Raw genomic sequence first — 239,781 nt, 5'->3', positions numbered from 1 at the left:
CTCACACAGGGGGGCTGGTAGTGAACAGGGGGGAGCTGTGATTAATTTAATACGGATACTGTGAATATTTATGATTTTCACCCTCTGTGTTTTTGTTTTTCTTTTTAATTTTGTAAATGTTTAAGGCTGCTGTTTAATTGGTTTAATTAATTTAGAAGGGTAAGGTCCTTTTCATGAATGGAGAAAATAAAGGGAACTTACATGCATTGTTGCTGTTCTTTTGTTTTTTTTCTTTGGCCTTGTTGGAATCGTGACTCAGCAAAAAGGTAAAAAGCAAAACATTTTGTGTGGTTTGAAGAAAAAATGAACAAGAAAGAACAAGCTATGGCACACTTGACCAACCAAAATAATGGCATCAATCCTAAAACCCAGAAAACAAAGCATTTGTTAAGAATAAATGTTGAGATTTATTATCGCGTTTCAAAGTTTCTACTTTCACCCATCTAACGGGTAAATTATGCATCCACTATGTTGTTTGGTTGAAACTCTTAAAAAGTGAACATAGAGAATAATTAACCCTCTACTTGCTCTGGTAGTTATGTTTTGTGAACAGGCCTGAATGAATGACAGACTGAGGGAAGAGGGACCTGTTTTAATCATGTTTATAAGCTATTGCTTCCTGAATATAACCAGGTACATTCTGCAGATGACTCAGACAGAAGAAACAGGATTAGATTTTAAACGGATCCTCTGGAAGCAAAAAATGAGAAATCTTCAATACTCCCGAATCTTAGAAACGGTTCTTTGTTTTAACTGTATTCAAGATGCATTAAATAACCACTGGATGACGAGCTCTGTTTCAATATTTTAGTCCTATATGTAAAATGTTACACATTAGCTCACAATGAGGAATATAATTTTTATCTACCAGACATGTTTTTAATCGGAATTTGGAAGTTTTAAAGTTTTGGAAGTCACTATTCTTCTGACCGTCCATTTTATTAAAGAATCACAAGGATTCAGTCCTTAGTAGTGGCTTGAATGCAATGATAGTATCCTATGTTTTTTTTAATGCCAAAAGCCATAATATTAACTTTGTACCTTTCTGAAGCAAAATACTGAGTTCCCCTAGCTGGTAACACAAAGGTGAATACATACAATCTAGAGCCAAATAGAAGATGGAAAAAAATGTATCCTTATCTTTCTAGATTAGAAAAGACAACATCAAAATTCACTATTAGTAAATTGCAAAGAATGTAGTGATCCCGTATAACATTAAAGTCTCTATTCTACAGCAATGTGTATAAATCCTGTCACAATGAGCAAAATTACACATCTAATCTCAGAGATAGAAGGTTCCTTTAAATATTTGTGTGAAGGTAATTTAAATATTGCGGAATTTGATGTCGCAATAAAAAAAAATAAAAAATTCCTCTGTTGTCCTGGTCTGGATGGATTAACCTGCAATAATTAAACTTTTTGAGAAGATCTTGAATTGCTACTTTTTATAGTGAATGTATAGTTTACAATGAACTCATGACAACAATGAAACGGAGTATAATCAAATTAATTCCTTATCCTAGTAAAGACAAACGCAAACTAAAAAATGTAAAACCAGCCACTCTTCTAAATACAGATTATAAAATTCTAACAACTGTGTTGGAAGGTATATTAAAATAAGGATTTTCAAAGATTATTAGCTTTACACAATCAGGATTCCTGAAAGGACAATCCATACATAAAATTTATTTGGGTCTAGATATTATTATCACTACTTGTTGCAGGTGATGGACTTGTCTTATTCCTTTTTTCCATCAAGCATAAATTTATATTTGAAACTTTAAAGCATTTTGGCTTCAGAGAAAACTTTTAAAGCTTTATAAAAAACATTAATAGCTCTGTCTTACTCCCAGGAGGGACCTGGATTTGATATCAATTGTGGCATCAGACAAGGCTGTAGTTTCTCTTTTGTTTATTATAGTCAATGTATTTCTTTCTATTCATCTAAAATCTTTTGAATACATTATTCGGAATATGTATTAATGAAAAATCTATTTTAATCAGTCAGTGAGCAGACGACAAAACATGTCTAAAGAAAAAGGATCAAATTCCAATTACTTTGAAGGTGATTAAATTATTCTCTGAGGCTTCCGGTCTTAATCTTAATATTGACAAATGTGAGAATGAAAATTCATGGTGGTCCAGAGACACGCTTATTTAACATTCCAGACTAGACCGTAGTTCAAACTATATTAGATAATTGGTTACAAAGGGATATTACTCATTTTGGTAGGACTCCATTGACTAAACCGGAATCGTTATCCAGGCTTGTTTATTCTGCAAAATCTTAAGCTCTTTCTTCTAAACTTGTAAAGGAAATGTATTAATTTATTAAAATTTAAATTTATGTGTAAAAAAAAAAAAAATCTAAAAATTCCATAAAAAATAACATAACTTTTCCTCACATGAAGAACAGAGTCATCTTGCATAGAAATTTATCTTTTTGTTAAATTCCAATCCCTGAAATATGGACTAATTGTAAACAAATGCCAAAAGAAATATGAATTTAGTGCAAGGTTGCTTTAGTAATTTTCCATTTCTGAAACTTAAAATTGCACTGATTGAAGGAATTAATCTAAGAGACAAAAAATGCAAAAAACTGATTTTTGAGAAAAAGCTTAACAAATATATCATAATCCAGTTAAAAGATTTTCCTCATTAAAAGTTTACTCCAAAAATAAAATCTGTGCATTGAGAACTCTTAAATTTCCTCATCCGCTTTATATAAAGAGATTCATTTCCAAACTTAAAATGACATTTATCCTTCCAACCAATTCATAAGCTCCAGATTTAAATGAACTGTCTACAAATGTTGTCTATTTGAGCAAGAGGAATAAACTGAACTGATCATCTAATTTTTAATTATAACAAAACCCAAACATTTTTGTTTTCAGTTCTTTACGATGCGCCACTCTCAGTGCCAAAATTAAAGATAATTGAATAATAAATAATAGATTAATTATAAATATAAGAGATCACACCTTATTTAAGCTAAACTGGCAGAAATTGTTCCCTGGAGAATTTCTGCAGCAGCTTGACATGTTCCATGGACTACAAAACCACAAGAAACAGCATGTCACCTGTAGTCACATCCGTACCCACCTGATTGGTTTCAACCTGATGACATTCATTATGAGTCCAAACAAGACGGCTGCTCTGTGCTCATATGATTGTAAATGGAGTTTAATATAAGACTTACACAGACTTAGACAGATTTCATTTTTTCCTTTTGTACACTTTGTGTATTTTTTTAAGTACAGCTCTCTAGACTATTTCATTTTTTAAAGTGCAGCCTTGATAAGTTCAGCAGCAGTCATAAAAAACATTGTCATAAAAAAACAATAATGTAAACATATGACTGTATAGTTGCAGTTCTTCAGTTTTTTGGGGGGATTTGTTTGGGGTTTTTTTTTTTTTTACACAACATTCAGCAGTCTAATGGCAGTGGGGAAGAAGCTGTTCTGGAATCTGCTGGACCTGCATCGGATGCTTCAAAGCCTCTTTCCAGAAAGATGCAGGGAGAAAAGCCCATGGGGGTGTGAGGGATCTTACGGGGATGTTACGGGCTCGGGATGAAATGTCTTTTATGGAGCATGCTTGTAGCAACAGTGGAGAGGAAAAACTCCCTTTTAACAGGAAGAAACCTCCAGCCGAACCAGGCTCAGTGTGAGCGGCCATCTGCCGAGGCCAACTGGGGTTCAGGGAGACGGAAGCAGAGATACAAAAAACAACTGTAAAAGGCGGCACCGTCCAGGAGAAACAGAGCTAGCCAGACGAGCTCCGAGCCAACTCCCATGTCAGAGGATGAAGAGAGCACATCCAGCCAGTCACAGTCAGAGAAACATTTAGATTCCAATATCTCTGTAGTGTGGGGACTATAAATCTGTGCTGTTGCTGAAGCTCCTCAGCAATGTAATTAGCACATAGAAAAGTATTAGGAAGTTCAGTATCAATTATTTGCCTTCATTGAATCATTTTGATCCTTTGTCTCAAAGTGGTTTATTACCTGAAGCTTCATTCAGTCCCCTTTGGGGACATCTACTGGCAGTAGTCATTGCTGCATCAAAGGAAATCCTGGGAATGTGTGAATGTGGTGCTTCTCTTTTCTATATAACAGTAGCAATTTATCACTGAACACTAGGGAGACTAAACCCCTGTAAATCCATTAATTGATAGGTAAAATATGCATTTTCAAATATACTAAATGTATTCATTATACTGCATTAAATATGAGAAATATGAGTATGTTGCAGATTAATCAGCTTATTTTTTCTTCCCCTGAAGTGAACTTCCCTCCACTCTGGAGCAGCAAGAAGCTATCTGTCAGTCTGAAATGTCGGTCTAATCACTGCTGAGGTTTGAACCTCTGTCTATTGAGGTAAGCATCGAGAAAGCAGAGCCCTGATTGGATAACACGACAAAATACGTTGATTCCTGTGAGGCTCAGCCTAGGGGGTCTATGGGGCAGGTGCATGTCGTTAAGCTGGCTGCTTGATGCTGATTGGTAAACATAATAAAGGATTTTTGACTGACAGTGGACAGACAGCGAGGAGGTTTTCCTCACGATCCTCTGCCCTGAGCAAGAGGATCCACTGAAGCATTGGACAGAACACAAAAAACACAAAATACCACCAAAGAGCAGCTTATCACAGCAGCCTGCTCTGTTCACTGTGAAATTGTCTCAATAAGAAAAGAAACAAAAAAGTCCTTCTGTATTGTTAAAATAGAAACACCTGAAGTTACATAAGCAGCCTCTTTATTACACTAAGCACAATGTCCAAAAACACATGAATGACAAACCAGGATTTTTTCACTTTGTTTATAAATCATCAAAGTTTCATGGTTAAATTACTCTTTAATCTCTTTAATGAGGTACTAAAACACAAATACAACAAATACAAGTGTTTTTATATACCAGTGGCTGCTGCTCTCTGAAACATGGGAGGCTCAGTGGTGTTAATTAAACCCAAACGTCACGTATTGCATTAACAAATGTTGAAATACCTAAAACACATCACTACAATGATTGAAAATGGCTACTGCGACACACTCAACATCAGAAACAGTGGCAAGAGTTCAGCAGATGACTTTTCAAGGCGGACTGATCCCCGCTCCGAGGAGGAGCAGATGAGTATTGCTGCACCTTCACTAGAGCACTCTTAAAACCAAAATGACAACCTGTTATTACGTTATTCATCTTACCTGTTATGTATTTGGCATTAGTGAGAAGCTCTTGCAAAACACAATATCATGAATATTATACTACTGGATAGTATAGGCTTTATGCTCTCTAATAAACACTTTGAATGAAAATTACCTTATTAGGGGGCTTAAAATCGATATATTTCCACATTTTGGAACGCTCCCCTTCTTCATAAAAGAATGATCCAATAGCTCCATTTATCAAAAACAAGAGTTGTTCTGAATGTTTAATACATGTAGAATGGGTACATGAACCAGCACCTGAGCTTTGGATCCAGAACCAGGAGACCATAAAAGCCTCCACGTTAACCAGAGTCCCATCCAACAACACCTGGACTAAGCTTTCCAAAATGGAGATCACTACAAGTTACAGGTCTAGCAAAGTTAGGGAAAGAGTTTACAGCTAAACACAAATATGTTGTTGATGATTTTTGAACATTTGAAATGTTTCCTGTTGTTTAAGGCAAGTTAAAATAATTTAATGGCCATTGCATAGTACCCCAAGCTTTTAAACTGCTGCTGGTTATGAAACTAAAACAAACTTTCTTTTGCCAACAGCCTGTCGCCCTGTTTTTCCAGTGTAGTCCTGTTTCTCTGACTGTGACTGACTGGATGTGCTCTCTTCATCCTCTGACATGGGAGTTGGATCGGAGCTCGTCTGCCTGGCTGTGTGTCTCCTGGACGGGGCCGCCTTTTACAGTTGTTTTTTGTATCTCTGCTTCTGTCTCCTTGAACCTCAGTCGGCCTCGGCAGATGGCCGCTCACACTGAGCCTGGCTCCGCTGGACTTTTCTTCTTCTTCTTGAAAGGGAGTTTTTCCTCTCCACTGTCGCTACAAGTATGCTTAGTGTGAGGGATTGCATTTGAGTCAATGAGAAGATGCAATCAACTTGAATGAATTTGACTGTATGATCTGGTGAACTGTAAAGTGCCTTGAGATGAAGTGTGTTGTGAATTGGCGCTATATAAATAAACTGAATTGAATAGTTTGAATGGTAATTTATGATTTGCGTTTTCTGACATGCTCATTGCATTTTAATGCCAAAATATTACAAGAGTCCTTTTAAATCGTGTCGCCTCATGTCTTTTAGCTACTAGTTCCATTGTTTCAAGAGACAACCAAGCTAAAGAAGTTAAGTTGTTCTCACCTTAGAGGGTCAAGAATCAGGTATCTGAATCAGTTATTGATGCATAGGGAGCCTAGTGGTTAGAGCATTGCGTTGAGTCCCGGAGGCTCTGAGTTCAAGTCCCACCCACGGACTTCCACTCTGGGTCCCTGAGCAAGACCCTTGACCCCAGACTGCTCCCCAAGGGGATGGGTTAAATACAGAGAGAGGATTTCCCCATTGTGGGACAATAAAGTGATTTACATTACATTGCATTATTTAGGCAAATTATTGAATAACATGTTACTTTACCAGAAAAAAAAAGGTTCATTTAACTTGTTGGATTTGCACTGTGAATTGGTTTAAGCAACTTCCAATGACTCAAAACTTGTTAAAAGCTAATGTGACCTCATTTCTAACTCTTCCAGACAAACTTTGCTTCTTAAATGTAACAAACATGCCAAACTGTGATGTCATTGCTGTCATTAAAAGATCAGATACAGATGCATGTGAATTGTTGCATTAACCAGGCTGCACGGTGCAGCAGTTTGTAGCATCGTTGCCTTGCAGCAAAAAGTTTCTACAAGGTTTGATTCCCGGCCCGGGGTATTTCTGGTGGTTATTGGCATCTCTAAACTGTCATTTGGTGTGAGTGTGAAAGTGCATGATTGTATGTGTTCATGTGTCTTTGTGTTGCCCTGAGACAGACTGCTGATGTGTCCAGGATGTACCCATAGACTGCCAGAGATAGATACCGGCCCAGCAGCGACCCTGAAGGAATAAGTGGGAGAAGGTAGATGGTTTTAACCATTTTCATTTCTTTGTCTACAGAGCAGCTCATTTTAGTTGCGTTTCACTATAGTCAATAATTTTTTATTGAAAAATTATTGACTTGGACTAAAGACTTTTGTGTTTTGTCAAACTCTTATCTGTTGAAGGGACGTTATGGATTATTAACATATGTCTGCACAGTTAACCAACCATTATTTGACTCAATTCCCACTTTCATTTGTTGCCCTAACACACACCCTACTGGCTATGTGTTCACAGAACGACAAATGAAGGTCTGAAAGTTATTTGATTGTATTAGATATTTGCCACTTTAAATATTAAGTTATTGCGTAAAATGATGGTACCATCCATATTTAATGGCTTCCAGCCACAGTCAAGGTTTTTTGTGCATCTCTCTCCCTTCTCTCTTCTTTTCTTTTTATCCTTTGGCTTCATTTTTCAAATCCATCTTCCTCAGCAGTGACTTTCTGTAGCTCACCTTTCTTGTGAAGGATGTCAATAAGGTTATTTATTTGGGTAATAAAGTTGTGTTTATGTTTTATTCAGATTTTCTAAAAACAAAATAATAATAATAACTTAATTTGGGATGTTCATTAGCTGCAAGATCTAAACCATTAAAATTATTACCAATAATAAAGATGCTGAATACATTGCAAAACAATCTACTAATAAGTAAAAGAAAAAACTTAAATTAAGTGTATTTACCCTTACTTTGATTAGGTTAAAAAAAAAGATTTGCCAATGGAATGAGTATTTTTACTCTTAAAATAAGATAATTAGATCATATGCTCTTGAAATTAGACAACGCAATTGTTCTTTCTTAGTTTAAATGTTAATTGTCTTGTTCCATTCTCAAAGTGTCTCACTTACCCCCTCAATTCAAGACGAATGCACTTATTTTAAGAAAAAAATACTTATTTAGATTTAAATTTTTTGCAGTGTATGGTCATCTGTGCAATGGGTTTGCCTTTCACCTTCTGAACTTGGTTTTCTAAATGAAATAACTTCCCAATGATATTCTTACTCGTTGAGATGTGCATGTACAAAACAGCCTACAGAAAATGATGACATTGTTTTGTTCAGCCTGTGTGGACTGGTTTATCTTTTGCCCCCATCAGGCCCCACCTTTGGAAACTTTCTGGAAACACCCCTATGGCCTCAAAACAGCAGCTGCAACAGTTTTTGAACTTAGCAAATACTCACCTTTTTTGTTTGTATTTTTATTTTTCTGAAATTTTCACATCACATAAACACACCAAAGCAACACTTTAGCATTGATAAACATGATCAGACAATGCAAGATATGTGGCTTTCTAGATGGGATATTGTGTTGCACCAAAATAAAAGCCCTGCTGGTTAATGCCTCTGTCTGTGCTGGCTTGGGCTGTTATGCCCTCCGTCTGCTGATTTCTACCCAACCGTTTCATGCTTCATTAACTCTCTACATGAAGACATGGCAAAGATCCAGCCTCTGTCTGGTGTTTTTTTCTTTCTTTCCATGCTGGATTGCTGTTAGAAGAAGCCAAAGGATGCTAGGACTCAACAGGGGAAGTCGTCTGTGAGGGATGCCCCGACTTGGCTGTCACCCAACCCTTTGACAGAGGGATGCAAGGACACCCGGCACAGCCTGGCATCTCCCGTGCTTACAAAGAAAAGGGTATCTTCTGCTGTTCTTATCCTCAACGTAAGCTACTAAACTTCAGAGTTTTCTGTTTTGTTCTTAAGCTTTTATATAAATATGTCCATCTGTGCTTCATTGTGTGTCATGTCTGGCATGGGACACTTGGTAGACAGAAGGTAGCAGACTGTTACCATTTCTGACAGACCAGCAAAAAGGCAACAGCTCTGCAGCAATAGTTAGAGGAGAGGCTCAGCATTGAGCCCAATTTGTAGAGAAGCTTCTGAAGCGAGCAAATATGTGTGAAAACCATGAGGACAGATGAGGTGGATGCACACCCTGGGAGACAGACAGGTGCACCCTGTAGCACTCCAGAGGAACATCCTCCCTGCTCCTCCACAGTAGCATGAGCCAAAGAAGAGGTATGCTTTCTCAGATTTACACTTCAGCCTCGTTGTTGTTGTCCTGCTCCTAACATCCGCTGCAGCAACTTCCTTCCCGTTTGCTTGTTTTCTCTTTTATTCGTGAGCCTTTTCTTGCTTTGTTTCCTTCTTTCTGTCTTTCGTCCATGTTCCCTTCTTTGTGCTGCTGATGAATGTCGACGTTTCAGCTCCGGCACGGTGCCAGGTCTGCCTGAAGAGCACCAGGCTGCATACCAGGCTGTGTGTGTGTGGGCATATGCAAATTGCTTGTTTAGGGTCGTCTGCATCACCAAACACTTGCTTGGGCTGTTTGGATTGGGTAGATTCTTACTAGTGGGTGTTCTGGTAATAAAGTAATACATAAAAGAATGCGACATTTTATATTTGAATACATTTATGGGGTAATCTGCAGCATTATTCTATTAAGGATGTTGGTGCACAGTTAAAAGTTTTAGTATTATCAATGGAATAAGGGAGAAAAAAGGCAAATACATTATGGCAGATTTGTATAAATTTCAATAAGAAAATGAAAATTTCTACATTGTGTTTAGACTGACAGGTTTGTCCATTTACTCGGGATATTTAGGACAGTCTTGGTTAAGAACATCCATCTTTTTTTATGCTATTTGTCTATAGAGGGTAAAGTACTTGGATTGATGATCAACAGGCTATCAAATGGATGATCAGATACGACCAGGATCAAAAACAATGCTCACAAACTCTTACCTGAGGGCAATTTAGAGAGGACGGTGGGAGGAAGCTAGGTTACTGAGATAAACCCACGCATGAAAACAAACTAGCCCCTGGTCAGCACGCAAACCAGCTCTGCTCATTTGAGGCATCCCAGTCAAAAAGAACAAAAGTTATTCAAACCAAAAACATTTTCTTTACATTCATATTAAATAGAAGATTATTTTTCAATTTAAATCACCGCCTCAATCTGTAAAATAAATGCCAGCTTGGATGCATTCATTTGGCATTTCCTGTGTTTCCCATTAAAACAATAATTATATTGAACATCTTTGATGGACTTCCACAGCCAGTAATCCTAGACTTCATATTGATCAATTGGCCAAGAACCACACAACCCTATTTCCAACCCAGTGCATAATAACTATAACTATATATATAACGCCAGCTTAAAAACCATAGTCTCATTTTATTTTATAATGCAAGTGATCTGATTTTGCAGTAAAAACAGTCAACAAGTCTGTATGCATCATTTTAGAGTAGAATAGAATAGAAAATCAATTTATTGTTACAGCAGCAAAAAGGTTACAGTAAAAGTTGCCACACGATGTGCACCTCTAAAGTGTATAAAAATACTAGATAAGAAAATAAAACAAATATAGTAATGTACTGTACACTGTTTTTACAATATGAATACTCAGTATCTGGAGAGTAAAAAAAAAGAAAATCAATAATAGCACATTTTGAAAGTAATGGATATGTAAAAAAATAGCAGTAACACCTGAGATGTGCAAAAAATGAATCAGCATCAATATAACAACTTATTGAGTTTGTTGAGAACAGTGATGGTTATAAAGTCTTACAGCTGCTTTCTAAGTGTGAGGATTAGAGAATCCACTTAGAAATCAAACTTGTTCCTTCTTGTCTTTTAAAAACAACTTTACTTGTTTCCACATCGTGAAAAATCATAAGTAAAGGTGCACCCAAGAGCTTTAACAGAGGTCAGCTACAGTAAAACCATCCACTATTTAACCTGATTAAGTTTGCTCTCTAACAGTTGTAAGACATCTAGATATCAATAAATGCATTACTTTCACACATTAAAGTATCAGAAGCAATGGGGAACATGCAATACTTTAATGGCTGTCATACTCATGCTTATTATCTGAGTTCAAGGCCGCTGGTGAAGAGCTGTGTCTGTGTGTCTTGAACTTTTCCCATTTCAGCAACTGTCAAAGTCAGGTTTAAGGCATGCAGAGTTAGACAGCAAACTGGGGATTGTTCCTCTGCAGACATGTTAGTGTTAACAGCACTCATAAAACAGACATAAACACCACTAACACTGAGACTCTTGAGATGGTTTAGGATTGTTATACGCCGGCGTGCGTTGGGGGAGTCTGCTGTGGGCAGATGTTTCTCTGGGACTGAGGGAATGTGTGTGCTGCAGCTTGTGCGATTGTGTTCATGCAAATTCGACCTGCTTTTGTGTTTCTTAATCTTGTGTGGAATTTAGCATTTGTAAGGTGTCCTGACACCCCCCCGCTGTGCATGTGTTGGTGTGTGTGCGTGCATGTCTGGATTCCTGCCTGCCTGGCCCCGTCTGTGACCACAACTGTGTGCAGAATAACAATGAGCCTCTTAGGCTGCAGCTACTGTGAGCCTGTGCCTTTGCCCAGAGCCAGTGTTGTCCTGTCTGAATGGGTTTAAATCCCACCTCACCTCTACATGAGAGAGCACAAACACACTGGCAGACCGTGGCCTCTTACTGATTAACATAGCACTGTTTTCCGCTTTCTGTTGCATACAGTTACATTTTTGCATATGTAGAAAGCAGGTGGTGATGCACCCTTCAACCTATTAACAGATCTGTGCTGACATCTCTAGAAGCCAGAAAGTGTAGTGGTGTAGTCTGCATCCTTCTATGTGGCCTCTTTACTCTGATACCTTTTAATAAATTCCAGGGCAGCCAATTGGCTTCTTAGGCCTCCAACTTAATGGGGTCCATCTGTGTACTTCTGTGTTCCATCTATATCCACTTCTGTCTCCTTGAACCCCCAGGCGGCCTCGGCAGATGGCTGTTCACAATGACCCTCTTTCTGCTGGAGATTTCTTCCTGTTAAAAGGGAGTTTTTACTCTTCACTGTCACCACAAACATGCTTGGTGTGAGGGATTGCATTTGCGTCAATGAGTCGATGCAATCAACTGGTTTACCTTAGATGGAAAACTTTGAATCAGTTTGACTGTATGATCTGGTTGAATTGTCTCTGCAAAGTGCCTTGAGATGACATGTGTTGCGAATTGGCGCTATAGAAATAAACCGAATTAAACTGAATTGAATTCACACTTTGCAACCACCAGTCACAGCACATATGGCAGAAGGTGCTAGATGAGGACATAACTAAACTTTTTCCTTACCCTTAAGGCGAGAACAAACCAAATAACGATTTTTCACCCGGTCCGACAGAAAATCGTGTCGGACAAGGTTGCGGCATTTAGTGCTCATTGAAAGTCGATGGGGATGATCACACCGACACGATTTTATGCAAGGGGGCATGCGTATGTTCGACTGAGATAGACCCCAGGTCCTGTTTATTCGGACTACGCAGCAATTCAGGGGCAATTTCCTGGGTCTGACAGGAAGAGAGACGCAATTACAAAGTAAAAAACATCCGCTTTGGGGGAAAATATAAAATAAAATCTGTTAATCGCACAGGGAAACAGTCACTTTTTGGAGTTGCACATCACATTTATATTAGGCGGGAGAGACTTGTGCAAAAACAATGAATGAAACATTAAAAAAGAATACTTTACCAATGATAGGAGCACAGAAAACGGATAAAGTAGTGATCCTTTTTGAGCTTCGCAAAAACAAAAAGGCACAAAAAGCGAAGTTTATCAATCTCCTCGGGGAAAAAAATTACGTCAGGAAGACAAAAAACAGATACAGTAAAATAGTGATCGTCTTTGAGCCTCACAAAAAACAAAATAACATGGGGAAGGCAGAGCAGGTAGGCGCAGCGTATCTCTCTAACCTCTTTATAAAAAAAAAAAGAAAAACTTTGATAAACTTCCCAGATCTCTCTCTGAGAATCACATATTTACCTCATTCAGCATATAAACCATCCCATGGTGTTTATTGCTTTGTTTTTATTTTATGTAGATGTAGATCTCATTCTGTTTTTAATACAGGCATATGAACAATCTGTTCGGTTGAGATGCTGCACAGACTTGTTAAGTGTGGCTTTGCTTTACGTATAGAATGCACTTGTGGTTTTTTATTTTATTTTACCTTATTTAAACAACTTGTCATAATCTGTCCAAGTCAAATGTGGGAAATCGGTTTAATTTGTGTAAAGAACAGAGGCAGAAGTGAAAAGAATGTGCACATATCTGCCATCCTGCCTGGTCGGAGTCTCTATACGCAATCAGTGTGACATGGAAAAAAATCGGAGCGGAGATAAAAAGTTATATGCAACCGGTGTGTTCAAGCCTTTAGACTGATGCATACCTGGCTCACTAAAACTCCAAAGCTGTACTCTATTACAACTCTGTGATGCGACTCAAAAATTACACTGCCTGTCAATTATTTATTTATTTATTTTTTTTACCAACAAGACAGGAGGAGGGTGTTTGATGTTTTGATCAACACAAATGTAAGCCACACTAGTTAACAGTAATGCTAAACTTTATCAGTTATATTCTGTTTTAATAAAAGGAAATTTATGTTTTTGGTTTTAATACTGGAAACGTAATAAAACTGAAGGAGTATGAATATTTTTACAGAGCTTTCTGTTTCAGATGGCATCCATCTTTTAAAAATTGAAAAGGAGACAGCAATTCAGCTTTTTTTTTATTTTGCTATTGAATTTTAGTGCCCCTAGAAAATTAGCTTGTTTCCTATATAATCGATTTCCATTTTAAATAATCAAACGGATGCATTTTGGCAAGAAAACATAAAATATTGTCTGTTTTATGTAAAGTAACTAAAGCCGTTTCCCAGCAAAGCAAGAAAACACAGAGGATAATTTGAGGGAAACCGAAATGTGAAAGTGAGAATCATAACTGGTCATTATGGTAAAAGCAATTAGTTGTTCTTAAGTGAATGAATTTAATCATGAATGGAGGTTGTCATCAAGCAAGTAGGACCTATTTTGTTAGAAATGCACTGATGAATTTTTTGCATTTCTGAAAAAAAGAAAATTGTAGCACTTCTTCGATAAAACAGCATCACAATAATAACTAATTTGTGTTCATTTAAAAGTTTTAAATATTATAAAAATATCAGGAGAGAAAGAAATGTGTTTTTTTATTTATATATATAGATCTTTTGGATTTTGTTCTAAAGAAATAGAAACTATAGAAACCTGTAGAAAAATCGTGTTAAAATCAAACTTTTAAGGGTATGAATATTTTTCTAGGCGATGGCTGCAAACAATCTAATTTAATTAGATACTCCTTAATTAGATACATCCTTCACTTATTTAAATGTTTTTTTTTTTCAGCTTTTATTGTAATTACGCTGCCACAAGCACAGAGCAACAAAATTAACTCTTTGTATTTCACCCATCCACTTGGGGAGCAGTGTGCTGCTATTGTGTGTCGTGCCAGGGCAACAGTGTGGGGTTATGGGTTTTGCTCAGGAACCCAGAGTGCAGGCTGTGGGATCAAACTGGGAACTTGCAACCTTCTCAGAGCACAAGCGCACTGCTCTAACAACTAGGCCAACACACCCTTAAATAGATCCTGTGTAAAAACTTGGAAAGGGGAAAATGGCTCTTTGTGGAAGCAACAAGGAGCATCAGCTTAAATATGAAAAAGATTTGATGTTTTTTGTAACCTGTTTGAGATATTAAAAGTTAGATATCTCTTTGCACAGTGTGTGAAATGTTGCAAGCCTCTTCATGTCTCACTGGTAATAGAAACCTACACTTTTGTCTTGTTAACTACACAGAATATGGACAATTTTAAAAAGCTTTTTTAGATTATTCATGTATTTTGTCACCCTTAGACTGAAATCCAGAATATTTAGAAATGCAATTTGAGTTTATTATTCAACAAAGAAAATGTGTAGGCTTTTAGTGGATATTGGAGTCAAAACAACACTGAACCCTCCATCAGTTGCCCAGTGCAATCAAAATCTTCAATCTATCTAGAAAATCAAGCTGGAAATAATAATAAAAAAAAAAGACAAAGAGAAAAAGACCAATAAGTAGCAATTTAAAAAATGTAAAAGTCTTTTTGTTGGGAATATTTTGGTGTCCAGTGTTTTTTCCATACATTTTATTTGAATGCCAGAAAAATAAAGGCAACAGGATGAATCTGTGTTTTTTTCTCTCTAGGACTGAAGAGATCATGCATATTTATTCCAAGCCCCCTCTTCTCTGTTGTCACATTCTGTTGATTTGTATGTGGAAGCCGCACCAGAGGGCAGGCCCACAGCTCGGCTGTCTAGACACCTTATTTATGGTTATGTGCAAGAGGTTGAGACCACTCTTTGAAGCACGAAAGACCTCTATCTGTGTATAACACGTCCTCTTAAAACATGTCTGGAAAAGGAAAAAGGAGATTCAAGTGAGTCACAAGTATGGGCATTTTTACACGGTGAAGCGCCTTCTCTTACTAGCGATAAGCACACACTTTCAGAGCTGTTTGTGAGCTCAACATCGGTATCCCTCTTAGCTTACATCGGGTGAACATGCAGCACTTGGTTTAATTTGTATGTCTATGGAAGCAGCTGATTACCATGCAGAGTGGAGCAAAAGGGGAGGGGAGCAAAATAATTGCAATTAGGATGCTGTGTTGTCAGAGTTAAAATGGACCAGATACATTCTGGTACACATCCAGCTTTTCTGGAAATAGAGAAGAGGCCATGAAGCCAAGAAGGTCCCAGTGAGATGTTTTATTTCATTTGATAATAACTATTATTATCCAAATTTTTGTCTTTACAGATGTGCAATTTTAAATTGAAGATAAAACATTTCCAATAAGTGCAGTCTGTAGATGGACATGTAATCATGTTCTGATATACCTCTAACGTTCACATTTGATCTTTATTTGGATAAAGAATGATTTAGAAAAAGCATGATCAGCTTAATACTCCATAAATATCAATGCTTGCTCCTCCATAATAATTTATTTCTGTAGCTAATAAAGACACAATTAGTCCTGCCTTTCAATGAGCAGTTCAGATTTTCACTGTTCTCCTTTCGGTTTCGTATTACCGTGGGAATCCTGATGCACGGTTTCACACATCTACACAGGCTTTAAAGAGTGTAAACTTGTTTTATTTTAAACTTTAACTTGCATGTGTTTTCCACTCTGTTTCTAATTAAATGCAGGGGTGTTTATTGTTGAATATATCTCACGCCTGCAAATATACAATTCAAGCCTGATGTTGACAACCTACACTGCAAAAATGAACTAGAAATAAGTAAAACATTTCTTAGATCAAGTGTATTTTCCCCTAATTTGAGCAGGTGAATAAGATGTCTACCAATGTGATTAGTATTTCTGCTCTTAAAAATAAGATAATTAGATAATTTGCACTTGAAGTAAGACAATGCAATTATTTTTTTCTTATTTTAAATTTAAATTATCTTATTCGATTGTCTCACTAACCTCCTCAATTAAGACGAAATGCACTTACTTTAAGAAAAAATGACTTATTTAGATTGACATTTTTTTCCAGTGTAAAGAGAATTATCATAACATCAAAATGCTGCAGAGGAATTAATGGAATTAAAACAAGTAGCAAGTAAAAGAAATTATTAAGGGTCTTCAGGGATGGGTGTGTTTGACCTGCTGCTATTGATATGTGTGAGGGTGATTGATGTGTGTGGGTGTATTTTTGTTAATACTGCCTATTGCATTTTATGGTATAACCACAAAGACTGAACAAAGCCCACCTAATATAGCAGACCAAGTCAAGTTCAGGTTCAGAATATCCTGACAACTATTAGGGTCCATAAAAATGTGAAAAAGACAGGAAGTTGAAAGCAATCCTAAAATGGTTAAAGATATTAAAATGTGGGTGAAAGAAAGAGACAAAAAAAAGAAAGAGAACTGGTTGAACTTTCCTAAAATTTAAATATACAAAAAACTTTTTTTCTTTAATATTTCTTTTAATAAACCCAGTAACAAATTCAGTTTTTTGTTTCTATTGTTGTTTTCATTGATCTTGATGTTAACCTTTTCCTTCCTCTTTCTTTTAATTGAACATTTTTACTTTCAGTTTTATGTTAACAGAACTTTCCCCTTGGGTTTTACTTTCTGTTTACTTTAAAAATACACTTTTGACATGTTCAGTCTCGAAGCAGGACCTGCATTCAGATAAAAGCATAAACAGAGGCTTGCTAAACCGGATAGGTTGCAACAATCCAATTTAAGTTCAGAATTTGGAGTAAAAAAAACCAAAACAAAATATATGAGCAAGGGTCTATCATCATGACTTCATTGAATGTTAACAAACAATGACTTAATTCAATTATCTTTAATAAAAAAAAAAAAAGTAAAATTTACTTCTGATGAGTTTGAAATACTTCTAAGGGGAATTTTGGTTTAACATTTAAAGCCACTGTAGTACCTATGTTAGTGGTACATCCTTAAAATTCAACACTTGTAGATCCTTAGGATGGAGAAATCAGAAACCTACGGCTCTCTCTACAATCCTTGCTCATGTTTCATTTGTTTTATTGTTTTCTTTTACTGTAGTTAGTAACTGCAGCTCATTTCTGAGGTTTAATGAAAACAAGAAAGAAATGACAGAGAAGATTAAAGTTCACATAGTTAAACTACAAAATAACATAAAAATCATATTGGAAAACAATTATTTAAAAATGATAAGATTTTAAAATCTGTTGTTCTTTGGAAGACTTCACGTGGAAAGTTCCAGAGACAAGAGCAAATATCTGGTTTATTAAGTATTCATTTATTAACTTGTAGAGAGCATTTCCCAGCTCTGTTTAAATTAAAAGGGAATATAATAATATGTGCCTGTGATGTTCATCTTACACCAACAGTTAGCAAAATCTTTTTCCCAACACCAACAGTGGGAATTTTTATTTTGAACATCTCTGTTTTTTTTTTTAAAGCAAATCTTGTTTGTTTGTTTTAGGGGGAGTGTTGTTACCCGGTTCAATCCCCACAGCCCCTTCTCTGGGTCCCTGAGCAAGACCCTTAACCCCACACTGCCACCCGGGTGCCACACAATGGATTTACATTTTTTTTTTCCAAATGCAGAGGTCAATTTCTCCAGTGTGAGAAAAATAAAGTTCAATTATAGATTATTGTTTTGACAGACGGACGCAGGTTTGCATTTTGATGCGCTTGTTTGTCTTAAGGCTTTAATTACACTAACTTTATAGAATTTAATATTTTTCTGAGGTTAATCTGAAGCAATTTGCCATTATTATAATTTCTGCCTATATCAATTTTTTTTTTATCTCAACCAGAAACAATTAAACATTTTTTAGGAACTTCTTTGAGAACAGGATTCACTCATCAAAGGATTATATAAAATTTTTATAAAACTTAAATCACAAGATCTCAAATTTTCTGGTGTTAATTTTCAAGTATGTGTGCCTGTTTATTTTTGTAAAACCTGCGCTTCTACGCTAGCATGAATAAGTCATGTAGATGGAAACGCTATACTCTCACATTAATACAGTGACAGATACTTTGATACTGGCTCCTTCCTCCTTGCTCTCACACTCTAAAGCCTTAACAGCCAGAGGCAGTTGGTTTTTATTGGAGGTCTGCTGCATAGAGAAGACAAGATAGCAGGATGGGGTGAAGAGATGAAAGGAAGGAGGTTTAAACAGAGACCTGCTTAAGTGGCGCAGGGATATAAAGCACTTTTATAGTTTTGCTCTCAGAGGTTCAGTAAAGCAGCTCTCAAAGTGTGTCCTCTACAATATTATCTGTATGCTCTCCTTCCATCGCTGGTGTTCACTGCCAATAATTAACCCCAAACAGCCTGAGAAATATATATATATAAAATCTGCACATTAGATTGAATGCACAGGTTCAATTTCATAATGAAAGAAAACAAAAATTGACAATCATTCAGTCTATTCGTGACTTCCTCATAAAGAAAATAACACTGAATAATGCCACATCACAACTTTTCATGCTGGAAAATCTACCAATAACATAAAACAGGAGTGTTACTGAGCTTAAAACAAAGTTCTTCTTTTGATGCACATGTCAGATCTTTATCACTGGGTGGAACCTCTGTCAGACCAAATGATAATAGGCAGGAAGTTAAATTTTATTCCCTTTGATATCCCAAAGTAACGCTGCGAGATCAAAGTCTAGAACGGAGCAGAGAGACGCATCACTCTAGTTGTGTATAAATGGATAAAAGGCTAAATAAAGGCTTTGAATGTGATTCTACGGGAAATTCAAAAGCTTTCGAAACCACCAGAGCATGTTATATCTTTAAATTATATGTATCTATTTGTCTGTCTGTCTATCTGCCTGTAGCTACTAAATAAATCATTTCCCCAACATGATGCTGCCACCACCATGTTACTCTAAGTGGATGGGGATGTTTAATGTTCCACCATTGTTTTTTTTTTTTTTTTAGTTTTTACTGATGCACTTTTATATGCTACCTTGTGTTGTCCCTTTGTGCTAGGAGAAAAATGGGCGCTCTGAAAGGCGGTGTGTCTGTGCTCATCCGTGTCTCCAGTCAGCCTATCTTGTCTCAGAATAGGGGGAGAATTTAAAGGGCAACAGATATATTTCAATGAGAATTGACGAAACTAATCTACCCGTATGTGTGTGTGTGGATATGGCTGAGCGCCTTCATCCAGAAATATGATGCATTACATCTGGAACCTGCTCCGCCGTTGCCATGGTAACGCCCGTCACACTGACATGCTCCCGCGGCGCGCTCAAAAACACACACACACACGCACACGGATACAGAGACCCATATGCACACTTATGCAGGCACAGTGGTAATGAGAGACCCAGAGACTGGCAGCATGCCAGGGCAGCCTGAACACACACTCAGCCTCCCCCCACCATGAACTGGAACATTCTGAGCTCACAAACAATTTACATCAGGCTACTCACACTGTCCTGCCTTTTTTCATCTTTGGGAAAAAATGTAATGTTAGTTTTGCCATTTGTTTGCTTTAATAACTTTGCATCTAAGAACTTAAAAAAAAGTGATTTAAAGGGTTAGATTTTAAAGTTGGAGGTCTTCTCATAGATGGGGAATTTTATTATTCTTCTGCATTCTTACATGTATCAAATTTTTAATAAAATGAACCCTTTCACCATAAGGATACAGCTCTTTTCTCTCCTTTATTTTACTCTGACACTGCTTCCCCTCCCATCAGGCCATTCTCCTCTTTGTCATTCACACTTTGAAGTGCATTTACGCTCTCTTTCTGCCTCTCTACCAGCACCAACAAAGGGGGTGCATTGACTCTGTCCATTACAATGGTTCTCAGCCCAGTCTGCATGGTATAGACCAATCGCAGGATGAGGTCACCATGGCCTGCTGTACTTCCCTTTTCCTCTGCTTGGGAAAACAATTCCATTCCTGTTTGAAAGCAGAGCATTAAAAAAAAAAACTGAACACTTGAGAGTGGAATGTAAACAACCCAGATGCTGATAAGCTGAAGAGCACATGGATGTTCATCTTTGGAAATGCCTCAGGTAACAAGTGCATAAACTCTGATTCAGATTTCATACTGAGTGTATAACTTAGACAATTTTTATTGTCATTTTGTATACACAGTGTATACAAAACAACATTTCATTTTGTACAGCTTTCAGACAGTGAATGAGCAGCAGCTTAGCAGTGAAATTAACATTTCCATGAAGAGTGTGGGAGAAAAAAAGACATGGTGCAAAAACTTATTGATATGGAAGTTCAGAGCATTAGACATACAATATATGGTGCAAGTATGTTGTGTTTTGGTTTGGTGTTATCAGTGTGATGCAGCGAACACTCTCTATGGTGCTTCTGTAGAAGGTGGTGAGGATGGGTGGGGGCAGGTGGGCTCTCCTCATCCTCTGCAGGAAGTACATGTGCTTCTGTGCCCTTCTAACCAGTGAGGTGGTGTTTACAGTCCAGGTGAGGTTGTTATCTCTGTACCAGTCCACCAGCTGCTCCACCTATGTAGTCCTGGTCGTTGTCATTTCTGATGAGGCCTAAAACCGTGCTAGTAGTCTGCAAACTTCAGGATGCGATTGGTGGTGAACCTGGAGACACAGTCCTGTATCATCAGGGTGAACAGCAGGGGGCTCAGGATGCAGCCCGGAGGCACCCCTGAGGCTTAGGGTGATGACATCATAGGTGTTCTGTCTAACCCGGACTGACTGAGGTTTGTTGGTGAGGAAATCTAACAGCCAATTGCAGAGTGGTGGATTGAAGCCCAGCTGTTCCAGTTTGCTTATCAGATGCTGTGGGATGATAGAATAGAATAGAATAGAATAGAATAGAATAGAATAGAATAGCATAGAATATCCCTTTATTGACCCAAAATGGGGAAATTCTGGTGTTTACAGCAGCTAAAAGATTATAGAAAAAACTGGTCACAAAGATGTGGACCTTAGAAAAGTGTCTAAGAATAAGATAATAGTAAAGAGTTAAAAAAAATAAAAAATAAAATACTGTACTGTAAAGTATAAGTATATACAGTAACGGATATTTGAAAATAGCAGCAACATCCGAGATGTGCAAAATGATAGCAGCATGTTATTTAACTGACTAAGGTAGAAACTGTGCACAATCAGCATACATGTAATAAGTTATCGAGGTTGTTGGGAATAGTGATGGTTATAGAGTCTTACAGCTGCAGGGAGGAAGGATAATGCTCCCTGGTGCATTTAGGGTGCAGCAGTCTGTCACTGAAGGGGCACTCCAGTTCTGCAACACCTTATTGCTTGTGGTGGGAGACATTATCTAACAGAGATGTTAATTTAGTTAGAATCCTTTGTTTCCCACCGCCTGCACTGAGTCCAGAGGGCATCCAATCACAGAGCTGGCCTTCCTGATCAGCTTATCCAGCCGTTTTCTCTCAGCTACAGATGGTGTTGAAAGCTGAACTGAAGTCAAGGAACAGCATCTGCACGTGGGTGTTCTTCTCCTAAAGGCGTGCCAGGCTCAGGTGAAGAGCACAGGTGATGGCTTCCTCAGTGGAGTGGTTCCGTTGGTAGGCAAACTGGAATGGGTCAAATGTTGGATGGAGACTGGAGACGATGTGTTTTTTAACCAGCCTTTCAAAGCACTTCATCTTTGGGAATCAGTGTGACAGGCTGGTAGTCATTAAATTAGGTGACCTGAGGCTCCTTTGGGACCAGAATGATGGTGGCAGACTTAAAGCATGCTGGCACTTGGGAACTCTTGCCAGCTGACCTGCACATTCCTTGAACACCCGCCCAGGTACGTTATCGGGGCCTGGGGATGACTCTCCTCGGAGTCTTCCACACATCGGGTGTGTCAAGGTTGAGGGCCTCTTCTCCAGGATGTGGAACTGTTTTCACTGCTGGAGTGCTCTTTTGTGCCTCAAACCTTCCAAAGAAGTTGTCTAGTTCATTTAGGCATCAGCATCAACTGCACCCATGGGGGTGGGGGGGGTGGGGGGTAATCTATGATCACCCGTATGCCTTGCCACATCCTCCTGGTGTTGCTGGCGACGTATATATGATGTCATTCATTTTTCATCTGGTATTTTTATAGCAACTATTAGTAAACAAGTAATTGGTTTATTGCAAGGTGTAAAAAACAAAGGTTTACTAGAGACATTCAATTTTCTTGCTTCCATTTTTCCATCCTTTACAGGAGACAATATGGCCAACCAAGGTTTGTTGAGGTGATAAATAGTTGAAAATTGACATTCCTGGTGGAAAGATCTTTAGTGAATATTGTTGGAAGCAACCATGGTGATATTACTCATCCTTCTTAGCACTGGAAATCCATTAATTGACTTACTACATTTGAATACTTACTACATTAATGAGCTCCTGGCTCCTACATGTGATTGTTTTGACATTATAGGTGCATTGTGAACCGTATAGTGCCATCTAATGGTTTAGTCATAAACTACAGCTAAACCACCAGATGGTTTTTCCACTGATGCCGCACTTTGGGGTGCATTATTGGACATGTCTCACTTTTTCTTCGTAAAAACCTTTTATGTACCGCCAGTCACACTTTATACTGCAGTTCTTAAAGTGTAAAAAGGTCTATAAAAGTAAATAATATCTTCTAGACAGCTGGATGTTATCTACCAATCCAGATGATCTTGACAATTGCTGAATCAGAAATGATCAACTTGGAGTCTTAGAAAGCTGTGTTAATTAGAAATTGTAGCACTGCTATGTCTGCTGGTTGCACATTGTTGAAAGTTCCTTTGTTTTAGCTTGAGTGTCACATAAAAAACACAAAACATTTACACATGTTGCCTTATGTTTAGTTATGAGTGCTTTCTGTGTCAATCTGTCCAGGTTGTGCTCTGCTTCTCGCCTAATTAAGCTAGGCACCAGCCCCCAGATGCACAATTGAGTAATTAAATGTCTTGATTATTAAAAAATGCACCTTTATGAAAAACCCAAATATGTCAGATTACTTTGTCTTTAAGAAAGAAAGAGGCTTATGTCCGTTCATTGTAATCTGTATCTTTTAATATTTACTAGCCTTACTTGTCTGTTGACATAGGTTGTAATTACTCCAAAAATACTATTTGTTTTTTTTATAGAAAAAATGAAAGTCTCTTTTAAATGCAGTAATCGGACTAAAATCACTAGTGTATGTAATGTGACACTGTATGCATGAGCAACATGCACACGAGCCCACACTATGAGCACTGCAGCTTATGACTGTGCATGTCTGTACTCAGGACAGGCTTATCACTACTTGACATGCAAATCTTTTTTCTGACCTTCTTCCGTCTGTCAGCCAGTCTTTCTCATCAATCTCTCCACCTTTCACATAATCTCTCAGTTTAATGTCCCCTCCTCTGTGTAACTTCACTTACTTGCCTCCTTTTCTCACTTATTTTGCACAGAACTGAGGGATTAGGCTTAACAATCTCATGATACCTTTACCTGATGCTGACAACCTGCTGGAATAACAACTTGTTTAATTGCAGACTACAACCAATATAACGAGTTTATGTTGTTGCATGATGTGGAAGGTGCATTTGGTTCATTAAGTGTGGAGTCAGCTCAAGATTCATATGCAGAAACATACTTTTACAGAGAGCAACATTAGATATAGGTCTTTTGAATATCATTGATCCATGACCCATATCATATTCAGCTACTTTACAGAGTCAGTTCAGTCATAGAGACAGGCTGTTTAAAAGATTTTCTATTAAAGGAAACTTGCATTGAGTCATTGACTTTTCAGAATTCACACCTCTTGGATGGCCATGTAGCGAAAATAGATAGCTGCTTGGTTCAGGTTGTTGACGCTGCAGCAAAACCTCCCACTGAGCATGCCTGCAGCGACAGTAAAGAGAAAACCTCATTTTTAGCAGGAAGATGCCTTCAGCTGAAGCAGGCTCGCTGTAAGCAGCCTGCTTTACACCCAAGACCGTCTGGAGATTTGAGAGGACATTGGAAGCCAGGATGGAAAAAACAGGCAGCCGTATACATTTAGTGTATTTCACACCTTATATAAAAGGTAAACTGTTTGGGAATGAGGGCCCCTCTTGCTATAAAAAAAAAAAAAAAAAAAAAACAGCAAGTCCTTTGGAATATTGTTCAGAATAAAGATCCTACATGCTGGGCTACACTACTGGAGTTTTACCAACAGAAACCTTCTACATCCCTGAGACCATTTTCTATAGAGGTTTAAAAAAAACAACAACATCTAGAGTTTTAATGAGAGGCTAAATGCAAGCAACAAATATTTGTGCACGATAGACAATTGCAAGAGTGAATGCTGCTCAATACAAGCAACATGAAATGACTAGAATTCAATGTAGGGGCTTTGACTTATCAGAGAGTCTTGCAAAGAAAGGGAACTGAGTTTAATCAGATCTATCTTTCCCAAACCTGCCTTTTGCCTTCTTTTATGTTTCTGCAATCTTCCATTTCTCTCATGTTTTCTCATCTGTCTATAGACAAAGATATACGTTTTTACCCTATAATTGTTTACCAGAGCAACCCAGCTTAATTCCTCCTGTAGAATGAGTAGTTAGTGTGTATCTGTGTGTGTTTAAAGGGGTAAATGATTAATTTTTCACTAGCTGTGTATACACTGCTCTACCATCTAGGTGACTTCCTTATCAAAGACAATTGGCAAAGACTCTGAAGCTGCTAAATTAAAGTTTAATGTTCTCTAGACTGAAGATTATCTTTCTACTCTTTTCATTTATGATTCACTGACATTTAATGTTGCAGTTTTGACTATTTTTTGTCAGCTTTAACTTGAGTATAATTTGTTTTTTCATGTAATGTTTGTCATTAAGCTGTTTTATTTTCTCTACACCATTATTTTCTCATTATTTTTGTCATAGAAAATAAAAATGATTTCTCTTTGGACATATACACTCACTGGCCACTTTATTAGGTACACCTGTCCAACTGCTCGTTAACACTTAATTTCTAAGCAGCCAATCACATGGCGGCAACTCAGTACATTTAGGCATGTAGACATGGTCAAGACAATCTCCTGCAGTTCAAACCGAGCATCAGTATGGGGAAGAAGGGTGATTTGAGTGACTTTGAACGTGGCATGATTGTTGGTGCCAGAAGGGCTGGTCTGAGTATTTCAGAAACTGCTGATCTACTGGGATTTTCACGCACAACCATCTCTAGGGTTTACAGAGAATGGTCCAAAAAAGAAAAAACATCCAGTGAGCGGCAGTTCTGTGGGCAGAAATGCCTTGTTGATGCCAGAGGTCAGAGGAGAATGGCCAGACTGGTTCGAGCTGATAGAAGGGCAACAGTGACTCAAATAACCACCCGTTACAACCAAGGTGGGCAGAAGAGCATCTCTGAACGCACAGTAAGTCGAACTTTGAGGCAGATGGGCTACAGCAGCAGAAGACCACACTGGGTGCCACTCCTTTCAGCTAAGAACAGGAAACTGAGGCTACAACTTGCACAAGCTCATCGAAATTGGACAATAGAAGATTGGAAAAACGTTGCCTGGTCTGATGAGTCTCGATTTCTGCTGCGACATTAGGATGGTAGGGTCAGAATTTGGCATCTACAACATGAAAGCATGGATCCATCCTGCCTTGTATCAACGGTTCAGGCTGGTGGTGGTGGTGTCATGGTGTGGGGAATATTTTCTTGGCACTCTTTGGGCCCCTTGGTTCCAATTGAGCATCGTTGCAACGCCACAGCCTACCTAAGTATTGTTGCTGACCATGTCCATCCCTTTATGACCACAATGTACCCAACTTCTGATGGCTACTTTCAGCAGGATAATACGCCCTGTCATAAAGCTGGAATCATCTCAGACTGGTTTCTTGAACATGACAATGGGTTCACTGTTATCAAATGGCCTCCACAGTCACCAGATATCAATCCAATAGAGCATCTTTGGGATGTGGTGGAACTGGAGATTCGCATCATGGATGTGCAGCTGACAAATCTGCGGCAACTGTGTGATGCCATCATGTCAATATGGACCAAGCTCCCTGAGGAATGCTTCCAGCACCTTGTTGAATCTATGCCACGAAGAATTGAGGCAGTTCTGAAGGCAAAAGGGGGTCCAACCCGTTACTAGCATGGGGTACCTAATAAAGTGGCCGGTGAGTGTATTTGGACATATCCTAATATCAGTAGGCACTCACTGAAAAAAATAACCCTAAACAGATTTCTTACCATTTCAAAGTTGAACCAGCTAAGTGAAAAGATGACTTTTTTAAAAGGAACTTTGCTGTTTTCAGGGTTTATGGTTGGAAAAAGAACTACAAAAAAAACCCATTAACCCTTGTGTCTTTTATTTGTCCAGAGCACTCAATAAATATGTGACATTGTGCTTCCTGATAGACTTGTAAGCTTTGAAGTTTGTTTGCAGGTATGTGTCAAAGTGCCCCCAAATGATCAGTATCATGTCAGCACGTCGTGCTGTGTCCCTTCTTTTCTGGCTATGGGCAAAGACCATCCCAGATAAGTCAGAAGACATTTCTAATAAAAGAAAAAAAAAACTTAAATCTGATCAACAGTTATTCAGGAAATACAACCATGATTTAAAATGAAATTAATATTTATGGATGAGCCAAGATATAAATAAAACCATACAAGAATGTTAGAGGAAAATAATAATACTTTAGAGTCTTGAGGAAAGCCTATTTTCAGAGACTTCATCAAGTCGGTAGGTATCTGATAATATTATCAATGCCATCAAAAGGGTTTTGTCCACCTTTCTGATTTTTTCTGTTTTTTTATCAATATCACAATCTTCACATAAAACTTTTTTTTTATATCAGACAAAAATAATCCTCTAGTTAATAATACAAAAACATTTCAAATCTCTAAAATCATTCCAGTTTGCAAGCAAAATGTCAAATTTTCTCCTCACATAATAATTTCATTGCTGCTCTAAATGTTTGATGAACATCTGCCCGTGGCAGCTAATTAGCCATGCTACTTATAACAGTGCTCCAGTCCCTCCTGCAGTAAAACATCCACACAGCATGATGCTGTCCCCTCCGTGCTTTACAGTTTGGATGGTGTTTTCTTGTTAGCGATTTTCTTCCTGTTTATTATCATATTTAATGATGATGAAAATGAGTGAAAGCTTATACTTAGGTTTCATCACAGGACATATCCTTACAAATTAAGGTCTTTTTTCCTGAGTGCTTTTGCTAACTGTAATCTGGCCTTTTGTTCACAAGTTTATCTCTGGGTCGCCGAACAAATAAATTTCTGTATTTATTAAATTTTACCATTGTATGTAGTTGTATTTAACCTTATAAATAAAGAATTAAGAAAAGAGAAAGATTTGATAACCTTAGTTTATGTAAACTCCAGATTTAACATTACTTATTGAGTCAGCCTTAATTTGAATGTTCTTCCAAATGAAATTTATAACAGCTTAAAAATAAAATCAAAATGGAAGAGATCAAACAATTGTTTATGTTTATGAATCAGATTTGTTAAAAATGTGCTATCAATCCAGCTACTAATTGTACATGTTTTTAAAAAGTCTGTGTTTGAAACACCTTGCTCATACCACATAATCTAATCTCAGTGTCTTTGAAGCTTGCTCAAATAAGCCATTACTTGGCAGCAGGCAAGCCCTGCCTCTCGCTCTTCCTCACAGTCAAACACAAACAGATAAGAGAGGTAATTTGCGAACAAGGTTGGGGGTTGTTTTTAACCATTGCTGGGTCAATGGTCGTTGCTAAACATGCACACAATCGCATACACTCTCCTCTAAGCAACAGCAGGCATTGTTTCTGTGGTGAAAGGGTTGCAGGTTCCACACACTGTATTTGTGTCTGAGTTGGTTCTACATTTCTCATGACTACTCTTTTTTTCTAACATAACACTCAAACCCAAATACGGATATCAGAGAGGATCTTCTGATCAAAGGAGAGATTGAGGGGAAAAAAATCTCATTGTGGTTAGTTGTAATTGTGTGACAGATTTTTGACGTTCCTTTCCTCCAGCACGCCATCTTTCAAGCCAAGGAATTTCTTTATAAATAAGAGGGTTTAGCTATCTTCCCAAGAAATCTGTTACTGGCAGCGGAAAGCTGTGGAACAGAGTCATATCGGGAAATAGTATGTGTATTGCCTGAGGGTTGTTTAAAAACCCTCAATACAACTCTTGGCTGCAGAGCTTTAATATTTATATATTAAATATATTTCTTTTTCATTCATTTTTACATTTCTTGTGTACAGATTTCCAACTGAAAATGTCTGACTTTGGTACAGTGAACAATGACTCTTAATATGACTTAATATAAAAAACATGATGAAGAGCTCTCCAATTTGTTGTATTTTTGTTATTTAAATTCAAACATCCCTAAATTAAAAATTTTCTTTCTTTCTTTGTAATGCAGCCTCGAACCGATGTAAAAAGGTATTGACTGACAAAAGGGACCTTTTGAAAAAAAAAATATTCCGGACCTGTTTTATATATATATATATATATATATATATATATATATATATATATATATATATATATATATATATATATATATATATATACACTCACCAGCCACTTTATTAGGTACACCTGTCCAACTGCTCGTTAACACTTAATTTCTAAGCAGCTAATCACATGGCGGCAACTCAGTGCATTTAGGCATGTAGACATGGTCAAGACAATCTCCTGCAGTTCAAACCGAGCATCAGTATGGGGAAGAAAGGTGATTTGAGTGACTTTGAACGTGGCATGATTGTTGGTGCCAGAAGGGCTGGTCTGAGTATTTCAGAAACTGCTGATCTACTGGGATTTTCACGCACAACCATCTCTAGGGTTTACAGAGAATGGTCCGAAAAAGAAAAAACATCCAGTGAGCGGCAGTTCTGTGGGCGGAAATGCCTTGTTGATGCCAGAGGTCAGAGGAGAATGGCCAGACTGGTTCGAGCTGATAGAAGGGCAACAGTGACTCAAATAACCACCCGTTACAACCAAGGTGGGCAGAAGAGCATCTCTGAACGCACAGTACGTCGAACTTTGAGGCAGATGGGCTACAGCAGCAGAAGACCACACCGGGTGCCACTCCTTTCAGCTAAGAACAGGAAACTGAGGCTAAATTTCTGCTGCGACATTCGGATGGTAGGGTCAGAATTTGGCGTCTACAACATGAAAGCATGGATCCATCCTGCCTTGTATCAATGGTTCAGGCTGGTGGTGGTGGTGTCATGGTGTGGGGAATATTTTCTTGGCACTCTTTTGGCCCCTTGGTACCAATTGAGCATCGTTGCAACGCCACAGCCTACCTGAGTATTGTTGCTGACCATGTCCATCCCTTTATGACCACAATGTACCCAACTTCTGATGGCTACTTTCAGCAGGATAATGCGCCATGTCATAAAGCTGGAATCATCTCAGACTGGTTTCTTGAACATGACAATGAGTTCACTGTACTCAAATGGCCTCCACAGTCACCAGATCTCAATCCAATAGAGCATCTTTGGGATGTGGTGGAACGGGAGATTCGCATCATGGATGTGCAGCCGACAAATCTGCGGCAACTGTGTGTTGCCATCATGTCAATTTGGACCAAACTCCCTGAGGAATGCTTCCAGCACCTTGTTGAATCTATGCCACCAAGAATTGAGGCAGTTCTGAAGGCAAAAGGGGGTCCAACCCGTTACTAGCATGGGGTACCTAATAAAGTGGCCGGTGAGTGTAGATATATATCTATATAAATATAGATTAGATAGATAGATAGATAGATAGATAGATAGATAGATAGATAGATATGTGTCTATTGTTTTTGAGCACTGTAGGGAATTATTTCATAATAAGCACCATCACTGGCTCTACTTTGATTCCCTGTCCTATCTCTAAGGCTATCTCCCACCACTTTATCCAGAAACCTTTATCCATTGTTTTTGTCATAATCCATTGTTTGGATTTTCTACAACCAAAGCCAGAGCTGACCCAGTAAGCAAGCTAAGCAGTTGATTAGCCCCTCTGAACCTACAAAGGGACCTCAAGGGCATACAATTGAATCACAAGTCAGGTGAGAAGAACCTTAACCCAGATAACATATCAGTAATCACTGTGAAAAACAAAGAATGTAATGTACGTAAGATGTTAAAGGAATTTGTGAAATCAGAAATATTTTTAGCCATATATCATTTTGCTATTTAACAGGTTAATGTTTCACAAGTTTTCTCTGTTTTATTTTTTTTCCTGCAAAACATGTGATATATGGGAGGCTTTACCAAAAATTATCCAAATAATACATTTGATCCGCCCCTCTTAAAATTGCAGCTGCATTATATTCTCCAGACATTATTAACTCCTGAGTTCAAGAAATTAAAAGAACATTTCTACAGGACTGACTAATTTAATATTCTGTAACACACCTGTGTACATGACATCAGCTCTATCTCATTCAGAATTTTACAACAGGTAAAAACACAGTCACTTAAAGCTATAAGTGGCATACCTGTCATGCAGCTGACTGTAGGTGAGCTGCATGAGTGGAAAACCTCAATATTTTATTAGCTATCATCTTCTAATATATTTGTTATTCTTAAAATAGCTAAATCAATATTAGATATTTTTTTCAATATTTTTTTGGCATGTATCGCATTAATCAACTAGTTTACATTTTCTATAAATCATAAAACTACATTTTTTCCACTGTATTGATTATACATTTCTGTGAAACAAATAACATAAACGGATTAGTATAATCATTAGTAAAGTGCTTTTTCCCCCCGTTTTGCTTGATTTGCTTTTACTCTGTAGCTCGGTGTTATGATCATAATAAAGAAAAAAAGAAATATAAAAGTATTTTAGTTTTGACAATGACTTTGCTGTTATCATTTGTTTAATTTCTTTGGGAAATTTCAGTTGTGGTCATTCTTGTCTATTAATTAAAAAGCATCCTTTTTTTAAAGAGTGCCGTCTTTCATAGGCCTGTTGAAGATGCTGTTTGTCTTTACCAGAAATTTAGATTCTTTTTTTTGTTGCTCTATCTCTCGATACTATTTGGCTACTTTTAATTGTGTTTCACTTCTCTGTGAGAGGAAGTGGTAAGAGTTTCCTGTCCCGTCTCCCCTCCTCCAGCAGTTCACACACACGCGCTCTCGCGCGCGCGCACACAGCCCGCTGAAGTAAACGTAGTTCTCGGAGGGGAAAGCAGAGCACAAGAGAGCTGCGGATGAAGAAAATGGCGATCACGCAGGATGTATGCTTACCCTCATAGATGCTGCAAACGCGTTGAATTTCTTTAGCCTTACAGTCGGCTTTCCTTTCCACTCTGTTGCACTTTATTCTTCAAAGAGGTGAGCTTGTTTTTTACGGTGTTTGTGGGTTTCTTTCTGACGTGCTGGTGCACAAGAGGAGTGCGGGGCAGGGAGACCGGGGTCCCTGTTGTTTAGTTAGCCATGGCTGTTTGAGCGTAGCTGGCTCATGTTCATATGAAACCCTCCGAGGTGGCTTAGTTGCTCTATAAGCGTCAAGCAACGCAGGGAATATTTTTTATGAAAAAATAACAGTATAATCGTCTTACATATTTATACCAAGAGGCATCTTATCGTTAACCTTGCGCCAAATACTACTAATCTAACCTCTGTCTCTTCGACAACTGTGCGAACCCATTTCTTTTATTTAGTTTTTTGTTGTTGTTGTTGTGCTATTTTGAACCAATATTTTAGATTATCTACAGTTGAATAATTCCCACTTAAAACCAATACACTCCTTGAGATTTAATACAAGCTCCAGTGGCTGCTAGTGAATTAGCACCGGCTCAGCCTGCTAGCCGCTTCGTAGCATTAGCTTCTAGCTTTAGCGGCTATGCTAATTCGACGACGCAGTTACAACGGAGTGTTGACATTTTTGCAACTTGCAGTGAAAACACAGTTGTTTTGTTTTATGCAACTATTTGTCGCTTAATTGTATTTATATTCCCACTTAGTCTTTGGGGATTTTATTTTATTAACTTGCAGATAATGTTTTTTTTTATTATTTAATTTCATTTTTAAATCGGTACATTTAACTCCCTCTATCGGCAAAAGAAAGTATTGCAAGTCTTGTGGCTAAATGCCAGACCCCTTCACTCTGCAGCCATGTTCAGGCGAAAATGTTTACTTACTAAACGACAATCGTGATCGCAGCAAGACTGTTATTCACGCGCATCTGAGTAAATTGGAGTAAATCTTCGAAGTTTATAGCATTTAAATGCATTAAACAAACCCCATGCTCGGGAGAAGCCATGTTGGTTAAGCTCTAACTCCGGGAACAGCTGAGATAATGGCCGATCAGGACCCGATCTGTAACTTTGACCTACACACACTCTCTTTTATCGGTACGTTTTCTCACACACTGTCTCCTTTCATGGTCGCAGGCGCTTAACTGATTTGTGTTTGTGTGTTTTCCTGTTATTCTGCTCAACCTGTATTTCCACATGACTTCTTGAAACATTCATGCAGAGCTGAATGAAGAGAATTTTTGCACGTTTGTAGATATCTTATACCCCGATCTCACTGCACACACATCTAGGCAAACCTTTTAGCATATATTTTGCTTACTATCAGTATATTTCTGTAATCAGCAGTGATACAACTGTGATTAAGTTTGGGATTTTGGTGGTGTCATTTAAACTTAATTTGTTTATTTAATTTCAGAGATTTGGAATCGAAAGCTGTTGCCACCAAAGAAACTGAAGCATCTTAACAGGTTGGTATGCCACCTTAAACATGCCTCTGAATCAGGTTCTGCCAGTAGAAACTACAGGTTTTATTCCTGCGGTTCCTGGTGGACTGAGTCTGAGATACTGAGATTCTAGACATGCATCTGTGATGCATATATCCTGACTTTTTTCTGTAAATGTCCTCTTTAAAATCAAATTCTCACTTGTTTGTACCCATTTTATGACAGTAAACAAACCATTTCCTAGCATGCATTTGTATCTGTATAGTTAAAATACAAATGCACACATAGTCAAATTTAAAATAAAAAATGCACAAATAGTCAAATTTGATCCCTCATCAAACAGAAGTAGTTGTGATTGTTGCCGTTTGCTATGATTAATTGGGAGTCCATCTCCTCACTGCAGATGAGTAGATAATTTAACCCATTTAGGCCTAAAACGCCTGGAAAAAACACCTTAAAAACCTATGGCCGATTTTAAAAAATACCCCTAAAACCTGAAGTTTTTCTGTAAATTCAGCAACTGTGTCAACGCCTAGTAAATTATTGATATCTCAGCTTCTGTAGCAGATAGAACTCAAAATATATTTTATCTTTGAAATTCTTCCAAAAAAAAGTGAAAAGCAGTAATCAAAAAAAAAAAAAAAAATTCAACCTTTTATTTTTTCCATATGTGATCATGTCTTCATTGAGAATGTGCAATATAAAACGTTTTTAAAATAAAGAACAAACATTACATAAATAACTATCTGATGATTACTTATTAACAGTATTATTATGCATAATAATGCATATGTCTGTGTTATAAATTGCATACAACTTACCTCCAGATGGCCACAAATCTGTCCCGGGACATATTTTGGGGGAACTGCGTCCTGAAGAGAGGTTTACTCTGTCGCCAATAATCTCTTCGTACTGGCAACACAAGAAGTCCCATGCCCATACACAGCCCAATAAATGTCTTCATCTCCGTCACAGTCACGGGTGACCACTTTGCCATCTTTGCTCTTGTTGGAGTTTGGATTGTTTGGTCACTGTACCTATTCGTCTCGGTAACAAGATGCATCCAAAGTTCTTCGTTAAAAATATGCTCAAATGCCTGCAGCGGTGTGGCGTCTGCAGGCAAATCAACTTTCACTCCAGGTGTGCGGTTGAAAACACTCCGTGCATTGCGGTGGTAGTTCGATTGGTTCAGCGCGTTCAAAGTCATCATTTTCATCTATACCGTCATCAAAGCCGACACACTCCTCAAAATGATTGCCTTCCGACAACTCTTCTCTATCAAACTCCTCCATGTTTGCTTGAAAAAAACTTCTTTCTTCTTGCTTGACTTATATGCTCTCCCGGCGTCAATGGTAGAATTACGCAACAGCGCCCCCGGCTTAAATGGTAGAAATGCGGTAATGCTTTCCCGGCCTAAATGGGTTAAAGGAAATTCTGTGGCTAACCAATCAATTGGATTGATCTGGATTGAGATTATTGGAATAATTGTCTGCTAATTTTATTAGTATATTATCCGTTAACTGGAGTATAGAGACTAGCTATTATACCAAAATTGTAAAAAAAAAAATATATAAAATAAATTTAGAAACATTTTGCGTTCAGTTTGTGCTTCGTCTGGTTTAAATTTTGTATTAAGTCTTCTGTAAGATGTCTATTGCCACCCAATTATTAATCGATTAAACGGAAAAAAGATTCAACAGAGGTATTGATTAGAAAAATAGTTGTTAGTTGCAACTCTAGTAAATTCTTACTTTAAATTGTAAATTTTTGGGTTTGACATGTTTCGTAGCAGGCGGCTCTGCTTTTCATAATCAAGCATGTCTTCCCAAACTAACAAAATCTTAAGTATGGCTGTATCGGTACATGGTGTGAGCTGTGAGTGCAACAACAACAAACTCAAACCTTCATAAAGCCTTGATTTAAAAGTTGAAATGTTGTTGTTTTTAATCAGTTGGATGATAAATTAGCACAAGCACACTTGGCTTTAGGCAAAGCCTTGGATTCCCTTTTCTAGCTTTTTGTCTCTAGGTGATAAAGAACTTGTCTTTGTCCTTGGAAAGTGCTCTGTGTTTGCCTACAGTGGGACGGGAAGGGTTACCCCGTGCTTATGCTAGCACATGCAGTTCCGTTTGAATTGAATTGGTGGGTCTGGGCTGCTTGTGCTGAGTAAGCTTTGCTGTTTTAAAATCGCTAAATGAGAAGCCAGAATCCTGATGTTTTGTATGGATGGGGTGTTTGTGCAGCTCTTTGTGCTCCACATGTGAGCAGACAATGGAGCTGTGGGTCATCGTCTCTTTCAAACCGAAAAGTTTCATCTTTATTTCTGTTTAAGCATAAATTTAACCATGAATAATCCTTTTTTTCATGTTCTCAGCTTTCTGGGATATTTGGTTTGTTATATTTGTTTTTAATGCTTGGAGATTTGGTTGAAGTGCAGATCAAGTTTCTGCATTTTAACAGGTGATTCCTTGTTTTTTTGTCAGCATAGTAAGCCCTGAAATGCAGGTTTGTTTGGTTGCTGAGCTACTTTTTGTTTAATAGTTTCCCGGCACTGGAGCATATTTTCCAGTTAAATGATACAGCGAGTGTTTGAGGCTCAGGCCAAGACGCTGTGCTAAAAATACTCCAGGGTGCTAAAATGGTTGTGCTTCTATTACTTTTACCAGTCTTGATTATTACTTTTATTTATTTTTTTCCCTGTGATATGCTGGAATTTAAATTTACAGATAGTACTGTTTAAAAAAACAGCGAGTTAGCCAGTCTCAGTCAGAACCCCCTCAGTTTGAATTTAATCATGTTTAGTTTGAGTATTATGTTACTGAACAAAGCTTATTTTATACACAGTGTTAGTCTTTTTGTGAGACTTGCAGGCTGTGTAACACAACAATCAGGCATTGTTTGAACTCAAGTCTGTCCCTGGATTGGTTGGTGTGTTGCAGTGTTCTTTTTATTATTTTAGATCTATTTTGTGTTTTTGATGATGCCTCGTTGACGTGTTTCTGTATTTTTCAATAGTGTTTGTATAATTTCATTTTCCTAACTATAATTAAAATGAATTCCTTTATGCGTCTGTTTAAAAAAAAATCAAGTCTAGCATGAAATACTACTAATAATAATAATATTGAGCTTTGTTGCCAGTGAGATATATATGTATTTAGTTTTTTTTTTTTTTTTCTGAAAACATTCTGGCCCCTTGCTGATACTGCTGTGTTTATATTTTGATATTGCTGTGTCATAAATTAGCAAGATAAGCAGCTTTGCTGCTACGGGGATCAGATAGTTGATCGTTGCCCCTCTGAGCAATAAACCACACCCAGTTTGTGAATTGAAACAAGTCAGACACAGAACTGGAGAATTTGATGCAGTTGCCTTTGCAAGCTCAGACAGGATGTGAACCACGGAAAGGTAGTTTTGCATAAACAAGTTGTCGAGCTGTCTAGCTCTGCAGCCTCTTTGGTATTTGAATCGCAGCAGCACCTTGGACACCTTTGGGGAAACAAACCAATGTTTTGCTAGTTGATATTTTTACATGAAGACCTTTTTTGTTTTATAAATATTTAGGTCTCAAGTCGACTTATACTAAAAGGTCAAACTCTATTTTTTTGCCCTACCTTCATATAGATGTTATTGATAATGATTTAAAAAATATATATATATGTGTGTATATGTTAATGTAGTAAAATTAAGTGTTCCCCTGAAAACCACACAGTGTAGTTTCAATCTTTCCTTTATTTATTTTTCAGTCTGCAGTATCATGTTACTTCCTTCGGTTACCTTGACCTGAATTGAACTGCCCTCATTTGGACTCCACCAAGCAGATACTGTTTAGCTCGCCTGGTAATGTCACATGTTGCTATGCTATAAAAGCCTTTGGCTGTTTATAATGAACAAATGTTTATCGTCCACTCATGGAGGAATGTCCGTCCTTCGTAGAAACCTCTGCTGTGAAACCACACTAACACAAATGGACGCAAATGAAGTGTAAATTAGCCACGCGGTTACTCGGCTGATGTTTGTTAATCAGGGATGGGTGCGCCTTTCCTTGTCTTTGGGGAGGGTTAAAGGGGAAAGTAAAAATGAAATCTGCAAATAGTGACACAGCAGGAACAGCATTTAGTGAAATACTTCTACGAAACAGAACATGAACCCATTTCTGTGACCCAATTTACAGGTAACAGAAATGGGTTCCTGTTCTGTTTCTTTTATTTTCTAACAGATTTTGGTTTGTATATTTTGAAGTATAGACGTGTTATATCTAGAATCTGTCATTTTAAGGGATCACTTTTTTTCAGTATAATGGAACTATCAGCTGTCTATAAGCAGTTCTTTAAAAAAAAAAAACAGAACTAACTTTTCAGGTTTATTTTTTCTAAACTCCATGTGTATTTTTCTGTATATAGATGTACCAATTTCCCTTCAGCAATTAATTGATGTGACACAATGAATAGGAAAACTCTAGAGTTTCTATCCAAAGAGGGATTTTGGCGTCTTATTTTTATAATTTTTTTTGGTTGCCTTCCTTTTCAAGACCTGTTTAATGTACTTTGTACTTTAACAACGTTAATTAAAATGCTTAGGTGTAAATTCCAGGTTGGGGAAAATTGCATCGCTATATTTGCTAACATGCACCTTAAAATGTTTTTTTCAGTTAGGAAAAGGTCTCTTCCCAAACAAGTTAAGTACAGTTAGCTGCTGAAGACCCCTCGGAAGATGTGTAGAAATATATGTAGTGATCAATAAAAAAAATAAATCCTGAAATCAGCTTTATTGCTAGCCTAGTAAACTAGCTCCACCCACCAGCGGCCAAAAAAAATTTTGCCTGCGAGTTTTAAGGGCGGGATGACAAAGCTGCGCAAAGCTGGAGAAAGCACAACAAATAAGATGGCAACAACTATTGAACAGTTCTCATTTGACTCAGTTTTGGGAGGATTAGATTTAGGGTTTTCGTTCAGATGTGACCAAGATGAGCCCCTGTGCTCATTCATCTTTAAGAACGACGTATTCGCTGTTTTTCCGACAGGCTGTTTTGTTTTCACTCCCCACCAGCTTTCTGTTGTGCTTACTACATCTAAGTTAGTTCTGCTGCGAGAGTTGGCCAATAGGCACAGGCATGGTTTGAAAAACAACGGGTTCATCGGAGCCAGACTAAATTATACATTTAATCTCGCATTTAGTCCGGTTTATCAGGCTTCTTTATTGCTGTATTACCTGGGCCTATTTAGGAATCAAATAAATCCCTCCCCATCCATAGTTGTATTCAGCTTTGCTTCTGTCAGGAGGAAGACTGATTGATGAGCACATTCATAAACATGTGCTGACTGTAATGTGTACGTTGGGACTCTAGGGGGGCTCCCCTTGTGTTTTAATGTGAAACCCTTTGGAGCTCTCAATGATCTATTTGGATGGGGGGTGGAAATGAAGATGGGCTCCTAACTGGTTAAGGCAAATAATCAATGTTTTCTGTTACTGAAAACAAGTAGACTGGAATAGCTTTTGCCACTTAGAATCCTCAGTGAGAATTACTGCTTAACGAGGAATAGATTCTCAGTCCAGATCTTGGCAGGGGAAGCAGGGACCACCCACAGGCGCAAACAGACAGCTTTAAATGTGCTTCCCATATGAGTGGTTTTGTTTCCACCACCTTGGTACATTAAACACCGCCCACGATTATTGGCAACCCTTTCCAAGTAGTGTCCAGATTGTTGGCTTCCTTTATGGTGGATCAGTGCAAAGACTGAATGAAGGCTACACCTCTTAGCAGCCTATCAGAAGAGGCTCACTTGCTTGTTACTAATGCAAATAGATTTGCTACTGGTTATATCGTATTGGTGAATTCCGTTACTATGCATATGTTGGATATTTTGAGTTGTTTTCCAGCTTTTAGTCCAGGGTTATGTAAAACATCTAGACATTAAGAATATTATGAATTTTTTAACATCTTTGTTTATTAATTGAGAATTTAGATTCAAATGAATTGCTTTGCTAGAGTACCTAATTCCAAGATAACGTCAAATAATTTCTTATCTTGTGGTTTTGATGAGTTGTTTCACTATCTCTGTGTGTATGTGTGGGTGAAGCAAAGATAAGTGCAGAGCAGTAATCTAATTATCGGATTAGGCTGCAGCCTTCTCCTGCTGGCTAAATGGCACACCCACCCGATCCAGAACATCTCAACTTTATCACTCAGAGAGGGTGAAACACAACCTTATGGGCCACTCAATGCTGGATGTCATGTGAGGTCAGGGATGCACTGCTGTTTCTTATTCAGGCTTTTTTTTTTAAGAGATGCTACTACCTGTATTTCCCCTCCGATTAAATAAACATATTTCTTTGAAATACTTAAAGGCAGTTTTGTTTTTAAATAGTTCTATTTATATAACAGTTTTCTCCATTTACTGCATGACACAGAGTAAAATAATTTGTTGCAAGTAAAACAAATAAGTTAAAGACGTTTTTCTCCTGCCAGTTAATAGGAAACCTTTCTTTAACTGCAGCACCAAACATACAGAATTACTTTTACTTTAAAGCTACAGTGTGTAATTTTCAGCGACATCTAGCGGTCAGACTGCAGACTGCAGCAACATGAACGCCCCCCCCCCCCCCCCCCCCCCCCCCCCACCGCTTCTCCCCCCCAACAGTACGGCGAGCGTTACTGGACAAAATGTCTTCCACGACGTCCGCATCACCTACCTTCTCAAGTGATGAGGTTTGTTTACATAGATACTTTTACAGATAGTATTTCATTAGTCTGTGTAGGGTATAGATTTCATGTAGACTTAAGATAATAAATATACCCGTTATTTTTTCTATGTCGTTGTGACGTTTTGGTGAGCTGCTTTGCATGGTGATATAAACAGATGAAGTAATTGTAGTCATTAGTTTAACAGCGAGATTGTGTTCGCTGGAAGAATATATATTCCCTGTTTACAGAGTCCAAGTCTTGTTTGTGGCACGGGGGTTACAAGGCGAGGAAGAGAGAGGGCAGAGAGGCCGGGGTGGGCGTTCAGCTAGGGCCAGGCGAGGGAGGGGTGCCAGCGGGGTGAGAGCAGAGGAGGAAAGGCTTGAAGATCTCCAAAGGAGCCGGAGAGAAGTAACCGAGGTATATATCCAGAAAATTATTTTACAGAAAATTACTGAATCATTACCTATGAAACGTCAGGGACGTTGCTGAATAAGTATACTGGAGAGTAACAGCATCATCACGCAGCATGTTATTGTTTTAGGCAGGTCTGAGCATCCTGTACTCCAAAAACTGCAGTGATATTAGACAATTGTGTGTGTAGGATTAATTACCTGTCCAACAGAAAACTGGCAACTTGAGCGTCACTTTGAAAACCTTTTTCCTCCATCAGTGACTTCCATCATGTAAATGCCGTGCCAATGTTGATCCGTGTTTTTTGCCGTTTCTTGTCACGCTTGCGTTTATTCTCGTCGTGTTTCCGCTTCTTAGATAACGGGGGTTCGGTGTCCGCCGCTTTTCGTTGTGATACAGAGTAGGCATGATCCTCCATTCGTCTGATGTTTGGCCACACAGTGCCAAACAGTTTGCAAAGTCACTCACGCCTGCCGCCTTGTTCACCTTTCTTGTTACTGAGGCGCAGTATACCTGCTTCTTCTTCTTTGGTTTCAGGCAGACTAAACGCTTCTCAGGCATAATACTGCCATCTACTGTTCAGTACCGTCTCAGTTAATCTCTCTCAACTTGCCGTAGTTATTTTCGAGCGTAATGGGAGATCTTGCAATCGCTAGTTTGTTGGCTCTGCGCTGCCGTAGCGCAAAGATGTCTGCCTCCATGGCTGCGAGACCCACTCCTATGTAATTATAAATAACGAATTCTAAGGCAACGAAAATATTATGGTTAAAAGGCTGAGCTCATAGGTGATGATAAATAACATAGTTATGTATAATATATTAAATTTCTGACTTTATATGCCTGTAATTATTACACACTGTAGCTTTAACTATCTTTTTAGAAGCAGACTTCTATTTCCATTGCTGGTGCAAATAAGCTTAACACATTTATTGAATTTGGCATAACACAACAAGGCTTTATGCTTTTTAATAAGTCGATCGAATGGGGTTTGAACTTTAAATATTAGCCGTATGAAGCCTTTTCTTAAAACCGGACATTTTTGCAGTGTAACATGCTAATTTCTTAAACTGTATGTCTCTTTTTACTCAAAGTATTTAAGGGCTGCAACTAACGTCTAATTTGCTAATCAATTAATCTGCCGAGCTAAAACTTCTGAATATTAAGGATATTCTTGCACACAAATAATTTTTTTTAAATAAGCATAATCTTTTTATATATTTTTCGTTCCACTTTTGGCATAATAACTGCTTTGAAAAGTTTACTTTAAAGAGTAGCATAAAACAAACTCTTTAAAGAGTTTGTTTTAAAGTCTGAGGTTGCGATTGATTATTAAATTAGTTGACAATTATTTCATTGATCAACAAATCACAATCAATCTGATTGATTGCCTCAGGCCTAGGGTATTTTATATTCTATTTGGAAAGCAAAAGGATCCAATATAATCTTTTTTCAGGGCTCGGAGTAAATATTCAGACTCTGAGTAGTTGGTCTGATATGTATCTAGGACCTTGTGCACACACAGATGTTTGTCACAGGTAAACATGCTCTGGTTCTAACACACCTTTATACTCTTCGTGTCTCCAATCTCAATGTTTAGTTTTAGAAGTTGAACTTTATTTCATGATTAAATAGAATGGTTTAGACCTGGGCTTGGAGATGTGGCTTAAAAAATTCATTTTTTTCTGCCAAATCAGATTATTCAATTCTTTATACTTTAGAAATTGTACCTTCATTAACCGATCACTCAATAAACCAGCCTTAGTTAGTAAACCGACTACTGGAGGTAAATAATGACGAAAAAGCCTAATTATGACAGAAGGCCCGACATGTTGGAGAGTAAGGTTTTTATTTTCTTCTGCAGGGAACGCACCCATAGAGGGATGAACAGTGGATGGAAGAGAGAGAGAGACGGAGAGTTTAAAAAGGAAAGAATCCAGTAAGAAACAGGACTGGACTAAAGGTAAGAAGTCAACTAGAAAATGTAAAGTTTTGCTATGTTTATGGTTCACCATATTATTTACACTCTTTAGTCACCACATTGTCCTACAGTTGGTTATGATTTCCACATAGAATATTGGATATGAAAACTTTGGCATCCATTAGCCTTTATTTTCAGCTGCTCATTTGCTGTTGGACGGCAAACATTAAGTGGAATAAATGAAAAATGGCCCTAGTGAACAATTTGTTTGACATTTGGATTATTGTTGCAGTATTTTCTGACCCACTTGTGGAGTGTGTTTGCTCAGACTGCCGACGTCCGTTGCCATGTCACGCAGTAGTGTTTTCCATTTGGATTGCTCTTAGTTTCCACCGTAACTGTCTTCTAATGTTACAAGGAAAACCGTCACGGCTACCTCAAGCAGGAAACTTTCCCTCACCTAGAAAAGTGTGGGATTCATTGTGTCCTACTGTTGCTTTCTTTTGCACACATCTGTTGCAATGTGCATTCCCAGTCTCCATATTTCTAAAGGTTTGACACTCAAGGCACTGTTACCAGAAAACATGTGTTGTGCACAGCTGAAAGTGATTGATTTTTCTCTACTTGTTGGCCTCTATGAAAACTACATGAGCCTGCTCTAGTTTCATGGACAAAAGGTTGGATTGTTATGAAAGCAGCAGAAATGTCTTAGGCGAAAGTTTTAATGAGGCTTTCTTTTGCTTATGTAAAGCCTGATCATTGAACTTTTGAGTTTATTAGTTGTTTGGTGGAGTGTGGAAAGGAGGGTGGATTGTTTGAATAAATAGATGTCTCATTAATTTATACTTAATTAATGTGACAAAATACTCCTTTTTTAATATAAAACACAAAGCATTTTTGGTATAAAAAAAAAAAATTCTCCAGTGTTTGAAATGACCTCATAAAAAAAACAAAAACATCAACACTGACTAATTTAAATTTTCAGACTGAGCAGATAAAGGAGAAATGTGGGCGGGCAGGTTACTGTTAAATCAAATGGATGACTGAATAATGTAAAAACCAGTGGGTGAGTCATTCCCAAAGACCGGAGGCCTGTGCTTCTGCTTGCTTTTCCCCTTTTTCGACTACTGTGTGGGTGCCTCTCAAGACCTCCACCCTCCCAAAGCTGCAGTGACAGTAGTGAACTATGACAAGTGGTCTTATCTGCTCCTGCACACATCAAACTAGCCATGTAGCTGCATGAACGTCATGCTGTTTTGATAGACTCAGACCTTCCTTAGCTCCCTGCTCATAAACTGAGCCCTGTGCTCTCTATGTCCCGGTAGTATTCAGCCTCCCACGTTCAATGATCAACTAAAAGAACATGACATTTCAGTAGAAAAGTAGATTGTTTTGCTCGCACTTCCTCAGGGATCCTCTCATCTTAACCTATCATTTTATACAGGAAGGTATTTGTAGAGGGAAATTTGTAAGTTGCTTTTGACACTGATGTCATCTTGCTTGGGCAAGCCCAAAGGAATGAGGAGCGGTTTGGGAATACTGCCATCAAAACAGGGGCTGATAAACCTCATTAAACAAAATAGTTACTTTTTATAATGTTGAATCACTAACTTCTTACTGGAGCCGCTTTGCTGCTCCTGTAATAAAGGAGTAATAATAAATAAGATGTTTATTAAAGATGTTGAACTGGAGCTGAACTACAGTTTTATTGCGTTAATGTTGCAGTAATCTGCAAAAGATACTAATATGACAAGATGTTGGTCAGAACATCCAGAATCAATCCAATCGAAGTCTCTTTATGAACCTCTTGTAGACTTTTCATACAAATAAATCAACTCTTATTGTTCAGGAGTAATTTGACGACAGAAGTTTGGACCTTTTTATATGCATATTCTATTATAAGGGAGTAAAATTGTTAAGAAATTGTAACACAATATTTAACACTGTGCTGTGCAGGGAATAGTTCTGTTTCCAAGATTCCACTAACAGCTTTTTTGGCTTTGTGCCTTCATGCAAACATTAGTGTATTTCTATATTTGTGTCTAGAAATCATGAAGCTTTAGTTAGATGTGTGGTTGCATGGTAACTCTTAGATAAATCAAGAAACAAATTTCAGACAAAATAGATTTGTTACCTTGAGTATTGGTTAATATTCTGTTAATAATAAAAAAAAAGTAATGCAATTTATAGATGAAGTACAATTTATAATGGCAACAAATAGTAAGTGTTTTTTATGAAGCTAAACCACTGAAAGAACATGAATATCTACCTACTCTGTGTTTTATGGTGTTGAACAGATTAGTTGTTTTGCAGAAGTAGTGGAATTGAGGAATACCAGCTTAAATGAGCTTCAGTTTTGAAATGTGTAAAAAAAAAAAAAAAAAAAAAAAAACTAATATGTTTGCGGTCATTTAATGAATTTAGTTTTAATCAGTGAAAAATTTAAATGATTTTCGCTGCCATCACTGAGTCTGGGACCGGCCATTTTTGCCCAAATATAGTAACACCTCACTCCTGACATCTTCCGGCAGTGACGTCACGGTGCGCTAAGCCTAGCGCCATTCCATACTTTACAAGCAAAATCAATGGGAACTACTAGACACATCTGCAATCAACAGCAATTATGTCACATTTCCAGAGGACTTCACCATTGAAATTTGTGAGAGCTATAGTTAAACTGACAATGCCCATGTGGATTGCAGTTCAAAGTCCTAATACATTGGGTAGAAGTGAAAAAAAAAAATTAAGTTATTTCACCTTTCTGATTCATAATCCTCCAAGGACCAGTTCGTCGTTGGATTGCCAACTTGAAGAGGGAGGATTTGCCATCAAACTTCTGGCCAGAGAAAAAACATGTCATATGTAGCCAACATTTCAAAGAAGAATGTTTTCAAGATGATTTGGATAATAAGGGCATTGTGACAAACACTAGATACAGCATTGGGACTTTCTCAACAGCCGATGCCGCATCATGACGTTACAAACCAGTAGATGGCAGGAGTGTTTTTTTGACAAAAATGACAGAAATCTCCAGGAAAGCACATTCAAATTAAATGACTAAATGACTTTAAACGGTATGTTTTAAAAAAAAAAAAAAAAAAAAAATCATATTTAAAGTACTTTCCGAAGTTTGAATTCTGAATATAAGCTGACTTTTCCTTTCATCCCACCCAGACAGATACCACTTCCACAATTCCTCTCTTTCATAAATTTACTGTAACCGATGCTTTAAAGAAAGGGTTTGCCTTTGGAAAGATAATCATTATGATGATAATGTTGATCATGTTACAGGAATTCCAAAATAACTGATAAATCATACTACGCATTTTTCTGCTTTGCTTTGTGTGTATTTAAGAGAGATTTTACTCAGTTTATTTTTTAAGTGATATGCACTTCACATTTTCTGGTATAATAATTTAATTCTGGTGTTTTACCCCGATTTAGTAGTCTGTTAAGATTGTTTCTATGGTGATGATTATTTAAAGCTTAGAAAGTTTAACTTTAAGGACTTTATTTTGTCAGGATTGCCTTATTTCCTATGCAGAGTTTGGCAGAGCTTGTATTTTGCAGTTTCTTAAAAGTAATTTTGTCTCTGTTAGTCTAACACAGCAATGCTCTGTTGCATCTGTACACTTGGTGGTTGTCCACATGGGGTTTGTTTGTTCTCTTATCTTGTTGGCTTGAGGGTAGACTGGTTGCTATTTGAACTGGAAATGTATAAATAGGTCTGTGCGCTCTAAATGGGCAGAAAGAGCAAACTTGTTTTTTCTGACCTGTGGTGTAAAAAGAAAAAAAAAAGATTGAAAAGAAAATGGACACGTCATTTCAAACACTATTTTGAAGTGAAGGATCCTTGTAGAGTTAATTTCAACAGTATTTTATGGTTTATTCAGTGTTACAAGTTGTTACCTTGAGAGGTTTTTGCTGCTTGGACGGCTTGTAAAAGGCTGACGGCTTTAAGCCGGCTGTGTCAGAGGGCAATCTGAGATTATAGTAAAACCTGAAGGATACAGTTGCAAGCTAATAGGACTGGATCTAAAAAGAGATATTCTTAGCAAATGATCACATTTCAGTTAACAAACCTAATAAAACCAACCTGTATTTTAAAAAGAAACATTGAAGAAAAAAAAAAACACTTACGTATTCAGAAATGCAATTAAAGTTCTTTATGGAGAATATTCATAAAGAGCCTTCAGTGGAAAATGTCATTGACATTGTTTAACCTGTATATACATGGACATATGAGTGAGGATATCAGGCTAAACATTGTGTAAACAGAATTAAAGTTAAGATATTAGATCAGCTTAGTATTGAACAAATATCAGACCTTTATTCTCCAGTGAACATTTGTGGATGATTATTTCAATAATTAATTAATTTGAACAATTGCTCCAGTCCTAGTCCATATCAGCTCCACTGAAATGTATATAAAAATTTGTTCAGGTATGGTAACATCTGGTTATGGTCTTGGTTAAAATCTTTTTCTACAGGAAAAAAAAAATAAATTGAAATGTTTCAGATCTCACTTTAAATAAGTTGCTAAACAAATGAATAAATATCAAGTTAAACTTTAAACATCTAGTGTTTTAATTTTAATGTTGGCTGACATTTTCTTTGTAATCCAAGTTATCAGAGTACTGGTCTCGTCTCGTCTCATCCATCGTCAGTTCTGTCCCGTTTTCTTACCTTACAGGCTCATTAGGAGCCCTTCCTGATTAGACTTGTTCTGCTGCATCCTCTCACTTAGCATGACTAGCTACACAGGCAAGATACGGCTGAACAAGAACTCCAGATGCTGTCTGGCAGATAAGACCTGCAAGTTGCCCAATGAGCTGCTAATTTTAGGGATAGCTGAATTACATCAGGGGCTATATCACAGACAGAAACATGAGAGAGGCGGGTGCTGGCCAGAGAAGCAGTTACACAAAGAAGAAAAACTGCACAGGAGCCTAATGGTGCAATCCGTTGGGTTGAAAAACTGAGAGAATCGGGCCTTTTGACACAAAATTCAACCCTCTTCCCTTTTACCTGGAGCAGATTGATGTTGGCGTATCTTTCCTTATAGTATGTTTTAAAATTAACCTTAGAGAAATCAGCTTAACTTCAATAAAGACCAACTATCTTCTTAATAAATAAAAAGCAGAACTAATCACCATAGGTGGCTCTTGCTAACAGGTATTCCTCAATATATATTTTTTATTCATTGCTTTAACAAATTGAACAACTATTAGAAGACTTGAGGGTAACTATGAGCTAGAGCTATTTCTGTTGTCCCTGTAGCCTAAGGCCTGCAGCTCTGTGCCAAAAACTTGGTTCCATTTCAGTGGTCGGATTGCTGCCCCGTGAAGTATTTCCCTCTCCTAGCTTTCTGCTTTGTTGCAAACGTGACTGAACCTGCAACAACACGTTTGCTGTCTTTACAAATTATGCTCAAAATGCACATTTTTTTCATTCAGATAAATAAATCATAATATGTTTATTAAATTTCGAAGCTTGGTAAGAAAAAGAAATGGAACATTCTGCTGGTGTTTTTTTCCCGTGTGTAAATCTTTGTAGAATTTATGCCAGTTTACCGGTGCACATATTTATAGCATGTGGTCATACATAAAAAGAGACGTTGGGAGGGTGGTCATAGAATCAAATTACAACACATGTTTGCAGCTTATTGTTTTCACTATAAAAGAGGACAAATTTTTTATGATGAAGCGAAAATTGGCAACATTTGGTGGAGGAAAAAAAAGTTAAAAGCGAAATCGGGAAAAGATCAAATTGTTTATCATACATTTATCTTAGAAATATGTAATGTTTTTTTTAGACGAAAATATTAGACAATATTTCATTCATTGGTTCCACAGTGAGAGCTGTGAAATTGCAGAGCTTTGCATTGCCTCCCCGTGGGCTTGCACAGTCATGCTTTGGAAACAAACATCCAGCTTTGCCAGTTTTGTAACTGTCTGCTGCATTAGGGCTCAATTATCAGGATCACGGTTTCTCTTAATCTTCAGCCAGTTTAGAGCTGATGTTAGTGCGGATGATAGCTGAACAGTAATCAAATCAGGTAAAAAGGATATTTTTTTTGTGTGAACTGCTGTTTCAGTGATCTACTCAGGTTTTCAATTTCCTTCACAATTAAGAAATAAATAAATTAATATGTCAATATTAAAACAGTGTAAGACGGATTTAGGGCGTGTTTCGGTGGTGCAGATGTTAGCACGCATGACCCAGGTAGGGAGGCCTTAGTCCTTGATGCAGATGACCTGGGTTCGAATCTGACCTGTGCTCCTTTGCCACATCTCTCTCCCGTCTCTCATTCCACCTTTTGTCAGCCTACGGTTGAAAAAAAAAACGAGCAACTAGTGCTGTAAAAAAAACTAACAAAAAAGACATTTTTAGAAAAAATGATTTGAGTGCCTTTTGTGATTTTGATAGGTTATGTTTGGTTTTAAAAAATGACTAATTACATTTTCTCCTTTTCTTTTTCCAGTGCCAGAGCACACCTGGCCCAGACTGAGACCCTAATCAAATCACCCCCCCACCCCCTCCCATCCATACATCCACACACACAAAGTCCCCAGCAATGCCAAAGGGGGCTGATCAGCCTGCTGCCTGCTCTGACAAGCTCTGCCTCCTCACCCCACACCCTTGAGGTTGTGCTTTAGCAAACTTTGACCACTGACCTCCCCCTTGTCGACCTGGGAACCAAAGGTCGCCTGTTCTCCACTGAGGTCGGGGACGCTCTCCTGTCCAGCCAGGAGCTGCAGCCACCAGCGTCACTCAAAGGTAAGCAGTGAAAAGCAAAGGAGCTTTTATTAAAGTTTTCCTACCCATGGATGCCTATTCCTAAGGGTCCTTTTGATAATTGTACATTTTATTTTTTTAAGGCCAATAGATGTCTTTTAGCTCAAACTAAAAACAGTTTGTTTCTCTGCTATTAACATGGGTGTATGAACACTGTATGCTGTTTGCCTCAGAGTGAACCTACTCTTGATTGCATGCACAATAATGTCTGTATTTGATTCATAACTACAGTAAAAGAGTCTGCATGCTAATCATACAGCTTGTCAACAGAGGTATAACTTGTTTTATCAAATTTGTTCTCAACAACATCTAAGATTCTATGATGATATTAATGATGGTAATAATAATTTTCTAGAGCTCCTTAGTTCATCAATGATTCTTCAATAAAAGAAGTACTAATATACTGCAAGCCTTTCTTTTCTTGAAGGAAAGCTTCCTGCTATCTCTAACATCTTTCCCTGTTTTCTGCCTCTCTCACCCTTCAAGTCTGATCCTTTCCTTGCTCTCTTGTTTCCAGGCATGGCTCCCATTCGGGACTCCGTCAGCCATTCCCCTAATCAAACAGGTGACACAACTTTTTGCCTTCTCTCTGAACTCTTTACCTGCATGGCCTTCCTCCTTGTAGTTCTCTATGGTTACCCATTTGCTTAAAGATGCAAAGACTTGTTATTGACTCAGACAGAGGATACGTTGTGTTCATTATATATAAAAGCCAAAGAAGAAAAAAGGTTGGCAAACTAAGTTTGATGTGTAGGCATGGATTTATTTTTTTGGAGACAATAAAATAAAAGAGAAACTTGATCCAGACGTCCATTAGTGCCACCGTTAAGTTAGGCATGGGCTCATCAAACTGTCTCATTGGTTTACAACTTCTTAAAACTTCAACAACATGAACAGATGTTTGAAAATTGGGTAACATGTTCATGTGCATCTAAAAAAGTCCTCTGTGTCCTGAGTGGAAACTGATCTAAATATTAGAAATATTTTACACACAGTAAGAGTATAAACATTATTAATAATGTTTTGTCAAAATGAAAGTCTGTGATATATCAGTTTTTACAAATGTTGACGGACCCTTTTCTTAAATTGTATAATCAAATTAGTGTCTGCGGTTACATAAGTGGTTTTCAGATAAAAACGTTTTTTTTTTTTATCTTATGTATAATATACTACATAAAATGCATTTTCCTTCATGCCAAAAGTTATATATCGGGTTATTTACTGTCATAAGAGGGCAAAAAAAAAAAGTTAAGGTAAACGGATTACAAACAGATAAGGTAAACGGAGAACTGATCATTTTTCTCCTGATAACAGAAACAGAAATTATCTTCAGAATCTTTTCTTATTTTAATTATAAAATAGAAAATGCAGTAAAATTTTACCTTGTATTCTTGGATAGTTTAGTTAACCTCTTTTTACTGATTACCGTGTCTCGAGGTCAGTGTTAGTTTGACAATCCCCAAACTGAAGTCTTAAAACGAATAGTCACCTCTTAAGAGTTTTATTTATCATTTTTATTCTCAAACTGTCTGTCTTTGAACCATAGCGATTATTAAAACTGTCACTACACCCTCTTTAAATGTTTTAAACTTCTGTAGTCGTTGCTTTTAAGATTCTCTTTTAACAATTTAGTATAAAACTTTTGTTTCCTGAAATAAGAGACAGACCGATGCAATGTGAGAGAGTTACCACAGCGAGTACACGTCCTGAGGATTAGGCAGCCGCCACAATGACAAAACGGGCGTGTTAATGGTTAGGGAGGCATAATTGGATGTAGTCTGTGAAATCTAATTTTAGAAACATGCCAGATCAGAATGCTGTTGATCTCAGTCCTAGATGCCTTCACTTCCTCCCTCTTGCCAAATTATGCCCTCTCTTTTCTCACTCAGTTGCCACCCTTCCTATGCCCTCAGTTGCCTGCCTCGATGAATCTTGGTTAATTGCCTTGGCGTGCTTTTGTGTCCTGCTGTGGAGACAAAGCGGTGGCAGCTGTGTCCAGGCCTGGCTTTGGCAGCGATACAATTCAGAACAGTTGGCAAATTAAAGCTTAGAGGGAATAGAAATATGCAAGATTGTCAGTTGGACGTCTGATTAAAACCACCTAGAGGGCCCAACACACCTAGCCATACCAAGCTGTATGACTACTGAGACAGCTGGGTGTCACTGACGGGTGTTTCAGTTTAAAGACTTTGAATCAGCATCAGGTGGTCACTGACTTTGCAGCCCAATTAAACATCACTGTAGCACAGCAGATTAAAATCAATTACTTGACTCTTATCCTTATATTATTGTTTTAAATTGAAGCTTTAGATGCATTTAGAGAACTGGGATGTAAATCTGTTGTATTTTGTTACGTTAAAACTAGTTGGAGAACGTTTTCAAGCCATGATTTGGAGGCCCTCAAGGTTGTCTTTATGTGTTTTTTGGAAGTACTCATCTGGCAGATGAGGGACCTCTAACCCTGTTAATAGAATTACTAATCACTGTGGACTGGTTATGCTATGGGAGGATAAAGGCTTGAATGGATTTTTATTTAAGCCTTTCGCCAACCAGTCCTGCCATCTAAAGTGGTTCCTGTTATACTCGCTGAGGAAGCACACTTACTGCAGTTCTCATTTTAAACAACAGGTGTTGCTGTTTTTACAAATCTGCCTCTATTTACCAGCTGGGGTCAGAAGTAGAGTCTAGAGAAATTTCTTAAATATTAATGTTAGGTTTTCACCTCTGAGTCAAAAGCTCCTGATTAGGAGCCTCTGCTGATTTTGACATAAACGGCTCTGAATGTTTTTAACTTTTCTGTAATTCACCATTTTTCCTGTTCTCTCCAGGTTTGGAGCATCCTGGCTTGGATTCGCAGTATGAGCCCTCCCCCTGGTCCTCTGGCTCCCCGTGCAGCAGTGACGGCAACAGCAACTGGGGCAAAGTCCTAGTTGACGGAAGCTCTGACAAATCCAATAACACTTGTTCCCCCAGCTCCTCTGTCTGGCCTCCCTCCTCCTCCTCATTTTCTTGCTCCTCATCCTCCTCTGGCTGTGGCTCAGGGTCGGATCCGGAGTTGGCATCAGAATGCATGGATGCGGATTCTAGCTCTTCTGTGGGTTCAGAGAAGAACCTCGGCCTTGCTGTGACTACAGTGATGATGATGTCAGCCAACGCTTCTTCCTCCGTCTCCTCTACAGCATCTTCCCCCTCCTCTCTGACATCCAACATTATGGTTGGTGTTGGTGTGAATGGAGACAGCAACAGCAACCTTTGTCAGGTCGGAGGAGTGGGACCCTTAAGCAACGCAAACGAAGAAAACATCACCGGATCCTCACACTACTCCATGGCTGGGTCCAGCAGTATTGGCAGCAATAATATGAGTAACCACAGCAACAAGCTAGTTGGCGGTGTTGTATGGGGCTCTCAGTCAGGCAGCAACATTAACACCATCGCTGGAAGCAACTCTTTTCTAAATGGAGGGTCAGACCCAAACATTTTAAACCCAAATGCCAACCATGGTGCCTGGCCACAGAATCCAACCCCAAACCCGGTGTGCCAGGGCCAGAGGCCTTCACAGGCTCAGGGGATGACTTCCAAATTGGGTGTGGTTCCTCAACAGGGGCCCTTAATGGGCTGGGGTGGCATGGCAGCTCCAGACAGCGGCAGTATGATGGAAGACGCTGAGGTGAATAATGGTACATCGAGCAGCAAGGTGTTAGGAGGCAGCAGCAGTGGAAATGGTAGCCTGCAGCCTAGCAACCTTAACACTGAACCCAATGGACCAAATAACACTATCATGATGATGAATACTACTACTACTACTAATGCCACAATGACCTCTAGCCCACCAGACTCTACCGCCTCACCCCTTCTCAGCGGAGATCGTCCCTGGGGCTCCGTTGGAGGAGGAAATGGGGGGCCACCAGCCAATGGAAACCCTGCATTAGCTCCCCAGAACCCTCAAGGTGAACCTGGGGGTACTGGGGCTTTTGGTACCCCTTGGGGCACAGCTACCTACCCTGTAGACAAAGGCCCCTTAAATGTAGACACTGTGAACCCCCAGATCTCCTCTTCTGCTGCTTTTAAGAGTAATAATAACCACAATAACACTGGGGCCCCCCGGTGGGACCAGGGGCCCACTAATACCCCAAACCAGCCTCAAAGTAACTTGCCCTGGAGTATTGGCTCTAATCAAACCCCAGGCTCTACAGGCCAAGCACCAGGAAGCGGAAACCAAACTACTATGGGCCCTCCAGCAGGGATTCCTCACCCCTGGGGGAGCAGTGCATCCTCTTCTTCCTCGTCGTCGTCTTCTTCCACCTCGAACAGCAAGACGTCAAATGGAGAATGGGGATCGGTAACCACTGGTAACAACAGTTCAGATGGAGGAGTTCAAAAAGGAAACGCTGCCAACAACGGGTGGAAAAGCCTTGAGGATGATGCCATGGGCATGGGAGGAGCTGGGGTTGGCGGTGGAGGTCAGGGCCTCGGAGGGGTCACTGGAGGCTGGGGTCGCTCTGGAGGAAGTGAAGGAAGCTGCGAAAGCTCCGGAGGTCGATCCAGTTCCGACAGAGACCTCAATCAGCCTAAAGGTGGAAACCGCAGGAAAGGGAACCACACCGCCTCGATAATATCAGCTTTAAGCCGAGCCGACGTAGACCCGAGGGTCCTTTCCAACACTGGATGGGGACAAACACCCATACGGCAGAACACCGCTTGGGACGTCAATTCTCCTGCGAACAATCAGGGTCCTAAAGTGGATGAAAGGAAGCAAAGCGGGGGAGGGGTAAACTGGGGCACAGCAACAACGGCAGCTCCCTCCCAGACCTCTGGAGGTAAGAACAGTGAAATATATGTGTTTGTTCTGTAGAACCAATAACAAGGAAAACTGACGGTGGTATCTTGGATGTTCTTGCAGGTTGGGGGGTTGGGCCAAGCAGCTCAGGCCCTGACAGTGGAGGATCTGGCTGGGGAGAACAGAAACAGTCGTCAGGTTGGGACAGTAAAGGAGGAGGTGGCTGGGACGATGGATCCCGTTACAAGGGTGGGAACAGCAGCAGCAACACCTGGAGCAACAACGTAAAAGAGGACAGGTAATGCACACCTTGGTTTTTACTCCTGTCCAGGAATGGGCTGTTCTCATACTTGTCTTCTGGTTTAAAGGATTTTCAATAAGATGCTGGAGAAAATAAGCTGCACAAAACGTATAGCTCTGACGCACTTGCGTTTCAGCTACCTCTTGTTAGGCACTGCTGATCAGCTCGCTGAAAGAAACAAGAATATCAATAGAATAAAAGCAGGTTTTGGAACAGATAAACTTGACCTGTTTCAGCTGCTATCAGCTATTACTCTGTTAAACCAGGAACGTCAGAATGTATGGTACCTGTAGCAGTACTCTACTTTCTGTATATAATTTTTCTCTGTTGAGTTAAGCTATTGAATGCAGTTTTTCTACACTAGACTGTTGAACATGATTTAAATTCCAGTTGAAGCAGTCCAGCAACATGTTGCTACCACTGCTGAAAAAGTTGATTATTTAGGGTATTTAGTCCTCAAATGTTTGTTCTACATGATATTACAAGTTCCATAGTTCTACTTCATGAAGGTTGCCAATGGCAGTTTTAAAATACCATCTTTCAGCCAGCTAAACCAGTAAAAATCATTGCAGAGGAAGTGCTTCATAAGTTTTCCCTCTAAGGTATAGTGGAGGATTATCATAAATTTTTGAAAAGACCTGTCCACTTAAAAATAAAAAATAAAAATGCACATGTACAACCCTTTACCCACCCCTGAGAGGGAACACCTATTAAGCGCGTGCAAGAGCATGCAGCAGCCCATTTCTCCTCGTGCACGCTCTGTTTAAAAGTTGCTGTTTGCATCACTCATACAAGCTCAGTTTCCAAAGGAAGATTTGCAATTTTTCCACTATGTAAGACTCACCACCGATAAGTGAAAATGGGGACCAGCACGTAGGACAGCCTTACGTAAACATATCACCAGATTGATTAACAATTAGGAGGATGACTTATTTGGATGATCCACCCAGAAAAGGAACATCCTCCACTATACCTTTAAGGAAACTTGTATCTCATGCGTATCTTGTTTGTAAATCTCATTAACTGTAGGAATGGTATGGCTGACATTTGCCTACTAAATTTCTCTTATTTCAGGTTGTTTCCTGTATGTATTCATAACCTGTTTGGTTTTGGGTTTTGTTTTCCCTCTAAGGTCAATGACATGGACTAATACACCTAAACCGCAGCAAGGCTGGGGTTCCAATAGGGGAAATGCTAGTGAAGGATGGGGCAACAATGGTGACTGCACCAGATCAGGAGTCAGCAACCACTGGGGGGAACCTCAGAAGGGTGCGGGCTCAGTGGGCTGGGACAGCGACAGTGACCGCTCAGGTTCTGGATGTTGGAGCGAGCCAAGCCGAAACACCGCCAGCAGCAGCAACACCTGGGTAGGCAGTGGAGGGTCAAATACTCCTGATCAGAGCACTCCAAACCCTGGCTCCAGCTGGGGAGACTCTGTCCACAAACCCAACTCGCAAAGCAGCGGCTGGGGTGAGCCAGGGAGGAACCATCATGGAGCTCAGAACTGGGGCGACTCCAACACTAAGGCTTCTAATGAATGGGGCAAAGGTCCTGACTCCAGCATATCCCGAGGAAATCAAGGATCCAACAAATCCTCAGGTGGGAATCACAGGGTTTATCACTAGCATTGACCAGTTCAAAGAGAATTAAAACAAACTGCCGCCATGTTTTTGTTTATGTTTTAGGCTGGCTTGGAGGCCCAATGCCTGCTGTGGGTCAGAAGGAGGAAGCTTCATCTGGGTGGGAGGAGCCTTCTCCTGAGTCTATCCGTCGGAGGATGGAAATCGATGATGGGACTGCAGCTTGGGGAGATCCTGGTAATGACAACTTAAACTTCTGATCTCCTCAACAAGAGTTTTACTCTAATTAAAGCTGAAAGCTGATTCCTAGAAATAGATTTGTGAGAAAATAGAAATGTGCTGCATTTTCCCTTAATCTGAGGAGTTATGTATACCTGGAGCACAGTAACATGCATATAAATATAGAAGCATGCAGACTGAAGGACGGTGTAGAATAGAATTACAGAGAAATAAATGCTTTACAATTATTTTAATTTAACATGCTTTTATTGAAACAAATGTTCAGCTTAGAATCATTAAAAAATATCTGAATGTGCTTCCCTAAAAAAAAACAACCACCAAATGTTCTATTTACAAGGATGTGAAAAACATTTTTTCTAGGTAAATACAGCGGAGGCGCTGTAAATATGTGGAACAGGACCACTCAGTCCGATCAGGATGCCATGGGCCCGGCCTCCCAGAATAAACCCCAGTCAGCACATAACTCCATGCAGCCTGTGCAACATCTCAACCAAGACAAAACCTCTGCCTCAGGTAGGTTGGTTATATAATCATCCACATATGGGTTGCATTTCTTTTGAATAAGTATTTGAATAACCGTTTCTGCAATCAAGGGGAAAAACTGTTCACAGCCTAAATCGCTACAACACTGTCTTCAGGAAACAAAGCATTGGAAAATATTTACACTAGATGAGCGTAGAAGGTCTGAGCCGAGTTTGGCTGGATCTTTGATAAGGCTCTAAGATAAGCAACAAAAAATAATCAGACTGTTGTTTCATATACAATATGAAACAACAATAATGCAATATTTTTGATTTCCAGCAAATAAAAGTGAGGATTCAGTTAGGATGCTCTATCTGGAACTTCTGTTTTTTAATATGTCTGATTGTACAAAGGAGCACCTCTAGCTCTATTCACCTTGAGAAAGATGAAGGGATAGTGACCTTACTTATGTCCTACTGTTACTGTATTTTCGCGACTATAAGGCGCATATAAACGTCTTTTTTTCCCCTCAAAATGTGCTGCACGCCCTATAGTGCGGTGCGCCCTATGTGTGTTGTTACTGCGGACGTTTGAGACCACGATGAGAACGTTAAAGGGGGAAGTGTGTGTGTGGATTGTGTATAAAAGAACAGTTATGTGCTTTATGCAGAACTCCTCATCTCCTCATTGAGGAAATGATGAAAGAGTGGCTGAGGGAGGTGTATGTGAGGAGACCAGGTGGTTTTTTTCCCACGCATCACCATCGCTGTTAATCTGTGACTCCATGCGTGCCCATCTCACAGCCGATGTGAAAAACATGGTGAAACAAATGAACGCTGTGCTTGCTGTTATTCAGTGAGGTCTGACAAAGGAACTTCAAACGTTCGACATCGGTGTGAACCGGCCGTTCAAAGTAATGCTGCTTTCACACCAGACACAGCAGGTCACGCAGCGCATTTTGAGCAGCAGGCGCAGGTCATGAGCAGCTGAAGCAGAGCATTGGGAGGGTTTAAGCATCTGATGCACTGCTTCTGCTCGAGATGGAAAAATATAAGTTTTGCTGCTCGACGCGCCGCATCAACCAATCAGAAGCTGATCTGGGAGCTGACAGCGAGGCAGACACATCGGTGATGACACAGAGTGCTGTGATCACTCCTCTGAAACAGTTTAACGCCTAAATTAACTTAAAATGCTGAAACCTGCAGACAGAATATGTTCGCTTTTATTATCCTGGTGCCTGCAGTTTGGATTATTTTGATGAAAAACACCTACCAGCCGCCGCGAGGAGGCGACCCGGCCAGAGGCTGCTGTTGAATCAAGTTTTCAGGTGGATTTTCCCACTTAAAAACATATTAAAACTACTTTATTCCCACTGATCACAGCAAATATAGCTGCAAGGCAAAGAAAGGATAGAGTAGCTCCACCCAACGCGCGTCAGACACACTTTTGCACCGAGCAGCCAGAGCAGCAAAGCTGCTTCAGCCGCGCGCAAGAGCTAACTGGTACAATCTAAACTGCAGGCACCAGGATAATAAAAGTGAACATATTCTGCTGGCAGATTTCTGCATTTTAAGTTAATTTATGTGTCAAACTGTTTCAGAGGAGTGATCACAGCGCTCTGTGTCATCAGCGATGTGTCTGTCTCACGGCCAGCTCCCAGGTTTGATTAATACTTTGTAATAAATACATAAATAAAGCACAATCATACAGTTTTGCTCCCGCTCTATTTTTAAATGCACAGTAGAGGTATTTAAGCGTAGTAGAGGACATGTACCTGTATATAAAACCCGCGCCCTATAGTCCGGTGCGCCTTATGTGTGTGTTAAATACAGAAATGGCACACATAACTAAGACTGCGCCTTTTAGTACGGTGCAACTTATAGTCATGAAAATACGGTACATGAGGCAAACTTGAAGCGGTTCTTTAATGCAAAATTAGGATAGCGTTAAAAAAGGAACAAAGTCCTGCACCAAAATGCAGTTGTAACCTTGTATGCAACCTTTAAAAATGGTTTTCCTGGATGCATGGGTAAGAAATAAGCCAGCAGAACAATTTCATTGAACTTTCCTTTTTTTGGGGGGTTTTTTTTTGCTCTAAGGGTTTTTTTCCCGATGCTAGTTGAGTCATCCCATTGGAATGCTAAGAGCACCCTTTTTTATCCCTCATTCACCTCTTCCTTTTTTTGTTCACCCGCCATTTCTTTGGATACACTTTTGTTTGGTTGGAGTTGAAAAGAGCAAGAGAGAACATGAATGGTAATAGAGGTCAGCTATGTTAGTAATGGGGTTGTTTTCAGAAGGAAGCTATTCTGTAGAGAGCCTGAGAGAGAACTGAAGGAAAGAAGCTGCTTCAGTTCCTTCTGGAGTGTACTCCCTGCAGTATCTATAAGCTCGTAATGCACCCAACTACACATCTTTGATGTTTTTTCTTCCTATATAACATGAAATGGATCAGTGCAAAGTATTGCAATATTTCTTACAAAAAATAATGGGGAGAAAAGTGGAACACAGTGGTGACAGTATCAAGCTGGGGGAGGCGCTGCTTCCTCCAGCATGGACAAGGAAGCTGTTTATGGTAAATCAAAAATTGGTGGGTAATGTAAGTAAAATTACTGCCATGTAAATCTTACAGCATTTAAATGGCAGAACTTAATTTCATTTTCTATTCTTTGTAAACAAAACACATCTGATGTATCAGTAGGATCTTTATAAACCCGTTTATTTTTCTTTCTCTCTGTGACATTCTGTTAAAGGGAAAATGTGCTGTGATTATGTTAGCCTTGAGTCTGCAAATAACCTTTTCAATGGAAAGTTACTTCATTAATGTCAGTACACACTTGGTTAATTATTATCAATCACTATAGTTTAATTTTTACCTAAATACTGGAGAATCAGAATGATTGATTCTCACCTAATGTGATTCTATTTCCTTCAAGATGTTAGTGTTGCACAAAAAGATCGACGTTGTAATGTTGCTATGCACAACATGCATATTACAAGGAATTTAATATATTTTAGCAAACTGTGATAGATCCATTCTATTCTTATAATGCATTCAGCACCGCTAGTTAGTGTAGTAGTGGTAATGTAGTGGAGTCATTCAGAATTGTAAACAAGTTAACCTAAACGGTGTTATCACGATAATCACATTATTGCATAACTTTCCTTATATAGTGCAGCTCTAGAGATTATTAGCAATGACAATTTAGTTAGTTTAGTTGTACTATATCATTTTAATGGCGCCTGTGTCTGTCTTTAAACCTGCGTTTAAACCAGTCAAAACCTGCAGGCATGTTTTCCAGAGGACATTTGGAACCTCTGGTTACCCCATGCTCAGTTCTATTTATATAAGAAGGTATTCCCGGCATCCCCCCCAAACGCCTTTGGTGAAGGGGGAAAGTTGCAGGTCAGTGTGGTCCGCTGTAACTGGAGCCTTTTGAACCCATATGTTCTGTTTCTCATCTTAAGCTTGGATATTTAAATAAAAAAGGTGAATAGAGATTATTTTTTTATTTCAGGCAGCATTAAAAATGCTTTCTTTAAACCAGTGGTTTTATTGCTCATATTCAGAAGTTATGTAGTGGTTCATATGAGATTCTCTTGTTTTATCCAGGTTGGGGTGAGCCCTACTCCCAGCAGAAGGAGTCTTCATCATGGGGGGAGCCTTCAGCTGGGCCCCCTGTGACCGTAGATAACGGAACATCTGCCTGGGGGAAGCCTATGGACACCAGCGCCGGCTGGGATGAACCCAACAAGGATGTGAGAGAGTCTGGGTCAGGATGGGGCAATCAGAATAAGTCTGGTAAGTGGACAGTACAGCAGGTGTTTTTTTGTTTGTTTTTTTTTTTTAAATACTGTTTTAATGTGTTTCTGGCAACTACATCCATCCCTCATTGTCTTTTATGTCCAGGTCCTAAGCCCATGGAGACATGGGGGAGTGACGTGTCCATGGGCAATAGCTGGGATCAGGAGGAGGAGGTAGAGATCGGGATGTGGAGCAACAACCAACAGGACAACAGGTCTATGGATCAGAACACCTGGAACTACAAGCAGAAAGGTCCCAATAAGGTCTGTTGACTGAAAGACACAAGTTCATAAAAAGGACAGAAACTTTTTAAAGCTGAACCAGAATATTTTCTTTCTGCTGACAAACTGACAGGAGTCTCTTTGTGAATCTGTTTTAGATGAACAAACCGGTGAACAAACAGGACGACCCTTGGATGAAACCCATCATCAACCAATTAAACAGCATGTCCTTCTCTGTAAGCTTCTCCTCTTTCTGCTCAAAGGTCACTGCTATCAGTTTCTGTTTGAATGCATGGCTTTAAATGACAGAATGATCAGGATCCAAATGCAGGTTTAGCCAACAATAACAGTAATGGCGCAGCTTGGAAGCTGAAATGGGTCAAGAAATGTCATTTCTTAAAATGCATGATTGTGTTTTTAGAAAGTCAAACTACTTCACAACTACAGCTGAAGTGTCCAATGGTCACCTCACACATTCACAATGACTGTTGTGTTAATTTGAGAAGTTGCTTCTAAAACACAATACTTATTGCACCTTAGCTAAGGAGATAAAATACTGGGCTATAGCTCAGTGGTACAAACTCTTTAAATTGGTTAAAACCTTATTTATGAAAATGGAGAGTCCCTGGATCTGTTTGCAGTTCTATGAAAAAGAAAGTTTTATGTTAATATCTAGTCCAACAAATACTTTCTATGAAAAAAGTCCTGGATTGCATCTTTAACCGATATTTTCCCCTTTGAATCTGCAGAGAGACTCCCCTGATGACTCCATGAAGCCAGGAGCTGGCATGGGGACAGACAAACGGATCGACATGGGCAGTATGGGAGACTACAATGGAGTCATGGGGAAGAACCCAGGTTCTCGACACCAGTACCACAAAGACTTGGATCGTTCTTACTTTGACAAGGTTAGTTGTTGCAGCTAAGGGCAGTGGTCCCAGAGGTGATCCAAGAGGGCTGCTGTCCTGCTGCTTTTAGATGCGTCTCTGCTGCTGGTTTAAACTGGCGAATCAAGTATGGGGGGTAAGGGACTCTAAAAGCTGCAGGGCACTCGCCCCTCAGGATGAATTTAAGCCCACTGCTTTAGGGGGAGGCATGTCTGATTAGCTGCTACTTTCTGTGCACTGTTGTGCCCCCCAGTGATGGTACTGAAACATTGCATGTCTGAGTTAGAAGTTAGAGCTTTGTGTTGAATTTGATCTTAAAATGTTGTCCTTGGTTTAAAATGTTAAGTCTACTCACTTAGAAGCATTTCTTTTCTTTTATTTTTCTTAGGTATTTAAAGTAATCTGATCTTTAAATAGTTTATATCAACATACCTTGTTTTCTCGCTTAGTTTCCTCACTGCGTTTGTTCTTTCACTTTATCACTATTTTTTTGCTTTGCTGTTATTTTTATATTAGGCTCTTTTTTTTTTTGCTTTCTTGATTTCAGAGTCTACTTTCTCCCTCCTTTTTATATCAAATTAATTACCTTGTTTCTTTTCTCCTTCCCTCTCTGCGCTTATTTGGCTGCTGATGTGCTTCCTGTCCCTCTGTGCTTGCCGTCCATTTGCTGTGCACACCCGGGCCTTTCTTTCTGCAGCTTTCTGCTTATGATAGCCCTGCTTCTGATGAGCTCTCCGCCAATCAAAGCATGAGTCTTTCCCCTAGCAATTCTGCTCAGCCTATCCCCTGTTTCAACTCTGGGCCATCCCCTTCCCACTCTAGTTCTGGGGCTGCTCTGCAGGTGAGTGTGGAAGGATGATGATGGTTGTATTTGTCTTTGAGCTTTTTTTCACTCTCCGCCAAGTCTGCTTTTTAGAAAACATGGCTGTTATTTTTCAACACAGTCCTTTGTTAAACTGTTAAGAGATTTATTATTTAACTGTTTTTATTTAATAGTTATGTGGGATACATGTTTTAGTAGCTTCATGTAACATTGTGGATTTCTCTTTTTTTTTTTTTTGTCGCTCCCAAAGAATGTAAACCCAATGTTGGGTGGCGGCAGCGTAGCACAGGGGCGAGGAGGCCCCCAGTCCCAACCACCTCAGCCCAACCTTCGCAACCAAGTGCCTCCAACCATCCTGCCCTCTCAGGTAATACAGACCAACCTGCATATAGAATATTTTCATGTGACTCCCCTCTGTGCTTTTTATGCAGATTTGCTCACAGTTTCAAAGTGAATTAAGAGTGAATTTAAAAATTGGCTTTTTTTAAAGTATGCCAAATTGTTACTGTTAAATGAGGGTAAACACATAAAGATTAAATTAAATTATCTTTGTAGTTATAATTTAAAAAAGCTTTATGAGATCAGGAAAAACTGTCTCTAAATGTAAAGCTGATAATTTAACCAATCTGGGTATTTCAGATCTATCTAAGAAGCCCTTTATTTAGCACTGTAAGCCAGTTGTAGTATCCCTGCAGTTACTTTATTTTTTCTTTTCTTATTTATTTATTTTTTTTAACTCAAAGTGCCTCTTAAATGATTTAAAGCTGGTTGGGCTCATTGAAAGGAAGTGGAAGGCAATCTAACAGTGGATAGAGGGCGTGTCAGAGCGACATTTCTCGTTTTTTTATTGATAGTTTTACGTCTCTGTTTATTGTAAATTACTGTTTTATTCATATATTTCTTATTGAATAAACTAATGGGTTCCTGTTTTATCTCATAAATATATGATTTTAATAATGTGTAAGGAAACCATTTTTTGTGTGTGTTTTCAGTCAGCATTTAGTACATCTGCCACAATACATTTTGTAAATATGATGTAATGTTTTACTCAGCATAATTAAGCCCCATTTTTTTTCATATTATGGAAAGATGCAGTTGATACAAGAGAAAAGTGTGAGGTTTTGAAGATAATTACCTCTTATAATTGAATCTGCTTTAGATTAATGTATTAATCAATAATTTGCATTCCTAGTTTGTACTGCAGTTCAGCTAATGAAGTCACCTACTCAGTAGTTGACTCTCTATCAAACACTTCATTTTGAAAAGACAAATCTTGGCATTTAATCATCTGATCTTTTTCTGCCCCTACAGACTGTCTTTAAAAGACATCCCAATGTAAATCTGAATCTATGCTTTGTTTTTTTTTGTCCAGGTCCCTCCATCTCTGTTGAAATACCCAGGAGCTAATGGTGGTTTGAACCCTCTGTTGGGTCAGCATGTGGCTGTACTCAACCAGCTCAATCAGTTGTCACAGCTCAACCACTTGCAGGTACAGAATTGGGGACTTAGATGGGAAGAAATCTTCATTCAGAGTTAGTTCTCTTGTTGTGCTGCAGTGGTTTACATCTTTGCTTGCGTCGTTCTTCCACAGCGTCTTCTCCTGCAGCATCAGCAACAGCAAAAGGTTCAGAACCAGAGAGCCATGCCTGTGGGACGTCCGACTGAACCGGTGAGAGACGGGAGTCCAGGGAGTAACTTCTGTAAAGTGGTTCCTCCCTGGATTCATCCAACCTTTCTTTTTCCCTCCTCAGACACGTCCTATTGGTTCGTCTCCATCGATGATGCACCCACCGCGGCACCTGGATCCCTCCCTCCTGAAGCCGGCCCCGCAACTCAAATCTTACCATGATGGCTACTTGTCCCAGAATACCCCTGACCTACAGAAGGACACCTTGGGATCCTTCAGCAACTTCCCCTTTGGTATGTTGACTACTGAACTTTAGCCCTTTCAACTAAAAATGCTGAGCGCTATTTATGGAAATGTGACGGAGAGATACTTCAGAGGAACCGAAACTTAAGTGGGCAACACGGATGCAAAGAAACACGATTTTTGCTGTGACATATTTTTACTCCCTCGCTGTTACTGACCTCTGACTCCGCCCCCTTGCCACCAGGCTTAAACTCTAACCAGAATGTAACCATGGACATGGTCGTTGGGGGTGGAAGTAGCAGTGATGGAGGAGCTATGAACCACAAAGAGGCATCCAGTTCCAAAATGAGCAGACTCTGGGCTGTTGACCCCCTTGAGCAGAACAGCAAATCTGGTAGGTGACGGCTTAATCAGTAGTACAGATTGATTTCAGCGAAGCGTTAGACTCATGTTATCTTCACTTTACATTTTCTCAGAATCTCTGAAAGCTTAGGGGTCTTAAACATCTGGAGGACCCCTCTGTCTGCAGGTAGAGTGGTTAGTGATTGTCTGTTTGCTTCTACTACAGGTGCTATGCCGTCTGGACTCCGTCTGGACAACTCTCCCTTCTACGATTTCCTGTCGCCTAGCCCATCTCCCCTGAGTCCTCCTGTTCAATCATTGGGCTCTGTGGGTGATGGCTGGCCTCCCCGTGCCAACTCCCCCCCTCCCCATGGAAATACTGTCACTTGGCCCCCAGGTAAAACACCTTAAGCTTGTAACGCTTCCTTATACTTTTTTTTTTTATGTTTTTTTTATTAATTAAAATGACGACTCTCTCTTTGCAGAGTTCAGGCCTGGGGAGCCTTGGAAAGGTTACCCCAACATTGACCCTGAGACGGACCCTTATGTGACTCCTGGTAGTGTCATCAACAACCTCTCCATCAACACCGTCCGTGACACAGACCTCCTCAGGGACAGGAACAATGGTGGGTCACACAGATTCATCATTGAGATCCATTCTAAAAGCTCTACAGAGGAGAAGTAACCCTGCTATGTTGTTTCCCAGGGCCATCCTCATCACTGAACACCACGATGCCTTCTAACAGTGCCTGGTCATCCATTCGTGCCTCCAGCCACAGCGGTTCCCTCACCAGTACAGCACAAAGCACTTCAGGTGTGTTTCAGATTCAAACATGGCTTCCTTTTTTTAGAGCTTTGGTCAACTTTTAAATGAACCCCTGCGTCTCCCACTGCAGCTAGACCCAGTGAATCAAAGTGGTCTCCTGGCGGCGGTTCTGTGTCCAACTCCTCTTTAGCCCACGAGCTTTGGAAGGTCCCCCTGTCTCCTAAGCCGCTGCCCGTAGCAGCACCCTCCAGACCACCTCCTGGCCTCACTAGCCAGAAGCCCAGCCCTGCCTCCTCTGGCTGGGGTGGCTCTGCCCTGAGGCTTGGAGGTTGGAGCTCCTCTGAGTCCAGATACACACCTGGTGAGGAACAAACACCACATTGTCCAGACAGCAGCTGAACTTGACCTCTGAAACATTGTCTTTGTATAACAACAAGGATTAACATAGTCTACTAATAAGCCCTTGGAAACCATTACAAATAGATCTATAGATAGATTTACTTTATCACTAATACGAAGATAAAAACCCCAGGAAGTAATCTTATTTGCAGGAAAGTGTTCTTATAGTAAGTAGGAAAAATACATATGCAACAACTACTTGGGACTATTGATAAATAACGTCTAGTTTTAATAACTGAAGAGTCCAGGAAAACTGAAAGTAATCTGAGCTTTAAGATTATCGATGCCAGTGAACTTGAGAGATAAACATTTTAGCTTATTCTGGGTTTCCTTTTACCATATGCTGATGTCCAGATAAAAAGAAACATTGCGACTTGGATGTTTTTCCCATTTTCCTGACTTTTTAAATGATATACTTTGACAGGCTCCAGTTGGGGTGACAGCAGCAGCAGCAGCTCAAGGAGAACCCAATGGCTTTTTCTGAAGAATCTCACACCTCAGGTACTTATTGTGGTTTAAATAAATAGAAATAATCTGCAAAAAAACGTGAATTTAAAAACAAAATTTTTTTAGCTAATCTCATAATATTTAGGCTAAGTGTTTTTGTTTTCCTAGATTGACGGATCTACGCTGAGGACTCTGTGCATGCAGCATGGCCCTCTTATCACATTCCACCTCAACCTGCCACATGGTAATGCCGTGGTTTGCTACAGCTCAAAGGATGAAGCCGCCAAGGCCCAGAAGAGCCTGCACATGTAAGACCACCACACAGCAACAAACTGTGATGGAGACGCACAAAATTGTACTTTATTGAAAAGTTTTGCTGTTCTTTTTTTTTTATTATGTAACATATTGGATATGTGTAGAGGAGCAGCAGATGATGGATGAGTCTTATATTTGGTATACCGTATTTTCACGACCATAAGGCGCACCGTACTAAAAGGCGCACTCTCAGTTATGTGTCCCATTTCTGTATTTAACACACACATAAGGCGCACCGGACTATAGGGCGCGTTTTTTATATACAGGTACATGTCCTCTACTACCTTTAAATACCTCTACTGCGTATTTAAAAATACAGCGGGCCCAAAACTGAGTATGACTGTGCTTTATTCATGTATTTATTACAAAGTATTAATCAAACCTGGGAGCTGGCCGTGAGACAGACACATCGCAGATGACACAGCGCTGTGATCACTCCTAAATTAACTTAAAATCCTGAAACCTGCCGACGGAATATGTTTGCTTTTATTACCGGTATCCTAGTGCCTGCAGTTTAAATTATTTAGATGAAAAACACCTGACAGCCACCGCGGTGAACCCGGAGGCTACCCAGCCTAGAGGCTGCTGATGAAAGGATTTCTACTGTCGGCGCACCGCTGGTATGTGGGGGTCTGAGCGCCTCCAACAGAAATAGATAATCTGGATGAACTGACTGCAATTATTAAGTTTTCAGGTGGCCTTTCTCACTTAAAAACATATTAAAACTACTTTATTCACACTGATCACAGCAAATATAGCTGCAAGATTTAGATTATTTAGATGAAAAAACACCTGCCAGCCACCGCGCTGAAGAGGAGGAGACGCGCCCACAGGCTGCTGTTGAATTAAGTTTTCAGGTAGAAAAATAGAGCGGGAGCAAAACTGAGTATGATTGTGCTTTATTCATGTATTTATTACAAAGTATTAATCAAACCCATCAAAGTCATCATCCTCTGTTTCTGAATAAAACAGCTGCGCTAAATCAGACATGCCAATTTCCCATTCTTCGCTGTCACAGTCACTTTCCGTGCCGGGCGGCTCCTCAGAAATAATGCCGGCTTTTGCGAAAGCTTGAACAACAGAGCCAGCAGACACGTTAGTCCAAGCATCTACAATCCATCCGCAAACGGTGGCGTAACTTGCCCGACGCTGCCTTCCACTTATCCTGAAACTGTGGTCTCCGTCTGTCATCCATCGCTCCCACGCCGCTCGCAGCCTTACTTTGAACAGCCGCTTCACACCGATGTCGAGCGGTTGAAGTTCCTTTGTCAGACCCCCGGGATAACGGCGAGCACAGCGTTCATTTGATTGACCTTTTTTTTCACATCGGCTGTGAGATGGGCACAGCCACGCTTTCATCATCTCCTCATCCATCCAGCCCTTTTCATTTAATATCATATGTCATCAGAGCGCAGTACTGTCTCGCTGTCAGCTCCCAGATCAGCTTCTCTGATTGGTTGATGCGGCGCGTCCAGCAGCAAAACTTCAATTTTTCCATCTCGAGCAGCAGCAGCGCGTTGGCGGTGCGTCAGATGCTTAAACGCTTCCCGACGTGCTGCACCTGCAGCTCAAAACGCGCTGCAGGACCTTTTGCTGCGCCTATACGTGCGTCAACCATTGACTTTGCATGTAAACTCGCTGCTTCTGCTGCACCTGCTGGGTCGGGTTCACACCGATGTCGAGTGGTTGAACAGCGAGCACAGCGTTAATTTCTTTCCCCATGTTTTTCACATCAGCTGTGAGATGGGCACGCATGGAGTCACATATTAACAGCGATGGTGATGAGTGGAAAAAAAACACCTGGTCTCCTTACATTCAGCCACTCTTTCATCATCTCCTCAATGAGGTGGTCTCAAAAGTCGCAGTTACAACACACATAAGGCGCACCGCACCATAGGGCGCACCGCACATTTTGAGGGAAAAAAAAGACATTTAAGTGCGCCTTATAGTCGTGAAAATACGGTAACTACATCTGCCTAATTACACTATCCCCATGTCAAAGCATAGAGGCAGCAGCATCATGATGTGGAACAGTTTTTCTTCAGCACAGACAGAACCTGGTCAGAGTTAATTAAAGGATGAATTCTTCTTGAAACTGGCCTTTCTTTACCACTTGTATAACTTTGTTCAAAATGTGTGGTTGGTGATTGTGACAGAGCGAAAAAGTTCAGGATGTAGGAATACTTCTACGCAAATTGTATAGTACAGGTGCTGGTCATAAAATTAGAATATCATGAAAAAGTTGATTGATTTCAGTAATTCCATTTAAAAAGTGAAACTTGTATATTATATTCATACATTACATACAAACTCATATATTTCAGATGTTTATTTTGTTTAATTTTGATGATTACAAATGACAACAAATGAAAATCTCAAATTCATCATATCAGAAAATTAGAATATTGTGAAAAGGTTCAAAATTGATGGCCCCTGGTGCCACACTCTAATCAGCTAATTAACTCAAACCACCTGCAAAAGCCTTTAAATGGTCTTTCAGTCTAGTTCTATAGGCTACACAATCATGGGGAAGACTGCTGACTTGACAGTTGTCCAAAAGATGACCATCGACACCTTGCACAAGGAGGGCAAGACACAAAAGGTCATCGCTAAAGAGGCTGGCTGTTCACAGAGCTCAGTGTCCAAGCACATTAATAGAGAGGCGAAGGGAAGGAAAAGATGTGGTCGAAAAAAGTGTACAAGCAAGAGAGATAACCGCACCCTGGAGAGGATTGTGAAACAAAACCCATTCAAAAATGTGGGGGAGATTCACAAAGAGTGGACTGCAGCTGGAGTGAGTGCTTCAAGAACCACCACACACAGACGTATGAAAGACATGGGTTTCTGCTGTCGCATTCCTTGTGTCAAGCCACTCTTGAACCACAGACAGCGTCAGAAGCGTCTAAAGAGAAACAGGACTGGACTGCTGGTGAGTGGTCCAAAGTCATGTTCTCTGATGAAAGTAAATTTTGCATTTCCTTTGGAAATCAAGGTCCCAGAGTCTGGAGGAAAAGAAGAGAGGCACTTCATCCACGTTGCTTGAAGTCCAGTGTAAAGTTTCCACAGTCAGTGATGGTTTGGGGTGCCATGTCATCTGCTGGTGTTGGTCCATTGTGTTTTCTGAGGTCCAGGGTCAACGCAGCCACATACCAGGAAGTTTTAGAGCACTTCATGCTTCCTGCAGCTGACCAACTTTTTGGAGATGCAGATTTCATTTTCCAACAGGACTTGGCACCTGCACACAGTGCCAAAGCTACCAGTACCTGGTTGAAGGACCATGGTATCCCTGTTCTTAATTGGCCAGCAAACTCTCCTGACCTTAACCCCATAGAAAATCTATGGGGTATTGTGAAGAAGAAGATGCAATACACCAGACCCAACAATTCAGAAGAGCTAAAAGCCACTATTAGAGCAACCTGGGCTATCATAACACCTGAGCAGTGCCACAGACTGATCGACTCCATGCCACGCCGCATTGCTGCAGTAATACAGGCCAAAGGAGGCCCAACTAAATACTGAGTGCTGTACATGCTCATACTTTTCATGTTCATACTTTTCAGTTGGCCAACATTTCTATAAATCCTTTGTTTTTATTGGTCTTCAGTAATATTCTAATTTTCTGATATGATGAATTTGAGATTTTCATTTGTTGTCATTTGTAATCATCAAAATTAAACAAAATAAACATCTGAAATATATGAGTTTGTATGTAATGTATGAATATAATATACAAGTTTCACTTTTTAAATGGAATTACTGAAATCAATCAACTTTTTCATGATATTCTAATTTTATGACCAGCACCTGTATAGTCCCACCTATATATCTCTGAACTCTTAAATAGTTTGTTAGAAATTGAATTTTCCAGCAAGATTTTAAGCATTCAGATTGTCACAAAAGCAGGTGTTGTTATCCCAGCAGAAAACAAACACACTTTAACTTTGAAAAGCTAAACAAGGAGACAAAAGCCAGTCTCAGACAAACCAATGGATTTATCTCTATGCTTTGTCCTTTAGTATTTGCATTAAGGTATGATTCTAACGTCAATGAAGATGCAACACTGAAGATGTTCTAACAAAGATTAACTTGGAATAAATTGGTGCTGTTTGCTGTCTAAGATCTTTAGTAACCTTGTCAACTCTCTCTCTGCAGGTGTGTTTTGGGGAACACTACTATACTGGCCGAGTTTGCCAGCGAGGAGGAAATTAGCCGCTTCTTTGCACAAGGGCAGTCATTGGCCACTCCCTCCTCCAGCTGGCAGCCCATTGGTTCTTCTCAAAGCAGAATGGATCAGTCTCACCCCTTTTCCAGCCGCGCCTCTGAACCGAACCAGTGGAAGAGCGGCGACCTGCACAGATCCTCTCTCTGGGGTGGGCCCAACTATTCCAGTAGTCTGTGGGGGAGCCCCAGCAGCAATGAGCCGGGGAGGGTCAGCAGCCCCTCTCCAATCGGCTCCTTCCTCCCAGTGGATCACCTGACAGGGGCCGGGGACTCCATGTGAACCGCCTGTGCTCCAGACAGGCTGGGGAGAAGGGTCAGTAGAGAATTTTCAATAATCAGCTGAAGATACGGAAAGAAAACAGTAGTTAAAAACGCAATGGCACTAGTTGGACTTTTTCTCACTTACAAGATATTCAACAAAAGCAGGGTTTCCCCTGTGGAATACAAGTTACGTTTCTATTTCTGCACATATGTCCACTTTGTTTTAGCCCAAAAACATATCAGTCGGAATACTTGAATCATGCAGGCCAATTCTATAATGTGAACGGTTGGATATTTGCTTCCAGGTAGTGCTCTTTCAGACCGAAAAAAGCTTCAGTCAAGTTCATTATTAATATTATTATATATTTTTTGTTTCATTCGTCATGTTTATTTGAATTCCAATTCTTTTTTTTCCCAACATTTTCATTTTATTTTATTTTTTTTTGCCATGTTTTCTGACAATGTTTGAGTATGTGCTTTTTTTTTTTCTTTTTTTTTTTAACTTGCACTGAATGTGGTTTTTTTCTCAGTATATATAATCTGCAATATAGAGGGAGCAGCCAGTTTTTTCCAGTGTAGCTGTTTACTCATTGAGGTCCTTATCGTACGTGTGTGTGCGCGCGCATGGAGTACTTTGTGTGTACGTGATTGTATTGTGAATGAGTTATGTGTGCGCTCCTCTCTGCCTTGGCACGCCTACCTTACTGCGTTGTTGTGGAGTTCAAGATCAACAGATAGTTAAAGAATAAAAACCTGATTAAAGGTGATTATCTGGTGATAGAAAAAAAAGTGACATTTAAAAGTATTGCACCAATTTTTGTTTTAAAACTAAAGAAAGTTGAGCTCTGCAGTGCAAAGGACTGTAGCCGCAGCTGGGACTAGCAAGCCGCTCCCGCTCTAAGAAAGTGGGTGGGGCCTATCTAGCAAGCCCTCCCTGTCGCCCCCTAGTAGGAGCAGGGAGGGAACAGCACTTTCAGAATAGGCTTTCAATGTTTTTGGAGGTGCCACACTGCAACCTCTTGTTTACAAGACTTAGGAGGAAGAACGTGTGTCCATTCTTCATTTTAAAGAGAAGATAAACTAAAAAGACAAAAAAAAATTACAAAAAAAAGCAAAAAATATATGTAGAAAAATTATAAAAAAAACAAAAACAAAAATAAAACCTCTTGAGGATGAAGATTATGCGTTTTAACTCTGGGAATTCGGATCAGTGTTGTTCGTTTTTTTTTTTTTTCTTGGCCATGGTGTTGGTTATTTAAACTATTCCTCTTGTCTGCTAAATAACCAGCAATGGTTCTCAGGAAATCAAGCCAGTTTCCCCTCGCCCCTCGTAGTTGAATTTAAAACAAATACAACAAAAAAAAAAGCTACTACTCCTTGTAGGAAAGGAAAATCCAACATCTAGCACTGAAAACTATGTAAAGGTCTCTATTTTTACTTTTTCCATTATTTTTTTTTCCCTCTGCCAAATAACTGCTTTAAAGCTGGAGAAGCTCACACACTGCTTTCAATATGCTGTCTTTTATTTATATTTTAAGGGACGGGGGGGCGATCCCAGTAAAGGGAGTGGGATGGACGGAGGAGGGACTGTAAATCATCCCAGCTCTCCCTCCCTCCCTCCCTCCCTCACCTCCTCCTCCACTCCATTGTTGTTAAAACTTTGGGGACTGCTTCAGTGTGAGTGTAAAATGTCTCGTCACTTAAAAAGAAACCAAGAGAAAAGGCAAAATCTGTATCTATGCATACTGTAGCCTCTCGCGTACACAAGGCCTGCCGAGAGGTTTTCTTTTCATTTTTTTATTTCTTTTTTGTTCCCTGTCTCAGAATTATGTGAAATGTTTCATTAAGTACGACTACATGCTCTTGTTTTTGTTTAATGCTTTTAATCATTGCCACAAATGGTGTTTAAAAAGGAAAAACGTAAAAAAAAAAAAAAAAATTGGTTGAAGATATTTTAACAGTGCAAAAGTCGTCCACATTTCATTGCCTTGATCCTAAATGTGTCCGAAGATGCAACAAGTCAAGTGGCTTCTACCTGTTTACAAATGGAATATGATTGTATTGTACTGTTTTATTATTTTTTTTGGTTGGTTTTCTCTTCCCCTCCTTTGGGTCAGGGAAGGGTGGGAGTACTCATCTGAAGTTTGACGTCGTGAATTAGTTTTGCGTGCGTGTTTGTGAGAGAGAGAGAGAGGGGGAGAAAGGAAAAATGGAAACAGTGTGAATGTAAATGTCGATTAAAGAGAAAACTTTCGTGAATATTCAATTTACCTATACACCAGTGATTGTTGAGTTACTATGATGCACAATTTTAGCGCAACAAGGCAAAAGCTTCAGAGCACGTTGGATGAGAGATCAGCATTAGCGAAGCCATGGACCTTAATTTTTTTTCTTATCTTGCGTTTTATTTTCTTCCTCTTCTTGTGTTTAGCCTGTTAGCCTGTGTGTTAGTGCGCACATTTATCACCCCCACCCCGATTAGGGTTTTTATTTCAGAACAGCTACAAATATTTTGGCTTTAGTTGTGTTTTCCTTAGTATAAAAATTATATATATCTATATACGTAAAAGGACTTTAAATGCGTTTGTAGTGAATAAACCTCAAGTATTAGCCAGACTTGACAGTGGTGTGTGCCAGTATTGAAAGCTCTCTACCAAATAATTCAATCATACAAAAGATTAGTTTACTTATTTCCACGTCTCTTTGCTTAAACTACATATATATATAAAGATTCATATATTTGTGTTTTGTTTTTTTGTGTCGTTGAAGTTATCAAATGGAACGTCGAAACGGTTTTTTTCTTAGTTAATTTAAGTTGACGTATTGAACTGAGGAGCCTAGGATTTTTGCACTCGGGCGGATTGGAGGAAATACTGGAGTCAGTTCAGACGGCGAGGATTCGTTTTCAGGTGTTTGTCAGCAACAGGGTAACTATTGTTTGCATGAGCTGCGACTCAAGACTGGTGCTTAGTTTTTCCTCGCCTGATTGTAGCTGAAACGGTTAACACGAGCTTAGCGGAGCTCTGATTCGACGACTCCGGCCCCTTCAGCGTCTCCGGCCATGTCCGATTCTGGCTGAGAGATGCTTGCGACTGAAAGTAGGTGTTCTGTTTTGTTTTTGCTAAGCCCCCTTTCTCTGCGAGTCAGGCAAGAGGATGTGACCAGTAAGGCTTTTCAGGGACACACTTGCTTCCTTGCAGGCTTATCTTGAATGGACTCTTCCACATCTGAACCCTAAGCTCAATTTACAGGATCCAAAATAACTGACAGGAGAATACGGAGCAAGTCGGCCCACATCTGTCCATATTCCCTTTTCTGCTCACTTAAGATTACTTATGTCATTCTGATTTTTTATTTTTTTTTAAATGCACATTTTCCAGTGCTGATGTTAGAGCGGTTTTGCCCCACTGCAGTATCCTTACCTTAAACCTTAGTGGGACGATAACTGATCTCTGAGCAGCCCGGGGGGGGGTAGCTTTGCTGCGCTGTTAGAGAAGGGATGAGCAAAGTCTGTAAAAATGCCTCTCAGTAATAATTTAGTTTTTGCTCTCAGCAGAGTTGTGCTATCTTTTGTCTTGTTAAATCCACTGTTGGTGTGTGTGAAGATGCGTGTGTGTGTGTGGGTGTGAATTTATGCCAAATCGAGGAGGGAGGGTTGTTAGGGAAGGAAAGGGATTGACTTTTAGAGGTTTTTTTTGTTCTAAAGCTGTATTTGTGCATATGCGTATTTAAAAAGCTGGACAATGTTTAAATGCTTGAAGAAAAAAAAACAAAAAAGTTTGCATAAGGAGGATGATGAGAGGAAAACCACCAAGAGCATAGTACAATCCCCAAAGCTGCCAAGCAGCTCCACGACAGGGCCAGACGAGGGGAGGAAAGAAGGAAAGGTGGAAGAGGGAGGGAAGGAGATTCGCGGGTGATACTCTACTACTTTTTATATATTTAAAGTACAAATAATGTGACTCGTTGTGTTTTCTCTTAACTATCCTGTGACTAAATGCTATATTATATCATAACACACCCAACGGCTCTTATAGTCGATCAAAAGTGCTAAGGCTATTTTTTTGACAAGAAAAAAAACAAAACAAAAATTATATAAAAACTGAGAATCTGCTGTCTTTGTTTTACACTTAGTATGACCACACATGTAAAAACCCTGAAAAGCTTTAGTCTAACCAGCACAAAGAAGTGGGACAGGTGGGTTTTTTTTTTTTTTGGGGAGGGCGGGGGGGTTGTTGCTCAGAGAGACTATGCAGTGGAGTGTTGAACCCAGGCTTCCATGTCTACCTTGGGTTATTTATCTTTAAATTATATTAAACCCAACAAAATCATATAAAAATCCCTTTTTAGAAACGCAGCTGAGATGGGATTCCCAATAACGTTCCTCAAACACGTGCCATCTTTGAATTGTACTTCTTGTACTGCTTCTAATAATCTTTAAAATAAAAAAATAAATAAAAACAACGAAAAAAAAAAAGACCTGATAAACCTTTATAACCTAGCAGGCGTCAGGCCAGTTGTAGCAGGAGAGAGGACAGGTTAAGATTTGCAAAGTCCATTTATTTTCCCAGCTTGGCCGGTGAAACTGCAAATTTTACACGACTACAATGTTTTTTATAGAGATTCTATCAATCCACAGTGTGTAGTTGGATCACCTTTAAACCTATTATGCACATTGCTTTGGGGGAGACTGTTGAAACTATATATAATATATATATAAGAATATAAGCATACAGTGTCTATAATCATTGAGAGGACGCCGTCCTTTCCAAAAAAAAAAAAAACACAACAGGAAGTACCTTTTTTTTCATCTTCCAATTGTCTTCCTCTGCTCATCAAAGGATTTTATCTTAACTTCAGTTGAATCTGCACTTTTTGAAGGACAATCTTTATTTGTATGGTTATAAATTGACAAAAAAAACAAAGTCGCCTGAAATTACGTGGTATAGAAAACCAACTCCAGTGTGCTCTAATAATGAATGTCTCCTCTGATGCTGTCTATATGTTTGGGTTCATTTAATCTTTTTTTTTTTTTTTTATCCTTTTCCGCTTGGTTTGTTCTGTATTTTTCTTTTTAATTTTCTGGATTTTAGTGCTCTTATGAGAATCTGTATTAAGGTGTAGAGTAGTTAGTAGGTCTTCTGTTGGCTGTACTCGTATACTGATTACTGTTTGTAACCCTCTGGCTGCTGCAGCCAGCATACAAAGCTGTATAACTTGGGTACAACCCTCAATAAAAGACTAACAGTGACAACAAAAAAAAGCTAAGCTCTGTGTCTTTATTTCCAGCATTTCTACAGGTGCTGGTCATAAAATTAGAATATCATGAAAAAGTAGATTGATTTCAGTAATTCCATTTAAAAAGTGAAACTTGTATATTATATTCATACATTACATACAAACTCATATATTTCAGATGTTTATTTTATTTAATTTTGATGATTACAAATGACAACAAATGAAAATCTCAAATTCATCATATCAGAAAATTAGAATATTGTGAAAAGGTTCAAAATTGATGGCCCCTGGTGCCACACTCTAATCAGCTAATTAACTCAAACCACCTGCAAAAGCCTTTAAATGGTCTTTCAGTCTAGTTCTATAGGCTACACAATCATGGGGAAGACTGCTGACTTGACAGTTGTCCAAAAGATGACCATCGACACCTTGCACAAGGAGGGCAAGACACAAAAGGTCATCGCTAAAGAGGCTGGCTGTTCACAGAGCTCAGTGTCCAAGCACATTAATAGAGAGGCGAAGGGAAGGAAAAGATGTGGTCGAAAAAAGTGTACAAGCAAGAGAGATAACCGCACCCTGGAGAGGATTGTGAAACAAAACCCATTCAAAAATGTGGGGGAGATTCACAAAGAGTGGACTGCAGCTGGAGTGAGTGCTTCAAGAACCACCACACACAGACGTATGAAAGACATGGGTTTCTGCTGTCGCATTCCTTGTGTCAAGCCACTCTTGAACCACAGACAGCGTCAGAAGCATCTTGCCTGGGCTAAAGAGAAACAGGACTGGACTGCTGGTGAGTGGTCCAAAGTCATGTTCTCTGATGAAAGTAAATTTTGCATTTCCTTTGGAAATCAAGGTCCCAGAGTCTGGAGGAAAAGAAGAGAGGCACTTCATCCACGTTGCTTGAAGTCCAGTGTAAAGTTTCCACAGTCAGTGATGGTTTGGGGTGCCATGTCATCTGCTGGTGTTGGTCCATTGTGTTTTCTGAGGTCCAGGGTCAACGCAGCCACATACCAGGAAGTTTTAGAGCACTTCATGCTTCCTGCAGCTGACCAACTTTTTGGAGATGCAGATTTCATTTTCCAACAGGACTTGGCACCTGCACACAGTGCCAAAGCTACCAGTACCTGGTTGAAGGACCATGGTATCCCTGTTCTTAATTGGCCAGCAAACTCTCCTGACCTTAACCCCATAGAAAATCTATGGGGTATTGTGAAGAAGAAGATGCAATACACCAGACCCAACAATTCAGAAGAGCTAAAAGCCACTATTAGAGCAACCTGGGCTATCATAACACCTGAGCAGTGCCACAGACTGATCGACTCCATGCCACGCCGCATTGCTGCAGTAATACAGGCCAAAGGAGGCCCAACTAAATACTGAGTGCTGTACATGCTCATACTTTTCATGTTCATACTTTTCAGTTGGCCAACATTTCTATAAATCCTTTGTTTTTATTGGTCTTCAGTAATATTCTAATTTTCTGATATGATGAATTTGAGATTTTCATTTGTTGTCATTTGTAATCATCAAAATTAAACAAAATAAACATCTGAAATATATGAGTTTGTATGTAATGTATGAATATAATATACAAGTTTCACTTTTTAAATGGAATTACTGAAATCAATCTACTTTTTCATGATATTCTAATTTTATGACCAGCACCTGTACACGATCTGTAATCTGGTTTCTCCTCGTGTTCTGCTTATTTTTTCTTGGGACGTTCCAGATATCCCATCTTCGCCCGTTACCCTTGGATCATTTTAAACTCTTTCCTTGTGTGCCTCCATCAGTCCACTATATCTGCTTTCCTTTTTCTTTTTTTTTTGTTAAACTTATTTCTGTTCGTTATTATAGTGGTTAACAGATCCCGTTGCATTATTCCAGTGTGACGTTTGGGCAGCACATCTTACTTTAATAGCACCCTGTAACTTGACTGAACATAAAGACACCAGCAGATGAAATTCCCTTAAATTCTAAACATGAAGTGTTAAATTGGGGATTAGCAAACACTAATTTGACTTTAACTCCAGTCCATTCCTTGCTAATCTCCCCAACGTTGACTGGACTATACATTCCACTGAAGCTTGAAATTATCCCTATTTGCATGTTTTCCCTCCAGCAAACTTTCCTTGTAAATTCAGTACTTTGAACAGCCAACTCCTATAAATCCTGACCTCCAGGATTGCACCAAGCCAGTCTTTAATATAAATGCTAAAAGATTTTGTCCTGTCATACATTTTTAGTTTTAGACAGGGAAATTGATGCCTTTGAGATACAATAGTGAACTGAATTTGTTACTTTGCAGTATAATACTTTTTACATGCAGCTGTTTATCCCTCCTGACTCTGGGTTTCTATTAATGGCCCAATCTGTAAAGTATTTTTCAACTGAGTAAATGATCAAACATCTGCATTTGTTCTGCATTTCCTTTCAAAGTGTTTTGAATACTATTTGCACCTGGACTTATGAATTAAACATGTCCAGGTTTTAAACCCATTCCTTTACAGGGTTTATACGGGAAGGAGGAACTCTAAATGCTTTTTATATATATACACACCGGTAAAAATATATATACATTTTTTTTTACATATAAACACGGCCAAATCCTTCGTAATCTTTACCATCGACAGGCTGCAGCCAGGTCCCGAATTTCTCGTTTTCCAGCCACTTATGTTAAAATTAGCATTTGCTCATTTTTCTGTGCCTCGAGCTTCTGTTCCGAACATATGGCTATCGGATAAACCAGGAGCAGTTAAATCTGTTAAATTTGACAAATGTTTTTTGTATAAAGTATTTTAAATGCCATGTTATCACATTAAATGAATTTTAATGCCAATTAAGGCCTTAATTAAAAAAATAATTTCATGACTTAATGACCAGCAGAAACCCTGCTTAAGGATCACCTCAGCATGAAAAATACAAAATTGTGATGGTGAAAATATAGAAAAACGATATTTGAGTCAGCTTTAAGACAACCCAACTTTATAATTTAAGCACATCTTTAAAACTAGTTATCCTTCATATAAATTAACAGAGCAGCAGTCACAGAACCATCCATACTGCCTTTATTGATCTATTAGAGAAAAAGTGTACATCAGTTTCACAGGCTGGAACCTGAAGAAAAATGAAAATCAGAGCAGTGGCAGATCCTTGTTTAATAGTTTTTTTTTATATCCAAGCTCCCAAGAACATTTTCATTTTAAATACACTGAAACACAAGACACAGCTGACGATGCAGACTTTGCCATGATGGACTGAGGAGCTTATGGGGCGGAAGTGGAAAAAGTGGTGCCAATCTGCTTCAAAAGTACTTCCCATGGGGCGGCATCCTCTGGAACTATAAAGTCAAAGGAAATTATGTAAAATGAATGTAAATTAAAGAAGACTGAAAAAAAGTTGTAGTACCTGCCTTTGAACTGTTATTCATAAACATCCTTCTTGTCTGCAATGTATTGTACAATCTCCTCTGGAGTCATGAGCTTCTCTGCTTCAGCATCTGGGATCTCAAAGCCTGCAGCAGAACAGGGATCCAGTTAACGACAAGACTGAAATACCTGCAATCCCCAGTTTGTGTAAATAAATCTGCATGAAAACCTAGAGTGTCTAAAGTAAGTAATGTGTTCTCATTGACCGTAGCCCCATTTACACTTTTGAAATTAACGCTTTTGAAACAGTGCTGAGAACGGACCGAACACCGTAACTTGAGTGCAAATAGAAAGCAACTGAACTGGACCATACCAGACCCAACCAAACCGTGCTAAATCTAGTACTAGATCAACAGTGAGGCTCGGTTATCTGATCAAAGTGAGCATGAGCAGATGTGTCATCTTCTATTTAAGGTCAGCCGACTCATTTTGAAGGTTTTCCTGTGTGTCCGGCTTTATAATACACAGATCTATTCACCTGTTTACAACACAAACCTCTTCTCAGCCTATTTACAATAAATGGTATCAAAAGAGCATGGTGCGACCTGGGCTGACGCCGAGGCTCTCATTAAAATTGGGGAGGCGGATGCTATCCAGATATATCAGTTCCTGAATGTTATAGGCGCTGACATTTTGTTTTCGTTATTCCTCTGATAGGAGGTGAGGAACCGTGCTAGCGTGATGTGTAAATCGCTGTAAGGAACAAAGCTCGGCAACTGATTTAAGCTCGGTCTGAACTATGCACAGATCGGTTTAGGAGGGGAAGTGTGAATGGGGCATAAGTTTGAGCTTTGACAAGTTTTCGTGTCAAAAGGAGGGCAGTTGTTCTTTTATAAGGATTAGAAATGGCTAAATTGTTCCAGTTTTTCACAAATGAGAGATAAAGTTTATATTTATGAAACCCTCTGAAGGGTTTTAGTCAAGACTGAAGCAAAGAAACAGATGGAATTTAAAATGAACAGGGAAAAAGCCAACAATTGTTCTAACTTTTAGACTCAAGATTCTCTCATGCTCTAAAACCAGCCTGACATCTGCAGGACGACAAGCTAAAAGACTTTTATGCTACATTCAGAGCTCAATTGATTTAAGCAGCCGTTTTAACTGCAAAGTCAATGTTTGATGCGCATTAAAAGGTCCTGCAGTGCGTCACGACCAGCACATCTCGAAGCATCTGAGCAGCGGCTCATGAGCTTCTGAGGCACATGCTGGAGTTGGAAAATTTTACTTTTGCTGCTCGGTGCGCCACATCAACCAATCAGAGAAGCTGATCTGGGAGCTGGCAGGGAGACGGACCCAGCGCTGCTAATGCAGATAACTATGATCACTCCCACGAAACAATTTCAAAATGCCTAAATTAACTTAAAATGTCGAAGCCTGTCAGCAAAATATGTTCGATTTTATTATTCTGGTGCCTGCAGTTTGTACCGCACTGCAGGTATGTGGGGGTCCAGCTCCAACAGCAAAATAATATATTAAGGCAGGATCATGTTTAAGGCATAATGTTTTGAGGGGGAATTTCTCCCTTAAAAATATATTAAATCCCATTTTTTACCCACTTATCACAGCAAATATAGTAAAGCTGCTCTCTGCCATTAAACATGGGAGCAGCAGAAGCATCAGGACACACTTTACTGGACGCACTTCAGGAGCGTCAAAGATGCTCTAGAGGCGCGTCTGACCTTAATGTGTACAAGCAGCAAAAATGAAGCAGCAGGCGCTTTTTTTTTGCAGCTCAAAGCGTATCCGGTGTGAACGTATCATTAGATCTGTCCTTGAGCTGCATTCCTAACAATTCAGAGCGTGTACCGATAAATGTCAGCAAGCAGCCTCACCGAACTCATCTTCCATGGCCATAATGATCTCCACCTGGTCCAAGCTGTCCAAACCCAAATCTTTCATGAAATGGGAGGTTGTTTGAAGCTGGAGGACAAAAATGACGTAATTAGAAAACTTCACAGATCTGAATCACTGCATCATGGCAGGTCTGGTCAAAGGTATGCATAGAAATCTAGAAAATACTCAAATTAGGGATGACACAATCTGATATCAATAAGTAAAAGCTGATACAGTGATGCTGAGGAAAGACTCCACTCCTGTTTAAAATGTAGATGTTCTCATACCCATTTTTGTTCTGTTCATTAAATAATCTGATTGGGCTTTATGATACCCCACAAAACATTTGTAATAAAAGTAGGTATAATATATGCTGGTACTATATCGGGTCAGTATTTGTATAATATCAGAAATGGAATAAAGTTGTCGGGACATCGCTTTATGATTTTATAACAGGTACAGCAGAGACCCTTTGCATGCTAGCAATAACACTCACCTTCTCTGGGTTGATCTTGTCGTAGAGTTTAAGTACATACATGACACGGTCTTTAATGGTTTCTATGGTGAGAGGAGGCAGGTCGCCATACTGTCGGCAAAACACTCCCACTGATGAGATCTAAAGAGAGCCAGGAGGAAAAAATATGTTTAAATCTCAGGATGGAAAGTCAGACAACAATTCAATATAAAATAAAACTCTGAGAAATTAGTTAATATGTAACTCTAGCAAATGATTTTGAACACAATCATTCCTAACCAAAACAAAGTTGAAAAGTTCAAAAATCCTATCATTTTCCAATCATTAAAAACACACATTTGGTATCGATTGTCAGATGACAATATTAATCCCTTTGGCAGTCACTATTCTGCCTTTATTTCATTGCACCCATGCCATTTATTTATTTAGCAATACATTCACAGCAGAAGATATATATACACACACACACACCTGTTCTAATGCAGTTATAGCATTTCACATAATTGTTTATAAAAAGATTGGCTTGTGAAAAACTAACAAAAATGAGTTTAGAGAGTCTCAAGAGTGAAATAACTAAGAATTTGAAACAAAGACAACTAAAGGCACATTAGATCTACATATAATTAAATCCTGGCAATTATATATTTACTTCAAGTCAGATTTTTTTCTGCAGGAGAGAAGCTTGGCTTTGGATAATAAGCAGAAGAGTTTATACAACATCATTTTATTTCTCAGGTGCGCAAAATGTTTGTGTTTAATGTGGAAATCGGATGTAAAGAAAATTTTATGTTTTATTTTATACCAGCTTTTCTGCTTTAAACAGCACCTCTTCATGACACACCTTTATGAATGACCCTCAGAGCTAGTTTTCATAACACATCCACATGGTGCATGTTGAAGACAAAACTTTTCTAGATATTTAGCCTCTTTGCCATGTTTTCCTTTAGCCGTTACAAACATTAATTAGTTTAAAATGTGGAGTTCATCAATACATGCATAACAACACATGTCTGTAAACTTAGCTAACAGCTAGCTTTAACTGCTAACAAGTGACAAAACACTGCATTCGTGCCATTAAAACGTCCCTTTAAAGTGTGCCAACGTTTGGAGAGTGCATCAAGTTAAAAAGTTTGTCTTATACAAAGGTCATCCGGCAGAGCGACCCCTGCATCACAGCCTGTTAGCCCGTCAGCTTTGAAAGACATCGAGTAGGTCACACAGCTGCTAAAGCTAGGCCGCAGTCCCGTGCCGCGTTAGCGGTGAAGCTCACCCTGCTCTGTTCCAGCCACCGCGTCCTCCGGCTGTCTGCCGCGAACGAGAGAAGTCGGTGAACGGTGACTGTCGGTGCGACAGTCGGTCTGAGAGCGAGGTTAACCGGGCAGAGTCTCAGCGAGGGTCGGGCGAGCGAGCGGACACACTGCTGCAGGACACGGGCCGCCATGTTGTTTGGAGAACCTGCTGCTGGATCAGAGGCAAGTAAGAAGACTTCAGGTCAAGGGCTTGAAACTGCGCATGCGCAGTACATAAACTAGCTTTTGATAAATATATAAATTATTGTTTATCTATCGATATTTTTATATAAACTACCGAGAAAAAACACTTTAAAATTATCATTTGGAAAATAATATTTTTGAAGCCAGGAAAATTATGAGCGCACCCAGTTAAGACAATACCAATCGATCTTAGAAGTGCGCATGCGCAAACAAAGTGTGGAAGTGTTTTTTTCTTTATTTAATGAATTACCTTAGGAAAACGAAATTGATATAAAGTATATTAGATTCATTAGCTTAATTAATATAATTTTTATTTATTTATTTTATTTAATTTTTTTTGTATGTGTGGGATTTAGCATCCCGAGCCACATTCCAGTAGATGGCGGTAATGCACATCAATAAGTTGGTTGCCAACATAAAAGAGGAGGAAGAAGAAGACTTGACTTTTAACAACACTTTATTTAAACAATTCAAACATATAAACAATTGACGTAAAAAGAGTGTCATTTAAAAATCACTATTAAGATAAAAACAAGTGTGAGTTAAAATCGTTTAACAAGCTCATCGTAAACGATGAGCTTGTTAAAATGCAGTTCTCCATCATCTGACACAGTACATAAAATGTTTTTAAAACCCCACAACTGAATAAAATCCTCCATGTTCTGTGTGGCTCTGTGTAAGTGAAACTCCAGCCTTATTCTGACAAAAGAAGAAGAAGAAACCAATATGCCAGAGTTTGAAATATATATATTTTTAAAAGAATGTCCGATCAACCATCTGTTTTCACAGCAGAAATGGTCTATTTAGATTATATAGGGGCGGCATTAATATTTGGTCATGTTGGGTTCCAGCACATGAAGGTGTAAAAGGCAATGAAAAGGCAGATAAATTAGCAAAAAGGGCTTTAGAGGGAATAATAACCATTACAATTCCTATATGGAAAGGGGAAGGGAAATCACCTATTAAGAGTAAAGGCAGGGAAAAATGGCAGAAGAGGTGAAATGAAGATAAGAAAGGAAGAGGATTATATAAGGTACGAAAATCTGTATTAAATATAATCATTAATGAGAGAAACAGAAGGGAAGAAGTAATAACGATCATATTAAGAGTGGGTCATGCCTATTTAAATGCAATTTATATTTAATAGGTAGGAAAATGTAGAATATGTTATGAACTGTAAAATTTATGAACATGAAAGGGATAAATTGAGAAGAATTGTTGGAAGGACAGGCAAAGAATGGAGTCTTAAAGTAATATTGGGAAGTTACGGAAATATAAAGGATATCCACTGATTAAGGAAAGCATTATTTATTTATCCACAGAATACAAATAAAAAAAATAGCATTTGATATGTTGTAATGTTGCTACACACTCATGTACAGTAGGTGGCGGTATGCAGCTTCGACTTGCTTGCGATCCGCCATAATGGCAAAGAAGAAGAAGTGCGCATGCGCAAAAAGCCAGGAAGTGGAAAAGAGCCGAGCTTAAAGCTAGGAATGATAAGCATTAGACCGTTTTCAAATAATAATAATAATTGCTGCTACTAATAATTCCTGATTTTATTAATAACTATGGAGTTGTCTGAAATACTTTACAACAAAGCGGAGTACATAGAGACGGTAATAATTGTAGCTTTTCTAATATTTTGCAGCTAAAATAGCGGCTGTTTTGATTAGCTGGAAGCTAATACTGGAAAAGGGCGTTGGATGCATGAATGTTTTTTAATCATCATGTCATTTATTACAGGCTTCAGGGAACAAAGTGAGCAGGCAGTCTGTACTTTGCGGGAGTCAAAACATCGTGCTGAACGGCAAAGTGAGAGGATGACCTAAATAAACGCTTGCTATCAAAGAAAGAAACGTGTTTTCAGGGCTCTGCTTGTGTTCTTTCAGACTATTGTGATGAACGACTGCATCATCAGGGGCGATCTGGCCAATGTAAGAGTGGGCAGACACTGTGTTGTCAAAAGCAGGAGTGTTATTCGACCACCTTTTAAAAAGTTCAGCAAAGGGTAAAATATATTTTTTCTTATTTTCCTCATGACTACAATTTTTGAGAATAGATTATAAGTAATCTTTCTGTAGGAGGGATCCTGCATTTTATTTCTAATGCTGCGCTAATGTTTATAATGCAGTCATGTCATGTTGGTTTATATTAAGATCTCTGGGTTTAATGCTTCTGTTGTTTTCCTTTAGTGTGGCGTTTTTTCCACTCCAGATCGGAGACCATGTCTTCATCGAGGAGGACTGTGTGGTCAACGCAGCACAGATCGGCTCATATGTCCACATAGGCAAGAACTGCGTAATAGTGAGTGAAATAAAACCAGCTATCATGCATAGGAACAGTTAGAAGAAAGCTGGCAGATAACTGTGAAGCTGCCCTCCAGCTGCAGTCCCTCACAGTCACATGGTGATCATATCTTATAAAGATGCAGAACAGCAGAGACAAACTGCTGGCAGGCAGAACTGAATGGATTACACTGTTTAGGGTGGACTTTTTTTATGCCTTTTTAAAATATCCTTTATGTATCTCCTCGAAACTGAAAAAAGGTGGAAATGCAGATAGTATTTTTCATAAGTTCACACAAAGGCTTGAAAAGTAGGGAATAAAAGTAGAATCTGGCATCAAAAAATATTTGTACTTCCAGACTTTATTTACTCCACCATTCATCTGTCCATACATTTTTACATTAATCCATTGGTTGTCAACGATAACCTTCTGCTATCCAAGTTTTCTTGTAATCTTTTCAGATCTTATACTTCAATCCTTAAAAAAAAAACTGCAGAAGTGAGATTCAAACATTTTTATAAATAGTACAAAAAAAAAAAAAATATATATATATATATATAACTCATAGTAATTACAATTATGGAAACTAGAGATGTTTTAAGATCTGATAAATATATTTAAAGTTATAAGATGTGAGAATTCCTATGGATACCATGATTTCAGTCTTTTTTTTTTATGCCAGTTACTAAAAAAAAGCAATATATATACATATATATGTATTAATTAGGCTAAATTTATACCAATACTTAGGCTTTATAAGCGATATAAACAGAGCATTGAGCCTTTTCCTATCCTCTGCTTTATTTCAGTGTGGCTGAAGTGAATTTTCAGTTTTACACAATTATGTAATCTTTCTTTATTTTTATTGTAATTTAGGAACTCTAATAAAATTTTCAATAGTGAAACTTTAAGAGTTGATTGATTAGTTTGTATTGGTAAAAAGAGAAATAAAATGTCTTGTCCTGATTTTTTTAAACCAGTTTGTTTAAAAAAAAAAAGTACAAAATAATTTATAGAACAAACTAGACTTTCAGATTAGGTTAAAGGTGTGAAATTATCCGTGTTCGTTATTTTAATTTGGCTTTCTGTGGTGCAGGGCCGTCGATGTGTACTTAAAGACTGCTGTAAGATCTTGGACAATACAGTGCTTCCTCCTGAGACAGTCGTTCCACCATTCACAGTCTTCTCTGGATGTCCAGGTCTGCAGGAACATCCACCACACATTTATTGCCCTGTTGTCCTACCTGGCCTGCTTTTAACGGTTCTTTCTCTCCGGCTGTTTTCTCAGGTCTGTTTTCTGGAGAGCTCCCAGAGTGCACACAGGATCTGATGATTGATGTAACCAAGAGCTACTACCAGAAATTCCTTCCCCTCAGCCAGATCTGAGTAACACTACTACAAAACAGCTCTGCGATCCAGTTGGCGAAAGCTCTGCTCAAATTGCAATGGACTTTAAAGAGCTCAGAACATCATATTAGGACCTCTTTTAACTGGTCTTTAGAATATTTCTGTTGGTAATTTATCAACATCAACAAACTGCATCCAAATGTATTTCATATATTTTGCTGTTTTCCACATTAGTGTTTGTAAATGAAGGAGGGCATAATGCCTCAAGATTCCCCCCCATGAACCAAATCTGTAGCAACAGATAATCAGCAATGTTAGCTGTAATAACTTGACTCCTATGTAGCTCTGCTTTAAAAGTAAAACAGTAAATTTTGTCTTTTCCCACACAAACCCAATGTGTTTTGGGTGTTTTCTTTTTAATCCTTTTGAATCAAGTTGGATATTTGTGCTTGTAGAGTTATTCTAATTAAAGCTTAATTATTTAAGCCTGGAAATACATGGAAATCTAACAATACATTTTAATCAGTAAGCTTTTATATAAGATTGTTGTCCAACATTAAAACAGAGAAACACAGAAAAGTATGTAAGGTAATTAAATGTAATTAGAGGCACAGTGCTGATTCACTTTCTAAAACTGTATTCTGGTGCCCCCTAGTGGTTTAAAGACAGACCAGTTTTTCTATATAAAATTATTGGTATGATAGGGATGTTATAGCCTCCATGAGACCATCAGTAAATGCTCCCCTTCACGGTTTTATGATACAGAGTGAAACATCCTTTGTTCAACATCTTTGTTCCAAAAGAAATGTGCCATTTATATTAAACCATCACTACTTGTTCCTGAAAATTTTAAATCTATTTGGCAGATGTTGGCAACTGTCCGGTGTGGGATTTCAGTACTAACATTTTACTAAACAAGATTAAATGTCTGAAAGTTTTCACTGTGAAGATTTCAAATTCTCATTTTACGAGTACAAAATGTGTCCCTTGTTTCTCATTGTAATTATCAAAAAACACTTCAGATTTATTAAAACAAACCTGTTCTATTCCCTTTCTAAACCCAAAAAGAAAAACCGAGTTCAGAAGCATTGTAATTGTAAGCATACAATTTAATACAATTTTCAATATTCAACTGAATTGTTTTATTATTTTACACTGTGAACCACACATATACCAACAATTATTTGTTAAGAATATAGATTAGCCATTTATCTTATTTTAGACAAATAAGTATCCAGAAACAGCTGATCCTAGTTTTGGCTCTGAAGACGTCCTGTGGCATGAAGTCAGTCTGATGAAGGACATGAAGGCCATGACCGACTGAGGAAAGGAACAAAAATATGGCAGCTCTAAATAAACCATAAACTAGCAAATGAGCCAACCTGAACAGGAGCTTGGAAAATATCTCAATTGAAGGTAAATGTAGGAGAAAATTATATTTTCTTATTCTCACATGAAATCTCCTTCGCCAACTTGTCAGAACGTGAACAGAAGGCGGTCATTGCTGTCAGTTTACAGCCAAACACTGACAGATATCCTACCAACACTGAAAGGAAAGTGTTAAGATACTAATCAGTGAGCTCAGATTGAAGATTTATAAAGCTAATCCAAGTTAAACTGAACTCCAGCTGACTTTAAACGTTGCATTTTGGCAGTAGAATGGAGCAGATCATGAGGCACCGTCTGACTCCTGCCAACAACGTCACCCTAATAAGAATTACTTGATTTTTGAAATGCAAGTAAAAATCAAGCTAATTATTTTATATATTAGTCCATGCCATTCCCACCTGCAGTTTTAAGCACCTGCTTCAGCCGAACAAACAAAAACAGAAAAATACATAATTAACTATCAAATTGAAGAGGCACATCAGGGTGTGCCGGCATGCTTTAAACAAAACAGAATTTTTTTTTTTTCCTAAGCATAACAATAAATAAAATGTGTGAAAAAGACATGAAGAGGAGAGCAGGAGATGGCAGACAGCTAAAAAAAAAAAAGAAAAAATATGTCCAACATTCAGATCCCAGGAAGGTTGAAAGTAATTTAGAAAATTCAGGTTCAGTTTTATCTTTACATATGCACCAATCAATCACAGAATCAGCATATTATCACCAGATTTGCTCTGACCCACCATAGATCTTTCCTACTCAGTGAATTTTTAACGTTTTACATTTTCAGTCTAAAAGCACCAACCAGTCAGAACCTGGAGATCCTTTGTAGTTGAACATAAATCTGATCACATTTGTGGATGTTTCGGTCCTTCCAAACTAGCTAAGAATTTGCAGCACATTTTACCTTCTCTTACAATTTCGTAAAAGGGAATGAACTGTTGGGTGTCTATCGGAATATCAATAGTAAAGTTTCACGTTTGGCATAACTTGTCTTTTCTGTCACTCATAACACTAAACATCCTTCTAAGCCCTCTTTACATTTGCTTTACCAAAAATAGTCAAACTGGCTATTTTAAGTGACCTCAGTGTCTAATGTAATCCACCTTAAAGGATGTAAAACCAACAATCAACTCAGAACTGAAATGAGCCCCAGAATTATTTTGTATGAAAAAAAAAAAAAAAAGCAACCAGGATCCTTTTACGCAGAAAACGCTGGCATATCAGCCCACAGCTAAAGAGACCAATACAAGCTTTAGAATAAATTAACTACGGTTTTCCACACAGGGATGGACACACAAAGGCTCCAGTGGCTGGAATCAAGTGTTTTAATTTTTGAGCACCTAAAGAGAAGCTGATCTATTTGAGATTAAAGAACAACTTTAAGTGGTTGAGTGGGGTGATGGAAGAGCCAATTTGTTTGCATGCGTTGGGGGTAAATGCTAAGAGCATGACTTTTTTCAAAAGAAAAAAAAAAGATACTTACTGCAACTGAGAATTGTCACAGCAGCACATTAAGCAGCAGCTGCTCTCATGAAACGGCAGGGAGAGAAAAATCAGGGCTTCGGAGAAAACTAAGACTCAATTTTCATCAAAAATAACACAGAAGAACAAGCTAAGTGAATAGTTTGTGTTGGGTTAGCTTGGCTATTCCAGCTGAAATGAGCCCATTAATTTAACACTGGTGGTTAAAAACAAAAACAAAAAAAATCTGAAGCAGAGCAGAAAAATGAAAACAATGTCCGAACATTTAAACTTGAATATCCAGCGACTAGATGTCATTAACCCAACAGACAGAGATATGGCTATGTATGCCGCTGTTGTGATGCTAGCTGAACAAGCGGCTTCGCTTTCAGGCAACATGAAGTAACAGAAAACGCAGATGGGGCCGTCGGAGCCTTAAACCAGCACAGCTCCAGCATTTTTTGGTGAGCAACTCAATTCACAGACTCCCACATGTGATAATGGCCCCCTCTTCCTTATTAAAGTGATGGGTGAGGACAGAATGAGGAGGGGAAGCACACGTGTCAGAGATGAAGTGGCTTTTTGCTCGTTGAACAGGACAGCGTATTTCCACTCATTGAGAACTGTCTACAACCCAGAATTAGTAAGTGACCTCCTTTGTCTCCTTTCCAGGGCAGCTTGGTCTGAGGAATGTGCGAGGCTGTCCTAACGTCCCACTTTGTTTCTCTCTCTGTCACAGACTGCTCCGATTGTGGATCTCTACTTAGTGTTAGGAAAGGAGACAAGGGACACAATTCATGAACAAAAGCAACCGTGAGCCTTCAGGCCTCACTTTAATTTTAAGCACAGACGCTTGGAAGTTGCTATCCGTCCGTCTCTTTGCACTCAGGCAGATGTTCAGTCAGATCAACCTGTTGCGTTTGTGCGTTGGGGAGTCCGTGATGACGTCGCTACACTGGGTGGAGTTACGTTTCCTGGTTCCTCCTCCCCCGACGGCGGCGGAGCCGGTAGAGTCCAGATGTCGGGCCATCTCTTCTGTAATGAAAGTGTTCAGATCGACGTCTTGGAGCCCATTTCGTCTGCTGCGGCACACGGGCCCAGAGCCAGAAGAACTGCCTCCACTCGCGCTCCCAGTGTTACCGCTGCTCCCGCTCACATGTGTGGGAGAACCTGGAGCGCCGGAGCGCACGCTGATGCTCGCCATGGCCCCACTCAGACCTGAGAAAGGATGGGAAGACCAGATGAAGAGAAGGAAGAAACCAAACTAATTAATAAAAGATGACAGCAAAAAAAACTAATTTACAATTTTAAAAATTCTTCCCTTATTAGCTCACAAAACAACATTTTTAATCTAATGGCAAATTATCCTATTTTTGTTTTGCAGCATAAATATTTCAAAGCCTGCTGCTCATCTGTTTAATTAGGGCCCCATGTAACCAGAGCATGTTTGTAATAAACTGCTAACATGTTAGATCTTTAAACTTTGATCAAGTAGACCTCTAACAGAATTCTGTACAAACTGCTAAGTGTTAATATGCCAAGTCCATTAAAACTCCCCAAAAAAACATTTATTAGGAAAAAAAAAATAAAAAATAAAAAAATTGTTTGGGAGCTAAAATCTTAACATTTAAGCAGGTGATCATCTCTCCCTCCTCATTTTCCTCAGTCGAAAGCTTTTGCATCTTTCATTTTCCAATTTCCTCCTTTAATGTTTGTGACTGACCGATGTTCAATAAGACCGAGACACCCGAGTCTGAAGACTACAGTCATAAATTACTATAATAAATTAGGAAAAACAACTAATGGCTCATAAGTAGCTCTGGTTAAACCTTTAACTTACACTTTACAAGGAGTAGTTTTTGTTCTTAATCATTCCTTGCCAGGGTTAGGGTTACAACGCGTGGCAGGATGCATAATCAGTCTTACAAGAAATTAAAAAAGGAAATATCCAGAAGCCTTTAGTATTTTTAGGCAACTAAAAAAGCAAAAACACAACCGGTTATATAATAGACAAAAATATGAGAGGAACAATGCCTTCTGAAAGAGACTTTACCACAATACCGAAACCACAATCCAACTTTACTTCATGTCAAGCTTCACTTGTTTACTTTAAATTATAAACCCTTTAAAGACAGACACGGGGAATTCACATCTAAACCTATGCATCTGAACACAGAAAACAACTTCAAATCAAATAAAAACTGCTTAATTTTTTATATAATCTAATATGCTCAGTGAAATTCCCACAGCTGGAGTTAAAATGGGATCAGCTATCACTATTGGCCAATACGGACACACCCCAGCAAAACAAGCTTATCTAAGAGTGACATGTGGCAAGGAAGCAATACTGACTGCTATCACACACAGAAACAGAGTCATGTGGTTCTCAACTATATATAGCAGATTATTTTAACCTGGAGGAAAGACCTTTACTTTATAAAATCCCTTTACTGCAGATTTAAAGCATTTGTTGCGTTAGTGGATCAGCCATATGTACAATAAACAGTTTCAATCTATGTATCCAGACCAAACCCTTCTTACCGTGCAGAGCTATGGCCTCCCTGAAGGGCTGCAGGTCTGTTTCCACAGAGGAGCCGGTCTCAGCTGGAGAATTAGCCCGGCTAGGGGCCACCATTGCCAGGCGAGAATTGGTCCTGCTACTTCTGTGTGGTGGAGCTTTGCCACACAGAAAGCTTATAAGATCCTCCCTACGGATGGTTCTCCGGCGCTTTTTCACCCAAGCCAGCATATCCTGTGAAGAAAGAAGCAAAAACAACTCTTATCATTCGATTTAAGTGTGATACGTTTTTTTTGGCCATTTTTTATCGTTATTTCCTGTGAAAGGAATTCACAGACAGCAGGACATTTTGAGAAAAACAAAACAGAGCAGCAACAAAGACAGACCTACCTTATTACGTCGTTGGTGACCTATCTGGATGCCCCGGTCACAACTTCTCTGATGGGCTTCTACGCTCTCTGTGATGGAGAACATTACTGATCATTACTGAAAACCATGCAAGCATGGACCTAATAAAATAATGTCAATCTAAAAAGTATAATACTTGGCAGTAAACAGGATGACAGAGTTTAAAAAAAAAAAAGATTTTCCTTCCTAAGCTGGTTCTCAGATGAATTTCTAAAAAATGATTCATAAGATCAAAGATTGCATTTTGAACATTCATTACAGCTAGTATTAACTGCATCACTTTATTCATCTGTTGTCTAATGTTAGCATATTACTAGCATCATTGTATTGCATAGCTACACATCCATGCAATCCAAATAACAGCTAAAAAAATTATTTTAATACCAGCAAGCTAATTTGACCTCAGACCCAATCAGAGCGTAAAGAATTAATTTTAAATTTTGAAATTTGACACTTACCCAAATGATAAAGGTAATCAAAAAATAAAATAAAAAAATCACTGAAGTATTTGAGACCTTTTAACATTTTTGTCATGTCACAACCACATACTAAAATTACTTTTATTGGGTTGTTTGTGCTGAATCAATACAAAGTAGCATTACATTTTTAAGCCTACAGTTTTGTACTACAAAAAAAAAAAAAAAAAAAAAAAAGATTAAATGTTATGAGTGTATTTGGAGAAGCCCCAAAGAGGACCGTTCAGGTTGGAGAAACTATCCAACATCTGGTGTGAACTTTATGAGGCAGGGATGCTTTGCTGCATCATGAAGAGGCAAAAGAGTTAAAAGGAAATGGATGGAACAAAGTTCAATCCAATCATGGAAGAAAACATATCATATGCTGTAAAAGACTTGAGACTGAGATAAAAAACTGAAGTGCAATGCAGTTATGAACATATTACAAAGAACATTAGTCCTTCAAAGCTTTTACATCAAGAGACTGAAAACAGATCTACAAGACAGTTGCACACTACTTTGTAGGACTGAACAGTATAGTGAGAATTTCAGTGTGTTCATCATACATCATCATTTCTTATAAAGAAAAAGTCCAAATGGGGGTGAATTCTATAAAACTGAACAGGTTATGCTTTACAATTAGACATGCATTTAATATTAGAGAGCAGGTGTTTTCTTTCCTTATCTCTGTAAATGATTTTCAGTTTCATCTGTAAAGATTTTAACTTAGGAGGTCCATCCGTATAAACCAGTGATCAATACTTTGTTTTTGTATTGATTGGTCCATCCGAAGATGGACTGAACTGGTGTCACTGTTGTTTTGGTGGACTTCATGTGAAAGGAGAACGTTTGTCAACAAACACCTCCGGACACAAAGGTCATCATTAAAATGAGAGTATGAAGTCTACACACGTTACCCTCGGTTTGTGGCAACTTAAAAAGCCTGCTGGAAGCATATGGATGTTTACCTTTGTAGAGGTTGGTTACTGCTGTAGCAGCATTCTGAAATGGCACCCACAATGACAGGCCCTGCTGGTGGCATACCCTATCTGTGGAATAGAAGAAAAATTATGGCTCATTATTCAAACTGTTGGCATTTTAAAACACATTCCCTGAAGCATAAGTGACCGAAGCAGAGCATGGTTCACTTTTAAACGCCATTTTGTCTGGCCTCTTTAACTGCAGAGATGGGGTTTGGCATAAAAATAGATGTCAGCAAGCAGCTAGACGGCCAACAGGGCAGCGGGGAGAAAGAACTTAACTGCACTCTCAGCACTAAAGTTTAAAAGGGACAAGAAATATGCATAAAAGACATAAAATTGGATCAACTTTTTATGATTGGGATTGTATTTGTGGAAAATATAACGGAGAAAGCAGAGAACAAATATTTATCCTCGCCATCTTGCAATTTTACAAGTGGTGAAAAGCCGCATCTAAAACCTACAAGGAAGCACGAGTTTTGTAAACAAACATACGGATATGTTTCGACAGTATAATTATAAAGGACAGATTAGGAAAAAAATCGGTTCTACGCCTAATGGCATTTGTTAACAGTGACAGTCAGCTGGGAATGTCACGTAGCTACGACTGTTGTTACCATCGCCATTTTGTAACTACTTAGCTAATGTTAAGTTAGCTATGATCTATTTAATGTCAACAAACATTAAATTTTTTTTTCCAAAGTAGTTACTAATATTTACCAAGCTAAACTCATTTTAGAAAAATGAATTAGCCGTATAGAAGCGTTAAGGAGAAAATGCTAACCACTGGTAAAAACATCCAGCTAACTTTAGCTTTAAAAAGTCCCCTGTAAACGCCAATACCGGCTAGCAAGCGGACTAAAAAGGCTAGGTAGCATTTAGCCGGCAGTTAGTGCGCGTCTAGAAGCAGGCTGCTAACCAACTAGCAACTGAAAATAAAGCGTTGCTTTTTAACCTTTGTACAGTTGAGCTACGGCAGTGGCAGAGTTTTGAAATAGATGCCAGAGTTTATCCTGGTCGTTGTCGGCCTCCTCTTCTCCCGGGTCCATCTGTTCGGCTTCGGCTAAACATTGCCGCTCCCATTTTGAGAACCAGTGCTCCGGTCCGTGTTCCTGTATCTCAGAGTCCCCTTCTTCCTTCTTCTCCTCCATTTAATACAACAGAGCTCGGAGGAAATTCGGTTTCTAGCTTTGGATTTGATAATATCTGGGGAACATACATAAACTTATATAAATAAAGTCATAAATACTGTTTTGTATTTTGTTCTTTTTGTCGTCGAATAGCAACGCTGCCCCTCCTGACTATCTCAGGAGGCGAGCTGAGCTAACTATTTCTCCGTACTTGCCGTCGTCGGCATATATACAGGACACACAATAATGTTATGTACTCCACCCGACGTCGACGACAATTGACCAGTTATTCATGTTTGGGAGGGCTTTAGGTCATTCCTCTCTGTGATTGGCTGTCACACACGTCCATCATCCAGAAACTGACACAATATTGCTGTATTTTATTATATTATATATTTTTAATTATATAATTTATGTTATCTATATATTTATTTTAAACGAAACTTCTTTTTGTATACACTTGTGTAAGTCTATTATAATATATTGCATTGTATTGTATTGTATTGTGTTGCATGATATGTATTGTATTATATTATATTATATTATATTATATTACATTATATATTTAATTATATAATTTATGTTATTTATATATTTATTTTAAACAAAATTTCTTTTTGTATAAACTTGTGTATTCAAAATGACAAAATAAATCTGTCTAAGTCTATTATATTATATTATATTGTATTGTATTGTATTGCATGGTATGTATTATATTATATTATATCATGTTATATTATACTTTATTATATATTTAATTATATAATTTATGTTATTTATATATTTATTTTAAACGAACACTCGTGTTTACAAAATGACAAAATAAATCTGTCTAAGTCTATTATATTATATTATATTACCGTATATTGTATTGTATTGTATTATATTTTATATTATTATATTATATTATATTATTATAGCTACAGCTTTTTCATATTTTTTTTTCTTTTTAATAGTAAATTCAGTTTAATGGGAAAAAATAACTTTTTTTATTTTCCAAAGAAAATGTATTCTAATTTTCTTAATTTTCTATCTGACAAATATTGTTTTAACTCAGAGACCCTATGTTCACTGTGGGTCATACAATCCTACTCTTTTTTTCTTATCTTAATGACCTCTAATTCTACACGCACTTCAAAGTCTTGAAATTCCATTGCTGTCATTTCTTACATTTCAAAAAGTTATAAATTATTTTTCTTGGATCTAAGTTAAAAGGGGTAAGATTTATAAAGGATATTTGTTGATTTTAATAATGCTGAGTGATTTTGTAACATTTTATTACATTTAATGTCCTAATGTTCCTTTTATCACCACCCTGTTCGATCTTTCTACCATCTTCCCATCCCATCCATTTATAAAGAAATAATTTGTTGTTCTCCACTGAGAATGTGAGACATTGGTCCAGTCTTTCTATACTTAACATGGTATAGAAAAGAGGTGTTTATTTGGTCCCGACATTGCTTTTTAATCAGTGCTTTTATTACCGCACTTGAAAATTCTAGAGCTTGCAATTCCACCTCAAAGTACTATTCAGTTTATTTATACATGTAATACAATCATATTCTTCAAAATGTTTCTAGAATAACTGGCTGATTGCGGGGATTTGTTGACTCTCTGCAATCCTTCACACAGAGCATGGATGTAGCGACAGTGGAGAAAAAAAAGTCCCTTTTAAATGAAGGAAACTCCCAACAGATCCAGGCTGAGCGCCCATATGCTGAGGCCAACTAGGGTTCGATGAGATACAAGCAGATAATGAAATAAATGAAAAAGGTTATTTGGTGTTCAGGCCCCAGCAGAAGACTTTGGTGCTGTGAATCAACATTTGCTTGAATGAGTGCCTAGAAAAGTATTAGAGTAGTCTTTTCCCAAGGCCTGGACACTGGTGGTGGAATAGGCCAGAGGCCACGACTGAGAATAGTCTAAGAGGGAGGGAGGGAGGAGATGGGGAGGAGGTGGGTGAATGTTGATGGATGGATGGATGGATCCTATACTGAACAGCCATGTCATCATTGTCTTTTTCATTCAGTATCAGGTTTAGTGAAGGAGGCATTGACTCTATGCAACACAGCAGAATGATATGTCATTGTTTATTGATTGGAAAATTAACTTATGCTAAATACAAAAAGACGAGTGACGACAATTCAGCCACATGGAGTTGTGTAAGAAAAAAGGATGGTTCACGGATGCTGAGGCTTAGACTATTTCTGATCCACTTCTCCCCCTGGCTTCCATTGTTGGCATTTTATGTTGGCATATCGAATTGATATATCATAGCAACTACTTCCTATCCCTAGCTCCTATCCCTTTACATTTTGCAGGTTGGACAGTACACTATTCAGGGTAGGAAATTAACTCCAGAGTGCTTAACTGAATCTGGACAGCCTTCAGCCTTATGGACGGGATTACACAAAGGACACACCTGGATGATGCTGGTCAAACTATAAAGGAACTACAAATAACAGAAGTCACAAGAATACAGCAAACGGCTGAAGCACTCCATGCTAAAACACTCCAAAATATGAAGGTGTGTACATTTGGATGTGTGACACAGAGCACACATTAAGACATCATGTATTTTTCTTAAACTCAGTAAGGTGGCCTGTGTCTATGTGTCATGTCATGCAAACGTATAGATTAAATATAGTGCATAGGAACTTGCTGTTCACAAGTACTGCCAACCCACCTCGCTTGCATTTCCCAGCCTTGTAGAGAGACACTGGAGTTGGGATATAATCCTGCAGCCATGTTTCAGTAAACACTTAATATTTCACTTCCAATATATTCTGATTGGGTCCTTCCTAGAGCTCTGGCGTTATTTTACCTTGGTTCCTGAACAGCTGACATTGGCCATAATGATTGATGGAAGAGATTACTTGATTTTTCTTTTCTCTCTTCTCCTTGCTGCTGTTCTGCATCTTTGGCTACTCCCAGCAGAAGCAGTTGAGGTATTATTTTAGCTTTCGAGATAATGATTAGCTGCTCCTAGGTGTACAAAAAAAAAAAACTTCCTATGGTTACACATCATAACTAGCTAGCAACTTAGCGGCATTGCATCCAACACCAGACATTAAAAAAAATGTAAAAAGCAAACAAAAACTGTGATCTTCAAATGGAGGGACTGAAGTCCTTTTAAAAGGTTATGGAAGAACTACTGAACGTCTAAAGTGGTGCAGAATAAAAGTATACATTCTACTGAAAATACATGAATTTATTTATATAGTATCTACACAGTTTTTGGCAAAATTTTAATGGGTCTAAAATATATATACTACCGTTTGTTATGCCAACATTGACATGAAGGGATTCTGTGCTAATAAGAATAGTAGGTTGAAGACACAAGAGGACAAGGCTTACATTTTTAAAAGCAGAATTTTTTTTTTTTTTTTCATGGATGATTTTGACCCGATCCCCCAGTATTTTCCTAAAAGCTTAGATTTTCTTTTTCTTTTTGTCTCATTTTGAGCCTTTAAAAATATTTCCATAGTTTAAATATATTAATAGTTTTTGTATTTTCTTTCTATGGAAAACATATAGAAATAGATTATGAAGGTTACAGCAGCCCCAAGCAGAGAGATTCAAGGAACAACCATACACTCAAGTACCACTGTCCTGCATGTTTTTTGTGTATCTTTGCTGCAACATACCTTACTTATATGAATCAGCCATCTGCAGCAATTGATGGTTACTGAGGAGTCTATGTATAATTTGAATCAGGTGTGCTGATTTATTATTGTTTGGGTTAACTATGTTCGAGACACTAAATTTGTTTATGTTTCTTTGTGAAAAATTATAGTTTTGTTTTTTTTTTGCATGGCGCTGCCAAGAAAAGCATGGAGACTCTGGTTGTGAAGCTGTATGTGTCCGCTAGATGGAGACAGAGCGCCTGCTTTTTTTTTTTCCACATTGGAGTTCTAATTTGTTAAAAAAAAAAAAAGAACATAATTTTGGAACATAATTTTTCTTTAAAAAGTAATATTCTCCTTTGTCATGAAAAATATAAAGCGAGAATGACTCAAATAATAATTTAGGAATAAGCCTACTTAGTAAGAGGTTATGTGTACATATCTATTTCTAGTATTGTTTTATTTATTGTGTTACAATTTTGGCCAAAGTTCCCCCTTGTGGTACTGATATTTATTGTTTATGTATGACTAATACAACCTCTTTTATAATCATAAAAATTAGAAAAACACATGCTGTGGTATTTTGTTGAAACATCTCTTATAAACACTTAAATGTTGTATGTATATGAATTACTAAATGTTACAAAAACAATAAGGAAGTACTAAAAGTGGTCAAAGTATATTATTGATTTACTTTTAATGCCAATAGTAGCCATCTTTATTACAGAAAATGGTACGGTCCTGTTGCTCCAACCCTCTGAATCATTGTAATTACATTTTTCCTGCAGTTTCCAACTTCGAGATTAGTAATTGAGAAAGTCAGGTTCTTAGAATGCAGCATGAAGTCCAACATATATCTGTTTAGAAATGAATTATTTTATATTGCATTACTATAAACACCAAACAATTTTTTTTAAATATATTAGTCAGTTTTGTTTCTTTTTACATTAAATGCATTTCCATTGCCTGTCGAATTAATCAACACAGTTTATGAGATAACAGAAACTAATTAAAATATGTTTAATGCACTCTTTGTAGAGGATGGGTGACTACTGTGAAAACTGACTTAATGATAAATATAATTAAACAACTAAGACAATCTGGGGTCTCCTAGAATTGTGTTTAATGGTTAATAACCAACATGACTGCCATACAAAATATTGTAAATGTTGAAAGTTGTCTGTTGTGCAGGGGCGGAGCTAGATGGGGGGCCAGGGGTTGCCATGGCCACCCTTACCGAATCATTGGCCACCCACCCCTACCATTTTTTCCCTCTGATACAGATGGTGGCAGCAGTAATACTCTTAAGTGTGTCTCTGCAAGCCATAGATAAATAACAATTTTAATAAAAACGTATCAAATAATCAATTTATGTAGATATTAGTGCTTGTAAATATCAATTTTACGTAGAATGTTTATTGATACAAGTAGGTAAATAACTAGGATGGAAAAGATTTACACTCCAGATCTATGAACTGAAAGAAATTTATCCACTACACCTTTTATCTAGAAAGCACGGATGTTTAAATATATGCGTCTATTTGTTAACAAAGGCTGTAGGAAAGTATAGTTTGTCTTTATTTAGAAAATATGGATGTTTTGCTCGTTAATTTTCCTTCTGGCTACGCATCTGCTGTTGGGACTTGGAGCAGTTTCTCCTGTTTAACAAGGGCAATTGTTCAAATGGGAACATGTTCCTTTACTATTTAAAAGCACAAATTGAAGGAAATAATTGTTACACTGATGAAGAAGAAAAAAATCTTTGGTGTTTCTACTTGGAACAACTAAAGTTCCCTTTGCGGTCACTGATAGTAAAAAAATCTAATTTCCGAGACAAATTGGTGTTAGCTGAAGGTGGCCATAGTTTACTTTTGGATTTTAAAGGTACTGCTAACAATATAAAACGTTTTTTTTTTCCATCTTTATCTTTATTATTATTATTAATACGGAAGAGGATTAGGGCCAGTGGGAAAAAAAAAAGTTAACTAATTTTTAAATTTTATTTCAGTTTAGTATGGGAAAAAAGTCAGAATTCTGAGAAAAAAGTCAGAATTCTGACCTTTTTCTCAGAATTCTGACTGAATTCTGACAATAAAAAAAGTCAGAATTCTGAGATTAGAGTCAGAATTCTGAGAAAAAAGTCAGAATTCTGACCTTTATCCCATGTTAAACTGAAATAAAATTTAAAATCAGTCAACTTTTTTTTTTTCAGTGGCCCTAATCTTCTTCCGTATATTAATCATAGGTAAGTTCGTTAAAATGTGAATAAATAATTCATGTTAAAAAAAAAATCCTAAATAAAATGTGTTATATGGTTTCCAGTGTATGATGAACACGCTGAGCCAGTTGAACCAAGATAAAAAAAAAGAACCTGGCCGGGGATGGGCTCGTGTTTGGATCACCATGCGGATGTGACATTTCAGAGAAAGCGCGGCCGCCATTTTGAGATTTTGCTTAGACCCAACACATCACAAGCCACGGGAGGAGCGGGCCGAGAGCCGCCGCACAGCATCGTATGACCGGGCACATTCCTCAGAAAGAGACGAGAGGTTAGTTTTTAAAATGCAGCGAGGAGCCACGTCGTGTCGTTGAACGTATTAGGGGCTTTTTTTTCCTGGTCGGGCTGGTTTAATGTCGGGGCCCTGTTAACTCCTCACCGTGAACTTCCAAATCGTCATTAGTGGAAACGGTTTGAATGGATAGCTTTTCCCTTCGTTCTTCCCCGGTCGTTGGACAATCGGAGGAGCAGACAGACTGGGGATATCGCTGGCAAAGCTGCTAATTGCACCCTAGCAAATGAGCCATTGTTTTCATTGTTGCAACTCTATTACAATTTGGCTGCCTAGTGTCAGGTAGCTGAACGCTCGCTGCAAAAAGGGGGGATTTGCTTCTGAAGGTGGAAGCCTCGTTTCCCGGGGTTCATTCAGATCCAATCCGTCCCCGGAGTCCCATTGCCCCGCCGTCAGCCAGCGATCTGTCCCCAACTAAAGCGCCGAAATTGGGCGAATAGCGAGCAAATACGTCCGCGTTTCTCTACCCGCTCCCCAGCTGACCTCCCCTCCTCACTCCCCGGCGCTGACAGCGGACAAGGCCGAGGTCGCAACAGAGCAGGCCCGGCCGCCAAGGCTCGACCTGTCCACCCCACCTCCGCATCCCACCGCCACACCTCACCAGCAGCCCAGAACCCGGTTCCCCGCCGAGCCTGCCCCGGACAAGGTCGAGGGTGACAGAGATAGCAGAGAGCCCCGCATCACGACAGCAGCTGCCAACATGAACCACCACCACACGCAGCAGCAGAAAGCCGGCGAGCAGCAGCTCAGCGAACCGGAGGACATGGAGATGGAAGGTAAGAAGGGTGAAGAGACCATGCAAAATGCATGACATAGTTACCTCCGGTGCATGTCGGATACGTAAAGTTATTGTTGGTGCAATCTTAGCGCATCATTACAGTAAACAACAAGGCCCGATGCTGGCTTGGATAGCCGGTTGGATTTCTGCTGATCGTGCGCTCGTTGCAGCAAACTCTTGCGGAGCTGACCTCATTTTGCGTTATAAACAAACGGTGCTTAATTCATCTTTCCGCCTTTGTAATAATTAGTCGCAAATTAAAAATTATCCTGTTTTTCCTGTCTTCATACTTGAATATCGGTCGCATAAATCATTCATTCGGCTTCGGTACCGCATTTTTTACGCTGTTGTAAACATCTGGTTTATTTGATAAATATTCGTTTAAATTAGCCATACAACATCTATATACTAAATTATGTTGATTAGTGATAACCTAAATATTTGTAAAAAAAATTAGTCTTAACAAATTAGATAAATCAATTTCACTGTAAATTAATAAAGCTTCATGCAGTCTCAGTTTTAACATGGCAAATAAAAAAGTACCTGTCTTCATAATAATACTTTCTTGTGGTTAAAATGTAGTTTCTCATTCGTTATAGTTCATTATTATTATTATTATTCGGCATGTAGCGTTGCTAGCCTAGAACGTGAGCGCTAGCAGCGTGTTTCAACTCAAGGCTTCTAAGTAAATGATAAAATATTCCAAAGTTCATCTAAATTACCATTTTGTCCACTATGGTATGTAAAGTCGTTTCTCTATGTACTAAAATCCACACAAAGCCGAATACACATTGTCAGACAATCCATTTTAAACTAGTAAATTAGCTCTTAGGCCCTGTCCGTTTTGTGTCATCGCTGGTTAGCATGCTAGTTAGCAGGTGCTAACGAAGGGGGGTGTGTGGCGTTTCAAAATGGTGGCCTTTGCGATCCTGCTAGAGCGGTTGGGCCTCGGTTGCTAACCCGGTGCGGATGTTTTGCATTTTTCCCCCATTCTATATGCTATATACCTAATATTTAATTACATGTTTAACATTGCGTGGATATTAGGGCGTTATCCACTATTTGTGTTCACAGCTAACGTTGTCCGTTAAGAAGCGGCATGTCTTTCGGTTGATGGTGTTTGCTATGTGGCTAACGGGAACGCAGATACGTCAGTCCCCGCTTATATTCGCCGCGGTGTCGTTTATGTCTTTAATCGTAGCGCTTTTAAACACACAAAGCCGTTAAGCCTCAAGTAGAGCCGTTTTAAACGTCTAACGGTGTTTTAGTTGATGCGTGACAAGAGGTGAAAAAGTAAGTTGTCAGCGGTGCGGTGAGCCAGGCCCGCACAGCGCGGGGATTTGCTGCTTCATTGTATGGAGAATCAAACGGCTCGGAGCTCTCGCCATTTTTAATGATCCTTATTTTTGTTTTGTTTTTTTGTTGGATCGATTTGCAGACAGGTAGAGCTATTGAAACGCGGTGGTTATTTTTTTTTCGAGACGTAAAAACTGCGCACTCTTCACTTTAATTAGCTTTTATAAATGTCTACTTTAGGTTGAGACTCGTTGAAGAGGCTCACTGCGTCATTCAGTCTGAGTGATTCAACTTTATCTAATCTAACACACATTAATCATAATTATTTATCAACACACGCCCATTACATGTGAATTTAGTTTTTCTAATATTGACTACACCTCTCTGATCAGTGTTGGTAGTTGATTTTTAATAGTTATCTGACTAGGAACAGGTGCACTCATCAGTCAGCCTCCCCTGTAGCATCTTGTTCATTAATCCTAGGATCCTTCTTGCAGTTTAACAGGCTCTTTTCCATCCCATCACCACGGGTTGATCGCTAGGGTGGGTTTCTATTTGTTCTTGATCAAACTCTGTTATTGATGGATAAGGAAAAAGCAAAACAGACTTTCTTTCCAGACTTTAGCCCAATTCATCAATCATTGACATGTATGGACACCTACAGTGGGATAGCTTCAAACAACCCTTCTAGAAATTGAGCACATGTTTACCTAGTCCTAATATTAACAGCTACAACATTGTACTAAAATTTACCAGTGGGGCTTTTTGCGTTGACAGAATAAAGAACCACTTCATGATTGAGCTAACCTGTTGTTTGTGACACAATAATTTGTCTGAAATCCGTTCAGTCTGCTGAATGTAAAAACATGGTTTAGGGTTAAACACAATCCTTTTCGCCTTTTTTTTTTCCCGCCTATGCTGATATTTGTATCAACCACGTTTTTCTTTGTTTGAGAAATGTGTAGTTTTGCAGTACACAGCAACTGATGCAAGTGGCAGGAACATTTTAAACCCTTGGTTTATCTTGATAGTCGGCTTTTTATTAAGCTTTTGAGTTTAATAGAATGGGGGGGGGGGAGTGGTGAAGCGCTGTTTCGCTTATTGTATAATGTGGTATTTGTGGATTGACTTCATAAACGTGAACTACTCTGGTGGTATCAGGGGTTACTAGTTTTTGTTGTTGTCCAAAACATAAAATCTTAAGCAAGGGGGGAAAAAAAATAAAAATTAAACCTTCATTATATATTTGCTTGTTTCATTTAGATGTTTTTTGGGGCTTTTCAAGCACCCCCTTTTTAAGAGATGCCCATCTCAGTGGGACTACTGCTGGTAATTTGTAATCCCAACACCAGAGGAAAAGTCAGGAGTTTGCGTGTAAAGTTTGCAGAAACCTTTAGAAGAAAGCGATTAGATATTTAAAGTACAGGTAAAGTTTTCAAAGAGGGATGTTTTTAGTAGAGAAATAACATTCATTTTCATGAAAAGTAGTTGAAAGCTTTTAGGTGCTTAGTTACGGAAATGTGTGGACTCTTCAACAAAAGTAAAATATTAAAATGAAAGTTGTTCATTTGACCCATTAAAAGCTCTTGCTTCCTGAGGAGGTTAGTTTTGTTTTTAAATAAACGCTTCCCTTTAGAGATGTCCTTGTTCTAGTGGATAGAAGTACATTTCTAAGTAGCAGTAATCAGTTTTTTTCCGATATTACTTCCTGTAATAGATTAAGGGAGGAGAGATTGCTTGTTGTACAACAGCTAAATAAGGGTTAGTCTCAGTAGTTTTCTGTTTTGCATTCTATAGCAGAACTTTTAAAGGTTTCAGGCTAGACTCGTGCAGTAAGCAGGACAAGTTGTCATGCACCTTACTGACGGACTCCATTAATATGGTTTAATCCACTTGAGGAAACCAGGTCAGCTTCCTCAAGGAATGGTTCAGTAATGTTGCCAGAAGTCGGGTGGTGCACCGAGCTGTGTCTGGAACCAAGAGAGAGACAAGTAAATAAACATGAGCAGAAGAAATGTAGCACGCTTAGGGACACATGTTCATCGTTGTCTTTACAAAATTTGATTCCCCCCTGATTCTGCCACTTGTATTAGAGTGTGTCTGTGGATCAAACTAGTTGTCTCATTGTGATGGGATGATTAATGTTGTCCGTAAGCACAATTGTTTTTTTTTTTTTGAAGGATTGCTTGGAGCTTAATCCCTCATTAGAACCATAATTATCATCCCTACTCCTAACTATATATATATATATATATTTATTTTATTTTTTTTATCCTTGCACACATGCTCTTCCAGCTGTGCTCACAATGTCTTCACATTTGGAAGCACTTGTCATGCTGTCTCGGCATTGTTTCCATAACAGGATGGTATAAAAACCTCATATTTAGTTTTATCAAGACCAGGAGTTTCAACTAAAATAAGGACGGGGGAAAAAAGGATTTTGTTTTCCAAAAATGTAAATTAAATTACTCAAGATCGGGCAAAAAAACAATCTTAAGACACTTTGTGATACACAAAGTTTTTAAAAAGCCTCATCCATACAGTATTGTCATGCTCTTTTATTTTTCCTCACAGCTGGGGACACAGACGACCCCCCAAGAATCCCGGCCAACCCGGTGATCAATGGTAACGTGGCCATGGGAGATGGGCACAACAACACAGAGGAGGACATGGAGGACGGTGAGGAGATTGGATACTCACGCTGACTGATAACGTTTCTAGGAACGCACCAATCAGCTGTTTCCTTGCTGTTTCAAAGTCGTCTTAGATTTTTAGGATTACCGAAACAGGGTTATCACTTGTTTTACTTAAAGTATTATCTGCTGATTGTTTCTTTATTTGGTAATTTCTTACCTTTATCTAAACCAAACATTAAAAGCATGCTATTTATGTATGTGTATACAAAATACATTCGATAAATGAGACGAAAACGTATATTTATATTGGCATATGATGGTATTATTATATGCATTAATCACATTGAAATGAATGTCTCTGTGATTAAATTGTTGGTTTTGCCTTATATCCTTGTTTAGCTACTGTAGGCTCTTTTGGATAAGTTTTAGTAGATATAATATTCAAAAACAAATTAAAATCAGTAATTTTTTTTTTTTTTTAGTATTAATCAGATAAGAACAGGAACTGATAGGCCAGCCGAATATCAGAAACAAACCAATAAGTAAGTTTTACAAATGAACAAGATTAGCATCTGGAGTGAGCGTAACTTTAACCAAAGTGTGCCTTTGGCATTCAGAAAATCAGCAGTTTCCTTTCTCATAGAGCTGCTTTAAAGGCTGTTTGAACATGTCTGAATGCTTATTGGACTGAACCATATATTAGCTTTGTGTGAGCTTTATGCTGACGAGTCATTCGCAGACTCTCCACAAATTGGCAGCTAAAATATCCTTGTGCATTCATGCGGACGTTTATCTCTGAGTGGATTTATGTTCAGATGGGCGGGAGAAAATAATGCAGGTCTCTGGAGAAAATTGGTTCCAAGGTGGTTCTGCTTGAGGCTTGGGTTAGAGTTGGAACCTCTGCTATTCATAATCGTTTTTAATTTTGTCCTCTCCTGCCTGCCGTCTCCTCGTAGACACCAGTTGGAGGTCAGAGGCGACCTTCCGGTTCGTGGTGGAGCGCTTCAGTCGCCTTAGCGAGTCCGTTCTCAGCCCGGCCTGCTTTGTCCGGAACCTGCCCTGGAAGATCATGGTGATGCCGCGGTTCTACCCGGATCGGCCCCATCAGAAAAGCGTTGGCTTTTTTCTGCAGTGCAATGCAGAGTCGGATTCCACGTATGTGTCTTTATTTCAGCACTTTCTGTATTTTGTATCCAACATAATCTCCCTGTTTTTTAATTTACTTTACGGGGATAAGTCAGCGTTTCAAGTGGGGTGGAAAAAAGGGAAGATGTGATTATATTAAATGTTACTGTAGGGGAGAATATCTTTAAATCTCCTAAACAGTACTGTCACACAAGTGAACTACTGCACGGAAGTAGCTTGTTGTAGTTTTATTAAGCTATGATTCTACAGAGATACTAGGATTTTTTTCTATCATGTCGATTATCATCATGGATCTGTTAAGCCCTGATAGTTTTATCTATTCATAGACAGTGAAGGAAATAAGGCCTACCCTCTTTCTTTGTATCCTCTATCTTTCTTACCTTCATATTTCTTGTCCTACTTCCCATTTCTTCCTTTCTTTCCTCTCTTCCTTCATTCAATCTTTACATTATCTTCCTGCCTTGTTTCCTACTTGCTTTCCTTCCCTCTAGATTCCAGCTTCCACATTAAAAGCTATTTCTTGAGGAATGTTTACTATATGTTCAATGAACTTTAGGCTATTATAAATTTTAAGCAGAGGGATATCCTGACCTACAATTTGTATAGATTTGATGTACTTCGCAGCTCTGATGAATAAGTCCTCTCCTTCCGTTTCAGGTCATGGTCATGCCACGCTCAGGCCATGCTAAAAATCATTAACTACAAAGACGACGAGAAGTCGTTCAGCCGCAGGATCAGTCACCTCTTCTTCCACAAGGAGAATGATTGGGGCTTCTCTAACTTCATGTCCTGGAGTGTAAGTATGCCAGCCTAATGCACGTCAACATAAATGTCAGCGCTGCAAAAAAAAACGATTTGTTTAATTTCTTTATCTCCAACAGACATCATTAAGCTTTGGTTTCATGACTTGCAGCGTTTATAAATATTGGGAAAACAATTTGAAATTGAAATATTGAGCTGCTTGTTTCCTTGCTACCTCCATGTCTATTCAAGCTATAGAAACCTCATTGTGTCTTTTTGGGAGGTCTTGAAATTTTCCATCCACTTTTTATTTAAGGATGTAACGGATCCAGAGCGAGGCTTTATCGATGACGACAAAGTCACGTTTGAAGTCTACGTCCAGGCAGATGCTCCACATGGAGTCGCGTAAGCAGATTTCTCTATTGAGTTTTTTCTATTTTCTCACTAAAGGTCATAATATAACCTTTTTTTTTAAACTCATAAACCAGCTGGGACTCCAAGAAACACACAGGCTATGTTGGACTAAAGAACCAGGGAGCCACCTGTTACATGAATAGCCTGCTACAGACACTGTTCTTCACTAACCAGTTACGACGGGTACGGCTCTGCTTAGTGTATCTCATGTAGAGATAGAATTGAAAACCCTCTCAGTCAGTCTTAAAGCTCTGGTTTCTAACATGTCGTTTTTTTGTGTGGTACCTTCACCTGTTAGGCGGTGTACATGATGCCCACAGAAGGAGACGACTCTTCCAAGAGCGTCCCCCTGGCGCTGCAGAGGGTTTTCTATGAACTCCAACACAGCGACAAACCAGTCGGCACAAAGAAACTCACAAAGTCTTTTGGGTAGATGCTGTTTTGCTTTTGTATTTGCTTTTTAGTATTTAAATTTTAGAAAGTCAACTTTCCTAATGCGTTTATTTTAAATGTAAAGGTGGGAAACGCTGGATAGCTTCATGCAACACGATGTGCAGGAGCTGTGCAGAGTGGTGAGTCCTCTGATTGGTTGTAAAAATATAAACGCAGACTTGACTCCTTCCTGAAACATTTTTTTCCTGTGTACACCAGCTGCTCGACAACGTGGAGAACAAAATGAAAGGCACATGTGTTGAGGGAACCATCCCCAAACTGTTCAGAGGAAAGATGGTGGTAAGTCTGTGCTGAGTTCCTGTTGATGTCCAAGTTGTCTTTTCTACGTACAGTTTTAAGAGTTGATCATTTTGTAAACAAGCTGACAATCTAGGTATAGAGGATATTTTTACCCGTTCTGATTGTGTGTCTCCCCCCAGTCGTATATCCAGTGCAAGCATGTCGACTACAGGTCTGAGCGGATAGAGGACTACTATGACATCCAGCTTAGCATAAAAGGAAAGAAGAACAGTAAGTGGTTCAGTTTTTGCTAATTTACTGAAAGAAGTAAAAGAGAATTAATGAGTCAGTTATTTGGATGTTCTTTATTTTGATATTTTTTTCATGGGATGAATTTCCTCTGCTTATTTTTAGTATTTGAGTCTTTTAAAGATTACGTTGCAACTGAACAGCTAGACGGAGACAACAAATACGACGCAGGAGAGCACGGCCTTCAGGTAAGTCTAGTTTGGTATCAGGACTGTTTTTGTTTTTTATTTTTCTCTTACAGCCCCACACATTGCTATACTTCTATGGATTCCATGACAGACCAGTAGGATGTAGCGCATGGTTTAGAAGTGAAAGGACAATGTTTCTTGACATTGTATACAAATAAAAATGCATTTTTTTTTCTCAGATCTGCTGACTTATTAGTTTGTAGAATCACCTTTCATTGCTTTGGGATTTAGCTCTGTACATTTTTACTTCTAGAGTCTTAATGTTACTTTTCTAGTCCAACCACAGATTCTCGCTTATATTAGGACTTTGACTTGGCCAGTCTAACACATGGATATGCTTTGATTTAAATAAGACCGATGAAGGTCTGCTTGTATCTTCAGGGTGATTGTTCTGTGGAACGGGAACCTTAACTCCAGCCCTCAAGGTCTGGTGTAATTTAAGATGTTTCCTGGCTTCTGTGCAGAGTAAAATAACAAGACTATCACCAAGAACGGATAAGGCAGCTATTTGGTTCAGGTTTATTTCATGCTGTTTTGTAATGCTACTTTTTTATATAGTTATATTTTAGCTCATCTGACCAGATCCATTACCTCTATATAGGTGATCTGCTGCCTACACGCCTCTGCAAACTATAAAGTAGACTATATAGACCTACTTTCAACTCCCAAGTTTGGTCGGTCTGTTTCTCCATAGAAGTCAGGTTGTTTAAGACTTTGCCTCCTCACCGTCTTATTTCTCCATCTTCTTTGCAGTAGGCAGCTGTAGGCCGCTTGTTTGAATATTCCTATTGTTTCAGGTAGATTGTGTGGTGTTGGCTGTTGTGCAGTGGGCAGTACTTGATGCTCTGAGGGATGCTCAAAGCTTGAGGGGCTTTTTAAGTGACCTCCAAGTTTCTCTGGAAATCAGACTTTTCAGGAGTTTCTTGGCCTTCATGCTGACAGCCCCCTGAAGACTTTCAGAACAGCTGAGTTTAAATGATACCCATGTTTACTAATAACTTGGAGAGATCTGAATTCCAATGTTGGCCCTGGATTTTTTATTTATTTAGATAATTAAGAGATATAGGGGTTGAATTGCCATCTCTTGATATTTTTATTTGTAAAGTTGAAATTATGCTTTCCTTTTCCACTGCCCCTATTTTTCTGCTTAGTGTTGATCTGGTGCATTAAAACCCAACTAAATACCCTGTTTTGGTTATGGTGTTCAACATTTTTTTCTTTTTTTTTTTTTTTTTCTTTTAAAGGGATTTAACACTTAAATGCTGAATTTTAGTTTTCCTCTTGTAAGATTTTAGGACGCTAAACATCCAACATGTTTGTTTGCATTGCAGGAGGCGGAAAAGGGTGTGAAGTTTCTTACTTTCCCCCCAATTCTCCATCTGCAGCTGATGAGGTTCATGTATGACCCACAGACTGACCAAAATATCAAGATTAATGACAGGTAAGCTGGACTTGATTGTTTTCTTTCACTTCACTAAAACCCCTTCCCCTGCCCCCCACTTAAACCGGGTCGTTTCCTTTTTGGATGACGCTCCAGGGATTTGTGCCCGGTTAGGGTTTAGGAGTGTGCTCCATAAAAACATAAGTTAAAGGATGCAGTTTCTTTCCAGAAAAGGTTATTGAGTTTGTTCAGAGAGAAAAGCATGGCCTGACCCCCTGCCCTGTTATGGCAGGAATAGACGTAACTCTTATTTTATTCTTTTTTGTCTGTCTTTACTTGAAAAGCTTTATGAAAGGGCATGGTTGGATAACAATGCTTAAGATTATTGCGACATTTCAAAGCACCCAGGCATCCAGAACAGATAATTTATTTTTATTGTGTCTCGACTCTGACTCAGCCTCGCTGTGGTACCGTGCACACCTGAGGCTTTTCTGCATATAAGTGCCCAGAAACGATGTGGATGGAAGCGCCTATAAAATGCATTTAGATGACCTGCTTTCCTGTCTGTGTTGATGTCCAGTTTTTACCATAATCTTGTGTCCTTAATCCCTTTTCCTCTTTCCTAACCATCCCTTCTCTCTTCACCTTGAAAGGTTTGAGTTTCCGGACCAGTTACCTCTGGACGAGTTCCTTCAGAAGCCGGACTCCAAGGACCCTGCAAACTATATTCTACACGCCGTGCTGGTGCACAGCGGCGACAACCATGGCGGTCACTACGTCGTCTATCTTAACCCCAAAGGAGACGGCAAAGTGAGTGTCAAGGAACCAATTGTGAGGACAAATTTTTTTATGCACCTTTGCACCAAACATTCAGTGCTTATTTTATATAACTTGAAAAAGCATTCATGTTAGTTTTTTTCATCATTTGTCATTTTGCAACCTTCAGCTTTTGAGTATTTTATCGAGATTTTGCAAAAAAAAAAAAAAAGTTTATTAAGAACTTTTCAGTCTGTGCCTGAAATTCAAAGAGTCTTGGTAGCTAAAGGGAAAAGACAGGACAGGGTAAGATGCTGTAAATGCGGTGTTTGTTGTAAAATACTTTTTTTTTTTTTCTGTGTTTTTTCAAGTAGGATATGAAAAATTTAGAACCTTCACAGTGGCTGATTTCCTTCTTTTAAAAACCAGATCCCCCCAAATTTAAAATCTTTGCAGCCCTACTTTTAGGTTTGTATTTAAAAGAAGCTTCATTTTCTTATGTAGAGTAAATCTACTTGAACTTGATCATGGGGGATATTTTGGATTTCTTTTTTAACAGAGTTTTTACATATATATATATGTATATATGTCTAAACCGTGTAGTTTTGATGTATATTTTGAATTTTACACATTGCACCTAAAAGTACCATGTGAAATAAAACACAGGCGGTTTCAGGTGGTTGAACAGAAACTATATCACTGTTCTCGCTTCTCCTAGTTCTCCCTGTCATGTTATTGAGGCTGGTCTTTGTAGCAACACTAATTACATTTGCCCAGCATACATTTTTTCTCAAGGAATTTTTCAGAGAATATCCCAAATGACTGATTTATTGGTTAAACTCTGCTTTGTTGGTGGCGCTTGAAAGGAGTTCTAGCCTTTAGTTCTGATGTTAGGGTTTAGAATCACACTGTGCTCAGTCAATTCCTCCATTTAATGCCTAGTGCTAGCAGTTGTTTGTTGGTCACTAATGGAAAGCCTTTGGTTGTAACATGACAAATATGTAGAAGTTCAGACGGTACAGTACATTTCCAATCTTCCATTTTGATCTAACCACCACTGCTTTGCTGCATCTATCGTTTCATTTTTCCACTGCAGTGGTGTAAGTTTGATGACGATGTAGTGTCGCGGTGCACCAAGGAGGAGGCCATAGAACACAACTACGGCGGGCACGACGACGACCTGTCGGTCCGTCACTGCACCAACGCCTATATGTTGGTCTACATCCGGGAATCCAAGCTAAGTAAGTATGATGCTTCTGGAACGACGGAGCCTGGAGTTTATAGATTTAATTTCTATTTCTAACTTGTATCTCAGGTGAGGTCCTCCAGCCTATGACTGATGGGGACATCCCCCAGCAGCTGGTGGAGCGTCTGCAGGAGGAGAAGAGGGTGGAAGCACAGAAGAGGAAGGAACGCCAAGAGGCACACCTGTACATGCAGGTTCAGGTAAGAAGGGTCCTAAATTAGCTTTTGTTGACTTTAGATCTACCAGGAAATGGAACTTTTACTGTATTATTGGGTTTGTGTGGCAACAAGACATGACAGAAAATGTTCTCATAGTGGATAGAAAACTCAATCTTATATCATAGACTCTTAATGGATCAACTGTGGGTTAAAGTTGGCATCAGAGCTGTGATGCTAATGTTGCTCTTCCTTCTATTGGCTGATCTTTGGATCACCTCATTGTTTCTGTGCATTAATAGATGTGCTAATGTGTCCATCATCTGAGGCTTTGCTGAGTGCATCCTCTGAAACCCAGACTGCCTTTAAATTGTGTTCTATTCTGTTAAACAAGGTTCTGCACCCAGTGTTGTCCATGAATTTGTGGCTAGCTGCTAACTGCACTTTGACATATAATCTAAGGAATTAGCAAATTGGTCTTGAAGGGTTGGAACCTCTGGCTTTTGAGCTGCAGCTGCTTTCTTATAAACTACTGGAATTACTGAAAGAGAGAATAGCTAGTATCATTTTTGTTTTCTGTTTTGGTCAAAGTGTCAGGAGTTGACCCTTTGCATGAAACTTTTTGGATGGATTCTCACTGTATTAGATGCGGAAAATAATGGAGATCGACACCAAGATGGTGAGCAGTTGAAGTAAAATAAATGTAGATTTAACTGAAGCGTTGATTATTTTAACATTGTGGTTTTGGACACAGGTGAAAATTACTGGAAGAATTTAATCACTTCTTTGTAGCAAAGCATTAATGGTGTTTCATATTTTTAAGTGATACAAGCCTTTTTTTTATATAGCTTGCTGTTTTCGATCTTATGAGGCCTTAAACAGCAGCGTTGGGTATGATCCCAGTACCAGTGATGGTTTGGGCTAGTTTCATGCATTTATTTCTCTAAGGTTAAAGTGTTTGTGTGGTTATTAAGCTAACTTTTGTGTCGGCCAAGTGATGTCAGCCAATCAAGCAAATTAAGATATTTTGCGTTCACATGAGAAGAACTAAAACTGTTTGTATTACTGTTATCCTTCCTGGTAGAGGATGGAAAATCTGCTTTTTGATTTGGATTGAATGTATAAATGAATAAAAGAAGAAATGAGGTATGAATAGAGATTTTAAATCATCTTTAATGTTAATAATCTAATAGGTAAAACAGAGGAAGAAACCATTCACATAGATGTTTGCAGTGCTACTGGCTGAATACAGTACCGCCTCATTATCTTTAGAAGTTTAGTTTGTTTAGCATCCATCTGGAGGCGACTAGGCAGGAGAAACGGGTGGCTCTTGAAGCAGATGAAGTACTGCTTGAACTGCAATTGAACAGTTGCTAATTATTTAGATACATACATGCATGTTCTCTATTTTCATTACACATTTAGCAAACATAGGCCGAAACGGCCTAAAGCAACCTTTTGTTATTGAGATGAAAACCATTTGGAAGCTATATTTATTAGCTAGTTTTCAATATTTGCTATGAACCTAAAGCAGTAGGACATTGTTCAATTGTTTATCACAATTTCAGTTATTATTGCAACATTCGTCTGCTTTATTGCACATTTTCTGCTTGCCTAGCCAGCACTCAGACAAGGTTTTCTTTTTGCCTTTTTGGATTTGTTGAACACTAAAATATAACATTGCTTTATTTCCATCTATTCACTTTTTGTCCTTTATCCTTATAGATGGTGACAGAGGACCAGTTCTGTGGACATCAGGGCAATGACATGTACGATGAAGAGAAAGTAAAGTACACAGTCTTCAAGGTGCTGAAAAGCTCCACTCTGCAGGAGTTTGTCCAGAACCTCTCCCAAACCATGGTGAGTCTCATGCTCATATCAGGTGGCAGACTTTCAAAATGAGGCAGACTTTCAAGTTTCTCTATCCTGTTAGATGCATTGTAGTCCAAACCTGCAAAAGACCTAGCATTGACTTTGCACAGGTAGCTAGACCAAAGTTGATCTATTTAACTTGGAGTTTAGGTAGAACTTAAGCCTTTCTTAAGGGAATCTTCTAAAAATGTTTTCCATCAAACAACTTTCTAACTAATCATGTTTACTGGAGTCTTGTTGATTTTCCTGTTTGCTTACATTATCTGAATCTAAACTACCAGGAAACAACTCCTTCCTGCTACCCAGATGAGCAGAAACTTCTGTCTTGATACTATTCCTGTATATTTTTGTTAATGTCTTAACTTTTGTATTTTTGTACTGCAGGGTTTCCCACAGGATCAGATGAGGCTCTGGCCCATGCAGGCCCGTAGTAATGGAACCAAGCGGCCTGCCATGCTCGACTACGAGGCTGATTGTAACAAATCGGTACGCGTTTCTGCATTCTCTTAGAATGCTGTTTTGGCATGTGTTCAGGAGAGGTATTTAAGGAGATCCGGTTTTGTTCAAGTAGCTGTCTTAATTTAGGAAGAAATATTTTTGGAAAATTTTTTTAAAACAAGTAGAACTCCCTGACATTGTTACTCCACTGCTCTGACACATCAGAGGTTTTTAACACATAATTATTAGGGGGGGAAAAACTCAACAATAAATAATTGGTTTAGTAAACGGCCACTATAATCAAGCCACGAGGTTTTAGAAGTTTGTTTTTTATTTATTTATTTTTTTTAGATGATCGACTTGAGTGATAACGAAAACCCTTGGACAATATTTCTGGAGACTGTGGATCCAGAGCTGGCGGCCAGCGGTGCCACGTTACCCAAGTTCGACAAAGACCGTGAGTTTTCCTTATCTGTAGTCCCATTGTCTCTTAATGCAGCCTGTTTATATTAATGTGTGGACTTTTAACTTTAGTGAGCTTTTTACCCAGAATGACATATATTCTTAAAACTTGTCTCTGATGCAGTTCAACTGTTATAATATACCCTTTTTTCTTTTTTAAATTAGGTTGGTTTATATGAAAACATGTTGTCTAATGCGACCCATTTCCTTTTTACAGACGATGTCATGTTGTTCTTGAAGATGTACGACCCCAAAACCAGAAGCTTAAATTATTGTGGACATATCTACACACCTATATCCTGCAAAATAAGTAAGTAGCTTCCATTTAAAAGCTTGTTGATCTCTGAAAGTGGCTCTTTCTCTTTTATATTGACATCATTTTCTTGTGCTACTCAAGGAGACTTGCTGCCGATCATGTGTGAGAGAGCAGGTTTTCAGCAGGAAACTAGCCTTATCCTCTATGAGGTGATTTATGTTTATGTTTCAGGTTTTCACATATGTTTCTCATCATATTTTCACCAGTTTGACTTCATCTCCCTTTGTTGTTGTCATTGCTGCAGGAAGTAAAGCCCAACCTAACAGAGCGGATACAGGACTATGATGTCTCTCTGGACAAGGCCCTGGATGAGCTCATGGATGGGGACATAATTGTCTTCCAGAAGTGAGTATTGGCTCATGCTTTCTTTTAATTTGAAGGACTTAAAGAAATTAGACTTCTAACAGTGGGCTAGGATCATTAAGTTGTTTTAATGCTGTTTGGAAAGGTGTTTTCCTTGTTTGGGGTTAATTATCAGATATCTATCTGAATGGGATTAGAAAATGGAGCAAAGAAAAAAAATTCCAAATGTCTAAAAAATCTGTCCATCTTTTTTTTCTTTTATTTCTTGTTTCCTTTTCCTATTTCTCCCTTTTTGACAATCAGTGGTGTTTGCATAGTCCATATTTAAACCCTGACCACTTCAAACCATCTACTTTAAATTCATCTGCATGTTTTTCTTGTACGTTGAGACTCTTAGAGACTTGCTCCAAAGTCGGATGTTAATTTTTTCTTTCTTTTTATTTTTTTTTTTCAAACTCGTCTGTTTTCTGTAACTTTAGCCTGTTTCCCACTTACATTAGCGGGTTAATGTAGGTTTTTCAATTAAGACTTGGCAAAAAGCTGCGTCTGAACCCCGGCTGGCAAGCTGCCCGGCTCTTGTCCCCCACGGGTGCGTGTCTGCTGACACCATCACGCTGGGCTAGCGTTAATGATCTCACCAGCATGACTGAAATCAGGAAAGTAAACAATGGAGAGCAACATGTAAGGAAGCCAGAGTTTTGTCGTGTGTGCTTTATTGTTTGGATCTTTTGTCTGTCTGAATCTCTCTCACCATTGCTGCTCCATGTTTATCGAATGTAAGCTGAGTTGTGTTGGCATGTTGGATTGAATGTGACTGCCGCGGTGTGTTGATGTCTGCATGTTGCGCTCAATAGTATAACGTAAATTAGCGGGTATGAAGTTCCCACTGTATGCTGATCAGAGCTGAGCCATTTGAGGACAATTTTTACTTGGGTTGCTTGCAGACTCATTTGACCCAGGTTGATGCGCGTCAGGGAGCCGTTCCCACTGCCAATAAAAGCCGATTGTTCCCAGGTTTAAAAATGTTTCTTAGGCCATTGGGAAAGGGGTATTAGTTATTCTATCTGAAGTTGTAGGATATCAATTTCCTAGAAGGACTGAAGCTCTTAAAACAAATATGGTGGGGATAGGCTGCTTTATCTCTATCTGATTTATAAGTTCTCATTACCTCTTCTTAAACTGGATTCATTCATGTTGTTGCTTTTTTTTTTTTTCCTCTCATCCATACAGGGACGACCCAGAGAACGACAGCAGTGAACTGCCCACAGCCAAGGACTATTTCCGGGATCTTTACCACAGAGTTGATGTCATTTTCTGTGACAAGACCATTCACAACGACCCTGGCTTTGTGGTCACGCTCTCGAACCGCATGAACTATTTTCAGGTAGAGCCGCTCAGCTTGATTGAATGCTGTCTGAATCCAGCAGCGACCTCTTTTCATCACTTCATACAGCTGACGTAAATTTTCTTTAACCTTACCCTTACAAAATAGGTGTTCAACAATAACTGGGGCAAATTTCTGGTTCAATCAAAGACAATTTTTTTTCCATTTAGTTTTTTGGGTCGTTTAAAGGTAGAGCTAGCAATGTAATATTTACAAAAAGAAACCTTCTGACAAGTGTCAAGTTAGCTGCTTGGTTTATACCCCTGATCTTGTTTTGCTGTCTGTATCTGATCTGTTGAGGCATAGATGCTGTCCTGTAGGACTTTAGTTTTAAAACCTTCATCTAATATGTGTGTTTTTTTGTTTTTTTTTGTCAGGTGGCCAAGACAGTTGCTCAGAGGTTGAACACGGATCCAATGCTGCTGCAGTTCTTCAAGTCCCAGGGGTAGGAGGCTTGTCCCATCCATCCAAACACACAGAGTCAATCAGTGTAACGTTTAGCAACGATACGCTTCAACAAATAGTAGACATGCATCAGTCAGGATTTTTGGAGCCAAGCTCCAATCCGCAATCACAAAAATCCATACCTGCCGATCACTGCATGAGATGCAGAAATCCTTCTGTCTAATGTACATTGACATTGTATCATTGGGTATCCAAAATATAGGAGATTAGAAACAATCATGAATTGACCATAGTTTTAGTGAAGGAGGCAGTGGAGGTGAGCTTTTTTTAATGAAAATGGAAGATTGAGATAATAATGTCGCCAAAGGATGAAGCAGAAAAGCTCTTAAAAGGTTTGTGGGCGACTTAGAAACAAAAAACATAGGACCACAGAAAAGTTTTCCTGTGGTCCTACCTCTCCACCGACCAGCAATCGCATTCTCTCCCCTCTGACGCGCTGTCTGCCTGGCAAGCCCTTCATATCCTGCTGTCATTTTTCCACCTCCAGCAGTTAACTTCCCAGAGGTTACCCTCAGTCAGCACTGTCCTCATTCCCGCATTGGGACTTACTGTTTCCCCTGGAGACTTATCCGATCTTCTCGCCGTTAGCCTAGCTATCCTCGGTCAGCTGTAACCTATCCACTCTCCTTCTTAGCTGCCTTATCACCCAGCTTCTGTGCGCTGTATGGCCAGCAGGCTTCTTCGATCTCCCACTGTTGTTCCTTAGCTCCAGAGAGGGGTACGGCTAGCCGCTGGTTATGGTGCTATCTCTTCTATTTTTACACTGATTCCCCGGTGCTTCTGTCTGAGCTCAGAATGCTGTCTCCTGTTTCCTCTTTTGTCCTATGATTCTTCTCTCTGTTTTGGGCAAAAATGGACTAGGCCTAGCAGAAAGATATGTCTGCTCAGAATAAAAATTCATCAACAATGCAGTGACTAGCGCATTAAAATTTTGACCTTCATAATGACCGCCTGGACACCGGGCATGGCAGATCACATGAAAATCAGCTGATTGCCGAGCTTGACAGATTGACCGCTGCAAGTCTACTAAATGGCTTGTTTTTTCCCTCTACTTGTTGCATGTATAATACTGTTGTTGCAGTGTTGTTGCTATGCTGTGCAGCAGAAAAAGTGGTTGACTACAGAATCATCTGACATCTCAATATACAGTTCTAGAAGAGAAGAGAATGTACTCTCCTACAAAAGCCTTCTCCAGGGATCCAGTTTATGTCCAGCAGCTCTGGCTCCTCCTACTTATCTGCTGCAGGAGATCAGTTCAGAGCTGCAGCTAAATTTAAGCTCCAACCTGCTTGAAACGCTTTAAGCAGCTTCTTAAGATCTAAGAACAAAAATGAAAGTTGAAATGCTCCAGTCATCATGAGAATGTTGATGTAGGATGGATTCATTGAAATTTAAACTGATCACGGTTTGCTGCACAACTGATAACATATCTAGATGATCAAAGATCATAGATTCCATTTGAAAGTAAATTTCTGAAGCAGCAGTTGCATTTTTACCTGCTTGTTTTCTCTAGTAATTTTCAGCTTTCAGAAATGTTGTGTAACCTGTCCCCCCTCCACCTCTCTTTGTTTTCCTCTAACTCCTCCCTCTCACCTCTCGCTCTTCTGTCCTCCTCTCCATCCATGCCAACTTACACATTTTCTCTCCTCCATGACTACTTCTCTACCTTTCTCCATCCGTCCTTCCTTCCCTTTGTCGCCCTTCCCCCCCTGCCTGGTGGTGTGGTGGCCAGGTACAGGGACGGTCCAGGGAATCCTCTCAGACACAACTATGATGGTACGCTGCGGGACCTGCTGCAATTCTTCAAGCCCCGGCAGCCTAAGAAGCTCTACTACCAGCAGGTAGGAACGCTGGGATCTACATGAGGGTATAATCTTGGTGTGGATAAATAGAAGCAATGTCAGAATTGAAAAGAATTACTTTGCTGCAACCCATAGTTGGCTAATCCACTTTAAGTTTATTTAGCAGGATAGGACAGTGTCAAAGTAAGAGAAGTAGGTTCACTGAAGAGAGAAGAAATGTAGCTGCTATGATTAAAGCTTCTTCGTTTCAGTAGCAGCCCTGAAGTATAAATCAACATCCCTCTATTTAAAAAAAAATTTGTGTCCTTTCTAGATTCTTCTTAAATGTGTTTACTTTATGTTTACTTTACTTGGACACACCTCATCGATGCTAAAAGCATTTACCTTGGTCCATTCTTCACCCAGTAACAACTTCCACACTGAACAGGATTGCTAATGCGACCTGTTAAACATTCCCGTCATTAAATGGTTTTAATGCATCCTTCAAAAATATTTCTTCCATATTTTCCCTTTTAGTCTTCCACTTGTTCAGATTAGATCTAGATTCTTGCAGTCATTGTCGTTTGTCCAATCCCACCTGGCTCTAGAACACTAGCCTGACGTAGTCCTACTCAATTCTAGTCAGAATATGAGTCTGATACTGCTCCATAGAGCTGTGATTATGGGGCGTGTTTCGAACGAACCAGGAAAGAAAATGCCTCTGCACTCAATTGGATAGACCTACAACCAATAAGAGCAACGGAGTGTGTGACGTATGTTAAGCGGCGCATAGTTGTTGTCAACAAAAATCAAAGCGTGCAGTTTCACGCCTAGAATAAGAAGATGAGCCTTGATCGTGTTTCTCTGTTCCTCTTAAAATTAATTTGCTGTCGATATCTTCTAGAACAGACCTAATAGCAGAATCTACTCACCTAAACTCTTCCAGCGGCAGCCATTGTTGTTGTCACCCAAGCGCGCTTTGGTCACGTGGTTGATTACTTTACTGTTGATCATCTGTCCATCATCGTATAAAGCCCGCCCTGACAATTTGATTGGCCCGCCAGATATTGTGCGAGCATACTCGCGCTACTATTGAGCAATGCCAGACCGAACTTCCCGACCTCAAACGTTGTGGGCGGGACTAAGTACGGAATGGCACCCAGGCTACTAGAACACATTGCTGTGATAGACTTGCATTAGGAGAAGATACAAGACGGTTGTATAGAAATTGTACAGGATGTATGGAACGGTTCCTTCAGAATGATGCAGTTTATCATGCCTCTAATATTGGATTTTTCTGTGTCCACAGTTAAAGATGAAGATAACAGACTTTGAGAACAGGAGGAGTTTTAAATGCATATGGCTCAACAGTCAGTTCAGAGAGGAGGTGAGCCACATATCTGGTACTACAGATAACAAGCAATCAATGCAGATGGGGAAGATTTCAGTATATTTATGCAACATATTTTCTGCATGTTTTTCAGGAGATAACCCTCTACCCTGACAAACATGGTTGTGTACGGGACCTTTTGGAAGAATGTAAAAAGACAGCAGAGCTGTCTGAAAACGGCTCTGAGAAGCTCAGGTATGTGAGACCCAGCAATGAACAGGTGGCACTCAAAGATTAACCCTCCTGTCTTTATAGATACACCAAATTCATAAAAAAAAAAAAAGCTTAATCATGATGCATTATGGGTAAAAAGACTGCTGGATTGGAGTCATGGTTTTTTCTCATGTATATTGACAGAGAAACTCACTTAATTCAAAGTGGACATTTTTACATTTTTAAATTTCATGTTGTAGACATTTTTTTATTTACTGGTCAGATCAAATTGTTTATAATTGAATCATATCAGCAATTCATCTAGAAAAATATCAAAAACGTTTTAGGAAAAATCTACACAAAGGACTCCAGGTAATGTTTAATGATTTCTAGTTATGATCAGGATTAAATCATCCTGTCAGTCTTAAAAAAAAAACATTTTTATACGAAAGGATCCCAGTTATGCGTTTTTCTTAAGTCTGTTACCTCTCTGTTTTTTCTGATGCAATCTTCCATTTATTAGCTAATTAATATTTTACTAATAGATTTATTTGTCAAATATTTAGTTTTGAATCAAGTGATTTGATAATAAGTTTAATGGGAGATTTTGAACCAACTAAGGCTAAACCTGCCGCTTAATGAGTTCTTGATAGAGCTAGTATCCTGTATTCTCCACTTAACTAAGTCAGTTGACGGTTATTATAATAAAAGATTAATCTAAACAACTAGAAGAAAATTCAGCCCTAATGGGCTAACTACAGCTAGCTCGTTTCCTCTTTTTTTTTTTTTTTTTTTATTCAACTTTTTGCTGTTAATTTTTAGTTTAATTGTGAGAAGGGTTTAAGTTCAGGGTTTTATTTTATTTTTTAAGGTGTGGTTTCTCAGTCTGACCTGAGGGGCTCATGTCTCAGACAGGGATGTCCAGCCTATTGTTTGGGCTTTCTGGTTTTTTTTGTTTTTTTTTGAAAAGCAAAAAAAAAAAAATCATAATTTCAGAGAATCCATATTTTATTTAATTTGATTAAAGTTACACTAAAAATGGTAGCGTTCTGTAATCCAATCAGTTTTTATTTTAATCAAATGTAACTCCATCAGCTGTTGCCTTCTCTCTTATATATTAAGATCTTCACTGTACCTTAAAGATACAAATCTGAATTTTCTTTAGGGGAAGAAGGGAGTTTGGTTTATATTTATAAGATGATCTCTAACCTTGTTTTCTGAATCATAATTTGGGTTTCTGTCCAACAACAGCCTTTTTAAACTGGGTTTGATTTTTTAAAATAATGATCAAAAACTGACATTCTGTCTAGAATAATGAAGTCTCGTGCTTTTGTTCGCATTACAGCTGATCTAATATGTATCATCAAATGAAAACAAAAAAGAAAATTAAACGATTTTGCCTTGAATATTTTTATTTCCTCCTAATTTCCTGCATTTGACTGTTCAAAGTGTTTTAAAAGCTGCTGCTGCACATTAAGCCTGTTGTGTATTTTTTGTCCCTCCCTCTGCAGGCTGTTAGAGATAGTAAGCTATAAAATCATTGGGGTTCATCAGGAGGACGAGCTGCTAGAATGTTTATCTCCTGCTGCCAGTCGCACCTTTAGAATAGAGGTAAGTGTGTTTGGGAGGCATTTATTTTTAGCCGTTAAACCTCCTTCAGCTACAGCAGAGCTTTCAGCCCTGACCCGCATGGGTTGCTTCTTCAGTGACTGATTGTTGTTGCATTGGTGCTTCAGATTCAGCTTCGGAATAATAAGAGTCGATAACTTAAATAAAAACACATTTATTTACTCTGTACTTTCAGCACAGCTAAGGATGTTCCTTGGTGCAGCTTTAAGCCTGATGATTCACATTCCTTTGTCTTCATTTAGGAGATTCCTTTGGACCAGGTGGACTTGGACAAGGACACTGAGATGTTGATCCCAGTCGCTCACTTCCACAAGGAAGTCTTTGGCACCTTTGGGATTCCTTTTTTGTTGAAGATCAGACAGGTATGATATAGAGCCGATGAAGTCTACAACATGCTGAATGTTTGATGTTTTCCTGTATCATGTCATTGCAATCTGTGTTTTGCAGGGTGAGCCATTTAGGGAGGTGATGAGGAGGATCCAGACCATGCTGGATATCCAGGAGAAAGAATTTGAGAAGGTAAGGCATTTTGTTTGGCGTTTAAGGCTGAACCTTCCTAAACTCGATGCTAGGGTTTTCCTTTGGTAGAGCACTGCTGGATGATTTGTGGAATAAATGAAATCTGAATATTTTTCTCATCCTCATTTTAACAAAGCTGCTGTCTGGACGCTGTTTTATTAACAAGCCTGATTACTAGTTACACTGTTGCTTGATAAATTTCTAATCAGATTTGCACATTAGATTTTGAAAAAAAATGGGCTGAAATGGTCAGGAATTTTTAAATTAGATGCTCATAGAAATCTAGCAACCAGCTCTGCACAACCTACGATTTGAAGGCGTGTGCCCCCCCTCTCCTGGTCAAAGGTCAAGCATATACCTCTTGCCATGTATAGACATGCAAAACGTTTGTTTTGGTGTTTTTATTGAAAAATGTAAAAAATTTTCTGGAAAATGTAATGCCTATTTTTGTTTTTTTACTTTTAACTATAAAGAGAATTTGAGCTTTAATGGAGAATTTGGTCTTGTATATTTTCATTATACTGTACATTTTCTTTATCATAGATACTTAACACCCCAAAGTCCTCTACACTGAGATGTGTAATACTGAACAAAATTAAGATTAAAATAAGAAATCAGATAAAAAAAAAAAGTCAAACTAAATACTACATGCGGGAAATGGTAAAATAGTTTTGAAAAACGAACCTTGGTGTTTCTTTTTTTTTTTTTTGTTAACCTTAGCTGTCAGAATGAATCAGAAAGCTCTTTGTTTACAATCTTCTATGTATTTGCTTTTTCTCAGTTTAAGTTTGCGATTGTGATGATGGGCCGGCATCAGTACATCACGGAAGATGAGTACGAGGTCAACCTGAAGGACTTTGAACCACAGCCAGGTATTTAAGACAAGACACTTTGATTCTCCCTATGCTAACTTCATTGGTTTTTAATGTTTTTAGTTACAATTTCAGTACCCAGTTAAATGTTTTGTTGAATTGTTAAAAGCTGGTTTGTCTCGACTCTTTTACATGAGGTTTTTAAAGTTTTAGATTTGAAAGCATAGTCTGAGTTTTTTCTAATAAAACGATGACATCATTGTTCTACTGTAGTAGTAGCCTTTTAATATTTCCCCACTTTTCCTTGATGGGCCCTTGGATGGTGCTCTACAATTCCTCTTTAAACATCAATATTTGTACTAAAATGTTCTTTCTGTCATGATTAATCTAAAGAGAAGCGTCATCTTCTGGTCACACCCTGTAATTCAGTGAAAAAGGTGGAGTCTGAGTAAAAAAATGTGTAAGAGGGGGTCTCCCCAGTGGCTAGAAGTTGGAGGGGATTTCACTGGGAGTTGGAGAGAAGTAGGTTGCCATTTGACTGGTGTTTGACTGGGAAGGATCATTATGAAGTGCTGCTACTGTAAACCTGAATCATAGCTCTGAACAGACAGTTGAAAATAAGTATTCACATTCAAAGTCTTGAACTATTCTTTTAAGTCTTTTTTTTATTAGTTTATTTTTTTGTACAATGGTGAAACCTGAATAAAAGGTTTACCGTAACCTTTTCTTTTTGCGTGTTGCAGTTTTAGCCATTAAGATTTTAATCAGGCAGCAGTAGAGGTGCCTAACATTCTGTCCCTCCACAGGTAATATGTCCCACCCACGGCCCTGGCTAGGTTTGGATCATTTCAACAAAGCTCCAAAGAGAGGTCGCTACACATACCTGGAGAAAGCAATCAAGATCCACAACTAAAGCAGCCCGCTCCTTCCTCTTCGTTCTCCTCATCCTCCTCAACTCCTGCTCCAGCACCCTTCCCTTCCCACTTTAACAAACCGTAACCACAGACTGTAACCAACCGTGTGTGTGTGTGCGAGACTGTTTGAGTGTGTGTGCTTGCTTGCGTGTGTGTGTGTTCATCACTCTTTAACACCTGCCTGGACACCTCTGCAGCTCTGCACCGGCACTACGTCTTCAGCGACACAGGATCTCGCTGCAGCTGACAGATAACTCTTCAGTGGAAAATAACTGGCACCAACCACCACCTGACTGTTCATTTTCTTGTAAAATTTCTTTTTCTTTCTTTCTTTATTTTTTTTAAACAACTTCCCTTACGTTTCAGGCTGTTTGGTTCCGTTTTAGCTTTTCTACGTATTCACTGCCTGCTTTTTGTTGCCTGTCTGGAAGTGGGAGATGTAAAATTGGATTTTAAGCTGAACTTGGAAGTGGAAAATTTGAATTCCTACATTTCTTCCCCACTTCTCAATACTTTTTTTTTCCTTCTGGGCTAAGGATGGTTTTTTTAAGTGAAGTTGCTAGGAGAGGAACTGCACTGCTGTGTATTAAATTAGATAAGAATATGTTTCTGCAGAGCTTTGTGGTAGTTCCTTCTCCCATCCTATAGTGCAACAAAAAACAGTATTTCCAAGTTTACACAATTCTTTCTCACTTAGTTTGGTTGGAGGACATTAAATATGTTATTTTTTTGCAGATCTTGTACAATAAAACTAAAAAAAAATCTGCAAAACGGCATCTGTTGAAAAATAAATGGAGAAAACCAAAATTGTCTGTTTAATCGTGAGACTTGGCGCTTAATGCCGATGCTTCCTCAGGCAGGACCGGCTGTTTTTCCTTTAATTGCTGTCAGAACACAAATGCACAAATTTTGTTTTTTCCCCCCTCAGCTCCTTTCCCTTTAATAGTTTCCATCAGTCATTCCTCCTTAATACACAAACGCACGCACGCAGTCACCCCTCCACCGCTTTATCTTTAGACTCTGTCGCCCTCTAGTGGTTGAGAGCAGGAACTGCATTTTGCTTGGTCGAGCTGCACAAGCCCCTACCGGTTTGAGGATTGTGTAGAGCCAAAACCAGCAGTTTGAAACACTTTAAAACCCCTTTTTTTCAGTTTAAGCACAGATGGAATGCATCCCCTAAACGCATAGCTGGCTCTGTAAAGACGACATTTAAGAATTGTATATTTAAAACATATGAACGTGTAAAATTAAAGAGAAAAGCCTTTTCTTGTTGGGTACAGAAGGGAGCCAGGTGTTCATATTTCTTGTGTGTAGGTTTTTTTTTTTTTCCTGATGTACCATTGACACTTTTTTTTTTTTTTGGTTACCTACAGATTTTTCTTTTCTTGGAAAAACTAAACTGCGGCGGTTTGTCTTGTCGACCTGCAGAATCGCATTGATTTGATCTTTTCCGGTTGAAAATCATCAGTGTAGCAGCAGTGTACGACAACTATTCCTGTATATTGCCTTTTTGCTGGAAAAATGTATGTTGAATAAAATTTTCTATAAAAAAAAAACGCAATAGAAAATTCGACTGCTTTTCCATTTGGGGCAACTTGTTGCAACAGTTTAACGGTATGATAGTTGACATTCAGTGGAAAGTTAGCTATATTTGAGATGTCATTTGATGATATGCACAAAGCCCCACACTGAAAAAAAAATAGAGGTTGACAGAACTTACATTTTCTAGGCAACGTGATGCATTTGGTTTTTTGAGTTTTCCTTACTTAAATTCACTGTGGTTGAGTTTACAAAGATTTTTGAGTTCTGCCAACTTAGGTTTTTGGAGTGTTACATAGAAATTTTGAGTTCTACCAACTTAGGTTTTTGAGTTTCACCTTTAAGTTCTGAGTTCTATCAACTTTGTTTTATGAGTTTGACATATAGATTTTGAGTTCTACAAACTCAGATTTTGTAGTGTTATCTGCAAGTTGAGTTCTATCAACTCAGTTTTTTTAGTCCTACCAATCGTCTTCACTACCAATCATTCAACACACAAAAAATTATGTTAATACAACATTTTTATTGCTTCAAGCCAAACATTGCATCAATAGATACAGTATAAAACCATGTTCAACAACATAATCTTAACTGCACAGATCAAAGTAACCTGACACTGGACCAGAATGTTCTAGATTCGTAAGAGTGATGATGAGGGAAAAAACAGTAAGACACCATTTTAGTAAGAGGAAAACACACAGGTAATTTTTTGTGAAGTAAGTGTATTAACATACACTATATTGCCAAAAGTATTTGCTCACCTGCCTTGACTCACATATGAGCTTAAGTGACATCCCGTTCCTAATCCATAGGGTTCAATATGACGTCGGTCCACCCTTTGCAGCTAGAACAGCTTCAACTCTTCTGGGAAGGCTGTCCACAAGGTTTAGGAGTGTGTTTATGGGAATTTTTGACCATTCTTCCAGAAGCGCATTTGTGAGGTCGCACACTGATGTTGGACGAGAAGGCCTGGCTCTCAGTCTCCGCTCTAATTCATCCCAAAGGTGTTCTATCGGGTTGAGGTCAGGACTCTGTGCAGGCCAGTCAAGTTCATCCACACCAGACTCTGTCATCCATGTCTTTATGGACCTTGCTTTGTGCACTGGTGCACAGTCATGTTGGAAGAGGAAGGGGCCAGCTCCAAACTGTTCCCACAAAGTTGGGAGCATGGAATTGTCCAAAATGTCTTGGTATGCTGAAGCATTCAGAGTTCCTTTCACTGGAACTAAGGGGCCAAGCCCAGCTCCTGAAAAACAACCCCACACCATAATCCCCCCTCCACCAAACTTTACACTTGGCACAATGCAGTCAGACAAGTACCGTTCTCCTGGCAACCGCCTAACCCAGACCCGTCCATCAGATTGCCAGATGGAGAAGCGCGATTCGTCACTCCAGAGAACGCGTCTCCACTGCTCTAGAGTCCAGTGGCGGCGTGCTTTACACCACCGCATCCGACGCTTTGCATTGCACTTGGTGATGTATGGCTTGGATGCAGCTGCTCGACCATGGAAACCCATTCCATGAAGCTCTCTGCGCACTGTTCTTGAGCTAATCTGAAGGCCACATGAAGTTTGGAGGTCTGTAGTGATTGACTCTGCAGAAAGTTGGCGACCTCTTCGCACTATGCGCGTCAGCATCCGCTGACCCTGCTCCGTCAGTTTACGTGGCCTACCACTTCGTGGCTGAGTTGCTGTCGTTCCCAAACACTTCCATTTTCTTATAATACAGCTGACAGTTGACTGTGGAATATTTAGGAGCGAGGAAATTTCACGACTGGATTTGTTGCACAGGTGGCATCCTATCACAGTTCCACGCTGGAATTCACTGAGCTCCTGAGAGCGACCCATTCTTTCACAAATGTTTGTAAAAACAGTCTGCATGCCTAGGTGCTTGAATTTATACACCTGTGGCCATGGAAGTGATTGGAACACCTGATTCCAATAATTTGGATGGGTGAGCAAATACTTTTGGCAATATAGTGTATATGAAAAAATAACAGTTTTACAAATTTGGACAGCCTTCAGTTTGTTTTTTTCAATTGTAGTCTCTTTAAATTGGGTGCACCCTTTTAAAAAAAATAAAATGAAATAAAATGTCTTGTTTCCCAACGGAAAAAGAAAAAGGTTTTCCCTTTTTATCTCTGAGTTTTTCTTTTTAGTCCTACCACTCCGACAGGACGATGAATGCAAAAAAAGAAAGTCCTCTTCAGTCCAAATCCTTCTCTTCAGTCCAAATCCAGATGTTCACACGGTTGGCTCGCCATCTCCATTTAAGGAGAGAATCCAGAATCCAGGGTATCCAAAAAACCCAGCCTGCATAGTACAACAGAGCTTAGTTAAATCCATTCACTTCTTGTTCTTAACTGTACAGTTTATATCTCTCCAAGTATGATAAATTTCAGTGTGTAATGTAACTTTTCTAACTCATTACGAATTAACTGCTGCATTACAGGGTTAACATATAAAATGTTAATGTCACTGTTTTTCTTGTGAAAGCAAAAAATCCACATGTAAATAATGTAAATAACAGTAAATACCCACATCGGATTAAGAAAGTAAAATAATGTAGTCTTGTAATATTCTGTGCCTGAGTGCAACAACACTGCACTACATAAAACAATTTAGAAATTTAATAAGTTATTACACTCAACTTAATGTCTCTTTTCATTTGTACAATGAAAATAACAGGCACACTCTTTTCTCTATGCATAAACACTCACCCGCACATGCGCGGCATAAACACGCACGCGCACACGCGCATTATAAACGCGCACGTGCGCTGCTTTTCCTTTCATCAGAACGTGAAAAACATGTGAACTCATGCTTCAACTCGGTGGCAATACACCACAAGGGAATGCTAACTCACGGAGCTAACCGCTAACTGTCTGTACTTTGCAGCACTCACCGGGAAAACTGGTAAGGTCCCAGGGTCGTTCCTCCGTGGTTCTCCAGATGCATAAAATCACAATGTCCGCCAATCTTCTCAAACACGAGGGAAAAAGGCTGTGCCCTTGAAGAAAGGGATAGGAAACCCCGTACCGTAGTGGGCGTGTCCATGAACATAAGCAGTGCGCATGCGTTGTGCATGAGTTTACAGTTGAGGGAACTCAAAAAATCTTGTATAGGCGATTTAAAACTCCTTGTTAAACCAACTTCTGAGAATTTGAGTTGGGCAAACGTGTATTTATTTGTTAGATGTCAAATTTATATTTCTGAGTCGGATTACAATAAAATTGTGTGTTAGAACAACAATTGCCATTTACTTTTTTAACAGTGCATATATAGGCTCTGATCAAATTAGAAGCAGATCCTTTCAAAGTATTTCCCTTTCATCTACCTTATTTGGAGAAACGGCTGTTTTGTGACGGTGTCACAGGTGTGTGGGCCAGATTATAACCTTACACTCTGAGATCTTGGTTAAAAAAGAACCATATAGGCAATGCAACACACGGAATATGTCCTCAGATGAGGCCAAATGTGGGGAATATAGGGAGTTTAACATCCTAAACACAGGAGGGAAAGGGATTTTTCTATATTTTATGTAAAGGGCAATAATGAAAAACTGACATGAAGGTAAAAATAGGTTGTGCTGGAATGACCCAAAGAATCACTTTAAATACAACACAGAATAAATATTTGGGTTAATGATGTGATGCTAACAGTTTTTTTCCATCTACATTTTTTTTACAGTTTCAAAAATATTTAAATGCAGGACAATATACAATGAGGAAATAAGTATTTGAACCTTGCTCTTTTGCAAGTTCCCTGACTTAGAAATCATGGAGGCACCTGAAATTGTCATTGTAGTCGCATGTCCACTGTTCACTTTCTTTTTTACTATTGTATTAAGCAGCTTCAAGTAGGTATTTGAACACCTTAGAAAATCTATTTTGATGCTTTGTACAGTAGCCTTTGTCTGCAATACAGAGGTCAAACATTTCCTGTAGTTTATCATGAGGTTTGCACACACCTCAGGAGAATTTTGGCCCACTCCTCCACTCAGATTTTCTCCGGATCAGTAAAGTTTCTGTGCTATCGCAGACAAAAATGAGGAGTTTGAGCTCCCTCCACAGATTCTCTATTGGCGTTAAGTCTGGAGACTGGTTAGCCCACGCCAGAACCTTGATAGGCTTCTACCAGAGACACTCCTCGGTTATCCACCCCCAAAGCATGATGCTACCACCCCCATGCTTCACAGTAGGGATGGTGTTCTTGGGATGATACTCCTCGTCCTTCCTACAAACAGTTAGGGGAATTATGACCGAAAAGTTTTATTTTTGTCCCATCTGACCACATGACTTTCTCCCATGACTCCACTGGATCATCCAAATGGTCATTGGTTGGCCTTGATGTGCTGGTTTAAGTGGGGGAAGCTTCCGTGCCATGGATGATTTCAAACCATGGCATCATAGTGTATTACCAACATTCACCTTGGAAACTGTGGTCCCAGCTCCTCCTATGAGCTTTCTGGGATGATTTTTCACCTTCCTTAGGATCATTGAGACCCCACGAGATGAGATCTTGCATGGAGCCCCACTCTGAAAGAGACTGACAGTCATGTGTAGCTTCTTCCATTTTCTAAAGATTGCTCCAACAGTGGACCTTTTTTTTTCTAAGCTGCTTGGTAATTTCCCCCGTAGCTCTTTTCAGCTTTGTGGAGGTGTAACATTTTGTCTCTAGTGTCTTTGGACAGCTCTTTGGTCTTGGCCATGTTAGTAATTGGATTCTTACTGATTGTATGGAGTGGACAGGTGTCTTTATGCAGCTGATGACCTTCACCTTTAATTGACATGTCAAAGCGCAATGTCAGTACATTACCATAGTTGGTGCTATGCAGAGATGCAATGGGTGCAAAAAAAAAAAAAAAAACTCAAGTGAAAGTTTAATAATTTAAAGAAGAAAGGACCTAAGCAATATGTAAGCTTTAAAAAAGTTATTCACTTTTTTGTAAGAAGAAAGGATCCTTCTGTTCAATTTAATAAAGGATATAATGACCTTAAGCTGTACGTAATTAAAGATCTTTTATGAATGAAACTGTAGCATTTAAATAAAACACATCAGTCAGTTTGTATAGCTCTACTTCACAACATCTGTTTCCTCTGGGTGTTTTACATATATTACATTTCTGGTAGTTTTTTGTGTAGCTGTTGTTTTTAGGTTTGAAGCAGATAATTTCTTTCATCTCAGCATCCTTCTCTCATATTACGTAAACCACCTACATCCTCCTTCATTTCTGTGAAGCATCTCTGTTTTGCAGAGATGGGAAGTAACGAAGTACAAATACTTCGTTACTGTACTCAAGTAGATTTTTCTGATATTTTTACTTTACTTTACTACTTATTTTTATGGCGACTTTTTACTTCTACTCCTTACATTTTTACACAAATATCTGTACTTTCTACTCCTTACATTTTAAAAAATTGGCTCGTTACTTTAGTTTTGAATCATTTCAATGGAGTTACCGTTATTATTTTTCACGTCACTGTGAAAACGGAGCCGTTTTCCCCCCCTGTTCCCAAAGTGTAGCCGCTGTCTATCACGCACAGCGTCACATCCTTCACTACATTTCCCAGCATGCACCACAAACCGGCCATCATGGCGGCGGCAGTTCCAAACAATTCACCAGGTAATTTACACTAGTTCCGAAATTACAACGTCACCTTTCATTCAACACTTTACTTACTCACCAGCGTAGCAAACTTTGAAGGTACCCACTGCGACAGCTTTAATATACATTCCGTAGTTGGTAATAAAACTTCCCAGTCAAATTACACATTCTCTTCCCTTAGTCCGTCAGCATACTGGTTCGTGTGGAAACACGTACCGCATCGGAGCCAGTCTCTTATCCATTGTCCCAGGGCATTGAAAAATACTATTAGGGGGCAGGGGTGTTAAGTGGGATTTCAATGAATGTAATAATTGTTTGCATGGTAATAAGTAGGTGAAATGGTAATGTTAGAATGGTTAAATTATTTCATTAATATGTATGTTTTTGTATGAATGATGCTATTGTCTGTATTTATTTTTCTACAATTATTTTTTTTTAAATGAACTTTATTTAAACAAGGTGGGTACAAACAAGTTAGGCAATAAGAACATTAGAATTCTAATTCTATAGAAGGCATAGTAGAGGCAGATTTCAGAATGAAAATACAAAGTAACTTTGATGAGGAAAATAAAAAATGTGTGAGTAATGCTAATAATACAATAAAATAACATAAAGACAAGGGGATTCATATGTTAGGATTAATGTACATCAGTGGGCAGTTCCATTAGTATTTCAGTCAGGTATTTGTAAGATTCGATACATTCAAGAGATGTCAAATATAAATTAAATTCAGATAAAAAATACCAAAGATAGGGGAGGATCTCAAGACTCTCTGTTTATGAATAAAGAATTTTGCTAAACAAAAAATTAGGTTACAACGGAGTTCTATTGTTTTGTCTTTCAATAGTATTCCAAAAACTACCATATCTCTAGAAATAGAATTAGGGAGTGCAATTTTTGATTTGATCCATCTTTCTAAACAATTCCAAAATGTTTTAGTCTGACTGCATTCATAGAAGAAATGGTCTATAGTTTCTACATCACTTTCACAGAATGAGCATTTATTGTCATCAATATTAAAATGAATTCTTAGTAGTTCTTTTGATGGGTAGATGGCAGTTTCTTTAGCTTTTGGTTGTATAGGAAGTAAAAAAAAAAGTTCTTGGTATTTCAATTGATTTTTGTTCAAATTTGCAAAGAATGTCATTTTTATTTATTTTCCCAGGGAACAAAGTTTCATTTAGATAGTTTCTAATTGTGTGGTTATTGAATTTTTGATCAGTGATTGATATTCCATTAATAAGTAAATCGGGTAGTTTGGGGGTAATTGGATGATATATTATTATATTTTGAATCTGATTAATAAATTGTTCTGGCAAGGCGTTAAGTAATCTTGTAAATTCATCTTTTGGAGGAAGGAACTGATATTTTGTACAGAATTGTTCGTAATTTAATATGTAACCATTAGTGTCCATTAAGTGTATAATAGACCAAATATTCTTCTCCATCTAATCTTTGTAGAATAATGACTTATTGCGATGTAGAATAAATCTATTATTCCATATGATAGAGGAGTGTGGCGAGTAGTTATGAACATATATCATTTTCCATTTTTTCTACAATGTTAACTGTGCTTTATTGGGGATTTCCCTTCCTGTTTAGTTGGGCTGTCCCAATTGGCTGATTATTGGTGGGTCTATTTAAGGGGCACACTCCCAATGGCTTAGGGGTCTGCTTGGAGAGACTGGTTGGAGAAACTGCTCTTGAAGGTCTGCTTAGAGAGACTATATTTAAAGTCAGCTTGCTGTGAGGCTGTCAGTGTTTTGTATTGCCTGCAATGGCCGGTTTTGTTTTCTTTATTTGAAAGTATTTTGTTTGTTTTGTTTTTTTTTGTCTTCACCGTTGCACCAGTAAACCGCTACATGCTTTTGAACTGGAATTTTGTTGTCCGCTGGTTCTTACCACCTTTTTACAAGTCATCTGCTTACTCCTCCTCTGAAGTGAGACGGGAGCTGGTGAGCCGTTTTCTCACAAATACCAAATTCGGTCTAATTGGATGGGAATCTACGTTGCATTTGACGCACCACTACAAGATGAATCGACAGATTCGGCGGTATTAATTCGCGGCAAATCATTGCAGCTTGGTGGCGGTGGCGTTAGCACAGTAGTATGGACGACGAGATGATTGAAAATGAACACAACGGAGATCTAGTCCTATTGGCAGACATCCATTTAAAATGTAGGCAACGGCATGAAAAAAGTGGTTTCTACTTTTACTTTTATACTTTAAGTAAATTTACAAGCCTGTACTTTGTTACTTTTACTTGAGTAAAGAAGTTTAATCAGTACTTCCACTTTTACCAGAGTATTTTTTAACACAAGTATCTGTACTTTTACTCAAGTACGGAAAGTGAGTACTTTTGCCATCTCTGCTGTTTTGTCTAGATGATCTTGGTTTAGATGATCATGTTGAGCTGGGGAAGAAATTGAGATGGTTTCTGTCCTTTTAGTTACCCTTTGATTTATGTTATTCTGTGCTTGCTGTTAATATTTATATCATTTTGAGTTATTTCTTAGTTTTACTCTTCCTTGGGGTTTGTGTCAGGTATCTATTTTCAGCATTCTAGGTATTTATTTTATAATTGCTCTAGTTTTTCTTATTATCTGTTATTTTTAGATTATGGTTTCCTCTGGCATATAAGATATCTATCTCTGTAAGACTGAAAAAACACTTTTTATTGTGTATTCATTGTTTTTCCCCTCCTTTTTACATGTGTTAAAGATCATCTCTTTTTTATTTGGAGCGAGCATTCATCATGCGCTGCCACTGATAATAATGACACCTTGAGTTAATATCTAATTTCTGTTGCAGATACATTCATGCCTGATACACAATGTTATTATAGATATATTCTGATTAGTTTTACACAATTTATAGAAAAATGAAGCCACTGATGGAGATTGTTGCATTGTTGAATAAGTTAATAATTTATTACTTATAAAAAATGAAAGAAACACCAATATTCTGATACACAACACTTAATTTCACTGGGTGTAAGTTTAGTATAGTCAAGATAAATTACAGACATAATGAGTGACATTATTTTTAAAGCCTTTTCATTGAACCAAATGAACGCTAAAATCACTCAGTTTCAAAAAGAATATATACTTATTAAATTTATTTGGTTAAAAAAAGTTTACAAGCACATTTTTGTACTGTTTGTAAAGTTGCATTTGATGACTGCATTTTTTTAAATTTTAAAATGAGTCTGTAGAGCAAAAGCTGTCATTGCAACAGCTGATTTTATACTGAAGAGAACTTTCATAGCGTGACAAGATCATCAGGGATATTGTTAGTGCAAAGACCCCTAGCAGGCACTGAGTCGACTCATTCGTCAAACTCAAGAGTTTTTGCAGCTTTAAGCTAAATATTCTGGGGCATTTTAATCAATAAGTTCTTCAATACAAGATGTTTAAGCAGATAACTTTGTAGATATTTTCTCACCTTAAACGGGAACAATTTAATCTGAGTACTAAAAAAAGGGTTATGTCTCTTTTAACACAGCATATGCTAAAAACACTGCTTTGTATTTTATTCTATTTAATTCTAAATACTTTATTGAACTTAAAGAGAAACCAATAGGGGTTCTTTTTAAACTCTGGATGTCAGATTTACCCCCCTAAACAGTGACCCTGGACTTGAAGAGGACATACAATGTGACATTTAAATACAAATCAATCTAAAATTGCATCTGCATAAACAGAAAAAGGCAGGGAGACAAATATTTTCCATATGTTCTATTTTTTAATTGGAGTAACAATAGTTTCCAGCAGATACAGTAAATAACGGAAGTCCAAGCATGCTCAGTTTCCCACAGGGACGGATCTGAGTCCCAGCATTTTAGCATATTCCTTTAGCAGCAAGTGGTTCATAGAGATAGAAGATCAATTATATAGACTGACAATCAACAGTTTGGACACACCTTCTTATTCAATAGTTTGTCTTTATTGTCATGACTGCCTCTAGGAACTCCTTCAAGACTGTAAGCCACTTAACATGGCGATCAGCTGAGCCTCAGCAAAGCAAAAGGAGGCTATTATGGTGGATCTATGATATAAAATGTTTTCAATTATTACCAAACACGTCTTAAATATTGCATCTTCACAATTTCTTTCTTCAATATGTGCAAATTGTATCCAAAAAGAAAGAAAACCTATTGAATGACCAAAAGTGTGTCAAAACCTATCATTTGTAGCGTACACACACACCCACTAATATATATATATATATATATATAGATATTTAGGTGTGTGTGTGTTAAAAAAAACAGGTTAATAGTTTACTTCTTTAAACAGATGTAAAAATAAAAGTGTGTTTTTATGTGTAAATACATACAAAATATACAGTTGAACTCATAATGCAGAGTCTATAGGGCAGAAACCTTTCAGAAAACATACCAATACAAACTTATTGTTCAAGGACTCTTCTACCATGACAACCACTCTTCTTCGTTGTATTGGTTTGTTTCATAAGGTGTTCAAAAGTCCCTCCAAGTGGGGAGACATTAAAATCTGTATACAAGTCTTCATTATACCATAATAAAAGGTTTGTAAAAAATAGAACAGATCTCTAAATGTGGGGAGTGATTTACCTTCCAGAGGTTGATGTTTTCTTTCTATTTACTGTGTTTAAATGTCTTGCAATAGTCCCAGTATGCCTGTTAATATTCTAAAGCTGAGCAGAAGTTGTTTATTGTCTGATCAACAACCAGTGGTTCATCCATAGAAATAAGGGAGTCTGTGTCCAAAGAGAATACTTGATTTGCTGCTCTGTGGTTCTCAGGAGATCCAGAGGCAGACAAAGCTGACAGGATGGTGCTTTTTTATTTCTATGGGTCCATCTCTCCTGGTGGTTTATCATTTACAGCACTGCTTCTTTTCAATGTGCAGGACTCTGCTACAGCGGGGGCACGAGTGATAAGCATCCTTGAAGCTGTCCATGAAGAATGGAATCAAGCAGCAGCATAGGAACAACCTGCAAAAACCCCCACAAAATTCAAAATTAAACAACGGCCGTGTTTAATGCGACCATATGTGAGATTCAATCATCCTGGCTGCTGAAAAGCTACAATAGAGAATAAAGTAGTTTTTGCTCATTCTTCAAAGCTCAAGTTAAAAGGGTATGGATGTAGTCAATGAGAGCATCAAGTCAATGATTATTAAACTAAATTTAGATTTTATCTGTAACTTTGCCGTCCTACTGGTTGCTGTCCTTTTTCAGCCATTAACAGTTTTTCTTTTAGGTTTCTTTCAAGTTTCATACATATTGCATATGTATGCAAAAAAATGATTAAAAAAATCCCCTAAGCATGATGCTGCAGCCTTTTTCCTTGTGGTCATAAACTGAGATGAACAAAAGATGTATCATCTTTTATCTCAGCATCTCCTGGTGGCTGTTAAACTAATAATTTCCTCTTTGTCAGAAGCTTCATCTTGCATTTTTTATTGCTATAATTAAGGAAACGGGGGGCGAATGTCCCTCAGTTGTCATGGTGACCGGCCTGATATCAGATGTTTAGTAAGAAATCTGTAATATATCGTCATTATAATGGTTGATCGCATTGGTTTAGGAAAACTTTGGTCATTTGAATACAAATGAAATAATTTTTTTGGTATATTATTCGATTAATATATAAGGATTTCGTATTCATTTTATTTTCAAATGAATAAATATCAATCATAAACCTAAATTATAAAATCAATATATTTTAAACTTTACTTAATGAGAAATACTCTTTTCACTTTTGTTATAGATGAAAGTATTAATACATTGCTTATAGAGAAATAGATATTTGATGTGTTTAATTAGTTAAAATATTTACTTGAATATTAACTATGATAAATACAACTGAATTAAATAGAAAGAAAAAAATGACATATGATATTGAAAGATATTTTAAATGAAGAAAAGACTCCTCCTCAAGAATATTTTAGGAAATTAAATTAAATTATGTAACTTTGAAAGCAAAGTCATGACAGTTACTGTGTTTGATAACTAATTATTGTACATTATTAGTAGTTTTTGTTCTAATGCAGACATGCCATCAAGCACTCACCCGCAGCAGATGAAGAGTATACACATGAGCCAGGCGTACGTCCCTGCCTTGTAGGTGACGTTGGTCATGACCTGCTGTTGGCAGCTCGAGCAGGTCGTCATGCCTGATGTACGACCCAGACCCGATTCGTAACTCACAAACTTATTTTTGTTCTCCCCATTGCCTCCCCCACCACTGGTGTAAACTAAAGAGACATGAGGAAAAGAGGAATAGAAAGGTTAGAGAATGACTCTGATGAAGTTTTCTAATACAAAAAATAATAAAATAATCATCTCTATGTTAAAAAAAAGGTGTTTCATGATGTGCAAAATTACCTGGTGTGACAGAGGCGGCGGAGGCGGCCTGCTCATGATCTGGGGGGGTGAACGGGGTGTGCACATGGTAAACCTTCACACCAGATCCCTGACCTTCAACTGAATCAAACAAACAAAGAAGAAAAAAAAGAAGGGAATTAAAAAACAAGAAGATGGTGTTGATGATCATGTGCCTTTGAAAAAAAGCATCCCTACAGTATGATGCTGTTGCATCACGGGAATGATGTGTCTGATTGTAAAGAGCAATTTTCAAAGTTGGTTTCAAAGTTCATCTAAATAAAAGTTCTTTAAAGCTGCAAATATTACAAGATCTTTAAAATAAAAAACAGCTAATTATTTCTGCTATATATCTGCTATAAAAAAATCTGTTGTCATTGTGAACAGTTTTATTTTATTGTACTACCCTTTAATACCAGTTGTATTATTTTTTACTTTTTGAGATCTCTACATCATTATGATATCGATGTTCTTGAAAATCCTGATTTATATGAACGGACACATCGAGTGTCCAATAGAAATCCATCATTAATCGCACAGAAATCCCTAATGTATCACAACCGATACAAATAACATCTAATTCAAATTATTCAAAACTAATTTATCTTTTTATTATTGGTCAATGTCCTCCAATTACAACTTTGTTTTAAAAGAAATGAGAATTGTCTCAAAATTATTTGAACTGTTTGGGCTTTACAGGGTTAAAATAAGGACAAAACATAAAAGTTCAATAAAGAGGAAGCAGGGATTTTCTTTTATAGGATAAAAGGATAAAACACCTGGTGTCTAGACTAAAGACAAGAAATAAAGAACATATTTATTGATCTTCTTAGACTGATACTTCAAAACCACTAGTTGGTTTCATAATTATTTAAAAAAAACTATTAAGAGCCATTGTAAGGGGTCCAATGGGCCCCTTTTGACTCCCGAGCAACAGGTTGCAGGGCCTGCAGCCCAATAAAAGCTAAGTTCCCCTTCTTCCACATGTTTTATCTGTTTCATCAACACATCCTTTTGCCTTAAAAGGCTGATTTGTGGAGAGTACAACTGGGGTTTTGCATGCCAATAGTTTCTCCAAACTAAGCTGTGGATCTCTGCAGCTCATTGGCCTTTAAATTACAGTTTGTTCACTTAATATTCTCTATCAAGCTTTGAAGGCTTCATAAACAGCTGGGTTATACAGTAAAGTTTATTTAGGGGTATTTGAGTAAAAGGAGCAATGCTATGATTTTCCTCTCACGCCCCAATTATGATGTTTTTTGTGTTGGTCTTTGTAAATTCAGACATTTTGCCAAAATATTGAAAAGTGTCTATGTGGGCTTGCAGTCTTTGAAAGGATGTGTGTTCAGTCATACCTGGTATGAGGTAGGGAGGGGGGTCTTGTTTTCCACTTGCGCTCATTTTTCTGCACAGAAATAGAATACAGGAAATTAGTCCAAAACGCATCTAACATAACAAAAAGACAACAAATCTAAAATTCTGTTTAATATTGTGAGGTAGGGTACCAATATCTGCCACAAGAGGGAGCCAAACCCTTCCTTTTTCTGCTCTCAGTTAAAAAAAATAAAACAAACCAGTATCTTCCATAACTGACATGGTAAGAGTGATGGATCAGTCGTCTGGTATAAACTCTACATTGTGTGGATCTTTTGTGTCAGCATCCCCAGGAAACGCCTGGGTGTGTCTGTGGAGACATATTTCAGGTGCGGCCACCGACTGAAACTCCTTTCAGTCTGAACAAACAGCTTCCCATGTAAATGTTAGAAGCAATTCTAATGTCTTCTTTTAAACACATGTTCTGAAATATGTGGAAAATGTTATTTGGTTCAGCGATCATCTACAGTTTTAACCATTAAGATGTGGAATATTTTAAATCTTGAGGGCCCCGCTAGGCTCTCGCTTCATCTATCTGTAACCCTCAAAATGCATAATCCTTTTATTTTATGAAGACTTATTAATTCAGCTGAGGAAATTATATATAAATAAATAAATAGTAATCTCCATAGGCTCTAGTGGCAAGTTTTTATTAATCATACAATTTTTTACACCTACATTAATTGACTAAATGCATTTGAAGACCTTATTAAAAGCTTCCTCAACTGAAAAGGGTTTAAATATAATATTGAGGAGACCTTTCTTCTGATTCTGTATATTTTTGCCTGGATTGCAATGAAAAGCTCTGAAAAACATCCTATGACTATCAGAGTTTCTATGAAAGTTGGAATGGAAATAAAATCTTTATTCAGTTGCTTTTTTTTGTACGTAAGTAAAGAATAAGAGCATGCTTTGTGTTTTTTATGTTAGTTACTACAAGAAAGTATTATTTTTGTCTTTGTCAGTTTGGTCTTTTAACTCTAATCCATGCTGAACGTGTGCAGGACAAAAACATGTCATATGTTTTAAAGTATGTTTTAAAATACCTCAAAGTTGTAATTTGCAATCTGAGCTCAAAAATGTATACATGCTGTACTGTTTATTTTTAGTGAGTAATAATGATCTGGAAAAGAAGTGACAAACTGAGGAACTTGTGTTAAGTAATAGAAGGCTTATTATATGGATGGAATGCCTCCCCCAACAACACACCCTATGGCATATATGGTCTCAGTTCAGATATCTCTGAATGTTAAACATTCACTCCAGCAATTAGGATGTTATCAAATATTGTACAATATGAACTAAAAAAAAAAAAAAAAATAAATAAATAAAAAAGAGATGTCATTTTCATTTAGCATAATGTGTGTCTTGAGTATTGGTTAGCAAAAGGTCTCATTGTCTCACACAGAGGGCCTGAATGCACCTTTATCCAGCAGAGGAATGCTACAGATCTGCATGCTTCTTTCTGTATCACAGACTAAGTCAGGGTGTGTCACTCAGACCCAGACGTTGTCAGTAATCGGTCCTTTTGGTCATTTACATGTATTTAAAAAAAAAAAAACTCTACGTTGCAACCTCACTGTTCCCTCTTTCTTTTTTTTTTTTATCAGAACACCTGTATGTGTTGCATTGGTATGAGGTCAGATCTTAGATAACTGGCTTCGTGTCACTCCCTGGCTCCGTTCCAGTGGCTTTCAAACAGCTGGCACTGGTTTCAGGTTTTTCAAGTAAAACAGTTGATCCTGTTAGAGATATTTCTCTAAGTCTCAGAGGTTTTTTTCCTCTTGAATACCACCTGTCAATACATGGGAAACTTTGCAGTGTCATGGAGATAAGAATTAGGTGTGGTTCTCAAAAAAAGATGCTTTTAAGCCACCATCAAAGACGTTTAAAGGGTAAATCAATACATCCTCTGATAAGTTTACAGGGCTACTGGTCCAGCTGCAGTCTTTGATTCCCTAAGTTGGTTCCAAAACGGTCAAGAACAAAAAAACTGATTCTGACTGTGCAGGTTTTATCTTTTATCATGATGTGAAGTTTGGGCAGGAAATATAGTCCAAACTTAATATTTTTTTATTCTAAATTGTCTTGTTTCTCATGCTAATCCCATGAACTGTATCAGAATCACAGGTGTGGCTTCTTACTGTGCACTATGTGGCACCTGTGCCGGTCCAACCTGAATGTGACAATGCCTGTAAATGGATTTGAATCAGCTGACCAAGGTGGAGACAAGCAGGAACAATAAGTTCCCCAGTTCACCCTTTAGTCCTACAGTTGTCTGTATTATTAAAGTTTGGATTTAGAGAAAAAAAATAAGCGCACAGAAAACAATATATGACCTCTCTTTGATGCCCTCCATTTTTTTTTTTCTTTTCTTAAAGCTTAAAAATGTGGCTCTTAAACAGTTCTAAACTGAACGACACAGCAAACTGGAACATTTAATATTAACTAAATGATAGAGATGCATTTTAAAATTGTTAATTAAGGTATTAAGAAAAATAAAGCTAGGGATTTAGTTAGGAAACACAAAGTTTTCGCTTCAAACTTGAAAACAAAAACTCATAACTGTACCTTTTTTTGATGACATCAAAAGCGACGCTGGAATCAAGCCAATCGGCTGGATTTAGTGAACATAATTCAGACTAGAAACAACTAAATGATTACAGTTACTTTAATGTAAAAAGGGTTAAAATCCTAACCTGTTTGAGCACTCCGCTTTCTGAGAGTTATCAGAAGCTGATGTTTTTGTTGGGTCGAATTTATTACAAATTCAAACAAAATAGCAGATACAAACTGAAAGACAATAAGTTATTTTTGCACTTGGAAGGAACGCTTCTTAGATATTAAACTTAATTAAGCTTTATTTTATTTTGTTTGGTTATTCTGAAAGTAAACGTTTTTAATTTGCTGGTTTTATTCCTTCTCAATCTCATGTTTAGAGATTGTGTAAAATACAAAGATTACAACAGATAGAATTGAATATCTGAATAGCAGAGCAACAATTTTAGTTGGAGTGATTTTAAACTGAAAATTAAAATAATCCAAAATCTGAATGTAATTTATCTCTTTTATCATGAAATCCAAACTCATTCAGTCATAAATCAGATCCCCTTTCCTTCTGCTCTGTATGACAATTAAATTAAAAATAAAATAATGAATCGATTGAATAAAAAAGTGTAAATATTCCTTTGGTCTTACCTTGGTAGTGTGTTGCAGTGAGTATGCAGATAGGTGTGTGTGTGGGTGAGCTCCTCCTGGTGACTTCTGAGTGACTGAAGCTGACAGCCTGTCTCTCCTCTACCTCTATGAGCCTCACCTTCAACCTGCCCACTGCCCCGCCTTCGCCATAACAATGAACGAGAAGCAGGAGTGACTCACCCAGTAGTTTTGATGGAACAGCCTGTACTGGTCTTTTTTTTTCTTCTTCTTCATATAACCTGCTGGTTATTTCCAAGAGATTACCGAGGGAGTGTATATATTTGTCACTTTCTTTATGTGGATTAACCCGTCTCTGTCCGATGGTGCTGCATGATAAAGCAAACAGCTCAGTTACACAGACCAGAGATGCTGATGCATTGTTTCTTACTTGGTATTTCAGCCTAAGGCCACAGAGGAACCAAGTGACACACATTTGCATGATTTTACTCCCAGGAATTCTGAGAATTTTTATGACCAAAGACAAACCCTTTTCAAAAATGTTCAAAAAGAAAGTTTGATTTCATTCATTCTCATAAGTTCAACCAAATTTATTATAATTTCTCGTTAAAATAAAGGTAAACAGAACCGGTTCAGCCCTAACCAGAAGCAAATGTGGTTGGCATTGTTTTTCGTTTTGTTAAGAGTGGCCTTTATTTATAAAGGGTTTTAAAGGTATAGAAGACTATCTTTTAACTCCGGGTGGATCATCTAAATAAGTGGTCCACCTAATTGTCAATCATTGTGGTGATATGTTTATGTAAGGTCGTCCTATGTGCTTGTCCCAGGTTAGCTATCTTTGTCTGCACATGCGCACTTTCAGACGTATATCTGTGGCGAGCTGTGTGACCAACGGAGCAAAAAGCAGTGATCATCTGTCCGAACCGTCAGTTAACTGAGTTTGGTATAAAGTGCACTATATATTCCCCACTATATTTAGTGATTAAGGGATTTAGGGGTGAGGGCGGAGGTTTGGACGCAGTAAGCTTGTGTGAGCTTTGAGAACAGCAACTTTTAAACAGTATGATCGCCATTGCGGAAAACAACTCATTAAGTTGGACCAGCTAGAAGAGCGAGGTGCGCGAGAACCCCGGGAGCTTTTTTTCACCTGGATCCCCGCTCTTTTTCGCCCTCATGTCCCTCCATTGTCGCACAAACTTGCCCCCACTTCCTCGCCTCCTCGGCCGTATCTACACCTTCAGCTAGTTCGTGATTGTCCCTCTTGCGTTGTGGCGTGGAATAACATAGCGCAGACCACGCTTCAATAGTGGACGTAAATCAAAAATATCTCACTGCGACACACTGCTGCAGGGCGGTTAACCAGCCCATTAATAGGCGTTCCCTCTTGGGAGTGGACACAGGGTTCAAACAATTACAGGGTTGTGAATGTTTTTTTTTTTTTTTTTTTAAAGTCGAGAAGGCGAGTCATTTGAAAAAATCATGAAAATCCTCCACAATATCTTTAATAGGAAATAAGTAGAAAGGGGTCAGGACTGAAACTCTGGATACCCATCTCTTGGGACTGGGGGTCACTTTCTATATCCCTGTATCACAGCCATGCCAGGAGATTTAAGTTTGAATCAAAACTAGCATTAGAGATTGGTAAATAGTATGACTTTGATTAAAACACAATAATTTTTTTTCCCAGCTTCCCGGGATAATCCAAAATATGCAGTAAAAGACATTTTTCTCTCATTTGGAAGATACTGATGAAGATATCATCTCTATGATAAATCAGTGCAATGACTCCACAGCAGCCTGTTTTCAGTCTCCCTGGTTCCCAACAGCTGTGCAGTCCGATCGGTGGTGGTAGTCCAGATCCACCGCTTTGTCTTGTAGGTACGTTGAAGGATGTCTGGTTTCAGCCGATTTACTTGGTATTTTAGGGTTTTGCAACATCCCAAATTTTCTTTGAAACGTTACTACTGTACATTGGACCATTGTACAATGCTATGATGATTGAAGTTGAATATATTGTGAAACTGTTTGTGACACGCCCTGCTTAAATGTTTTGAATCATAGCTGATCATCCTGCTCCAGTCCTCTAAACCCAACCCCTGCTCCATTAGATCAGGTGTGCCTCTGGGCTCTGACCCAGGGCCCTTCTCTTTATCACCTGCCTTCTGCCTCTTGGCATTGTTTTCTATAATTACAAAACACATTTACTCATTATCTCATCCTACAGCCTCTGCAGAAGCTCCTGGTTTGGTCATGTACCAGTAAAAATCAACTGTTAAATTGAATCAAATGGCACACAGATATGTGTTGAATCTAATCAGGATCCAATTATCTCTGCAAATTTTTGTTAATGGGATTAGATATTCTCATGTAATCCATCCGAGGAGGGTGATGCATTACATTATTTATTAGTGTTTCTCTAAAATTATGTATAGAAGCCTCTTTATTCTAAAAACCCCAAAAATAAACCATACAACCAAGCTGCCTTTGGTTGTGGAGCAGGAAACTAACACTAAAAAGTAGAGCTCAGCGATACATAGCAAATGTAATACTGCTTGTCTCAAGCCTCACAAACTCATATTTTGCATCTCAATAAAACATTCAGGTGGTTGGGTGGGATAACCTCAGTAGATGCCTAAATAGATATTAAAGATTGTTGGAAGCAAAGAAGAAAAAAGATGGATGCAGATCCACACATAAGGATGTGGAATCAACAGATAATGTTGAGTTAGGATGCTGAAAACAATTATCTGAATCTAACTGGGAATTACATCATATCTGAAAAAGCTCCAGCCGGTAAAATATATAAAAGTTTAAAAATGTAAACACAATTCTGGGGTTATAATATTTTTGGAAGGTTCTGTTTTACAGTATGACAACAACCGAAATCTTTTCTTTTATGTATGACTGTTTATAACGCATCATGTTGCACTTTGAGTAAAATGTGCATTTGGACAGCTGGCAATGGTAAATATATGCTGTGTTTCAAATACTTAATCCTTTCTTCATCACACCCTGACGCCAGAGGAGACGACTTGCCCGTTTGTGGACGATTTTGGTTCTGTGACCATATTCTGTGATATGGTCCCTTGTTGGATCAAATGTGTAACACCATTGGGTCAGATTGAAGTTGCTTAGGATGTTACAAAGTTAGAAAGGGGAAGGGAACATTGTGTTGTAGGTTCTACTTAAAAGTGAGTATTTAGAGCATCTTATAAAGGATAAATGATTGTACATGAAACCATGAAGTCTAAAGTTTCACTGTCACTGGTAACTTACACCTTAAACCAACTTGTCACAATTGAACGAGATGCTCATCAGAGAAACTAAAATGTGGAATAAAAAAAAAAAAAAGATTTTAATGTACTTTGCACATGAAAAGTAGAAAGTAAACGTTGTAGTGTTAGCTGACATGATACTCATAAGATATTTGTGTTCATCTTGGAAGCTGAAAGGACCAGTCCAGCTCAGCAACATTTTTCATCTGTTGGTCACTGGATTCTAGGTTATTATCTCCGCTGTCCTCGGACTGAGCGTCTCCACATCTCCACCTTACAGGTGTGTTTTGGGAGACCGGATCTGATTTTCAAAATCTTCGCTCTAAATATAGCAGAAACAAATATATTGGCCCACATGAATGATTCAGACAACTTTTTAGCCATGTTTAGACCTAAACTGATGTCTTTATGGAAGTGCTTTTCCCTCTCACGTTTCCATTTAGTTGAAAATTTGTCCTATCTAGCTTTAACTTGGGCACTGTCATTACTTCTGGCATCAAAGAACCAAAAACCAAAAAAAAAAAAAACAGAAAAAAAAAGAGTCCAACTTTATCCTGCATCAATTTATTTTGAAAACCCACATATGACTGTTAACTTGGAAGCAGGCTAGACAATATCTGCTATGATAAAGCTGGGTAATTTTACATTTTTGTACCCAAACTACCTCTCCTTTGAATTTAAAATGGTCAGACTTGTTGCATGATTGCCTGGAGCCAGTTTCTTGGCTGTGGTTAACCCAAACACATTGAGTGCGTTCTGCGCAAGGTTAAATTGCAGCCATTTTATCCCTAAAACGTTGCCTAATTCTAGGAAGTAGTCACTCTAAACAATAACAAAGCAACTAAAACAAAAACGATGTCTGAAAGTCTGATCCATGCCGCCTTCCCATCATTGTTTAGTTGGTTAAAAGGACTAGATTAATCTACAAGGGTAGTGAGGAAAAGCACATTTTAAATATTTTATTTGATTTCCTTTTAACAAGAAGCCCACATGTAAATTCACACCAGCATAATGTATCCATGCCTCTAAATCCTTTTTATTTCATAGTTGTAGTAATCATCATTCAACCACCGTCTTCAGCTTGTGTGCTAAAAACACAACAACAAAATATCATGAACTAAGTAAGTAATAACTGACAGTGTTATTAAACAGATTTCCTGTATATTAATCCACAAAGCGTTGCGTTCAATTTCTGTCTGGGCTTCTTCTTCTCTAAAGCCACATAAAACCAGAGACAATTGTTAAACAGCGTCTACCTGTACCTACTGTGACCAGTGAGGACGCTTTTTAGATTTTATTTGTAAACAATTATAAAACCATGTGTTTTTCTTTTATTTTGCAGAGATGGATCTAGCGATTTATCACAGAAAATCCCATTAAATATTTAGAAGTCAGTGGATGAACCATGAAAAATTACCAAAAAGTTAATGGAGTTTTATTTAGTAAAGCACTCTAAGCTGTTTGAATTATACCGAATGTAGTATTCTGTGAATTTTTAGAGTTTTCTACCTGTTCGAATCACTTTTGGCAGCATCTACAGTAAAAAAAGGTGGTGTTGGGTGTTGACGCTTTGTGCTGTAAGAAGGGTGGGGTGGTTGTGGCTTGTTTCGATGAGCCAGATGGACAGCATTCCACAACAAGCCAACCATGAGGTTTGACATTCAGTTCACAAGATACTGGTAGGTTATCAATAAAATCTTCAATTCACTCGTACGTCCCAGTTTCAATTTCCAAACAAGCTGTAGTTTGTGTAAACCATTGACTGCTGCAGTTAATGGCAGTAATTATAATGGCAGGGATTCTCTTCCTGTAAAAAGATGTCATTATTATTTTGGCTCTTCTAAGCAGAAGAAGGACTATTTTTATTGTTTCATGTGTTTATTTACATTTTATTCATTAAGATTTAGCCTGAGTTTTGGTTCCAAATAGGATCAAACTCTCTCACAGCATTAAAAACCTCAAATAAAAACATTTATGTTTGTAGGAAATAAAGGCCTCTGCAAACCAAGGATACTTCAAATGTCAGCATTCTTGAAATGCAGAAAATCGTCTTGTTATATTATATTATATTCAGTGATGCTGCAGAGTAGGAAGGAAATATTCCTCTGATTACTTGTAGTTTCGAAATTTCCTTGGGATAAATAAAAATTTCCTTGGGTGGGATTAAAGAGCTCTAACAAAAGAAAATATATGAGGAGACAAGGTCAGTGAGTTCTAAAGCCAGGTTCCTATTCTGACATAGATAAGGCCATTGATAGACCTATTTACCTGCATGACTATTCTTTGACATAAATTAGGGTTAGGCATTGTTCTGGAAGGCCGCAGGCTCAGCTCTTTTGCAGCCTCTTGTAGACCTCTATGAGGGACCGGTACTTAGATGGAATCAATGGTCTATTTAAGTCCCACCTCCAGAAGAGCGTTTCCCAGAATCTGGGGGATTTTGGAGCCATTAACAGTGTGATAGTTTATAACCCTTAGCCGTGGCTGTAAGGGTTAACACTGCCTGTTGCTGTACCCCCTAAAACTGATTGGGGATACTGGAAGAAAGGGACGCCATTAACCTAAAGTGCTGACTTGTGGCTCATCAATGCAACAGTTACTGTGAGGACCAAGCGTTTGTCAGAGGGACAAACACTCAGTACTCAAAGGGATTATTAAATGCTGGAACATTGTATTATAACATTGTTCTGCTGTTAATGTATTCATATCTTCCATATTGACCCTTCTGCTGTTCTGCTTGGTCTTCATGATGCTGAGATTGAATCGCAAACAGGCGAACCCTGTTTAGATTAGGCAACCTCTGCCATTAGTTTAATCATATTTTATTTAGGGGACAGGATCTACATCAAAATGTTCAAACAACCTGTTCAGTCTCAGTTTTACAAACAGTTAAAAAAGCCAGTACTGTTTCCTTATATCTTACTCTCAGCTTTGCTTTTGTTCAACACTGAAAATCCTGTTTTTAAACTGACAAAATGTAAAAAAAAAAAAAAAAAACATTAAATGTAGACATATTGTATTAAAATACCATATTTTCATTTCTAAATATTTTTTACTTCATACCAAACACTGGTGATGAAAATTCCACTAAAAGTCCTTTCGATGTTCATCTGTATTCTACATACCTCATCTATACTGTAATGCAAAGTGAGGTAAAATGTGTATTTTTAGCATCTGTAACCATTCCTGATTCCAGGTAATCAGTGTTCAGGTCTAAAGGCACAAAATATCAAACATAAAGTGTACCAGAGTATCATCTGCATAACATCAGACCGATGAGGAACTCGGTCTTCTTCTTTGCTGAACTGGGAATGGGACTCATCTTTCTCAAAGGTGAGCTGCTTATATTGATAGTTTCCTTATATTCAATAGGAGCTAAATGCAGACTGATTAGCAGAGCTGTTAGTTCGCTGGTGATAAGATAAATGGTTTAAATTTTTATTCCACTGCTTGTCTCACTTTACTTTGCGTTTTTGGGAACAGCAAATGTTAATCATGTTTTTGGCATCTGCCTGTACAAACCAATTGAAGCGGCGACTAGGAGGAGCGGAGAGAGATGAATGTTGGTGTGGTCAGAGGGACAAAAATAGTCTGTGACTCAGGAGGTATAAAGCTACTGCGAGAAAGGAAGTGCCAGTAGTAATACTTCTGTGTCTATCTTCTATCAGCTTCTTTTGGCATCTGTTTTTGTGTCCGCCATTCTTCCCCACCTTTTGTTTATCTAGAAGTCTACAGAGGTTTATTTAACTTTCACCCTTCCTCTTAGGTTTGAGATTTCATCAAGGATAATAGGATCATAATAAACATAGTGCTTTTTCATTTAATATAAGTAGATTTGTTTATTTGCAGTTCAAATGGGCAAAGACTAATACTAAATTACTGTTGTAGCCGATATAACCTAAATTGGTCCGATGCTAACACAAGGGTTAAGTAACGTAGATCAAAGAAAAATGAACCAGATACTGTAGGCAAAGAAAAAAACAAACAAAAAAGCTTAAGGCATAATGGACTTTCTAACATAACACACAAGCCCAAAAGCCTTAAAAAATTGCAACAATTTCTCCTGTCTAACAGGACAAATGCCTTTGGGTAAGTTTGGAAAGAGAGTAAGTACGTGATTTTATTTACACTACTTTTTAAACAAATATACAAGATCTCCACATAGATAGATCCCTTTAGTTGCCAAAATGTAAAAAGGAAACAGTCAATGTGATTTCTATAAAAAAAAGTTAAAAGGACATCACTATCATTAAGTCAGTCTCGCTTGTGACACTCTAACCAAGCTAATCTGGTTGGTATGAGCTTCTTTTTTAAAGTGAATGTTTCCAGATTATTTATTTTTGTTTTTATGTATCCGGTAACTAAAACAAACAATAAATCCTTTAGTACAACAAAAAAAACATCACATTTTAGGAGCAGACCATGAGAAAGAGTACATAATGAAATGTTATTATAATATTTAACAGTAAAAGCACACAAAGGCTGAGGTCCTTTGGAGTGGGCAGGCCCCTGCTTAAAACCTTCTATGACTCTCTGGAGGCATCAGCCCTCCTCTACCCTGTTGTCTGCTGGGCCCCTGGCAGCACAAAGCGGGACAGAAAGAGAATGAACAAACTGGTGAGAAATGCCGCTTGTGTCCTAGGCTGCATTCTGGACTCAGAGGAGGAAGTGGCTGAGGGGAGGCTGCTGTCCAAGCTTACATCCATCATGGACAACACCTTCCACCCTCCGCACCAGTCTGTAGAGAAGCTGAGCAGTTCCTTTAGCGAAAGACTTTTACACCCTTTCTGTGAAAAGGAGCGCTACCGTAGGTCTTTCATCTCTGTGGCCATCAGACTTAACCATGTGACACCATAACTGCAATAACTAATGTGCAATTAAAATGTAATACCCTGTGCAATAACCTGTGCAATAATCCTGTCAAATAAGAGACTTCAGCTGTTATAATTATCTCACTATCTCACAGTTATTCTTTACCTGGTACCATTTTCTCGATCCACCGTATATATGTGGACGCACTATATATACCCCATGCACCTCTTCCTCTTTTTGGCACCTTCTTCTGGCACTATTGTAGCCAATGCACTTGTCACTAGCCAATGTGACAAGTGCATTTCTCCAATGTGAGATCAATAAAGTCTATCTTATCTTATCTTATCAAAGACATTTTAGCATATGGTGTAAAAACAATTAAAAGAAGTCAGTATTTTTTTCATGAGTGTAGCTTTAAACTTTTCCATACTAAGGCTGTATTTCCCTTTTTTGAACTACTGAGGCCATGTTTTGTTCTGTCTGACCTGAATCTTTGCAGCTATTATACTGCTATTTTATAAACGTATGGTTTCACCATGAATGAAAGAAAGGAAATACTATAAACTCTAATCTAAAGCATGATCATAATTTTGTTTGCTTGATCCTTCTCTACCAAGTATACCAGGTTCAAGAGCTATTTATACTACATGAACTATTTCCCATTGTGTACACATTATGTACAAACTACAAATCTGACCTTAATGGAAGAATAAAAAAGAAGCAATACAAATAATGTGTTTGACACAAACTATAGAACTTAAACGCTGCGGTTTCCAGAAACTGGCTTCCAATCTTAGAAAACTTGAGCTATTTTACAAAATAAAGTGCAAAGATGGAGAAGGCTAGCAGACAATATGCAGATATAAGGGCAAGGAAATAGGATTCTATAGAGCATTAAAACAGTAAGAGTTAATGCAAGTTTGTCATAGATCTACAGTCTAAGAGCATTGCCTCCAGTTACAACATGATGGACCACTTTGTTTAGTCAATTACATGGAATCCCAACATGATGCCATAAGGTTTGTAGTTTTGTAGTAAAAAGGGAAATTAGAAAAAAAAAAAGGAAAAAGACTTTTAGAGTAAGAAGCTGCCATTCCTGTTTTCAACTGGAAACGACACTAGGATGATTTTCCCTGATGGTGAATGTGCGTCCTGTCCTAAAGTAGTTCTCTATTTCCTCCAGCGAGCGTTTGCGAGTCTCTGGGATGCACACGGCGTTGAACAGCAGGCAGAAGACGCACACTACAGTGAAGATCAGGTAGGGCACGTAGAGCCCATAGGCGTCTACCAAGTGGGTAAAGGCTTGTGTCAGGGCGAAGGCCGTCACCCAGCTTACGGTGACACATAGGCCTGATGCCACGCCCCTCGCCACCAGCGGCAGAACCTCTGACATCAGCAACCAAGTGATGGGTCCCCATCCCATGGCGTATCCTAGGAAACAGCCAACAATGAGATGACAGAGCAAGAAACAGGTGGAGCATAAAGTTTTTGTTTTGCTTCAGTGACACAGCTGTGACGACATGATAACCAGTTTCACCTGCCAGGATTTAATGAGTTTGAGGACACGAATGTAGACAATTAGGAAGGCAACAGTTAATTGGGCTCCAGTAGGTTAAGAAAAAAATCTGCAGCTGTTACTAATGGGGTTGCAAAAATAAACAGTGTGAATACTCCTAATGACTTCTGCATGTTGATAGTCCAGTTGTTCGGTGAATCGGCTGGTAGACACACCTTCTTCCACCTTTAACGCAGAAGAGGCCTCTTTCCTGATACCTTGTCACTTTGATATTATTGTTCTATGAGGCCAACATCGTATTAATCACACAAGTAAAATGTTATTTCTTTAAATCAAAATTAAACATGAGGAATGGTGTTGAAGAATGAGATAAATACCCATTTAAAAATAGATGCAACCAAGAAATGCTTATAATAAACATTTTCCATACAGCTAAGAGCTCATCATCATGAGGAAACAACTGATATTATGATAACCAGAAAAATAATAAACGCTTAAAAGTTTTCCTCCCTAAATAAATACACATTTTGGTATTGCTCATGATCAGGTTAGCAGGTTATCAACTTAATAAAACTCTTTTAATTACTGTGATTATTGTTACAGTAGTTTTCCTTTTGTCTTTATTTTTTTTCTGCCCCCTGCTGGTAAAAATATTGCATGTCTACAATACAATAAAAAATAATTAACAATTTTATATGCATATATGACATAACAGAAACTAGTGGCACTTTTTGTGTTTTTTTTTTTCTAGGTTATAACCATAGTGGCCTTTTTCTCACTGTGACTATGACCATGATATATCCAATTTACTACATCTTTCTCATTAAGAAATAGTATCAGACACATCTATGTGTTGCACCAGTCCTCTTAAGTAAATAACATTTGATAAATATGAGCCAGAAGCTCTAAATAATATTGAGTGATTAAAACATGGATGCTCCAAAGTTAGCACACAGCTTCAGTCACTTCAGCTAGTAACCACTGATCAGGCCCGAAATCTAGGTGTAGTGCTGGATTCAGACTTGAACCTCCAAAACCATTTAAAGACAATAACAAGGTCGGCTTTCTATCACCTGAAGAACATTTCCAGGATTAAAGGACTAATGTCTCAGCATGATCTGGAAAAACTAATCCATGCGTTTATTTTTTGTCGAATCGATTACTGCAACTGTGTTTTCACAGGTCTGCCTAAAAAGTGGATCAGACAGCTGCAGCTGATCCAGAACGCTGCTGCCAGTGTCCTCACTAAGTCTAAGAAAGTAGAGCACATCACCCCAGTTCTAAAGTCCTTAAGCTGGCTCCCTGTATCTCAGAGAATAGACTTTAAAATACTTCTGTTAGTCTATAAATCTCTGAATGGCTTAGCACCTAAATACATCACAGACTTGCTATCAGTGTATCAACCCTCCAGACCACTCAGGTCTTCTGGCTCCAGCCTGCTCTGCATACCTAGAATCAGAACTAAACATGGAGAAGCAGCATTTAGTTCTTAACCCCTTGAACCCTACAGACCCACCGGCGGGTCCAGCTGCTACATGACCTCGTAATTTTACCAAACCCCCAGTATTGATGTAAAAAACATATTTGGCACAGTTTGGTGACATTTATGGATAAATGTGCCAAAATGGCCTCTCCGCCTAAGAAATTTCTCACTAATACCATTCTAAAATAAATATGATTCATCTGATTGAGTCCAAATTTGGTATCTTTTTACACAACATTTAGATTTGAGAGTCTGTACTACTTTTTTGTGCTATAAATAATATTTTGGTAGTGTTTTGCAATGTTTATTTCAAAGAAAATTTTGGCGAGGTTCAAAAAATGCAAAATATTTTGTATTTTGTCCCTAATATTTCAGGCAGGGTCAAAGCTACAATGGTGCTGACACCAGAAAACCATTCTATGACATCTTACCTTTACAGACGTACCAAAAGTTTCTTCTTAAATCTAATAGCTTTGAGGCTATAAGTTATTTACTTTTGTGTGTTTTTTGTCAGGCAGAAATTTATTTATACCCCCTCAGGGTGTAAGAGGCTATGCTCCACTTATCTGGAACAAACTTCCAGAAAACTGTAAAAGTGCGGAAAGCCTGAGTTCCTTTAAATCAGGGGTGTCAAAGTGGTTCCAGAAAGGCCGTGTGGCTGCTGGTTTTCTTTCCATTCTATCAAGTCATCAGGTTAGACTAGACTCACCTTGATGAGATAAATGGAGTCTGGTGTGCTAGTGATTGGGTGGAAAGAAAACCAGCAGCCACACAGTCCTTTCTGGAACTAGTTTAACGCCTGTGCTATAAATCAAGACTAAAAACACATTTGTTTAGGATTGCCTTCAACTGTTCTAGTTAAACAGTCAAACTGAAACATCATTAGTTCAACTTTTTTATTTTCTTTAGTCCAACTGCTTTTAATGTTCTTTCTTGTTTCTGCATTTTTTGTATTATTTATTTTTTCTTCTACTTGCTCTGATTCTGTTTTATTTTCCTATATTTTAATCATGTAAAGCACTTTGCATTGTCTTTGTACTGAATTGTGCTATACAAATAAATTTGCCTTGCCTTGCTTACCACTGAGCCTACATTGTTATTCAAAGCATCTAAAAATATTTTAAAATGCACTTTTCTGAAATAAAAGGAGCCTTGGTGGTCATACCTCTCAAAAATGGAAGGCCAATACTTATTAGAATAGATGCTGTGTCAATTAACAAATGCTGTAATGAGTCAATGGATTGTTTTTCAGTGAGTATATTCAGTTTTTGTTAGAAGAGATAACAGTTTACCTTTACTTTCCCTTTTCTCATTTTAGGAAAAATACACAATATAATTTTAAATAACTAGGAAAAAGGGAAATCAGTGGAGGATGTTTGTGAGCACAAAGTTTCTGAGGTAGTAAAATGTTTTCTGCTAACATGGTTTTGGTTATTTTATAATAAAGTTGCTTTGTTTAAAACAAAAACAACCGTTTTTACAGCAATTATTTTTCTGTGAAAATCTATTTACTCTTTTCTTTTAGTTTCTGAGCCAAATGAATGACTATGTATTGAATTCCTTTTCATATTATTACCTTCATGGTGTTAGCTTTAAGGGACTTTTTAACTCTAAAGGCTAAACAGGTTTACTGTTTGTGTAGTGTGGCAGTATTCTTGGAAGAGAGCTTTGACAGAGACATTACTGCAGTGCATTTGAATCCTACAGTCTTGCTACTCCTTACTGGAAAAACTGGTTTTAAAAGTCTTCAGCTTTTTAATTCTCGCTCAGTCTAGAAACTCTGGTTTCTAGACTTAGCGAGACTACCCAGGTGTTTATTTGGCAACACTTGAATAACTTATTCTCTTTACTTTCTGCATTTCTGAATTTAAGATCTAAAAATAAATGTATTTCTCAGGCCATTTTGACTTAAAATTTCTACCTGCTGTCAAAACTCACCGAATATAAACACCACAGTGCTGATGAGAGGGAGGAGGCTCATAGCCGTTCCCTGGCTGGCCTGTAACATGCTCCCCAGCTCAGTGTGGGAGCTATAGGCGGGAGTTGTAATGTTTATAGCCGGACAAGGAGTGGTGTGGGAGATCATGGTTAGAGTCAGAGAGGACAGAAACATCAGCATGCTTGAAGTGTACAGCAGGGCTTTACGTCCTGCCTTGTCCATCAGACTGGCCGCCACAGCAACAGAGAGGAGACGGACCGCGCCCACAATGGCAGCGTCGTACCTCAAAGAGAGAAAGACAGGAAGCTGCTTTTAGTCGACATAACCCAAGCAAGTCATACAATTCAACAAAAGATCGGAGAAGCGATTCGCTTTTGTAGGATGTCCAACCTGGCCTCCAGTGTGACGTTGCTCTTGGCAAATATGGGCTCCAGGTATACAAGAATTGGCGTGATTCCGGTCATTTGTTGCAGGAAACGCATCACAACTGAGATCAGGATTGGCTTGTAATAGATGGGCGAGGCCAGTTGAGCCCAGGTGATTTTAACCTGTGTATTAATGCTGTGCTGGAGCAACAAAACAAAGCAAATATTCAATTATTCACAATGAAAATATTGAATTTTCACTGATGTATTTAAAAACAACACAATTTTCATGTTCCTCTGCTCTACCTGTATGGCACTGATCTCTATGTTAGTGTTGTAGTTGCTGCCTCTCAGCCAGCGGAGAACTTTTTCTGCTTTCTGCACTTGGCCAAGGGAGAGGAGTCTCCTGGGGGAGGAGGGCATGAACGCCAGCAGAACAACCATAATCACTGCTGGCACGGACCCTGCCACCGCCAGCCAGCGCCATGGGACCACCAGACCTATACATCATGGGGTAACACAAACAAGGCATGCGGTAGAACAAAAGCACATAGCTGACATGCCCTCTTGACATGTCAATGACATCGCTGTGTCACTCAGCAAAGAGAGAACAAAAATGCAGGTTGCCTGACCTGCTTCACATGTGAAACATGCTACTCTTTTTAGCATCATCCCTTTACTGCTCTTTAGCAAAAATCCCTTAGTGTGTTAATGAGGGTAAAAATATATATTACCAAGGGCATAGAGTGTCAGGGTCCCAAACACAGCTGTGATCTGGGGGCAGGAGCCCAGAGCCCCTCTCACTTTTTTGTGGGAAATCTCAGAGATATAAACCTGTGGAATAAGCAGACAAAAAAATCTTATATAGTTATATAGTTAGTTTATAGATATAGAAAATGTTTTTGTTTTTAAAAAAATGGTTTGTAGGTAAAAGTTATGGCCAAGTGTGGTTGACTTCTTAGGATGCTCTGCACCTTGGTTTGGATATTTTCTGGGTATAAGACTGAGCATTATGTGTCACTGGGGGAAGGAAGAACCATGTTTCTCTACTGGATCTGTGACCCAAAGGGAAACCAAAGAGAAGGATTGGATCAAAGTACATAACTCACAGGAATTGATGCAGCAGTCATCCCGCCTGCAACACCAGTAAGGAACCGGCCTGTGTGGAGCATCCACAGGTTTACAGCTCCTCCCATCAGCATGTACCTGAAAGACACGTGTTAGGTACTATGTTACTAAACCTTTAACTTTTTAATCTGATGCAGACATTAAAACATCTATCACATTTAAGGTTTGAAATATTCCATTTTGTGTAAGTCATAACAGTATCGCAGCAGGCTGAAAAGCAGTCAGGAGAAGTAGAAACATTTCAATATTTAATTGTAATTGTCAGATTTAGGAAGAATAAAAATGTATGATCAGCAAAAGAATGACTGAGCATTGAGATTGTTTCATTTCTTAGTATTTCTTTTCTGACCTATTGTTTGTTTTTGGGCTGACACAGAGAAATACCCAGCCTGATGCTACTGACTGGATGAAAATCCAGTTTCACTATTATATTAAAACCATATAATTTAACTTTCAAGTTTAAAAAGTCTTAAAAATTTTTTCTTAGGTCTTTGATTTCCATTCTGCAAATCTATTCGTTATATCCACACATATAACCTTAGAACTAAACAAGCAAAACAATTTTTTTTTCATATACATTTAAATGTATGCAAAATCCGACAATTCTTTTGTATTTCTGTTTCTTTCTGTAAGTCTCCTTCTGTCTCTTCAAACCACAGAACCACACTGAGTCTGGTTCTGCTGGAGGTTTCTTTCTGTCAAAAGGGAGTTTTCCTCTCCACTGTCGCTAAAAGCATGCTTGGTTCACTGAAAAAAATAATGCAATCACTTTTGGCATTTATTTAATCATATTTAGTTACTTTAACACAATTTTTTTATGTCCTGTCCTGCTAACATAAAACAATTATGTTAAAGTAACTAAATATGACTAAGTCAATGCCAAAGACGGTTGCATTATTTTTTTAGTGTTAGGATTGCCTTCAAGTCAAGGAGTCGATGCAATCAGCTGACCTTCTTTAGATAGAAAACGTTAAATCAGTCTGACTGTATGATCTGGTTGAATTGTCTCTGTAAAGTGTGTTGTGAATTGACACTACCGGTATATAAATGAGCTGAAATGAAATCTTATATAGGATTTTATAATTGTTTTGTTTTGTTTATTTAAAAAGGGAAAGAGTGCACTGATAAAAATCATATGATAATTTGTATTAATATAATTTCATTAAATGTAAATATAAGGCATGGCTGAACCTAGCAAGAAACTGCTTTGGAATAAGAAGAGTTTAATTAAAATGAATAATTTTCTGCATGTGATTTTTCAATTAAATTTAAGATCTTATATAAATAGAGATCTGTTTAGTTTTTCACATTTATGAAGCCATTGCATTGTTTCATTTTCTTTAATTAGGTGGAATATAATTTCCAAATTTAAGTATTAAGTTTAATCTCAGTGAGAATCATGCATTGTCTCCTAACATAAACATATAAGGGCTACGGTTTGCACCATGACATAACGTTGATATTAATAAGGTTTTTTTGTTTTTAAGTATTTTTGATATGTTCAGCTTTAAAAAAATCTGCTAAGTCAGGACATAACATTTGCCATAACATATCTGTCAACCTCCATTTAACTTCATCTTGTTGGTTAAATTATGATCGTATCATCTGCATACATTGTAATATCACACTGTCCACATACAGCGAAAAAGATAATAAATTAGATGTAAAATTTCTAGTTTCAACTGCTTGTGAAAAAAATACATGGATCATTGTAACAGTGAAAGAAAGTCTGTAGGCTGTTTGAGCAAAGGAGTTTGTCTATCAGGATTACTGTCAAATTCCTTCAGTATATGAACAACAACAAATAATTAGGGGAAAGGTACTTAGCAGTGCAATGTTAAGAGTCTGTGGAAAGTTGGGAATAACTGAGGACCTTGTTTTTTCCCTCATGATTATGTCTGTTCCATAAAATTCTGCAACCCCTAAAAATAAATCAGAAAACGTTTGCAGATCTGCATTGCTGGGAATGCACTTTTTGTTTTAGAATTTTCATTTTCAAATCAGAATTATTTATACATTTATGATATTCATCCACTTATGTAAGCATTGATTTAGGGTTGGGTGATGTAAACATTTGGTCAAAAGGTTTATTTTTTCCTGTTTAATCCAAAACGATGGTTTATGGTGAGACCCACCCAGCAGTGGAGGGCACCGCCGACATCATGATGCTCATCTTCCTTCCAATCAGGTCGTTCAGGAACATAGCCCCGAGGCCCCCAGCTGCTGCACCCAGAGAGTAGATGGACCCGAACCAGGCAGCCTGGTTGGTGTCCATCCTGAGCTGAGGGTCCACATCAGGACCTTTAAATCTTGGGAGGACGGGGGATGAGTAGACCAGGGAGTAACCAAAGTTGAAGTTTCCCAGAACAGCAGAGAACACAGCAAGATACAGCCTGGCATTACTGATCTGTAACAACATCAGAGAGAGGAGATTAAAAACCATTAGAATGAAACATTATATGGGTTTAGGCTAATCTGAAACCACTACTGCTTTTGCCATCACCAGGTTTATTAAACTGTATTTTATTTTTTCCCATTAATCAAAGTAATGTCTATTATATTATATAAGTATAAAAAGCCAAGTCAGTCCAATGCATGTGTTTAAGCTTAGTTAGAACCGTTGAAAACATGTAAAGCTATACAAGTTACTTTTTCACATGACCTAAAAAACAACTACTGATCTGTGAAAAAACACACGCTTAATTCTGTCTGCACACACTCATTAGGAACCTGTTCAATTTAATACTACACTACAGTATATTGCATGATATTCAGACTCCTTACTTTTAATAGTTTTTTTTTTGTCGAATGCACAAATTATAATGTATCTGCTAAAGCTTTTAATGTGAAAGAGAAACAGAAAGTGGTATGGAAATGTTAGAGGGTTTTCAAATTCTTTAACAAGTTACAAACTGAAAAGTGTGGTGTGCATCAACCCCTCACTTAAAACCTGGTACAAGAAAGCTGCCTAAGAAAGTAAGAAATCATATTTGCTCTGTTATAAAAACAGGTAGGAACCCATCAGGCATGTGGAAGATTGTAATCTATTCTAGATGCAGGTATCCAGACAAACATGCACAAACAAACTTGAAACCTTAATATTCAGAGATGCTCTTGATCTAAATACAGTATGTGCATGAATGTCATTCGTCACGATTTACATATCTATAAAGACTTTTCCAGCTTTTATTTGAACAAAAAATGTTCATCAACAACTGACTGAAGGGAAACTGAGCAGACAGTGTCAATATTTTTCTTTCCAGTTTGCAACTACCCAGAGGAAAATTGTACTGCTCAATGTTTGGTCTTCTAGATCATGAGACATATTTGAATTTCTTATCTCAGCATCGATTAAATTTCAGTTTTGGCTCAAAAGTTTCTTGTGTGCCCCTCCTAAAATTCACTTGGAGAAATATGGTGAAGAGTCATAAGTTCAGATATTTTGCAAAACTTGAATTCACACATTCACACCCATATCGTAATCACAGCTGCCCTGGAGCTAACAAACAGAAGCAAATCTGCCATACACATATAGTCACTTGCCCAAGGACACATCAATATTGAAAGCTGGGGTTTGAACCCACAACCTTCTGGTTTAAGGGCAACTGTTCCTGTCAAAAAAACGAGTAATAGTGAGACAAAAAGGTGGATATGGAAATTTAGAGAGTGTCTCCACTTTGTTGAACAAAATTCATCCAAAAATGGATATATCTCTTTACAGCCAGGAATTAATGAAAATATGACACATAAATTATTCAAATCTTCTTTTGCCTTATAATCCTTTGTTATGGTCATGCCAAAATATTTAATTTCTTCTTCCAGTGGGATTGCATTTAAGGTTCTCTACTGATAATCGTGTATTCTTTTAAGTCTTCCCCCAAAATAAGTATGAAAATTTAAAGTAACACCATCTTGACCAGGTGATTTGCCTATTGACATTTGTTTTACAGCAACATCTAACTCTTCTATTTGCATAACAGTGTTTAATGTTTTCCAAAAAGGATATTGAAGCTGTGATGAGACAAGATTTAGGTCATAGAGAAAGATCTCTGATTTCTTTGCTCGGGATCACAAGGAAACACAAAAGATGAGGAAGACTGAGAATTATATTTGAGCCTGATGAGATCTTGAAAGGAGACTAAACCAAGTTCTAGTACATTTTAATGTTCCAAAAGAAAAGCTGAGACACAGGAGAAATAAACCTAATTCTCATTTTGGTGCCACACATTAAACATCAGAATTCAGAATATGGAACGTGTTTCAAAGTAATCTAACTCAGAAGTTGATGGGTTAATTGTGTATTTGGAGCCTGACATTTCTGCAACGGTCAAACAAGAGTTGTAGAATTTATACAGAAAATGAGGAAGTTTGAATCAGTTAGAGATTAAATTTAACAGCCGGAAGATCTAAACAACTTGTTTCCCACCTGTGAGTCTGATGATGCAGTTCTCTTGAGCAGCGGCGTATTCTCTTCCATGTTTCTCTGGACGGCTGTGAAGCACCTCGATAACTACAAAGGTAACAGTTGGATTTCTGTGGTCTGTTTCAGGATTTGTAACCTTAACTTCCTGTGAGGGAGATTAACTATTGCATTACTTTATAAAACTATGCAGAACTTCCAAGGAAGCACAGAAAATCCCTCTAGTGCATCTGAAACCCAATGACAGTCCATTCTCCAAGAAAAGACTAGAGCGCCAAATAACAAAAAATCATATCTACCTCCTCCAAAGCTTTGGATCGTTTCTTTGTGGTCAGAGAGCAGGTCATGCATTTCCAAAATGACTCTAACAAACCATATCAGACAGTGAGAGACCACAACTATTCAAAACAAAACTGAAAGTTATATTCCAGTTTGTAATAGTGAACTTAAAGAGTGCCAGCATCAACTTCTGCTTTTCAAATGCAAATAAGGCCACCTCAGTACACGCAGGTCATAACCGGGAAGCAGAGGGGTTGGATCAACTATCCTAGATTGGGCCATTCAGAAAGAAAGCAGAAGAAGATGAGACCATCCTCCCTAAACTCAATGAGGGGGAACAAGGAAAGTACATGCTGTTTCCACCTCAGCCCAAATCTCATCAGGGTTATGACCACAATAGAGAACTGACCCTGAGAGCTTTGCACAATTCTTTTCAAATTTTTTTACAATGTTGCCAGGATGGAACTCCCAAACTTGGAGATTAGAGGGACAGGTTATTAAAGCCTGCAGTGTTTTGCACCCTTATCAGCATTTTTTTAATAATAGTAATAAAAAATCTAAACTCAGTCAGCCTGAATAAAGAGATGCAACAGTGATTTTTAATTTTTTTATGTTTTGCCACAGTTTGTCAGTTGGCTTCAGACCTATTCTTTCTTCCAAAACATAAATGTGATGCTCCATTTTTTCTCTTGGTGTATAATTGAGCTCTGAACTCTGCTAGAAGATAAAGACTTAGGATGTGTCCGAATGTCCGCCCTAATCACAACGCCATTTTAGATGAATGTCCTATGAATATATGAATGTCAAGTGGATGAATAAGTAGTGGACTCAAAATTTCCCACAATGCACCTTAAAAAGTAGTGATCATCTTCGGTCACTAGATGAGCAGATATATCCCGGAATACTTTGCAAGGAGAACTCTACTCCCAAAGCATCTTGGGATTTGTTTTCACAGCTGCCCGCCATCGCCATAGGCTGTGACAAATAACAAAGATGGTGCAAAAAGTAGTAGTGATTCTTTGTCCGAATGGTCAGTTAACTGAGTTCACTATAAAGTCCACTATGTAGTCACCACTCTATATAGTGATTGAGGGAATCAGGAGTTAGGGAGGATGTTTGGACACAGCCTTAGAGACTTAGACTTAGACTAACTTTATTGTCATCTTGTATACACAGAGTGTATACAAAATAAAATGTCGATGCATACAGCTTTTAAACAATGAATGAGCAGCTTACAACTGTGAAATGAATATTACCATTTAAAAAGTTCAGCAGTGATCAGAATTTAAATAGTGTAGGAGAAAAGGAAAACCAGTTTAAAGACATGGTGCAGAAGGCATTTATATGGAAAGGTTTAGTGCAGTGCAAAAATCAAAAATCAGCCACATTGGTTGTGCAAATATGATGTTTTCAAGTGTGATGCAGAGACTTGATTAGAGTTTCAACTGTTCAAAAGTCTTATGGCAGCGGGGAAGAAGCTGTTGCAGAACCTGCTGGTCCTGCATCGAATGCTGTTAAGCTTCTTCACAGAGGGCAGCAGGGAGAACAGGTCCATGGTGGGGGTGTGAGGGGTCATTTATGGCTCGGGACACGCAGCGCTGGGATGAAATGTCTTTGTAGAGAGAAAAGAAGCCCTGATGATCCCCCACACCAGTGAGACAGCTGGTCAGAACTCTCTCTATGGTGCTTCTGTAGAAGGTGGTGAGGATAGTTGGGGCAGGTGGGCTCTCCTCATCCTCTGCAGGAAGTACAAGCCCTTTTGACCAGAGAGGTGGTGTTTACAGTCCAGGTCAAGTTGTCTATGATGTGCACCTTCAGCAGTGGAGTGTGGTGAGGCCGATTCTTCCTGAATTTGATGATGAATTCCTTTGTTTTCTCCAAGTTCAGGATCAGGCTATTATCTCTGAATCAGCCCACCAGCTGCTCCGCCTCCTCTCTGTAATCCTGGCCGTTGTCGTCTCTGATGAGGCCCACAACCTTGGGGTCATCTGCAAACTTCATGATGTGAGTGGTGGTAAACCTTGAGGCGCAGTCATGTGTCATCAGAGTTAACAGCAGGAGGCTGTTAACAGCCCTGAGGGGAGCTAGTGCTTAGGGTGATGATGTCAGAGGTGTTCTGTCCGACCCGGACTGACTGAGGTCTGTTTGTGAGGAAGTCTAGCAGCCAATTGCAGAGGGGTGGATTGAAGCCCAGCTGTTCCAGTTTGCCCATCAGATGCTGTGGGATGATGGTGTTGAAAGTTGAACTGAAGTGCGAGAACAGCATCCGCACATGGGTGTTCTTCTCCTCCAGGTGTGCAAGGCTCAGGTGAACAGATAGCGTCCCCAGTGGAGCGGTTTCGTCGGTATGCAAACTGTGACCCAGTCTCAAGTCTTCTGCAGCCTCAATAAGGCTTTATTTTTGGGTTTAAGGGAAACATTGATAGATTTAAAAACAGTCTTGTTTTCAACTCTGTCAATTTCCCTGTATGTGCTGAAGAAAGACAACCCCACAGCATGATGCTGCCACCACCATGTTTCACAGGTTATGAGTGTGTGCATTGTTTTTTTTTTTTTTCTCTATCAAAACATGCATGGCTTTCCTAAAAAAGAAAAAGTAATCTTAATTTCTCAAAGGTTTATTTTCATCCAAACACAGAATTTTGATTACTTTTGGAATACTGATTTGACTGACTCTTCATCCTGCATAATGCATGACTCATTTTACTGAGGGTAGCACACTTTTTAGCTCCAGCTAAATATTTTCTGGGGTTTTTATTCGTTGTTGAAGTTAAACTAAGGTGCATTTGATAGAGAATATTCACATAATTTTAATCAGTCTCTTGGTAGGAGGTTACTAATTAACATATATGCATTTTGTAATCCAAAAAAACCCCCCAAAATGAAGTCTGTTATTCTGATGCATGTAATGGTCTATTTATAGATTTACTGGAGTTTTTATCAAAAAGGAATCAAACACAAGGGCCCGTCATAGTCATGTAATTACTCACATATTACATAGTCATGTAATATGGGAGTTTACTGTTTTGGGAGTTTGCAATGATTTTTTTTTTTTTCATGATGATTAGATTCAAACACCTGAAACAGTGTAAAAGAGTAAAATGGGTTAAATTTTAAAAACCACAAAGGTATAACATGCAAAAGGTGATGAATATAGGGGTAAATTATTAATACATCATCAAATCCAGGCACTCTTTTCGGAAAGATAGTAAGGTATTTACAAACAAAAATGGGAAATTAGAGCTTGTTAACTGTTTTTCAATTGTTTAATCTTAAATTTAGAATATATATAAACTGTATTTATTGTAATCCAGCTAAATAATCCCAATTTAAGGTGAGCTAGTATTGCTAAAACAATAAAATAAAATAAAAAAATCCCAGACTGTGTCATACAATCTTTTCAAACATGACAACATATGTCATATTTCCTAAATTTTCTACATTAGGTAATATAAACTGCCAAGTGGTCGATTTCCTTTTTGTTCCCCTTTTGTGAGGCACTGATGTGATTGTGTCATACATTGTTCCTCAAGATGTTCATAAAATGTCATTTTCTAACCACTGTCATTATTTTCTACCACATGTAGCCTACTATATAATCAATTTAAATCATTTTCACTAATAGGTGTTTTTGATGTAAAAAAATAACAGCCCTCTTTTTCTTATTGCTGAAGATGGGATTTACATAAACAGCCTGATCAAATGGTAATCTTAAATCTTCAAAAATAAGATTGTATAGAAAAAAAATGGTTAAGATATCAACACATTCTGGAGAGAAAATGAATCAGAATTCTGAGAAAAAAAGTCAGAATTCTGATAAAAAAGTCAGTAATCTGAGAAAAAAGTAAGAATTCTGAGACTAAAGTAAAAATTCGGAGGAAAAAAAGTCAGGAATCCGAGAAAAAAAATCAGAATTCTTAGATTAAAGTCAGAATTCTGAGATTAAAGTAAGAATTCTGAGAAAAAAAATCAGAAATCTGAGAAAAAAGTCGGAATTCTGAGATAAAGGTCAGAATTCTGAGATTATAGTCAGAAGTCTGACTTTTTTCCCATATTAAACTGAAATAAATTTAAGAGATCAGTTAAGTTTTTTTTTTTGTTTTTTTTTTTCAGAGGCCCTAATCCTCTTCTGTAATCGGTCCTTCATATAACGTGTAAGAAAAAATAAAAACTTTTGCTTTGGTAGATGTAGGGAAACCGCTTCATATTTTATAAAAATACATTTCCCAGCATGCAACGCAAAAAAACATGTATTTTTGGCCCTCCGCGCGATCCTTACAAAGGGTCACGAGTCACAGGAGTGATCATGAGAAGACGGAAAAGTGGCAGCTAGCCCCGACAGGAGCTGCAGTTAGTCAGAAGAAACAAAGAAAAACATCTTTTTAGATTCCAACTGAGAAGTTTCGAGAATCCAACATGGCTAACATCACCAAGAAAGTGTCCTGGTCCAGCCGGTGCGACGAGTTCGGGGCGGTCGGGGAGGAGACCCCGCTGCTGAACGGCTCAGACCAAGCCAGACCCCTCAGACAGGTACAGCTGCTCCCACTGAGCTAGATCAGGTGCAGAGTCATGTGTTAAAAAGCACTTTAAGGTTCTGCTGGATCATCTTTGACCTGCTGCATGGGGAAACTGACTGTATGCCTGCTGGAAAGTGAATGCATAAAGATAATAGAATTTTCTGTTATGGCATTGGTTGCATTTTGGTCCAAGAATAACCAACAACAATCAGAATGAAGCTAATTAAGTAACTTTTTGACTTTGATTTAGACATCAATAAAATGATCATACTATAGGATTTAAAAATGTGTCCCTAGCAAAATTATCAAAGAGAGGAAATAGTTGTGCACAGAAAAAAAATAATTAAATTCAGGCTTTTGGACACATTTTATAGTAACACTGATAATAAATCTATTAAATGTTTACCTTTATTTGGTCTGATGTATTCAGAGAGGTACAGTAATGTTAATACACTTTAAAACCACAGAAAACATGTTAGAAACATTTGTAGTTTAATCACATAAGTAAATGATATCAGAGAATATTTTATGAACTGATGATAATTAAAGAAATGTTATACCCTGGCCTGCAGAATAATGAGAACTGATGAGGTCATATAAAAGGCTGGGTGCTCAGAGAGTGCTGATGGAAAGTTAAGTGGAAGGAGAAAGCATTCGGAGGAGGAGTGGTGGTCAGCTTATTGCCAGCAGGACTTTGATCCTGACCACATAAGTAATAGTACAGATACCTGGCAAAGTTTAACCCTATAGAGACTCATGAAAGATCGGGACAGTAGAACCACCATTGCTGATGACCTTCAGGTTGCTTTCAAAGCAACTTCAGCTTCTTTAACATTTGAGCAACAAATGCATATTGAATAATTTTTAGAAGGATGGCATTTCCTCTGATTAAAATTCCCTTTTTGCACATTTCCTGCAACATATTTTCCTTCCACTCAAAATTCTATGAGCATGCATGGTTATGTCCTTGTGCACATTCAGCTTCTTCATTGTTGGAGGGTTCAGTAACTGTTTGCTTTTATCACTTTGTTTAATGAATATGTATAATACATGGTTTTAAATTTTCAGAATTGAGATACTGAAATAGGTTCCACCTTTTCATTAAATTCCAAGTCACTAAAATACACCTATATGTTGTCACATCAGTCTTCCAACTCCCACACAAAGCCCTCCATCTTTCTTTTACTGTATGTGGTGTGTGTAGATGTCAAGTGGAAGCACTGTATTTCAGATAGGCAGACTCAGCACGGTGGATTTGGAAGAGGAGATAATCGCCGAGGAGGTAAAGTCTGAGATCCGGTCGCCATTACTTTTTCCTTTCTTGTGTCTGTAGCTCTCATCATTCAGGTCCTGGCTTCACCATTACACTTTCAGATTAAACTGATTCAGCCTCGGATAAAGAAAGGATGTCATTTTGAAAAATTCTCGTTTGTCTCGGCTGCTTTCCTCTGGATCGGTTCGGACGCTAATCTGGAACAGCTGACACAGAGGCGGCCACCAGGGACGGATGAGTCATCAAGTGTGCTTGAAGGGCACGTGTCTGTTGGTTTCCACTGTCGAGCTTTGCAAATAATGAATTAATGCGAAGCATGCGTCTCCTAATGTGACCATCCACAGGTCTCGTGCTGAAAAAGCAGGAAATAATCCCAAATTTAAATCAAATTCTTGAACATAAAGCTTTCGAATTGAAGCAGTGCAGCTAGCAAGGCCTCCGTATGTAAAGTCAATTAAACTCACCTTTGATTAAGGTTTGCTGTTGCCTGTATTGTTAAAATCCTTCAGAAATCACATCAGAAGGCCAGTCTTTTACGTCCAGTTGTGTTTATTTTTGTGTCTTAACATATAAAAGGTACTTTAAGGGTAGGGGTCTAATGCATGTTACTCTTTAGACCCTCAACAATGGCTCTTTATTGCTTTGACTAAAAATCATGAAGACTCCACTAGTTTTTTTGTATAACCGATATACCAACAAATTAATGTTTGAGCATTTTCTCTATTCACTATTTGCATTGAATTTTCCCCAATATTGACTCTAGTTATAACAGAAATAACTATATATATATATATAGATTTTTTTAAGTGGAAAACTTTTTTTTTAATATAAAGATATTTGTTTAAAAGTCCATAGTTATCTTTTTCTTTTAAAGTTCATAAAATGTTTTCAGCTTGAATCGCATTTGTTTTGCTGGACTGAAAATGTTTGCTTTAACTTACATTATAAATTGACACTAATTATCACGGGGATGTATTTGTTTGTCTTGAAGTAGAAATTGTTTTTTTAGATATTTTTTAAAACATAATTTACCAAAAAATATCAGCACTCCATTGAAAATGTATTTAATCTCTTTTCTTAAGTTCTCTCCTTTATTTTAAGACCTAAAATTAGAAATTGCGCGTTACTCTTTTAAAAAGGACAAATCTGCTAGATTGATATTTAATTAATACAAGTTATGTTTATCTTAAAAAAAAAAAAAAAAAAAAAAAAAGTCATGCGATGTTTGTGGCGCTTAATGAGTTTTATGAGCTGGACTGAGATCAAAAATGTTTTTTCGGATTGTAACGGTTGCAGAGCACTCATTTAGAGCGTACTGATAATACAGCAACAGTGAAGGTGATGGATGTGAGGCAGACTTCACATAATATTTCCTCTGGAACTATTCTAATATTTGTATTCATTACATTAAAATGATAACGGCTAAAGTGCTTTATCAATGGGAGGACTTAAAATCACTTCTCACTGGATTGTAATTCGCCCGCAAATAAGGTTTTAAAAGTGTTGCTTATTTAGCCTTAGCGTTATCTTTTGAAAGTGATGCTCTCTCTCTCCCCGTTTAGCAGCCTGAATGGACCACAGCCATGCTTTCTTTAGCTTGAGTCAAAGTTTTCTGGCTGAAATTCATTTTACATATTAAGGAATTTTTTTTTATTTTTTTTCCTCTGTGAAGAATTTATCCTAGGATGGGTTGATTCTAAATTAGGACGCGTTCAATGTTTTGCATTTTTTTCTTCAGTTTTTGTCTTAGAGTAAAACTCTTTTTCTTGTCATTCATAATCAGTTTTTATTTGGATTTTCTCCCGTTCTTATCCAGCTGATGGACTCAACCTCTAGCTAAAAGTTCGAACACTGTGATCGCTCAAAATTTTGTTGAATCTTGTTCATGTTATGATGTCATCGACCAAAATAAAAGCACCCTATAGAATTAAAAGCCATCCTCTGGGCATTTTACCATTGTTAGTTTTTTACAAAGTTTATTTAAACTTGAACAATACATTGTTTGTATTGTTTAATTACATTGATGGGTTTATGTGTGTAACCACACTCTAACAAGGAGTTAACTGATTCCAATAAATCACAGGTCTCGTTAATAAAGACTTCCATTAAAAAGCGTTTAGTAGGGGACGGGCTGAGATAAATTCATTCTTTATTCATTCTTAGATGCTGCTCAGTTTTCTCTGCCTGAATGTGACTCCAAGCATGTGATTTGCTTCCCTTTGAATGTAAAGTTCTGTTTTTCTTTGCCGTCTCTGTGAATGAAACCTTTAACCCGTCGTTGCAGCTTGCTCGCTCCTCCGACGGGTTAAAGACGGTTCTGCATGTTAACGTTAAATGTGACTTGCATGTTCGCATGCATGCAGGGGTCATTTAATAAACCAGCATTTCCTCCGCTTAGTTATCAAAACTTGCACATGGAAGTCCATGTCTGACTAAAATCTTCGGCTGCATAGCTTTTATGTTGGAAAGACTTTTCAACCCGAACCTGCTGGAGAAAAATGCTGCTTTCTGCAGAATCATTGCATTCATCATCAGCTTCATAACTGATCCGCTGCATTTACTGCATCTATTAAATAGTGACTTCTAATGTAGAACTGTGTCTCTTGTCTCCCTGCTCTCTTGAGTTTTCTCCTGTGTAGAATATTAGATGTCAGTATTTCAGCTCCTGTTTCCTTACATGCCTTCATTCGGAGGCAGGGGCTCAGCGTCTGTGTGATGATGTCTTGTTTTTCATTTCTGTTCTACAGGATTCAGCGAGCGGGCGACCCAAAGAGATTGCTCACAATGAGAAGCTGCTGTCTCTTAAATTTGAGGTAAAACAAGATGCCAAAAACGTTCCCCTAGTCTGATGATTTGAACTTTATGACCTGCATGTAGATTGCTGTAAAGGCAGGGAACCTACACTGAATATCACTCTGAAGATGCTATTGACCCATTGAAACATGGCGTAGGCAGGGTCATGCTGTGGGGGTGCTTTATTCAGCAGAGATTGGAAACTGCTAATAGTTAGTGGATGGAGCGAGGTATAAAGCCAGTTTTAAAGAGAATCTGTCAGAAGAAGCAGCGGTCGTAAGACAGGGTGGAGGTTCAACTTCAGAAGAGAAACCTAGAACCAGGGACTTGGTTCGTTTAAAGCCTATTTATGTCTCTGGAAGTCCAGATTATGTGGAAACATGTGAAACTTTAATGTTTGATGTGCTTAGACTTGATCTAATCTTAGGTGGGTTAATGCCTTTACAGCAGGAATTCATTAAGCACAAATACTTGCAGGTATAAATGCATGGAAAGGAGTGGTATATTTACAATTGCACTGTTATAATTCAGGTTTCTCAATTCTTACCTCTACCTTTTATGAAAAATCGGGGTTTGTAAGTGCTGTGCAACTAAACAGTGTACTATTAGTTTACTGAGGAGAAATGGAGCAATTTATGCATGATTGTTGGATTAATTTATAGGGTGAAATTTGGGTTCATATGTTTTTTTTTGTTCTCTCTTCCAGAGTCTGGACTATGATAACATTGAAAACCAGCTGTTTCTGGAGGAAGAGCGGAGGATGAGCTTCTTGGTGAGTGCAGGATATTTCCCTAGGCTTGTTGTTTGTTTTTTTTTACTTCTCCTCTAAATGTGGTTCTCCTTCTTTGTCTCTTTCTGTTTTGTGGTCTTCAGGCTTTCCGTTGTCTGGAGATCAGTCGCTGGGTGATCTGCGGCCTGATAGGCTTCCTGACAGGACTGATCGCTTGCTTTATAGACATCGTGGTGGAGCAGCTGGCTGGAATCAAATACAAAGTCATTAAAGAGAGTATCCTAATATAATTATACTTTTTTTTTGTGTCAGCATCTTTGTGGTTAAAGTTGAGTAATATTTAGGTTTTAAGCTTAGGGAAGTAGTTGAAGGAAGAAGTAAAAAAAAAAGCTTATATTTTAATGAGTAACCTTTTTTATTTACCGCAATTTTTTCCCCCGTTCTGCTTTAGTTTTTTATTCATGGTCTATTTTATTATAAATGTTAGTTTTAAGCCCTTCTTTTAGTGCTCTGAGTTCTGTCTTCCCGCTTTTATCCCTTTTACTCTGTTTAGCTGATTTAAGTTTTCCTTCATTCAGAACCTTTACAGATATTGTAAGGTTTACAGAAGCAGGTGGACTGTCCATCTCCCTCATCCTCTGGGCTGTCCTCAACTCTTCCTTTGTCATGCTGGGAGCCATCATGGTCGCTTTCTTTGAGGTATGCTGGTGAAGATTCTCAGTCATCCACGTCATAGTCATTCCAAAAACGTTAAGAATATCAAAAAAACAAACCACTGGAGTTTGTTTTCCAAGTTTGAAGATGTTTTGCTTCCCATCCAGGAAGATGTTTCAATTCTAAATGTCTTGATTAGCGTTTGAGTTCCAAGGTTTATAGATTAGTTTAGAGTAGTCCTGCATAACCTGCTTTAAATATTTCTATAATATTCTAGAAACCAAAATATGTGATGAAAGACGGACCTGTTCAAAGATGGCTTCTCTAAATGTTATCCTGTTTGCATTAATTCATGTCCTCCTGCAGCCCATCGCAGCTGGAAGTGGGATTCCTCAGATAAAATGTTACCTAAATGGAGTGAAGATTCCCAGGGTGGTGCGGCTAAAGGTATCATCTCCTAAAGCCTTCGCTGCGTTTTATTGGTTAAACAAACAGCAGCCTTTCGTATTAATGTTTTTTTTTTGGGTGGGGGTCCACAGACTTTGGTGATAAAGGTGTGCGGTGTAATCTGCTCCGTGGTCGGGGGTCTGGCTGTAGGGAAGGTAAACGACTTTAAAGTGTTTTTCATTTTTTTATATTTATAATGTGTATTATTTTAAATAATATAGTTAAAGTCAAGTAATGTGATGCGAGCATTCTGCTTCATGTAAGCTGCTGGGAGAACCTTAGACTGTTAACCTGGAGGAAAATATTGCATTGACATTGCATCATGGTATAAAAAAAAAAACAAAAAAAAAAACAAGGATCATACATGTATAACAGATGGAATATAGAGTTACACAGGAAAATTAAAAATGAATCATTCTGTTTCTGATTTTAGTAAAAAAAAAAAAAATCCAATATTTATGGTTTTTATTCTTTGTTTGTCACTTCTTTTATACACTAAGCTAATTGGAGCTCCTGAAACTGGCTTTTTGCTGCATGTTACGCTCTTAAAATCAGGTCATCCTGGTTTAGTAATCCACCACTGCCTTCATCATCTCTAGAAAGTTTATTTTTCATTATTTTTTAGCTAAATATTAAATTAAAAGGCTGACTTAACCAAAATTACAATGTAGTTTTTGGCAACTTTTAAAATATATACAGCCTTTTAATAGAAAAATTATAGATATTTTATTAAAAGAAATTAATATTATTTATTTATAATAAAAAAGAAAATATTTTGTAGCATTTCATGGGGATTCATTGATATTCATTTTTAAATACCCGTATTTTCACGACCATAAGGCGCACCGGACTAAAAGGCGCACTCTCAGTTATGTGTCCCATTTCTGTATTTAACACACACATAAGGCGCACCGGACTATAGGGCGCGTTTTTTATATACAGGTACATGTCCTCTACTACCTTTAAATACCTCTACTGCGTATTTAAAAATACAGCGGGGGCAAAACTGAGTATGACTGTGCTTTATTCATGTATTTATTACAAAGTATTAATCAAACCTGGCAGCTGGCCGTGAGACAGACACATCGCAGATGACACAGCGCTGTGATCACTCCTAAATTAACTTAAAATCCTGAAACCTGCCGACGGAATATGTTCGCTTTTATTACCGGTATCCTGGTGCCTGCAGCTAAAATTATTTAGATGAAAAACACCTGCCAGCCGCCGCGGTGAACGAAAGGATTTCTCCTGTCGGCGCACCGCTGGTATGTGGGGGTATGAGCGCCTCCGACAGAAATAGATAATCTGGATGAACTGACTGCAATTATTAAGTTTTCAGGTGGCCTTTCTCACTTAAAAACATATTAAAACTACTTTATTCCCACTGATCACAGCAAATATAGCTGCAAGATTTAGATTATTTAGATGAAAAAACACCTGCCAGCCACCGCGCTGAAGAGGAGGAGACGCGCCCACAGGCTGCTGTTGAATTAAGTTTTCAGTTAGAAAAATAGAGCGGAAGCAAACCTGAGTATGATTGTGCTTTATTCATGTATTTATTACAAAGTATTAATCAAACCCATCAAAGTCATCATCCTCTGTTATCCTCAGCATTCCTCTGAATAAAACAGCTGCGCTAAATCAGACATGCCAGTTTCCCCTTCTTCGCTGTCAGAGTCACTTTCCGTGCAGCGCAGCTCCTCAGAAATAATGCCGGCTTTTGCGAAAGCTTGAACAACAGAGCCAGCAGACACAGTCCATCTACAATCCATCCGCAAACGGTGGCGTAATCTGCACGGCGCTGCCTTCCATTTATCATGAAACTGTGGTCTCAGTCTGTCATCCATCGCTCCCACGCCGCTCGCAGCCTTACTGTGAACGGCCGCTCCACACCGATGTCAAGCGGTTGAAGTTCCTTTGTCAGACCCCCGGGATAACGGCGAGCACAGCGTTCATTTGATTAATCTTTTTTTCACATCGGCTGTGAAATGGGCACGCAGCGATGGTGATGCGTGGAAAAAAGCACCTGGTCTCCTCACATACACCTGCCTTTCATCATCTCCTCATTCATCCAGCCTTTTTCATTTGCGTTAATATCATATGTCATCAGAGCGCTGTCTGTCTCGCTGTCAGCTCCCAGATCAGCTTCTCTGATTGGTTGATGCGGCGCGTCCAGCAGCAAAACTTCAATTTTTCCATCTGAGCAGCAGCAGCGCGTTGGCGGTGCGTCAGATGCTTAAACGCTCCCGACGTGCTGCACCAAAACGCGCTGCAGGACCTTTTGCTGCACCTATACGCTCGTCAACCATTGATTTTGCATGTAAACTCGCTGCTTCTGCTGCACCTGCTGGGTCCGGTTCACACCGATGTCGAGCGGTTGAACAGCGAGCACAGCGTTAATTTGTTTCCTCATGTTTTTCACATCAGCTGTGAGATGGGCACGCATGGAGTTACATATTAACAGCGATGGTGAGGGGTGGAAAAAAAAACACCTGGTCTCCTTACATTCAGCCACTCTTTCATCATCTCCTCAATGAGGTGGTCTCAAAAGTCGCAGTTACAACACACATAGGGCGCACCGCACCATAGGGCGCACCGCACATTTTGAGGAAAAAAAAAGACGTTTAAGTGCGCCTTATAGTCGTGAAAATACGGTAATAAAATAAATATTTATTTTTGTTTTTTTTCTGAAAACAGCTCTTGATATTTAAAGGTCTTAAGCGGTTCTAAATTCATTTTTGTAATTATTTAATTTTGAATTCTAAGCCTCTGGGCCCATCCAAGGAGATGCAGCGCTCTGTCCTCTTTTGATTTTTTTCCTTTACAGATTATAAAACAAAAGCTTTCACCTAAAACAAATAAAATATTTGCATCGGCAAATAAAAATCTGGATTGGTGCATTTCTCTTTATTCTCCTCATGAAATCCTAAACTTAAGCAGAAATGTAGAGCAAAAACCTGATAACCTGTTAAAACTTTTCAATTAAACATGTGTATTATATAGATTGTGTTTTTGATGTTTTGCTCTGTGTTGAGCTACCTGCTTTTAGCGACCGATTCGGCATTACAGTAATAAGTAGATGAGTGTCTGTTCTTTTCACTGCTGGAAATATTCATTAACAGTCCAGTTATCTTTGTTTTATGCATAGAAAATTGTCTCCTTGATAAGGAAATGCTGACAAACAAAGCAATCTCTAATACATCTAATGTGCTGTTTATCTACCATCCCCACAGGAAGGGCCGATGATTCATTCTGGCGCTGTGGTAGCAGCTGGGGTCTCGCAGGGCAGGAGCACTTCCCTGAAAAGAGACTTTAAGGTCAGTATCTATGGGTTTTTGCACTGAATGCATGTCAGAGAAGTACTCTATTAAAACCAAAGGGCACAAACTTCAACTTTTCAGTTTACTTACTGTGATAAAGATGGCGGGAATTTCTCTGTGCTTGTAGATATTTGAATATTTCCGGAGAGACACGGAAAAAAGGGACTTTGTTTCTGCTGGAGCTGCAGCTGGAGTTTCTGCTGCGTTTGGAGCTCCAGTTGGTAAACACTACGCCTCCAACACACACACACACCCAATACCTCTAAGAGCACAGTATAGAACATGTTTTCTAAATCTGTTTTTTTCCTTGTTTGCTTTTTTATTAGAGGGGCTTTATATGGAGATAAACTGGTGCCATAAAGCTTGTTCAAAAGAAAAAAATATAAAGCTGCATAAAAGTTTTTGCGACAGAAAAAAACGGCTGTGAAACTCAGAAAAATTATAGTTCAACATTCAGATTATTTTTTCCACATTTGTGGATTTCTTTTCAAGCTTGCAGATTTATTTATTTTTTTCATCTTCAAACCTTTAGCCCAGTTTACATCTTGGGGGCGGGGCTTCAGAGGACCGTGGGTGTGGAATCATGACTGACAGCTTGCTATCAGTCATGATTGCTTGCTTATTGCATTCAGGGACCGTATGAACTGTACATTTCTTTAAAACATCATCGATATGCTTTGTGTATGGGATGTGATGTTTTAAATAAATTTCTAGTTCCCACGGTCCCTGAATGTAACAGCTGGAAATCTGTTGTTCAGCTGTCATCTGAGGGCCTGCCCCCATTCAAAATGGCCATAAGTTTGAAGCTTAAAGAAACATTTGTAAATCCGTATTTTTATTTGCTAAACTTTTTTCCTGTTTTCTTCTTTTTGAACAAACTTATTTTTCCGTTTCAAACTTTATGGCCCCAGTTTTAGCATAAATCATAGCTTTAGAATCCTGGCCTAGCTGAAGTAAAAATAACTGCGTACTTAGAAATGTGGATCGGAAAGCGGTTTGTAGCAGATGTTTTATGTCATGCCTGGTGTTGTTTGCTAATTCTGCCAGCAGGGGGCCTCTAGTCCAATCAGATTAGGGGCTCATCTGCAAAGCATTCAGTTCCTTTTCATGCGTTTTAATTTTATTCTGGTTTTGCTGTTTTTCAACTTAATCAAATCTCCCTAATGGATGTTTTTACTCAAATAAAAACAGCTTTTTGCTTCTCTTTTACTCTTAGCTGTGTCTTATTTTCTCTTTCCCTCTCTGTCCTTGCATGTTAATTTCTTCCTAGATTCCTTTTCATCCTTTTGTGCTACCTCCCTTTCCTCATGTCCTTTCTTTTCTACCTCTCTCGTCTCCATCTTTTTACTTTTTTCTTCCTTTACATCACTCACTACTCACACTCATGTCTTTTCTCCTCGTTTTATTGTTCCCTCCTGCCTCCTTTGTTAACTTTTTCTTTTATTTTTTTCTGCACTTCCATTCTGTTACTGCATAATTCTCTCTGTCTTTTATATCTGTGTCCGATTTTAGAAGTGCTATATATATACTTATATATATACTTTTTAATATAGCAGCATCCTCATTTTTCAAACAAAACTCTTCAGAAAGTCTGCATTCTGAAACCTTTGCCTGCTTCTAAAAGTTTATATACTACCTTAGTTATTATTTAAAAGGTGAAATTAATTCATGTCTTCAAGGTTGACAGAGAGAGATCTCCAATATTCATACAGAATCAATCATATATAGAAAAGCCTTAAAATCATTGCATGCCGTTATCATGGGTGAAATCATCTTTATAAGATGTTCTTGTCACTTGGTAAACTGTTAAATATTGGAACACGATGCATCTAATCCAGACTGGTATCGTTTCAGACTGCTTGTTTATTTTCCAGCTGTTATTTCAATGATTTCTCTGCTGGTCTCCATCAGGCGGGGTACTGTTCTCTCTCGAGGAAGGAGCCTCTTTCTGGAATCAGATGTTAACCTGGAGGATTGTAAGTGACGGGATCACTAGTGTTTGTGACCATTACTTGTGAAAGTTAACAACACATGTATTGTTCTGATTCATACAGAATCAGGCTTCCTCATGCCTCGTTTGGTAACTTTTTGACCTTTTATCTGCAGTTTTTTGCTTCCATGATCTCCACTTTCACGCTGAACTTCTTCCTCAGTGTATATCACAATAAAACAGGAGATCTTTCCAATCCGGGTCTCATCAATTTTGGAAGCTTTGAGAGTGAGGTGAGAAACGTAATGTATACAGTATGTTTATTTACTTTACAAATATGTGACTGTAAAACATGACATTTAATCGCTGTCTTTCTACAGGCGATGGGATATAACCTCTATGAGATTCCTTTGTTTATGGCCATGGGAGCTTTAGGTAAGAATCAAGTTACATCATATTATATTAAGTCGGTGTTTGGAAGACGAGTCATTTTAAACAAAGTCCCCCAACAAAGTCCAGCCCCTCACCTAGCAAAGATTTGACACATATGAGCTAGAGTTTAGACTAACGATTATTTTGTTAATTGATTAATCTGTTGATTTTTGTTACAATGAATCGATTAATAATCGATTCATTGCTTTTTAAGATTTAAACAAGGTGAAACTAAATCTTTTTCACTGGAAGTTCTGGAAGGTGAATATTGACGGATAACATTTTTTTTTTATCTTGTAGGCAAAACCTTTATGTATACTTTTTAAAATTTTTGGCATAATTCCTGCTCTAAGTGGGTTTCCCAGTCAGCTAAAGGCGTGTTTTAAAGTCTCCATACTCCAGTTAACAATTAATCGATTACTAAATTAGTTGAATATTATTTCAATCTGATTCCATCTAATTTGATTGTGTCACACCTAAGATGAACCTTTCGTTACATTTTACATTAAATGTCTAATTTTTATTGGAATAAAATACATGCACAACTTAACAATGGCATTTAAAATATGCCTAAAAATTTAAATTTTCCCTCACACCAAGCTACAGCTGAAAAAACACAGACAACTAACAGCGTGATGCTAATTTGCATTTAAAATCCCATAGGGATGCTAGTGCTTTTAGCGCTTCTTTTTTCTCTGATTCCTCCAAAACTGAAACGACCATTAGGTTTCCTAGAAGTATCTTAACACTTTGTAAAAACCTGAAGGATTTTTCTAAGATAAAACAGAACGTTTGAGCAAGCAAAAAAGTGCGTTTTAACATGGATCATTTTCTAAAGTAGCCGTGGTTGAACATGATTTGCCAACTATTAATGAAGATTTGAACCAGGGTCAAATAAAGTGGCTTTGCACCATATTGCATCTGTTTGCAGCAATGTTGACTCAAATCTCATTATATGAGAGTAACTTTCAAAAAACTGAATTTAACATGTTCTGTAAAGCCCATAGACCTTTGCTAAATGTTTGAAATGGAGCAAAATAGGTCCCGTTTAAATGAGTTTTGGACATCAGAGTTCTCCTGTCATGCAGGTCAGTCTGTTTTCCACTCTGATTAAACTTTTGACTTGGTTTTGGATCAAAAGTTGATTATAGACTTTAAATGACTTAGCCTTGAAACTGGATCTTAAATGAACATAAAGAAAGAAAGTGAGTTCTGGTGTTTGGTTATTGATTCCAATCACCAGCCAATTTTTTTGTACAAATTTGATAGAAATATGATTCTTTCTTCTTATTTTTTTTTTTTTGCATTAGCCAAACATGAATTAAACACTTGTTAAAGTAAGCAGGTGCTTTGAAAGCTTAGAAAGTAAATTTTTCTCAGTGAGTAAAGGAAATGCATAGTGCAGCAGAGAGGTCAAAGTGTAATTATGTGGGATTTAATTAATGTAAAGTAATATTGATTTTTAGGATGACTAAACTGCAAATGTTTTTTACTCCTTTGTTGTTCAGGTGGACTTCTAGGAGCTTTGTTTAATTTTCTCAACTACTGGCTGACCATCTTCAGGATCAGGTAAAGCTTAACAAACAACCAAAGACGGATTAGAAACTAAGATCCCATCCAACGTTCAGGTTATAAATACGAAGCTGCTTTGTGTCTGTCACATGGGATGACATGTGCCTTCTGTCGATTCATTTCCAAAACAGGGCGTGGGGGAAAGGCGGAGAAGTTTTGAATAGAGGACTTAAAGAGTGGCTCAGAATAGCACATCTTGTGACTGAAAGGAGTCAGAAATCACTGTGACCTATTTCCACTGAGACTCTTTCCCAGCATGAAGCTGGATGATGGAAAAATAGTTCAGCAAGCTGATTAAATATTCTAGAAGAATGTTGGATTTATTAGTTTACAATCCTTTAGACCTTTATTTAAGCAGATTATATAATCTAATTAAAAGTGCAGCATTCTTTTTTGGGTTTGATGAAGATATATGGAATATATAAACAGTTCTCTTTTATCTAATCTGACTCGGTCTCTATTATAGATTCAAACAGTAAGTTTTGTGTGAAACTTTATGCAGTTTTCAGCAGACATAACGTCCCTTTCAAAACATTCTCCCATCTATGTGTACATTTAGATAAAAAGATCATTAGGATCATTGAAACATTTTATGACTTTTTTTAATCCGCATTAAAGCCGCACAGTATATAATAGAACTCATCGTTTTTTTAAAGCAACACTGCATAAAGTTTGACCCAAATGTTTGCTTGATTTGAGCTATATCAGATTATTATAATTATTTTTGTTTTTTAGGTTTTATTCAGCACTTGGCCTGTATTGATGTCCCATGCAGGTTCTTGAAAAACTCACCTTTATGACTTTAGATGGTCAGATCCTCATGTGACCTAAAGTGCTGCTTTATGGTAGTCTATAGACTACCATAAAGCCATCAAACACCCCTGGTTACACAGTGTTGCTGCAAAACAAGCAGCTTCTTGTTTAGAGGGAAATAATTGGTTTTAGTTTTTATTTAGAAGTACCTAAAAAAACTCTAATTCCTAACTCTCCTTTAAAATGAAGTCTTGTCCTCCACACCTATAGAATATATTTCCTTTAATAATAAATAAACTAATGAAGCAGTGAAACTTAAATTGATGAACTACATTCAGAAGATCTATGAGGGTTTTCTATGTATGCAGAGGATTAAATTTAAAGAGGGCAGAAAATCTATTGATTTTAGTATTTCTCCAATAATCTGAACCAAAGTGGAGCTTAAAATAAATGAGAAAGTGGGTCAAATTTTATTGTTCAACTGTGATCCTGGAAGAATATAAATTTATGTTTCCCAATTATTATTAAATATAGTGTTTGAAGAATTGTGATCAGTCCCAGAACTTAAAACTCACCCGTTAAAGCAGGAGCTCACTACATAATCTTATTGGTTCCTGTGACAGCATAGATCTTCCACTACTAAACTTAATCTTTATTTCTATAACTTACAGTGGGAATTCGAATAAAAAATGTTTTTTTTTGTTGTTTTATTAACCACCAGCTTCTAGACTTTTAACTCCAGGGTTTTTATTTTCATGACTTTAAATCCTCGCTTGTCCACTGTCCATCGTCGAAGGTCTTTGTTTTTAAACACTTGATTTTTGTGTATAGAAAGGCCTCACTTCTAGTGTCAAGCTTGTATCTGCATGCTAGCTGTTACTCTTTCTTCCCTGCTATGTGGAAACAAACTCACTTTAGGTGTATTATCGCCACCGAATCTATTGTATTTATTTAAAAAAATGTAATCAATAGCCCAGTAATGATGTACAGTATCATTTTTCAGTCAAGCACTGAATAAATCTATATATAGGTTATAAGTTATCTTTGTTTTGCCTTCCTGCTGTAATGAGTAATTTATTCCTATTTTTTTTTTACCTGACTGGGTTGACTTGTTTCTAAAAATACCCTCTGCTCACTAACACAATGACTGACTGTAAGGAAGTGAGTTTTTAAATTCCATAATCTCAGAAATGGATGCTCTGACAGATCTCTTGAAGTGTTAACATGCCTGCCCTGGGGAAAATCCAGAACATTCCTGAACTGGTCTAACCCCATTCCCTTCTGCATCTATGTTAGATACGTGCACCGGCCATGTTTGCAAGTGATGGAGGCCGTGCTGGTGGCTGCAGTGACGGCGGCGGTGGCTTTCATCATGATCTACTTCTCCGTCGACTGTCAGCCTCTGGCCCCGGATCACACTGAGGAATACCCACTGCAGGTACAACCTACCAGCCATGGGAGCAGCTGGTGACGAAAGAGAAACTAAGCCAAAAAGCTTGCCTCAAAAGAGAATCATTTCCAGAATATTTCTTCATAACTCAGCACATGTGGATTCAGATCAGATGAGCTCCTGTAATAGTGAATCTTTGATTTCTCCTTTTTTTTTTTCCCCCCACCACAATTTTACTTTCATTTCTTTTAGTTTTGTTGCTAACAGCATCACAGGAATAGAGCTGGTGAAGTTGCCAAATGATAAAGGGTTTTATTTCCTCTCATCTCTGCTACGGCCATTTGTATTTATAACCTGCATGTTTTTTTTCCAGCTGTTCTGTGCAGATGGAGAGTATAACTCCATGGCCACGGCCTTCTTCAACACTCCTGAGCGAAGTGTGCGTAGTCTCTTCCACAATCCGCGAGGTAAAACCTGCTTGGGCCTTCAGTGCTGTACCCTCCTAATGCTGCAGCCATCAGGGAGCTTCAGTCTGGTTCCCAGTCCTTTAAACAAGCTCCCGTTGAGGCCGTTTCAAACATGCTAATAGCTAACCTACTCGTTGTAGTCTGGCTACCTCTCAGTCTGATTACGTTTCATGTAATTAAGCTGCATCCCAGTATTACACTGCGCCTTACAAAAAATATTAATGCTGCTCAAACTTATCATTTTATGTTAAAATCAAATTAGTGTAGTTTGTTCTACTAAATTTGAAGAAGCCTTTTGAAGCCTCTGAAAAGAATCTCTTGGTGCTACTTGGTGCTTATCTGACTGATTGATTTAATACAAAGTTTTCCTAAATTTTCTTTTTTTTATTCTTTTACTTTTCAGATAAAAAAAAAAATCATACACTCAAGCTGAAAAGTGGCATCTATCTACTTTCTAGAGTTTTAGTTTTTAGATACCTGGAGCTTTAACTGGGTCTCATTGAGATCAGACTTAATTTTCTATTCAGAAGCCTTCACTGCAGGCACTCGGGTCTAATTGATCAAAGATTGCATTGGATCTCAACTTAAAGTGTGGGTGGGCCCAAAAGCCCCAAAATGTATTTCAAATGTATCAAATAATGGTTTTGTACAAAAACAAATCTTGGAGACAAGATGGAAACATCTTCAGTCCTAATTTTCTCAGCAGAGCAGGATCCATCGCACACCACTGCACACAGATGGCACAGCTGTATTTAACCGTTTACAGCAATCAATGTCTATGATTTTTGGATTAGAGCTGCAACTACCGATTGTCTCACTAATCTATTAATCTGTCGATACTTTATTTTGATTAATAATCGGATAGCGAAAGGTTCCTTAAAATTTTTTTTTTCTTTTGCAGTATTAAACCAGGTGAAACTAAGGCGATGGTCACACAGCAGTCTGAACATCATAGATCTTTTTTTTTTTTCCAATGCAACCCAGGCCACTTGGCTATGTGGTCCTGAATCTGATACGAATCTGATCTTTTCAAATGCGACCTGTGTCTGAACGGCCGGATCGCATTTATCCGACCTGAACGTCATTAATATTCAGCAAAGGTCACTATCATCTTGCTGAGCAGAAGCGGTATGAAAAACAAATAACCATGGCAGGCAGTGATGCAAAGATAAATTTTTTTAGTTTGGGAAAGATCGCTGAATGCGCTCCAGCGCTATCATCTATGTATACCTGCGTAAGCCCAGAGCAAACTTGCTTGTGACGACATTTCGTCCTCTACTGCGCATGTGAGACACTTGCGTCGATGAATGCAGTTCACTCAGGAGAACACATACAAGTCGCATATATTTGGAAATGTGAACGGCCACACAGAAAAATGGGATTTTACAAAATTCGTACTAGAGCATTAAGACCTGCAGGGTGAAAGTAGCCAAAGACTTTTCCACTTGAGGAGTTCTGGACAGGAGCATATTGACAGACGAAAGTGTTTTGTCTTAAATGCAATATGTTTATTTATATGTTTATTATTATATATTTTTTTAAAATAATTTTAGTATAATTACTGCTGTGACTTGGTTGCTGTTATAGCTAAGCACAGTTTAGAATCTCTATACTCCAGTTATTGATTAATCTATTACTAAATTAGTTTATGTTTATTTCAATAATCGATTAATCTGATTGTTTCCACCCTAATTGGAAGCTTATTGGGGTGTTGCTCTGTTTTTTTTATAAAGTAAAACTGAACGCCTGAGAGGAATTCATCTGGCTTCACTTCTTCTCCCCGTCCGTCTCTAGTTTTCTCCTTTCCTCTTTAGTTTCTCTACACATGGGTAAAATGTAGCGTTTCCACTCCCAGATTTTTATAATCAAAGGTAAAAACCCTTACTTGGAAGTGGGGTGCAGAAGTTTCCGGCCGTATTTTGTGCGTACTCCAGCTTGATAGCTAAGACCTCAGATGTTATTGCAGTCACTAATAGGCTTTATTACATGTATTCACATGTTTTTAGTTTAGCTGCAATGTATCCGCCTCTATTGAAGAAAAGCATTCTCGCAGCATGATGCTGCCACTGCCATGTTTTGCAGTTTGTTGATAGCATTTTCAAGGTGATGGTGGAGTGGTAGTTTAGTGCCGTACATAGCAGTGCTTCTGAACAATTCATGGCTACATGAAGATTTTTGCAAAGTGACTGTGACTTTTAATATGTTTATGTCTTCAATCAATACTTGTCCTGATCCTTCTGCTTGAGCTTTGGATTTCTGCAGCTCCTCCAGAGTCACAATGAGCCTCTTGGCTGCTTCTCTGATTTATCCTCTCCTCGCTTGTCGAGTCATTCTACAGTTTCCAGTCCTTCCACTCCTCTTTCATTTCAATGTGATGGATTGAACAGTGCTCTGAGACACATGATCATTGGTTAAGGGCCGAATATAAATGTAAAACCTGGTAAATAAAACTTACCCCCACTATTATTTGCTGCTTTCTGTTAAAAATGGGAAAGATAAACTGTTAGTTATGTTTTTAATGTGACAAAGAGCCTGGATCTAGATTAGCAAGCCTTCAATTCGACCCATTATTTTAATGTTTATTTCTATTAGGTTGGTCTGATTGGTAGATTTATCTCCCTTGGATAGGATTAGGGTTGCATTAATATAATTTAGAATCTTTAATATTTTTATTTAGTTTCTTAGAAGCATTTTTTTTCCTTATCTGTGTTAACTTAAATGATTTTGTGACGTATGTTGGATGTAAAAGATTCACCACAAGCACAGTATTTACCTTCTAAATAGTACAAAACAACAACATGCAGGTGAAAAGAACTAGATGCTAATAAAGCTTTACAGTTCCTCTCAAACTGTCTGATGACTTTTTGTTTTTTAGGAACCTACAACGCCCTGACTCTGGGTTTGTTCACACTGACCTACTTCTTCCTGGCGTGTTGGACCTACGGCCTGTCGGTGTCTGCTGGAGTGTTTATCCCGTCGCTCCTGATAGGAGCCGCCTGGGGGAGGCTGTGTGGAATATTGCTGGCCTCTACTACCTCTACTGCCTCAGTTAGTTTTTCATCACCATTCCCCTTTGATTTTTAAAGCACCAGACTTTAAAAAATTTAAGAAACTATTGTTAAATAGAATAACTGTTGCCATTTTTGTTCAGTTATTTCTTAGAATAAATATGTAGCCAGTTTTGAAATAGAATATTTCTATTTAAGAGCTTTTCCTTACACATCTTTATCATTATCAGTTGAAAGTCTGACTCGCATGTTTGTGTCCAAACAGACGTGGGCCGACCCTGGTAAATATGCCCTGATAGGAGCTGCTGCTCAGTTAGGTGAGAGACTGGAGCTTTGCAGTGCTTTTTTTCCTTCTGTTGCTTTTATGTGTGAAATAAGTGGTTTAATGGGATGACATGCAGTAACCAGCTAATGTCCACAGGGGGCATAGTGAGAATGACCCTCAGCTTGACGGTCATCATGATGGAGGCAACGGGCAACGTCACCTACGGCCTCCCCATCATGCTGGTACTCATGACAGCCAAGATAGTAGGAGACTACTTCCAAGAAGTAAGGAGCACCTTTGACTACAGAATAGTTTCCTAACTTCATAGTTGGGATCAGGGTGGGGGGGGTGTTGTTATTAAGGTAGAGACACTAAAGCTAAAGAGTAAAACAGGGTTCCCGCGGGTCCTTAAAAAGTCTTAAAATGCATTTAATTCTTCAAAATAAAACTAAGGCCTTAATTGGTATTAAAATGCCTTAAATTAGTCTTTTGTAGGTCTTATTTTTAAAACATCATAAATATGATTATTTTTATTATGATTTATTTTTGTAATCTAAATAAAACGTTAAAATTGACCTTTTTTTTTATTAAAAAAAAAAAAAAAACGGCTTGCCATTATTGGTTCCGTCCCAATAGTGGAACCAATAAAAGTGTTGTTGCGGCCGGGACATTTGGGAGATGCACCATTAACTTTTTGTCTGGAAAATATGAGCAAGTGTAAATGTAACCAAAATTGGCTCCAGCCAAGAGTTTTCTCCATGGCTAAAACCAGGGAACATACATGAGGCACAGTGGATTTTGTGCAAGAAGTCATTCAAGGTTGGAACAATGGGAATTAAGGCAGTGGAGTCGCACGTGCGAAGCAGGAAACACAAAGCGTCAAAATCGAGTTACCGATCAAACATACTAAGAAAACAATACAAAGAAAAATAGCTGCAAAAAAGACTTAGCACTGGTTATGTTGTGGCTTTAAAACTGATTTGTTTTGTTCCCTGCTAAAACAAAGTTTGTGAATTAAGTTAAATAATTGTTAAAAGATATCTGTCATTTGTGTGCTTTTAGCTTTCTTCCTGTATGGGAAGCTTTTCAAAATTTAAAACATTAGTGCAGTGGTTTATTTTAAAATAAACCTTTGGGTTAAGTTGTCGCAAGCAGGTTTTTCTTGTGTTTCTTGTGAGTTTTGTCTTAAATTTTTATTTCAAGTGGCATTGAAAAGTCTTAAAAAGTCTTGAATTTAGCTTGCCTTATGCTGTAGGAGGCCTGTAAAAGTTTCAGGGTCTGTTTTATATTTTAGGCAAAAAAGCTAAATTTTTATCCTTCCACTGCTTCGATATAAAGGTAATCGGTAGGATGGAGGGATTATCATTAAGGTAGAAATTAATTGAAGAAATTATCCATATTGATGGTATTTAAAAAAAAAAGATGTATCGATGTCTGAGAAAAGTAGATTAAACTGTTCAACTTAGAAGAATTTTTCTTGAAAGATATGATTTTTCAATTAGATTTTAATTTATTTAATTGCATGATGTTATTAACTGCAGTTGACTTTTGTTTGTTCAACTGTTGAAAGATGTTGGGAGGGGCAGCAAGGAAAGTTGGGGAACCACTGCTAGTTAGAGGTTGAATTCCCATGGAATAATACTGCCTCCCCCATGCTTATGCTTTTATTGTTTTTTTATTATTATTATTTTCATATAGAAATATTTTAAAGCCTTCACATTTTTCTCTCTTGAAGGAAACATTTCTGAGTCATACTTTGTGGTTATGAACCCATAACAGTCTTTAATCTTGACGTTTCCTCATCATTGTATCCTCCCCACGCCTTGTCTGAAGTATTTATGTAATTTCCGGTTGGATCTTTATTAAGTATTTCTGCAATGCAGATAAATAGCCTACATCAGTAATTTTGCACATATGTAAATATAAGCATAACACACTTTTGCAGAAGAGCCTAATGAATTGGCTGTTTTAATAGATTCTGTTGTTAATTCAAGCCTAATTAAAACCCTCTGTGTGTTTTAGGGTTTATACGACATCCACATCAAGCTGCAGAGCGTCCCCTTCCTGCACTGGGAGGCTCCTGCTACCTCCCACTGGCTCACGGCCAGGTATGTCCTGTCTGACTCGTTGAAGGCTTGCTAACGCATTCTCTTTGGTTATCTGTTACACATCAAAACATGCCAGATTATTTAAATCATCTCAAAGTTCTTGCGATAGTACTTCTACTACTTTTTGGGGGAAATGTTCCATGTTTTGTCATGTTATAAACTCACCCTTTGCAACTTTATTCATAAAAGTTTCTAATCCTACTGAGGAAAAGAATCCCCACAGCATTATAGTGCCATTATCGTGTTTTAGAGGCAGTGGTGTGTGTAGAGTTATATGCTTTATTAGCTTTAGGGCAGCGGAGGAATCTGCATGTTGGCAAAGAAGTTAAAAAGCAAAATATTATGCGGATACCTTTTTTTTTTTTTTTTTTTGAATAACAATGTGTGGTTTTAAAGCAACGAAATGTGGAAAAGTTTCCAAATGTATGAATACCTTTGCAGTATTCCTGTTGACCATTGTTTTTGAGGCAGTGTTGCTCTGCTCTGCTGATTGGCCGGTTTCTTTTTGTCCCCCCGCCTTCACAAACCAGGGAGGTGATGAGTTCTCCGGTCATCTGCCTGAACAGAATCGAGAAGGTTGGAACAATCGTCGACATCCTCAGCAACACCTCAACCAATCACAACGGCTTCCCTGTCGTCGTGCAGGTTTCTGTCGATGATGAGGTATTGTTTGGCTGCATGGTTGGAATTATATAGTTAATTAATTTCTAAATTACTGCTTTGGAGGATTTTTTCCCCTCCAAATGTAACAGAAGCAGCTTCTTGTTAAATCATCTCTCAACTCTTTGTGTCTTTCCGTCTCCAAGCCTGCTAAACTCTGCGGCCTAATACTCCGCTCTCAGCTCATCGTCCTCCTCAAGCACAAGGTAAAGTCCTCCTATGGCTGTGCATGATCACACCGGAGGCAGAGAATCTCGTTAAGTTTCTTTTCCTTGTTCTCTCCCCGTCAGGTGTTTGTGGAGCTGGCTCGGTCCCGGCTCACTCAAAGGAAGCTCCAGCTGAAAGATTTCAGGGACGCCTACCCGCGGTTCCCTCCCATCCAGAGCATCCACGTGTCTCAGGATGAGAGGGAGTGCATGATGGACCTCACCGAGTTCATGAACCCAACTCCCTACACTGTACCGCTGGTAAGGAACACATCATCCGATTTTATCTGTGGAGTGGAAGAAATCCAAGCTGAACACCTTTGATTTGCAGGAGACGTCTCTTCCTCGTGTGTTTAAGCTGTTCAGAGCACTCGGACTCAGGCATCTGGTGGTAGTTGATGATGAGAACAGGGTAAGTTAATTTTTGATGCCAAACTCTGTAGTTTACTGGGGTTTTAGAGCAACACAAAGTGGGGCATAGATATGGAATGGAGGAAAATATCCATCGATTTGCACAATCACCTGTTGGTGACTTTTCAGCTTCAAATCTTCTAGAGCAGAGGTCATGGATTAGCGGACCACAAGCCAGATACGGACCCACCTGCTGGCTAATACGGATCCAACCTGATTTAAAACATTTATAAATTTCCGCATGTTGTCTAACTACACTTGCGCCGCTTGTTCTGTTAATATGGTAAAGCCTTCCGGAGCGTCCGGGACCAGGCTGCACGTACATACATACAAATTAGCCAATGAGCTGTCTGTCTGGGTCGCTGCGGCGAGCCAATTTTAGACACAGCAGACAAACCTTTGGTAACTCGGGTGATGGGTAAGAAGGAGAATACGATGAGAAAAGGAGAGTACAGATAGTGTGGACTGCTGGAAGAGGCACCGTGAACTGGTGAAAGAAAAGTGAAATGTTGTGCTCAAAGATGACACTGCACATTCTGCGTATGTTTTGCCCAACCTGCTGCTGTGAAGCATCATTCTCCACCATGAACAGAATCAAAAATAAATATGGATCCAGGCTCAAAATGAGCACCTTGATATGTGCTTGAGAATGGTTTTGTTGCCATTCAAACTCAGTTTTAAAAACCTTGCAGGGCAGCCTAAAGCCCACTGCTCTCATTAAGCCATAAAAAAAAAAAAAAGTCAGTTCAGGTGTTTTATAAAATATGTGAATCAGGAAATTGTCTATATACCAAACTGAACAATTGTTGTTCTCTACTTCAAAAACAGTTTAGATTTTAAAATTAAAAAATAATTATAATTATTTTATTACTATTTCTTCTTTTTCATATTTTTTTATCTAAAAAGTCAAAAACATGGATGCATAAAAACCTAAATTATTTCATTGTTAAATTCAGTTTGAAATAACAGATTATAATTAAAAATATCTCCGCAACCTTTACTGGTTGCTGATTTTCTTTATTCGGACCCCACTGACTTTTTAATTGGTTACTCTTGTTCTACAGTGTGTCTCTACAGACTGAATCTATTGCTAATTATTAATAAAAAAGTTCAGATTTAGTCAGCTTTAGGTCTGGGCTGTGATCGGGCCATTTTAACACACAAATGCTTTAACACAAAGAAGGGCTGGAGAATTAATTGTCTTTGCAGTATAATCCCACAAAAAAAAAAAAAAAAAAAAAAAAGATATCAAAGAGGCACTTTATTTTGACCTTGGTAAGGTCAACCAGAAAAAGACAATTTACTCACATCCACGCTTTAGGTGACTGTAATGCACCTAATTTGGGATTGCCTTTACACAGAAAGGAAGAAAGAGTTGCAGGCAGTGAGCAAATCCACGCATGCATGCTAGAATTAAGCACTTTTCCACAAAGCAGTGATATCCTTGAACAATGAAGTCTGAACAACAGAGCAATTAAAGCCATGAAAACAATGAAACCCTTGAGCATAACATGTATTCACTTGTGGTTAATGCAGAGGAATATAGTGATAAAATTGCAGCTTTGGTTAAGAAAAAACAGCAGCTACAAAGACACGCACAGCCCTATTCCTACTCATTCATATTGTGTCTGGCTTTTGGTTTAGGTTTGTTGGAGTACTGAATCAATGAACCTCTGCTCCAGTACTTTACAGCCTCTAAATGTTTAGTCCATTATTGCACTGTTTTCTCTGCTCAAGCAGTATCTCTGTCCTACAGAAAGAACGTTCAGGGTTTGATATCTGCAAAGCCTAATCTGGGTCTCCTGTTACCTGACAATATATATGATCTGATTCCTTTTCATTTGGAGTAGGGCTGGCCGATACGCATTTAAAATCTTATTATGATAATGGGTAATATTGTCTTAATGATAAAAGTAAAATGTAATGCTCTGCAGTCTTTCTTAGGTAACTTTAAGGCTGTGACTGCTCACCACAGCCACTATGGCACCACAGTCAAAAATAATACTCCTGATGAATATACATGTTTAAGTTCATCAGGATACCAGTTATCTAAAGAAGTATGATGTATCATTTAACATCTTTTAGTAACCGTATTTGATCACATTCTTTACATTTCTCAATACCCCTTGGGGAAAAAATGTAAAAGAAAAACAGTAAAAATTTTGATAATTTCTGGAGGTTTGAATCCAGAAATAAAAAAAATCTAAATTCCTATCATGACTAGCAACTAATCCGAATGCCTACACCTAATAAAGAGTTCCCTCTTGTTCATTCAAAGAAATTCTGATTTGTGGATAGATTGTCCCACCTGAGCTGTTGATCTCTGCAGCTCCTCCAGGATAAGCATGTGCCTCCCTGGTTAATGCTCCTCTTGTTCTCTCTGATATCTCACTGTTCAGCTGTTTCTTTTTCCAGATGGATGTGGGTTATTAGAATTGGATTAAAGGGGACAACATGCATGTCCTGCTAATTAGATTCTTATTTCCAAAAAAAAAGAAGCATGTTTCCTTTTACTGCTATGAACAATTATCTGTCTCTTAAAGTCTGTCTTAATATGTCCAATAATTGTAAAAATGTAACCTTTTTAACACGACAGGTAAATGGACTGGTGACCAGGAAGGACTTAGCCAGGTACCACCTGGGAAAACACGGACTGGAGGAGCTTCATTTGGCTCAGACATAATACAGAGATATGCACACTGATGGACAATAACGCACGTGATGCCTCAGAGGCCACCAGCCTTACCCTCAAATCTGAGAGCTCCGTTTCTACGCCACGAACATCATGTGAAATGAGTGTAAAGGAAATTATGTCACTTTGTTATTAAACATTTTTTAGATTTACTGCTTTTGCTCAATTTTCCATTCTTTCTTTTATCATGCTGGGGAGATCTACGTAAATGAAATCTGATTAGCAGAATCATTTCAAGCCAAAGCGGCTTCCTGCACACTTTGATTTATATTCCCTTGAAATGCGAACTAAACAACCCAGGAACCAGGTTTAGTTTAGCTAAGGGGGGAAATTTCTCTGCATGTTTTTTTTTTTTTTTTTTATCGATCATCTAAAGATTGAAGGATAGCTTTTGCTGTTTGCTTTTTCTGTTGAAACATTCGATTTTCTTTTCTTTTTGAAATCATTTTTCAGGTGTTTTAAGTTCAAATAGTTGTAAAAGTAAGTTAATATTGTGTTATTGTTGGTTCGAAATGAGAGATGTTATTTATTCATGTCAAAGAGCTGTTTTAACTTAAAGACAATAGTGTGGGTTCATGCATAGTTTTTTTGTTTTTACCCCATTACTGCCTCTTTTTCTGTTTACCGTGCAAAAATACCCAATGGTAGGAACTTATTTTCTTTAATAAACCACATCTGAAGGTTTGCACTTTTTCCGACAGTCAGTCCGAAGATACGTGTCATGACGTTTAATGTGAATGTAAGTTTTGGATGAATATATGTTGGTCAGAAACCGGAACCGTTTGATTTGAATGTCAGTTTGTACATTTCCTTTGTCAACAGTGTTAAGTTTTTGTGCACTTTGCTGTTAAATCTCTTTGATTTTTTTTCTTTTATTTTCTTAGTTGTACAACATTAAACAGTTTACTGAGCTCTATTTTTAACCACTAGAAATGCCTTTTGTGAAATAATAAAGTTGGACATTATTAAAGTTCTTGTACATTTTATTGATGACAAACGGTAAGCATTGAAAAGTGAAGTTCAGAAAGTAATATTTATAAATTTATTACATGCAACGGCATGGATTTCAAGTGTTTATCACTAATTATTGATGAATACTCTTTAATGATTATTAAAAAAATAAATAAATGTAGTTTTATAGATAATGAAAATGTTCAATAAGAACACACAAAACTAGAATTTAATCTAGCATCTATGTTGATGCCTATGCACTTATTGGTAATGGAAAGTTTCCCAGCATTTTTTTTTCTGCTTTAAGAGTGCTGTGTTTAAGCAATGGAAAGTTTAAAGAAAAGGAAAAAAATGCAGTAAAAAGAGGTGCATAAGCAGCAGAGATTACTAATAAAGTTAAACAGCAAAAAACATTGTTATTTTTCATCAGGACCTGTCATTTAAATTCCATATCAAAGAGGTTTCTAGAATTTTCTTCTTTCATCCCTGGAATATTGCCAAAATAAGAACTATCCTGTCCAGGGGTGATGCTGGGAACTAGTCCATAAATTTGTTACTTCAAAAGTTCTGATGAAGATTAAAAAGTTAAATATTTTTCCCACCCTAGCTTCCGTTCACTAGCTTCCTGTAAAATCCAGAATAAAATGTAAAAACCAGCTTCTCACATGCAAGCCCTCAATAACGGAGCTCCAACTTATATCAGAGCTCTGATTGCACCTTATTTTCCTAACAGAACACTTTGCTCTCGATCTGCAGGATTACTAGTGGTTTCGAGAATTTCCAAGAATAAAATAGGAGGTAGATCTTCTAGTTATCCGTCTCCTCTCCTGTGGAACCAACTACCAGTTTAAGTCTGTGAGGCAGACACCCCGTCTATTTGTTAGGATAGGCTTAAAATTTTCATTTTTGGTAAAGCTTATAGTTAGAGGGGCTCAGGTTATCCTGAGCTATCTCTATAGTTGTGCTGCTGTAGGCATAGCCTGCTAGAGGACTTAGGAACCCCTTATCATCCTCCTTCATTCATTTGAATTCAGTTTATTTATATTGCACCAATTCACAACACATCATCTCAAGGCACTTTACAGAGAGACAATTCAACCAGACCATCCCTTTAGATTGGTTTATTATTTCCATCTAGGGAAAACCAGCAGATTGCATCCACTTATTGAGTCAGGCCGATGAGTTCCCAGCCAGCTACCATGTCAGAGGATGAAGAGAGCACATGCATACATGCGTAGTAAAAGAAACAGGACACTGAAAAACAGGCCAGGTTCCAACAAATGTATCCACAAAGGTGTTGATGGCAGCAGCACAGCTGATATCTCTCTGGGATGGTCTGGGATGGTGTCACAGACAAACAGGAACAGACCAGATGAAGCTACTATGACAAAAAAAGCAGACAGCACATAACGTTGGAGATTGAACTAACAAAAAGTGCTGAATTGGAGGAAAGAGGTACTGTAGAATGCAGCAGAATGTTGGTCCTATGTTCTCCAGCCTGTTCAGCTGTGACATCATCCTGGAGACAAAATTCAGCTGTGCTGCTGCCATTGACACCTTTGTTTATAGATGTTCGAGCTCTGCCTGTTTTTCAGTTTAGTCCTGTTTCTCTGACTGTGACTGGCTGGATGTGCTCTCTTCATCCTCTCACATGGGGGCTGGCTCGGAGCTCGTCTGCCTGGCTGTGGGCTTCCTGGATGCGGCCGCCTGAAAAACTGGTTGACATTTGCCTTTGTTATCTCTGCTTCTCTCTGTTTGTCTGCTGCTGCCTCCTTGAACCCCTGTTGGCCTCAGCTGATGGCCACTCATATCGAACCTGGTTCTGCCAAAGGTTTCTTCCTGTTAAAAGGGAGTTTTCCTCTCCACTGTCGCTACAAACGTGCTTTGTGTGAGGGATTGTAGAAGAGTCAATGATTCGATGCAATCAGCTGGTTTTCCATAGATAGAATATTTTGAACTAATCTCACTGTATGATCTGGTTCAATTGTCCTTGTAAAGTGCATTGAGATGTTGGGAATTGGCACCATATAATTAAACTGAATTGAATTAAATCTAAAAAATATGCTTTAATAAATATTTTCAAATTTCAATATTAGTGCATGGCAGTGTTTGTAAGGGATGATAAATAATTTTTATGAACATTCACAATTAATTTATTTAATCCCCACCATACCAGCAGAGGGAGCACATGTACCAAACTAAATATACCTAACTTATATGGCGGAAATATCACCATTGAACATTTATGATTACATCATCTACTTGATTTTACAGAGATTAATTGGCGACACAAATACTTACAATTACAGGAATGATGTCTAAAAAGGAGATGTTTGAAGAGATTGTGTGATTATTTTGGTCACATGTCACTTTTTATACTTAATTTAAATACAAGGTGGTTTACTTAGACAGCCCAAATAAAAGTTAGTTAAAAGCATTAGATAAATAATGTCTTCTTAAAGCTACAGTGTGTAATTTTCAGCGTCATCTAACGTCCAGACTGCAGACCGCAGCAACATGAACATCTCCCCCCCACCCCCCAACAGTACGGCGAGCGTTACGGGACAAAATGTCTTCCACGACGTCCGCATCACCTACCTTCTCAAGTGATGAGGTTTGTTTACATAGATAATTTTACAGATAGTATTTCATTAGTCTGTGTAGGGTAGCCTATAGATTTTATGTAGACTTAAGATAATAAATATACCGTATATATAGACTTAGACTTAGACTTAGACTTCTTTATTTGTCATTTTGTATGCACAGGGTGCATACAGAACGAAATTGCGTTACATACAGCTTATGAACGTTGCATTGATATTTCACAATGGCACGAGTTATAGAAAAATACAAAAAGTGCAGCAGTGGTCAAAGTGTGAACAGTGCAGAGGATAAGAGACAGTGTGCAAGTTGCAGTGGTTCAGTGCAAAATGGCATTTGTGCAAAAAATGCGTTATTGAAAAATACAATGAGATGAACAATTTAAAGGGCTAAAAGTTAAAAGTTCAGCAGCATTTGATGCCCGATAATGTGCAATAGGTGCAGAGTTCGGATTGTGGATCAAAGGTTCAACAGTCTGATGGCAGTGGGGAAGAAGCTGTTGCACAACCTGGTGGATCTGCAGCGGATGCTGCGGAACCTCTTTCCAGAGGGCAGCAGGGAGAACAGTCCATGGTGGGGGGGTGAGGGGTCTTTGATGATATTACGGGCTCGGGACACACAGCGCTGTGATGAAATGTCCTTAATGGAGGGAAGAGGAGCCCCAATGATTCCTTCCGCTGTCCTCACCACCCTCCTCACATTCTTCCAGTCAGAAGCTCTGCAGCCTCCACACCACAGAGAGAGACAGCTGGTCAGAACGCTCTCTATGGTGCTTCTGTAGAAGGTTGTGAGGATGGGCGGGGGCAGGCGGGCTCTCCTCATCCTCCGCAGAAAGTACAAGCGCTTCTGTGCCCTCTTCACTAGAGATGAAGTGTTTACAGTCCAGGTGAGGTTGTCCGTGATGTGCACCCCCAGGAACTTTGTGCTGCTGACCACCTCCACAGCTGAGCTGTTGATGAGCAGTGGAGCATGGTGGGGGCGGTTTTTCCTGAAGTCGACGATGATCTCGCTATCTCGCTATATATAGCGTAACGGGCGATCTCGCTAGTTTGTTGGCTCTGCGCTGCCGTAGCGCAAAGATGTCTGCCTCCATGGCTGCGAGACCCGCTCCTATGTAATTATAAATAACGAATTCTAAGGCAACGCAAATATTAAGGTTAAGAGGCTGAGCTCGTAGATGATGATAAATAACATAGTTATGTACAATATATTACATTTCTGACTGTATATCCCTGTAATTATTACACACTGTAGCTTTAATAAATGCAGTAGTATAATATTTCATAGAAAATTTTGGAAAATTCAATGAATATTTAAAATGATAAATATAATATTCATATACAGTACAGACCAAAAGTTTGGACTCACCTTCTCATTCAAAGAGTTTTCTTTATTTTCATGACTATGGAAATTGAAGATTCACACTGAAGGCATCAAAACTATGACTTAACGCATGTGGATTTATATAATTAACAAAAAAGTGTGAAACAACTAAAAATATGTCTTGTATTCTAGGTTCTTCAAAGTAGTCACCTTTTGCTTGGATTACTGCTTTGCAGACTCTTGGCATTCTCTGGAGGAGCTCCAAGAAGTACAATTTTCATAGTCATGAAAATAAAGAAAACTCTTTGAGAAGGTGTGTCCAAATGTTTGGTCTATACTGCACAAAATATATTAAGAAAATTTTTTAAAAATAAAGATTTAAACAGAAACCAAATAGTTATTTTCAACCTCATTTCCTGAGGTAAAAATATAAAACCATTTTATTTATTTATCTACTTCTTGCATCTAGAATTAGGGCAACAGCTACACAGTGTCCGACACCCTGAACTTCAAGGAAAAAAGTAAATAATAAATATTCATGACCTACCAATACTTGAAGTTTAATGCAAATCAGAACAATCTTTTTTAGAATTAGAGCATTTTTTAATAAATTTTTGAAATATTTAACAATAATTGCCTTGTTGCCATTTATTCACACCATTTAGTAGAGGGCAAAAGTTTTATTGACGTTATAGCAATGAAACTTACCAGAGATAGCATTTGTTTTTAGTAATACTCACACTGATTTAACACCCATAGAAAACTCTTTGTTAAAATATATAGAAAAGATTAATAGCTATTTTTACTCTTGGTTAACAATAACTAAACTTATGGATATACATCCATGTAGTTTTTGTTTGCCCATTCCAATTACACAGAGAACCCCAAAAACTGCCTGTTAATGCCAAGAACTTTAATTAATCATACATAAATCAAAATGTCAAAATATTTAGAGGAAATTCAAGTAACCCTTTATATGGTGATAAAACTCAATGTTTACTTCCTATTTGAATAGCAAGAAACAGAGGGTATTTGAGAGTGAAATAATCAAAGATGGTTTATGTGCCTTTCAATTTGGGTCTTTATCTAAAAATGAACAGTAAGAAAGTAAAATATTTATTCTAAAAATAATATAGGAATTTCTTTGGTTGAAATTAAAGAAAACTTGCTTCACCTCTTTTGAGCTTAAAAAAACATCTTGAAAGTAAGATAAAAGTATTTTTTATACTTGGAAGATTGTGTTGTTCATCCACATGTAGTTCATTTTGTTCTGTATGTAGCTGTTTTGCAATTGGACCTGCTGATTATGAACTGGAAGTTATAGTTAATTCATCTGTTATTTAAATGAGGGGTAAAACCAAGTAATGGTTACTTAAACTATTATAACTGGAATCCGCTTATTCACTATGTCATGATCTTGGCGCTGATGACTTGCTTAATTATACATTTCATTCTCCTTTCTAGCTCTGCCCGGGTTTTTCATCACTGCTCTTCTGATCCACCTGCTCCTGCCTCTATTTAAGTTGCTCGCATCCAATTATTAAGCCAAATTATTCTTGTTCTCTTTAGCCTGTGGTGAGAGTGTTTTTAGCATACCTTACTGTTTCTGATTTCCTGATCCTGAGCTGTTATGCCTCTCAACCTCTGAGCCTGCATGTTCCCTTTTGATCTGTCTGTCTGACCTGGCTTTTAATTCCTGGACCTCTTAGCCTGCCTGTTCTTTTCTGATCTGTTTGCCTGACCTGTCTTTTGACTCCTGCTTCTTCTCTGTTTTCTAGGGCTTCAACATCTGTGACACTGGGCGGCAGCCCACCAGCTGGATCCCACTGTGTTCTCTGGGCATGGACTGAACTTGTAAACCACTTTAGTAACTCACGTTCATAATCTTCAAACTAACTCTCTGGACAAAGGGAAAATAACAGGAAGAAGAGAGATGCCAAGCAGTGCTGATCGTTCACACACTCGTAGCCACACAATCATTCATACACATACTTCATATAGCTCAACGTTCAGTTCAGAACTCTTTGATATAACATCATCAGGCGTTGAGTCCAATTTCGGTTCGGAAACCCAGGCTGTTTCTAAATTTACAAGAACGTGAGTATGGACTTGGTTCTTGACAAGAACATAGGAAAGTATGTTCTCAGGGAGAGAACAGGAGAACTTAGATTAGATATGGGTCAATTGGACAAGAAGAATACTCATGACATAACCATATTCAAAGCTAGGCTAGAGCTGGATTTCACCTGTTATTAATAGTCTCTAGATAATAATAAATTCTTACTTTTTTCATTTAGTGGGGGAATAATGATAAGTGTTGTGATTTTATATTCAATGCCCATCCAGGTAGGATGTCACATTAATGTTGCAATTTTATATTCTATTCAATTCCCAGCCAGCTGGGAATTTATATTTCTGATACTTTAAGACATTTTTTGCCCTCCCTGGTGGGGGGGTAAAATATCTTATTTAATCGGATATTATCTCGGCTTCTATATACTGTTTATGACACACACACCCTACTAGCTGTATGTCTGGAAAGAAATAGACGAAATAGTGATTTGATGGTTAACAGTTAATTCTGCACATACATGGAATAAATTCACCACAACTACTGTTCAAACTATAAAAGTTTATTTAAAAAAATCATTCAGCTCCAAGTCAAACATATTTCAGTATAAAACTCTTAACTAAGACTAGTGAAACTCAACTAAACTAAACTAACTACTATGTACAAAGAGGGAAGGGAAACATGGTTGAAAACCATATTACAGTTTAAGATGGATTTTGTGTTTGAAACCAAAGTTTATCTGGAAGAATTTGGGATATGATCAAATTAGCTTTTCACTACTTTAGAGAAATTTGAATGTTTTCAGACCAATTCACAATGCAAATCCTTGAGGTGAATAAAACATTCAAGGATTTACTGAATCAAGAACTAGTAACCTTTAGTCAAATGATTCTTTACCCTCTTTGAAATAGCTAGCAGCGAATAATCATCAGGATTCCACTAAATGACTCTTGGTCCTTCTTGGTAATTGAAATGTAATGGGCATCTGAGGAATACATGAACACTAATGTTACATCTGTGTTTAAACCCTTAGTGAAATAAAGCTTGTCCAAGCTTCAGCAACAGCAAGCAGTCCATTCTGTTAGCGTTGTCTTTACTCATCAGTAAACACATGTTGTTTGTTCTGTCCCTAATTATGCCAGACCTGCAAACCTTTTTGTCCATTTGGAAAGGTTGAGTTTCCATCCAGCTGGAGTTTTGCAGGCAGGCCACAGCAAGGCAGGCTATCTCTCTGCCCCAGTGGCTCACAGCAGGGGTCCTCTTTGTCTCAGTGGTTCATCAAGGCAGTCCTTCTCTCCAATCTGGCTCTATACATTCTGAAACCCAAGAGAAATGTGTTGGTCTGTTTTGTAGCAGTTATGTTCTGAAAGGGTACCACAATGACCCATCCTTGATGATTCTGGAGATCTGGGTCCCCCCTGGGCCTTGGTTCTCCAACACAGTGGAGAGCCAGGCCGAAGCGGACCCCAGCTTCATGGGCAAGGGAGAGGAGGCAAAGAGAGAGAATCCTGTGTGCTCTGTGATTTTGCCTGTCCTCACACAGAGGGGGGTGGTTGGTCGCACCTCTGTGGGCTGCCATGTGACTTGCCTGTGAAGGCCTTGGCTGAAAAGGGGGGGCCACAGAGGTCCCCCAGCTGTTATTCACCAAACTTTTATTTCCTTCTCTGGTCATCATGTCGAGATGAAATATGGACACTGCGTCCCAATGTCCAAAAACCATGATCATGGCATATGGCACAACATTAGCATAGTAAAATAAACACAAATCAAAGGAACATTTTGCAAAATAAAACAAATAAAACACCATCAGAGCCAGCGGTACTTCTCACATGGCTTTGCAGAGAGAGGGCTGCTGAAGACGGGCTAACATTAATCTATCTTTTTTTTTTTTTTCCATTATAGCGCAAAGGTTTTCATCTTGCATTAAGTAAGTAGTGCTCTCTAATCTCACCCAAATTCTCCTGGACCTGTGGAGCACAGTCTGCAAAGCTCACTGAATCAAACCCCTACAGATCCCTGCTACCTCCCCTTCATCCCTAAAGTAAGCAAATCAATCAGTCATCCGTTGTCACCATCCAACTCCTTTCTGATCAGCCTGCCTTCTCCCTTCAGACCAACCAGAAAGTATAATTGACTTCCTGCAGTTCTCTGCTTCGAGATTCTTGATGCTGTAGTAATAAAATGTTAAAACTCACTGGTTCTCTATGTGATTCTGCATATAGGTTTAAAAAAAACTACAAATCAACATGACAAAATACGCTCTGAATTAATTATGGAGGGGAAATCAGTTAAACTGAGATTGAGTGAAAAAAAAAATTACATTTCTGGGTTGAAGCTGAGCTATTGCTTGACACTTACTGTTGAGTCGGGTCATGATTTCCATATAAAAAAAAGATATATCTTCCCCCACACTATATGCTTTTAAAAAACCATTAGGCCAATGCTTACGCATGCAACCCCAATTTATAGCTTGCATTGTGTTTGTTCGTGTGTGGGTTTGAGATAAAAAGCAATTACCGTAGCTCCCATAGAGCCTAATGGAAATATACCACACCAAATCAATAGAGATTAAACCTGCATACCCATGTGACATTGGTTTGTGAATCCTTTTTGAAATCTATCATGATGCAGGTGGATTCAATTTCCTCTATTTATTTACATCTGATTTAACTGCATGCAGGAAGATGAGTAAGACTTTGGAGGTTTTCTGGTTCCACAGAGGATAAATTATCCAGATTTCTTGCACTGCTCATTTGTGCATAAATGAAATATATATATACATATTTTAAGCAAATCCTTTACCATGTATCTTTCATTCTTTTGATTATTAAGGGATGAAAAATCAATATGATTTCTTTCTTTTGTTTTAAAAGGTTTTAACATCCCATTTGAATAGAGTCGTAACAGCGCAAGATTTTGCATTAAAAAAAACACACAACTCTAAAAAGCATCTTTGTTCTATACAGACCAGAATGAATCTCTCTTCTAGTCTATTAAATATTCCTGTTGAGGGTTTTGTCTGAGTTTTCCTCTTTCAAATGAAATGTGGTTATGAATGATGAACCCTGGGGAACCTTGTACTAAGACAAGTCTTTACAGCACCATCTGTAGATGGCATTTTTGAGCACACATTTTATAGACCTAAATAGCCCTACTGGGGCCTGCTGATTTATGTTTTCATAATATGTCATATATGTTATCACTTTACAGCTTCGGCTGCTCCAGAACACACATAAAGTCCCCAGGGAATCCAACAGAGGAGGGCAATATCTACGTGTAAATGGACAAGTAATAACTCAATCTAACTCTAATCATTTAGATTTCAGTGTTATTTTTCTATGGACCCACAGTAGTTTGAGTTGACATTCAATGGAACAAAAACACTTGATTAGAATATAAATCTATTTTTATAAGAAAGGCATTGCTTTTGTCAGGTTTAACAATAAACCCTTTACAATTGCAAAAAAGAGCAAGTTGGAAAAAGGAAGTCTTGAAAAAAAGATATATATCTACATGAACAGCATCAATAATATCATTTATACATAAATAAAAATGGGATCAGAACATATATATATATATATATTGGCTTTCACAGATTAGTTAGAACTTATTATTCTGTATTTCTGATTTTAGGAATACATTTTCTCTCGAGCAAGCTCTATGTTTTGCAGTTTAATTTCCAGCTTCTGTGCTATGTTTGCACCTCGTAAGGTAAAGTGAATATTGTATGCACATCCCCATCTTTACCCTTTAACAATGAAACTTCAAAGTTCAGGGTGCATAATTTTGAGTCCTACATCAAACAGCAACTCTCATTGGGTAATGACAGGTAGCAGCAACATCTTAGACGATTGAGTTACCATGGCAATGCGTTGAGGAGAGCAGCATGCAGAGGCGACAATAGCCTTCTGAATAGATTACTTTTTTTTAAGGAGAAATGCCCCCAGCTGGCTATTTCAGAACATGGAGGCTCAGGAGGGAACTGCAGACTTTTGTATATTTGTAAGGGCAGTCCAAAATTCATCAGACATGTTTGTCCCATTAAGGCAACTGTAATTACATAGAGACAACCCAATATGTGTGCACCTGCACTATATTTATGAACTCTTAATTCAAAGTTACAAGAATGCGTTTATTTAAGATGGGATGTTATTAGACTTTGGAAGAACATGTATTTGTAAAAGCGATACTTTTTTTGCTAAAGCCAAATAAGTTACACATTGTCCCTTTAAGTATTCAAAGAGGACCGGCAGTTCTCTCTCTTAGACGAGAGTTTGTTTCTATCAGAATACCCAACGAGAGCAACTGCGATTATACATTTATTGATTAAACTAATTTATATTGACAGTTAAAGGACAAAAGGACTACTAAAAATGACATCAGGGTTGGACAAATTGCCTTCCACCCCATGCATAAAGCTGTAGAACTGGACAGCTCCTTCAGTGAGAGACTGTTAAACTCTTGGTACACAAAGAAGCGCTTTCGCAGATCCTTCCTCACAGCTGTTTTTAGACCTTAAAATCTTCACTAAACTTCTTTGCTTTTAACAGACCCACAGAGTTTTTAACAACACTGCCGCTAGTTGCACAGCTTTTATCTGCTCTATGATTGTTTTCATGGCCATGCTCTTATTTTGCATTTTTTCTGTAACACACTGTGGTTCTGGCGTACATTCTTCTTTTTTTCATCTGACCTGAGTATTTCTTTTAAACTGACTGAATTGTTATATTTTCTGAGATGTGGATTTTCCTTTGTTGGACAGTCTATTCTAACTTTTTTGTTTCATAGTTTTCAATTCACACATGTACCTATTCTATTCTATTCTATTGTATTCTATTCTATTCTATTCATATAATGCTGATCCAAATTTAAAGAGATTTTGCTAGAATAATTAGAGAGAAACTTCAACCACTCATCATTTAACCAAGGGAAACAGCTTTAAGACCTTTACAAACGTTTGTAAATCTACCTATCTCTCAAAGGATAAGGACAAGAAGAAAAAAAAGAGGGCAATGACCTCAAATCTGATCACCAGTATAAGCAATTCAATCTATTTGGCATAGGAGTTTGTGCTCTCATTTCCAGGACTCCTGATGTCCCTCTGGCTGTGGGCTTCAGTACATACCCTCCTTTTCTCAATAGTAGAAATATTAGCACAATATCCTCTAACACAACCTTGGGGATTGACTCCACACTTATAGGATCATGAGACATCTGATGCAAAACTCCAGCTGTCAATACACCTTGAACAGGTCACCAGGTCGCCACAAGTCATCACAGAGACACCTAGGGAAAAATAACCATGGTCATAAACTTAGACTTAAGAGCAAATTAAAAGAGCAATTAACCTAGCAGTCATGTTTTCAGGAAACTGGAATACCAGAAGAGAATGTGCACATGCATGGGGAAAACCTGCAACTGCATACTAGAAAAGCCCTTTTGCTTTGACAAACCACTCATTTCAGATGCATGTCAGCTCGACAGGAGAAATGATAAGTCTTCATATTCTTAGTCTGACTCGACTCATAAAAACCAGAGACATTCTGTTACAAATCACAATTTATTAGAGGAGTTAATATGATTGACATGAAAGGGGAAAGAATATAAGCTTTTGAATCTCTCTCTTCTCTACAGACACAATAACTAATTTATCCATCCAGCAGAAGACATGGGATTCGTTGGAGCGAGCAAATTATCTAAAATGCAAGGAGCAGGTTATGCAATCACATATTTCAATCCCAATATTTTCTGCATTAAACCAACTCAACATCAATGATATTTTCCAAATATAAATCCAATTACTGTGTTGCATATTTCTATTTGACCATCTTTTTGAATGCACCCAAAAGGATTTCTGGTTAACCAACTGCCTTCAAAACCAACCGAATTATTAAATTGAGTCCACTATTGCATAATGTAGTCTAAATAAAAACCCAGCCATTCTGTGAAACCCTCAGAGGTTGGCTTAAGAAAATGAGAAAAACAAAAACCAACTCATAATGAAGATAAAGAAACACATCAGACAGATGTGTATTTCTTGGATATCCGATTAACCAACTGCCTTCTAAACCAACCGAATTATTAAATTGAGTCCACCTTTGCATAATGTAGTCTAAATAAAAACCCAGCCATTCTGTGAAGCCCTCAGAGGTTGGTTTAAGAAAATTAGAGAAAAAAACTCATCATGAAGACAAAGAAACACATCAGACAGATGTGTATTTCTTGGGTTAGGTTATGAAACAATGTCAAGACTGAAGCACAACTTCATCCTCCATTAACATACCAGAGCTGCGATCGAAAAGTTTAATTGAATGCATATTTATATGTTAGAAAGGCTCAGCTACTTGTTCACAGATGCCCTCTGCTGTATCATTTTCCCTTTTTACTTGGGTTTGTCTATCACAAAAAAATCCCAGAAAGTGCGACTTTAAAGATGTGATAATATGCGGAAAAAGTTGAAAGGGTGTTTATAAAGAACTCTACATCTTAAAGCTGGTTGCTAGAGCCAAAAGTAAAATGGTGAATTTCCTTCCATTGTCTTCCTACATGGCAGCTGGATAACCTCTGGATGATGAATTAATGAGGCATTTGTGTGCAGACCTGTGTGAAAGAGAGAGGGGTGAGAGAGATACAGTATGTTTGTCTCTGAGAGAGTGAGGGGGGGGGGTCAACTGGGAGAGCAGTCCCATTTTATATTCAATACTACAGCCTCTTCTTTGGTCCAGGGGTGTCTTAAGAGAAGGAGAAGAAAGCAATTTGACATAAAAAAATGGAAACAAATCAATGGTAGATGTTGTCAGGGTGTGGTCAGTGAAGACAGAGGGCGATAGAGGAGAGGAAGGAGCTGGAAGGGGGAAAATGTTAGATAGAAATGCAGAGATAGGGGGCATGACATGGTGATGGATGTAAAGAGAGAGCGGACAGCAGATGAGCAGCAGCAGAGGTGTAAGCCAGTGGAGATATGCATAAAGGCCTGAGTTAGAGTTAGAAAGAGGTGGGGTACGGAGAAAGAAAGGAAGCAATGCGTGGAGTGAACTAGGGAGTGGAGGGAGGGGGGGTAAAGGATGAGCTCATTGCAGTCGCTGGGATGATGACACGAGGAGCGGAGGCGAGGGATGCAGGAGGGGAGGGGTTCGCTGCTTGTCTGCAAATCGATGGCCAGCGTCTGAGTGCAGCACACGCACACAGCTGCAGACAGCTCTGCCGGCAAAACCAGCATCTGCCCTCCTCTTAGAGGTCCCAACCATCCCTACTGGGAGAAAAAAAAATATATAAAAAAAAAAATTAAATATCAGCTGATGGTTTTGAAGGCTTTAGATCACTCAGTTTTCCCCACATTGAACTACAAACTGATAGAGGAGCAGAGAGAAGCAGCTGATTCTTATGTCTGCTGCCTCCCCCTCCCTCCCTTCCTCTCTTCCTCTTCACTCTCTCTAACTCACACATCCACACCCACACCCAAGGATACCCTCACTGCTTCACTGCTGCTGTTTCCCACACACTGCCTTGCTTCTTTCCTTTTCACTTTCTGCCTTTAGAGAAAAAAATTATTAAAGCTCTCTGGGGAATATATGCTCACCTGACCCTGTTGTTTAGACTTTTTTGGACACTCTTCATTTCTCCATCCTTTCTCTCCTACTTTGCTGCTACCTGTGGAGGTCCCTCGGTTCTCCGGTTCTACAGCGCAGAAAGGAACCATGCTGGGTTTGGACGTGTGCGAGTTCGGGGGTCAGGTGCTGGAGCTGCTGTGGCTGACCATGTGCTATAACGGTGAGGTGATGGAAGCCACAAGTTACTCTAATTCTAGCCATTTACTTATTTCACTTGCATAATATAATCTTATTCTTATTTGGATTGCTTTGAAAGGGTGTGGGCATTTTTAGGTTTGCCAGAATAACCTAAGGAGATCAAAAGCCATCAGCCCAAACCCTCCTGCTTCTTTTTGTTTTATTTACAAGAATCTGTCTAATTTTTAAATATATGATTTTATTTAAAAGGATTTAAGAATGAGAAATGTGGATGTAAGCATGCTGAAACAGCATGTGCAGGAGTCAAATGATGTCACCAACATCTGCTTTCACATCTGATGGTTATCCCTCCTTCTGTGTCTGTCGTGCACTCAACACAAGGCAGATGTGTGTGTTTTACTGCGCGTGTGTGTTTTGTGTGATATACTGCAGCAGTTCCTGAGAGTGGCAAATGAAGAACTGATGCCAGGGTTCCCCCCTCTGACACAGATTTAAAGTGTGACAGTTTGACTTTTCCTCCTTTAGCAATGAAAAGGAAAAAGAAGCAGGGCGGAGAAAAACCTACTTGAGGTCATTTGAAGACAGATTGTTGAATGGTGGTGAGGGAGCTTTTTATATGAGCGGCAATGAATTAGAAAAGTCATGAATTATCAAAGCACATTAAATTTTTACTTCTGCTGAGCTCTAATTTTGGTGCAAGTTAGACTCTGCTTAAATTTTCCCATTCATTGTAAATCCAATTTCCGGTGCTATACACACCTTTAAGTGTTCCCATCAAGGGGGCAAGGGTTCTCCAGTTTTATTGGTGATGGAGAGGGCGATGATATGATGCTGTCTAGCTTTTCAGAGATGCTTAGATTGCTTAAAAAGAATACACTAACTTAATTCTGCCTTTATTATTGTAGCAACCCCTGTGCAGCAGGCCAGGTGCATAGAACGCATGCATCCCTGCTGCAACACAGCTGATACAAATGAATGGCTCGTTACTCAGCATTAATCAGCTGTATTGGAGCAAAGATGCATGTAGAATCTACAGAGGTAGGTGCACTTACGTATGAGCATGAATGTCATTCAATGTAATTTATTTTCTAGGTTGGAAGCATAGTACAACAAATAACCTTAATAAAGCATTAGGAATTTGGTGCTTCCTTAAAAACTATACACAAAAGCTCAAAGATCTTTGTTTAACCCAGCTAGTATTTGGATAAATGTCCTTTAGGTGGTTGGATGTGCTTCACATTCTTTTTGTTGCCAGATCTGTCTCAATATTTGATTACCTTTTCTTCTTGCTAGACTTCACAGGGTTGACTCCCTGGCCCCCCGAGTGGTTTTAAAATTCTTAATAAGATTAATGCTTGCATGCTTTGTGCAAAAAAATTAAAACTACAGTAAATACAGACACTTAATATATGATAAAGATCCTTATCATGCCTTAATGAGGGCAAGTTTCAACCGCCTGGCCCAAACTGTCACCTTACAGATGAAAGGTGATTGGTGTTCAAGAACAACCCAGCAACCACCAAAACTTATGCACTGGATGTTTCTGAGGCCTTTGATCATGACTGAAGGATAAATACAACCTTTGAATGTGAAACCAACCTAAATTATTTAGTTCTCTGTTCAGATTGTCTAAAGCAATTACATTTCATAATTTCATCATCTGTAACACAGGCTTTATCTTGCTTATATTAGATGTTACTCTAAAATAACTTGTAGGAAAACTATATTCAAACTTTGGCTTAATAGCCTTCAAGGAAATTAAGGATCTACCAATATGTATATTTATTATGACTTTCTAATCGACTGTCGTATATAGCCACAGAAACCAAAAAAAGAAACTAAAACACTATACAAATTATCTATATTTATCACCAAAAACATTTGTGAAATAGTTTATTTGTTAAGAATCGAACAGGATAGGTAAATGTGAGATGTAAAAGTGCCAACTCAGAGATGCAAAAGCTTTGAAATGGAAATAATTGGTATGCAGAAATTGACGCAATGAGTTGTTGTCTTGGTACACTTATGCAAATGCTTTGTTTGCACTGATTAAGATTTAATCACATCAGCATGCATTCTTTGTAGAAATTATTAACATTTAAGCCACATTTCCATCCATTTTCCACGCTTCATCCCTTCTGGGGTTGCAAAGGGAGCTGGTACCTATCTCCAGCTGTCTATGGGCAAAAGGCAGGGTACACCCTGGACTGGTTTCCAGTCCATCACAGTAAATTGCCTGTCCTTATATAGTGCTTTTTCAAGTCATTCAGTCATTCACCCATTCATGCACACACTGATGGTTGCAAACTACATTTTAGCCACAGCTGCCAGACAGAGGCCAGGCTGCCGTACACTGGCACCACCAAGGCCTTCTGACCACCATCAGTAGGCGATGCAGGTGTAGTGTCTTGTCCAAGGACACAACACTGAAAGCCAGAGCTGGGGCTTCAACCGTCAACCCTTTGATTTCAGGGTAAACCCCTACATCTGACGCCACTGTCGCCCCATAAGTGAAAAAACATTTAAAGAGAAATAATGTCAGAAGGTACTTACAATGGAAATTGATATGAAATTCATTCTAACATGAGTGGCATATATAAAATGGGCTTGCTTGATAAAGTTTGCACATATAGTCCCATATAAAACACATGATAAGATATCCCAACATAGGAAACGGCAGCCTTAATTTCCTTTCTTGTCCATTTGAGTATAATGTAAACACTAATTATCTCCAAATACTGCCAATGTCTACTATAGACAACATAGTGACAGGTGTTTAGGACACCTCAATCGCTGGTGTAGATCTGTCCATACGTTTATCAAAGATGTGAACAACTATTATCTACTGCTGTTTTTTCCGCTGCTTTTTTTTTTTTTTTTTTTGCAAAAGATTAAATATCTCTGCAATCTTAATGATGCTTTTTTGACAAGATTTGACTCATCAAATAACATCATGGAGACTTGGCAATGAAAATAATTGGCAGACCGAGGAGAGAGCAGTGGATTTTGATTTGAACGTAGGAGGTGATATGATCAGAAGATAAATGACATGACTAAAGAGCCAGAAGAGAGTGAGGGGGGAGATCTGTAGAATGCTTTGGTAACAAAAAAAAAAAAAAACACAGCAAAAAAAGATTATCTAAGAAAAAAAAAAGGAGAGCGAGGGCAGGAGGAAATGTTGGACATTCGAGTGTGTTGCCAGATACATTTTATAAGCTGTCAGTCATCAAACACAAGCCCCCACAGCCAGAAGCATGCCCTTATAAAAGGCTGAGTGACATCTTCTCCTGTCCATCTTCATTTCTTTTATTTCCTTTTATTTACAAATGTTCCTTTCCCTCCAATTTCCTTGTTTCTTCCCTATTTTTTTCTACTGGCTAGAGCATACTGCATTTTATCTATTGCACGTCTCTTCAGTTATCTTTACCCTATATCCCAGTCTTAGATTGTCAACATTTATCCCCTTTTTTTGTCATTTGTGTTTAAGAGCCTGAGTGATCCGCTTATCGCTTCTCTGCTGCATCACCTGGAAAAAATAAATGTGACTGAGTGGGTGAGCAGACACATACGAGACCAATCAAGTCAGTCAATTAGACAACCTGCTGTCTCATCAAGACTGACTGAGCGGCTGAGGAATTGCTACTGCTTTCGTCTGGCTGTTTGCAGGAAGAAGTTGTTTCCTCCTTTAGCTGACTGAATCTGGTGTAGCCAACAGACAAAGCATGCTTAGACCAGCACTAATATGGGTGTTTGTTGAAGAATTACATATTTTTAGAGTCAAAGCTGATTGGTAAATAGCAATTTATGTTATTTTCTGGGTGAATACTTGATTCTGATTGGCTGCAGTGTCCCTGTAAAGAAAGTGTTATAGGAGACTTTTAAAATGGTTCCTATCAAATAGCCTCATTGCTCTAAATCAGGGGTGGGCACAGGGCCGGTTCTAGCCCTTTGGTTGCCCTAGACGAGATTGAGTTTTGCGCCCCCCCCTCCCCTGTGCTGTGAATTGTGCCTACAGTTGTGCAAAGTGTGTGTTACATAATTGCAAATTGAGTGCAAAGCAGTGTTTGTTCTTTTAGTTTTGTGAACTCAGTGAGTGGATTTGCTATAAGTATTAATAGTTCTAGAAATTGTGCTATAAGAATCAAGGTTGTGTTTAAGCATTCAGAAAAAACTGTAACTTAGCATGGAGTGATGCATAGACAAATACCAGAATAGGTTTAAGTACCTTTTCTTTTTTATTATTTTAAATAATTTATTACACACTCAAAGTTAGGACTGTGCAAAAACACTTTCAACCATCTGTAAGGACACTTAGGTAAAGTATAGCTAAAAAACTGGATTGAATCATTGAATGAATTTATTTCAGACAATTAACAAATTTAACACACATTAAACAAATATTAAATAAATCAATTTCAGAAATTACCAAATAACAATAAAAAATAATAAATTTAAGAAATTCTTCAACCAAGGACTACATAAAAAAGTAATTGATAAACATAAAATTAAATTTTCTGTTCCAGTTCAATTAAATCATTTGAACATAAATAGAAATGAGATAAACAAAAATTTTCCTCTAAATAAAATATATCAGGTATATTTACCCTGATTTCTGACATTGATTAGTGATTAAAGAAAGGATTAACCCTCTACAAACAAAAGTGCTTTTATGAATACCATTACAAAATTAAAAGTTTGAAGTTGTTGTTTTTATTTTTGTTCACATATTCTATGATGAACAGCCATAACTTCATATATTTTGATGATTATTTGTACATCCCTTTTGAATACTCAATGCAGATAATCACTACAAAATATTTTATTTATATTAGTATCTTCTACCCATTCTCAAGCTAATAATATAGCACATAATTCTGAGAAAAAAATGATGTCAACATTAGGGATGGGGATCGTTAATATTTATTGATATCGATACCTTTATCGATACTCCTTATCGATCCGAGTCTTTATCGATACCACTATCGATACTTTTCTGTTATTTGGTGGAAAGACGATGCACAAATTTTTTTTAACAGAACTGGTATTGCTTCTATTGCTTAACAAGTGAGCATAACAAAAACGTTTCTAGCCTTCAATAAACATGGCTAATGTGATAGGCCACTTCGAAATGACATAAAACTAACTAGAATATATTTTCACAATTGTTGGTTAATGTATTGTCTACTGTCACTTTTCATCATGTTTTTAGTGATTAGGAAAATATTTAACAAATAAATAATTGTATTTTAAATTAAATGTAATTTTTAATAAATGTTGGCATCAGTAGTTTAATTATATATAGAGCAATATACAACTGTATTACTCATGTTTCTCGCCAAAAACAAAATTTCCTGTTTTCTTTACGTTACACTTGAACGCATCATGATAACCTAATTGTCGTTTTACTGAGCCAATCTGAACACATCATCACGCAGCACGTCTGAAACTTTATTTACTTTTCAAGCTAACTTATGCTTCCGATTACAACACGGATTTCACAATTACTATTTTTAACTGACCGGACAAGCTACAAAGTCTGTGTGCGCTTACCAGTGGTACTCTGAGTGGATGATTAAGATGGGCCCGACTGCGGCGGCAGGAGGAGGAGGAAAAGTTAAGTGCCAGACTTCACTTGTTTTACTTTTAATATCTGTTTGCTTACAATTTCATTCCAAAATATTGGTGTACATGCTGCAGTGATTGACGTCACGACTTCCAGGTTGGAGGGCGCTTGAAAAGTGATCAGAATCTTTTCCAATTTTCTGTTAAATGTGAAAAAATAAATAAAAAAACTGTGGTATATTTATTTGTTCATATTTCGCTATTTATATATACGTAAGGTTAAGTCAAACTGACGGACGCTTCATAACCGGTTTAATTCGCTTTTTTTTTCTAATTCTATGATTAATGGGAAGTGAGCCTAAGGGCGACGCTAAAGGGCGCCCCCAACACATTTGTCGCCCTAGGCAATTGCCTAGCTCGCCTATAGCAATCGCCGGCCCTGATCTATCCCAGTGGTTTTTTTAACCGTGCTCCTCAACTATCACTGTCCTGCAGGTTTTTGACGTCTCCTTGGTATAACACACCTGACTTATATGGAGAGATGATGAACAAGCTCCTGCAATACTTGATTGCTGCTGAGGGGCTCATGCAGTAATTTGAAGGTGTGCTGTGGTACTTGAGGACCAGAGTTGAGAACCAAAAAAACAGACAATTAAAAAATATATATATTTGCATCCAATAAAACGTAAAATTTTATAATTCTAAATCTTCAGACTATTGTTTCTTGTATTACCAGAGAAGGGTTAAACGTTATTTCAAAACAGGTAACGGCGGATGCATAAAACCTGAGCTATGTCTAAAACATATAGTGAAAAGGTGTAAACACTGCTATGGAGAACACAGATTTCAGTGCTTTTAATGTTTGGCAGTGATGGGTTTTTATTTAATATTGACGGATTAAAACGTTTCTCAGATATGCTTCAGGCGACACATTTATAATAAACTTGTTCTGTTACCATAATCGAAGCCCCCATTCACTTTATGCTGCAGCGCTGAATGTTACTTTCATCATTTCTGCTTTCCTGCATTTTCTTTCATTGTAAACTCTGATACTGAGACCTTAAAAGCTTCCCTTTGCCTTCTGTTGTGTTCTTTTTTGTGTACAAGTGTGCATGTTTTCTTTTCTCAGAGGTCTTGTTAAAGTATTAGAGCAGAGCGGTGACAGTGAGACTCCAAGGACTATAAAAAATAGTATATCACTGCTCAGGGCACAAACATACTCCCACAGAATCCCGATATAAAGAGAAAAAAGGTGTTTTTCTGAAGTAGAAATCTGGGTTAAGGTAGGAAGAGGCTGACAGAAAGTAATCATGGAAACAAAAAGATGAGGACAGCAGGGGTAAAAGGAGACAAAATGTTTGTACGTTAGAATGTCCCCGATGTCAGAGAAAAGTGAATGAGTGATATTCCCACTTAACTGGCAACCTTTCATGATTTTGCAAAAAAAAAAAATGAAGGTCAACCACTTCTCCGTTAGATTCTGATAAGCAGATAGAAATATCTAATTTAAAAGTTGTAATTTAACTGATTTACAGATTTATGCAACGCTAACAAAACTAGTCCAGATGCAACAAGCTGCATCTTGTTCCTGTAATCCTAAACTCATGAAACAAAGAAACAGGACTCATCCCGGCTTTGAGCTGTTGCCAGGCAACGGATAAAAGTCATAAATTAGAAACTCATCCAAAAAAGGCAACATTTGAAAATATGAAATGGAAAAAGCAGGCCAGCTTTTTTACCACACAGGGCAGATTTTTAAGGTTTCTAATAAACATCTGAAAAAGGAAAAAATTGTTTATTGTCAATCGAAAGCCTCCTTTATACAGAAACAGAGGAGAAGGACTCAGTTTGAATAATTAATTCACAACCTGGATGATTTTGCCTTTGACTTCTAGTCGGGGATTGCAAAGAACAACTTCTTCCAATTTGTGTTGATGTCTGTGATTTGTTTCAGGGTGTTTGTGTGCAGGTGGAATTTTCTGTTCTCATGTGAGCGGTGCTTCCGCTCTGTGATTTCCCCTGAAGCTTAACAGATTGTAGTGTTGACTTTCCCTAAATGTATTGGTTTAGCTGCAGATTTGCAGCAGCTGTAAAACTGGCTTCATATTTGTGCTAAAATGAAAGTGTGATTCCATGTTTTTTTAAAAATTTTTTGGCGATTGCATTAGTTGTTCGGGTTTTTCTTAAGTTTCAACAGTGCATCCTACCAGCATCTGCTTTAGAATGTATGTAGTTGTAAGTGTTTGATTTCACTCAACCCACCGCAAAACACATTTCTTTTACATTTTGTAGAGTTAAAGATTTTTCTCTCACACGTGTGTTTTCTGCCCACCAGTGGAAGATTACTCAAAGGGACCCGAGACTCAACATTTCAAAATGATTTGACAGGTCAGAGTTCAAAGAGGAGCTTTTGGATGCTGATGGGAACTGACTTTTTTAAAAGCACTCATGCTGGTTTAAAACATGCAGTGTGTGTAAATGTGTGCATTTGCATGTTGAAGCAGGGGAGTAGTGCTGAGTTTGATATGTAAATCCAGCTCGGTGAATCATTTATGAAGTCATGCAGTATCCAAGAAGGAGGATATCTCTGTGGCTTAGAGATTTATTTAGTGTTTGAAAGTGTGAAATATCAGCAGTTTTTTTTCTCTTTTGTTTTCTATGTCGAGAGAAACATTAATATTAGTCCAATTTTATCTGGATTTTATCACAGTCTTGGTTCTGTTATGTTTTCTTTTGAGTTTTCAGTTTTACTTTGCCCCATGTTTTTCCAGTTTTAGTGGTTTGATTCTTATTTTGTTGTGTTCTCTGGTTATTTTTCAGTTTTCAGGTGCCCTCTTGTGTTCTTTTTCACTAGCTCCTTTCCTGTCTGCTCTGTTCTCACCTGCTCCCAATCTGCTTGTTAGTCCTCTCTTTGTTCAGTCTCCTATAAATACAGTCCTTGTGCAGTTCCTCAGTGCTGGTTCCTCGTCTAACTTCCTCCAACTCCGTCTCACTTTATTCTCGAGTCTTACCTCGTCATGATTGTTTTCCCCTGATGTCCCCATGGTTTCTGGGTTGTGTAACTTTTTTCTTGTTGGATTTTTTTGGGGGATTTTTGGATTCCTGCCTCAGATGCTTGTTTACCTCACATTAAATCTACAAAAACTCACCTCTGCCTCCCTGCCTCTGCATTTGAGTCCTCAAACCACAACCAAATCCTGACAGATTTATGTTCTATTATTTCTATTATAATGGAATTTGATGTTGCATACAGCATGTGGCTGATTCATAACTAACAGGGATGTCTTTGAATGTCTAAATTACCAACCAGTGCAATTGGTTACAGACCCAACAGTCTGAGGAGTCATGTTATTCTTCATTACCAAAATATGCCTAAAGTCTTTAATGGTCTGCGCATGTTTTCAGGGAAAGCAACTAAGTTCAAGTTCAAATAAATGTAGTTCATTTAGACTACATGGCACACTGACCTTAGTTTTCTAAGTCCCTTAAACTAGGGGACTCAGACCCTAACCCTAAATTGGGACAAAAGCAGACCGACCAAACAGCCTAGTTTTCGACAATGATGACAATGATTAGCCTAAAATTCTACGTCTAAATAACATCTGGTGTTCGGGGGGAAAATTAATGAAGAATGCTGATAGATTAGTTCTAGAAACAAACTTCAGATATATGCTGTTTCATGACTAAAGGGTGAAATCAAGGCTGAGGTCTTCCACTGCTCCTTGTATGTAGCTGTGTGGTCTACTCAAATTTCCCCTCCTAGACTTGAAATCATAAATAATAGGTTGCTTGGCCGCAATAAGTGGAAGCTTTTTGCCAAACCAGTTCTGGGTCAAACACAGGCTCATCCAGGTGGTTTGATGTAGCATGGCAGGATTAGGTTATAAGATGGAGCTACAATACAAGGTTGTGACCCACTACTTGTGATACATTATCTGGTGCTACCTATCCAGATAAGCACATCCCATCACATGCAGGAGATTGGAAAGACATGATTCAGCATCCACAAAAAATGTGGTCTTTGTTTTAAACTTCACATGTTTGTTCCTGACTGTTAAAATGAGAGTGAACCCCAAGCTAAGAACCAAAGGTTTTCAAAAAAGGTTGAATAAGGCATATAGGTTTGGTTAGATATTTAAAGAGGTCCTAAAGGGGTTTAAAACCAGCAGCTCCTTTTTTTTTTTTTTTTTTTTTTTTTTTACGGAGGAAGGTATAGAAGTGGAAAACATTAAAAACTCCTGCCAGTATGCCCAGCTATGTCTGTCTAGACAAGATCACTCAAAAAGCAATGCACAGAAGGCCATAGAAAGGAATCTAAATGTTATCACCAGACTAATACCAGGTAACCTTGCCTACAAAGTTAATTTTCACTGGGTGTTTTTTGCATTTCTTAAAAACAAGAGAATCCCTCTTGAACCGCACCCACTTCAACCCTTCAAAACAAGTCAGCCAAACACGCTTTTTGTATTATGGTTTAGTAGGGACTTATGGCTAAGATGGAAGAAGTGTTGAGCCCACAAATTAAAGATGGCAGCGCAAAAGGACACATGCATAGCTTCTGCTATTACATCTGTTTTGTCAGAATCCCTGATTTCATGTTTGAATGTGGAACAGCAAGAGTATAACAAGGTCAAGATGTGGTTTCTGAGGGGCTCAAGCCAAATGCATTAAGTTGCAGCTCCCACATCCTGTTCCTTGCTCCAATCGCCCACCTTTCTTGGGGTCCGAAGTAAGAACACTATCAGGGGCATGAAGGGTTCTCCAGACAGCCTTCAACCCTATGAATGTCATTTTGCGATGGACACACATGAATGATGTTGATCAACTTGGGACTACAGCCTTGGGGAAAAAATAAGTTACAAATATTTAGCATAAGGATGAAACTCTCCATGAACTCTACATGAAGATGAGGATATTAGCATGTTTCACACACGATATAAATGAAATAATGTTTAATTATTAATAATGTTTAATTTTTTTCAACTTTGTGTAGTGGGCTGTGCCAGTTTGGTCAAGGATCATATAATTCTTAACCGCCACAAGGGAGTTCAGAAGGCCCCTCTGCTGAATGAATTGATGGAAGAAAGCATCCTACTTCCTGGTTCTAGCTCCTACCTCACTGCCAGCACTATTTTGGAAAGCACTACAGCGACATCAGACACAGTTCTGCCGTGGATTAAGTGTCCTTACGATTTGAAGTATTTGGATTGAACCGTAGCGTCTCTACGGACATTTTCATTTGTGACCTTGATTGCAGCAGCGGCTGGTGGAGTTTTCAGTATCAGACGTATACTAAGTTATCACACCAGTATTTCTTTATAAATTAGCAGCAACAAAAAACATTATAAAACACTTTATAAAAAACAACAAAATAATTTCATGTACAGGTTTAGGCTTTGTGGAGGCAAATGTGTGTAATATGGTGTCAAAAACCTATAAACATTATGTACCAGTATAAAAATGGAGAAGCTATTCAGTCTTTATATTTTTTATATATAACAACTGTTTATTTTCTGAGAATGTGTTTATTTAAGAGCAACTATGCAAATTAACAAACACCTAGAAAAAGTACAATATATTATGTTATTTTCCATGTGAATCCCAGATTGTTCATTATTCTTTGCTTTTTCTAAAAAGTGTTTTAAATCACTCCTACCTGTCTTTATCTATGCTAGGTCAGATCCTGACGTTTTAAAGAGGAGGCAGGAAAGCAGAATAAAGCTTTAGCCTCGCTGCATGCAGTTAGCCAAGCCTTGTAGCTAAACTAGATCCTCTCCAAGGAGACCAAAGAGAGATTTACCGTCTCCATCTCTCTTTGGACTAACTACTGATTAATTTCAATGTTTGGCTGATCAGGTCCAAAGCCTTTTACCTGGAGCTTCTCTTGGTAAGTTTGCTTTAAGGGACCTCACTTCCGCTACTCCACCTGTCAATCAGCTGCACTACGACTGTGACGAAAGTTCCTGTCAGCTCTCCTATACCTTTGCATTGCAGGGGAGCTACTGCGCATGTACAACTTTAAATGAGAGTCTATGGACAAAGAATTTTGCACCCCAGGGTGGAAATACGTCACCAATGCGACAACAAACAGCTTACCATGTCCTTAAAGAATATTTATCTTGCACATAAAAACAATGACTATATTTCAAAATATTGAAATTTTATAATTTAATTATCTCTATTGGCCAGCCTCCACTGCTTGATTGGCTAAAATCAAACTTTGGCAGGAGGGCACTATTCGCTGCTTTTGTCTTACTGTCCTCTTGACAGGCACCCTGACGATGTCTTTACTAAAGCTCTGGTCTATAGGCTGGTATAGAATGATTGGATTGTTGACTCTCCCTAATGGTCTGGAGTACAGTTGTTATTTAGACCTAGTTTTCAGCTTTTTTTGGTTTGGCTACTTTCAGCATGTTTCCTTTGCATGTGGTTTGTATATTTCAGTGTATGCAGGTTCCATTTAGTGCTTGCAGTACTTTTTATGCTTTCAAACTACATGTTTTGCAAATTGGATTCAACTTTAAATTTGTATTTAAATTGCCTTTATGTACTTGAGGTGTGTTTGCACCTCTCAGCCAACATAAAAAAAGGTTGCACAAGCTTAACACTTCATGGGAGGTTTGCAAGAAGGAAGATATTTCTCTCTAAGAAAAACATTAAAGTAGGGCTGATAACTAAGGGTGTGGGAGACAATAAACCAATTAAACAAATTATTAGATAACTCGTACTCGTCATCTCCGGAACCGGGTCGAGGGGGGCAGCAGACTAAGAAGAGACTCCCAGACTTCCCTCTCCACAGACACCTCCTCCAGCTCTGCTGGGGGAAGCCCTAGGCGCTCCCAGGCCAGCCGAGAGACGTAGTCTCTCCAGCGTGTCCTGGGTCGTCCCCTGGGCCTCCTCCCAGTGGGACGTGCCTGGAACACCTCCCGAGGGAGGCGTCCAGGGGGCATCCGAAGAAGATGTCCGAGCCACTTCAACTAACTCCTCTCGATGTGGAGGAGAACCGGCTCTACACTGAGCCTCTCCCGAATGACCGAGCTCCTCACCCTATCTCTAAGGGAGAGCCCAGCCACCCTGCGGAGGAAGCTCATTTCAGCCGCTTGTATCCGGGATCTCTTTCTTTCAGTCATGATCCAGATTTCATGACCATAGGTGAGGGTAGGAACGTAGACCGACCGGTAAATTGAGAGCTTTGCCTTTTCGCTCAGCTCTCTCTTCACCACGACAGACCGGTGCAGCGTCCGTATTATTGCAGCAGCCGCACCGATCCGTCTATCGATCTCCCGCTCCATTCTTCCCTCACTCGTGAACAGGACCCCAAGATACTTGAACTCCTCCACTTGAGGCAGGGACTCTCCTCCAACCTGAAGGGGACAAGCCACCTTTTTCCGATCGAGAACCATGGCCTCGGACTTGGAGGAGCTGATTCTCATCCCGGCCGCTTCACACTCGGCTGCGAACCGCCCCAGTGCATGCTGTAGGTCTTGGCAGGAGGGAGCCAGCAGAACTACGTCATCCGCAAAAAGCAGGGACGAGATCCGCTGGTCCCCGAACCAGACCCCCTCCGGTCCTTAGATTATTAGATAACCAAAGTGGCAAAATGAAAAATAAATTTACAGTAATTATTTCTTGACAAACACAAAACTGAGGAGACTTTAGATATTAATTCAGATTTTCCAACTCCAACGTTTGCTAAATATTTATTTAATCAAACCTTTATATATAGTTCAAATGTATATAAGGTATTATTAAAAGAGAAAAGCTGGCTGTATTCCAGAAAGATAATGTAAAATTTTACTCTTTTTGTCATCATGGCTTTGATCATCTAAACACAAAATGTTGCTGCAACAGCAGCTGCACTGGTACTAGGCGGAGGCAGCTGTTTGGATCTAGATGGTTTTTACTGCCATTAAGTAACAGACACTCAAGCACAGAGGAGTTAGTGGAAATGTTTGTGTCCTTCCCAAGTCATCAAATTACCTCTCTACACAACTCGCGGGTGCTTTACACAGTGTCATCTCATTATGAGCAGTAAAATAGAACCAGAGGATGTTAAACAGAGCTGTTAGAGTGCAGAAAAACATCACAGAGTGTCTCATGTTCTTCAGATAATTGGGAGCTTGGCACATGCAGCTGGAATCCAATGAACTGATGCATGCTTTATGAGCAAACAAACCTTTTTGATCGACATGAATATGGAAATTCTCATCACACGTTTACAGAAAGCAACTGAATTTACCTGTATTATTACTATTGTACCATCATAATACTGGTATTCACAAACTTGTTCAGACCTTCAGATGCAGATAGTAACAAGAGCTTAGAATAAAATAACAGGTTATAGAGAGCTATCAGTCCTGGATCAAATTTCCAGATAAAATCAAACCTATATCGGTACAAATTGCCTGCATAAAGTAATGAGTTATGCAGACAGTGGGCCATTTTTCTGCTTACTGAACCTCTTAAATCTTGCAATACTTAGAATTTGATCTGTAGAAACAATTGCTTTATTAAATTGGTGTGGATCAGTAGTTATCTTCATTTCTTTTTTAATATTCCCTTTGGATTTTAGGCACTTTTCAACTAAAACACAATGAATCCAGGGCCAACTTGAGATTCCTGCACAGTGCTGTAAATACTGCTTATGCTAGATGGTAGAAGCATATACAAACCAAGCATAAGAAAAAAAACACTGTACAGTACAGTATTTAATTTGTTCATTTTCTGAACTCTGTCACTTATTCTGTTATTTTTATACACTTTTTTTAAAGGTCCACATTTGTGTGACGACTTTTGCTTTAATCTAATCTACTAAAAAACTTTGTTCTTCTCTGAAAGCACACATTTTCATAATAAGTCAGTTAGTAAAACCTGTATGATTTTTTACAGCATAATAAGAAATACTGTAGGATGCAAGTGTTAAAACCAATCTGCTCCTATCTTCTTCTAAGGTCTGCTTGCTGACAAGACTCATTTGGCCATAGAGGAGGAGGAGGATGACAGGAACCTCAACTACAATCCTCCGGCACAGAAGACACTGCAGGAGATTCAGGAAATGGACAAAGATGATGAAAGTCTGGTGAAGTACAAGCAGACCCTGCTGGGGCCAAAAGCAATGACTGCAGGTCAGTGAATGTGTTTTATTTTTTTATTTATTTTGCTTACCTGTTGTTTGCTTTGGTGTCTGTCCTTACTGCAGAGTTCATAAAAATACACCCTCACTATAGGATAATTGCATTGTTGCTACCTCTCTAACACACAATGCAACATCAGACGTGCTCTCCTCAGCATCTCTAAGCCAGGAGCCAGGCTGTGATGTAGCTCTGATTCCTTGATGGCTGTAACACAACACCACCTCCTCTACAGACTAACAGCTCTACAGTATATTCAGTCAGCATCACTGTAAACCAGAGTACGGAAAAGCAAAGATGGGAGGAGATATAAAAGTCTACATTGTGGCTTTTAAGTATTTGTAGGAAAACTAGTGAGCCGCTAAAGGACACCCTCTGAACAAACTATTATAGTTTGAAATTAAAGCAAGAGTAGCTTTTACATTAGAGTTTATAGAATATGAAAATAATATATTTTTTATCCTTTACCTCTAATTTCATCTAAAGTTTTTAGTTTGTAGCTCAATTGAAAAAGAATGAATGAATCTTTTGTTTCCACTAGATGCCTCTGAGCCTAACGTCAGAGTGACCAGACTGGTCCTGCTGTGTGACGATACTCCTGAACCGCTCGTCATGGACCTCACAGGTACCCCATTCCTCCCTCCTCAGCGTCTTGGGTGTAACCGTTCTTGCTCTCTGATCTGATGTACTTCGCACTCTGATTTCTAACAGCAACTCTCTTCAATATACAGTAATGTATTATTTTTTCCTATAATAGAAGAACACCATAATCCCTAATTGTCAAGTGGGTAAAAAATAAAAACTCTGTATTATTCCTCGCTCTATAATGCTACCACTACCGTACTTCCCAATGTGGATGGTACAATTAAGGTTAGTTTTCTGCTCCAAGGACTGTCTGTGTATGTTGGACAATAAATGCAAGTTTTTCATCATGTGACCAAAGCATCTCCTGCTACACGTTATTTTACCAACATAGCTTGGTTTGTCTTATATCTTATACATGTTCTTTCCATAATGGCTTTCATCTACACCTGGTAGTGGAGCTGAGGATTATTTCTGTTTTAGTTTGTGCCTTCAACATAGTTAAGGAGTTCTTTAATTAGGATTTTAGTGCAGTTAGTGTCTGAGTTAGCAAAAGGGGTTTTGGGGGTCATTTCTTCATGCATAGTGCATAGATGCTTGCATTGTGTTGATGACTTTCTATCAGTCTGTCATACTAAACACGAATATGGCAACAGCAGAGAAGAAAAACTGCCTTATAGCAGTAATAAACCTCAAATCTCAGTGTGAACGGCCTTCTGCCCTTGGACATTAATTTTTGCATATATTAACTGTCATTTCCTCGGTGAGATTCACCCCCTTCTTAATCACAAATACACATATTTAGCCACAAGCCACACAGCCCTCAGCTGGGAAAGGTTAGCTGGTTGCTAGGCATTGCGAAGCACTGTGGTGGTTTTTTTCTAGAATACAAACATGGAGCGATTGGATATGAAACATTTCAGTATGTGATGGAAAATCTGTACCATATGGAGTAAACAAACTGTTTAAGCCAGACTTTTCTACAGCTCTAAGATCTCACTTAGATCAGATAGAGGATGTGACAAAAAAATCATTTGAGTAATCGTCTGCAGATCGGTTTTAACTTCAGCTGAGATTTTACAGTCTGGCTGGAATTAGTAGTCTGATCAGAGCTAAAGGAGCCTTCGTTGCAAACTGCAGCCTTTTTTTATGGATGTGTTTCATTCAAACATTCGGATGGGTTGGCTTTAAAATATGACAAATATGTAAAAGGTTGATCTAATGTCTCATGAAGGGAATCACTATTTCTGATTGGGTTTATTGGACAATAAAATGGTTTTCCCAATCAGGTGTGTTACAGAAAAGAGCACTTTGAGTGTTATACATGTTGCACACTGATGTGAGAATAAAAGCCACTATGGTGAAAATTGTAAATGTTGCTGCTGTCATATTTAGGGGTTCCCGAAGCCAGTCGGTACAACTTGCTCAAAAGCAGGATTCTGACCCAGATTCCCCAAAATAACAGTAAAGATTTAAACCACTTAGATTCTTAAAACTAAACAACTTCACTTATAGATGCTTACAACTAAACTACTAACCTTAAAGAAGAAGCTATGTTTCCCAAAACAACCTAAAAAGCCAGATCATTGTTTGCAAATGCTAACTATGTGAAAATCGTGTCAAGAAGCAGTTGCCATAGTGATCACCGTTGCTTATGAAGGAGAATCTGTCTATTCAAGCTTGGGAACACTTTCCCAATGGTGGGTGGCATTATTATGAAATTCAGGTGTTATGCTGCAGGAGGGACTTATGCTCTTAATAAATAGAAGTAATCAGAAGGAAAGTAGATAAAAACTGAGGCAAAAACTCAGGATATCAGCCAGAACATTGAAGTGGTTACATAAATTAATAGTTCACATGGAAATTTCCATTTACTGCCATGTATTGTTAAATACATAGTGCATAGATATGACATGAAGGAAGGAAGGAAGGAAGGAAGGAAGGAAGGAAGGAAGGAAGGAAGGAAGGAAGGAAGGAAGGAAGGAAGGAAGGAAGGAAGGAAGGAAGGAAGGAAGGAAGGAAGGAAGGAAGGAAGGAAGGAAGTATTTCAAACTATTGAAAAAGAACACAGATAGAAAGTCACATAGAATCCTGAGCCTAGAACTATTTTTAGAAGGGAAACAGGACTGAACACTGAAAAAGATATGAGAAATTTGATGTCTCTTTTCAGTTTTCATTAGAACTCCGGCTGCAGCATTTGAGATCAGCTTAAGGCTGTTAACTACTATTTGTGGCCAAGTTATTTCTAATTCTTTTTAATAATCTAGAGGTAAAAAAAAGGAAATACTACAAACAAATTTATTATGGGAATCAAATGACCTGATCAAAATTAATGGCAAGGTTTTTTTATGGTATCATTGGATGCCAATTTAAGGCCAGATAAGGTGACTGACTGAACAATTTTGCTTTTTAAAGACTCTTGTCTGTCATCAAGGTGTTATGGGGTCAGACAAATACATCTAAGTATCCTTAGCATAAGGTTGGAAATTAATCCCATGTCTTCTTTAACAAACTTAACGCATATTGTTGCACTGACCTGCTAATTGGTGGCAGCCCAGGGTGGGGCTTATAGTGTGCACACCTTAATTGCTTTGCCTCACATTGGTGAAGGCATGGGCAATAGAAGCAGCAAAACATTTTCCTTACATATTTTCTCTCTCCAGTGAAATAAAACATCTATCTATCTATCTATCTATCTATCTATCTATCTATCTATCTATCTATCTATCTATCTATCTATCTATCTATCTATCTATCTATCTATCTATCTATCTATCTATCTATCTATCTATCTATCTATCTATCTATCTATCTATCTATCTATCTATCTATCTATCTATCTATCTATCTATCTATCTATCTATCTATCTATCTATCTATCTATCTATCTATCTATCTATCTAATATATAATGCCTATAGCCAGATCAAAGCCAAACACAATCAGACTAATGCAGAATAAAAAAGAACAAGAGAGCTAAGCAAACACCTCTCTTGTGTCTAATGATTACATGTCTGTAGTCTCTGCATGATTCTACTATCAGACTGACAGCCTGCCATGTTGTGAGATACTTTCAGACATTAGGAGGATTTCCATTGACTCTTTACTCGTGCAAGGAATATACACTATATTGCCAAAAGTATTTGCTCACCTGCCTTGACTCACATATGAGCTTAAGTGACATCCCGTTCCTAATCCATAGGGTTCAATATGACGTCGGTCCACCCTTTGCAGCTAGAACAGCTTCAACTCTTCTGGGAAGGCTGTCCACAAGGTTTAGGAGTGTGTTTATGGGAATTTTTTACCATTCTTCCAGAAGCGCATTTGTGAGGTCGCACACTGATGTTGGACGAGAAGGCCTGGCTCTCAGTCTCCGCTCTAATTCATCCCAAAGGTGTTCTATCGGGTTGAGGTCAGGACTCTGTGCAGGCCAGTCAAGTTCATCCACACCAGACTCTGTCATCCATGTCTTTATGGACCTTGCTTTGTGCACTGGTGCACAGTCATGTTGGAAGAGGAAGGGGCCAGCTCCAAACTGTTCCCACAAAGTTGGGAGCATGGAATTGTCCAAAATGTCTTGGTATGCTGAAGCATTCAGAGTTCCTTTCACTGGAACTAAGGGGCCAAGCCCAGCTCCTGAAAAACAACCCCACACCATAATCCCCCCTCCACCAAACTTTACACTTGGCACAATGCAGTCAGACAAGTACCGTTCTCCTGGCAACCGCCAAACCCAGACCCGTCCATCAGATTGCCAGATGGAGAAGCGCGATTCGTCACTCCAGAGAACGCGTCTCCACTGCTCTAGAGTCCAGTGGCGGCGTGCTTTACACCACCGCATCCGACGCTTTGCATTGCACTTGGTGATGTATGGCTTGGATGCAGCTGCTCGACCATGGAAACCCTTTCCATGAAGCTCTCTGCGCACTGTTCTTGAGCTAATCTGAAGGCCACATGAAGTTTGGAGGTCTGTAGTGATTGACTCTGCAGAAAGTTGGCGACCTCTTCGCACTATGCGCGTCAGCATCCGCTGACCCCGCTCCGTCAGTTTACGTGGCCTACCACTTCGTGGCTGAGTTGCTGTCGTTCCCAAACACTTCCATTTTCTTATAATACAGCTGACAGTTGACTGTGGAATATTTAGGAGCGAGGAAATTTCACGACTGGATTTGTTGCACAGGTGGCATCCTATCACAGTTCCACGCTGGAATTCACTGAGCTCCTGAGAGCGACCCATTCTTTCACAAATGTTTGTAAAAACAGTCTGCATGCCTAGGTGCTTGAATTTATACACCTGTGGCCATGGAAGTGATTGGAACACCTGATTCCAATAATTTGGATGGGTGAGCAAATACTTTTGGCAATATAGTGTATATGTATATCAGGAAGCATGATTAGGGAAAAGAACTTTAAAAAAGAAAAAAGGACTTTAAAAAGAAAAAAAAATAACAATATAATTTATAATAAAGGAAATAAATAATAATAATAATAATAAAAAAGCTTTTTTTGTGGTGTGGTGTGGATGTATACAATATGTTACCAAATGATATTCATCTGAAATGGATTTTTCTATTGGACAATAAATGCATTGTGGTGCTCTCACAACAAAAGTGATTTCAGCAGCCAGAGCAAGCAATTCCCATTATCGTTTTGCAGAGGGCTTTTAGGAACACAGCGAAGCAAAGGAAAGTAAAGCGATACAAAACAAGGTGTGTATCTCTGGAGGATCCAGTGGAGAAGGAACACTGCTGCTGGCACCTCCTCCACTCTTCTGCTATTCATAATAAGCCAAGCACCATATCTCAATCTGTAAAATCCTAATCTCTTATGATAAATTACAACAAAAAACAGTTAGAAGCTAATTTCATTTGATATCATGGAGGAGAATTATCGCATGCGAGTTGCTGGCAAAAGTTTAAATGAGCAACAGAACCTAAATGTGACGAGAAAGAAATCCTGAAATTGGTGGGAACAAAACTTTGGATCTTATTAGAGCCCTGTCAGAGACAGATGAGGCAGAGATGTGCATGCTCATCATTAAAGTGTAGAGATTTAATGATGAGCTAATGATGATGATAGAGATATTGCCCTCTCTGCATATTACTGGAGTTGGAGAAAGAATTTACCTAATTTCTGATACATTTCTTGTTGGGAGCTGGAGAAGTTCCACCTTTCTCCAGCAGAGTCTGCCGTGGATCCTCTGAGGGAGCCTCCTGCACAGCTGCAGTTCATCAAGATCATCAGAGGATCCACTACTTAAGCTGTCTTCAGACCTTGCCTCAACGCCGCAGTGTTGTTCCAGTTGGTCATCGCTTAAGCCTAGATCCTCAGTGAAACTTTATGACTTTGAATCCAGCCTGGATTCTAACCATTGTCTCTGTCTTCCAGGAAACCAGTGTCTCCTCTGTGAAGCTCAGGAAGAGCTAACCTGCCGAGCCGACCCTCTGAGCCAAACCTGAAGAATCCTAGAGAACCTCCAAGCAGCTCAGGGCTAAGAGCTGGAAAACCTAAAGCCAAGGTCTGTGCATTACTAGAAGTGAGACGCTGAAGCAGCTAGCGGACTCTGCTGATGAACCCCTCTCCAGATCCAACAGAGACTCTCCCAAAGCTAAACCTCAAGAACCCTCAAGGTACAATCAGTAAGCTTCAGGAAATCAAACCTCTGTTGGCAACGCTAACTGAACTGTCTCTCACGCAGACTCCGGTGAACCAGTATCCAGGCCCCGAACCCGAACCAGTACATTCTGTGTGCTTGAGCAAAATAAACTTGTTAAACTTTCATCCCTGTGTCCGTCAGTGGTGTTCTGCATACTTGGGTCGCTTTTAGTGAACCCATCATGACAGAACACTGCGGCCAAACTCAAGGCCCAGCAGATCACCTCACCCGTCGATTGGAGGAGCAGGATGCCCAAATTCAGGGACAAACCCAAACGCTCCGTGAGTTATACCGCCTGGTTGACACTCATAACCACATGCTACAGAGCTATGCGAATTATCTGAACAGCGCTAATGCTGCACCACAACCATTTCCGGGTCCAGTTCCACCTCCGAGGTCACCAGCAGTGACGTCATCAGAGTTCCGTCCTAGTCTTCCAGAAAGATTTTCTGGTAACATGAAAGATTGCAAGGGATTTTTATTTCAATGTCGTTTGATTTTTCAGAACTCCCCTGGCAGCTTTTCTACGGATTACAAGAAGATAACCTTCATCCTTTCTCAGTTAACAGGAAGAGCCTTGGAATGGGCTCAGGCAAGATTTGCCGCCGACGATAGCTTAAACTGCTATTACTCTGATTTCATCTCTGAATTTACCCAGGTATTCAACCAAGAAACTGACCAAACTATTGATTCTAGAGCTCTTTTCAATCTAAAACAGGGAAACTCTTCGGTGGCTGAATTCTCCATCAACTTCCGGGTTAAAGCGGCAGCTTCCGGATGGAACCAAAGCGCTCTGAAGGGAGCCTTTTTCATGGCATTAAATGAGCACATTAAGGATGAGCTTGCAACCCTCGACGAACCAGCTACCCTCGAAGATCTAATTCGTCTCTCCATTAGATTGGACAATAGAATTCGTGCCAGAAACAGTTCAAAGAAGCAGGGGACACTTTCTTCTGCCTCACATAACGTGACTGTTTGTTCTTCTTCTACAGAGCAGCCGTCCATTCAGAGACCTAAGTCCCAGTCTCTACCGTTGCCCATTCAGGCCTCTCATTCGGGCGAAAGAGATGTCGAACCCATGCAGGTGGGACACACTAGGCTCACCCCAGAGGAAAGGCAAAGGCGTTTTCTAAGCAAATTATGCATTTACTGTGGTGAGAGTGGACACTTCATCGCTTCTTGCCCGGCTAAATCAAAAGCCTGGGCCCGCCAGAGGATCTGAGGAGTCTGGCGGGCCAAATTAACACTAAGAAATCTCCTCGACTGTTACTTCCTGCCACGTTGTTCTGTGCTAACCAAAGCCTCTCTTTTTCTGCATTCATCGACTCAGGCTGTGAACGGAACTTAATCGATTCTAACCTCGTCCAACAACTCCAAATTGAAACCATTCCTCTGACTCAGCCTCTCAGTGTATCCGCTATTGACGGAAAGAGACTCCATCAAGTTACCCATCAAACTCAGCCCCTCGAGCTACTTCTGTCAGGTAACCACCGAGAGACAATAACATTTTTGTTTTTCCCTCTGCATGTTCCCCGCTGGTGCTTGGTTTCGAATGGTTGGAGAAGCATAATCCTCACATAAATTGGACTGAACGTCACCTGGAATCGTGGTCCATCTCATGCCATGAAACATGCCTTCGTTCAGCTGCCCCCTTGGTGGGGTCTCCTAGAGGTGGGGGGGAGATGGACTCTCCTGACCTTTCTTCAGTTCCTTCTGAGTACCATGACCTAGCCCCTGTCTTCAGTAAGGTCAGTGCGACGTCCCTACCTCCACACAGACCATATGATTGCGCCATTGAACTTTTACCTGGTGCTCCACTACCTAGCAGCAGGTTGTACAATATTTCCAAGCCTGAAAGAGAAACCATGGAAAAATACATCAACGAATCATTAGCTGCAGGAATAATCCGCCCATCTTCCTCTCCTTTGGGCGCCGGGTTTTTCTTCGTGGGGAAGAAGGATGGTTCCCTGAGACCATGTATTGATTACCGAGGTTTGAACCAGATCACAATTAAGAACAAATACCCACTTCCTCTCCTCGCCTCTGCATTCGAACCCGTACAGGGAGCCACAGTGTTTTCGAAACTGGATTTAAGGAACGCTTATCATCTCCTTAGGATCCGAGAAGGAGATGAATGGAAAACAGCCTTCAAGACACCATTGGGCCAATTTGAATATTTGGTAATGCCTTTTGGTCTAACTAACGCTCCAGCCTGCTTCCAGGCCCTCGTGAATGATGTTCTCAGAGACTTTCTAAATGTATTTGTTTTCGTGTACATTGACGACATACTCATTTACTCCAAGAACCTCGATGAACACAAGAAACATGTCCGCCTTGTTTTGCAGAGACTGCTGGAGAACAAGCTGTTCGTGAAAGCCGAGAAGTGCGAATTTCACCAGCCTTCAGTCTCCTTTTTGGGGTTTGTGCTCGAGGGCGGCCAGGTAAAACCATCTGAGGACAAGATAAAGGCAGTTTTAGACTGGCCAGTTCCAGAGAACCGCAAACAGCTACAAAGATTTCTAGGTTTTGCAAACTTTTATCGTCGTTTCATCAGAAACTACAGCCAGACCGCCCTTCCATTAACTTCTCTGACCTCTGTCAAACGCACCTTTCAGTGGACTCCTGAGGCTCAGGCTGCGTTTGATAAATTAAAGTCTTTGTTTTCCAGAGCACCAGTGCTTATGCAACCTGACCCAGCGAAGCAGTTTATTCTCGAGGTGGATGCTTCAGATTCTGGAGTTGGAGCAGTCCTATCCCAGAGACTAGACTCGGATCAAAAGATCCACCCTTGTGCATTCTTCTCCCGTAGACTTTCTTCAGCAGAGCAGAATTACGATGTGGGAGACCGAGAGCTTTTGGCCATCAAACTAGCGTTGGAGGAATGGAGACATTGGCTGGAGGGAGCTGAGCATCCAGTTCTTGTGTGGACCGACCACAAGAACCTGGCTTACATCCAGTCAACCAAGCAAGCAAATCCTCGCCAATCCAGGTGGTCAATTTTCTTCTCACGGTTTAACCTCATCATCTCCTACAGACCCGGATCCAAGAATGTCAAACCCGATTCTCTCTCTCGTCTTTATTCTGTCGATCATCCCGAGACGCCTGAACCTGTTCTTCCGGCTTCCTGCACAGTGGGGGTGGTCAACTGGGAAATTACTGACCTCATCAACTCCGCCCTGGCCACTGAACCCGATCCAGGTAACGGTCCCACTAACCGAACCTATGTTCCATCTTCCGTCAGGTCCCGTCTCATCCAATGGATGCATGCCGCCAAGTTCTCTGCTCATCCAGGAGTCAGCAGAACAATAGCCCTGATCTCAAGACGCTTCTGGTGGCCCACCCTCCATAGAGACGTCAAGGAGTATGTGTTGGCTTGCTCCACATGTGCCCGTAATAAAGCCTCACACCAACCTCCTTCTGGCCTGCTTCAGCCGCTTCCTGTTCCCTCGCGTCCTTGGTCCCATATCGCCATTGATTTCGTCACCGGCCTCCCCGTTTCTCGAGGTATGTCCACCATTTTCACCATTGTTGACCGTTTCTCGAAGGCCTGCCATCTCATTCCCCTTAGGAAACTCCCCACGGCCTTTCAGACAGCCCAGCTCCTCATCAAACACGTCTTTCGTTTACACGGCATTCCCCAAGAGATCCTCTCTGACCGGGGTCCTCAGTTCATTTCCCAGGTCTGGAAGGCTTTCTGATCAGCTCTATGCTGCAAACCCTCTCTGACCTCTGGCTACCACCCCCAATCTAATGGTCAGACTGAGAGGATGAACCAGCAGTTGGAATCAACCCTTCGTTGCCTCACATCTAACAATCCCGTGGACTGGAGCCAATTTCTCCCCTGGATCGAATACGCGCACAACTCCCTCAGATCTGCATCCACTGGTCAATCCCCTTTTCAGGTTAGTCTCGGCTATCAACCTCCACTTTTCCCCGCAGACGAGAGAGAGATTTCGGTCCAGTCCGTTAATCAACACATCCGCCGCTGCCAGAGAATCTGGAGGGAAACCATCGCCACCCTCAACCAATCATCTGAGTCCATCAAACGCTTCGCCGACTCCAGGAGACGCCCCGCCCCCGAGTACACTGAGGGCCAGGAGGTATGGCTGTCTACTCGAGACATTCCCCTCAAGGGGATGTCTCAAAAGCTCTCTCCTAGGTTTATTGGCCCCTACAAGATCACCCGAGTCATCAATCCCTCAGCCGTCCGTCTCCAACTACCTCAGTCCCTCCGAATCCACCCTACCTTCCACGTGTCCCAGATCAAGCCTGTCTCCTCGAGCCCTCTGTGCCCACCGTCCGACTCCCCGCCACCCGCCCTGGAGGTCGATGGTCATCCGGCCTTCACTGTTCGTCGCATCGTGGACTCCCGTCGACGAGGTCGCGGATGGCAGTACCTCGTCGACTGGGAGGGCTACGGACCGGAGGATCGCCAGTGGGTTCCGGGCTCGTACATCCTCGATCCTGCCCTTATCGAGGAGTACGAGCGTTCCTGCCCTTCGACCTCTTCCGGACCGCCAAGGGGCGGTCGTTGAGGGGGGGGTACTGTTGGGAGCTGGAGAAGTTCCACCTTTCTCCAGCAGAGTCCGCCGTGGATCCTCTGAGGGAGCCTCCTGCACAGCTGCAGTTCATCAAGATCATCAGAGGATCCACTACTTAAGCTGTCTTCAGACCTTGCCTCAACGCCGCAGTGTTGTTCCAGTTGGTCAGCGCTTAAGCCTAGATCCTCAGTGAAACTTTATGACTTTGAATCCAGCCTGGATTCTAACCATTGTCTCTGTCTTCCAGGAAACCAGTGTCTCCTCTGTGAAGCTCAGGAAGAGCTAACCTGCCGAGCCGACCCTCTGAGCCAAACCTGAAGAATCCTAGAGAACCTCCAAGCAGCTCAGGGCTAAGAGCTGGAAAATCTAAAGCCAAGGTCTGTGCATTACTAGAAGTGAGACGCTGAAGCAGCTAGCGGACTCTGCTGATGAACCCCTCTTCAGATCCAACAGAGACTCTCCCAAAGCTAAACCTCAAGAACCCTCAAGGTACAATCAGTAAGCTTCAGGAAATCAAACCTCTGTTGGCAACGCTAACTGAACTGTCTCTCACGCAGACTCCGGTGAACCAGTATCCAGGCCCCGAACCCGAACCAGTACATTCTGTGTGCTTGAGCAAAATAAACTTGTTAAACTTTCATCCCTGTGTCCGTCAGTGGTGTTCTGCATACTTGGGTCGCTTTTAGTGAACCCATCATGACATTTCTTTTTTGTTTCAAAGCTTACAAATTAAGATTTTGTACTGAACCAACTCCTGGAAGTTTTTAATTCAGTTTTCATTTAGTATTCATATGGAACCAATTCATGACAAAGGTTTTTGGACTGGGTCACCGGGGTGACGGGTCCATTAGGTAACCCGGGTCGTCCATTTTACCATCAACATCCCCTAGCTCATTCTGGGGGATCCCAGGCCATATGAGATATCTAGTCCCTTTAGTTAGTTCTGAGTCTCCCCAGAGCAAACTAAAGGGAGAGAACTAACCTGTGGGATAAAAATGGAAATGCTCCAAAATGAGCCACGCAGAGAACCTCTTGATCGGTTGCCTGAACCACCTCCAACCACTTGTTCAATTCCAAGAAGCAGCGACTATTCTTTGCTCTGTTATTTAGATATTTACTTTATAAAAACCCTGCTTTCTATTTACATTAAGTTTCCTTCCAATATAAGTTTATAAAGTCAAGCATTGATGCCTTGGGAAGTTGCAGCAGTTGCAGCAGTTCCAGAGCCTGTTTAATTAAATATTATCTAACCAGAACAGGAACTTATAATAGTTCTGATGGAGTGTGCTGCCGAGTTCGGCCTGCTGCAGAGTGTGAGTCAGTATCCTTGACTGTGAGGTACAGCGCTGGGGCCCCCTGAGGCCCAACAATGACTTTGGTGGGTTCTTGTGTTGCAGGGGTTGATTTGCTGAGTCAGCACCCTGCTGCAGATCCCTGCATCTTAACACACTTGACACCAAACACACTGAATGGCAGTTTTCCTTTATAAAGGTGCCTTTTTATTTGTTAGTTAGAAAAAAGTCGTGGGTGTTTTAACCATGTCTGATTTTAGAATAAATTATTATGAAGCACAAACAATGTATGAAATATTAGTTTTACTTTTTTGTGGACCGATAGGTTTGGTTTGGCTATGAATGACTAATAATAAGTGCCAAAGGCAGTTGTTAATGAGGTTAGTCATTTTGTGAAAATGTTATTTTCACAATGTACTTTTGCATCTCCTTTTCCTCCTGTTGTGCTGCTGCTGTCTGAGTCTTTTATTTGATTCAATATGTGTGAGTCTAATCTCATAGCACTGCATAAGCTGCTAAGAGGGCTAATAGCATGGATTAATGTTTGTCCAGGGGCTCTGCACCCCCAGGACCATCTACCAGTAGTCAATTTGATTTTTATAAACATTTTCTATGTCTGTTTCTATGTTTTTGAACACCGATCAGCTTTGGCAGAGGGCCTCTGACATACTCTGCTCCTGTAAAAAGGGAGTTTTTTTTACTGAATTGAATTGAATTGAACTGAACTGATCGGATCAGTACCAAACAAATATTAGCATTAAATTAAATGAAAGCCAAAAGCTTTACTCACTCACTTAGTCCCTCACAATCAAAACACATAGTTGTAATGAAACATACTAAACCAAAATGAGCCAAAACTGAACCAGGAATGGTGAATGCTTTAAAGTAAAATATCCCATATACAGTAGAAGTAAACAGATCATTTTTATAATTTCTTTCTTTTAATTCTGATGGGAACAGCGCTCTCAGGCCCCCCTACTGACCAGCCTAACATAATTTATGCAGATTAGTGAGAGGAAATAAAAGGAGAACATGGATAAAACTTGCTTCATAAAACTGAGTTTCACCTATCATTAGCAAATTTTTATCCACCCAGATACCAGACAAATGCCTCTACAATTGATGTAGGCCTGTACCAGTATACCTTCTGAAGCAATAGGAAAATTCAACTGCAGTAGTAAGACATCTCTGAGACAAAATTCCCATGAAATGTAAAATTTACATCAACATCCAGTTCATTCAAATTTAACGCAAAAAAAAAAAAAAAGTTGATTTTGGGGTGAGTTACACTTTAACAAAAGAAATAGGAAGGATCAGTATCATTTGCCTCTGGGTCCTCAGCAAATTAAGAACCACAAACAGAGCAAAACCCTCTAAAATAAATTACATCTAAATAGTTTTTTTAGACTATTTTTCTCTGCCCAGACACAGACATTAAGGTGAACTGCCAGGGCCAGTGGATTGTGTGACGGGTCTAATATGTAGAGAAGATGTAGCAGTTTGGACAAACGGCTGTTGGAATCGTGGTTAATCCCGTCTGTTTCAGGCGGTGGGGAAAACCACTTCCACAACATTTTTAGGGACAGTGTCTCTAATTGGTTATCTCTAGTTCTTTAAGAACCTGTCTATTGTAAGTTCAGGAGGCAAGCCTTATTTGTGTGGGGGATACAGTCACTCAGACTATAGACAGCAGATTGTGCTTTAATTATGATTAGTTATTATTTTCAGAAGCATTCATTTAAACAATTTGTACACATATTTCAATTGTGCTTATCATAGTGAAAGAAAGATAATTACAGCTGGAATTCATATGTTCATTTGGGAGCATAAAGATAGTTATTTTAGTCCTGGGTGCTGCATGACTCAAGGTGGTAATAGTGGGAGCGTCTGCTCTCTGTAGTGACTGATAGGCTTTGGAGCTGCTTGATAGATGATCAGAGCGTTTGCTGCAAACATGCATTCTTTTTTTCTTTGCAAGGTTTAGTTCAGTTTAATCCCTGTTTATTTTGTGTAATATAATCAAAAACCCTGTTATTCAATCTTTTTTCACTTGTTTTTATTAATATGGGAATTACCCCATCTGCTTACCTTTTCATCATCTATATAGTTTTTTTTTATTCATATGCAAAAACAAGCTTTGCTCTGGGTCTGCTTTGAAGGATATTAGCCCTGCTGCCTGGGAGCAGCCTGGGGGGAAGGAGGCAGACGGCTTTCCCCCTCCAAGGTTCCTGAGGGAGGCCAGCATTTTTTCTTCTATCATCTGTCTTGACTGGCAAAATAAAGTGGAGGAGATGAGTTAGAATATGAGGAAAAGGGGAGTAAGATTGAAGTTTGTGGTTTTCAGAGCAAGGCAGGTGAAAGAAAATGAAAGAGCAACAAGATGATTCAACTCCAAATCATCAGGAACCTGCTAATTAGATTTGCTGAGTGATTTCAGCTGGATTTCTTTGCAGTTTATCTCTCTTTATGAAGTTGACTGATCATTTTGTTCCAGCAAAAATCAATGAAGATAATCATTCTCTGTATTTTTCTGACTAATTGCACACATTGCAAAATAAACAACATGCAATCATCTAGCAGAATAAACTTAAAGTAGATTTTCTTCACTAAAACCAAATCTGTAAAGTTGAAACTGAGATTAAAAACTTTGGGCTATGCCTGTTCAATAAGAACATCTGTGTTCTATGCAACCAACCTAAGAAAGCTGTTATCATCCAGCTGCTCTTTCCTCTTCCTCACATCCCGTCGTTGCTTTTTCTCTATCCCCTTGTGTCTTTATCTCTCCTTCATCTCTTCCTCCTCTTCTTCCTTTCTGTCTCTCCATTAGGAAGCACTCTGGGCACATGGCTGGCTTTAAATTGAGATATAAAGTGATTAGATGGTGGATGCATTTCTGATTGTGATGTGTTTTGTTTTGCCTTTTTTTTTCTCTCCGGTGGTCCATCATGCTTTTTTGCAGTTTTGGTATAAACTAATTAAAAAAGACTGAAACAAAACTGAAATCTGAAAACCACAGGATGCATAAAAATGGAAACCCTTCCAAGCATAATTTAATTTATCTGGATTTTACTCTAAGAAGATGAGAGAAATCCTTAAAATGTATTGAGTAAGGGAGCGACTAACAGCTGTGTGCCATGTCTGTGTGCAGGAGACCTGAATGCTCTGAAGGAGACCGCCTTCACCTTACAGGAAGGAGCCAAATACAGGCTGAAGGTTTACTTTAAGGTATGATATGATTCATGATTCATGATTTGGTGTCAAGTTTAAGAGGAAAAAAAGCCTTATTTTTTAGATGAGATGCGTTTAAGACATGAGAATATGAAGTGGGTTTTTTTGTTGATGCTAAAAGATTTGATCAACATAGTTAAACTCAAGTAACAGCAGGATTTTTTTTCATATTCAATTTCATATTCAATTTTTCAAGTTATCTGTACAGATCAAAGTCTTTAATAAGACCTGGTCTAGACTCCAATAGTCCCTGCTTAAAATTCGACATTTGTTTTTGAAATTATTTGTCTTCAACCAGGAGAGTCTCCCCCTAGTGGGTCTTGAAGGTTCTCCAGGGGGGTTAATTGATTATTTTTAAAAGATTTTTTATAAATTTCTTTACAAATGTATCAAAAATTCTCATGAAGATCTAATAGCAGAGGAATCATTCTTTATTTTCTTTTAAATTTAGGGGACGTTTGTTCTAAAATGCTCTGAGCTAAGCAGGTGAAATCTAAATGCACCTCAACCACATATCTGAAGTTAAACCCTGGGTTTAATGGCAAGGGGTTCTTCAATTGTTGGATCCCTGGTCAAAAATGTATTTTATTCACTTTTGACTATATGTTTTGTAATTTTATTACTTAAGTTTAGAGTAGCTTTAGAGACACTATTTTTTTTTTCCATATAAACACCTATTTCCTCTTTTTGCAACATCAGGGGACAGAAAAACAACTTTCACAATACATCCCTGAAAAATCTATTTCTTTCTTCTCCAATATGTGTTACTATTTTGTTTTTTGGTACAATGATAGCTGTTTGACGGTCTTAACATATAAAGGCAAGTTAAAATGGGCAAGTTAACAGTTTTAGGGTGAGTGGTTGCCTTGCGGTTAGGGCATGCGCTTGGATCCCAGAGGTTCTGATGTTCAAGCCTCACTACCACTCTGGGTCGCTAAGCAAAACCCTTAACCCCACACTGCTCCCTTGGCGCCACACAATGGCCGCCCACTGCTCCCCAAGGGATGGGTTGAGTGCAGAGAAGGAATTTCGTTGCTTTGTACTTCTGACATTGTAATGACAATAAAGTTTTATTCTGTTCTTCTATTCTAAAAACCTCACAGGTCATTTGTGTCACATAATTTTTGGAGTTTTATCCATTAATTTAATTTTTCAATTTGTCACAGTTAACTGTTAACACGTTAAACAATTTTTTTAAATCAATTTAACCTGACATTATGATGACCTTTTAAGGCTGTTATAAGTAAATATCACTTTAACATGGAGGTTTCAAGGACCATCCCAAAGCCCCCAAAGCTGGACCCTTGATTGCCCTGACATACATTTACATTTCCCTTCATAGATATTTTATTTTTTTGCAGTTCTGGCTTTAATGTTTGCTGTATAAATATATTTAAATAGCAGCACTATTGGGAAAATAAAATGATAATATTAATTAATTAAGAGGAGCTGTGCTGTGGGGACCCCTCCTGGACAAACTGGTTTACAGTCTTTGTCAAATCGGATTTCCTGAATTGCACAAAACCTTCCTCAGTCTCAGAGAAAATGGATTTAGAAAAGAGTTAAAGAAGTGAGAATGATGTATATGCATGTCTGTGTTTTCTTCAGGTGAACAGAGATATTGTGTCTGGCTTGAAGTATCGACAAGTGACCTACAAGAAAGGAGTAAGAAGTAGGTTAAAGTTTTTTTTCTTTATGTTTTAGATGTTAGTAAGCATCTCTTTTTGCCTTGAAGCCTAATTTATATTTTGTGTTTGCCCCACAGAGAACACTGCAGTCTGCATGATGGGAAGCTACGGCCCACGAGCAGAGGAACAGGAGTTCCTGAGTCCAGCTGATGAGGCACCTAAAGGGATGATGTCCCGAGGCCAGTATGTGGTCAAATCCTGCTTCACTGATGATGACAAGAACGTCTACCTATCTTGGGAATGGATCCTCAGCATCACAAAGGATGGAATTTAACAGGGAGTGGCGGGAAACTGATGGCAAACATTGCTTTTTATCCATCATATTTTACCCATGTCAACATTTTCCTCTCTAATTGCATTCGCCAAAAAATAAAACTCTGTTCGCGGTTCTGTTTTTACATAATTCTCCATGTGTTCTCCATCAATCCTAACTAATTTTTTTCTTTTACCAGATTTTTGCTCCTATTTGCCTTATATTATCATCATATGGAGTCAGTTTGGTCAGTGTTGAGCACATGGCAGGATGATATTTACCATGAAAATATGTAAAACAATGTGGCTGCCTCCAAGATCAGCTCGGTTTTTGTGCTTGACAGTCAAGAGGGTGAAAAAAAAGAGAGAAAATAACACACTCTGTAAAAGAGAATAAGTGATTGAAATAAACCCTCTTAAACACTAAGGAAAAACTCTGGAAGATAAGACTGTCATCTAAACCTAGGTTCATATGCTGGGACACAGCTCACGGAGGCAGAATGGTGTTATTTTTAGTAAAATGTAAAATATGCTGTACTCTAAACACATACAGGTGCTGGTCATAAAATTAGAATATCATGAAAAAGTAGATTGATTTCAGTAATTCCATTTAAAAAGTGAAACTTGTATATTATATTCATACATTACATACAAACTCATATATTTCAGATGTTTATTTTGTTTAATTTTGATGATTACAAATGACAACAAATGAAAATCTCAAATTCATCATATCAGAAAATTAGAATATTACTGAAGACCAATAAAAACAAAGGATTTATAGAAATGTTGGCCAACTGAAAAGTATGAACATGAAAAGTATGAGCATGTACAGCACT

The 239,781-nt window shown here is 38.6% G+C and overlaps 9 protein-coding genes across 18 annotated transcripts; 5 read left to right on the top strand and 4 right to left on the bottom strand.

Annotated features, from left to right (window-relative positions):
• The first annotated feature begins 31,556 nt into the window (after positions 1-31,556).
• Positions 31,557-71,737, top strand: LOC119780329 (trinucleotide repeat-containing gene 6A protein-like). 3 transcript variants are annotated; one of them, XM_038280336.1, is made up of 27 exons: positions 31,557-31,735; positions 33,077-33,128; positions 42,059-42,157; positions 48,600-48,895; positions 49,431-49,478; positions 51,742-53,730; positions 53,814-53,988; positions 55,124-55,590; positions 55,677-55,808; positions 56,172-56,324; positions 59,887-60,075; positions 60,184-60,341; positions 60,458-60,535; positions 61,049-61,207; positions 61,884-62,027; positions 62,260-62,376; positions 63,382-63,498; positions 63,601-63,678; positions 63,761-63,929; positions 64,124-64,273; positions 64,448-64,618; positions 64,707-64,847; positions 64,928-65,035; positions 65,118-65,348; positions 65,811-65,887; positions 66,002-66,141; positions 70,301-71,737. In XM_038280336.1, exons 5-27 carry the CDS (start codon positions 49,433-49,435, stop codon positions 70,647-70,649), a joined length of 5,538 nt encoding a protein of 1,845 aa, XP_038136264.1. In that variant the 5' UTR covers positions 31,557-31,735; positions 33,077-33,128; positions 42,059-42,157; positions 48,600-48,895; positions 49,431-49,432; the 3' UTR covers positions 70,650-71,737. The 3 variants fall into 3 exon arrangements, with proteins under 3 accessions (XP_038136264.1, XP_038136266.1, XP_038136265.1); XM_038280338.1 differs by lacking the exon at positions 49,431-49,478 and having other exon boundaries at positions 31,558-31,735; XM_038280337.1 differs by lacking the exon at positions 61,884-62,027 and having other exon boundaries at positions 31,558-31,735.
• Positions 71,738-78,916: 7,179 nt separating this feature from the next.
• ndufab1b (NADH:ubiquinone oxidoreductase subunit AB1b) lies at positions 78,917-83,092 on the bottom strand. Of its 2 annotated transcripts, none has more exons than XM_038280286.1 (5): positions 82,878-83,092; positions 81,629-81,748; positions 81,132-81,219; positions 79,280-79,385; positions 78,917-79,211 (listed from the first exon to the last, which is right to left on the bottom strand). In XM_038280286.1, exons 1-4 carry the CDS (start codon positions 83,046-83,048, stop codon positions 79,294-79,296), a joined length of 471 nt encoding a protein of 156 aa, XP_038136214.1. In that variant the 5' UTR covers positions 83,049-83,092; the 3' UTR covers positions 78,917-79,211; positions 79,280-79,293. The 2 variants fall into 2 exon arrangements, with proteins under 2 accessions (XP_038136214.1, XP_038136213.1); XM_038280285.1 differs by having other exon boundaries at positions 79,284-79,385; positions 82,878-83,091.
• Positions 83,093-84,549: 1,457 nt separating this feature from the next.
• Positions 84,550-87,252, top strand: dctn5 (dynactin 5). The gene is made up of 6 exons (XM_038280335.1): positions 84,550-84,719; positions 84,847-84,915; positions 84,993-85,111; positions 85,296-85,407; positions 86,486-86,588; positions 86,678-87,252. Exons 1-6 carry the CDS (start codon positions 84,672-84,674, stop codon positions 86,773-86,775), a joined length of 549 nt encoding a protein of 182 aa, XP_038136263.1. The 5' UTR covers positions 84,550-84,671; the 3' UTR covers positions 86,776-87,252.
• Positions 87,253-87,830: 578 nt separating this feature from the next.
• On the bottom strand, positions 87,831-95,314 carry cunh16orf72 (chromosome unknown C16orf72 homolog). Its single transcript, XM_038280334.1, has 5 exons — positions 94,903-95,314; positions 93,936-94,016; positions 92,495-92,562; positions 92,128-92,338; positions 87,831-90,804 (listed from the first exon to the last, which is right to left on the bottom strand). Exons 1-5 carry the CDS (start codon positions 95,096-95,098, stop codon positions 90,488-90,490), a joined length of 873 nt encoding a protein of 290 aa, XP_038136262.1. The 5' UTR covers positions 95,099-95,314; the 3' UTR covers positions 87,831-90,487.
• A 5,918-nt stretch (positions 95,315-101,232) lies between these two features.
• usp7 (ubiquitin specific peptidase 7 (herpes virus-associated)) lies at positions 101,233-126,985 on the top strand. 5 transcript variants are annotated; one of them, XM_038280332.1, is made up of 31 exons: positions 101,233-101,252; positions 105,922-106,026; positions 106,940-107,138; positions 107,787-107,925; positions 108,187-108,275; positions 108,359-108,467; positions 108,583-108,713; positions 108,802-108,856; positions 108,936-109,016; positions 109,157-109,247; positions 109,371-109,453; positions 110,785-110,894; positions 111,488-111,665; positions 112,687-112,831; positions 112,906-113,036; positions 114,717-114,851; positions 115,248-115,349; positions 115,653-115,758; positions 115,981-116,073; positions 116,161-116,228; positions 116,324-116,424; positions 117,613-117,766; positions 118,144-118,211; positions 119,964-120,072; positions 121,322-121,399; positions 121,497-121,597; positions 123,067-123,166; positions 123,427-123,546; positions 123,632-123,703; positions 124,485-124,575; positions 125,322-125,458. In XM_038280332.1, exons 2-31 carry the CDS (start codon positions 105,984-105,986, stop codon positions 125,426-125,428), a joined length of 3,189 nt encoding a protein of 1,062 aa, XP_038136260.1. In that variant the 5' UTR covers positions 101,233-101,252; positions 105,922-105,983; the 3' UTR covers positions 125,429-125,458. The 5 variants fall into 5 exon arrangements, with proteins under 5 accessions (XP_038136260.1, XP_038136257.1, XP_038136259.1 ...); XM_038280329.1 differs by lacking the exon at positions 101,233-101,252 and adding an exon at positions 101,835-102,049 and having other exon boundaries at positions 125,322-126,985; XM_038280331.1 differs by lacking the exon at positions 101,233-101,252 and adding an exon at positions 101,835-102,049 and having other exon boundaries at positions 111,488-111,644.
• Positions 126,986-136,300: 9,315 nt separating this feature from the next.
• Positions 136,301-143,647, bottom strand: si:ch211-157c3.4 (uncharacterized protein LOC561592 homolog). Its single transcript, XM_038280328.1, has 5 exons — positions 143,515-143,647; positions 140,298-140,347; positions 138,946-139,044; positions 138,632-138,815; positions 136,301-137,550 (listed from the first exon to the last, which is right to left on the bottom strand). The coding sequence occupies exons 2-5, from the start codon at positions 140,341-140,343 to the stop codon at positions 137,433-137,435; spliced, it is 447 nt and encodes a 148-aa protein (XP_038136256.1). The 5' UTR covers positions 140,344-140,347; positions 143,515-143,647; the 3' UTR covers positions 136,301-137,432.
• A 9,014-nt stretch (positions 143,648-152,661) lies between these two features.
• Positions 152,662-162,850, bottom strand: slc2a6 (solute carrier family 2 member 6). Its single transcript, XM_038280350.1, has 9 exons — positions 162,710-162,850; positions 162,417-162,500; positions 160,126-160,397; positions 157,972-158,068; positions 157,597-157,696; positions 157,169-157,362; positions 156,888-157,063; positions 156,497-156,780; positions 152,662-152,990 (listed from the first exon to the last, which is right to left on the bottom strand). The coding sequence occupies exons 1-9, from the start codon at positions 162,755-162,757 to the stop codon at positions 152,662-152,664; spliced, it is 1,584 nt and encodes a 527-aa protein (XP_038136278.1). The 5' UTR covers positions 162,758-162,850.
• Positions 162,851-166,959: 4,109 nt separating this feature from the next.
• clcn7 (chloride channel 7) lies at positions 166,960-192,491 on the top strand. Of its 3 annotated transcripts, none has more exons than XM_038280326.1 (25): positions 166,960-167,219; positions 168,438-168,488; positions 171,227-171,292; positions 171,979-172,044; positions 172,146-172,278; positions 172,592-172,701; positions 173,023-173,103; positions 173,196-173,258; positions 176,337-176,420; positions 176,551-176,644; positions 178,335-178,399; positions 178,530-178,646; positions 178,734-178,788; positions 180,294-180,354; positions 182,407-182,548; positions 182,874-182,967; positions 185,843-186,015; positions 186,241-186,292; positions 186,397-186,524; positions 188,263-188,348; positions 188,879-189,011; positions 189,155-189,214; positions 189,299-189,475; positions 189,546-189,626; positions 192,222-192,308. In XM_038280326.1, the coding sequence occupies exons 1-25, from the start codon at positions 167,106-167,108 to the stop codon at positions 192,306-192,308; spliced, it is 2,373 nt and encodes a 790-aa protein (XP_038136254.1). In that variant the 5' UTR covers positions 166,960-167,105. The 3 variants fall into 3 exon arrangements, with proteins under 3 accessions (XP_038136254.1, XP_038136255.1, XP_038136253.1); XM_038280325.1 differs by having other exon boundaries at positions 167,106-167,219; positions 168,411-168,488; positions 192,222-192,491; XM_038280327.1 differs by lacking the exon at positions 168,438-168,488.
• A 14,111-nt stretch (positions 192,492-206,602) lies between these two features.
• Positions 206,603-239,486, top strand: LOC119780299 (rho GDP-dissociation inhibitor 1-like). Its single transcript, XM_038280295.1, has 6 exons — positions 206,603-207,033; positions 221,525-221,698; positions 222,246-222,329; positions 236,923-236,999; positions 238,611-238,674; positions 238,768-239,486. Exons 1-6 carry the CDS (start codon positions 206,961-206,963, stop codon positions 238,962-238,964), a joined length of 669 nt encoding a protein of 222 aa, XP_038136223.1. The 5' UTR covers positions 206,603-206,960; the 3' UTR covers positions 238,965-239,486.
• The last annotated feature ends 295 nt before the right edge of the window (positions 239,487-239,781 follow it).

This window comes from Cyprinodon tularosa, unplaced genomic scaffold, assembly GCF_016077235.1.
Source record: "Cyprinodon tularosa strain WSP-4 unplaced genomic scaffold, ASM1607723v1 ctg159, whole genome shotgun sequence".
NCBI classification, from domain to species: domain Eukaryota; kingdom Metazoa; phylum Chordata; class Actinopteri; order Cyprinodontiformes; family Cyprinodontidae; genus Cyprinodon; species Cyprinodon tularosa.
The sequence above is the reverse complement of the archived record's forward strand: the minus strand, read 5'-3'. Positions and strand labels throughout refer to the sequence as shown.

Excerpts from the sequence above, each read along its gene's own strand:
- LOC119780329 (XM_038280336.1), top strand. The coding sequence starts at position 49,433 with ATGGCTCCCATTCGGGACTCCGTCAGCCATTCCCCTAATCAAACAG. Across the intron at positions 62,377-63,381 it reads CAACCATCCTGCCCTCTCAG|GTCCCTCCATCTCTGTTGAA; the intron begins GTAATACAGACC and ends TTTTTTGTCCAG. Across the intron at positions 66,142-70,300 it reads GCCCAGAAGAGCCTGCACAT|GTGTGTTTTGGGGAACACTA; the intron begins GTAAGACCACCA and ends CTCTCTCTGCAG.
- clcn7 (XM_038280325.1), top strand. The coding sequence starts at position 167,106 with ATGGCTAACATCACCAAGAAAGTGTCCTGGTCCAGCCGGTGCGACGAG. Across the intron at positions 168,489-171,226 it reads AGGAGATAATCGCCGAGGAG|GATTCAGCGAGCGGGCGACC; the intron begins GTAAAGTCTGAG and ends TCTGTTCTACAG. Across the intron at positions 178,647-178,733 it reads TTGGAAGCTTTGAGAGTGAG|GCGATGGGATATAACCTCTA; the intron begins GTGAGAAACGTA and ends GTCTTTCTACAG.
- ndufab1b (XM_038280286.1), bottom strand. The coding sequence starts at position 83,048 with ATGGCGGCCCGTGTCCTGCAGCAGTGTGTCCGCTCGCTCGCCCGACCC. Across the intron at positions 81,220-81,628 it reads ACAAGATCAACCCAGAGAAG|CTTCAAACAACCTCCCATTT; the intron begins GTGAGTGTTATT and ends TTTGTCCTCCAG. Across the intron at positions 79,386-81,131 it reads GGCCATGGAAGATGAGTTCG|GCTTTGAGATCCCAGATGCT; the intron begins GTGAGGCTGCTT and ends GTTCTGCTGCAG.
- slc2a6 (XM_038280350.1), bottom strand. The coding sequence starts at position 162,757 with ATGACCTGCTCTCTGACCACAAAGAAACGATCCAAAGCTTTGGAGGAG. Across the intron at positions 162,501-162,709 it reads GATCCAAAGCTTTGGAGGAG|TTATCGAGGTGCTTCACAGC; the intron begins GTAGATATGATT and ends TTACCTTTGTAG. Across the intron at positions 156,781-156,887 it reads AACGTCACACTGGAGGCCAG|GTACGACGCTGCCATTGTGG; the intron begins GTTGGACATCCT and ends TCTCTCTTTGAG.
- si:ch211-157c3.4 (XM_038280328.1), bottom strand. The coding sequence starts at position 140,343 with ATGAGCGCAAGTGGAAAACAAGACCCCCCTCCCTACCTCATACCAG. Across the intron at positions 139,045-140,297 it reads CCCTCCCTACCTCATACCAG|TTGAAGGTCAGGGATCTGGT; the intron begins GTATGACTGAAC and ends TGTTTGATTCAG. Across the intron at positions 138,816-138,945 it reads CGCCGCCTCTGTCACACCAG|TTTACACCAGTGGTGGGGGA; the intron begins GTAATTTTGCAC and ends ATGTCTCTTTAG.
- LOC119780299 (XM_038280295.1), top strand. The coding sequence starts at position 206,961 with ATGCTGGGTTTGGACGTGTGCGAGTTCGGGGGTCAGGTGCTGGAGCTG. Across the intron at positions 207,034-221,524 it reads GCTGACCATGTGCTATAACG|GTCTGCTTGCTGACAAGACT; the intron begins GTGAGGTGATGG and ends TCTTCTTCTAAG. Across the intron at positions 222,330-236,922 it reads GCTCGTCATGGACCTCACAG|GAGACCTGAATGCTCTGAAG; the intron begins GTACCCCATTCC and ends GTCTGTGTGCAG.
- cunh16orf72 (XM_038280334.1), bottom strand. The coding sequence starts at position 95,098 with ATGGAGGAGAAGAAGGAAGAAGGGGACTCTGAGATACAGGAACACGGA. Across the intron at positions 94,017-94,902 it reads CGTAGCTCAACTGTACAAAG|ATAGGGTATGCCACCAGCAG; the intron begins GTTAAAAAGCAA and ends TCTATTCCACAG. Across the intron at positions 92,339-92,494 it reads GTCACCAACGACGTAATAAG|GATATGCTGGCTTGGGTGAA; the intron begins GTAGGTCTGTCT and ends CTTTCTTCACAG.
- dctn5 (XM_038280335.1), top strand. The coding sequence starts at position 84,672 with ATGGAGTTGTCTGAAATACTTTACAACAAAGCGGAGTACATAGAGACG. Across the intron at positions 84,916-84,992 it reads ACATCGTGCTGAACGGCAAA|ACTATTGTGATGAACGACTG; the intron begins GTGAGAGGATGA and ends GTGTTCTTTCAG. Across the intron at positions 85,408-86,485 it reads TAGGCAAGAACTGCGTAATA|GGCCGTCGATGTGTACTTAA; the intron begins GTGAGTGAAATA and ends TCTGTGGTGCAG.
- usp7 (XM_038280329.1), top strand. The coding sequence starts at position 101,974 with ATGAACCACCACCACACGCAGCAGCAGAAAGCCGGCGAGCAGCAGCTC. Across the intron at positions 108,468-108,582 it reads TCACTAACCAGTTACGACGG|GCGGTGTACATGATGCCCAC; the intron begins GTACGGCTCTGC and ends TTCACCTGTTAG. Across the intron at positions 114,852-115,247 it reads AGAACCTCTCCCAAACCATG|GGTTTCCCACAGGATCAGAT; the intron begins GTGAGTCTCATG and ends TTTGTACTGCAG.